The sequence below is a fragment of the Schistocerca nitens genome, unplaced genomic scaffold (genome assembly GCF_023898315.1).
Source record: "Schistocerca nitens isolate TAMUIC-IGC-003100 unplaced genomic scaffold, iqSchNite1.1 HiC_scaffold_466, whole genome shotgun sequence".
NCBI classification, from domain to species: Eukaryota; Metazoa; Arthropoda; class Insecta; order Orthoptera; family Acrididae; genus Schistocerca; species Schistocerca nitens.
Window position 1 is genome coordinate 1,452,626 of NW_026045999.1, and position 287,375 is coordinate 1,740,000.

At 43.1% G+C, this 287,375-nt stretch overlaps 1 protein-coding gene and 1 non-coding gene across 2 annotated transcripts; both read left to right on the forward strand.

Annotated features, from left to right (window-relative positions):
- Nucleotides 1-73,722: 73,722 nt before the first annotated feature.
- On the forward strand, nucleotides 73,723-243,422 carry LOC126232193 (period circadian protein-like). Its single transcript, XM_049942490.1, has 24 exons — nucleotides 73,723-74,240; nucleotides 140,692-140,860; nucleotides 144,887-144,964; nucleotides 153,764-154,125; nucleotides 155,972-156,087; nucleotides 159,001-159,190; nucleotides 161,751-161,993; nucleotides 165,886-166,077; nucleotides 169,898-170,052; nucleotides 173,176-173,289; nucleotides 177,079-177,243; nucleotides 177,326-177,444; nucleotides 181,625-181,759; nucleotides 188,645-188,800; nucleotides 192,498-192,621; nucleotides 196,094-196,410; nucleotides 198,085-198,245; nucleotides 201,387-201,553; nucleotides 216,926-217,396; nucleotides 220,872-221,057; nucleotides 224,734-224,802; nucleotides 226,952-227,074; nucleotides 235,766-235,921; nucleotides 241,887-243,422. Exons 2-24 carry the CDS (start codon nucleotides 140,709-140,711, stop codon nucleotides 241,980-241,982), a joined length of 4,047 nt encoding a protein of 1,348 aa, XP_049798447.1. The 5' UTR covers nucleotides 73,723-74,240; nucleotides 140,692-140,708; the 3' UTR covers nucleotides 241,983-243,422.
- Nucleotides 159,736-159,810, forward strand: Trnas-aga (transfer RNA serine (anticodon AGA)). The gene has a single exon. It is a non-coding gene; the product is annotated as a tRNA-Ser (tRNA).
- Nucleotides 243,423-287,375: the final 43,953 nt, after the last annotated feature.

Genomic DNA, 287,375 nt, shown 5'->3' on the forward strand with positions numbered 1-287,375 from the left:
AGTCGAACATTTTCTGCATCCAGAAAGGCCCGTACAGGACCTGCAACATGCGGTCGTGCATTATCCTGCTGAAATGTATGGTTTCGCAGGGATCGAATGAAGGGTAGAGCCACGGGTCGTAACACATCTGAAATGTAACGTCCACTGTTCAAAGTGCCGTCATTGCGAACAAGAGGTGACCGAGACGTGTAACCGATGGCACCGCATACTATCACGCCGGGTGATACGCCAGTATGGCGATGACGAATACACGCTTCCAATGTGCGTTCACCGCGATGTCGCCAAATACGGATGCGACCATCGTGATGAAGTAAACAGAACCTGGATTCATCCGAAAACACGACGTTTTGCTATTCGTGGACCCAGGTTCGTCGTCGAGTACACCATCGCAGGCGCCCCTGTCTGTGATGCAGCGTCAAGGGTAACCACAGCCACGGTCTCCGAGCTGATAGTCCGTGCTGCTGCAAACGTCGTCGAACTGTTCGTGCAGATGGTCGTTGTCTTGCAAACGTCCCCATCTGTTGACTCAGGGATCGAGACGTGGCTGCACGATCCGTTAGAGCCATGCGGATAAGTTGCCTGTCATCTCGACTGCTAGTGATACGAGGCCGTTGGGATCCAGCATGGCGTTCCGTATTACCCACCGATTCCATATTCTAACAGTCATCGGATCTCGACCAACGCGAGCAGCAATACGATAAACCGCAATCGCGATACACTACAATCCGACCTTTATCAAAGTCGGAAACGTGATGGTACGCATTTCTCCTCCTCACACGAGGCATCACAACAACATTTCACCAGGCAACGCCAGTCAACTGCTGTTTGTGTATGAGAAATCGGTTGGAAACTTTCGTCATGCCAGCACGTTGTACGTGTCGCCACCGGCGCCAACCTTGGTGTGAATGCTCTGAAAAGCTAATCATTTCCGTATCACAGCATCTTCTTCCTTTCGGTTAAATTTCTCGTCTGTAGCACGACATCTTCACGGTGCAGCAATTTCAATGGCGAGTAGTGTAGAAATTCTTATGGAGTGTTATGTATCAGTTCTGCCTTATTTGATCTCAATTCCTCCATTACTCTCTTAAATTCCGATTCTAATAGTCGATCCATCCGGTATCTCTTCTAAATCGACTTGTGTTTCTTTTTCTATCACACCAGACAAACCTTTCCCCTCACAGAGGCTTTCAATGTACTCTTTCCACCTATACGTTTTTACCGCTGCTACAGTGTGAGAGGGACACGAGTTGCGTTTCGCACGACAGATGTTTCCGGAATACCCCGCACGTTCTCGAGAGTTCATATTGGAGCTCAGCCGAATTTCTGGCGAATGCGTTCCTTTTCCGCACATTTACGAGAGGTAGCAGCTATAAATGTCGAACGGGCGTGTGTGGGGTACACGCGTTCCGGTCACGTTTACAGCCTGGGAATAGACTGCCCGCGTGTCCCACCGACAGAAGAGGGCTAAAGGGAGCGCACCCTCGAGACTTTTTATATTCCTGTGCACGGAGCAGGGTCTCGGAAAGTGTGTGTGTGTGTGTGTGACGCACGTCCGCCTTATGCAACGCAGCGCGGCGCTCGCATTGATCGGCACGGGCGTGATGACGCAACGTGAGCTGCGCCTACAAGGAACTATTTGCGGATCCGTGCTTTATCAGCGTGTAATTAGCGCGGCCTCTAATTGCCCTGCCACTGTGGAGTGGTCAAGGCAGCTTTCCCCATGTGCCACATGCGCACCACATGCTGCCACACACTGCACAGTCTATCGACGCAAAAAAAAAAAAACAAGTGTTTCGAATAATTTTACCGGGTGACCACATCGGCGACTACCTTCCTTCGATTTTTTCACGCTTATACATGTTGATTTTTTTTTCCAGTGTGTACAAACTCTAGGGACTGATCGATGAGATGTTGTGACCGTAAAAAATTTTAATTTTTATTCTTGCTTTTGTGACCATAATAAAGGCTCCATGGTGTACTCGACGACGAACCTGGGTGCACGAATGGAAAAACGTCATTTTTTCGGATGAATCCAGGTTCTGTTTACAGCATCACGATGGTCGCATCCGTGTTTGGCGACATCGCGGTGAACGCACATTGGAAGCGTGTATTCGTCATCGTCATACTGGCGTATCGCCCTGCGTGATGGTATGGGGTGCCATTGGTTACACGTTTCGGTCACCTCCTGTTCGCATTGATGGCACTTTGAACAGTGGACGTTACATTTCAGTTGTATTACGACCCGTGGCTCTACCCTTCATTCGGTCCCTGCGAAACCCTACATTTCAGCAGGATAATGCGCGACCGCATGTTTCAGGTCCTGTGCGGGCCTTTCTGGATACAGAAAACGTTCTACTGCTGCCCTGGCCAGAACATTCTCCAGATCTCTCACCAACTGAAAACGTCTCGTCAATGGTGGCCGAGCAACTGGCTCGTCACAAAACGCCAGTCACTACTCTTGATGAACTGTGGTACGGTGTTGAAGCTGCATGGGCAGCTGTACCTGTACACCCCATCCGAGCTCTGTTTGACTCAATGCCCAGGCGTATCGAGGCCGTTATTACGGCCAGAGGTGGTTGTTCTGGGTACTGGTTTCTCAGGATCTATGCACCCAAATTGCGTGAAAATGTAATCACGTGTCAGTCCTCGCATAATATATTTGTACGATGAATACCCGTTTATCATCTGCATTTCTTCTTGGTGTAGCAATTTTAAAGGCCAGTAGTGTAGAATCAGAATTTAAGAGAGTAATGTACGACTTGAGATCAAATAAGGCAGAACTGATACGTGACACTCCATAAGAATTTCTAAAATGATTGGGGGAAGTGGCAACAAAACGACTATTCACGTTGGTGTGTAGAATGTATGAGTCCGGCGACATACCATCTTACTTTCGGAGATATATCTTCCACCCAATTCCGCATACTGCAAGAACTGCCAAGTATGATAATTATCTACAATTGGCTTAACAGCTCATGCATCAAAGTTACTTACGAGAATAATGAACAGAAAAATGGAAATGAAAATTTAGGAGATGTTAGATGACGATCAGTTTGGCTGTAGCAAAGCTAAAGGCACCAGAGAGGCAATTCTGACATTGCGATTGATAATGAAAGCAAGACTAGAGAAAAAGCAAGACAGGTTCATAGGATTTGTCGATCTGGAAAAAACGTTCGACAATGTGAAGCCGACCGAAGTGGCCGAGCGGTTCTAGGCGCTACAGTCTGGAACCGCGCGACCGCTACCGTCGCAGGCTCGAATCCTGCCTCGGGCATGGATGTGTGTGATGTCCTTAGGTTAGTTAGGTTTAAGTAGTTCTACGTTCTAGGGGACTGATGACCTCAGCAGTTAAGTCCCATACTGCTCAGAGCCATTTAAACAATTTTCAGACGATGTGAAATGGTGCAAGATGTTCGAAATTCTGCGAAAAACAGGGGTAAGCTACGGGTAATACACAATATGTTCAAGAGCCAAGACGGAACCATAAGAGTGGACGACCAAGAACGAAGTGCTCGGATTAAAAAGGGTGTAAGACAGGGATGTAGTAGTCTTTCGCCCCTACTGTTCAATCTGTACATCGAAGGAGCAGTGATGGAAATAAAAGAAAGGTTCAGGAGAGGAAAATTGAAGATGAAACGATATAAAAGATACGATTCGCTGATGACATTGCTATCCCGAGTGAAAGTGAAGAAGAATTACATGATCTGCTGAATGGAATGAACAGTCTAATGAGTAGAGATATATGGATTAAGAGTAAATCGAAGAAAGACCAAACTAATGAGAAGTAGCAAAAATAGCGAGAAACTTACGTTAGGATTGATGGTCACGAAGTAGATGAAGGTAAGGATTTCTACTAAATAGGCAGCAAAATAACGAATGACGGACTCCGCAAGGAGGACGTCAAAAGTAGACTAGCAACAGCAAAAAGGGCATTCCTGGCCAAGAGAAGTCTATTGGTATCAAACATGGGCCTTAATTAGAGGAAGACTTTTCTGAGAATGTATGTTTGGAGCACATCATTGTATGGTAGTGAAACTTGGACTGTGGGAAAACAGGAACAGAAGAGAATCGCAGCAATTGAGATGTGGTGCTACAGACGAATGTGGAAAATTAGGTGGCTGATAAGGAAAGGAATAAGGAGTTTCTGCACAGAAGTAGCGAGGAGAGGAGTGTGTGGAAAATGCTGACAAGTAGAAGGGACAGGATGATAGGACATCTGCTAAGACATGAGGGAATGACTTCCATGGTACTAGAGGGAGCTGTAGAGGGCAAAAACTGTACAGGAAGGTGTAACATTCTGCGTGGTGTCTGTTTGTTCTAAGTCGTGTCTCCCTACCACTTTCGCGCAAAGACGCTCTGGGCGTGTTTTTTTAGGGAATTGACTAGTTTGAACCTGGGACCAGTTGCTGGTAAGGAGACGCCAGACCACACATGACATGTAGAGTTCAGTGAGACTAGCGATGATATAATCAAGTACTTAATGATTTCAGCGTCAGCTCCACTACACTCCCTGTAAAAGAATCTTAATACTAACTAAATTTAGTGGAAGGGGTTCAAGGCTTTCCTATTGTTAGTTAGCTGGTAAAATAACGTCGAAAAAGCAGTTAAGTTTACCATTGGAAATTTTATTCTACTCACAAAACCTTGTTTATAACTTGCACTATTGATAAAAGGAAATATTTTAAATACAGGATGATAAAAACCAACTGAGTTCAACAAAAATGTGAACGAATATTCCCTGAATGGGTTTCCAAGTTCTACAATGGATCGAAGGATGACCTATGCCATATCACATCTATAATCTAGGTTTAAGTTAAGTTTCATAAAAGAGAAAACTATCAAAAATTGGTTCAAATGGCTCTGAGCACTATGCGACTTAACTTCTGTGGTCATCAGTCGCCTAGAACTTAGAACTAATTAAACCTAACTAACCTAAGGACATCACACACATCCATGCCCGAGACAGGATTCGAACCTGCGACCGTAGCGGTCACGCGGTTCCAGACTGAAGCGCCTTTAACCGCACGGCCACACCGGCCGGCGAGAAAACTATCAAAATGGTCTACAGAGACCCTCAATAATCTTTAATTACTTATTTAACTTGTCGTAAATTACAGTGGCTGATGTGGCTTCTCAATCATTATATAACAAAAAAATCATCGCGTTTCAGATTTTTACTTCAAGTAGCAAATGTGAACACAATGAGATTTAATTGACGATCGACACTAGTATTACAAAAAGGGGATGTAACAGATGAGACTTCTGCAGTTCTGAGTGAAGCCTCATGCGCTCAAAAATGCCGCATCGCGTGCGTTCATTACCTTGTCGGTGTTCGTCAGGGGGCGGCGGACGGCACAGCTCCACGCACCTCGCCGTCTCGGAAGCAACTCTCTCCTAACTTCTCCTTACTAGAATTTACCGAAGTTGGTTTAAAAAAAAGCTATCTGGCTGTGTTTTCAACTGACCAATCAGAGTCTCGAATGTTAACCTTAAGCTCTGCCTACAAAAATTCAGTCTACCCAATGAGAAACGTTGTACAGGGCTATTACAAATGATTGAAGCGATTTCATAAATCCACTGTAGCTCCATTCATTGACATATGGTCACGACCCACTACACATACGTAGAAAAACTCATAAAGTTTTGTTCGGCTGAAGCCGCACTTCAGGTTTCTGCCGCCAGAGCGCTCGAGAGCGCAGTGAGACAAAATGGCGACAGGAGCCGAGAAAGCGTATGTCGTGCTCGAAATGCACTTACATCAGTCAGTCATAACAGTGCAACGACACTTCAGGACGAAGTTCAACAAAGATCCACCAACTGCTAACTCCATTCGGCGATGGTATGCGCAGTTTAAAGCTTCTGGATGCCTCTGTAAGGGGAAATCAACGGGTCGGCCTGCAGTGAGCGAAGAAACGGTTGAACGCGTGCGGGCAAGTTTCACGCGTAGCCCGCGAAAGTCGACGAATAAAGCAAGCAGGGGGCTAAACGTACCACAGCCGACGGTTTGGAAAATCTTGCGGAAAAGGCTAAAGCAGAAGCCTTGCCGTTTACAATTGCTACAAGCCCTGACACCCAATGACAAAGTCAAACGCTTTGAATTTTCGGCGCGGTTGCAACAGCTCATGGAAGAGGATGCGTTCAGAACGAAACTTGTTTTCAGTGATGAAGCAACATTTTTTCTTAATGGTGAAGTGAACAGACACAATGTGTGAATCTGGGCGGTAGAGAATCCTCACGCATTCGTGCAGCAAATTCGCAATTCACCAAAAGTTAACGTGTTTTGTGCAATCTCACGGTTTAAAGTTTACGGCCCCTTTTTCTTCTGTGAAAAAAACGTTACAGGACACGTGTATCTGGACATGCTGGAAAATTGGCTCATGCCACAACTGGAGACCGACAGCGCCATCTTTCAACAGGATGGTGCTCCACCGCACTTCCATCATGATGTTCGGCATTTCTGAAACAGGAGATTGGAAAACCGATGGATCGGTCGTGGTGGAGATCATGATCAGCAATTCATGTCATAGCCTCCACGCTCTCCCGACTTAACCCCATGCGATTTCTTTCTGTGGGGTTATGTGAATGATTCAGTGTTTAAACCTCCTCTACCAAGAAACGTGCCAGAACTTCGAGCTCGCATCAACGATGCTTTCGAACTCATTGATGGGGACATGCTGCGCCGAGTGTGGGAGGAACTTGATTATCGGCTTGATGTCTGCCGAATCACTAAAGGGGCACATATAAAGCATTTGTGAATGCCTAAAAAAACTTTTTGAATTTTTGTATGTGTGTGCAAAGCATTGCGAAAATATCTCAAATAATAAAGTTATTGTAGAGCTGTGAAATCGCTTCAATCATTTGTAATAACCCTGTACTTTTCGTGGTGGGGCAATGTTTGTAACGTTTGCAACGTAACAGAGACGCGAAAAAGTCTCACGCTAAAACTTGCAGCTGGTGTGGCCCTTTTAGTGTTATCGTAAGATCTATACTGCTCTTCTAGAGGGCTCTAGCTTTTAACATGAGCTGGGGGTGGATTTAGCGGTCGGCCGGAAGTTGTGGGTGTCCGTCCCTTATCGTAGGGCCTCCTAGCCTACTCGACTCTGCTCTCGGCTTCTGTTCTCGTTTCTCCCCTCGGAACTGCGTCTGTTTCACGGTGGGAAGGTATGACATGCATCTAGGCGTTCTTGTGTTAGTCTGTGGTATTTCATTTGCTCACTCGTTAATCGTATTACTTTGGTTAATTTAATGTCAGGATTTATTCGGAGCTATGTGACATACTGCCGGATTTGCTATCATGTCAGGGTTTTGGAAGGTGTTGGATTTGCCTGACACCTTACAAAGGTAGAGACTGGAATACTTCCAGCAAATAATTGAGGATGTAGGTTGCAAGTGCTACTTTGAGATGAAGAGGTGGGTACAGGAGAGAAATTCGTGGCGGGCCGCATCAAACTAGTCAGAAGAGTGATGAACTCAAAAAAGAAAAAAAGAGGAAAAACAGGACATCTTCAGACGCGCGGAGACCTCTTGGCTGCTATGTGTCTCATGTTTACAATTTTCAGTGATCAGGACTCAGCTGGATGATGTGCAAATTCCGGGCGTTCTGCTCACATGCTGCACTGTACATCAGTAAGCTCTTTGTGGGAAAGTCCGAGATATTTCTTGTGAATGAAAACCGGTCTTTTCTACTGTGAACTTCGTGCGAGGTCATGCCTTCGATCGCCGACATTTCTACGCTTTTTTTTGAAGAGACTGGTTCAGAATTCTGTGACTTGCCTTATCAAGCAGCAATGGTGTGGCTCAGCTTTGGTAAAGTCCTATTTCAGTTTACGAAACAGGTGTTTTTGTCACTGAAAAAGATAGAGCTGATCGACAGCTGTTAAACATAAATGATCGGAACTTGAAAGTTCAGGGAAAGGAATTACCTTGTTCGCGATCTCTACAGAATTATCAAAGGACTTCGGAAGAAACTGTTATTTTTGTAGCAAAACTGGAAGTAGAAAACTTTTCTAATTTTTCCTGTTTCAACGAGTTTATTGTTACAATACCCGAAGACGTCAATCTTAATTTTTCGAAAAAAATAATTTGTCGTGATTTGAAGAAGCTTTTCTTGGAGAGGTTTTCTGATCTTAGAGTGGCATTCTTCTGTTAAAGAATCCGTTTAAATTGTAACCTTGTTGATGTGCCAGTTGAACTGCAACTGGACCTCGCTGATTTGCAAAGCAAATGACTTGTCAAAAGAGAAGCACCACTGGTTACTTGATGTCTAGTTTCGAAACTGAAGAAATTTGCCGCACGTGTGTCCACCAGTGTTTGGAACAACTCTGTGAGCAAAAATTTTCACAAATACAGTATGTTAAATCAGTACATCGAACAAGATCGACTGATGAACATATGGAAGCCAACACTCTTGACTGGATGCACCAGTACCAAATCAAACGCAGATGGTATCTTGAACGTCATTTGTAAGGTGTCAGGCAAATCCAACACCTTCCATGAAAACCCTGACATGATAGCAAATCCGACAGTGTCACATAGATCCGAATAAATCCTGACATTAAATTAACCAAAGTAATACGATCAACGATTGAACAAATGGAATACCACAGACTAACACAAGAATGCCTAAATGCATGTCGTACCTTCCCACCGTGAAACAGACGCAGTTCCGAGGGGAGAAACGAGAACAGAAGCCGAGAGCAGAACCGTGTTAAGCTAGAAGGCTCTACGATAAGGGACGGACTGGACACCCACGTTGCCAGCCGACCGCCAAGACCAACCCCCAGCCCATGTTAAAAGATAGAGCCCCCCCGAAGAACAGTATAGATCTTACGATAACACTAAAAGGGCCACACCAGCTGCAAGTTTTAGCGTGAGACTTTTTCGCGTCTCTGTTACGTAGCAAACATTAAAAACATTGCCCCACCACGAAAAGTATAACGTTTCTCACTGGATAGACAGAAGTTTTGTAGGCGGAGCTTAAGGATAACATTGAGACCCTGATTGGTCAGTTGAAAACACAGCCAGATAGCTTTTTTTTAAACCAACTTCGGTAAATTGTAGCAAGGAGAAGTTAGGAGAGAGTTGCTTCCGAGACGGCGAGCTGGACGGAGCTGCGCCGGCCGCCGCCCCCCGACACTGCCTAACCAACGACAAGGTAATGAACGCACGCGGTGCCGCATTTTTGAGCGCATAAGGCTTCACTCAGAACTGCAGAAGTCTCATCTGTTACACCCCCTTTACGTAATACTAGTGTCGATCGTCAGTTAAAGCTCATGGTATTCACATTTGCTACGTAAGTTAAAATCTCGAAACGCGATGATTTTTCTGTTATATAGTTATTGAGAAGCCACATCAGCCACTGTAATTTACGACAAGTTAGATAAGTAATTAATTGAGGGTCACTGTGGACAATTTTTGATAGTTTTCTCTTTTACGAAACTTCATTTAAACCTAGATTATAGATGTGATATGGCATAGGTCATCCTTCGATCCATTATAGAACTTGGAAACCCATTCAGGGAATATTCGTTCACATTTTTGTTGAACACAAATGGTTTTTATCATCCTGTATTAAAATATTTCCTTTTATCAATAGTGCAATTTATAAACAATGTTTTGTGAGTAGAATAAAATTTCCAATGGTAAACTTAACTGCTTTTTCGACGTTATTTTACCATCGAACTAAAAATAGGAAAGCCTTGAACCCCTTCCACTAAATTTAGTTAGTATTAAGATTCTTTTACAGGGAGTGCAGTGGAGTTGATGCTGAAATCATTATTTGATTATATCATCGCTAGTCTCACTGAACTCTTCTGAACTCTACATGTCATGTGTGGTCTGGCGTCTCCTTACCAGCAACAGGTCCCAGGTTCAAACTAGTCAATTCCCTAAAAAACACGCTAAGAGAAAGTGGTAGGGAGACATGACTTAGAACAAGCAGACACCACGCAGAATGTCAGACATTTTCACAAATCTGATTAACCTGTTTTGTTGCTTACCTTATGGGATTCGGTTGTGTGCACACTGAGTCTGATGTAACTATTGTGTCTGTGTGTGTGTCTGTGTTATCGTATATACAAACCTGGGAACGTGAACTGGCAAGCTAAATGTGCCACTGAGCTCAAAGCCACATCACTTACATGGAATTGAAAAGAATCCTGTGTGTGCGAAAACCGATCTTATTCATAAGTAAGTAAATGAGGAAATCAATACTTTCACACTCAATAGAATTGGTCAAGAACTGTTTGTAAAAAACTTAACTATATATTTAAAAGAAAATGCAATGTCGACCTGTGGAAGAATGTAACACGAAACATACGAAAATTTCTCCACTGACATATGCCCCTAGCAAAATAAAGGAACTGACATAATCTACATTGTGCAAAAGAAACGAAACAATTACGTATTATGAATCTCTCCTGCAAAATGAAGTACTGGCAGAAAGAGCAGGACTCCGCGTCAGTAAAAATAAATAAATGAAGAAAAATTTTAAAAATTAAAAAAATACTCCTAAAAATGGCTCTGAGCACTATGGGACTTAACTTCTAAGGCCATCAGTCCCCTAGAACTTAGAACTACTTAAACCTAACTAACCTAAGGACACCACACACATCCATGCCCGAGGCAGGATTCGAACCAGCGACCGTAGTGGTCGCGCGGTTCCAGACTGTAGCGCCTAGAACCGCTCGGCCCCCCTTACTCCTAAAAACTAACTACAGTAGGTCCAGGGAAACTGGGTTCATAATCCTGACACCCAATGCCAGTGAAACATACGGCTTAAAATTAAATTCTCAAATTCATGTAGGAAGGAACTTATCAAAGAAAACAATTATAGGCTGTAATATGAAAATTAATTTTATCTAATAACTTCCATGGTTGTTGTGATCTTCAGTCCAGAGACTGGTTTGATGCAGCTCTCCATGCTACTCTATCCTGTGCAAGCTTCTTCATCTCCCAGTACCTACCGCAACCTACATCCTTCTGAATCTGCTTAGTGTATTCATCTCTTGATCTCCCTCGACGATTTTTACCCTCCACGCTTCCCTCCAATACTGTATTCGTGATCCCTTGATGCCTCAGAATGTGTCCTGCCAACCGATCCCTTCTTGTAGTCAAGTTGTGCCACAAATTCCTCCTCTCCCAATTCCATTCAGGACCTCCTCATTAATTACATAATCTTCCCATCTAATCTTCAGCATTCTTCTGCAGCACCACATTTCGAAAGCTTCCATTCTCTTCTTGTCCAAACTATTTATCGTCCATGTTTCACTTCCATACGTAGCTACACTCCATACAAACACTTTCAGAAACGACTTCCTGACGCTTAAGTCTATACTCGATGTTAACAAATTTCTCTTCTTCAGGAACGCTTTTCTTGCCATTGCCAGTCTGCAATTTATATCCTCCCTACTTCGATCATCATCAGTTATTTTGCTCCCCAAACAGCAAAACTCATCCACTACTTTCAGTGTCTCATTTCCTAATTCCCTCATCATCACCCGAGTTAACTCGACTACATTCCATTATCATCGTTTTGCTTCTGTCGATGCTCATCTTATATCCTCCTTTCAAGACACAGTCCATTCCGTTCAACTGCTCTTCCAAGTCCTTTGCTGTCTCTGACTTCCGTGGTACAGAAAATTAACTCAGAAAATCAGTCAACAGAATAATTACCAACATCTCGACTGTGACGAGGATGAAGTGGACCAACAATACAAGTCTACAAAAATATGGATAACCTTTTTACGTCATCAAACAATAGCTTGTTCTTCATTTCAAAACCTTTTTTATGTCCATATTCTATCCAGCCATTGTTCTGAGTCATCATTCCTCTCCGTAATAAATCTGCAACCCACATTGTTCTAAAAGTGCGTCCATGCATTACACTGTACAGTCATGAACCCCGCCTGCTGCATACCGCAGCTATCCACTACTGGCTGTCCAGGATTCTACGACTGCACAATGCTGGCAACGCAGACACAGATACTGTTGCCTAACAGCTGTTTTTTAATTTTATTTTATTTACATGTCAAGTTCCGTAGGACCAAATTGAGGAGCAAATCTCCAGGGTCATGGAACGTGTCAGTACATGAAGTTACGGCATAAAAGTAATAACAGACAAAAACAAAATATTTATAAACCCAAAAAAAGTCAGGCCATAAGTTTAAGTAAACGCAATCAACAATACAACAAGAATCAGCCTAATTTTTCCAGGAACTCCTCGACAGAATAGGAATGACCCATGAGGAAACTCTTCCCTTTAGATTTGGAAGCATGTGGATTACTGCTAAGATTTTTGAATTCGGGTGGTAGCTTACTGAAAATGGATGCAGCAGTATATTGCACACCTTCCTGCACAAGAGGTAAGGAAGTCCGATCCAAATTCAGGTTTGATTTCTGCCGAGTATTAACTGAGTGAAAGCTGCTTATTGTTGGAAATAAACTAATATTGGTAACAAGAAACGACAGTAAGGAAAGTACATATTGAGAGGCCAGTGTCAAAATACCCAGACTCGTGAACAGGGGTCGAGAAGACGTTCGTTAAGTTACACCACTTATTGCCGAACCGCCCGTTTCTGAGGCACAAACATCCTTTTAGAATGAGAAGGGTTTCCCCAATATATAATACCATACGACATAAGCGAATGAAAATAAGCAAAGTAGACTAATTTTCGAGTCGAACGATTACTCACTTCAGATACCGTTCGAATAGCAAAAATTGCAGCATTAAGTCTTTGAACAAGATCCTGAACTTGGGCTTTCCATGACAGTTTACTATCCATTGGAACACCTAAAAATTTGAACTGTTCAGTTTCACTAGTCATATTCCCATTCTGTGAAATTAAAACGTCAGGTTTTGTTGAACTGTATGTAAGAAACTGTAAAAACTGAGACTTACTGTGATTTAGCGTTAGGTTATTTTCAAAGAGCCATGAACTTGTCACGAACTGCACTATTTGAAACCAAGACAACATCCTTTACTACCAAACTAGTGTCACCAGCAAACATAAATATTTTAAAGTTACCCGTAATACTAGACGGCATATTATTTATATAAATAAGGAACAGGGGTGGCCCCAACACTGATCCCTGGGGCACCCCCCCCCCCCCCCCACTTGACCGTATCCCACTCAGACCCCACATCATGGCCATTCTCAACATCGTGAATAATGACCTTTTGCTCTCTGTTCTTAAAGTACGAGCTGTATTCCACGTATTCCGTAATGGCCCAACTTCTGGAGCACTATTTTGTGATCAACACAATCAAACGCCGTAGTTAAATCAAAAAATATGCCAATCGTACTAAACCTTTGACCACAGTTCTTCAAATATATCATTTTCCTTCACAAATATTAAGACATTCAATAACATCATCAAAAAATAGCCATCTTACACTCTTTCGCTAACGTCGCTTTCTTTGACAACTTTTTTTAGTAAATAAATATGTTAGCTGTACGAACTTACGTCTTCATCTTTTTTCACAGAGCTTTCGCCCTGGGTTGCAAGTACTGGGGGAATGATGATGCGGCCCGCGCGCTTCATTTTCCCAGTTATGTGGGCCAATGTGCAAAAAAATTTGGTGACCTCTGACCTAAGTGAAATCACACACGACCCAACTGCCATGCAGTGAAATTGAAAGATATTTTGATTTACATTCGAACGACGAAAGGGACACGCGCTACCGATGGCCAACATCGCCATAAATAATTTAAAACCATCGACATATCGATAGCACTATCGGCTATCGTCCATGCCTGTTTAGCCGAGACCAACTACTGTACGTTGTTGGCACTACCATAATAGCCTAATTACCTGAGTATAGCAGTTTAATGTTGGCACAGGAGTCGTTGTTTGAAGACTTGTAGAACTTTGACTTTGGAATATTCCGCTATTTCACAAGGCAGCGGAGCGGTAAACGATAATTAATTGAAACCCTCAGCTGCCGACAGGTGTTGCTGATATACCTCGATGGGGACAGCTTAAAATGTGTGCCCCGACGAGGACTCGAACCCGGGATTTCCTGCTTACATGGCAGACGCTCTATCCATCTTTCTTTTCTGAATTTCATTTTTATTTTTATTGGTTTTTTTTGTTTAGTTTTGTTGTGTAATTGATCAGAGGCCTTTTGCGCCCCGCTGGTAATATGTTGAGTCACGGCTTCTCGAAATTGATGTGTTCCGTTCAATTGTTCAGAAATGTTCATTGGTTCAAACAGGAAACCTTCTTCTCTCTTGGCTTAACACATTCCAGCTGCGAGGCGGCTCGTGGAAAGCACTCCCAAGGAAGTTCGAGAAAAATTGCCTGTATTTTGGGTGACGGACAACGACATAATGACGGTCATTGAGGTACGTCCAAAAATCGAGTACCGAGTCTACAGTTTGTCCAAATAGGTAGTGAATGGCATGTCCGCGAATCCAATTCACAGCATTGGTCTTTGTCGGAGGAAAATAGCCGCGTTCCGGAAATAATAATGAAAGGGGAGTAATCCGATGCGGAATGTCCCGCGTTAGAGAAGCCACAATACGACGAATCAATTGCCAAACCTCCGCCGTCCGCAGCTCGTGGTCGTGCGGTAGCGTTCTCGCTTCCCGCGCCCGGGTTCCCGGGTTCGATTCCCTGCGGGGTCAGGGATTTTCTCTGCCTCGTGATGACTGGGTGTTGTGTGATGTCCTTAGGTTAGTTAGGTTTAAGTAGTTCTAAGTTATAAGGGACTGATGACCATAGCTGTTAAGTCCCATAGTGCTCAGAGCCATTTGAACCATGTTTTTTGAAACCTCCGCCGCCGGTCCGCAAACAAACCGATGTTCGTCATTGTCTGGCACTCCACACGTGGAACATAGAGGTGATTGGGCGAGGTGGATACGATGAAGGCGAAATTGGTTGTATTGCTTACCATTGACAGTTAGGTACCAGACAGATTGAACGTTCGTGTCAAGGTAACAGGCGAACACCGCGCGCCATACATGACGCCAGTCAACCTGGGTGAACTTGTGTTCTGTTGTGGATTGGCAATAGCGCCAATCCACTATGAGAGGAAGCCGAAAGGCACGCGTTTTAGCTCACGCAGGCTGGCGTGAGGTCTGGAACAGGACAAGGAAGTTAGACTTTAGCAAAAAAGGACGTAGCTGGTGGAATACTTAACTTTAATCCGTAAATGGTGAACATCGCTCTTGACGGTACATGTTTTACAGCATCAATAGTAACTGGTAATGGCGCCTTGCTAGGTCGTAGCAAATAACGTAGCTGAAGGCTATGCTAACTATCGTCTCGGCAAAGGAGAGCGTATTTTGTCAGTGAACCATCGCTAGCTAAGTCGGCTGTACAACTGTGGCGAGTGCTAGGAAGTCTCTCTAGACCTGCCGTGTGGCGGCGCTCGGTCTGCAATCACTGATAGCGGCGACACGCGGGTCCGACGTATACTAACGGACCGCGGCCGATTTAAAGGCTACCACCTAGCAAGTGTGGTGTCTGGCGGTGACACCACATGTTCAATCGGGTTAGGTGGACGACCTAATTGGAGGACATTGTATACTGCCTCTGTCTTGAGTGAAAGCTGTCTCGGTAAGGTGGGGCGTAGATAACTGAGTTCAAGAAAGAAGTACCGTATATAATGGAACTGGGCCGGAACATCCGAGACCACCACTGGGGCTGACAGTGAGACCGGCGAATATGCCGACAGGAGGAGACCAGTGACGCTCGATGGGCGACGTGTCCATACCGTCATCTGGGAGCTGACAAATAGGGCGCGAGCTCTATCCGGCACGTGAAACAGACCTATCCCACCTCGTTCACGGGGAAGAGTAAGGGTGGCGTAGTTAACTTTGAACAACAGCCCAGAGCCGACGAAAGATGCCATCGCTGCCAACATGCGACGTGCCACAGTAAGCGGGAAAGGTAGACCTTGTGCTACATGGGGAACTCGGGATGCGATATATACAGGGTGAGTCACCTACCGTTACCGCTGGATATATTTCGTAAACCACATCAAACACTGAAGAATCGATTCCACAGACCGAACGTGAGGAGAGGGGCTAGTGTAATTGGTTAATACAAATCATACAAAAATGCACGGAAGTACGTTTTTTAACACAAACCTACGTTTTTTTAAATGGAACCCCGTTAGTTTTGTTAGCACATCTGAACATATAAACAAATACGTAATCAGTGCCGTTTGTTGCATTGTAAAATGTTAATTACATCCGGAGATATTGTAACCTAAAGTTGACGCTTGAGTACCACTCCTCCGCTGTTCGATCGTGTGTATCGGAGAGCACCGAATTACGTAGGGATCCAAAGGGAACGGTGATGGACCTTAGGTACAGAAGAGACTGAAACAGCACATTACGTCCACATGCTAACACCTTTTTATTGGTCTTTTTCTCTGACGCACATGTACATTACCATGAGGGGTGAGGTACACGTACACACGTGGCTTCCGTTTTCAATTACGGAGTGGAATAGAGTGTGTCCCGACATGTCAGGCCAATAGATGTTCAATGTGGTGGCCATCATTTGCTGCACACAATTGCAATCTCTGGCGTAATGAATGTCGTACACGCCGCAGTACATCTGGGGCAATGTCGCCGCAGGCTGCCACAATACGTTGTTTCATATCCTCTGGGGTTGTAGGCACATCACGGTACACATTCTCCTTTAACGTACCCCACAGAAAGAAGTCCAGAGGTGTAAGATCAGGAGAACGGGCTGGCCAATTTATGCGTCCTCCACGTCCCATGAAACGCCCGTCGAACGTGTACCTCACCCCTCATGGTAATGTACATGTGCGTCAGTGAAAAAGACCAATAAAAAGGTGTTAGCATGTGGACGTAATGTGCTGTTCCAGTCTCTTCTGTACCTAAGGTCCATCACCGTTCCCTTTGGATACCTACGTAATTCGGCGCTCTCCGATACACACGACCGAACAGCGGAGGAGTGGTACTCAAGCGTCAACTTTAGGTTACAATATCTCCGGATGTAATTAACATTTTACAGTGCAACAAACGGCACTGATTACGTATTTGTTTATATGTTCAGATGTGCTAACAAAACTAACGGGGTTCCATTTAAAAAAACGTAGGTTTGTGTGAAAAAACATACTTCCGTGCATTTTTGTATGGTTTGTATTAAGCAATTACACTAGCCCCTCTCCTCACGTTCGGTCTGTGGAATCGATTCGTCAGTATTTGATGTGGTTTACGAAATATGTCCAGCGGTAATGTTAGGTGACTCACACTGTATATTGACATATCGAGCTCGTTGGAGAATATCTAGGGATCGAAGGCGATGGTCCGTAAGACCAGCTCTGATCATTAGAAGGAGGCGTCGGCAGGCTCCATCTGAGCCACCGAGGACACAGGTGAATAGCGCCACTGCAGGGACTTATCCCTTGCACGCCCCGCGTGAGACTCACATTTCCAACTGCCCACAATCTACATACGTAATGTTCCTAAGAGATATTTGCTCATCCACTCATTACTCGCGCACACATTTTCAGATGTCCCCATCGAGGTATAGCAACAACACCTGTCAGCAGCTGAGAGTTTCAATTAATTATGATTTATTCTAGAGAAGCTGCACGGTCATCAATGGTATCTGTTCTTTCGAAAACAGTTACTATCTTCATATATATATATATATATATATATATATATATATATATATATATATATATATATATGATGACTTTTGAACATTGTTATCTATCAAAATCTTTCATTTGCTAACTATGCCTATTAGTAGTTAGTGCCTTGAGTAGTTAGAATGGTCCAAATGGCTCTGAGCACTATGGGATTCAACATCTCAGGTCATAAGTCCCCTAGAACTTAGAACTACTTAAACCTAACTAACCTAAGGACATCACACACACCCATGCCCGAGGCAGGATTCGAACCTGCGACCGTAGGAGTCCCGCGGTTCCGGACTGCAGCGCCAGAACCGCTAGACCACCGCGGCCAGCAGTAGTTAGAATCTTTTTTTTAGCTGGCAGTATTGGCGCTCGCTGTAGTGCAGTAGTTCGAGTAACGAAGATTTTTGTGAGGTAGTGATTCATGAAAGGTATAGGTTATTGTTAGTCAGGGCTATTCTTTGGTAGGGATTATTGAAAATCAGAGTGTGTTGTGCTAAAAATATTGTGTCAGTTTAGTGACGATCAGAATAAGCAAAGAGAGAGCTGTCTGTAAACGTTCAGTATTGCTCAGCTGTTTGAAAATCAAATAACGTAGAAGTTCACCAGCACAGTCATTCATAATTTATCAAAGTGGACGTTTCAACGTTTCTGTTCGTAACCAAATGAAAAATGTCAAAATTCTCGACTGCAAGGCCTAAGTATTTAGATTATGTCTGAGAATCAATCATGATCGAAATCATTTCCCACGGCGCCATTTTAGTTTTTAAATTGCACTCATTACATTTTGAACCAATTCACTCAACAGAATACGTTTTGATCAATCACGTTTTATCATAATATGATTTGAAACTACAATACATCTGTACTGAATATCGTCCGCATCCCGTGGTCGTGCGGTAGCGTTCTCGCTTCCCACGCCCGGGTTCGATTCCCGGCGGGGTCAGGGATTTTCTCTGCCTCGTGATGACTGGGTGTTGTGTGATGTCCTTAGGTTTGTTAGGTTTAAGTAGTTCTAAGTTCTAGGGGACTGATGACCATAGATGTTAAGTCCCATAGTGCTCAGAGCCATTTGAACCATTTTTTGTACTGAATATCATAGAATTTCTATTGGCAGGCTATGAAAGGGTTGCTTATTTTTGCTAGCAGGAATTTCTTTTTGCGGGACCTAAGTATTTAGATTATGTTCGAGAATCAATCATGATCGAAATCACCGTGGCGTCATTTTAGTTTTTAAATTGCACTCAATACATTTTGAACCAATTCATTTAACAGAATACGTTTTGATGAATCACGTTTTCACATAATATTATTTGAAACTACAATACATCTGTATTGAATATTACAGAACTTATATTGGCAGGCTACGAAGCGGTTGCTTATTTTTGCTAGCAGGAATTTCTTTTTGCGGAACCTAAGTATTTAGATTATGTTTGAGAATCAATCATGATCGAAATCACTTCCCGTGGCGTCATTTTAGTTTTTAAATTGCACTCAATACATGTTGAACCAATTCACTTACGTTTTGATCAATCACATCTTCACATAATATGATTTCAAAGTAGAATACACCTGTATTGAATATTATAGAATTTATATTGGCAGGGATTGCTTATTTTTGCTAGCAGGAATTTCTTTTTTCTTTTTTTGTTCAGCCGGCCGGTGTGGCTAAGCGGTTCTAGGCGCTTCAGTCTGGAACCGCGCGACCGCTACGGTCGCAGGTTCTAATCGTGCCTCGGGCATGGATGTGTGTGATGACCTTAGGTTAGTTAGGTTTAAGTAGTTCTAGGGGACTGATGACTTCAGATGTTAAGTCCCATAGTGCTCAGAGCCATTTGAACCAATTTTTTGTTCCGGCTGTGATAGAATATCTTGGGCACATTCTTATTTTTTGGCGACGTAACCTTCTCTGATTATTTTGCCCGTTATTTGATTAATGTTGAGGCCCACCTAAGTTTTCAGAACTATCATTATACCGACTGAACTTATTATTTTGGGGTGTTCCTGTTCACCTATGGGTATTATAAGGTCGCAACGGATAACGCCATAATATTTTGCGGGCAGTCAGAAAAAGCTACGTGCTGTGAACTAATCATGTGCCAAGAACTTTAGATTTGGGGAGCGTATTCATCAAATGCTACTAATATGACACTCTTTTCCGGCATGTTGAGAAATAAATTAGTGATAATGGAAATTGCCCTCAAATGAGAAAATCTTTATTTTCTATTAATCTTTTGCATTTTTGACAGTAACCTTTTTGCATTTTACAGATGGACAAACATTCATGATATTTTTATAAGGGATCCTATGTCTTTCTCACTTGAGAATTACAAGCCGTGTTGGCTTTAATCTGCATAGTCCTGTGGAGATGGGAAGATCCGGGGAGCACGTGGTCAATGCTCTATTTTAAAACACAGACATTCACATGCATTAAATCCACACGGGCAAGCAAATGTCGACAGCATTTTTAGTCAGAAGAATTGTATACGCCGCGTGGCTGGCATCGTGCAGGATTTGGTGGCGGCATAATTTTAGCGTGAAGCGCTTGAAAACAAATCGACTCATCTTGCAAAATGCACACTCGATACAGTTTCTCGATAATTTAAAAATGTTCACCACCAACAAAAGTAAGAAGGCAAGGTGTAATAACTTTTAAGGTTTGTGTTGAGAGTAGATTTCTAGTCTCCAGAAAAGTCATTATACTAGAACATAATACGTGTTCCAAAATTCTACAACTGATCGACGTTAGAGATACACGTCTATAGTTCTGCACATCTGTTCGACATCCCTTCTTCAAAACGGGGATGACCGGTGCCCTTTTCCAATCCTTTGGAACGCTACGCTCTTCTAGAGACCTACGGTACACCGCTATTCGTCCACGAGACTCAGAGGGCCATAGACACGGGTTCACAGGTAGATGCCGTGTTTCTTGACTTCCGCAAGGCGTTCGATACAGTTCCCCACAGTCGTTTAATGAACAGCCGGCCGAAGTGGCCGTGCGGTTAAAGGCGCTGCAGTCTGGAACCGCAAGACCGCTACGGTCGCAGGTTCGAATCCTGCCTCGGGCGTGGATGTTTGTGATGTCCTTATGTTAGTTAGGTTTAACTAGTTCTAAGTTCTAGGGGACTAATGACCTCAGCAGTTGAGTCCCATAGTGCTCAGAGCCATTTTGTTTAATGAACAAAGTAAGAGCATATTGACTATCAGACCAATTGTGTGATTGGATTGAACAGTTCCTAGATAACAGAACGCAGCATGTCATTCTCAATGGAGAGAAGTCTTCCGAAGTAAGAGTGATTTCAGGTGTGCCGCAGGGGAGTGTCGTAGGACCGTTGCTATTCACAATATACATAAATGCCCTTGTGGATGACATCGGAAGTTCACTGAGGCTTTTTGCGCATGATGCTGTGGTGTATCGAGAGGTTGTAACAATGGAAAATTGTACTGAAATGCAGGAGGGTCTGCAGCGAATTGACGCATGGTGCAGGGGATGGCAACTGAATCTCAATGTAGACAAGTGTAATGTGGTGCGAATACACAGAAAGAAAGATCCCTTATCATTTAGCTACAAAATAGCAGGTCAGCAACTGGAAGCAGTTAATTCCATAAATTATCTGGGAGTACGCATTAGGAGTGATTTAAAATGAAATGATCATATAAAGTTGATCGTCGGTAAAGCAGATTTCAGACTGAGATTCATTGGAAGAATCCTAAGGAAATGCAATCCGAAAACAAAGGAAGTAGGTTACAGTACGCTTGTTTGCCCACTGCTTGAATACTACTCAGCAGTGTGGGATCCGTACCAGATAGGGTTGATAGAAGAGATAGAGAAGATCCAACGGAGAGCAGCGCGCTTCGTTACAGGAACATTTAGTAGTCGCGAAAGCGTTACGGAGATGGTAGATAAACTCCAGTGGAAGACTCTGCAAGAGAGGCGCTCAGTAGTTCGGTACGGGCTTTTGTTGAAGTTTCGAGAACATACCTTCCCCGAGGAGTCAAGCAGTATATTGCTCCCTCCTACGTATATCTCGCGAAGAGACCGTGAGGATAAAATCAGAGAGATTAGAGCCCACACAGAGGCATACCGACAATCCTTCTTTCCACGAACAATACGAGACTGGAATAGAAGGGAGAACCGATAGAGGTACTCAAGGTACCCTCCGCCACACACCGTCAGGTGGCTTGCGGAGTATGGATGTAGATGTAGATGTAGATTTAAATTTATAGATCGCGTGGTCGCGTTTGACGGAAATCACTTTATTCTGCACGCGATTAATTGAAGTAAAAATTATAACCGGTACCTAAATGATCACTGCAAAAATATTAACGAGAAAAAATTGTTGAGAATAACAAGTAAGTGACATTTTCAAATACCTTTTATCTCGTGTTCGACACAGCCGTTCTGAGGAAACGTCTGGCCGCTTACTTGTCTTCAAACACACCCCGACTAACCGTCGCTGGCTGGTGTGGCCGAGCGGTTCTAGGCGCTTCAGTTTGGAACCACGCGACCGCTACTGTCGCAGGTTCGAATCCTGCCTCGGGCATGGATGTGTGTGATGTGTTTAGATTAGTTAGGTTTAAGTAGTCTTAAGTTCTAGGGGACTGATGACCTCAGAAGTCAAGTCCCATAGTGATCAGAGCCATTTGAACCATTTTGAACAGCCGCGTAATTTAACCGACACGAAAAAGATGCTGTGATATGCAAATGATTGCCTTTTCAGAGCATTCACACAAGGTTGGCGCCGGTGACGACACGTACAACGTGCTGACACGAGGAAAGTCTCCAACCGTTTCTCATACACAAACAGCAGTTGACCGGCGTTGCCTGGTGAAACGTTGTTGTGATGCCTCGTGTAAGGAGGAGAAATGTGTACCATCACGTTTCCGACTTTGATAAAGGTCGGATTGTAGCCTATCGCGATTGCGGTTTATCGTATCGCGACATTGCTGCTCGCGTTGGTCGAGATGCAAAGACTGTTAGCAGAATATGGAATCGGTGGGCTCAGGAGGGTAATACGGAACGCCGTGCTGGATCCCAACGGCCTCGTATCACTAGCAGTAGAGATGACAGGAAATGAGACGCTTAAAGTACTAAAGGAGTTTTGCTGTTTGGGGAGCAAAATAATTGATGATGGTTATAATAGAGAGGATATAAAATGTAGACTGCGTACTGCACGGAAAGCGTTTCTGAAGGAGAGAAATTTGTTAACATCGAGTATAGATTTAATTGTCCGAAAGTCTTTTCTGAAAGTACACTACTGACCATAAAAATTTCTACATCACGAACATGACGTGCTACAGACGCGAAGCTGGCCGGGGTGACCGAGCGGTTCCAGGCGCTTCAGTCTGGAACCGAGCGACCGCTGCGGTCGCAGTTTCGAATCCTGCCTCGGGCATGGATGCGTGTGATGTCCTTAGGTTAGTTAGGTGTAAACATAATCATCAGCCTACCAATTTCAGCCGCTCTCGGACCAAGCGACACAGTTCTAACATACTTGAATGAAAGGTATACACAAGACAACGGACGTTGTACATCGTAGAGGACTTTATCGGCATCAAGGTTGTATAACCATATTACCATAGATAAATACAAACTGATTTTTGAGTTCGCACGGATTTCTCTGTGCTTAAAAGTAGCTGCAAGCCGTCGGACGAACGTTAGTCCATGACATACTACGTAACAACGTAGTATACACCAAAACCGTATCCACAACACTATCGCAACCCCAGACGTGTAACACTGACGAACATAGGTTCACGTTTTTGTATTTGTTTGCTAACAGTCACAGATACAGTAAACAGCAAGAAGAACAAAGAAATCGCAGAAAATATGACTGAAACAGCGGCAACAGTCGTAAAAGCATGCTGTGGCGTTTAATAAACAAGGTATTACGAAATTATTCACAGAAAACAATATTTGGTTCAAATGGCTCTGAGCACTATGGGACTTAACAAAAAAATGGCTCTGAGCACTATGGGACTTAACATCTGAGGTCATCAGTCCCCTAGAGTTAGAACTACTTAAACCTAACTAACCTAAGAACATCACACACATGCATGCCCGAGGCAGGATTCGAACCTGCGACCGTAGCGGTCGCGCGGTTCCGGACTGAAGTGCCTAGAACCGCTTGGCCACTGCGGCCGGCGAACAATATTTCGAACAAAACAGTACACATGAATAATGCTTTGCAATGTTGGATATAAGGATGCTACTTCTGCATGTTTTAGAATCAAAGAACCCACTGATGATGGCAATATCTGTCGCCGAAGCCACTTTGAGAGTAAATAAATAAACAATTAACAAAAGTATTTTGCATCAAGGCGGACCTACAATCCCATGTTTTTGTAACTGCGGGACAATACTACGCTAACTTCCTGGACCAACTACAGCTAAAAGATATGCGAGATTCAGCGAGCAACAATGGCATCTTTCATCGAGACAATGTGCACTTAGACACAAGTGTCGTTGCCACGGCAAAAATACATGAACTAAGAAACAAACTGTTGCCACACCCGCCTTATCCGCCTGATTTGGCTCCACCAAACCTCAAAGGTTTCCTCGCTGGATGGAGATTTTCTTCAAATGAAGAAGTGACAGCTGAAGTTGACGGGAATTTCGCAGACATGGAGAAATCTTTCACAAACTGCGACATCGTCGCGAAAAAACACAGTGACCTGTATAGGTAAAAAGTTTCCTTTAATTTACGTCTGTGGTCACAATCTTTTCTGTTTAACAGATTACCGGTTTCGGTCTTTAATGACCATCATCAGATCTAAAAAAAAAAATAGTTCAAATGGCTCCCCTAGAACTTAGAACTAATTAAACCTAACTAACCTAAGGACATCACACACATCCATGCCCGAGGCAGGATTCGAACCTGCGCGCGTAGCGGTCGCGCGGTTCCAGACTGTAGCGCCTAGAACCGCTCGGCCACATGCTGGCCATCATCAGATCTGTCTCATAAAAACAAGGTCCTAATGCACTGCAGCCATAGTGGCATATTCAACTGTTAAATGCGGAATCAGCACCAGCATCGTCAAATACATATAAATCACATCACATGAGTCATGTTGTCAGTAAAACTACTGTTTAAAACAAGCTTGTTTTAAACATTAGTTTTACTGACAACATGACTGATCCTGGTGTTGATTCCGCATTTAACAGTTGACTATGCCACTATGGCTGCAGTGCATTTGGACCTTGTTTTTATGAGACAGACCTGATGATGGTCATTAAAGACCGGAACCGGTAATCTGTTAAACAGAAAAGATTGTGACCATAGACGTAAATTAAAGGAAACTTATGGAGAAATCTAATTTTCGAGATGGGATCAAGGCACTGGAACGTCGCTGGACCTAGAAAAGTAGTGTACAGCTAGGCTACATTGAAAAATAAAAAAAAAAAATGTTTGACGGAGGTAGGTCTTTTCTTTCTGTACCATTCCGAGACTACCGTCGTAATTTCAGAAAGTGGAGAAGTTTGTCAAATTGTTTGATCGTTTACAGGGACCCTTAGACTCTGTTACACTTACGCCAGTCGATTTTGTTCCGTTCAGAAAAACGTCTTCGTTTGTGTCCGCTGTGCAGGCTCTTCACAGTCGGAGCATGAGGTGTGTGTGTGCCTGCCAGTTATACCTAGGTCAGCGGCAGGTCAGCTGTCGCCGCAACCTCTTCCCCAGTCCTGAGCAGTCAACAACAGCACGTGTCGCAGCGCGTGCCGTCCCCACACCCTGTCACGCAAGTTGCTAACACCTCCTCCCCCACCACGGAAAACACCGCTTCAGCCCTACACTGTTGCTGGGCATCCGTTACTGGACATTAAAGGGGAGTTAGAACGGAAAAAATTATACAGGGTGAGTCACCTAGCATTACCGCTGGATATATTTCGTAAACCACATCAAATACTGACGAATTGATTCCACAGTCCGAACGTGAGGAGAGGGGCTAGTGTAATTGGTTAATACAAACCATACAAAAATGCACGGAAGTATGTTTTTTAACACAAACCTACGTTTTTTTAAATGGAACCCCGTTAGTTTTTTTAGCACATCTGAACATATAAACAAATACGTAATCAGTGCCGTTAGTTGCATAGTAACATGTTAATTACATTCGGAGATATTGTAACCTAAAGTTGACGCTTGAGTACCACTCCTCCGCTGTTCGATCGTGTGTATCGGAGAGCACCGAATTACGTAGGTATCCAAAGGGAACGGTGATGGACCTTAGGAACAGAAGAGAGTGGAACAGCACATTACGTCCACATGCTAACTCCTTTTTGTTGGTCTTTTTCACTGACGCACATGTACATTACCATGAGGGGTGAGGTACACGTTCGACGGGCGTTTCATAGGACGTGGAGGACGCATAAATTGGCCAGCCCGTTCTCCTGATCTTACACCACTGGACTTCTTTCTGTGGGGTACGTTTAAGGAGAATGTGTACCGTGATGTGCCTATAACACCAGAGGATATGAAACAACGTATTGTGGCAGCCTGCGGCGACATTACACCAGATTTACTGCGGCGTGTACGACATTCATTACGCCAGAGATTGCAATTGTGTGCAGCAAATGATGGCCACCACATTGAACATCTATTGGCATGACATGTCGGGACACACTCTATTCCACTCCGTAATTGAAAACGGAAACCACGTGTGTACGTGTACCTCACCCCTCATGGTAATGTACATGTGCGTCAGTGAAAAAGACCAATAAAAAGGTGTTAGCATGTGGACGTAATGTGCTGTTCCACTCTCTTCTGTTCCTAAGGTCCATCACCGTTCCCTTTGGATACCTACGTAATTCGGTGCTCTCCGATACACACGATCGAACAGCGGAGGAGTGGTACTCAAGCGTCAACTTTAGGTTACAATATCTCCGGATGTAATTAACATTTTACTATGCAACTAACGGCACTGATTACGTATTTATTTATATGTTCAGATGTGCTAACAAAACTAACGGGGTTCCATTTAAAAAAACGTAGGTTTGTGTTAAAAAACATACTTCCGCGCATTTTTGTATGGTTTGTATTAACCAATTACACTAGCCCCTCTCCTCACGTTCGGTCTGTGGAATCGATTCGTCAGTATTTGATGTGGTTTACGAAATATATCCAGCGGTAACGTTAGGAGACTCACCCTGTATATCCAAAAAAAATGTACCTACTGTTTAAAAGTCAATAACTTGCAAACTAATTGATGCAGTTGTCTCATTTTTTGGTGAAAGTGTAGCTCAAAGTTCAATTTAAAGATATCTACATCTACATCCATACTCCGCAAGCCACCTGACGGTGTGTGGCGGAGGGTACCTTGAGTACCTCTATCGGTTCTCCCTTCTATTCCAGTATCATATTGTTCGTGGAAAGAAGGATTGTCGGTATGCCTCTGTGTGGGCCTTAATCTCTCTGCTTTTATCCTCATGGTCTCTTCGCGAGATATACGTAGGAGGGAGCAATATAATGCTTGACTCCTCGGTGAAGGTATGTTCTCGAAACTTCAACAAAAGCCCGTACCGAGCTACTGAGCGTCTCTCCTGCAGAGTCTTCCACTGGAGTCTATCTGTCGTCTCCGTAACGCTTTCGCGATTACTAAATGATCCTGTAACGAAGCGCGCTGCTCTCCGTTGGATCTTCTCTATCTCTTCTACCAACCCTATCTGGTACGGATCCCACACTGGTGGGCAGTATTCAAACAGTGGGCGAACAAGCGTATTGTAACCTACTTCCTTTGTTTTCGGATTGCATTTCCTTAGGATTCTTCCACTGAATCTCAGTCTGAAATCTGCTTTACCGACGATCAACTTTATATGATCATTCCATTTTAAATCACTCCTAATGCGTAGTCCCAGATAATTTGTGGAATTAACTGCTTCCAGTTGCTGACCTGCTGTTTTGTAGCTAAATGATAAGGGATCTATCTTTGTATGTATTCGCAGCACATTACACTTGTCTACATTGAGATTCAATTGCCATCCTCTCACCATGTGTCAATTCGCTGCAGATCCTCCTGCATTTCGGTACAATTTTCCATTGTAACAACGTCTCGCTGTACTACAGCATCATCCGCAAAAAGCCTCAGTGAACTTCCGATGTCATCCACAAGGTCATTTACGTATATTGCGAATAGCAACGGTCCTACGACACTCCCCTGCGGCACACCTGAAATCACTCTTACTTCGGAAGACTTCTCTCCATTGAGAATGACATGCTGCGTTCTGTTATCTAGGAACTCTTCAATCCAATCACACAATTGGTCTGATAGTCCATATGCTCTTACTTTGTTCATTAAACGACTGTGGGGAACTGTATCGAACGCCTTGCGGAAGTCAAGAAACACGGCATCTACCTGTGAACCCGTGTTTATGGCCCTCTGAGTCTCGTGGACGAATAGCGCGAGCTGGGTTTCACACGACCTTCTTTTTCGAAACCCATGCTGATTCCTACAGAGTAGATTTCTAGTCTCCAGAAAAGTCATTATACTCGAACATAATACTTGTTCTAAAATCCTACAACTGATAGACGTTAGAGATATAGGTCTATAGTTCTGCACATCTGTTCGACGTCCCTTCTTGAAAACGGGGATGACCTGTGCCCTTTTCCAATCCTTTGGAACGCTACGCTCTTCTAGAGACCTACGGTACAGCGCTGCAAGAATGGGGGCAAGTTCCTGCGCGTACTCTCTGTAAAATCGAACTGGTATCCCGTCAGGTCCAGCGGCCTTTCCTCTTTTGGGCGATTTTAATTGTTTCTCTATCCCTCTGTCGTCTATTTCGATATCTACCATTTTGTCATCTGTGCGACAATCTAGAGAAGGAACTACAGTGCAGTCTTCGAAATGGTCACCATTAACATCCACACACAAACGATGCCGCCGAACTACTGACTGCTACATGTTGTAGCGTTGCTCTTGGGGGGCAAAACGAAAAAGAATTTTCATTTTATTTTTCTTTTAAATGTCGAAAAAGTGAATATTTTGGTGGGCCACTTGGCAACAGAATCAGGGATTGATTACACTATTATAATAACATAACATTGAGCATTAAATACCTGAATAAGAGAAACATTATCATTTCTGTGCATTTTTATATTCGCGATGTAGTCATACCCGGAACAACACTAACGGACCAGAAGATTTATAGACTTTAAAAGAAATGCAACACTACACAATTAAAAAAAAAGTTGGTTCAGAAATAATAGGAAAACGATAATGTTTCTTCTGCCTCATGCGGGAAGGTTAATTTACTAAAATAAGCACACTTATCCCTAACACACTTTTTCTTAATGCTACATACCTTTTCATATTAAATTACAATAGATGACCATTGTGGTTAAATTCTTTATACATAACAGTCAAAATGTCCTCTTGATGCTGTCTGTTCGTAATCAGTTACAAGAAACTACATATTTTCTGATTGCAAAAATAACAATTAGCATAGTCACTCAATATTTTCACATGAAATATAAAATACCGTTGCGTAACGCAGCAAGTCCGCGTCCGCCTTTTGCGGATTACAAACAGTAAAAGGTGAGGCGCCAATTGCCTCCTTTGTCTTGAAACAACAGAATTCTTTTTTATATCGTTAATCGATACATGTACATAGAGTGAAACTTCCCCTTTAGAAAAATTTATACACGACTGTGCTTTAACTGACACACAATATTTCGCTACAATATTTTTAGCGCAACGCAATGTGACTTTCAATAATCCCTACAAAAGAATGGCCCTGACTAACACTAAACTATACCTTTCACAAATGACTTACCTCACAAAAATCTTCGCTACTCATGCTACTGCAATACAGCGAGCGCCACTACTGCCAGCTAAATAAAAGATTCATACTATGGAAGGCACTAACTACTGATAGGGATAGTTAGCAAATGAAAGATTTTAATAGAGAACAAACAATGTATTTACGATGATATCATCATTTATAAATATAGCAGTTCATGACAAATTTCAAAACTCCGCCATCTCTCTCCCCACATCCACCACTGCTGGCGGCTCACCTCCAACTGCCCAACGCTACGCGCTGTTCACAGCCAGCTGCCTAACACTACAATGGCGAGTATTACAACAATGAAAAGCAGCCACAGACTGCACACAGCACAGCCAGTGATTTTCATACAGAGGTGGCGTTACCAATAAAAAAACCTAAACAGCCTACTTACAAGAGATTTACAGGCACCGAGCAAGAACTGCAAAGATAAAGAATAATACATTCTGTCGCTGCTATGCGATGGTTCATTTTACTTTACAATTGTTCGATAACTCTAGGCCATCAGGCGTTTACTATTGAGCGTATATAAATGTTTGTGAGGCGAAAATTACTAATATTACAATGTTCAGTTGGATATTTGCACATGAATGTACGATGGATTCAAATGCGCGTGGCTTTTGTCGGTAAACGACGTCCTTTGGTGTTCCCCACTGGTAAAAGTCCAGAGGAGTTAGGTCTGGGGAACGTGGTGGATACTCCACAGCACCTCTACGGCCTATCCATCTTCCTGGTAGATTTTCGTCGAGATACGCTCTAACACGATTTTGGTAGTGGGCTGGGGCACCATCTTGTTGAAAGTAAACTCTTCCGTCTCCATACAAGTCTCGGATGGCAGGTAAAATGGATGTCTGAAGCTTTTGAAGGTACACCTCACCGGTAACTGCGACGTCAAAGAAGAATGGCCCAATCGAGCGCCGGTAAGACAACCCACACCACATATTTACTCCTGGCAAATTCACGGCTTTGTCTACACGGACGTTCGGATTTTGGGCGGCCCAGTAGACGCAATTGTGGCGATTTACTGTACCATTGAATTTGAACTGTGCCTCTTCATACCACACAATCATCTCTGCAAACACTTCATCGTCGCATCCCGTGTTAGTAAACCACTCGCAGTACTCCATTCTACGATCTGGGTCGTCCTCGTTCACTGTGTGCAGCAATCGTGGGAGGTAGCACTCCCACTTTGCTGTCTTCAAAATTCGCCGAACACTTGAGCGACTCACTCCAGTTTCAAGGGCACACTGTCTCACAGACTTCTGTGGTGAGCGAGTGAATTGTAGCACACGACGGGAGTTAGCTGGACTTGTTACTGTTATAGGTCGTCCAGGTCGTTGTTTGTGGACATCTTTAACACAGCCTTCGGCTTCAAATTTGTCTCGAATGCGACGACGTTTGATAATTTCGCCATTGCCGTTGAACATCATTAATGTTTTCGTACTTAAAATACCACTTCAAAATTGACTTGCTTTCATCGAATGTAAGCCTTGCGCCAGCCATGTTTACTCGAGTGACTAGGTGCAACTAAGAACAAAACTCTTGACTATCTGGCGACTGTCATCTGACAAAACAAAACAACGCAATACAACGCTTGTGTGGCGATTGCCGGAACTGCAAACTATTACACTACCAAAGATGAGACAACTCTCTCAATTAGATTGCCAGTTATGGACTTTTAAAGAGTGGATACATTTTTGGACCCCTCTGTATATATATACCGTGTGATCAAAAAGTCAGTATAAATTTGAAAACTGAATAAATCACTGAATAATGTAGATAGAGAGGTACAAATTGACACATGCTGGGAATGACATGGGGTTTTATTAGAACCAAAAAAATAAAAAAGTTCAAAAATTTCCGACAGGTGGCGCTTCATCTGATTAGAACAGCAATAATTAGCATAACAAAGTAAGACAAAGCAAAGATGATGTTCTTTACAGGAAATGCTCAATATGTCCACCATCATTCCTCAACAATAGCTGTAGTCGAGGAATAATGTTGTGAACAGCACTGTAAAGCATGTCCGGAGTTATGGCGAGGCATTGGCGTCGGATGTTGTCTTTCAGCATCCCTAGAGATGTCGGTCGATCACGATACACTTGCGACTTCAGGTAACCCCACAGCCAATAATCGCACGGACTGAGGTCTGGGGACCTGGGAGGCCAAGCGTGACGAAAGTGGCGGCTGAGCACACGATCATCACCAAACGACGCGCGCAAGAGATCTTTCACGCGTCTAGCAATATGGATTGGAGCGCCATCCTGCATTTTGGTTCTAATAAAATCCCATGTCATTCCAAGCATGTGTGTCAATTTTTACCTATCTACATTATTCTGTGGTTTATTAAGTTTTCAAATTTATACTGACTTTTTGATCACCCAGTATATATATATATAAACTTATAAACTCACATGGGAAGCATTTTACATTATTTTTGTAAATATAATCTACACTGGTTGAAAATGTGAAAATTTTTGGAGGCATTACTTCAAGATCTAATAAAATGGGCAAATTTTTATAGAGAAGGCTGTGTTAAATGTTGGTCATGTCCAGAAGACGATGGGTACCAGGTTGAGGAAGTTGAAACAGAGTTTGAGAGACAAGGAACTTTCTGGTGGCAAAACCATCAGAGGCAGGCTGACAGACAAAATGGTTGATCAACTACAGCAGTATTATGAGATGGCCATTAGAAATAATACTGAGGATTTGTTGAAAATGAAGCAGGCAGTATCGGCTACCTTCTTCCACAGACTGTCGACTGATGAAAAACCAGTACACCACCTGGACCTGATTCATAGTGCAATTACCGCAATGCCCAGTACTCAAACAGTTCACACAGCCATAAACATGCCATCCCAGCAGTACTCGTGGGTATCATAAACCCTGAAGAAGTGTCTGCATGGTCAGACTCAAAATCGCAATGAGTCGTTCAATAATTTTATATGGACTCGCTTACCAAAAAATGTTTTTGTTCGAATGCAGACATTAAAATGGAGAGTTTAGTGATGCTGTTATTGCTTTTAATGATGACAACACAGTTAGGGTGAAAGTGCCACAGCATATGGGAATTAATCCTGGAGCAAACTGCGTCAGACAACTTGAACGGATGGACAAGGTTCGCATTGATAAAGCAGAGTATGCAGCACAGTTGGCCACTAAGGAGTCCAGAAAGAAGAAAAGAAGAAAAAACTTGGAGAAAGATCAAGAGGATGATATACAGTATGGTGTAGAGTGCTTATGAGTGACTAAAAATGGGCCGCGCGGGATTAGCCAAGCGGTCAGGGGCGCTGCAGTCATGGACTGTGCGGCTGGTCCCGGCGGAGGTTCGAGTCCTCCCTCGGTCACGGGTGTGTGTGTGTGTGTGTGTGTTTGTTTGTCCTTAGGGTAATTTAGGTTAAGTAATGTGTAAGCTTAGGGACTAATGACCTTAGCAGTTAAGTCCCATAAGATTTCACACACATTTGAAATTTTTTTTTTACTAAAAATGAAAAAATAAGCATATATTAAGCGAGTTACAGTCTTTTGAAATTTTAGAAGCCGTTGCTGAAAATTTACATTTTCTGTTGCATTTTTCCCTTAATCTCAGAAACCAAGTATGAACTAATAACATACATATTCAGAGTCTAGTGACCTGAAAGAAGAACACGATCTTATGTATAATTAAAATTGTTTAGGATAACGTGCAAAAAAGGTACACAAAATTGTATTAGAACAAATAAGCCCTCGGTCACAAATATTAAGTCAAAATTGACCAGGTTTCGACGCTACTATGAGCGTCGTCTTCAGAATTAAACTAACTGTTCTAAAACATATTAGATATGTAATACATTAATAAAATTAAAGTTTGTACTGACTGGGAAGAGATGCAATACTTACAAATCACATTTTAAAAAATTTAAGCCGGAAAATACGGCATCTCTTCCCAGTCATTGTTGTTGTTGTTGTTGTGGTCTTCAGTCCAGAGACTGGTTTGATGCACCTCTCCATGCTACTCTATCCTGTGCAAGCTTCTTCATCTCCCAGTACTTACTGCAACCTACGTCCTTCTGAATCTGCTTAGTGTATTCATCTCTTGCTCTCCCTCTAGGATTTTTACCCTCCAAGCTGCCCTCCAATACTAAATTTGTGATCCCTTGATGCCTCAGAACATGTCCTACCAACCGATCCCTTCTTCCAGTCAAGTTGTGCCACAAACTGCTCTTCTCCCCGATTCTATTCAGTACCTCCTCATTAGTTATGTGATCTACCCATCTGATCTTCAGCATTCTTCTGTAGCACCACATTTCGAAAGCATCTATTCTCTTCTTGTCCAAACTATTTATCGTCCACGTTTCACTTCCATACATGGGTACACTCCATACAAATACTCTCAGAAACGACCTCCTGACACTTAAATCTATACTCCATGTTAACAAATTTCTCTTCTTCAGAAACGCTTTCCTTGCCATTGCCAGTCTACTTCGACCATCATCAGTTATTTTGCTCCCCAAATAGCAAAACTCCTTTACTACTTTAAGTGTCTCATTTCCTAATCTAATTCCCTCAGTATCACCCGACTTAATTCGACTACATTCCATTATCCTCGTTTTGCTTTTGTTGATGTTCATCTTATATCTTCCTTTCAAGACACTGTCCATTGCGTTCAACTGCTCTTCCAAGTCCTTTGCTGTCTCTGACAGAATTACAATGTCATCGGCGAACCTCAAAGTTTTTATTTCTTCTCCATGGATTTTAATACCTACTCCGAACTTTTCTTTTGTTTCCTTTACTGCTTGCTCAATATACAGATTGAACAACATCAGCCGGCCGAAGTGGCCGTGCGGTTAAAGGCGCTGCAGTCTGGAACCGCAAGTCCGCTACGGTCGCAGGGTTCGAATCCTGCCTCGGGCATGGCTGTTTGTGATGTCCTTAGGTTAGTTAGGTTTAACTAGTTCTAAGTTCTAGGGGACTAATGACCTCAGAAGTTGAGTCCCATAGTGCTTCGAGCCATTTGAACCATTTGAACAACATCGGGGAGAGGCTACAACCCTGTCTTACTCCCTTCCCAACCATTGCTTCCCTTTCATGTCCCTCGACTCTTATAACTGCCATCTGGTTTCTGTACAAATTGTAAATAGCCTTTCGCTCCCTGTACTTTACCCCTGCCACCTTTAGAATTTGAAAGAGAGTGTTCCAGTCAACATTGTCAAAAGCTTTCTCTAAGTCTACAAATGCTAGAAACGTAGGTTTGCCTTTCCTTAATCTTTCTTCTAAGATAAGTCGTAAGGCCAGTACTGCCTCATGTGTTCCAATATTTCTACGGAATCGAAACTGATCTTCCCCAAGGTTGGCTTCTACTAGTTTTTTCATTCGTCTGTAAAGAATTCGCGTTAGTATTTTGCAGCCGTGGCTTATTAAACTGATAGTTCGGTAATTTTCACATCTGTCAACACCTGCTTTCTTTGGAATTCGAATTATTATATTCTTCTTGAAGTCTGAGGGTATTTCGCCTGTTTCATACATCTTGCTCACCAGATGGTAGAGTTTTGTCAGGACTGGCTCTCCCAAGGCCGTCAGTAGTTCCAATGGAATGTTGTCTACTCCGGGGGCCTTGTTTCGACTCAGGTCTTTCAGTGCTCTGTCAAACTCTTCACACACTATCTTATCTCCCATTTCATCTTCATCTACATCCTCTTCCATTTCCATAATATTGACCTCAAGTACGTCGCCCTTGTATAGACCCTCTATATACTCCTTCCACCTTTCTGCTTTCCCTTCTTTGCTTAGAACTGGATTTCCATCTGAGCTCTTGATATTCATGCAAGTGGTTCTCCTTTCTCCGAAGGTCTCTTTAATTTTCCTGTAGGCAGTATCGATCTTACTAGTGAGATAAGCCTCTACATCGTTACATTTGTCCTCTAGCCATCCCTGCTTAGCCATTTTGCACTTCCTGTCGATCTCATTTTTGAGACGTTTGTATTCCTTTTTGCCTGTTTCATTTACTGCATTTTTCAGTCGTTACAGACTTTAATTTTATTAATGTATTATATACCTAATATGTTTTAGAACAGTTAGTTTAATTCCGAAGACGACGTTCATAGTAGAGTCGAAACCTGGTCAATTTTGACTTAATATTTGTGACCGAGGGCTTATTTGTTCTAATATAATTCTGACACGGTCACTGAACCTTAACAGCTATGTTCAAAGCTTAAAAAAATTGTATTTCCAAAAGCAGTGGCTGAAATGCAATTATTGTAGTTCAATAGACTCAGAACATACAGTTCAATGTCCTGTAAAAGTTTCATGACAATGGCTACAAGGACTCCTGAAATACAGGGAAGCCAAGTCACAAAATTTAACATTGTCGGGATAGGGGGTTCCAACCCCACTGCATATGGATTGTATCCGCCATTGGGCTTTGTCGCTGCTTGGACTCTCCTGGGCATATTTTCAGTGAGGTACATGATTGCTTGACAATTCATATGGTGAACATTTTTTTAAAAGATACGGATATTAAAACTGTTAAAATGAAACTGAATAAAATTCCGATGTCCCCTGCAGCCGTATTTCTTCAGGTCACTCATTAACCCAGGCAACCGTTTTCGCAACTTTTGAGTTGCGTCTTCAAGTGCAAATATCTGTACGAAATAGTTTTTTTTTTAATTAATGCAGTTATGTGAGATACTGAAAGATAGACTTAAACATGGAAAAAATATTGCTAGGAAACTGGTGTGGATCACACACTCCCCACAAGAACGGGCTTACACGAGGGACGGTCAAAAAGTTTCTAGCCAGAGATGGCTACCGTAATGTCTCGCACAAACACCACCACCTACTTTTTACGGCGGCCCTTTGTGGGTATGCAAGTCAAATTTCGCGGCTCCAGCTTCGTTAGTTTTGCCGCTAGAATGCATTGTATATCGCAGTGTAAGCAAAATGGCGAATATCGAGAGAATCAACAACTGTGCTGTGATCGAATGTCTGCATTTGAAGAGAATGCGCTCAAGGATATTGCGGAGGACATGCGGAATACGCGTAAGGGCAGTACTCTGTTTTATGCAACAGTGAAAAACTGGGTGGCAGACTTCAAACGTGGTAGAACGAGTGTGGGAGATGCGCCATGGAGCGGAAATCCTGTCGCCTTTGCCACTGATGAAACAGTGACTGCAATTCGCGATACGATTTTGCAGGATACATTCAAAACACATTTCGAATCTCCCACGGGTATGCTCGTGGCATTGTTGTGGATATTTTGGGAATACAGAAAGTTTCATCTCGGTGGGTCACAAAAGACTCGAATGCAGATCAGAGACGTGCGGTGTTGTGATGAAATCGTCCGCCAAATTGAAGCCGATGAAGACGGCTTTCTTGCGAGATATCTGCATCTACATCTACGTGATTACTCTGGTATTCACAATAAAGTGCCTGGCAGAGGGTTCAACGAACCACCTTCAAGCTGTCTCTCTACCGTTCCACGGCACGCGGGAAAAACGAGCACTTAAATTTTTCTCTGCGTGCCCTGATTTCTCTTGTTTTATCGTGATGCTCATTTCTACTTATGTAGGTGGGTGCCAACAGAATGTTTTCGCAATCGGAGGAGAAAACTGGTGATTGAAATTTGTTGAGAAGATCCGGCCGCAACGAAAATCGCCTTTGTTTTAATGATTGCCACACCAATTCACGTGTCATGTCTGTGGCACTACCTCGCCTACTTCGCGATAATACTAAACGAGTTGCCCTTCTTTGTACTTTTTCGATGTCATCCGTCAGTCCCACCTGATGCGGATCCCACGCCGCACTGCAATACTCCAGAATAGGGCGGACAAGCGTGGTGTAAGCAGTCTCTTTGGTAGACCTGTTGCACATTCTAAGTGTTCTGCCAATGAATCGCAGTCTTTGGTTTGCTCTACCCACAATATTATCTGTGTGATCGTTCCAATTTACGTAATTTGTAATTGTAATCCCAAGGTATTTAGCTGAATTTACAACCTTCAGATTTGTGTGACTTATCGCGTAATCGAAATTTAGCTGATTTCTTTTAGTACTCATGCGAATAACTTCACACTTTTCTTTATTCAGGGTCAATTGCCTCTTCGCACCATACAGATATCTTATCTAAATCATTTTGCAAGTCGTTTTGATCATCGGATGACTTTACAAGACAGTAAATGAAAGCATCATCTGCAAACAATCTAAGAAGCCTACTCAGATTGTCTCCTATGTCGTTAATATAGATCAGGAACAATAGAGGGCCTATAACACTTTCTTGAGGAACGCCGGATATTACTTCTGTTTTACTCCATGACATTCTGTCTATTACTACGAACTGTGACCTTTCCGACTGGAAATCACGAATCCAGTCGCACAACTGAGGCGATACTCCGTAGGCACGCAGTTTGGTTAGAAGACGCTTGTGCGGAACGGTGTCGAAAGCCTTCTGGAAATCTAAAAGTATGGAATAAATTTGACATTCCCTGTCAATAGCATGTATTACTTCACGAGTATAAAGAGCTAGTTGTGTTTCGCAAGAAAGATATTTTCTGAATCCGTGCTGACTACGTGTCAATAAATCGTTTTCTTCGAGGTAGTTCATAATGTTCGAGTACAGTATATGTTGCAAAACCCTACTGCAAATCGACGTTAGTGATATGGGCCTGTAATTCAGCGGATTACACCTACTTCCCTTTTTAGGTATTGGTGTGTCTTGAGCAATTTTCCAGTCTTTAGGTACGGATCTTTCTGTGAGCGAGTGTTGTGTATAATTGCTGAATATGGAGCTATTTTATCAGCATACTCTGAGAGGAACCTGACTGGTATACAATCTGGACTGGAGGCCTTGCTTTTATTAAGTGATTTAAGCTGCTTTGCTACACCGAGAATATCTACTTCTAAGTTTCTCATCTTGGCAGTTGTTCTTGATTGCAATTCAGGAATATTTACTTCGTCTTCTTTGGTGAAGGAGTTTCGGAAAACCGTGTTTAATAACTCTGCTTCAGTGGCCATGTCGTGAGTGACTTCACCGTTGTTATCGCGCAGTGAAGGTACTGATTGCGTCTTGCCACTGGTGTGCTTTGTGTATGACCAGAATGTCTTTGGGTTTTCTGCCAGATTTCGAGACAGAATTTCGTCGTGGAAATTATTAAAAGCATCTCGCATTGAGGTACGCGCTATATTTCGACCTTCTGTAAAACTTTGCCAATCTTGGGGATTTTGCGTTCTTTTAAATTTGGTATGCTTTTTTCGTTGCTTCTGCAACAACGATGTGGCCCGTTTTGTGTACCATGGGGGATCAGTACCATCACTTATTAATTTATGCTGTATATATCTCTCAACTGCTGTCGATACTATCTCTTTGAAAAAATTCCACAACTTTTCTACACTTCCATGATCTGATCGGAAGGAGTGCAGACAGTCTATCAAAAAGTTGTTAAGAGCATTTTTATCAGCTTTTTTAAATAGATATACTTTGCCCTTCTTTTTGATGGTTGTGGGTGTTATGGTAATCAGCCTAGCATAACTGCCTTGTGCTCGCTAATCCCTGTATTCGTCACAACACTCACTATTTGTCCAGGATTATTTGTTGCTAAGAGGTCAAGTGTGCTTTCGCAACCATTTACGCTTCGAGTGGGCTCATCAACTAATTGTTCAAAACAATTTTCTGAGAAAGCGTTCAGTACAATTTCGGATGACGTTTTATGCCTGCCGCCGGCTTCAAACGTATAATTTTTCCAGCATACCGAGGGTAGGTTGAAGTCACCACCGACTATAACTGACAATGGATTAAACGTGGTCTCACCACTTTGATCCTGAAACAAAACAACTGTCACAACAATAGAAACATCTTTCATGCCTAATAAAAAAAAAAAAGTCCGGGTGCGAAAGTCAGCCGGTAAGGTGATGGAACGGGTCTTTTGGGATGCAGAAGGGGTAATTATGGTGGATTACTTGCAAAAGGTCGTAACGATCAATGCAGCATACTATAGCACGCCCCTGCGCTGTTTGAAAGAAGAGATAAAGAAAAAAGAGGCGCGAAGTTCTTTTGCATCATGACAACGCACCGGCCCACAAAGCCCTTGCAACACTGGAAACTCTGCGTGACTGCAGGTTCGAATTGTCACCTCATCTGCCATATTCTCCAGATTTGGCTCCATCAGACTTCTTTCTTTCACCAGAACTAAAAAAAAAAAAAAAAAAAAAAAAAAAAAAAAAAAAAAAAAAAAAACCTTGAAGGACGATGACTTCACAATGATGATGCAGAGATCTATGCTGTGAACGCTTGGATGGACTCGAAATCCTTTTATTTCAATGGTTTGCAGAACATACTTGAGCGTATCCGGAAGTGTATTTTGAAAAATAAATTGGTATTATGAAATTTCTGTTGTTGTTGTTCTTGTGGCCTTCACTCCTGAGACTGGTTTGATGCAGCTCTCCATGCTGCTCTATCCTGTGCAAGCTTCTTCATCTCCCAGTAACTACATGAATCTACATCCTTCTGAATCTCTTTAGTGTATTCATCTTTTGGTCTCCCTCTACGATTTTTACCCTCCTCACTCCCCTGCAATACTCAATTTGTGATCCCTTGATGCCTCAGAACATGTCCTAGCAACCTATCCCTTCTTCTAGTCAAGTTGTGCCACAAATTCCTCTTCTCCCCAATCCTATTCAATACCTCCTCATTAGTTATGTGATCTACCCATCTAATCTTCAGCATTCTTCTGTAGCACCACATCTCGAAAGCTTCTATTCTCTTCTTGTCCAAAATATGGCTACACTCCATACAAATACTTTCAGAAACGACTTCCTGACACTTAAATCTATACTCGATGTTAACAAATTTCTCTTCTTCAGAAACGCTTTCCTTGTCATTTACAGTCCACATTCTATATCCTCCCTACTTCGACCATCATCAGTTATTTTTCTCCCCAAATAGCAAAACTCCTTTACTACTTTAAGTGTCTCATTTCCTAATCTAACTCCCTCAGCATCACCCGACTTAATTCGACTACATTTTGTTGATGTTCATCTTGTAGCCTCCTTTCAAGACACTGTCCATTCCATCAACTGCTCTTCCAAGTCCGCCGGCCGAAGTGGCCGCGCGGTTCTGGCGCTGCAGTCTGGAATCGCGAGACCGCTACGGTCGCAGGTTCGAATCCTGCCTCGGGCATGGATGTGTGTGATGTCCTTAGGTTAGTTAGGTTTAACTAGTTCTAAGTTCTAGGGGACTAATGACCTCAGCAGTTGAGTCCCATAATGCTCAGAGCCATCTTCCAAGTCCTTTGCTGTCTCTGACAGAATTACAATGTCATCGGTGAACCTCAAAGTTTTTATTTCTTCTCCGTGGATTTTAATACCTACTCCGAATTTTTCTTTTGTTTCCTTTACTGCTTGCTCAATATACAGATTGAATAGCATCGGGGAGAGGCTACAACCCTGTCTCACTCCCTTCCCAACCACTGCTTCCCTTTCATGTCCCTCGAGTCTTATAACTGCCATCTGGTTTCTGTACAAATTGTAAATAGCCTTTCGCTCCCTGTATTTTACTCCTGCCACCTTCATAGTTTGAAAGAGAGTATTCCAATCAACATTGTCAAAAGGTTTCTCTGAGTTTACAAATGCTAGAAACGTAGGTTTGCCTTTTCTTAATCTTTCTTCTAAGATAAGTCGTAAGGTTAGTATTGCCTCACGTGTTCCAACATTTCTACGGAATCCAAACTGATCTTCCCCGAGGTCGGCTTCTACCAGTATTTCCATTCGTCTGTAAAGAATTCGCGTTAGTATTTGGCAGATATGACTTATTAAACTGATAGTTCGGTAATTTTCACATCTGTCAACACCTGCTTTCTTTGGGATTGGGATTATTATATTCTTCTTGAAGTCTGAGGGTATTTCACCTGTGTCATACATCTTGCTCACCAGATGGTAGAGTTTTGTCAGGACTGGCTCTCCCAAGGCTGTCAGTAGTTCTAATGGAATGTTGTCTACTCCCGGGGCCTTGTTTCGACTCAGAGGTCTTTCAGTGCTCTGTCAAACTCTTCACGCAATATCGTATCTCCCATTTCATCTTCATCTACATCCACTTCCATTTCCATAATATTGTGCTCAAGTACATCGCCCTTGTATAGACCCTCTATATACTCCTTCCACCTTTCGTCTTTCACTTCTTTGGTTAGATCTGGGTTTCCATCTCAGTTCTTGATATTCACACAAGTGGTTCTCTTATCACCAAAGGTCTCTCTAATTTTCCTGTAGGCAGTATCTATCTTACCCCTAGTGAGATAAGCCTCTACATCCTTACATTTGTCCTCTAGCCATCCCTGCTTCGCCATTTTGCACTTCCTGTCGATCTCATTTTTGAAACGTTTGTATTCCTTGTTGCCTGCTTCATTTACTGCATTTTTGTATTTTCTCCTTTCATCAATTAAATTCAGTATCTCTTCTGTTGTCCAAGGATTTCTACTAGCCCTCGTCTTTATACCTACTTGATCCTCTGCTGCCTTGACTATTTCATTTCTCAAAGCTACCCATTCTTCTTCTACTGTATTTGTTTCCCCCATTCCTGTCAATTGTTCCCTTATGCTCTCCCTGAAACTCTGTACAACCTCTGGTTTAGTCAGTTTATCCAGGTCCCATCTCCTTAAATTCCCACCTTTTTGCAGTTTTTTCAGTTTTAATCTACGGTTCATAACCAATAGGTTGTGGTGAGAGTCCACTTCTGCCCCTGGAAATGTCTTACAATTTAAAACCTGGTTCCTAAATCTCTGTCTTACCATTATACAGGGTGTTACAAAAAGGTACGGCCAAACTTTCAGGAAACATTCCTCACACAAAAAGAAAGAAAATATGTTATGTGGACATGTGTCCGGAAACGCTTACTTTCCATGTTAGAGCTCATTTTATTGCTTCTCTTCAAATCACATTAATCGTGGAATGGAAGCACACAGCAACAGAACGTACCAGCGTGACTTCAAACACTTTGTTACAGCAAATGTTCAAAATGTCCTCCGTTAGCGAGGATACATGCATCCACCCTCCCTCGCATGGAATCCCTGATGCGTTGATGCAGCCCTGGAGAATGGCGTATTGTATCACAGCCGTCCACAATACGAGCACGAAGAGTCTCTACATTTGGTACCGGGGTTGCGTAGACGAGAGCTTTCAAATGCCCCCATAAATGAAAGTCAAGAGGGTTGAGGTCAGGAGAACGTGGAGGCCACGGTATTGGTCCGCCTCTACCAATCCGTCGGTCACCGAATCTGTTGTTGAGAAGCGTACGAACACTTGGACTGAAATGTGCAGGAGCTCCATCGTGCATGAACCACATGTTGTGTCGTACTTGTAAAGGCACATGTTCTAGCAGCACAGGTTGAGTATCTCGTATGAAATCATGAAAACGTGCTCCATTGAGCCTAGGTGGAAGAACGAAACTAAAATGAGCTCTAACATGGAAATTAAGCGTTTGCGGACACATGTCCACATATGTTTTCTTTCTTTGTGTGTGAGGAATGTTTCCTGAAAGTTTGGCCGTACCTTTTTGTAACACCCTGTATAATCTATCTGCAGCACTATAGACTTGAAAGGGTTTGAAATCGATATAGTATTCCAGGGTTAAGGGCGGCGTCATGAGTTCTATCCGCTGTGTGGGCTGTTCATCCTTGGAGTGTGAGGTGCGACTGCGGAGTGGGCAGACGGCACAATGCACTCTGCCCGTTACAGGCAGGTCAGCAGCCGCCGCAGATTCGTCTGCAGTCAACAACAGCACGTGTCGGAGCATGCGCCGTCCCCACACCCTGTCACACAAGTTTCTGACGCCTCCTCCCACAACCAGGGAAAACACTGATCCAGCCCTGCATGGGGACATCCGTCACTGGACATCAGTTTGGGATGTGTCCACCCTTGACATTTGTCACGGTTTGAGCTCCGCTTGAACTCGGCCCAATCTGAGCGAGTTACATGATTGCTTGACAAGTGATACGGTGAAAACTTTTCTTTTTCTTTTTAAATACGGGTGTTGAAACTGTTAAAATGAAACTGGATGAAATGTCCAATGGTCCGCTGTATCCTAAATGTGTTCAGATCGCTTGTAACGCACACAAGCGGTTTCGCAACTCTTGAGTCGCGTCTTCCGTCGAAAATATGTCTCTAATATCTGTACAAAATAGTTTTTAAATTAATTCAGTTATCTCAGATAATGGCATGTAGTCGAATTATGGCAGGTAATGCTGAGGGAATTAGATTAGGAAATGAGACACTTAAAGTAGTAAAGGAGTTTTGCTATTTGGGGAGCAAAATGACTAATGATGGTCGGATATAAAACGTAGACTGGCAATGGCAAGGAAAGCGTTTCTGAAGAAGAGAAATTTGTTAACATCGAGTATAGATTTAAGTGTCAGGAAGTCGTTTCTGAAAGTATTTGTATGGAGTGTAGCCATGTATGGAAGTGAAACGTGGACGATAAATAGTTTGGACAAGAAGAGAGTAGAAGCTTTCGTAATGTGGTGCTACAGAAGAACGCTGAAGATTAGATGGGTAGATCACATAACTAATGAGGAGGTATTGAATAGAATTGGGGAGAAGAGGAGTTTGTGGCACAACTTGACAAGAAGAAGGGACCGGTTGGTAGGGCATGTTCTGAGGCATCGAGGGATCAAAAATTTAGTACTGGAGGGCAGCGTGGAGGGTAAAAATCGTAGAGGGAGACCAAGAGATGAATACACTAAGCAGATTCAGAAGGATGTAGGTTGCAGTAGGTACTGGGAGATGAAGATGCTTGCACAGGATAGAGTGGCATGGAGAACTGCATCAAACCAGTCTCAGGACTGAAGACCACAACAACAACAACAACAACAGAATATTCTAAAATACAGAATGACTAGACTTAAATACGTAAAAAAATATTACGCATCAAGCTAGAGTACTGGTGTGGATCACATCCGGCCCACAAGAACAGTATCTCCGTTGACTCCGTAACAGCCTCCAAAAATTTAGCTGGACATAGGGGATGGTCCACTGAACAATTTGAGGTAGGAAACCTGCGAATGGAGAAAGCAGCTTGAGGAGATAAAACGGAAAAAAAAATCACTTTACTCTGTACTTTTTATTTACATTCGTTACAGTTAGCGTAATGAACGTACGTGTACTGTATCTTACAAAATGTGCTGGAACTGACGGCTATCAACCTCAATGCAAGCACGACAACAGCAAACAAGATTCTGACGCACCCTGACAAACATCCCAGGTGTGTTGAAAGGGTCCCGAAGCCACCTTTCATTGCCAACGCTCGTAGTGGTCAAGTCGGCAAAGAGGTTTCCGCTACTTGGGAGAAATCCACCTGCGTTAGGTTGGTGGCGGAAATGGCATCCTGGGGTTTTCCGGTCCACGCGGAGCGTGGAAGAGGCTGGAGAAGCGGGAGGCAGTCTGCCGCCGGTACGGGAAGCGTACACAGCTGTGCTCCAGTCGAAGAAGGGTGAGTTGGACTGACCGCGTGGCGCGTTGTCACATAGAGAGGGGAGCTTTTAGCTTTTGGTCTCGAATTTCGTCTTATAAAGATTTACTTGCTGGGTTGCAGCAGGGAATGCTAGGCTTTTGTAGACTTTCAGTTTGATTCCCAATGCAGTCTTGACTTTGACCCGTGAGAGGAACGCAGCACAAAGGAGTTGCATATGTTGAAGTGCCCTCGGTTCAGTGTGAATGTTTATGTGCCTACAACTGTGTGTGTATGCTTCTAATCTTTTCCGGATCTTGGTAATTTTTGTGTATTTGTGAATTTTCTTTGTCTCATGTGATTAAAATTTGGCCACGGTCCATAGAAATTGTCTCCGCGGACCGAGTGGGCACGCGAGTCTGTTATGAAACGTATAGTATTTCACAAGCAATTGTACATAGTTAGCATGCACAGCAGTCTATAGATGCACTACATCAATGCTTTAAGGAATAAATAATTTTGCCTTCAATCTTATCTTGTGTACCGATGTTACGTCGCCGATACCTTCGCCATTTACCTTGTAGTTTTCCTTGTTGGCTCACCTATAGCGTTTCCATGTGCACAGGTGTAGTGATTAGTGTCCCTTTTTTTATCTGAAACAAATGCTCTGGAATAGATCGTGTTTTCACGAATCTTGCTGCAGGCTGCACTTACGCATGGTGTTCACGCCCTCTTTACTTTACTCAATATTTGATTCACGGGAAGAATGCCTGGATCATATTAATAACTACATCCCATTCTTTATCAATGACTTTACAATGAATGTTCTTTTGTGAGTTTTTCTTGTTAATAAATTAAGTGCTACTTCTTCTTTGTCGTGTGGCTAGAGTTGGTGGCGACCCTATCTTTTATATTGATTTCAGTGTCAAGTAGCATTTTCTTATTCAAAGTGCGCGTGGCTCTTTTAGCTATCAGGATACATTCAAAGGGCGCTTCATGCTTCTTGCACATAGCGTCCTTTTATACACGCCACTTACAGTGTTTCGAATCACTTCACAGGCGACTAATTCCATATCCGTGTCCACTGGGGTCTCATACACAAGTGACTTTAGATACCCCCATAAGAAATAATGAAGGGGGATTCAGATCGAATCAGCTCGCACGCCATGGAGTAGGACCTCCCCTTCCAGCTGTCCAGTGGCCAGGAAATACAGCGCTGAGTGGTTGCGGACATCCACATTGAGGCGGTGCGCCGTCATAATGTATCGTATTTACATTGTCCCATCACAGAACGTGGTATGAATCAACGGTACAACAGAGCCACCTCACGGACAAGTAAAGTAAACAAAACCTGCGACATGACTTGCTTGTAATCAGGCTCGCCCTCTTTGTTTCCTTGCAAATGGTTCAAATGGCTCTGAGCACTATGGGACTTAACATCTGAGGTCATCAGTCCCCTAGAACTTAGAACTAACCTAAGGACATCACACACAACCATGCCCGAGGCAGGATTCGAACCTGCGACCGCAGCAGCAGCGCGGTTCCGGCCTGAAGCGCCTAGAACGGGAGCTTTGATTGAAAACTGTCAACGTAGCATAGACCAGTTCCAGAGAATACTGTTTATCAACGTGTATATTTTATCCAAGGCCTACTACAGAGTGTTTCAATAATGACTGGTATATTTGAAACGGCAATAAAAACTAAACGAGCAGCGATAGAAATACACCGTTTGTTGCAATATGCTTGGGACAACAGTACATTTTCAGGCGGACAAACTTTCGAAATTACAGTAGTTACAATTTTCAACAACAGATGGCGCTGCAAGTGATGTGAAAGATATAGAAGACAACACAGTCTGTGGGTGCGCCATTCTGTACGTCGTCTTTCTGCTGTAAGCGTGTGCTGTTCACAACGTGCAAGTGTGCTGTAGACAACATGGTTTATTCCTTAGAACAGAGGATTTTTCTGGTGTTGGAATTCCACCGCCTAGAACACAGTGTTGTTGCAACAAGACGAAGTTTTCAACGGAGGTTTAATGTAACCAAAGGACCGAAAAGCGATACAATAAAGGATCTGTTTGAAAAATTTCAACGGAATGGGAACGTGACGGACGAACGTGCTGGAAAGGTAGGGCGACCGCGTACGGCAACCACAGAGGGCAACGCGCAGCTAGTGCAGCAGGTGATCCGACAGCGGCCTCGGGTTTCCGTTCGCCGTGTTGCAGCTGCGGTCCAAATGACGCCAACGTCCACGTATCGTCTCATGCGCCAGAGTTTACACCTCTATCCGTACAAAATTCAAACGCGGCAACCCCTCAGCGCCGCTACCATTGCTGCACGAGAGACATTCGCTAATGATATAGTGCACAGGATTGATGACGGCGATATGCATGTGGGCAGCATTTGGTTTACTGACGAAGCTTATTTTTACCTGGACGGCTTCGTCAATAAACAGAACTGGCGCATATGGGGAACCGAAAAGCCCCATGTTGCAGTCCCATCGTCCCTGCATCCTCAAAAAGTACTGGTCTGGGCCGCCATTTCTTCCAAAGGAATCATTGGCCCATTTTTCAGATCCGAAACGATTACTGCATCACGCTATCTGGACATTCTTCGTGAATTTGTGGCGGTACAAACTGCCTTAGACGACACTGCGAACACCTCGTGGTTTATGCAAGATGGTGCCCGGCCACATCGCACGGCCGACGTCTTTAATTTCCTGAATGAATATTTCGATGATCGTGTGATTGCTTTGGGCTATCCGAAACATACAGGAGGCGGCGTGGATTGGCCTCCCTAGTCGCCAGACATGAACCCCTGTGACTTCTTTCTGTGGGGACACTTGAAAGACCAGGTGTACCGCCAGAATCCAGAAACAATTGAACAACTGAAGCAGTACATCTCATCTGCATGTGAAGCCATTCCGACAGACACGTTGTCAAAGGTTTCGGGTAATTTCATTCAGAGACTACGCCATATTATTGCTACGCATGGTGGATATGTGGAAAATATCGTACTATAGAGTTTCCCAGACCGCAGCGCCATCTGTTGTTGAAAATTGTAACTACTGTAATTTCGAAAGTTTGTCTGCCTGAAAATGTACTGTTGTCCCAAGCATATTGCAACAAACGGTGTATTTCTATCGCTGCTCGTTTACTTTTTATTGCCGTTTCAAATATACCGGTCATTTTTGAAACACCCTGTACATAGCACAGGTTCTCCCCATTCCATCAATGGTGGGGAAGACGATCATGTCCACCTTAGCAAAGTCCTTGTGGGAAGGGGAATTATTTCGAGTGCCGGTGAAGACAGCAGTTTTGGATTCAAGCAATGGAGGAATGGGTCTAACCGATATCAAGTCTAAGGCTATGGCATTGTATGTCAAACGAACATGGAGCATAATGTGTAATGATCCAGGGTGCATTACAGCAAAACTATACGATATTGTCAGGCCCGGAAGTGTAGAGCCACCGATAAATATACAAAAAACAAGTTTTAAGCTGAAACACATTAGCGAGTATTATCTTGGACTAAGTTATCTCAGCAAAAAGCTTTTAAACTCCAAAAACGTTACAGCAAAGGCAATTTTAGCTGAAAGACGGAAACATGAAATGAAAAATAACATAGAAACCAAATATGCTGGAATAGCATGGAATGTGGTCTGGAAAAACATCAGTAGTGATGTTCTTTCGTCTGACGTGAGAACAGCGTGGCACAAGGTAGTCAATAACATCATCAGCGCTAATGAGCCTCTCTTAGCTATCGGTTTAAGTGACACTAACCTCTGCAGCAAATGCAACCTCGTTGATAGTGTGCATCGTTACACTTGTGGAGATCGGATTATCAACTGGAGGTGGACCAGGGAGAAAATTGCTCAAATAACAACTACTTCAGCAAACAATGTACCGACTAACATTTTCTTCAGACCAGAGGAAAGTTACTACCCTCAGGCAAAAAATAACGCGGTGATTTGGTTAATGGGCAAATATACAAGTTACGTTTTTAACAATATTGGAAGCGATGAACGTATTGAATATAAGATGTACATGGAAAATGAATTTGAGAAAATACTTAAATATCAGAATCACAAAAAGAAATATGGTAACATGCTCCGAATTTTCAACAGAATGTGTGTAGGTTAGGAAGTGGATTCCTAGTTGAGAGGGAATGGGTTGGATCACGTTCCCGACCCTAACCTCACCTGCAAGCCACGCATGAAAAATAAATCAGTAGTACATACGAGAATATGGCGACAACCGTCTGGTGTCTGATACAAAGGAAAATCTTGAACTCCCTGTTGATGCGTTTAGAAGGCTAGAACCGACAAAAAAAAAAAAAAAAAAAAAAAAAAAAAAAAAAAAAAAAAAAAAAAAAAAACCAAGACAGTGAAGTATTTTGCGATGTCGCTGTTCGGGACTGCTCTTGTGTCCACGTAGTTTACCCTGGAAGGAACACACATCAACGGTTTACTGAATGATTAATTTGGGTCTGGGAAATGATGGTGAGGAACCTCAGGCTGCAGAAGAAGGAAAAGTGCATGCTGAACTGCCACCAGTTGAAGGTGACAATGAAGGTGCTAAATTGTGCTACTGCTAAAGACACATTCTTTGAATGCTGTAATTTATGACTGCAATTATCTGTCACCTTATTTATGTCATTTCATTGTAGCAATTTTTGTTACTGTTTTTGTGGAATTAAAAAAAAAAAAAGAACCGCTCGGCCACAGCGGCCGGCTGTTTACTTGCAGGAAATAAAGAATGTACATATAAATAAACAGCACAGTACGTGTAAACCGGACGCGTGTTAGTTGTAAATAAGGTGGAAAACAGTAATGTTGCGCCGGCCGAAGTGGCCGTGCGGTTCAAGGCGCTGCAGTCTGGAACCGCAAGACCGCTACGGTCGCAGGTTCGAATCCTGCCTCGGGCATGGATGTTTGTGATGTCCTTAGGTTAGTTAGGTTTAACTAGTTCTAAGTTCTAGGGGACTAATGACCTCAGCAGTTGAGTCCCATAGTGCTCAGAACCATTTTGAACCAGTAATGTTGCACAAAGCGATAGACAAGTTTACTTTCATATCTGCTTAATCTGGCTTCTCCAGCCCCAGTTTCCCTATCTGAAATTGTTAACTGGAGAATTCTCTATGTCCTGTTACATTTTTGCACGCTCTTACGGAAACAACCTGTATGTACTTAATAAATGCGAATTGTAGGCTCATGTCAAATTACAAATACTGTGTCATAGATTACAGCAGAGGTTTTCAAACTTTTTGGGTTTAGGGCGGACTTAAAAGACAATCGTGGACTCAATATGTACACATTTCTGAGGAATATTTCACAACACTCAATACAGGAAAATAAATACTGTGATAAAGTAACAATTAACTCATTTTATTTTGAATTTCGCGTCCACACTACAGAAAATACAACTTCTTTTAATAAAAAACGTACATTATCACAATACGGACAAATAATTCCTGTATAAAGAATGTCAGAGATTCATGAAGCGCGATTGTCACCCAAATGCGACGGCCGAGCGCCGTCTTGCCTCCCTACACTGCTAAGACGAAAGGCAAGAGAAACTATTAAGTGAACGTTCGGAATACTGTCGACACTGCAAGGAGTATAAGCCACCATATTTCCTTAAGCAGACTGAAGTATTCGACAAAACGTAAGGACTCTTTCCGTGTTATACCTGTCTTGAAATGGATAAAATTGAATCGCTATGTGTTCTTTTATATTTGGGCATGTGTTTTCCTAAAATATTACAGGGCGCACCTGTAAATGTTCTAGCGCGCACCAGCGCGCCCTGGCGCACGCTTTGATAACCACTGGATTACAGAATGCCGCAGAATACCAACAGGCAAGGTTAAAGTTTGCAGTGCTTCAAAAATGGTTCAAATGGCTCTGAGCACTATGGGACTTAACATCTGTGGTCATCAGTCCCCTAGAACTTAGAACTACTTAAACCTAACTAACCTAAGGACACCACACACATCCATGCCCGAGGCAGGATTCGAACCTGCGACCGTAGCAGTCGCGCGGTTCCGGACTGAGCGCCTAGAACCGCGAGACCACCGCAGCCGGCTTGCAGTGCTCCTCAACTGATAAAAAACCATTGTAATTTGACGAAGAGACCATCGTCAATGATGCATGTCATGTCTGAAACAGAATACTAAAATTAGGAATCAGAACTGATACTTACTTAAAAAAAGAGTGAAACGGTAAATCAAGTGAAAAGTAGATGGAGACCATCCCATATGACGTGGATCAGCTGCCAAAAACCGGACTGATGTGTGCTAAGTCGCGAACTGTACACCTGTCCCCAGAATGAGATTTTCACTCTGCAGCGGAGTGTGCGCTGATATGAAACTTCCTGGCAGATTAAAACTGTGTGCCAGACCGAGACTCGAACTCGGCACCTTTGCCTTTCGCGGGCAAGTGCTCTACCATCTGAGCTACCAAAGCACAACTCACGCCCCGTCCTCACAGCTGTACTTCTGCCAATACCTGGTCTCCTACCTTCCAAACTTTACAGAAGCCCTCCTGCGAACCTTGCAGAACTAGCACTCCTGAAAGAAAGGGTATTGCGGAGACATGGCTTAGCCACAGCCTGGGGGATGTTTCCAGAATGAGATTTTCACTCTGCAGCGGAGTGTGCGCTGATATGAAACTTCCTGGCACATTAAAACTATGTGCCGGACCGAAACTCGAACTCGGCACCTTTGCCTTTCGCGGGCAAGTGCTCTACCATCTGAGCTACCGAAGCACGACTCACGCCCGGTCTCACAGCTTTACTTCTGCCAGTATCTCGTCTCCTACCTTCCAAACTTCACAGAAGCTCTCCTGCGAACCTTGCAGAACTAGCACTCCTGAAAGAAAGGATATAGCGGAGACATGGCTTAGACACAGCCTGGGGGATGTTTCCAGAATGAGATTTTCACTCTGCAGCGGAGTGTGCGCTGATATGAAACTTCCTGGCAGATTGTGTGCCCGACCGAGACTCGAACTCGGGACCTTTGCCTTCCGCGGGCAAGTGCTCTACCATCTGTGCTACCCAAGCACAACTCACGCCCCGTCCTCACAGCTGTACTTCTGCCAATACCTGGTCTCCTACCTTCCAAACTTTACAGAAGCCCTCCTGCGAACCTTGCAGAACTAGCACTCCTGAAAGAAAGGGTATTGCGGAGACATGGCTTAGCCACAGCCTGGGGGATGTTTCCAGAATGAGATTTTCACTCTGCAGCGGAGTGTGCGCTGATATGAAACTTCCTGGCACATTAAAACTATGTGCCGGACCTAAACTCGAACTCGGCACCTTTGCCTTTCGCGGGCAAGTGCTCTACCATCTGAGCTACCGAAGCACGACTCACGCCCGGTCTCACAGCTTTACTTCTGCCAGTATCTCGTCTCCTACCTTCCAAACTTCACAGAAGCTCTCCTGCGAACCTTGCAGAACTAGCACTCCTGAAAGAAAGGATATAGCGGAGACATGGCTTAGCCACAGCCTGGGGGATGTTTCCAGAATGAGATTTTCACTCTGCAGCGGAGTGTGCGCTGATATGAAACTTCCTGGCAGATTGTGTGCCCGACCGAGACTCGAACTCGGGACCTTTGCCTTCCGCGGGCAAGTGCTCTACCATCTGTGCTACCCAAGCACAACTCACGCCCCGTCCTCACAGCTGTACTTCTGCCAATACCTGGTCTCCTACCTTCCAAACTTTACAGAAGCCCTCCTGCGAACCTTGCAGAACTAGCACTCCTGAAAGAAAGGGTATTGCGGAGACATGGCTTAGCCACAGCCTGGGGGATGTTTCCAGAATGAGATTTTCACTCTGCAGCGGAGTGTGCGCTGATATGAAACTTCCTGGCACATTAAAACTATGTGCCGGACCGAAACTCGAACTCGGCACCTTTGCCTTTCGCGGGCAAGTGCTCTACCATCTGAGCTACCGAAGCACGACTCACGCCCGGTCTCACAGCTTTACTTCTGCCAGTATCTCGTCTCCTACCTTCCAAACTTCACAGAAGCTCTCCTGCGAACCTTGCAGAACTAGCACTCCTGAAAGAAAGGATATAGCGGAGACATGGCTTAGCCACAGCCTGGGGGATGTTTCCAGAATGAGATTTTCACTCTGCAGCGGAGTGTGCGCTGATATGAAACTTCCTGGCACATTAAAACTATGTGCCGGACCGAAACTCGAACTCGGCACCTTTGCCTTTCGCGGGCAAGTGCTCTACCATCTGAGCTACCGAAGCACGACTCACGCCCGGTCTCACAGCTTTACTTCTGCCAGTATCTCGTCTCCTACCTTCCAAACTTCACAGAAGCTCTCCTGCGAACCTTGCAGAACTAGCACTCCTGAAAGAAAGGATATAGCGGAGACATGGCTTAGCCACAGCCTGGGGGATGTTTCCAGAATGAGATTTTCACTCTGCAGCGGAGTGTGCGCTGATATGAAACTTCCTGGCAGATTGTGTGCCCGACCGAGACTCGAACTCGGGACCTTTGCCTTTCGCGGGCAAGTGCTCTACCATCTGAGCTACCAAAGCACGACTCACGCCCGGTCTCACAGCTTTACTTCTGCCAGTATCTCGTCTCCTACCTTCCAAACTTCACAGAAGCTCTCCTGCGAACCTTGCAGAACTAGCACTCCTGAAAGAAAGGATATAGCGGAGACATGGCTTAGCCACAGCCTGGGGGATGTTTCCAGAATGAGATTTTCACTCTGCAGCGGAGTGTGCGCTGATATGAAACTTCCTGGCAGATTAAAACTGTGTGCCAGACCGAGACTCGAACTCGGGACCTTTGCCTTTCGCGGGCAAGTGCTCTACCATCTGAGCTACCCAAGCACAACTCACGCCCCGTCCTCACAGCTGTACTTCTGCCAATACCTCGTCTCCTACCTTCCAAACTTTACAGAAGCCCGCCTGCGAACCTTGCAGAACTAGCACTCCTGAAAGAAAGGATATAGCGGAGACATGGCTTAGCCACAGCCTGGGGGATGTTTCCAGAATGAGATTTTCACTCTGCAGCGGAGTGTGCGCTGATATGAAACTTCCTGGCAGATTGTGTGCCCGACCGAGACTCGAACTCGGGACCTTTGCCTTCCGCGGGCAAGTGCTCTACCATCTGTGCTACCCAAGCACAACTCACGCCCCGTCCTCACAGCTGTACTTCTGCCAATACATCGTCTCCTACCTTCCAAACTTTACAGAAGCCCTCCTACGAAACTTGCAGAACTAGCACTCCTGAAAGAAAGGATATTGCGGAGACATGGCTTAGCCACAGCCTGGGGGATGTTTCCAGAATGAGATTTTCACTCTGCAGCGGAGTGTGCGCTGATATGAAACTTCCTGGCAGATTAAAACTGTGTGCCCGACCGAGACTCGAACTCGGGACCTTTGCCTTCCGCGGGCAAGTGCTCTACCATCTGAGCTACCCAAGCACAACTCACGCCCCGTCCTCACAGCTGTACTTCTGCCAATACCTCGTCTCCTACCTTCCAAACTTTACAGAAGCCCTCCTACGAAACTTGCAGAACTAGCACTCCTGAAAGAAAGGATATTGCGGAGACATGGCTTAGCCACAGCCTGGGGGATGTTTCCAGAATGAGATTTTCACTCTGCAGCGGAGTGTGCGCTGATATGAAACTTCCTGGCAGATTAAAACTGTGTGCCCGACCGAGACTCGAACTCGGGACCTTTGCCTTCCGCGGGCAAGTGCTCTACCATCTGAGCTACCCAAGCACAACTCACGCCCCGTCCTCACAGCTGTACTTCTGCCAATACCTCGTCTCCTACCTTCCAAACTTTACAGAAGCCCTCCTACGAAACTTGCAGAACTAGCACTCCTGAAAGAAAGGATATTGCGGAGACATGGCTTAGCCACAGCCTGGGGGATGTTTCCAGAATGAGATTTTCACTCTGCAGCGGAGTGTGCGCTGATATGAAACTTCCTGGCAGATTAAAACTGTGTGCCGGACCGAGACTCGGACTCGGGACCTTTGCCTTTCGCGGGCAAGTGGTAGAGCACTTGCCCGCGAAAGGCAAAGGTCCCGAGTTCGAGTCTCGGTCCGGCACACAGTTTTAATCTGCCAGGAAGTTGTACACCTGTCGATTAAAATACGTTCTCGTCGGCTTATGTCAAGCATGAAAAGGCCCCGAAGATGTTATTCATGGAAATACTGGGCCCTTTAGTGACTGAAGAGTAAAATAAAGGTAGTGATGAAAACTAGTAAATTTAATGCATTGAAATCTACTGAAAATTATTTTAACTGTTATAAACTTACAAGTTGCATTTATTAAGTATATATAAGTCCGTTCTTGTGGGGCGTATGTGATCCACACTAGTTTCGTAACTTGATGCGTAATATTTTCTTCCTTATTTAAGTCTAGTCAGTCAGTATTTTAGGATATATGTGATAACTGCATTAATTTAAAAAACTATTTTGTACAGGTATTTGCACCAGAAGATGCAATTGAAAAGTTCCGACATTGCTTGTGTGGGTTAATAAGTGACCTGAACAAATATAGCTACAGCCGACCATTCGACATTTCATTCAGCTTCTTTTTAATACTTTTAAGATGCGTATTTTAAAAAAACAATTCACCGTATGAACTGCCAAGCAATCACATGTAGCTGCATCTACATCTACATGATTACTCTGGCGTTCACAATTAAGTGCGTGGGAGAGGGTTCATTAAACAACCTTCAAGCTATTTCTCTACGGTTCCACTCTCCAGTGGCGAGTGGTAAAAGTAAGCACTTAAATCTTTTTGTATGAACTCTGATTTCTCTTATTGTATCATCATGATCATTTCTCGCTATGTAGGTGGGATTGAACAGAATATTCTCGCATTCGGAGGAGAAACTTGATGATTGAAATTCCGCAGCGACGAAAAACGCCTTTGTTTTAATGACTGCCACCCCAATTCACTCATTACATCCGTTGTACTCTCTTCCCTGTTTCTTGATAGTACAAATCTAGCTGCTCTTCTTTAAAATTTTTCCATGTCCTCCGTCAGTCCCACCAGTACTCCAGAATAGGGCGGACAAGTGTGGTGTAAGCAGTCTCTTTACTAGATCTGTAGCATTTTCTAAGTGTTCTGCCAATGAGTCGTAGCCTCTGGTTTGCTGTACCCGCAACATTATCTGTGTGATCGTTCCAGCTTAAGTTGCTCGTAACTGTAATTCTTAGGTATGTAGTTGAATTTATGGCCTTTAGATGTGAGTAACTTATAGTGTAACCGAAGTTTAAGGGATTCCTTTTAGCACCCATGCGGAAGACCTCACACTTTTCATTATTGCCGGCCGGTGTAGCCGTGCGGTTAAAGGCGTTTCAGTCTGGAACCGCGTGACCGCTACGGTCGCAGGTTCGAATCCTGCCTCGGGCATGGATGTGTGTGATGTCCTTAGGTTAGTTAGGTTTAATTAGTTCTAAGTTCTAGGCGACTGATGACCTCAGAAGTTAAGTCGCATAGTGCTCAGAGCCATTTGAACCATTTTTTTTTTCATTATTTAGCGTCAACTGCCAATTTTCGCACCATAATAGTATGAGACAGGCGAAGTACCCTCAGACTTCAAGAAGAATATAATAATTCCAATCCCAAAGAAAGCAGGTGTTGACAGATGTGAAAATTACCGAACTATCAGTTTAATAAGTCACAGCTGCAAAATACTAACGCGAATTCTTTACAGACGAATGGAAAAACTGGTAGAAGCCGACCTCGGGGAAGATCAGTTTGGATTCCGCAGAAATGTTGGAACACGTGAGGCAACAATGACCCTACGACTTATCTTAGAAAATAGATTAAGGAAAGGCAAACTTACGTTTCTAGCATTTGTAGACTTAGAGAAAACTTTTGACAATGTTGGCTGGAATACTCTCTTCCAAATTCTGAAGGTGGCAGGGGGGAAATACAGGGAGCGAAAGGCTATTTACAATTTGTACAGAAATCAGACGGCAGTTATAAGTCGACGGGCATGAAAGGGAAGCAGTGGTTGGGAAGGGAGTGAGACAGAGTTGAAGCCTCTCCCCGATGTTATTCAATCTGTATATTGAGCAAGCAGTGAAGAAAACAAAAGAATAATTCGGAGTAGGAATTAAAATCCATGGAGAAGAAACAAAAACTTTGAGGTTCGCCGATGACATTGTAATTCTGTCAGAGACAGCAAAGGACTTGGAAGAGCAGTTGAACGGAATGGACAGTGTCTTGAAAGGAGGGTATAAGATGAACATCAACAAAAGCAAAACGATGATAATGGAATGTCGTCGAATTAAATCAGATGATGCTGAGGGAATTAGATTAGGAAATGAGACGCTTAAAGTAGTAAAGAAGTTTTGCTATTTGGGGAGCAAAATAACTGACGACGGTCGAAGTAGAGAGGATAAAAAATGTAGACTGGCAATGGCAAGGAAAGCGATTCTGTAGGAGAGAAATTTGTTAACATCGAGTATAGATTTAAGTGTCAGGAAGTCGTTTCTCAAAGTATTTGTATGGAGTGTAGCCATGTATGGAAGTGAAACATGGACGGTAAATAGTTTGGACAAGAAGAGAATAGAAGTTTTCGAAATGTGGTGCTGCAGAAGAATGCTGAAGATTAGATGGGTACATCACATAACGAATGAGGACGTATTGAATAGAATCGGGGAGAAGAGCAGTTTTTGGCACAACTTGACTAGAAGAAGGGATCGGTTGGTAGGACATGTTCTGAGGCATCAAGGGATCACCAATTTAGTACTGGCGGGCAGCGTGGAGGGTAGAAATAGTAGAGGGAGACCAAGAGATGAATACACTAAGCAGATTCAGAAGGATGTAGGTTGCAGTAGGTACTGGGAGATGAAGAAGCTTGCCCGGGATAGAGTAACATGGAGAGCTGCATGAAACCAGTCTCAGGACTGAAGCCCACAACAACAACATCATATATTCGATCAGGATTTAGCACAGTTGACCATATCTTCACGCTACGTTGAATATTTACTAGAACAAATGAGTACCATCTACCCCTTTACCTTGCTTTTATAGACTTTGAAAAGGCCTTTGATTGGATCAGTCACCCAGCTATGTTTGCGGGTCTAAAAGAGCAAGGGGTAGAACAGGGGTGTATCAAAATCCTACATAACATTTACAAAACCTCTACAGCCTTTGTGGACGTTGCCGAAGATACTGATGAATTTTCCACCAAAAAGGGTGTAAAGCAAGGTGTTTCTATATCTCCCTAACTATTTTCAGCAGTCTTAGAAAAAGCCATGTCCACATTGAATTGGGTAGTTCAAATGGCTCTGAGCACTATGGGACTTAACACCTGAGGTCATCAGTCCCCTAGAACTTAGAACTACTTAAACCTAACTTACCTAAGGACATCACACACATCCATGCCCGAGGCAAGATTCGAACCTGCGACCGTAGCGGTCGCGCGGTTCCAGACTGAAGCGCCTAGAACATCTCGGCCACACCGGCCGGCCTGAATTGGTTAGAAAAGGGAAATAAAGTTCTCGGAAAAAGACCGAACAACTTGAGGTTTGCGGTTGATATTATCCTATTTGCAAATGACATAGAAGAGCTTCAAGTATTAGTTAACGAACTTGCGTTAGTGTGCTTTGAAGTTGGACTAAAATGAACATTGATAAAACCTAGATAATGATCAATTAACGGACACCTGAGGGAAGTATGTCAGTTGGGAGCACATCACTCCAAAGAGTCACAGAATATATCTATGTGGGACAAGTGATAAACGTGAAAGGAGATTTAAAACCAGAAATATTACGACGAATTAAATTGGTCTGGCAAGCTTACGGGAGCCACTCTTCAATTTTGAATTCTAAGATGCCGGTTGAGCTGAAGAAATCTATTTTTGACCAATGTATATTGCCAGTAATAACTTGTGACTGCGAAACGTGGACATTAAATGGGTTCATTGTTAGGAAGCTAACAGTAGCCCAAAGAGGAATGGAAAGATCAACCTCGGGTTAGACAAAAAAAACACAGGAAGAGAGAAGTTGAAATGTGACGAACAACGAAGGTCCCCGAAACAGTGGGAAGTGTGAATACATTGAAATTGTAGGTACCTGGTCATGTTGCTTGAACAAAAGATGGTAGATTGTCTAAACAAGTCGCAAACTGGAGCCCAATTTACCGGAAGGTCTTACTGGGATGGCTTGTTACACCCCGACTGAAAGAGCCCACGTCATCAAGTGATAGACCTGGCTGATGATGATCATATGTGCGACCTAGAACTCCATGCAGTCACTAACCGTAGCGAAATCATTACAGGAGAGGAACAGCAACAGGCAGAGTGAAAATGCTCCTGCTCCCTCGTCCCCGGTTAATCCCCTCCGCGGGGACTGATGACCTCACAAGGGAACCTCCCCATCGCACCCCCCTCAGATTTAGTTATAAGTTGGCACAGTGGATAGGCCTTGAAAAACTGAACACAGATCAATCGAGAAAACAGGGAGAAGTTGTATGGAACTATGAAAAAAATAAACAAAATATACAAACTGAGTAGTCCATGTGCAACGTCCTGGATAGTGTGAGCTCAGGAGCGCCGTGGTCCCGTGGTTAGCGTGAGCAGCTGTGGAACGAGAGGTCCTTGGTTCAAGTCTTCTCTCCACCGAAAAACTTGCTTACTTTATTTTCGCAAAGTTATGACCTGTCCGTTCGTTCATTGACGTCTCTCTTCACTGTAATAAGTTTAGTGTCTCTGTTTTGCGACCGCACCGCAAAACCGTGCGATTAGTAGACGAAAGGACGTGCCTCTCCAATGGGAACCGAAAACATTTGATCGCAAGGTCATAGGTCAACCGATATCCTCCACAGGAAAACACGTATGATATATTCTATACGACACTGACGACGGCATGTGCGTCACATGACAGGAATATGTTGTCGACCCACCTAACTTGTACACATGGCGAATGGATAAAAAGATTCTTCTACCTTGCCCGATTTAGGTTTTCTAGTGGATGTGATAATCACTCCCCAAAAAGGGGTGAAAACATAAGAGTTTGTCACATAAACTGAAAATAAAAAATTAAACTTTTCACTCGCGGGAAGACTTGAACCAAGGACCTCTCGTTCTGGAGCTGCTCACGCCAACCACGGGACCACGGCGCCGCTAAGTTCACGCTCTCCTTGATGTTGCCTATCTTGGACATGGACTACTCAGTTTGTATATTTTGCTTATTTTTTTCATAGTTTCACACAACTTCTTTCTGTTTTCTCGATTGATCTGTGTTCAGTTTTTCAAGGCCTATCCACTGTGCCAACTTATAACTAAATCTGAGGGGGGTGCGATGGGGAGGTTCCCTTGTCAGAAGTTAAGTCCCATAGTGCTAAGAGCCATTTGAACCAATCCCCTCCGCTGTCGCAACGTACGCGTCGGCAACAATTAAATTAAACTGCGCAAGCTTTTAGTCGCACGTCCGTTGTTTCAGTCTAACTCTCTATTTACTTGTACACAGCTGAACGTGTTTACGACGTGTAGTGTGTATCGTGTTGTGCGCCATGCCGCCAGAAAAACGAAACGTCGTTTCGTGTATAGCTGACTATCCTGAAACATTTACATATGACGGAATTGTTTTGTATTGCCGAGTTTGCGAGAAAAACGTTTCGCGTGAAAAAAAAGTTTCAAATAGACCAGCGTGTCATATCGTTGGAATGCAGAACAGCCGGCCGAAGTGGCCGAGCGGTTCTAGGCGCTACAGTCTGGAACCGCACTGCCGCTACGGTCGCAGGTTCGAATCCTGCCTCGGGCATGGATGTGTGTAATGTCCTTAGGTTAGTTAGGTTTAAGTAGTTCTAAGTTCTAGGGAAGCTAGAAAATCTGAAAAGGGAAATGCAAAGGCTCAATCTAGATATAGTAGGGGCCAGTGAAGTGAAGTGGAAGGAAGACAAGGGTTTCTGGTCAGATGAGTATCGGGTAGTATCAACAGCAGCAGAAAATGGTATAACAGGTGTAGGATTCGTTATGAATAGGAAGGTAGGGCAGAGGGTGTGTTACTGTGAACAGTTCAGTGACCGGGTTGTTCTAATCAGAATCGACAGCAGACCAACACCGACAACGATAGTTTAGGTATACATGCCGACGTCGCAAGCTGAAGATGAACAGATAGAGAAAGTGTATGAGGATATTGAAAGGGTAATGCAGTATGTAAAGGGGGACGAAAATCTAATAGTCATGGGCGACTGGAATGCATTTGTAGGGGAAGGAGTAGAAGAAAAGGTTACAGGAGAATATGGGCTTGGGACAAGGAATGAAAGAGGAGAAAGACTAATTCAGTTCTGTAACAAGTTTTAACTAGTAATAGCGAATACCCTGTTCAAGAATCACAAGAGGAGGAGGTATACTTGGAAAAGGCCGGGAGGTACGGGAAGATTTCAATTAGATTACATCATGGTCAGACAGAGATTCCGAAATCAGATACTGGATTGTAACGCGTAACCAGGAGCAGATATAGCCTCAGATCACAATATAGTAGTGATGAAGAGTAGGCTGAATTTCAAGACATCAGTCAGGACAGAAATTGGGAAGGAAAACATAGGTACAAAGAAGGGAGCTGCGAAGAAACCATGGGTAACAGAAGAAATACTTCAGTTGATTGATGAAAGGAGGAAGTACAAACATGTTCCGGCAAAATCAGGAATACAGAAATACAAGTCGCTGAGGAATGAAATAAATAGGAAGTGCAGGGAAGCTAAGACGAAATGGCTGCAGGAAAAATGTGAAGACATCGAAAAAGATATGATTGTCGGAAGGACAGACTCAGCATACAGGAAAGTCAAAACAACCTTTGGTGACATTAAAAGCAACGGTGGTAACATTAAGAGTGCAACGGGAATTCCACTGTTAAATGCAGAGGAGAGAGCAGATAGGTGGAAAGAATACATTGAAAGCCTCTATGAGGGTGAAGATTTGTCTGATGTGATAGAAGAAGAAACATGAGTCGATTTCGAAGAGATAGGGGATCCAGTATTAGAATCGGAATTTAAAAGAGCTTTGGAGGACTTACGGTCAAATAAGGCAGAAGGGATAGATAACATTCCATCAGAATTTCTAAAATCATTGGGGGAAGTGGCAACAAAACGACTATTCACGTTGGTGTGTAGAATATATGAGTCTGGCGACATACCATCTGACTTTCGGAATAGCATCATCCACACAATTCCGAAGACGGCAAGAGCTGACAAGTGCGAGAATTATCGCACAATCAGCTTACAGCTCATGCATCGAAGCTGCTTACAAGAATAATTACAGAAGATTGGAAAAGAAAATTGAGAATGCGCTAGGTGACGATCAGTTTGGCTTTAGGAAAAGTAAAGGGACGAGAGAGGCAATTCTGACGTTACGGCTAATAATGGAAGCAAGGCTATAGAAAAATCAAGACACTTTCGTAGGATTTGTCGACCTGGAAAAAGCGTTCGACAATATAAAATGGTGCAAGCTGTTCGAGATTCTGAAAAAAGTAGGGGTAAGCTATAGGGAGTGACGGGTCATATACAATATGTACAACAACCAAGAGGGAATAATAAGAGTGGACGATCAAGAACGAAGTGCTCGAATTTAAGAAGGGTGTAAGACAAGGCTGTAGCCTTTCGCCCTTTCTCTTCAATCTGTACATCGAGGAAGCAGTGACGGAAATAAAAGAAAGGTTCAGGAGTGGAATTAAAATACAAGATGTAAGGATATCAATGATACGATTCGCTGATGACATTGCTATCCTGAGTGATAGCGAAGAATAATTAAATGATCTGCTGAACGGAATGAACAGTCTAATGAGTACACAGTATGGTTTGAGAGTAAATCGGAGAAAGACGAAGGTAATGAGAAGTAGTAGAAATGAGAACAGCGAGAAACTCAACATCAGGATTGATGGTCACGAAGTCAATGAAGTTAAGGAATTCTGCTACCTAGGCAGTAAAATAACCAATGACGGACGGAGCAAGGAGGACATCAAAAGCAGACTCGCTATGGCAAAAAAGGCATTTCTGGCCAAGAGAAGTCTACTAATATTAAATACCGGCCTTAATTTGAGGAAGAAATTTCTGAGGATGTACGTCTGGAGCACAGCATTGTATGGTAGTGAAACATGGACTGTGGGAAAACCGGAACAGAAGAGAATCGAAGCATTTGAGATGTGGTCCTATAGACGAGTGTTGAAAATTAGGTGGACTGATAAGGTAAGGAATGAGGAGGTTCTACGCCGAATCGGAGAGGAAAGGAATATGTGGAAAACATAAGGAGAAGGGACAGGATGATAGGACATCTGCTAAGACATGAGGGAATGACTTCCATGGTACTAGAGGGAGCTGTAGAGGGCAAAAACTGTAGAGGAAGACAGAGATTGGAATACGTGAAGCAAATAATTGAGGACGTAGGTTGCAAGTGCTACTCTGAGATGAAGAGGTTAACACAGGAAAGGAATTCGTGGCGGGCCGCATCAAACCAGTCAAAGAAAGTTCTAGGCGACTGATGACCTCAGAAGTTAAGTCCCATAGTGCTCAGAGCCATTTAAACCAATGCAGAAGAAAGGACCACGACAACAACTTCTGACAACAGCAAGTTGCAGTAGCAGGGATTTCTCCACAGGTAGCCAAAACAGTCGGTTTAACATTTATCTATGCGAAGCATTCATTGCAAGCAATATCCCTCTTCACAGAACTTAGAAACCCTATCCTCAAACGCTTCCTCCGCAAATATTGCTTAAATCAAAATATACCAGATGAATCAACATTGTGTAAAAATTACATCTACATCTACATGGATACTCTGCAAATCACATTTAAGTGCCTGGCAGAGGATTCATCGAACCACCTTCACAATTCTCTATTATTCCAATCTCGTATAGCGCGCAGGAAGAACGAACACCTATATCTTTCCGTGAAAGCTCTGATTTCTCTTATTTTATCGTGTTGATCGTTCCGCCCTATGTAAGTCGCTGTCAACAAAATATTTTAGCAGTCGGAGGAGAAAGTTGGTGATTGGAATTTCGTGGGAAAGATTCCGTCGCAACGAAAAACGCCTTTCTTTTAATGATTTCCAGCCCACATCCTGTATCATTTCTGTGACACTCTCTCTCATATTTCGCGATAACAAAAAACGTACTGCCTTTCTTTGAACTTTTTCGATGTACTCCGTCAGTCCTACGTGGTAAGGATCCCACACTACGCAGCAGTATTCTAAAAGAGGACGGACAAGCGTAGTGTATGCAGTCTCTTTTTAGTAGGTCTGTTGCATTTTCTAAGTGTCCTGCCAATAAAACGCATCCTTTGGTTAGCCTTCCCCACAATATTTTCTATGTGTTCTTTCCAATTTAAGTTGTTCGTAATTGTAATACCTAGGTATTTAGTTGAATTTACGGATTTTAGATTAGTCTGATTTATCGTGTAACCGAAGTTTAAGCAGTTCCTTTTAGTACTGATGTGGATGACCTCACACTTTTCGTTATTTAGGGTCAACTGCCGCTTTTCGCACAATTCAGATATCTGTTCTAAGTCGTTTTGCAATTTGTTTTGATCTTCTGATGACTTTATTAGTCGATAAACGACAGCGTCATCTGCAAACAACCGAAGACGGCTGCTCAGATTGTCTCCCAAATCGTTTATATAGATAAGGAACAGCAAAGGGCCTACAACACTAACTTGGGGAACGACAGAAATCACTTCTGTTTTACTCGATGACTTTCCGTCAGTTCCTCTCTGACAGAAAATCATAAATCCAGACACATAACTGAGACGATATTCCATAAGCACGCAATTTCACCTCGAGCCGCTTGTGTGGTACAGTGTCAAAAGCCTTCCGGAAATACAGGAATACGGAATCGATCTCAAATCCCTTGTCAATAGCACTCAGCACTTCAAGTGAATAAAGAGCTAGTTGTGTTTCACAGGAACGATGTTTTCTAAACCCATGTTGATTGTGTGTCAATAGACCGTTTCCTTCGAGGTAATTCATAACCTTCGAACACAATATATGTTCTAAAAACCTGCAGCATATCGACGTTAACGATATGGGCCTGTAATTTAGTGGATTACTCCTACTACCTTTCTTGAATATTGGTGTGACCTGTGCAACTTTCCAGTCTTTGGGTACGGATCTTCCGTCGAGCGAACGGTTGTATATGGTTGTTAAGTATGGAGCTAATGCATCAGCATACTCCAAAAGGAACCTGATTGGTATACAGTCTGGACCAGAAGACTTGCTTTTATTAAGTGATTTGAGTTCTTTCACTACTGCGAGAATATTTACTTCTGCGTTACTCATGTTGGCAGCTGTTCTCGATTCGAATTCTGGAATATTTACTTCGTTCTCTTTTGTGAACATACCGACAATTTGCGTAAATGTTATGGAAGAAATAGGCAATGAACTCAAAGATAGCATTATCTGGATTTCAGTTCAGACTTGTGGCCGTTACATTGCAAATTTAATTGTTGGTGCTTTAAAAGCAGAGCCTTCCTTCTTCTTCCTATTTAGCGGCGTGCAAAGCACTTGAAAAAGTATATAATTCTACGATCGTCAGATTTGTGAATGAGGGTATTAGAAAAATACTTCCAGAACCTTCCGCAGATGAAAGGGTGTTTATTTCAGATGCTGCTCCCTATATGATCAAAACAGGAAAAGCCCCCTGAGTATTTCATCCCAATTTGATTCACGTGACGTGCTTTGCTCATGGATTGCTTCACCTAGAATAGCTGAAAAAGTACGTTCCACGTTTGTGAGTGTAAATAAACTGATTTCATACACAAAGAAAGTGTTTCTAAAGGCTCGCGCTCGCACCGAGACCAAATGTGTCTTTACCTCCCGAAACAGTCGTAACTCGTTGGGGTACGTGGGTCGCAAGCTGTGTTGTTTTACAATGAACATTTCGAGGCCATTAGAGGGGAAGTAAACGACTTTTTTGTGATTTATTTATTAACATTACATCATTACAACATAACATCTTTACAACAATACATTAACAGAATGTAATTGTGAGTAACAGGTCAGTAACAAACAGAATCGAAATCCTTTAAAGAAAACAGAATTGGAAACAAAACAAAAACAATTGAAAAGTGTGACAAATTATTCACAGAGTACTTTTGAACGATAGTGCAGAGACATTGGCACTCAAAAAGACATTTCCGTGATTAGTACTCAATTTTCCCACAGACCTGCAAGTATTAAAAAGCTTCAAACTCAAGGTTTGGCGCTGAATCAATCTATTCAGTTAACGAATAAAATTAAAATAATTCTAGTGAACTCCTCATTGCCGAAGGTATTGCCAAGAAAACTGAAAACATTTTAAACAATATGAAACTTCCTGGCAGATTAAAACTGTGTGCCCGACCGAGACTCGAACTCGGGACCTTTGCCTTTCGCGGGCAGGTGCTCTGCCCGCGAAAGGCAAAGAGTTCGAGTCTCGGTCGGGCACACAGTTTTAATCTGCCAGGAAGTTTCATATCAGCGCACACTCCGCTGCAGAGTGAAAATCTCATTCTGGATTTTAAACAATAACCCAGGCTTTGAACCCTTGTGTCAAATTGATAGTTTTATTAACGGGACGGGTCAACTTTTCCCAGAAACAGTAGGTGCCTACATAGCATCCACATTCAAATACCGCCCAGTTATCTCAGTTGATGCGGAACGGACCTTTTCTGCTTATAAAAATGTTTTGGCTGATCGAAGACACAATCCTACTAACGAACGTTTGGAACAGTACTTGGTCGTTTGTGTTTACAATATCAGAAAAATGTAAATTAATTGTAAATGATGCTTTGATCTAATGATATTAATTAGAAGTTAGTGCTGTTCAAAAAAATGTCATGATTTATGTTGTTTTGTAAATACAATATTACGGAGTTTTTAAGCGTGCTCCTCTACGTGCGATATATCTCGTAGTTGGTCCAGTACATCTCGATTGTTTTGCTGCGAATTAGAGATGGGCAAACTGAAACACGTAACTGGATCGAAACAAATGAAACAGTAGAATGTAATGTTTCGATACGCTGTTTCGAAACAGTGAAACAGTTTGTGTTTTGTAACCTAATAAAACTACACATTTTTTTATCTTGAGTGTCTACTGTATAAGTATGTCCATATAAACACAAATGAGGTGGGAGAGCGCTAATCATGTCGCAGAAAGTATGAAACTATCACTTGGGCGTCTTGGCAGCTTCGTATTTCCTGCAGCAAATGCGCTGCTTTCGTGTGCTGTGACTTTCATACTTTTCAATTGGCTGAGGACAGCCATAGATGAAGACAGAAGAACCACCACGAACGGAACTGGAGGTGGGAGCAAACTGCAGAAACAACGGATATGCTACTGGGATTCCCACATTCCATTAGTATGGGTAATATACCCATCCTGTGCTAATTTCCATGCACACAAAGGAAATCATTGTGGATAATAGGTACAGTGACTATAGACTCACAAATAATGCCAAGTAATTCGAATAAATAACAAAATATAACCGGAAAAAATTTTGTCTTTCAAGGTGTTTCGAACTGTTACTATAAATTCACCATGCTTCCCAGCCCTTCTCGTTCACCATTACACTATCAGTGATATGTCAAACAGATTGCTTGCAACTATACCTACATCAAATTTATGTATATATCTAATAACTGTCACTCTACGCCTTCTTTTATTCAAAATGTTGTAGGCTTACTTGCGTTTCTTAATAAGATTTCTGTACGTGAACAGAGAAGTGTACGTTAAAAAAAAGTGTAATTTAACTGAATGATTTTCACATATTTATTATTTTGAATGGGAATAGTATGCGTTGTTTTATTGTATGGTTAGTGTTTATAAAGCAGATGTCACGCCATTTCGGAATAGGACAGTCAGCTAGAAACGAAGCTTTATTTTCAGATATCTTAAGCTTCATGCTATTGCTTGTCAAAAAGATTCCGACACTCTTGAAAGTGTTTCATGAAGTGGTATGTTGTGTTTCAGTATATGTGCCGAGCCCGAATCTCGTCCGACACAGAGCGGAATGAAACATCCCTGTTTCGATACAATTAGTCCATTCCAAGCGCAGGTGGACTGAAACAGCCTTATTTTGAAACAACGATACACTTTCCGTGTCTGGCTCGAGATCGAATCTGGTCCGGTTACCCGAGACAGGGGCGGAAACAGTGAACCACAGCCGTTCCGAAACACTGAAACAGTTCCACGTATCGATACACTGTATCGAAACATAGAAACAGTGGCCAAGTCTACTGCGAATCACTCGCATCGCATCCGCTTGCTACAGACAACAATAGCAAAGATGGAACAATGGTTGAAACACGGTATGCGTCCCCATTTTGCAAATTTTTAGGAAATAATCCCAGAAAGGCGTCCTTCCTAACCTCTACCAGAACGTATTCAGAACATATCAGCGTTCTAAATGTACCGATTTTTCGCTTGACCGGCGCTCTTCCTCGTAATTGATGTGCACAGGTTCGACGCAGTAAATACCATGTTCTTTTATTATTTGACTTTGCATATTTCGACATTTTTCATGCATTTTAAGTATTTTCCATGCATACTTTAAGGTTCTTATGATACGTATAATCCGGTCTCTGATTATTACTATGTTTTCTAAAAAAAATACATCCTACTGTTCAGCACGTAGTAATTTAGTAATTGGCAATTTTCTGAGTTATGTTATATCAGGAAGTAATACACCGAGAGAGTGTTTTTTCTTATGAATATTAACTGGACAGATGTAAGGAACAGAAGTAGTACAAACGCAATCAAATCTGAACTGCAAGTTGCCACGAATTTTCCTTATTCATGCAGTGAATTCTTTGAAATTGCCAAAAATGATATAAAACAACTGACTAAGGCAAAAATCTGTTGCCAGTTATGTGTAAGTATTTGCGATGTGTAATTAAATAGTTATCTTTTACAAATACTGCTTTGATTTTTGGTGAAATTTCGCCGTTCTCTTAATCTCCCTTATTTTTTTGTCAGGGATATATCTCCCTTATTTTCTTTTTAAAAAAGTGGGTCCCGCAAGCTGTGACTGTACGGCAAGGATAGGGTGACCATATTTTCTTCGGACAAAAGTGGGACTTTCATACATTTTCTTGCCCAAAAAGTGGGGCAATTTTTATTTCTCGTTAAATATCACTTTTAATGCTAACATAAAGGAGGATATAAGATGAACATCAACAAAAGCAAAATGAGGATAATGCAATGTAGTCAAATTAAATCGGGTGATGCTGAGGGGATTAGATTAGGAAATGAGACACTTAAAGTAGTAAAGGAGTTTTGCTATTTAGGGAGCAAAATAACTGATGATGGTCGAAGTAGAGAGGATATAAAATGTAGACTGGCAATGGCAAGGAAATCGTTTCTGAAGAAGAGAAATTTGTTAACATCGAGTATAGATTTAAGTGTCAGGAAGTCGTTTCTGAAAGTATTTGTATGGAGTGTAGCCATGTATCGAAGTGAAACATGGACGATAACCACTTTGGACAAGAAGAGAATAGAAGCTTTCGAAATGTGGTGCTACAGAAGAATGCTGAAGATAAGGTGGGTAGATCACGTAACTAATGAGGAGGTATTGAATAGGATAAGGGAGAAGAGAAGTTTGTGGCACAACTTGACTAGAAGAAGGGATCGGCTGGTAGGACATGTTTTAAGGCATCAAGGGATCACAAATTTAGCATTGGAGGGCAGCGTGGAGGGTAAAAATCGTAGAGGGAGACCAAGAGATCAATACACTAAGCAAATTCAGAAGGATGTAGGTTGCAGTAGGTACTGGGAGATGAAGAAGCTTGCACAGGATAGAGTAGCGTGGAGAGCTGCATCAAACAAGTCTCAGGACTGAAGACCACAACAACAACAACAATGCTAACATTTCTTCTTCCTCTGCAAATACAGGCTTCACTGATATTTGTGTGTGTGTGTGTGTGTGTGTGTGTGTGTGTGTACAAAACTAAACAAAGAATGGAAATACTGGAAATAAGTACATTTCAGGTTTTCAGAAATTTACTTGTTAAGAAATGTAACATTTATAACACAGAATGTAGAAAGACATACAGTAACAATCACTACAAAAAAAGTTCTTAGTGAACACAAGGAATTTATGGTTTTGTGGATTCCACACTGCAATCATATTTCTTCGAAGATGAAATTTCATTCAGCAACTCAGGTTTGCCTAATAGGTATGAATAGAAGTCAGTGCAATTACTGAAGTTTAAACGGGTCAGTAAAATACACTTAACGCTCCCCACCGTAAATCTATTCCTCTCATCTGTCCTCTGTGACGATAGTAAGCTGAAAACTCTTTCAACATTTGCATTGTGGGCAGGGAGCGAAAAGAAGTACTGCGCTATATTAAGCGATTCTCTGAACTGTTCATTACACTGGAAAGATCTGGAAAACCTACACCATTTTTCATGTGCCATCAACTGATTCCATTGTTCACTGTCTGTTTCCACTTGTTGTTTTACAAATGACTGTATATGAACTATTTCATCAAATAAGAGGCTGTCATTTACTAGAATGCCCTTTTCATTTAGGCACCTTATAGTATTTTCACCTACTGACCATTCTGGTATTTCTGTGAGCATCATCCATGAGAATACAGAAAACTCGGCTATTCCCTGTAACCATGAGGATAAATAGTCTACTGAAGCTTCATAAAACGTTGATACTGCTGTGTCAAATTTCTTAACAGACTGGTCATCACAATCATGCAGCAGTTTTTTTACACTTAGTGGTACAAAATGTTCACGTTTCCTTGAATTTAGACTTGTCAAAGTTTTAATTAAGACTGCTAATACTTCACATATGGAATTATTCTGTTTCTCAATGCTCAGAATGGATTGTTGGAAAACACTCATTTGTGAATGTAGAAAAAGTAAATAACATTCATTTATAGGATCACTGAAAAAATTCTTTAAGATTGCAGGGCACTTTGAGTTAGACTGTGACGAAAAGTAAGATTTCAAACGTTCATACATTTTCAAGATCCTTTCTATGGCTGGCAACAATGAAAGCCACCTATACAAAAAATGAAAATGGTTGTACAACTTCATGACAATGCAGTGAATGTCAACAGGTAAAACATCACAAGCACTTTGAAGTGTGTTATGAACAACATGTGCTGGACAACCTATATCAAGAATGTTGCTGTTGTTGTGGTCTTCAGTTCTGAGACTGGTTTGATGCAGCTCTCCATGCTACTCTATCCTGTGCAAGCTTCTTCATCTCCCAGTACCTACTGCTACCTACATCCTTCTGAATCTGCTTGGTCTCCCTCTACGATTTTCACCCTCCACGCTGCCCTCCAGTGCTAAATTTGTGATCCCTTGATACCTTAAAACATGTCCTACCAACCGATCCCTTCTTCTAGTCAAGTTGTGCCACAAACTCCTCTTCTCCCCAATCCTATTCAATACCTCCTCATTAGTTATGTGATCTACCCACCTTATCTTCAGCATTCTTCTGTAGCACCACATTTCGAAAACTTCTATTCTCTTCTTGTCTAAAGTGGTTATCGTCCATGTTTCACTTCCATACATGGCTACACTCCATACAAATACTTTCAGAAACGACTTCCTGACACTTAAATCTATACTCGATGTTAACAAATTTCTCTTTTTCAGAAACGATTTCCTTGCCACTGCCGGTCTACATTTTATATCCTCTCTACTTCGACCATCATCAACAATGTTAGAGTTTTTTAATTTTTCTTTCAGATGTGTGATACCCTCTTTCTTCATTAACCCCCCAAAATTACAGTCAGTATTGTCTGCGCCAAATGCAACACACTTTGAGATGATACTGAATGACTGTATAACATGAGAAAGATAATTGGAAATTGTTTCGGACTTTTCGTTCTGCAATTCATCAAGATCAAGCAATTTCGTCTGCAGTCCACCCTCACTTACAGAAAAATACTGAACTATCACAGGAAAAATTTTCTGATGCCCATGGTTGCTAGCATCAGTAGATATTGAAAAGTATTTAGCACTGTTTACAGCAGCTACTACCTGTTTCTGGAAATGCGGAGCCATAACATTGTTGATAATTGCTTCACACTTTGTTCTACCACACGAAACATTCTCTGCACTCTTAGAATCAGGAATTTTTTTATTTGTTTAGTTGAACACTGCAGTCATTAGAACGCTAGCTTTGGTGGTGTTTAACAACATGGACTGAGAGGGTTCCCTCTGCTGCAGCTACGTTTTTCTGTTCATGTGTATTTGGAGTTACAAAATTTCTCGTTATTTTTTGCGAGGAACCTGCCGATCGAAGATTCTTCCTGTGTTTCTCTGATTCCATACGATGCTTGAGATCTGCAGCACCACCACGAGACACGGATACAGCGCAGTCACATACGTTACATTTTGCTGAACAGTCATTGTCTGCAGCAGTGAAGCAAGGAAACTTCCTCTGAAGCTCTTCCGAAAACTTTGATTTTCGTTTCGGCATCGCCACGGCGTGCTAGCACTTCACGAAACTGGTACTGACAAGGGAACCTCCCCATCGCACCCCCCTCAGATTTAGTTATAAGTTGGCACAGTGGATAGGCCTTGAAAAACTGAACACGGATCAATCGAGAAAACAGGAAGAATCTGTGTGGAACTATGAAAAAATAAGCAAAATATACAAACTGAGTAGTCCATGGCAAGATAAGCAACATTAAGGATAGCATGATATCAGGAGCGCCGTGGTCCCGTGGTTAGCGTGAGCAGCTGCGGAAGCCGAGGTCCTTGGTTCGAGTCTTCCCTCCAGAGAAAAGTTTACTTTCTTTATTTTCGCAAAGTTATGATCTGTCCGTTCATTCATTGACCACTTTGTTCACTGCAATAAGTTTAGTCTCTGTGTTTTGCGACCGCAACGCAAAACCGTGCGATTAGTAGACGAAAGGACGTGCCTCTCCAATGGGAACCGAAAACATTTGATCGCAAGGACATAGGTCAACCGACTCCTCCACAGGAAAACACGTCTGATATATTCTATACGACGCTGGTGACGGCATGTGCGTCACATGACAGGAATATGTTGTCCACCCACCTAACTTGTACACTTGGCGAATGGGTAAAAAGATTCTTCTACCTTGCCCGATTTAGGTTTTCTTGTGGATATGATAATCACTCCCAAAAAAGTGATCAAAACATTAAGAGTTTGTCACATAAGCTGAAAATAAAAAAGTAAACATTTCTCTCGAGGGAAGACTTGAACCGAGGACCTCTGCTTCCGCTGCTGCTCACGCTAACCACGGGACCACGGCGCTCCTGTGCTCGATTAATCCTAGATATTACATATGTTACGCATGGACTCCTCAGTTTGTATATTTTGCTTATTATTTCATAGTTCCACACAACTTCTTCCTGTTTTCTCGATTGATCTGTGTTCAGTTTTTCAAGGCCTATCCACTGTGCCAACTTATAACTAAATCTGAGGGGGGTGCGATGGGGAGGTTCCCTTGTGAGTGCTGACAACGATGGTAAGCAAAAGAAAATAAGAGTATGCAACAATTATAGTGCTTAAGCTGTACATTATCAGGGGGTACTAACGTATGGAATGTCAGTTTCAATTGATAGTTTATAAAATCGACACTCAGAAACTATTTTAAGCATTTTGTAAATGTCTGAAGATAATCCTTGAAAATCGGGGCAAATTTGTTGTTTTTTTTTTCTTGATGTCGGGACAAATTTTTGAGCCTCAAAAACCGGCACAATCCAGATTAATCGGGACGTATGGTCACCCTAGGCAAGGAGAAGCCTCCGCTCGGCTATTTGGCTCACAGTGGGAAGGTCAGGTCCTTGGGGGAATTTGGTGGCGCGCGGCGGTGACTTCGCGCCGGGGTTGGCTGCACTGCGGAGCTCACGTGCGCGGGTGCGTGACGCCAGAGAGAGACAGCTGCCCTGCGCGGCTCTGCGCATGCGCCGGGGCGCCTGACGGCGCGACCGGCTCAGCCGGAAGGGCAGGTAAAGCGAAGCAGCCGACGAGTAAACAGCACGCCCAGCTGCGCTCCCAAACGACAGACATACCGTACGCACAGTACGCACTCGCACCGTCACCCGCGCTCCAGCAGTGCGTGTCGCAGTTGTTACGCACAGTGCCGCGCCGTGACAGACAGAGCTTCGCAAACCAGGCGTCTACGCGTGCGCGAGTGGTGCCGTCCAAATTACGTCGCGCGGCGCAGTTCCCGAGCGTGCAACGTGATCTAGTCGGCCGTGCAACGTGACTGACTTGGCCAGTGAGTGGCTTCGCCCGCGTTATTTTCCGTGCCACGTTCGCGCGGCAAGGACACGATCTCGCAACAAACTCGCCCGTGCTTCGTTGCTGTACCGAATAAAGCACACGAGTGAGTGTTTTCTGTGTGTTGACTGTCAGCTGCTGTGTTTCGTCCCAGAATACGCCACAAGTGCCGGGGTTGCTCCACTTTTGTGACATATCACCCTCACCGGATCGAAGGCCGTTTCGCCACCACCATCGCACTCCACAAACGTGAGTAAAATATACTATAATGTATTGTTGTTATACTTTGAAATAAGTTTTCTTTTCGTGCCTAAGCGCCACAGCTTATTAAGATATTATTTTCATGAAACTTCCTGGCACATTAAAACTGTGTGCCGGACCGAGACTCGAACTCGGGACCTTTGCCTTTCGCGAGCAAGTGCTCTACCAACGATTTTTTTTTTCTCGTTTTGTTCACTTTTGTTCGTTGCATCTGCTCGGGGCGGACGTCGAAAGACATCCGTTTAAGTTCGTTGTTGATCGATTAACTCTGTTTTTTTATTACAGAGGGCAGCTAACCCTCTTGACTGAACACGCTGAGCTACCGTGCCAGCTCCAACTGAGCTACCCAAACACGACTCACGCCCCGTCCTCACAGCTTTACTACTGCCAGTACCTCGTCTCCTACCTTCCAAACATTGCAGAAGCTCTCCTGCGAACCTTGCAGAACTAGCACCCTTGAAAGAAAGAGCACTTGCCCGCGAAAGGCAAAGGTCCCGAGTTCGAGTCTCGGTCCGGCACACAGTTTTAATCTGCCAGGAAGTTTCATATCAGTGCACACTCCGCTGCAGAGCGAAAATCTCATTCTGGAAATATTATTTTCATCTTCCACCTAGGCTGAAATACGACCACAGCAACTGCGGAGGAGGGGCGGGGGGGGGGGGCAAAGGGGACCTTGCTCATACCCCTCCCCCCCCCCATCTCGCACATTCCCCCTAAAATCTGTGGCACAGAGTCTTTATGCATATCCAAGCTGTTTTCCCTCGGCTTCACCCGCATACAGACGCATCACATACTATGGTGTGCAAAACTCATAACTAAAGTAACTTTCACATGATATGTTACAGCCAAATAACAAAGCTTGGTGATACTTTGACCGTACATAGAAAGAACTGCTCCAGTACGGTACACAGGGAAACTGGAAGGAATATGCAGTGAGACAAAATAAATTGCCGACAAAAACGTAGTAAAAAGCCAGTCCTATAAACATAGTAGAAAAACTACCTAATTTCCACACATCACTTATTTATAGCCGACCGCGGTGGCCGTGCGGTTCTAGGCGCTTGAGTCCGGAACCGCGGGACTGCTACGGTCACAGGATCGAATCCTGCCTCGGGCATGGATGTGTGTGATGTCCGTAGGTTAGTTAGGTTTAAGTAGTTCTAAGTTCTAGGGGACTGATGACCTGAGATGTAAAGTCCCATAGTGCTCAGAGCCATTTTGAACTTATTTATAATGGTAACTATGAACACTTGTATCATAGGTGGTCCACTATCATCCAAGCTGTCAAGACAAAAGTAGTATACATAGCAGCCAACTAAAGTCACATATTCACCTCCAGTGTACATCTAAGGAGAAACTGATAATTTAAAAAAAAAGGGCAGCTTGATATTACATATAAGGTAAAAAACTTTTCTGATCATAGTTACAGACCATCATATTAAGACCATTGCTTAATTATGTATTTACAGAGCACCTAATGGTGCAATATGCCAAAATGGGTTGGTTCAAATGGCTCTGAGCACTATGGGACTCAACTGCTGAGGTCATTAGTCCCCTAGAACTTAGAACTAGTTAAACCTAACTAACCTAAGGACATCACAAACATCCATGCCCGAGGCAGGATTCGAACCTGCGACCGTAGCGGTCTTGCGGTTCCAGACTGCAGCGCCTTTAACCGCACGGCCACTTCGGCCGGCTGCCAAAATGGGCTTAGGCCTATTGTGAATGGTTTATAAAAGAAAAACCACTTAAAGAGCAATGTAGCTGACTGATATTAGTAATAATCGTGTCATTAGAAGACATAAGAGCCGCGTTTTTTAAGTAAGTACCGTTTTGAAATTTAAAAAAAGACGTGCTAAGAAATCTCAATAATTTTATTTTTACATGAAAGCCTGTACCTTAATCTACTTTTCTACATAATTTCCGTCAATATTGAGGCACTTCCCATAACGTTGTACCAGTTTCTGAATACCCTCCTCATAGAAGTCTGCCGCCTGACTTCCTGACCACTGCATCACCACTGTTTTGACTTCGTCACCGCCTTGAAGACGCTGACCGCCCAGGTGTTTCTTCAAGTGCAGGAACAGATGGCAGTCACTGGGCGCAAGATCGGGGCTGTACGGAGGATGATCTAGAGTTTCCCATCGAAAAGGTGTGATGAGATCATTGGTCTGATTCGTCACATGCGGATGGGTATTGTCTTGCAGCAAAAGGATTCCCTTGCTCAACTTACATGGACTGTTGCTTTGATCTTGGTGTGACGTAGGCCACCCACGTTTCATCGCCCGTAACAATTTGGCTAAGGAATCACCACCGTCGTTGTGGTACCGTTCAAGGAAAGTCAATGCACTGTCTAAACGTTTGGTTTTGTGCACTTCCGTCAACATTTTCGGTACCCAACGTGCGCACAATTTTCGGTAATTCAAGTGCTCGGTCACAGTGCCATACAAAAGACTAGCAGAAACATTAGGAAAGCCATCCCGCAAGGAGGAAATCGTGAAGCGCCGTTTTCTCTGACCTTATTGCCCACTTCCTGCACCAAACTCTCATTAACGACCGAAGGACGCCCACTCCGTTGTTCATCGTGCACATTTGTGTGGCCATCTTTAAATGCTCTCACCCACTTTCTTACCATTCCATCACTCATAATGTTTTCTCCGTAAACTGCACAGATCTCACGATGAATATCGATCTCTTTTAGGCCTTTAGCACTAAGAAATCTTATAACAGGCCGTACTTCACAGTTGGCGGGACTCACGATTGTCGGAGGCATCTTAAACACTCAGTACACAGCGTAAACAAGGAAGAATCAGACTGTAATGGCGTCAGTGCGTAGATTAAGGTACAGGCTTTCATGTAAAAATAAAATTATTGAGATATCTTAGCACGTCCTTTTTTTTAATTTCAAACCAGTACTTACTTAAAAAACATTCCTTGTATTTTGCACTGCAGGCCTCAAACAACAAACAGGAGTGACAATTTTGTTTAGAGACACTAATTACATTGTAGTCACCACGATTCTTGATGGTCCCTGGACATTACAAATGGGAAGTGTCATATGGCGAGACATATGTATAATGCACCTAGGAATGTCGTTGAAGACGATTGATTTGGTGGTCCAGGTCTTATGGTGTGTGAAGTCTTAATGTTCCATGGGTGTACTGACCTTCAGATCTTTGAGCATGGTAGATGCACTCATAAACGTTACTGTGACACTGTACGTGTTCCCCATATGCAAGTCACAGGCGTGCATTCGGCCCTGACATCATTTCATTTTTGTGGATGACAATGCGCGACCATTTTTGTGGATGACAATGCGCGACCATTTTTGTGGATGACAATGCGCGACCATTTTTGTGGATGACAATGCGCGGCCGTTTTTGTGGATGACGATGCGCGACCGCATGGAATAGCGCAGGTGGGGGAGGATATTCAGCGAATAGACTGGGCTGCGTGTTACCCAACTTACATCCCATCGAGCACGTGTGGCATGTATTGGGGAGACATACTGGAGCACGTCCACATGTACCACCAACCATCCAGCAGTTGTCAGCCACACTGGTGGAGGAATGGAATTCCTTTCGAACCCTGTTTGCGAGCATGGGAGAACATTGCAGAGCACGCGCTGCCGTCCCTGGTGATGGATCACACAACCTGTTAAGGACCGTGCTCCGCCAGGGGACCGTCATAAATCGCGGCGACTTCTGTGTAATTATTATCTTCGAATAAAAGTGTCATTTCTGTTTGTCTCGTTGCGGATTTCTTTCAGTTACCTTCTGCAATGTACTGTGTCAGTTCCTCCTGTCTATGGCACAAGTCTCATCGAGCAATGTTACTCATACGTGACACATCAGGAGAAATTACTTTTGTCCTTAAGTTTTGCATTCTAGTTCTACATTTTACACAGACATATATTTAGCACACATTTAGCATATGTCACACAAATTTGTATGCATATCCCAGCCGTATCCCTAGCGATTTTCGCCCTGGTGCTTCGTCTGAATCGGGACAAAACGTATAATTCTAATAAGTTTCCTTTAATTTACGTCTATGGTCACAATATTTTCTGTTTAACGGATTACTGGTTTCGGTCTTCAATGATCATCATCAGATCTGTCTCATAAAAACAAGGTGCTAATGCACTGCAGCCATAATGGCGTAGTCAACTGTTAAATGCGGAATCAACACCAGGATCAGTCATCTTGTCAGTAAAACTAATGTTTAAAACAAGCTTGTTTTAAACAGTAGTTTTACTGACAACAAGACAACATGACTCATGTGATGTGATTTATATGTATTTGACGATGCTGGTGTTGATTCCGCATTTAACAGTTGACTATGCCACTATGGCTGCAGTGCATTAGGACTTTGTTTTTATGAGACAGATCTGATGATGGTCATTAAAGACCGAAACCGGTAATCTGTTAAACAGAAAAGATCGTGACCATAGACGTAAATTAAAGGAAACTTATTACATATACGGGTCACTGTGTTTTTTCGCGACGATGTCTCAGGTTGTGAAACGTATAATTCTGCGAGTTATAGACTGTCGTTTCGAAAAACAGGAGTGCTGCTGGCAACCGATTGTGAGTTTTTTTTTCTTTACACCTTCCATCTCTAGAGAGCATGTTAAATATATCTCTGGTATTGATTGTGAGCTGTTTGGTGTGATTTTGGTCCCCGAAACACGATGTGGTAGGTGCAGCCGACAAGGACGAGTGAGAGACATTGCTCCTCATACTTCTGAAGTAATCCAGATGAACTAAATACAGGGAAGATATACCAACAGTTTGTTTTTGGATGTTTCGACAAGTCACCCATCCTCGCTCCCACGTCTGGCAGCAATACCACAACTTTATACTCCATATTTGGTTGAAATTGCTCCTGGCATCGCTACCCATGCTTTTTATGTGATGCCTTACCACGCCAAACCTTCAGCTACCAGTCTGGTAGGGGTACCTTATTATCATTGTAAGTTTTTCCAGACAGCAAGTGATACATTTGCCAGTTTTGGTAGAAATTCCCTCACAAATTACAGGGAGTTGTTAATGAGACACTGTCCTCCTCCCCTCCTCCAGGCCCAGTACCCCAACTGTAGTGGTGAAGTATTCATAGTGACTTTTATGTATATGGAATGAAGCGGCGATCGAAAATTAGTACCAAGACGGGATTCGAAACCGGGTCTGCTGATTGCTAGACAGGTCTGTTAGCCACTAAGCCACCCTGACACCGTGGTTCACAAAGCCGCACGGATTACTCTGCCATGCCTACCTCCTCAATCCTCCAAGCAAGAGACCCAGGTTCAATTCCCGGCCTTGGTACAAATTTTCAATCAGCACTTCAGTATAGATAACATAAAATCGTATTTGTACAAGACCAGTACAGTCTCTGAAATTGTGTCATTTCATTTGTATTATAGTGACTACCCCCAAAACCTATGGATTTCATACTAATAGCGGTCGTTTCATGTTTTTTTTTTAATAATTCCCAGCCCCACTTCCGCCCCTAGGGGTGGTTGGGGTATATTGTTGCACCATACCTTTACAGGAATAATGAGTAATGTATGTAGAAAATTTGGCTGGATTTGCCCCAGACGTTGGTGAGTTAACCTGTCTCAGGCCGGGCGTGGTGGCCGAGGGGTTCTAGGCGCTACAGTCCAGAACCACGCGGCTGCTATGGTCGCAGGTTCGAATCCTGCCTTGGGCATGGATGTGTGTGATGTCCTTAGGTTAGTTAGGTTTAAGTAGTTCTAAGTTCTAGGGGACTGATGACCTTAGCAGTTAAGTACCATAAGATTTCACACACATTTGAACATTTTTTTTAATAAAAAATTTTAAGAAAATATTTCGTTACATTAAAAAAAAATTAAAAGCTAAATTTATGAAATTTGTATTTCACTTCTCTCTTATAAATAAAAATATACTTGTTAGGGAATGAAACTATGGAAATATTTCCCCAAGAACGCAAAAGGCACGATTAACAGAAACGTCGAACGCCAGCTACCAGAATCGCTTTTTGGTGAGAAGTACATTCGGAAAAGGCCATGCTTCTATGGCCTTAATTACAGTGAAAAGCTTAGAAGGTGCTGCAATACGTGAACAACATTAAAATTCGATTAAATAAGAACAAAAGACATTTATGCAGGCCATACAGCCTACACGAGCGAAGCAGCGGGCACTAAGCGAGTTTTTTATGTATACATTTATAGTTATTTCTACAAATTAAACACCTTACAGTTTGAAGATCATCATGGAACATCTGAAAAAAAAAACCGCTTGAGTTATTATAGTGTTACAAGAGCGTAAACCGATTCTGGACGAAAGTGCAGGGGGGCAGTCGGCTCTGAAGAATTCCAGTAATCCGCTGAAAAATTCTTTAAAAAGCGAACGAAGTATCGAATGTGGTGTCATCATACACTTCTTCGGCTTTCCTCCCCGTCGTTTCGAAACGCAACTGTTTTTTTCTCCTAATTAAGAGTACCGTCCGCGTGACCAAATTAGGCGATATTTTGCCACTAATAAATGAATTTTTAGCAGGTTTTTTTCTTTTTTTTTTTAAAGAAATGCATCTATCGCCGTTTCGGTGAAATTTTTCTTGATCAACGCGATTTTTGAGCAACACATGCAAAACCAAATGTGTTTTTATCCACTGATTTTAATTTGATGCTATTTATAGTTACGTTGTGAAATATTGCAATCCAAAGTTCTACCACTCTCTAAAAAACGACCCCAGTGCTAACGTTAAATTGCTATACGTAAGTAAATAGGCTACTATAGGAGCGTGTACGTATTTTCAACATAACGATACTGGAAGATTCGAAATTGCTTTTCCCCTTCTTTCTTGTTACGAACTTATCTGAACTATTAGAACAATACACAGAAAAAAGCAATAAACAGCAGGGCTAACATTAAATTCAACTGCAAGAAAGAATTGAACTGACTAACAAAACAACAACCGGACTCATATAACACCAAAGGTGTGCAGTAACTGGTCTTGCTAAAGTGTAGCTTGTCGATACTCCTCTTGATGTATCGATAATTACACTACTGGCCATTAAAATTGCTACACCACGAAGATGACGTCCTAGAGTCGAGAAATTTAACCGACAGGAAGATGATGCTGCGATATGCAAATGATTAGCATTTCAGACCATTATTCAGACAAGGTTGGCGCCGGTGGCGACACCGACAACGTGCTGACATGAGGAAAGTTTCCAACCGATTTCTCATACACAAACAGCAGTTGACCGACGTTGCATGGTGAAACGTTGTTGTGATGCCTCGTATAAGGAGGAGAAATGCGTACCACAACGTTTCCGACTTTGACAAAGGCCGGATTGTAGCCTATCGAGATTGCGGTTTATCGTATCGCGACATTGGTGCTCGTGTCGGTCGAGATTCAATGATTGTTAGCAGAATACGGAAACGGTGGCTTCAGGAGGGTAATACGGAACGCCGTGCTGGATCCCAACGGCCTCGTATCACTAGCAGTCGAGATGACAGGCATCTTATCCGATGGCTCTAACGGATCGTGCAGCCACGTCTCGATCCCTTAGTCGACAGAGGGGGACGTTTGCAAGACAACAACCATCTGCACGAACAGTTCGACGACGTTTGCAGCACCATGGACTATCAGCTCTGAGACCGTGGCTGCGGTTACCCTTGACGCTGCATCACAGACAGGAGCGCCTGCGATGGTGTACTCGACGACGAACCTGCGTGTACGAATGGCAAAACGTCATTTTTTCGGACGAATCCAGGTTCTGTTTACAGCATCACGATGATCGCATCCGTGTTTGGCGACATCGCGATGTGCGCACATTGGAAGCGTGTATTCGTCATCTTCATACTGGCGTACCACCCGGCGTGATGGTATGGGCTGCCATTGGTTACACGTCTCGGTCACCTCTTGTTCGCATTGACGGTACTTTGAACAGTGGACGTTACATTTCAGATGTGTTACGACCCGTGGCTCTACCCTTCATTCGATCCCTGCGAAACCCTACATTTCAGCAGGATAAAGCACGACCGCATGTAGTCACCAATCGAAAACGTCTTGTCGATGGTGGCCGAGCAACTGCCTCGTCACAATACGCCAGTCACTACTCTCGATGAACTGTGGTATCGTGTTGAAGCCGTACGGGCAGCTGTACCTGTACACGCCATCCGAGCTCTGTTTGACTCAACGCCCAGGCGTATGAAGGCCGTTATTACGGCCAGAGGTGGTTGTTCTGGGTACTGATTTCTCAGGATCTATGCCCCCAAATTGCGTGAAAATGTAATCACATGTCGGTTCTAGTACAATATATTTGTCCAACGAATACCCGTTTATCACCTGCATTTCTTCTTGGTGTAGCAATTTTAATGGCCAGTAGTGTACTTTTGTTACCGCGTGACGCGCCTGCAACACCACCAGGGGGCATCCAACGTTGCGGTGGGCAGTGGTCGTAATGTTTTGGTTCATCAGTGAATAGCAATTTGCGTCCGGCCGTCAATCTTGCACGAATAGCCAAAGCGGTTAAGGCGATCGCTCGCGCAAATCGGGAAGCTCGGGTTCGAGTGCCGGTCGGGCACAAATTTCCATTGCAGTCATTCCCGTATACAGCTAACCCTCGTTCGTATTCGCAACTGCGAGTACATTTCGTGTAGTACACGATTAAGCTCCACTCGCACTTGTGCGGATTCTTTGATACGGAGTGAATAACAAAGCTGAAATTTGTGAATAAATTTAGGCGTTGCCCAGTTTTCTTTTTCCACATGTGAGAATTTGTTCGAGTTTGACACTGAAGGTGGACATTCCTAAACAGGTCTGTGTATTTTTGAAATCTGTCTTCTTTGACATTTGATTATCCGCAGTTCGTGGTGTAGTGGTTACGGTCAGAGGGTTTGCTGCCCGCTATATATATATATAAAACTGAGTTAATGGATCGACGATTAACTTCAACTAGCATCACGGGACGTCCGCCCCGAACAAATTCATCGACCAACAACGAACGAAGTGAGATAAAACAAAAAAAAAATGTCGCTAGCGTTGCTGCCTCTGGATCACGGGGTCCTGGGTTCGATTCCCGGCTGGGTTGGGGATTTTCTCTGCCCGGGGACTGAGTGCTTGAGTTTTCCCCATCATTTCATCATAATGTGTGAACGTGGCTTAAACTATGTGGTGTCACCGCCAGACACCACACTTGCTAGGTGGTAGCCTTTAAATCGGCCGCGGTCCGTTGGTATATGTCGGACCGGCGTGTCGCCACTGTCAGTGATTGCAGACCGAGCGCCACCACACGGCAGGTCTAAAGAGACTTCCTAGCACTCGCCCCAGTTGTACAGCAGAGTTTGCCAGAGATGGTTCACTGACAAATTACGCTCTCATTTGCCGAGACGATAGTTAGTATAGCCTTCAGCTACGTCATTTGCTACGACCTAGCAAGGCGCCATTACCAGTTTATATTGAGATTGTAATTATGTATCATCAAGAGCGATGTTCTCCAATTATGGATTAAAGTTAAGTATTCCAGAAGCTGAGTACTATTCAAGGCTACTATAATTCCTTGTCATTTTCCATACCTCACGCCAGCCTGCGTGAGCTTAAACGCGTGCCTTTCGGCTTCCTCCAAACTCCGTGAATTGGCTCCTGCCAATTCACAACAAACTGGACTGTGTAAAGATTGGGACTTTGTACGCGCGCTGATGGCCGCGCAGTTGAGCGCCCCACAAATCAAACACATCGACATTGCGTGTCCGCCTCCGGTAGCTGAGTGGTCACCGCGACAGAATTTCAATCCCATTCACCCGAGCTCAATTCCCAGCTGGGTCGGAGATTGTCTCCGCTCAGAGACTGGGTGTTGTGTTGTGCTAATCATGGCTCTGAGCACTATGGGACTTAACATCTGAGGTCGTCAGTCCCCTAGAACTTAGAACTACTTAAACCTGACTAACCCAAGGATATCACACGCATCCATGCCCGAGGCACGATTCGAACCTGCGACCGTAGCGGTCGCGCGGTTCCAGATTGAAACGCCTAGACCCGCTCGGCCACAACGGCCGGCGGAAAAATCAATTCTTCTGATGCTGATAAGATGTTTAATACTGTCAACCATAATTTTTCATCATTATTCGCTTGCAAATGTTAGCGTTCACAATTTTTACTGCGGTTCACACTTCTGGTTTCATTCTGACATTCTGCTGAACTATTTACGGATGCTTTTATTTTATTTTACTTTTTTTGTTGAGCCATCAGTGTTCTGATTGGTGTCAAACATTCACCGACGAAACCCTATCCTATACCACCCTTTTCCTCTCAGAGTAGCACTTGCAACCTACGTTCCCAATTATTTGATGGATGTATTTCAGTGTCTGTCTTGCTCTACAGTTTTTGCCCTCTACAGCTCCCTCTAGTATCGTGGAAGTCAGTCCCTCATGTTTTAACATATATCCTGTCATCCTGGCCTTCTCCTTTTCCACATATTCCTTCGATCCTGCGCCCCCCCCCCCTCCCCCACAAAAAAATCCAGTCTCAAATTACGCTCGCTACCCCATAAGATCGCTCTTTTGATAATTAGCTAATAGTACTGAGTCAAAAGCTTTTTGCACATCGAGAAATATTGCATCTACCTGAATGTCTTAATCCGAAGCTTTTAGGTGAGAGAAATGGGAGTTGGGTTTCAGTCGATCGATGTTTTCGGGGTCCACGCTGGTTGGCATGGAGAATGCGATTCTGTTCGAGATACCTTACTGCGTTTCGTATCAGAATATGTTCTATCCTCGTGCAACAAATGGATGTCATCATCATTATTACCTGATATCTTAACACATGTCCCATAATCGTGTGCCTTCTTCTTGTCAGTGTTTTCCAGACATCCCTTTTCTCGCAGATTCTGCGCAGGATCTGCTCATTCCGTACCTTATCAGTCCACCTAATTTTCCACATTCGTCTGTAGCACCACATCTCAAAAGGTTCGATTCTTTTCTGTGCCGGCCGGGGTGGCCGAGCGGTTCTAGGCGCTACAGTCTGGAACCGCGCGACCGCTACGGCCGCAGGTTCGAATCCTGCCTCGGGCATGGGTGTGTGTGATGTCCTTAGGTTAGTTAGGTTTAAGTAGTTCTAAGTTCTAGGGGACTTGATGACCTCAGCAGTTAAGTCCCATAGTGCTAAGAGCCAGTTTTTTAACCTCTTTTCTGTCCCGTTTTGCCACAGTGCATGTTTCACTACCATACAATGCTGTGCTCCAAATGTACATTCTCATAATTTTTTTCCTCAAATTAACGCCTATGTTTAATACCAGTAGACTACTCTTGGCCAGGAATGCCCTTTTTGCCAGAATTTTTTTGCCAGGAATTACCGCACGTTAAGACGGAGTGCCATCGTGTTCCAAAGATGACTGCACTCCATAAGCTTCACTAGGCCCATATTTCGACTTCTACACCAGCCGCCCTTTGTGTAGATTTGCCGTAAAGGAAGCGCACAGTGCGCTGATTGTAAAAGGGGCCGGGGGATTCTTGGGTAAAACCGGTACGCTTTGTCAGAATACGAGGGAGATTGCTTATGTAAAAGGCAGTCTTCTGGGAAGAGCTTGTGAGATCTGCTTCGTCTCCCGAGATATTGTATGCGCCGCGCTATAAGCGCTGCAGGGAGTGGATAGCAGACACATTGAATAAGAGGGAGGCAGGGAAAGAGAGAGAGAGAGAGAGAGAGAGAGAGAGAGATAGAGAGAAGGAGGGGGGGGGGGAGGCTGGAAGTTGCGTGGACACCCCACGACCTGCAGGCGATAAAACTTTCTTATCGACGGGTTTGTCTCACAGGCTCGTACACATACCAACAAAGTTTGTCAATTTAACATCACTAAAGTGCGCGTCATTTACGACGGCGGCCTAGTTTAGGTTCGTTCTGCGCATCTGACGTCACAAAACACAGTCAGCCAATGAACAGAGAACGACGTTGACAGAGCTCTTCTGCAGTGCAGATCACAGACGAGTGTCTTCAGTTTTAGAAATGTTCAGTCATAAATAAAGTAATTCAACAAAAGCAATGTCTTGACAGCAGACTTTCTATAAAAGAAAGTTTGGAAAAAGCATTCTTTATACCAATTGCTTCATATTCTATTAATTAATTAAACCAAACAAGCAAAACGAGGATAATGGAATGTAGTCGAGTTAAGTCAGGTGATGCTGATGGAATTAGATTAGGAAATGAGACACTTAAAGTAGTAAAGGAGTTTTGCTATTTCGGGAGCAAAATAACTGATGATGGTCGAAGTAGAGAGGATATAAAATGTAGACTGGCAATGGCAAGGAAAGCGTTTCTGAAGGAGAGGAATTTGTTAACATCGAGTATAGATTTAAGTGTCAGGAGGTCGTTTCTGAAAGTATTTATATGGAGTGTAGCCATGTATGGAAGTGAAACGTGGACAATAAATAATTTGGACGAGAAGAGAATAGAAGCTTTCGAAATGTGGTGCTACAGAAGAATGCTCAAGATTAGATGGGTAGATCACATAACTAATGAGGAGGTATTCAATAGCATTGGGGAGAAGAGGAGTTTGTGCCACAACTTGACTAGAAGAAGGGATCGGTTGGTAGGACATGGGTTGAGGCATCAAGGGATCACCAATTTAACATTGGAGGGCAGCGTGGAGGGTAGAAATCGTAGAAGGAGACCAAGAGAATCCACTAAGCAGATTCAGAAGGATGTAGGTTGCAGTAGGTACTGGGAGATGATGAAGCTTGCACAGGATAGAGTAGAATGGAGAGCTGCATCAAACGAGTCTCAGGACTGAAGACCACAACAACAACAGAGCTGTTTTGTTTTTATCCTTGTTTTCATAGTTGTCGAAACTCGCAGTGCTGTGAGTTTTGTAACAAAACTTTTTTTCCGGTAAACGTGCCATTTTTTTTTTAATCATCACACTTTCCTCCAATACTAAACTGGTGATCCCTTGATGCCTCAGAATATGTCCTACCAAGCGATCCCTTTTTCTAGTCAAGTTGTGCCACAAATTTCTCTTCTCTCCAGTTTTATTCAGTACCTTCTCATTAGTCATGTGATCTACCCATCTAATCTTCAGCATTCTTCTGTAGCACCACATTTCGAAAGCTTCTATTCCCTTCTTGTCCAAACTATTTATCGTCCACGTTTCACTTCCATACATTGCTACACTCCATACAAATACTTTCAGAAACGACTTCCTGACACCTAAATCAATACAGGATGTTAACAAATTTCTCTTCTTCAGAAACGCTTTCCTTGCCATTGCCAGTCTACATTTTATATCCTCTCTACTTCGACCATCATCAGTTATTTTGCTCCCCAAATAGCAAAACTCCCTTACTACTTTAAGTGTCTCATTTCCTAATCTAATTCCCTCAGCATCACACAACTTAATTCGACTACATTCCATTATCCTCGTTTTGCTTTTGTTGATGTTCATCTTATATCCTCCTTTCAAGACACTGTCCATTCCGTTCAACTGCTCTTCCAAGTCCTTTGCCGTCTCTGACAGAATTACAATGTTATCAGCGAACCTCAAAGTTTTTATTTCTTCTCCATGGATTTTAATACCTACTCCGAATTTTTCTTTTGTTTCCTTTACTGCTTGCTCAATATACTGATTGAATAACATCGGGGAGAGGCTACAACCCTGTCTCACTCCCTTCCCAACCACTGCTTCCCTTTCATGTCCCTCGACTCTTATAGCTGCCATCTGATTTCTGTACAAATTGTAAATAATCATTCCCTCCCCGTATTTTTACCCCTGCTATCTTTAGAATTTCAAAGAGAGTAGTCCAGTCAACAGGCGGCTTCCTCTTTCATTTCTTGGCCCCAATCCTTATTCACCTACTACGTTTCCTTCTCTTCCTTTTCCTACTGTCGAATTCCAGTCACCCATGACTATTAAATTTTCGTCTCCCTTCACTACCTGAATAATTTCTTTTATCTCGTCATACGTTTCATCTATTTCTTCATCATCTGCATAGCTAGTTGGCATATAAACTTGTACTACTGTAGTAGGCATGGGCTTTGTGTCTATCTTGGCCACAATAATGCGTTCACTATGCTGTTTGTAGTAGCTAACCCGCACTCCTATTTTTTTATTCATTATTAAACCTACTCCTGCATTACCCCTATTTGATTTTGTATTTATAACTCTGTAATCACCTGACCAAAAGTCTTGTTCCTCCTGCCACCGAACTTCACTAATTCCCACTATATCTAACTTTAACCTATCCATTTCCCTTTTTAAATTTTCTAACCTACCTGCCCGATTAAGGGATCTGACATTCCACGCTCCGATCCGTAGAACGCCGGTTTTCTTTCTCCTGATAACGACGTCCTCTTGAGTAGTCCCCGCCCGGAGATCCGAATGGGGGACTATTTTACCTCCGGAATGTTTTACCCAAGAGGACGCCATCATCATTTAACCATACAGTAAAGCTGCATGCCCTCGGGAAAAAATTACGGCTGTAGTTTCCCCTTGCTTTCAGCCGTTTACAGTACCAGCACAGCAAGGCCGTTTTGGTTAGCGTTACAAGGCCAGATCAGTCAATCATCCAGACTGTTGCCCCTGCAACTACTGAAAAGGCTGCTGCCCCTCTTCAGGAACCACACGTTTGTCTGGCCTCTCAACAGATACCCCTCCGTTGTGGTTGTACCTACGGTACGGCTATCCGTATCGTTGAGGCACGCAAGCCTCCCCATCAACGGCAAGGTCCACGGTTCATGGGGGGGGGGGGGGGGGGGGAATATAATATGAAATAAAAACATTTGCACTCGATATAGCCGTTTTGATATAGATATATCGACGCAGAAGAGTCGGGCGTCCCACCGACATACAGTGTGTTACAAAAAGGTACGGCCAAACTTTTAGGAAACATTCGTCACACACAAATAAAGAAAAGATGTTATGTGGACATGTGGCCGGAAACGCTTAATTTCCATGTTAGAGCTCATTGTAGTTTCGTCAGTATGTACTGTACTTCCTCGATTCACCGCCAGTTGGCCCAACTGAAGGAAGGTAATGTTAACTTCGGTGCTTGTGTTGACATGCGACTCATTGCTCTACAGTACTAGCATCAAGCACATCAGTACGTAGCATCGACAGGTTAGTGTTCATCACGAACGTGGTTTTGCAGTCAGTGCAATGTTTACAAATACGGAGTTGGCAGATGCCCATTTGATGTATGGCTTAGCACGGGGCAATAGCCGTGGCGCGGTACGTTTGTATCGAGACAGATTTCCAGAACGAAGGTGTCCCGACAGGAAGACGTTCGAAGCAATTGATCGGCGTCTTAGGGAGCACGGAACATTCCAGCCTATGACTCGCGACTGGGGAAGACCTAGAACGACGAGGACACCTGCAATGGACGAGGCAATTCTTCGTGCAGTTGACGATAACCCTAATGTCGGCGTCAGAGAAGTTGCTGCTGTACAAGGTAACGTTGACCACGTCACTGTATGGAGAGTGCTACGGGAGAACCAGTTGTTTCCGTACCGTGTACAGCGTGTGCAGGCACTATCAGCAGCTGATTGGCGTCCACGGGTACACTTATGCGAATGGTTCATCCGACAGTGTGTCAATCCTCATTTCAGTGCAAATGTCCTCTTTACGGATGAGGCTTCATTCCGACGTGATCAAATTGTAAATTTTCACAATCGACATGTGTGGGCTGACGAGAATCCGCACGCAATTGTGCAATCACGTCATCGACACAGATTTTCTGTGAACGTCTGGGCAGGCATTGTTGGTGATGTCTCGATTGGGCCCCATGTTCTTCCACCTACGCTCAATGGAGCACGTTATCATGATTTCATACGGGATACTCTACCTGTGCTGCTAGAACATGTGCCTATACAAGTACGACACAACATGTGGTTCACGCACCATGGAGCTCCTGCACATTTCAGTCGAAGTGTTCGTACACTTCTCAACAACAGATTGGGTGACCGATGGATTGGTAGAGGCGGACCAATTCCATGGCCTCCACGCTCTCCTGACCTCAGTCCTCTCGACTTTCATTTATGGGGGCATTTGAAAGCTCTCGTCTACGCAACCCCGGTACCGAATGTAGAGACTCTTCGTTCTCGTACTGTGGACGGCTGTGATACAATACGCCGTTCGCCAGGGCTGCATCAGCGCATCAGGGATTCCGTGCGACGGAGTGTGGATGGATGTATCCTCGCTAACGGAGGACATTTTGAACATTTCCTGTAACAAAGTGTTTGAAGTCACGGTGGTACGTTCTGTTGCTGTGTTTCCATTCCACGATTAATGTGATTTGAAGAGAAGTAATAAAATGAGCTCTAACATGGAAACTAAGCGTTTCCGGACACATGTCCACATAACATCTTTTCTTTATTTGTGTGTGAGGAATGTTTCCTGAAAGTTTGGCCGTACCTTTTTGTGACACCCTTATCATTGGAGGATGATATCGATATGCCACCGACAGTCCTACTTTGCCGGTACGACTGTGTTGGCTGTCGTGTGGAGCAGGCTTTAGCGGCCGTGGCAGAGGCCACGTGTGTGTCTTGCACGTGTCGCCGCAGCTCGTGGGGTTTCGCAACGCGAGGCGCACACAGTCTGCCGTAGAGGCGGCCAAGGAATCACGTGTCCGCTACACAACACACCAACCGACAAGCCGCAGTAACCAACTTTATTTACACAGTCTGGCGGCTAGAAATCACAACTAGCAACTAAACGTGTGCCCTCTATTGACCGAAGTTCCTACTGCTTCTAAAAAACCAGTAGCGGCCGGTCCGTAAGAGTACGTCAACACACTAGCTTCCGATGCCTTGCCGATTTATTAGTTATTTTTTCCGCCCAAACGAACGATCTATTGATACGTAATCAGCACGGTTTCAGAAAACATCGTTCTTGTGCAACGCAGCTAGCTCTTTATTCGCACGAAGTAATGGCCGCTATCGACAGGGGATCTCAAGTTGATTCCGTATTTCTAGATTTCCGGATAGCTTTTGACACCGTTCCTCACAAGCGACTTCTAATCGAGCTGCGGGCCTACGGGGTATCGCCTCAGTTGTGCGACTGGATTCGTGATTTCCTGTCAGGAAGGTCGCAGTTCGTAGTAATAGACGGCAAATCGTCGAGTAAAACTGAAGTGATATCAGGTGTTCCCCAGGGAAGCGTCGTGGGACCTCTGCTGTTCCTGATCTATATAAATGACCTGGGTGACAATCTGAGCAGTTATCGTAGGTTGTTCGCAGGTGATGCTGTAATTTACCGTCTAGTAAGGTCATCCGAAGACCAGTATCAGTTGCAAAGCGATATAGAAAAGATTGCTGTACGGTGTGGCAGGTGGCAGTTGATGCTAAATGACGAAAAGTGTGAGGTGATCCACATGAGTTCCAAAATAAATCCGTTGGAATTCTATTACTCGATAAATAGTACAATTCTCGAGGCTGTCAATTCAACTAAGTACCTGGGTGTTAAAATTACGAACAACAGAATTTTTTATGTTGAAGTTCTGGCACGCCTCAGAGCTCGTGTGGCCCGAGTTCGACCGGAGTTGGCAAAAGGGGGCAGGTGGATCCTTCATCACGACAATGCGCTCGCTCACACGTCGCTCGTTGTGCGCGAGTTTTTGGCCCGAAGCTCAATCACCGTGACAGACCACCCGATTTAGCCCCGTGTGACTTCTTCATGTTCCCGAAATGCAAAATGGTGCTTCGGGGCGGCACTTGGGAGATGTGGAAGCCATCATGGCGGAAACGACACGGCAACTGAACAACATCACAACTGAAGACTTTCAGCAATGTTATCAACAGTGGAAACGGCGTTGGCAGAAGTGTATCGCGTCTCAGGACGTGTACTTCGAAGGAGACCATATTGTAATACCTGAATAATTGTAAAATAAAGTTATTATTCAACTTTTATACGTATTTTCCGGACAAACCTCGTATTCCCGATGTCAGTTTTTAAGTGTGAGATAGGTACTTGCCGCACTTTTCACTTGTACATCATCTGTCTTAGAACACATAATCAAATCTTTCTCAGTTTAGTGGCTCCGTGCGGCTTTAGCAAGCGGAGAGTGAAATTTTCACTGTTCACTTCCAGTTTCTTCTTCTTTCGTTTCACCCTCTTTCTGGCACGCTGGGTCAATCAATTCTTTGGGAGCTGTTCTTTTCTTAGGGCGCAGTATTTCTTGAGTCTTTCTGATCTTCTTCACCTCTCTTCTACCGAGATGAAGGGTTTGGACTTTTATGTAGATTTATCTTGGAAACTTATGTTTTCATCTTTAGTAATTACTTTAGCTGATGGATGAGTAAGTGAATTTTCTGAAATCTTTAATACTACTAGGTCTTTCTCAGTTTCTTTTAACCAGTTGGGATTCGTTTTGAGGTTACGGAAAAAGTCAAAGATTTGTTTAGTCAATCTGTTGGAATTCTTCCTGAGAAGATGGCCATAAAAATTTATCCCCATTTTTCACATAGGATCTCAAAGTTTTTCAGTCTTCTTGTGGAGAGTTTTATTTTTGATGTATATAATCGTATTGTCTTGAAATTTTGGTCCTATGATTTTTCTTAAAATTTTTCTTTCCATTAGCTCAAGTTTCTCCATTTGGTCTTTGTAATTCATGTTCAGTGTTTCTGCTGCATACAGTGCTTCTGGCTTAATCACTGTCTTGTAATGTGTAATTTTGGACCCCCATGAAAGGGATTTTGTTGTTGTATGTAGTTTTTGTTAGTTGGAAGGCGAATTCACGTTTATTTTACATTTATTTATTTATCATCACATTCAAATAGCACATTGTTGAAACAATGGTTAGGTTAGGTTAGTGTTGTTTAACGTCTCGTCGACAACGAGGTCATTAGAGACGGAGCGCAAGCTCGGGTTAGGGAAGGATGGGGAAGGAAATCGGCCGTGCCCTTTCAAAGGAACCATCCCGGAATTTGCCTGAAACGATTTAGGGAAATCACGGAAAACCTAAATCAGGATGGCCGGAGACGGGATTGAACCGTCGTCCTCCCGAATGCGAGTCCAGTGTGCTAACCACTGCGCCACCTCGTTCGGTATTGAAACAATGAATCTGCACACTTTACAGGCGAGAACATATCACTTCTGTTCCGATGATGTTGATGATATTTGGTTTGGGTCGGCCGCTTGTGGCCGAGCGGTTCTAGGCGCTACAGTCTGGGACCGCGCGACCGCTACGGTCGCAGGTTCGAATGCTGCCTCGGGCATGGATGTGTGTGATGTCCTTAGGTTAGTTAGGTTTAAGTGGTTCTAAGTTCTAGGGGACTGATGACCTCAGAAGTTAAGTCGCATAGTGCTCACAAGGGAACCTCCCCATCGCACCCCCCTCAGATTTAGTTATAAGTTGGCACAGTGGATAGTCCTTGAAAAACTGAACACAGATCAATTGAGAAAACAGGAAGAAGTTGTGTGGAACTGTGAAAAAATAAGCAAAATATACAAACTGAGTAGTTCATGGGAAGATAGGTAACATCAAGGACATGGGGATGGCAGGAGCGCCGTGGTCCCGTGGTAACGTGAGCAGCTGCAGAACGAAAGGTCCTTGGTTCAAATCTTCCATCGAGTGAAAAGTTTAATTTTTTATTTTCAGTTTATGTGACAAACTCTTATGTTTTCATCACTTTTTTGGGCGTGATTATCACATCCACAAGAAAACCTAAATCGGGCAAGGTAGAAGAATCTTTTTACCTATTCGCCAAGTGTACAAGTTAGGTGGGTCGACAACATATTCCTGTCATGTGACGCACATGCCGTCACCAGTGTCGTATAGAATATATCAGATGTGTTTCCCTGTGGAGGAATCGGTTGACCTATGACCTTGTGATCAAATGTTTTCGGTTCCCATTGGAGAGGCACGTCCTTTCGTCTACTAATCGCACGGTTTTGCGATGCGGTCGCAAAAAACAGACACTAAACTTATTACAGTGAACAGAGACGTCAATGAACGAACGGACAGATAATAACTATGCAAAAATAAAGAAAGTAAAATTTTCACTCGAGGGAAAACTTGAACCAAGGACCTCTCGTTCTGCAGCTGCTCACGCTACCACGGGACCATAGCTCTCCTGAACTGAAATATGTCCATGATGTTGCCTATGTGGCTCATGGACTACTCAGTTTGTATATTTTGCTTATTTTTTCACAGTTCCACACAACTTCTTCCTGTTTTCTCAGTTGATCTGTGTTCAGTTTATCAAAGCCTATCCCCTACGCCAACTTATAACTAAATCTGAGGGGGGTGCGATGGGGAAGTTCCCTTGTCAGAACCATTTGAACCATTTTTTTATTTGGTTTGTGGGGCGCTCAACTGCACGATCGTCAGCGCCCAATTTTTACACAGTCCAATTCCTTTTCACAATCCAATCTAGTCACTTACACAAATGACGATGATGAAATTATGGGTACAACACAATCACCAAGTCCACGGGCAGAGAAAATATCCCCAACCCGGCCAGGAATCGAACCCGCCACCCCGTGATCCAGAGGCAGAAAGGCTGGCCCCTAGACCACGACCTGCTGCCATTTCTGTTCTGTTGACACGGTTCACGCCACCAGAGATACTGGTTACCACACGTATTTGTATCCTTCATCAACGTTAAAAATGGAGTTCTACGATTTTCCACTTTTAGTTGCTATTAGTCCAATTCTTTTATCTTGGCGGTTCGCGCATGCCCGCCCAGACGCGGGAGATTGCTGCGTAGCCAGTTGCACTTGCCAAGAGAACCAGCGCCATAGTATAGTATAGTTCGCAAACTTACCTTTAGGGGGGAGCGCGCAGTTTATGAAGTAAAGCCACCACGGCCACATTAACCCTTTCGCTGCTACGGAGACGTGCTCCCCGAATTCCGCGCTGTGCGCCATTTTATCATCACTGCACTGCTTGCCTGTGCAGACACACGGTGTTCCGACTGCTTTGACAAACTGGTCATTCGATTTCACAAAAACTATTTGGCCCAAAAATTTGATTTTTACACATCTTCTTGACTGATACCTTCCCCCATAAATGACTTAATTTTGTTTCGATGTTCAGCGCAGTTATTGTGCAGCATTAAATGTAGTAAACCATTGCACGAAATTTTTAAGAGTTTGCAGAGGTAAAAGTCCATAGCGTATACTTTCCGTATGGTCGGTTTTAGTTGCCACAATGTTGAGAATCAAATGTGGAGAAGGTACCTACATTCCGTATAAAATTTACTGTATAACAATATCTCATTTAATTTAAGTACCAGATAGGTGTCGTATGTAATATTCAGAAATATTCCGTCTTTCGCGACTGTAATAAAAGTTTTATTTTTTCTAAAACGTTCTGATTGAAACAAAGTTGGCGAAGTATACAAAACTGAATTGTGGACGTAATAAAACACAGAAACTAAAATATATTGTCAGTGAGGCGCAGTGCGCAAACAATTTGTGTTTGTCACAACGGACAGCAAATACTCGCCAAAACATAAGTATGATGTTGCCAAAGCATCGAAGCAAAGAATTGCGTCAGACAATCAAGTAGCTCGGCAATGTACGAGCCGAAATTCTGCTCTAAATAATTCTTTTAATACTGTCGCAAAAGAATATGTCTCAATATGAATAGTAAATGGCTCAAATGGCTCTGAGCACTATGGGACTTAACATCTTAGGTCATCAGTCCCCTAGAACTTAGAACTACTTAAACCTAACTAACCTAAGGACATCACACACATCCATGCCCGAGGCAGGATTCGAACCTGTGACCGTAGCAGTCGCGCGGCTCCGGACTGAGCGCCTAGAACCGCTAGACCACCGCGGCCGGTTTATGAATAGTAAAACATCGACTGCGGAGGAGAAGATATACAAACACAACAGATAACATGAATGTTGTATATCTGCCTTTTCATTGTTTTTAATTGCTGTGAAAAGAAATATTGGAGGGCAAAATTAGAAAAACCGAAAACTTATGATTATAATGAAGAGACAAAGCACTATAAATTTCAAACGAATAAAATTCATGAAGTAAGACACGTCGATACTGTTTTTCAATAAAGAAAATGTTAAGCGTCGATCATGGCTTGAATTCAGAACCTTAGGCTTCGCAGTCAAACATCTTACCCATTACGCTAACGCAGCTCATCATATAAATGTTCCTGGAAGAATCTAAAGTATCACGCAAAATACCGACAAACACTGTTGGGATGACTAAATTACTCACGTTTCGTGGAATACAGTAGGAAATAAACAATTACCGCTGTTCTTTATTGCGAAAAAGCGGTTACTGAGAATGATACAAACACCTTTCCTTGCTATCGCCTGAATTAGGACGCTTATTCCGAATGAGATTTTCACTCTGCAGCGGAGTGTGCGCTGATATGAAACTTCCTGGCAGATTAGAACTGCGTGCCCGACCGAGACTCGAACTCGGGACCTTTGCCTTTCGCGGGCAAGTGCTCTACCATCTGAGCTACCGAAGCAAGACTCACGCCCGGTACTCACAGCTTTACTTCTGCCAGTACCTCGCCTCCTACCTTCCAAACTTTACAGAAGCTCTCCTTCGGTAGCTCAGATGGTAGAGCACTTGCCCGCGAAAGGCAAAGGTCCCGAGTTCGAGTCTCGGTCGGGCACACAGTTTTAATCTGCCAGGAAGTTTCATATCAGCGCACACTCCGCTGCAGAGTGAAAATCTCATTCTGGAAACATCCCCCAGGCTGTGGCTAAGCCATGTCTCCGCAATATCCTTTCTTTCAGGAGTGTTAGTTCTGCAAGTTTCGCAGGAGAGCTTCTGTAAAGTTTGGAAGGTAGGAGGCGAGGTACTGGCAGAAGTAAAGCTGTGAGTACCGGGCGTGAGTCGTGCTTCGATAGCTCAGATGGTAGAGCACTTGCCCGCGAAAGGCAAAGGTCCCGAGTTCGAGTCTCGGTCGGGCACACAGTTTTAATCTGCCAGGAAGTTTGGCTTATTGCTTGTTTGGTTTAATTAATTAATAGAATAAGAAGCAATTGGTATAAAGAATGCTTTTTCAAACTTTCTATAAAAGAAATTCTGCTATCGAGACATTGCTTTCGTTCAGTTACTTTATTTATGGCTGAACATTTCTAAAACTGAAGACACTCGTCCGTGCTCTGCACTGCAGTCGAGCTCTGGCAACGTCGCTCTCTGTTCATTGGCTGACTGTGTTTTGTGACTTGCGACTGATCACAGTGCAACATCGCCGGCGATAAATCACAGGAGCAGTCGCTAAAGTCGCGGCAGAAGCTGCAAAATCGCCAGTTTTAACTTTGCGGACGAATACAAGTTGTGAACTCGTGAATTGCTATTTTAAACTGTGACAAATGAGAACTTAAAAATACCAGTTAGCGATAAGTATCGTTCGCAAAAGTCGCTGCCATAGGAAAGTCAAAGAGTTTAGCCCATCGCTACACGCGGCAAGCAGCTCGCCACAGTGGACGCGCTCGCAGCAGGCACCCACCGCCACATTCCCCTCACCTTCCCTCTCCGTCACCCTCCCCCCCCCCTCCCTCCTGCAGCACCGTTGTCGTCCAGATAGACCCGAAGCACGTGTATCGCAGTGCCGACTCACGTGCCTGAGAATCTCACCTACCAGCAAAGCGCAGCGGAACCTGTTTTCTGTCCCACTCTGTCAAGGACACAAAGGGACAGAGAGAGAGTGAGAGAGAAGAAAGGTCAGCGCGTGACACGGCCTCTTCTCGGCGCCGGCAAAGAACTTAAAAGACACACAAGAGGGAAGGGTCGCAGCGGTCTGATGCTGACCCGGACATAGAGGGTGACAATTATTGGACTATATTTAATAAGCTCGTCGTAACTTCTGAACAGTTTGCTTTAGGACGTGCAAACTGGACGGTTGGCCGCGGGGCGTGATGGAGAATTACACTACTGGCCATCAAAATTCCTACACCAAGAAGAAGCGCAGACGATAAAAGGGTACTCATTGGACAAATATATTATACTAGAACTGACAAGTGATTACATTTTCACGCAATTTGGGTGCATAGATCCTGAGAAATCGGTACCCAGAACAACCACCTCTGGCCGTAATAACGGCCTCGATACGCCTGGGCATTGAGTCAAACAGAGCTCGGATGGTGTGTACAGGTACAGCTAGCTGCCCGTGCAGCTTCAACACGATACCACAGTTCATCAAGAGCAGTGACTGGCGTATTGTGACGAACCAGTTGCTCGGCCACCTCTGACCAGACGTTTCCAATTGCTGAGAGATTTGGAGAACGTGCTGGCCAGGGCAGCAGTCGAACATTTTCTGTATCCAGAAAGGCCCGTACAGCACCTACAACATGCGGTCGTGCATTATCCTGCTGAAATGTAGAGTTTCGCAGGGATCGAGTGAAGGGTAGAGCCACGGGTGGTAACACATCTGAAATGTAACGTGCACTGTTCAAAGTGCCGTCAATGCGAACAAGAGGTGACCGAGACGTGTAACCAGTGGCAACCCATACCATCACGCCGGGTGATACGCCAGTATGGCGATGACCAATACACGCTTCCAATATGCGTTCGCTGCGATGTTACCAAACACGGATGCGACCGTCGTGATGCTGTAAACAGAACCTGGATTCATCCGAAATAATGACGTTTTGCCATTCGTGCACCCAGGTTCGTTGTCGAGTACGCCATCGCAGGCGCTCCTGTCTGTGATGCGGCGTCAAGCGGAACCGCAGCCGTGGTCTCCGAGTTGATAGTCCATGCTTCTGCAAACGTCGTCGAACTGTTTGTGCATATGGTTGTTGTCTTGCAAACGTCCCCATCTGTCAACTCAGGGATCTGAGACGTGGCTGCACGATCCGTTACAGCCGTGCAGATAAGATGTCTGTCATCTAGACTGTTAGTGATACGAGGCCGTTGGGATCCAGCACGGCGTTCCGTATTACCCTCCTGAACTCACCGATTCCATATTCTGCTAACAGTCATTGGATCTCGACCGACGCGAGCAGCAATGTCGCGATACGATAAACCGCAATCGCGATAGGCGACAATCCGACCTTTATCAAAGTCGGAAACGTGATGGTACGCATTTCTCCTCCTTACACGAGGCATCACAACAACGTTCCCTGGACTCGCATTCGGGAGGACGACGGTTCAATCCCGTCTCCGGCCATCCTGATTTAGGTTTTCCGTGGTTTCCCTAAATCGTTTCAGGCAAATGCCGGGATGGTTCCTTTGAAAGGGCACGGCCGATTTCCTTCCCAATCCTTCCCTAACCCGAGCTTGCGCTCCGTCTCTAATGACCTCGTTGTCGACGGGACGTTAAACACTAACCACCACCACCAACAACAACAACAACGTTCCACCAGGCGACACCGGTCAACTGGTGTTTGTGTATGAGAAATCGGTTGGAAAGTTTCCTTATGTAAGGACGTTGTAGGTGTCGTCATCGGCGCCAACCTTGTGTGAATGCTCTGAAAAGCTAATCATTTGCATATCACACCATCTTCTTCCTGCCGGTTAAATTTCGCGTCTCTGGCGCGTCATCTTCGTGGTGTAGCAATTTTAATGGCCAGAACTGTACTTAAACGTAACTAACCTAAGCACATCAGATACATCCAAGCCCGAGGCAGGATTCGAACCTGCGACCGTAGCAGCAGCGCGGTTCCGGACTGTAGCGCCTAGGACCGCTCGGTCACAACGGCCGGCTGTTCTTCAGTCACTCCTGGTCGACCCGTATTCTTCCCTTTGGAAAGACCAGCTGATCAGTCCGCAACACTGCACTAGGGCACTACCCCGTTCCTGATTTCTAGTGACGTCTTCGCGTTGCCGAGTATGCGTAACTTCTGCATTCTGAGACGATAAGTGTATCTTTGCTGCTTTGCAGCTTTACGATAGTAAGAAAATTTTCATCTAAATAAAACTGCAGAATCCATGACAATACCACACGTTTTGTCCAAAAATAAGAGACTTATAGTGATAAGCACGCCCAGGCGTTTGTGCCTGCAACAGATGTGGCGTCCGCCGTGCCTAGCTGACGTGACGTCACCAACAAGCGCCGAGGCCTTCCTTTGAGTCGGTGTTGCTGGCACGCGCCCCGGGGCCTTGGACAGCCTGCAGTGGCGCGTCGCTCGCGATTGCACAACCGCCCGTGCCGACTCGAGACGCATGTGTGCAGCGGTCACGTTGCTAGGTTGCACCTGCTCGCCGGCTACCTTCTGCTTATCGTCGGCGGCACGCGGTTTTATCTCAGCCACTCACTTGGCGCCCACGTAGAAGTGTCGTTGCCCCAGATTCCTCACGTGCGCCGTACGCTACGTAATCAGGTCGATTGCGGGGAGGGGACAAAAGATTGACGTGATCGTTGCAGTCGGATTAGGAAATGGTGGGGAAGGTAGTCGGGCGTGCCCTATCAAAGGAACCGTCCGGGCATTTGCCGGAAGCGTTTCATGACGGGAAACTTAACAAGGGAACCTCCCCATCGCACCCCCCTCAGATTTAGTTATAAGTTGGCACAGTGGATAGGCCTTGAAAAACTGAACACAGATCAATCGAGAAAACAGGAAGAAGTTGTGTGGAACTACGAAAAAAATAAGCAAAATATTCAAACTGAGTAGTCTATGCGTAGGATAGGCAACGTCAAGGAGGATGTGAGTTCAGGAGCGCCGTGGTCCCGTAGTTAGCGTGAGCAGCTGCGGAAAGAGAGGTTTGTGGTTCAAATCTTCCCTCGACTGAAAAGTTTATTTTTTTTATTTTCAGACAATTATTGTCTGGCCGTCCGTCCGTCCGATGCGAAGTAACTGCGCCGTAGTATGGGGACGTTGTATGAAAACGTTAAAAACATATGTTTTGACAGAGCACAGGGAAAACTGTGCGACTGTGAAACTGTTGCATTCATTTGTTGTAGTTTATGTGACAAACTCTTATGCTTTCATCACTTTTTTGGGAGTGATTATCACATCCACAAGAAAACCTAAATCGGGCAAGGTAGAAGAATCTTTTTACCCATTCGCCAAGTGTGCAAGTTAGATGGGTCGACAACATATTCCTGTCATGTGACGCACATGCCGTCACCAGTGTCGTATAGAATATATCAGACGTTTTCCTCTGGAGGTTATCGGTTGACCTATGACCTCGCGATCAAATGTTTTCGGTTCCCATTGGAGAGACACGTCCTTTCGTCTACTAATCGCACGATTTTGCGGTGCGGTCGCAAAACACAGACGCTAAACTTACTACAGTGAACAGAGACGTCAATGAACAAACGGACAGATCATAACGTTGCGAAAATAAAGAAATTAAAATTTTCACTCGAGGGAAGACTTGAACCAAGGACCTCTCGTTTCGCAGCTGCTCACGCTAACCACCGGACCACGGCGCTCTTGAGCTTATATCCTTCATGATGTCGCCTATCTTCAGAATGGACTACTCAGTTTGTATATTTTGCTTATTTTTCCATAGTTCCACACAACTTCTTCCTGTTTTCTCGATTGATCTGTGTTCAGTTTTTCAAGGCCTACCCACTGTGCCAACTTATAACTAAATCTGAGGGGGATGCCATGCGGAGGTTCCCTTGTAAGTACTGTCGCCGGCCGGTGTGGCCGTGCGGTTTTAGGCGCTTCAGTCTGGAACCGCGCGACCGCTACGTTCGCAGTTTCGAATCCTGCCTCGGGCATGGATGTGTGTGATGTCCTTAGGTTAGTAAATCAGTGAAAAACTGCTTTTAATAAACATTTTAAATACAAGAATGCACTTGTACAATCCGAGAAAACATACAGCATTTCTTATTAAATAAAACAGTAAACCAGTGAAACACTGCGAATATCTTCTAAGCGTGTGTGTGTCTGTGGGGGGGGGGGGGGGGGGGGGACAGCTGCCCATGCTCACAGCCATTTGAACCATTTGAGCCTAAGTACGGTCGTCCACCCAGATGCGAATCCAGTGTGCTAACCACTGCGCCACTTACAGTCTACATCATTACTCTGCTACTCACAATAAAGTGCCTGGCAGAGGGTTCAATGAACCACCTTCAAGCTGTCTCTACTGTTCCACTCTCGAACGGCGCGCGGGAAAAACGAACACTTAAATTTCTCTGTGCGAGCCCTGATTTCTCTTATTTTATCGTGGCGACAATTTCTCCCTGTTGTAGGTGGGTGCCAACAGAATGTTTTCGCAATCGGAGGAGAAAACTGGTGATTGAAATTTCATGTGAAGATCCCGTCGCAACGAAAAACGCCTTTGTTTTAATTATTAACATCGAGTATAGATTTAAGTCTCAGGAAGACGTTTCTGAAAGTATTTGTATGGAGTCTAGCCATGTATGGAAGTGAAACGTGGACGATAAATAGCTTGAACAAGAAGAAAAAATGGCTCTGAGCACTACGGGACTTAACATCTGAGGTCATCAGTCCCCTAGAACTTAGAACTACTTAAACCTAAGGACATCACACACATCCATGCCTGTGGCAGGATTCGAACCTGCGACCGTAGCGGTCGCGCGGTTCCAGACTGTAGCGCCTAGAACCGCTCGGCCACTTCGGCCGGCGGACAAGAAGAGAATAGAAGTATTCGAAATGTATTGCTACAGAAGAATGCTGAAGATCAGATGGGTAGATCACATAACTAATGAGGAGGTATTGAACAGAATTGGGGAGAAGAGGAGTTTGTGGCACAACTTGACTAGAAGAAGGGATCGCCTGGTAGGACATGTTCTGAGACATCGAGGGATAACCAATTTAGTATTGGAGGGCAGCGTGGAGGGTAAAATCGTAGAGGGAGACCAAGAGATGAATACACTAAGCAGATTCAGAAGGATGTAGGCTGCAGTAGGTACTGGGAGATGAAAAAACTTGCACAGGATAAAGTAGCATGGAGAGCTGCATCAAACCAGTCTCAGGACTTAAGACCACAACAACAACATCGGTATATCGATAGTTTTTTTCGATACATCAGTCGCTGCTAATGAAAAACCTTTTTGTACATCTATATATCGGTTTCCTGATATTTTTTTTAAATGAACATTTCTAATTGCAAGGAATATTGCATCGTAATTCTGAACAACACTGACGCTTTTAATAACTGTTCACTACTATAAAACGGTGGCGACAGAGTGGAGAAGTCGTACTCCCTAACATGGAACTACAGGTCTACGAGCAGCAGTACGGTATTCTGCCTTACGGCAGGTCTTGTCATGGGTTAAGCCTCTTCCACTTTTGTCTGTCCGTAGCCAGTCTTTTCATTTCTGAATATTTGCCTCCTTTGATATTGTCCGCCGGCCGGGGTGGCCGAGCGTTTATAAGCGATACAGTCTGGCACCGCGCGACTGCTACGGTCGCAGGTTCGAATCCTGCATCGGGCATGGATGTGTGTGATATCCTTAGGTTAGTTAGGTTTAAGTAGTTCTAAGTTCTAGGGGACTGATGACCACATCAGTTAAGTCCCATAGTACTCAGAGCCATTTTGATATTGTCCAGCATTTGATATCTTCTTTTTCCTCTTCCCCTTTTTGCCTCCACCATTCCTTCTATTCCTTCCTTCAATAAACAATACCTCCTCAAACAATGTCCAATCCAGTTCCGTTTTCTCTTTCTGATGACTTTCAGCACGTTTCTTTCTTCTCCAACTCTTCTTAATACTTCTTCATTCCTTACTCGGTCTTCCCATTTCACTTTCTCCATTCTTCTCGATATCCACATCCCTAGTGCCTCCAATCTTCTTGTATCTTCCTTCCTCAATGTCCAGGTCTCCGCAACATACAGTGCAACGCTCCACATGTAACATTTCGCAAGTCTTTTTCCTCAGATTTTTGTTTACTCGTCCACAATGTAATTTCTGTTTCCTCTTGAATCCTTCTTTTGCCATTGCCATTGCCTAATTTCTGTTGAGCAATACGTATCATCCATTATTACTCTTCCCAAGTAATGGAAGTTATTGACTTGCACTGTTTCCTCTCCCCCTATTTTCATACGGCATTTTCTCCCCTTTCCTCCAATTACCATGCTTTTCGTTTTCTTCTTGTTAATCTTCGTACCATATTCTTCTAATTTTGTGTGTAGATCATCTAACATTTGTTCCATGTCTGATGCACTCTCTGCCATCACAACCATGTCGTCTGCAAATATTATACTCTACTGTCCGAGCCCTTTGGCTAACAATTTCCTCCAGATATAAAGGGTTGTCCATTGATCGTGACCGGGCCAAATATCTCACCAAATAAGAATCAGACGAAGAAACTACAAAGAACCTAACTCGTCTAACTTGAAGGGGGAAACCAGATGGCGCTATGGTTGGCCCGCTAGATGGCGCTGCCATAGGTCAAACGGAAATCAACTGCGGTTTTTTTAAATAGGAAACCTCATTTTTTATTACATATCCGTGTAGTACGTAGAGAAATATGAATGTTTTAGTTGGACCACTTTTTCCGCTTTGTGATAGATGGCGCTGTAATAGTCACAGACATATGGCTCACAATTTTACACGAAGAGTTGCTAACAGATAGGTTTTTTAAATTGAAATACAGAACGTAGGTACGTATGAACACTTTATTTCGGTTGTACCAATGTGAACGTATCATTTGTAAGAATGCATGCTGTTACAGCGTGATTACCTGTAAATACCACATTAATGCAATAAATGCTCAAAATGATGTCCGTCAACCTCAATGCATTTGGCACGATAGCAAATATCCTTCAACTTTCCCCACAGAAAGAAATCCGGGGACGTCAGATCCGGTGAACCTGCGGGCCACGGTATGGTGCTTCGACGACCAATCCACCTGTCATGAAATATGCTATTCAATACCGCTTCAAACGCACGCGAGCTATGCGCCGGACATCCGTCATGTTGGAAGTACATCCCCATTCTGTCATGCAGTGAAACGTCTTGTAGTAAGTCGGTAGAACACTACGTAGGAAATCAGCATACATTGCACCATTTAGATTGCCATCGATAAAATGAGGGCCAATTATCCTTCCTCCCATAATGCCGCACCATACATTAACCCGCCAAGGCCGCTGATGTTCCACTTGTCGCAGCCATAGTTTATTTTCCATTGCCCAATAGTGCATATTATGCCGGTTTACTTTACCCCCTTTGGTGAATGACGCTCCGTCGCTAAATAGAACGCCTGCAAAAAATCTGTCGTCGTCCCGTAATTTCTCTTGTGCCCAGTGACAAAACTGTACACGACGTTCAAAGTCGTCGCCATGCAATTCCTGGTGCATAGAAATATGGTACGGGTGCAATTGATGTTGATGTAGCGTTCTCAACAACGACGTTTTTGAGATTCCCGATTCTCGCGCAATTTGTCTGCTACCGTCCAGGATACCGAGCAGCATACATAGCACACGCCCGTTGGGCATTTTGATCACAATAGACATACACCAACACGATGTCGACCTTTTCCGCAGTTGGTAAACGGTCCATTTTAACACGGATAATGTATCACGAAGCAAATACCGTCCGCACTGGCGGAATGTTACGTTATACCACGTACTTATACGTTTGTGACAATTACAGCGCCATCTGTCACTAAGCGAAAAACGTGGTCCAACTAAAACATTCATATTTCTTTACGTACTACACGAATATGTAATAAAAAAATGGGGGTTCGTATTTAAAAAAAAAGAAGTTGATATTCGTTTGACCTATAGCAGCGCCACCTAGCGGGCCAACCATAGCGCCATCTGGATTCCCCCTTCAAGCTAGACGAGTTTCGTTCTTTGTAATTGTTTCGTTTGACGCTTACTTCGTGAGATAATTGGCCCGGTCAGTATCCGTGGACCACCCTGTATATAGGGTTCCTGATATTTTTTTTTTTTTAAATATGAAGAGTCCTAGTTTGCAAGGAATATTGCATCGTAATTCTGAATAACACTTTCGCTATTAATGACTGTTCACTACGATAAAACGGCGGCAACAGAATGGGGAAGTGGCACACACTAACATGGAACTACAGGCCTACGAAGCTCTTGTTGTTGTTGTTGTTGTTGTTGTTGTTGTGGTCATCAGTCCTGAGACTGGTTTGATGCAGCTCTCCATGCTACTCTATCCTGTGCAAGCTTCTTCATCTCCCAGTACCTACTGCAACCTACATCCTTCTGAATCTGCTTAGTGTATTCATCTCTTGGTCTCCCTCTAGGATTTTTACCCTCCACACTGCCCTCCAATGCTAAATTCTTGACCCCTTGTTGCCTCAGATAATGTCCTACCAACCGGTCCCTTGTTCTTGTCAAATTGTGCCACAAACTCCTCTCCTCCCCAATTCTATTCAGTACCTCCTCATTAGTTATGTGATCTACCCATCTAATCTTCAGCATTCCTCTGTAGCACCACATTTCGAAAGCTTCTATTCTCGTCTTGTCTAAACTATTTATCGTCCATGTTTCACTTCCATACATGGCTACACTCCAATCAAATACTTTCAGAAACGACTTCCTTACACTTAAATCTATACTCGATGTTAACGAATTTCTCTTCTTCAGAAATGCTTTCCTTGCCATTGCCAGTCTACATTTTATATCCTCTCTACTTCGACGATCATCAGTTATTTTGCTCCCCAAATAGCAAAACTCCTTTACTACTTCAAGTATGTCATTTCCTAATCTAATTCCCTCAGCATCACCCGACTTAATTCGACTACATTCCATTATCCTCGTTTTGCTTTTGTTGATGTTCATCGTATGCCCTCCTTTCAAGACACTGTCCATTCCGTTCAGCTGCTCTTCCAAGCCCTTTGCTGTCTCTGACAGAATTACAATGTCATCGGCGAACCTCAAAGTTTTTATTTCTTCTCCAGGGATTTTAATACCTACTCCGAACTTTTCTTTTGTTTCCTTTACTGCTTGCTCAGTATACAGATTGGGTAACATCGGGGAGAGGCAACAACCCTGTCTCACTCTGTTCCCAACCACTGCTTCCCTTTCATGTCGCTCGACTCTTATAACTGCCATTTGGTTTCTGTACAAATTGTAAATAGACTTTCGCTCCTGTATTTTACCCCTGCCACCTTCAGAATTTGAAAGAGAGTATTCCAGTCAACATCGTCGAAAGCTTTCTGTAAGTCTACAGATGCTAGAAACTTAGGTTTGCCTTTCCTTAATCTTTCTTGCCTCACGTGTTCCAACATTTCGACGGAATCCAAACTGATCTTACCCGATGTCGGCTTCTACCAGTTTAACCATTCGTCTGTAAAGAATTCGCGTCAGTATTTTGCAGCTGTTACTTTTGGGATTGGAATTACTATATTCTTCTTGAAGTCTGAGGGTATTTCGCCAGTCTCATACATCTTGCTCACCAGATGGTAGAGTTTTGTCAGGACTGGCTCTGCGAAGGCCGTGAGTAGTCCTAATGGAATGTTGTCTACTCCCGGGTCCTCCACGCTCCCTTTACGAAGGTCTCACTAAAACCAAAAGGTGGTGTGTAATGTATTTAGAACACGAAGCTTCGGTGCTTGGCCGTACAATGGCTGTTACGGGCCTCGGCGCTGGCTCTGTGATCGCGACCTTGGCTGCGAAAGGTCTGTCCGCCGAGTGAGCAGTTGGTATAGTCTGTCTGTAAACTCAAGAGCGAGCAGCGCTTTAGGTGGGGGAAGTGGCCTTTCCCGGAAGAACGCTGCCACCGGCCTACAGGGGCACCCAAAATGTGTTGCCCGTTACCTGTCTAGCGGTTTGGATCGGCGTGCAGTGATATACGTCGTTTCTGTTCGTGGGATCTTAGTTGCCAGTGTCAGTCACTTAAATTTGCACACTTACTGATACACTTCTATATCCAGAAGAGATGGATAATCGTCTAGAATTGCAAGAAAATGTGCAGAATACGAGGAAGAGGAGGCATTTGCGGAGTAACGAGCGTTCTATCGTCTCTAATATTATTACAGTTTGTATTAAAGAGGAGACCCAAAAAGAACTGTTGGTTAGTATTACCAGTCTTGGCCAATCAAAGGGCTGCAATTTATGCAAACGTCAGCCTCGCCTAATAGGACGCATAAGTAAGGAATGGAAAAATCAGCCGCATGGTTTACTGGAATCGCCACGGAGGAAAACTAATAATTTTGGGAGGAAACCCATCGTTATAAACAGTTTAAAAATCACGTAAGGCCTTTGATGCTTATGGAACACTAAATTTCTATCTCGGTCACTCTTCACCTGATCTTGAGACATATTGCTTTAAATATGTGCGCAATACCTATTCTAAACACTGCTGAAATTTTCTTCGAAACATGTACATCGATTCTGGACTTCTAAGCAAAAAGCTTGGCATACAAGGTGCGTTCACATATTAATTTTTATTTTTTGATAAGAACTTTATTTGTTAATCTACAGCAAGTCTCTTCAAAATATTCCCCATTACGTACTATACACTTGCGCTAGTGCTTTTTCCATTTCCCGAAATTCTTTAGAAACTGTTCCTTCGGGGTAATTTATAGGTCTTTTAATTGTGCATTTTCAATCTCATTCATGCTTGTAAAACTGCTGTCCTTTAACGCCTGCTTTGAAATGTTTATACCACTTGTATGCCTTTGGTTCACTCATAAAAGGCTCACCAAAAGCAATATTTAACATTTCTAAAAATTTCATACACTTTATTCCATTCCTATAACAAGATTTAATACAGATTCTCTAATCTGTTTTTATACAAAACAAATAATCGTTGATGCTACCAAAACACATGTAACCTTTTTGACAGCTGACAACAGAGTAAATACCCAATATGCATAACACTGTACACGTACTTTTGAGACATGTTTACGACGACAGGGACAAAGAAGTAGTGCAAATCGGACTAATAAAACACACAAAATTGTAAATTTCTGCTTACTTTTTAACACTCTTCGTGTTGCAAGTCCTTCAAAGAAAACTTCTTCCTTTTAGTAGAAACACAAAGTAAGAAGAAGCCATAAATTCTACAGATTCATTGCGTTATATGGGATTCGTTTCACGAATAGCAATAGGGAAACATACATTCACATGAGCAGGCACGCGGTTCTATATTTGTAGTATAATACTTACTTCCATTCCTATCTTAGTATTATTTACTCTATAACGTCGTGTTTCGGAAGAAGTTATCGTTTTTTGTATCCCTTATGGTCTTAATGCATTTGTCTAAAAATGAACGCAGCCGAGACGTATCTGTACACGGCGTCGCCACAGATTTAAAGCGCGCGCCGCGGCAGGGCCGGCACTACGCTGTGGAACAGCCTGTAGAAGAGCCTCGTGACATAGCTGGGTTGGCAGAGTGGGGACTCGCTAGCTCGCTCTTCAGTTTACCGACAGACTATACAACGCCCGAGTTGGCCGCACAGCTCCACACAGCTGTTGGCTTCACTGTGTCAAGGTTGCGGCGCATGCGCAGTGGGACGGATGCGAGGCCCAGAGGGCTGCGCTGAGCAGGCCGCAACGTGAGAGGCCGGTAGCGTTGCGTCTGCGGAGAGAGCGCTGAGTGAGTCAGCTGACTGCACGGCATGAGGCAGTGACGTCAGTGGCGAGTATCCGTAACTAGTTAGCGCGTGCCAGCCAGTGTCTGGCTTCTAGGAAGCGAGCATTCACCAGCAAGTGCGTCTGTCGCCGCGAGCGTCACACACACACACACACACACACACACACACACACACACACATACACACACACACACACAAATGGCTCTGACAAGGGAACCTCCCCATTACACCCCCCTCAGATTTAGTTATAAGTTGGCACAGTGGATAGGCCTTGAAAAACTGAACACAGATCAATCGAGAAAACAGGAAGAAGTTGTGTGGAACTATGAAAAAAATAAGCAAAATATACAAACTGAGTAGTCCATAAGCAAGATAGGCAACATCAAGGCTAATGTGAGCTCAGGAGTGCCGTGGTCACGTGGTTAGCGTGAGCAGTTGCGGATTGAGAGGTCAGGTCCTTGGTTCAAGTCTGCCCTCGAGTGAGAAGTTTAATTTTTTATTTTCAGACAATTATCAAAGTTCAGGCACTCACACATAATCAAGTTCGCTCTCCAAAATTCCAGGACATGTTCAGATTTGCTTGGACATATGGAGGATTTGACAGTATACACACGGAAAAAACATATGTTTTGACAGAGCACAGGGAAAACTGTGCGACTGTGAAACTGTTGCATTCATTTGTTGCAGTTTATGTGACAAACTCTTATGTTTACATCACTTTTTTGGGAGTGATTATCACATCCACAAGAAAACCTAAAGCGGGCAAGGTAGAAGAATCTTTTTACCCATTCGCCAAGTGTACAAGTTAGGTGGGTCGACAACATATTCCTGTCATATGACGCACATGCCGCCACCAGTGTCGTATAGAATATATCAGACGTGTTTTCCTGTGGAGGAATCGGTTGACCTATGACCTTGCGATCAAATGTTTTCGGTCCACATTGGAGAGGCACGTCCTTTCGTCTACTAATCGCTCGGTTTTGCGGTGCGGTCGCAAAACACAGACACTAAACTTATTACAGTGAACAGAGACTTCAATGAACGAACGCACAGATAATAAATTGCGAAAATAAAGAAAGTAAAATTTTCACTCGATGGAAGATTTGAACCTAGGACCTTTCATTCCGCAGCTGCTCACGCTAACCATGGGACCACTGCACTCCTGAACTCACCTTAGCCTTGATGTTGCATATCTTGCACATAGACTACTCAGTTTGTATATTTTGCTTATTTTTTTCATAGTTCCACACAACTTCTTCTTGTTTTCTCGATTGATCTGTGTTCAGTTTTTGAAGCGCTATTCACTGTGCCAACTTATAACTAAATCTGAGGGGGGTGCGATGGGGAGGTTCCCTTGTGAGCACTATGGGACTTAACTTCTAAGGCCATCAGTCCCCTAGAACTACTTAAACCTAACTAACCTAAAGCCATATCGTGGAACTGCACGTTCGGGAATCTTTCCGAACGTGCAGCGCAATATCTGGCATGTCAGATATTCTGAGCGTTGACGAATGAGATGACACAACACCACCCACGTCACACGCACGCCGTCTCCCTTCAGTACAGAGTTGTGAGGCGCCATATTATCATTAAGTTCAAGCCTATACGTATATATGCCGTTTCTGAGCACCAGCAAATTGAGAATCACTGAAAAGCCGTTGTTAACTGTGTGATTCGTTCCAATAAAATAATGACAAACATCATATTCGTGGCAAACGAATTACTGCAACTTGCGCATTTTCAGAGTAGGCTATTTGAAGGCAGCGACACACTCGAGATCCACCCAAAACGCATTGTTCTTGGTACAATTTGTTGTAATTAAATTTCAATTTAGTAACATAACTACGATTAAGTTTTCCAGCAAATACTAATGTGCCGTGATTGAGTATTAATAGGCTGTTGTTGGTTTAGTGATGATGTTAAGTCCCACAGTGCTCAGAGCCATTTGAGCCATAATGTTGTTAGATTCCGTCTTGAATTTTCTATACAGCCGGCACGGTAGCTCAGCATATTCGGTCAGAGGGTTAACTGCCCTCTCAAAAAAAAAAAAAAAAAAAAAAAACTGAGTTAATTAACAATAAACTTGAACAAGCGTCATAGGACGTCCGCCCCGAACAAATACAACAAACAATATCGAACAAAATGAGATCAACAAAAAAAAAAAAAAGAAAGAAAAGAAAAGAAAATCGAAGTCAGTAGCGTCACTGATCCATATGAAGTAGCATGTTTGGGTACTGATTCACGACTCGACACTTCCGAATTTTTTTCCTAACATTAACGTTTTTATTAGGTTCTGATACTTTATTATTAGTTTAATAAAACGAATTTTTTTCCTAACATTAACGTTTTTATTAGGTCCTGATACTTTATTATTAGTTTAATATAAGTATATACTACAATATTTGATGTTATGTAAATATAAGTTCACCTTTTTTGTAGGGGTGACTGTTCGATTGGCTTAATTTACAGGTCAGCTTGCGTTACTTGTATAAATATATTTTTGCTCCTTTTTCTTTTACGCTTCGTAATTCATCTACATCTACGTGATTACTCTGCTATTCACAATAAAGTGCCTGGCAGAGGGTTCAATGAACCACCTTCAAGCTGTCTCTCTACCGTTCCACTCTCGAACGGCACGCGGGAAAAACGAGCACTTAAATTTTTCTGTGGGAGCCCTGATTTCTTTTGTTTTATCGTGATGCTCATTCCTACCTATGTAGGTGGGTGCCAACAGAATGTTTTCGCAATCGGAGGGGAAAACTGGTGATGGAAATTTCATGAGAAGATCCCGTCGCAACGAAAAACGACTTTGTTTTAATGATTGCCACTCCAATTCACGTATCATGTCTGTGGCATTATCTCCCGTATTTCGCGATAATACAAAACGAGCTGCCCTTCTTTGTACTTTTTCGATGTCATCCGTCAGTCCCACCTGATGCGAATCCCACGTCGCACAGCAATACTCCAGAATAGGGCGGACATGCGTGGTGTAAGCAGTCTCTTTGGTAGACCTGTTGCACCTTCTAAGTGTTCTGCCAATGAATCGCAGTAGTTGGCATGTTGCAAAGATTCTACTACTGGGTAGGAACAATAATCAAGTAAGGCTGACCTTGCGGTTTTACTAAAATGTGGGAACGATGAAATAATGTTTATCTTACGTGGAGAACTATTCCAAATTTGTACCGCACTGTTTGTAATGGAAGTTTTATAAGCCTGTGTCCTTATTTATTGGACCTGGTATTTTACTTTTCGTGGACGATGGAGGAAATGTGCGTTTTAATAGAGCTAACGTGGGAATTTTACGCGCGTCCCTTGGGTGAACAGTATGATTTACGAACTAGAAACATCCCTCAACTGCCGCTGGAGTGCGTTGCGATCGCTTATACCACGTTGGGGCCCACGTACCGTGTGTACAAGTCGCATCGTTCCTGAGAGTTCAGCAGCACGTTGAACTTGGCAAGCTCAACGTTGACGTTCGACAGCACGGCCCGTGTGCCGACAGCTTTACACATCGCGGCGCACAAATCCGAGCAGTATTTACCTAGCTAAAACAACGGGTGTACCAGGTATTCTGTTCTCACAAGGGAACCTCCCCATCGCACCCCCCTCAGATTTAGCTATAAGTTGGCACAGTAGATAGGCCTTGCAAAACTGAACAGAGATGAATCGGGAAAACAGGAAGAAGTTGTGTGAAACTATGAAAAAAATAAGCAAAATATACAAACTGAGTGGTCCATGCAGAAAATATGTAACATCAATGAAAACCTGTCCACAGGAACGCGGTGGTGTCGTGGTTAGCGTGAGCGGCAGCAAAACAAAAGGTCCTAGGTTCAAGTCTTCCCTCACGTGAAAATTTTAATTTTTTATATAATCACTTTCGCTCTCCAAAATACCAGGACATGTTCAGATTTGCTTGGACATATGCAGGATTTGACGGTATACACACGGAAAAATTTGAAAACGTGAAAAACACATGTTTTCGCAGAGAACAGGGAAAACGGTGCGACTGTGAAACTGTCGCATTCATTTATTGCAGTTTATGTGACAAACTCTTATGTTTTCATTACTTTTTTGGGAGTGATTATCACATCCACAAGAAAACCTAAATCGGGCAAGCTAGAAGAATTCTTTTACCCATTCGCCAAGTGTACAAGTTCGGTGTGTCGACAACATATTCCTGTCATGTGACGCACATGCCGTCACCAGTGTCGTATAGAATATATCAGACGTGTTTTCCTGTGGAGGAATCGGTTGACCTATGACCTTGCGATCAAATGTTTTCGGTTCCCATTGGAGAGGCACGTCCTTTCGTCTACTAATCGCACGGTTTTGCGGTGCGGTCGCAACACACAGACACTAAACTTATTACAGTGAACAGAGACGTCAATGAACGAACGAACAGATCACAACTTTGCGAAAATAAAGAAAGAAAAAATTTCACTTGAGGAAAGACTTGAACCAAGGACTTCTCGTTCCACAGCTGCTCGCGCTAACCACGGGACCACGGCGCCCCTGAGCTCACGCCATTCTTCATGTTACATATCTTGCGCATGGACTACTGAGTTTGTATATTTTGCTTATTTTTTTCATTGTTCCGCACAACTTCTTCCTGTTTTCTCGATTGATCTGTGTTCAGTTTTTCAAGGCCTATCCACTGTGCCAACTTATAACTAAATCTGAGGGGGGTGCGATGGGGAGGTTCCCTTGTCAGTAACGAGTAGGACTGTTGATATTTTTAAAAACATCAAGGATCCGATACATGCATATTTAAAAAGATGTCACTATCGGCTACCGGTATATCGAAAAAAGGTATGAATGTATCGACAGAAGAAATATCGACGTACAGGCCTACAAAAAATATCGCCCGCACATTGTAAATATATTGCCGGTTTTAGAGCTGTATACTTAAGTATTGATTTATTATTGGATATTCTGCAAATGAACAAGCGTTGCCGGCCGCAGTTGCCGTGCGGTTCTAGGCGCTGCAGTCTGGAACCGCGAGACCGCTACGGTCGCAGGTTCGAATCCTGCCTCGGGCATGGATGTTTGTGATGTCCTTAGGTTAGTTAGGTTTAACTAGTTCTAAGTTCTAGGGGACTAATGACCTCAGCAGTTGAGTCCCATAGTGCTCAGAGCCATTTGAACAAGCTGTCAGCCTGGTTATCCCTCCCAGAGAAAGAATTGACAGGAAAACGACCGATGTTGACGCTTGGCGATAATTGTGTAAATGCCACAATAAACGGTGTTCGATGGGTCCGTCTTTCGGCTTCGTCGCATTTCGGATTTGTCCGGAACACTTCACGTCGACTTCCCTGTTTCTTTCATTTCTGCCAACGCTAGCGACCTAACAGCTGTAGTGTCAAAAGTGTGCGGTGAAGCTAAACGTTGAAGTTTCTGTTGGTAGCAGCGAGCGCCGATTACGTCACCGTTTCCCTTCACAGGTCTCCACCCACCCCAGAGACCGAACTTGTCATTTAGATTTTCGTTCTTCATTTTGAGCAACTGTTTCTGAAGAATGCCAATGTGAAGGAATAGCACACTAGTTGCATTAAAAATTGTTTTTGTAACGCAGCTGGTGTCCTATTTCTTCAGATCGGATATCTTGTTGTTCTCATTTTCATGTTAGTACATTAACAGCGTAGCTAAAGTGCGCGTCATTTATGACGGCGGCCGAGTTTAGGTTCGTTCTGCGCATCTGACGTCACAAAACACAGTCAGCCAATGAACAGAGAACGACGTTGCCAGAGCACGACTGCAGTGCAGAGCACGGACGAGTGTATTCAGTTTTAGAAACGTTCAGTTCTAAATAAAGTAATTGAACAAAAGCAATGTCTCGATAGCAGACTTTCTGTTGTGGACTGGCAAGACAGCCAATCTACTTTGACAGGAAGCCGAAAGACACGCGTTTAAGCTCACCCAGGCTGGCGTGAGGTCTGGAACAGGACAAGGTCTTGAGACTAGCAAAAAAAGTACGTAGCTTCTGGAATACTTAACTTTAATCCATAATTGGTGAACATCGGTCTGACGGTACATGCATCACAAGATAAATAGCAATTGATAATGGCGCCTTGCTAGGTCGTAGCAAATGACGTAGCTGAAGGCTATGCTAACTATCGTCTCGGCAAATGAGAGCGTAATTTGTCAGTGTAGCATCGCTAGCAAAGTCGGCTGTACAACTGGGCGAGTGCTAGGAAGTCTCTCTAGACCTGCCGTGTGGCGGCGCTCGGTCTGCAATCACTGACAGTGGCGACACGCGGGTCCGACGTATGCTAACGGACCGCGGCCGATTTAAAGGCTACCACCTAGCAAGTGTGGTGTCTCGCGGTGACACCACACTTTCTTGTATAGAAAGTTTGGAAAAAGCATTCTTTATACCAATTGCTTCATATTCTATTAATTAATTAAACCAAACAAGCAATAAGCCTCCTAATTCAGGCGATAGCAAGGAAAGGTGTTTGTATCATTATCACTAACCGCTTTTTTTGCAATAAAGAACAGCGGTAATTGTTTATTTCGTATTGTACTTGGACGAAACGTAAGTAATTCATAGTCCTACCAATAATGTTTGTCGGTATTTTGCATCATATTTTAAAGTCCTCCGGTAGGTCTAGTAAACGAAGAGCAGAGTTAGCATAATGGTTAAGGTTCAGAGTTCAAACCTTGTTCGATACTTAATATTGTCTTTATTTAAAAACAGTATCGAAGTGTGTTTCTTCATGAATTATATTCGTTTGAGTGTAATTTTTTGAAATTTCTAGTGCTTTGTCTCTTCATTATAATCATAATAAGTTTTCGGTTTTTCTAATTTTGTCCTCCAATATTTCTATTCACAGCAATCAAAAACAATGAAAAGGCACACATACAATATTCATGTCATCTGTTTTGTTTGTATATCTTCTCTTCCGCAGTCGCTGTTTTACTATTCATATTGAAATATATTATTTGCGACAGTATTAAAAGTATTATTTAGAGCAGAATTTCGGCTCGTACGTTGCCGAGCTACTTGATGGTCTGACGCAATTTTTTGCTTCGCTGCTTTGGCAACATCATATTCAATGTTTTCGTCGACTGATCTATGTTTTGTCAAGTATTTTCTGTCCGTTGTGACAAACACAAAATTTTTGCGCATTGCGCCTCACTGACGATGTATTTTACCGTCTATGTTTTATTACGTCCACAATTCAGTTTTGTGTATTCCGCCAATTTTAATTAGAACTTTTTAGAAAAAAGCGAAACGACTCTGGTACAGTCGCGAAAGACGGAATATTTCTCAATATTACATACGACACCTATCTGGTACTTAAATTAAATGAGATATTGTTATACAGTAAATTTTATATGAAATTTAGGTATATTGTCTACATTTCATTCTCAACATTGTGGCAACTAAAATCGACCATACGGAAAGTATACGCTATGGACTTTTACCTCTGCAAACTCTTCAAAATTTCGTGCAATGGTTTACTACATTTAATGCTGCACAATAACTGCGTCGAACATCGAAACAAAATTAAGTCATTTATGGGGGGAAGGTATCAGTCAAGAAGATGTGTAAAAATCAAATTTTTGGGCCAAATAGTTTTTGTGAAATCGAATGATAAGTGTGTCAAAGCAGTCGGAACACCGTTGTGTCTGCACAGGCGAGCAGTGCAGTGATGACAAAATGCGGGGAGGACGTCTCTGTAGCAGCGAAAGGGTTAATGCGGCCGTGGCGGCTTTACTTCATAAACTGCGCGCACGGTAGTAAAAGTCGAGCCCGAACCAAAACCGTCAGTAGCCCGCTGCACTATCATCTTCGCTGTTACAACAATTGCCACTGATGGTATCTGGCGGGCCGCTTCAATTGTCGCGCGCAGTCGCCTGATTGGCTAACCTCAGTACTAATAAACATGGAAACCGCGCACTATATCGACTTTTCACCTTAAGAATCATTTCTCAACACAACCTACCCTGCAACACCCTTAAGGGGCTCCGGAAAGGCTCAAAATCATGAAAAGTTCAATTTTTACTTTTTTGCGTTTTCTGAATCTTCAGACTATTACCTTGTAATAGATATATAATTTATTCAATTACGAAGACTACAACTATTTTTAAATTTTTTTTGAAATGTGTTCTACATGGGCGTGACCCACTGTGGCGCTGTTAAACTGCTGTCAAATGGTGTTATTATTAACGTCCGTGTTCATCAGGTACATTTTAGTGATGTGAGATAAAGTATGTGTTGTGGCTAACCTGTGATGGTTCAATATATATCGCTGGTGTGATTGTCGATTGTTTCATGTTTATTTACTCTGTCGTTATCTCGAAAATATTCGTAATTAATTCTGTTTCTTGAGTCTCTGTTTTGTTGAAGTATAATAATGAGTAAAGTTATTAGAAATCCTCTGAAGGATTTTAAGAAAAGGAGAAATGTTGGAAAGCCAAAGGTATGTGTTATTACTGTAAACAGTAAAGACCGATGAAAATCCCCAACATAGCTTGTGTCCCAAAGAAGAAGACAGTTGGTGTAAATATAACAAAGGATTGCTAACTGGTGAAGTGTACACTCATAAGCATAGTCTGCCTCATGCAATAATGGAGGTGATAAAACCTATTTTCAGAGACTTGGCAGCACCTGAACTGTTGAAAAAGTGTATTCACGGAAAAACTCAAAACCCCAATGCAAGTGTAAATAGTGTTATATGGTCGAGAATCCCCAAGACTGTATTTGTTGGAATAGAAACACTTCACTTTGGTGTGTATGATGCTGTTGCGACTTTCAATGATGGCAACATTGTAAGGTGCAAGGTATTTAGAAACATCGGAATGAAGGTAGGTTCTAACATGGTACGAGCGATGCTTGCTTTAGACAAGGAACGCCTTCGGGCTGCAGACAGGGCTGTAAAGAGTCTAGAAATACAAGCAAGAGTAAACAGGAGGAGGAACAAGAGGAAGCTGGAGGAGGAGTTTGCAGAGGATGAAGATAATCCATCCTGTGGACCTGGAATGCACTAAAAAGTTAATCCAATCTTTGTCGCTCGATTCCCAAAACTTTTATTTTCTCATACTAATTACATGTTTTCTAAGGATCTTCCAAACATATTTGTTTCAAACTTTCAGTTAATGTTACACAGTACCTTCTGCATAATTTAACACAGCCTTTTTCCAGAAAACTGTATATTTTTGAATATATAAATAAAAAATTGCAAAAAAATGTTGTGAATTTTCATTACAATTGAAAAAAAATCATCTTTAATAACTGAACTAAAATTTTGTAAAATCCCTGTGTTAAGTTGTAGCCCATATTACAACAAATAATCTGTAAAAAGTTCAACTTCCTACCTCAAATACTTTGTGAGGAAAGATGTAATTTATAAGCGTTATTTTAACATTGCAAGTATAGGGCGTTCCGGAGCCCCTTAACAACATTATCAGACTGTTTCTGAACACCCTGTATACACTGAAGCGCCAAAGAAACTGGCACAGGTATGCGTATTCAAATACGGAGATATGTAAACAGGCAGAATACGTTGCTGCGGTCGGCAACACTTACACAAGTATCTGGCGCAGTTTTTAAATCGGTCACTGCTGCCACAATGGCAGGTTAATCAAGATATAACAGTTTCAACGTGGTGTTGTAGTAGGCGCACGAGCGATGGGACACAGCATCTGCGAGGAAGCGATGAAGTGGGGAGTTTCCCGTACTACCATTTCACGACTGTACTGTGAATATCAGGAATCCGGTAAAACATCAAATCTGCGACACCGCTGCGGCCGGGAAAAGAACCTGCAAGAAAGGGACCAACGACGACTGAAGAGAATCGTTCAACGCGACAGAAGTGGAACTCTTCCGCAAATCGCTGCAGATTTCAGAGCTGGGCCACCAACAAGTGTCACAGTGCGAACCATTCGACGAAACATCATCAGTATGGGCTTTCGGAGCAGAAGGCCCACTCGTGTACCCTTGATACCTGCGCGCCTCGCCTGGGCCCGTCAACACCGACATTGGACTGTTGACGACTGGAAACATGTTGTCTACTCGGACGAGTCTGGTTTCAAATTGTATCGAGCGGATGGACGTGTACGGGACCGCGCGGGATTATCCGAGCGGTCTGAGATGCTGCAGTTGTGGATTGTGCAGCTGCTCCCGGCGGAGGTTCGACTCCTCCCTCGGGCATGGGTGTGTGTGTGTTTGTCCTTAGGGTAATTTAGGTTAAGTTGTGTGTAAGCTTAGGGACTGATGACCTTAGCAGTTAAGTCCCATAAGACTTCACACACATTTGAACTTTTTTTTTTCTTTTTGAACGTGTACGGGTACGGAGACAATCTCATGGATCCATGGGCCCTGCATGTCAGCATGAGACTGTTCAAGGTGGTGGAGGCTGTGTAATGGTGTGTGGCGTGCGCAGTTGGAGTGACATGGGACGCCTGATACGTCTAGAGACGACTGTGACAGGTGACACGTACGTGAGCACCCTGTCTGACCACCTGCGTCCATTCCTGTCCGTTGTGGACTCCGACGAACTCGGGCAATTCCAGCAGGACAATGCGACACCGCACACATCCAGAATTGGTACAGAGTGATTTAATATAATCCATTATGGAGTCGAGGTAGCAGTTGTCGTTATACTGGTTATCACTGTTAGCATTCAACCGCGATTCTTATACACATATTTTAACAACGCGTTTCAAGAGACAATGCTCTCACAATCAGGTTGTAAAGTCTGTGTCATGAAATTAAACGGACTAAAAAGACAAAATACCATCACAAATAGTTGGGAAGTCCATAGAATAAAACAGAATTAGAAGTATATTGGACTGTGGGTCCTCGTCTTACATTGAAGTAGTCGACACAAGTCGATGGCCGTCCCATAGCTACCAAGTATGCTGTCGCACTGCGCCGGCTCGGGAGCTGTTGTGGACTGACGTGCCTAGGTGTTGTGGCATGTGGTTACAGCCGTGTGCTTGACAGTAACGCTATGCTATTGGGCGCCTTATTTCCTTATTGCATTGGTCTGCCATCGTTAGCCTCTAGCAACTCCTTCAGTGACATGCTACAAGTTTAAAGTCGCATACCTACCCTAAAATAATTCTAAAAACCCGCTAAAAAATCTCATTTCTTTAAAATTATCTTGTGCATTTAGAATGTTGCTCTGTTTCTTTTCATGGATAGCTATCTCGAATTCCTCTAGTAAATCAAGTTTCCTCCCTTTCTTTTCTACGTGCAACATTTCCACGTTATCTTCTATGCTATTAAGGGGATGGCCTGTTTCATATATATGGTTCGCAACAGCTGATTTGTCATAATTTCCTAACCTGAACGCATCTTTATGTTCTTTATACCGGATCGCGAATGATCTTCCTGTCTGCCCTATATATTTTGCATCACAAGTTCTGCACTGAATCTTATAAACTCCCGATCTTTCAAACTTATTTCTCTTCTCGCCAATATCGTGCTTAAGGCTATTCCTCACTAGGTTATTAGTCTGAAAAGCTATTTTAACGTCGTATGGCTTAAAAATATTTGCTATCTTTTGTGAGACTGTTGCGTAGTATGGCATCGTGATAATTTTCACTTTCTTTCCATCAGGTTTATTCTTTTTGCGCTTATTACTTTTCTGTAACAGTTTTTTAACCATATCTATTCTGTAACCGTTATTCATCGCTATTCTCTTAACGGTATTAATTTCAGTCTTCCTATCTTTTTCGCTCATAGATATATTGACTGCCCTATGCACGAGACTACGGAAATCATTAAGAGAAATTTCCTTAAATACGGTAAAATTTCAACGCAAGAGACAATTGCATATATTGAACTCCTACAGCTCATTACAAGTTTTAATTATTTTACGTTTAATAACAAATTTTATATTCAGGACGATGGGTTAGCCATGGGGTCCAGTATTTCAGGAACAATGGCGGACATTTTTATCAACGACCTTGAAGATAAACTTCTAAATTCTGTCGATAACATTATGGATAAAATTGTTTATTACAAACGTTATGTTGACGACACTCTGCTACTTGTCGATGGTTCCCGTGAGGACATTGAGGAAATAGTAAAAAAGTTCAACGACGCACATAATAAAATAGAATTTACCGTGGAGTATGAAACTGACAATTGTTTACAGTTCCTGGACCTGAATATAAAAAAGCAGGGCAACAAACATGCGTTCTCCGTTTATAGAAAACAAACTACGGCTGATGCCGTGATCCCGAATGATTCATGCCATCCGCAGGCTTATAAAGAAGCCGCTTTCCGTAGTCTCGTGCATAGGGCAGTCAATATACCTATGAGCGAAAAAGATAGGAAGACTGAAATTAATACCGTTAAGAGAATAGCGATGAATAACGGTTACAGAATAGATATGGTTAAAAACTGTTACGGAAAAGTAATAAGCGCAAAAAGAATAAACCTGATGGAGAGAAAGTGAAAATTATCACGATGCCATACTACGGAAAAGTCTCACAAAAGATAGCAAATATTTTTAAGCCATACGATGTCAAAATAGCTTTTCAGACTAATAACCTAGTGAGGAATAGCCTTAAGCACGATATTGGCGAGAAGAGAAATAAGTTTGAAAGATCGGGAGTTTATAAGATTCAGTGCAGAACTTGTGATGCAAAATATATAGGGCAGACAGGAAGATCATTCGCGATCCGGTATAAAGAACATAAAGATGCGTTCAGGTTAGGAAATTATGACAAATCAGCTGTTGCGAACCATGTATATGAAACAGGCCATCCCCTTAAGAGCATAGAAGATAACGTGGAAATATTGCACGTAGAAAAGAAAGGGAGGAAACTTGATTTACTAGAGGAATTCGAGATAGCTATCCATGAAAAGAAACAAAGCAATATTCTAAATGCGCAAGATAATTTTAAAGAAATGAGATTTTTTAGCGGGTTTTTAGAATTATTTTAGGGTAGGTATGCGACTTTAAACTTGTAGCATGTCACTGAAGGAGTTGCTAGAGGCTAACGATGGCAGACCAATGCAATAAGGAAATAAGGCGCCCAATAGCATAGCGTTACTGTCAAGCACACGGCTGTAACCACATGCCACAACACCTAGGCACGTCAGTCCACAACAGCTCCCGAGCCGGCGCAGTGCGACAGCATACTTGGTAGCTATGGGACGGCCATCGACTTGTGTCGACTACTTCAATGTAAGACGAGGACCCACAGTCCTTTTAATTCTGTTTTACTATATGGACTCATCTGGTGAGCAAGACGTATGAAACAGGCGAAATACCCTCAGACTTCAAGAAGAATATAATAATTCCATTCCCAAAGAAAGCAGGTGTTGACAGATGTGAGAATTACCGAACAATCAGTTTAATAAGCCACAGCTGCAAAATACTAACACGAATTCTTTACAGACGATTGGAAAAACTAGTAGAAGCTGACCTCGGGGAAGATCAGTTTGGATTCCGTAAAAATACTGGAACACGTGAGGCAATACTGACCTTACGACTTATCTTAGATGAAAGATTAAGGAAAGGCAAACCTACGTTTCTACCATTTGTAGACGTAGAGAAAGCTTTTGACAATGTTGACTGGAATACTCTCTTTCAAATTCTAAAGGTGGCAGGGGTAAAATACAGGGAGCGAAAGGCTATTTACAATTTGTACAGAAACCAGATGGCGGTTATAAGAGTCGAGGGACATGAAAGGGAAGCAGTGGTTGGGAAGGGAGTGAGACAGGGTTGTAGCCTCTCCCTGATGTTATTCAATCTGTATATTGGGCAAGCAGTAAAGGAAACAAAAGAAAAATTCGGAGTAGGTATTAAAATCCCTGGAGAAGAAATAAAAACTTTGAGGTTCGCCGATGACATTGTAATTCTGTCAGAGACAGCAAAGGACTTGGAAGAGCAGTTGAACGGAATGGACAGTGTCTTGAAAGGAGGATATAAGATGAACATCAACAAAAGCAAAACGAGGATAATGGAATGTAGTCAAATTAAATCGGGCGATGCTGAGGGAATTAGATTACGAAAAGAGACACTTAAAGTAGTAAATGAGTTTTGCTATTTGGGGAGCAAAATAACTGATGATGGTCGAAGTAGAGAGGATATAAAATGTAGACTGGCAATGGCAAGGAAAGCGTTTCTGAAGAAGAGAAATTTGTTAACATGGAATATAGATTTAAGTGTCAGGAAGTCATTTCTGAAAGTATTTGTATGGAGTGTAGCCATGTATGGAAGTGAAACATGGACGGTAAATAGTTTGGACAAGAAGAGAATAGAAGCTTTCGAAATGTGGTGCTACAGAAGAATGCTGAAGATTAGATGGGTAGATCACATAAGTAATGAGGAGGTATTGAATAGGATTGGGGAGAAGAGGAGTTTGTGGCACAACTTGACCAGAAGAAGGGATCGGTTGGTAGGACATGTTCTGAGGCATCAAGGGATCACCAATTTAGTATTGGAGGGCAGCGTGGAGGGTAAAAATCGTAGAGGGAGACCAAGAGATGAATACACTAAGCAGATTCAGAAGGATGTAGGTTGCAGTAGGTACTGGGAGATGAAGAAGCTTGCACAGGATAGAGTGGCATGGAGAGCTGCATCAAACCAGTCCCAGGACTGAAGACCACAACAACAACAACAACAACATATGGACGACTTCCCTACTGTTTGTGATGGTATTTTGTCTTTTTAGTCCGTTTAATTTCATGACATAGTTTTTACAACCTGATGATGAGAGCATTGTCTCTTGAAACGCGTTGTTAAAATATGTGTATAAGAATCGCGGTTGAATGCTAACAGTGATAACCTGGTACAGAGTGGCTCCAGGAACGCTTTTCTGATTCTAAACACTTCCGCTTGCCAGCCAAGTCCTCAGACATGAACATTACTGAGACTCACTGAATACGGCCTGGCAGCCGGCCGCAGTAGCCGAGCGGTTCTAGGCACTACAGTCTGGAACCGCGCTGCTGCTACGGCCGCAGGTTCGAATCCTGCCTCGGGTATGGATGTGTTTGATGTCCTTAGGTTAGTTAGGTTTAAGTAGTTCTAAGTTCTAGGCGACTGATGGCCACAGATGTTAAGTCCGATAGTGCTCAGAGCCATTTGAACGAATACGGCCTGGCAGCGTTCTGTTCAGAAGATACCTCCATCCTCTCGTAGTTTCAATTGCCTGCAGCACTACTTCAGACGTTAGCCGAGTACATGCCACGTCGCGGGGCCCCTACACGCATTTAGGTTGGCGTACCAGTTTCTTTCCTCCTTCCGTGTGTAGATGCACGTCGAGAAGACACGTGACATGCTTCGCAAAAGATTATCTGCTTTTTTTTGGTCTCGTGACACGAATGTGTAATGGTGTGGGGCATGTGACACGAATTAGTACAGGAAAGATACGTAAAAGGATACGTAATCTACTTTCGAGATAAGGAAACCAAAGCGGCAACCGTTCACAGAAGCTGAAAAAGAGCTACGAGAAGCGGAAATTTCCGCTAAAGATATTTGGGAGCGTGATCCGCTTACGGGAGCACACAAAGGCTTCCAGGAGATGCAGAAGGGATGCGCACAAGCGAGAAAGGGGCAGGAGAACTCTACGAGATTGGCCCCTTACCTAACTTGCATTTATCGTGAATCTTTCCCCCAGCACAAAGCCCCAGGCTACTGCAAAACGGCGGAGGTGACTCCAGTATATACGAAAGGGAAAAGAACGGACCCACAAGAGTACAGACCAATATCGATAACTTCTGCTTGAACACATTCTCAGTTGGACTATAAAAAATTTTCTTGAGACTGAGTAGCCATGTCCACGAATCGGTATGGTTTTAGAAAGCATCGCTCGTGCGAAAAGCGCCTTGCCCTTTTCTCACATGATAGAGCTATCGATTAAGGGGAACAGGCTGATTCCGTAATTCTACATTTCCACAAAGCATTTGACACGGTGCCCCATTGAGGGCTGTTGCGAAGGTACGAGCATATGCAGTAGTTGTTGTTGTGGTCTTCAGTCCTGAGGCTGGTTTGATGCAGCTCTCCATGCTACTCTATCCTGTGCAAGCTTCTTCATCTCCCATTACCTACTGCAGCCTACATCCTTCTGAATCTGCTTAGTCTATTCATCTCTTGGTCTCCCTCTTCGATTTTTACCCTCCACGCTGCCCGCCAATACTAAATTGGTGATCCCTCGATGTCTCACAACATGTCCTACCAACCGATCCCTTCTTCTAGTCAAGTTGTGCCACAAGCTCCTCTTCTCCCCAATTCTATTCAATACCCCCTCATTAGTTAAGTGATCTACCCATCTAATCTTCAGCATTCTTCTGTAGCACCACATTTCGAAACCTTCTATTTTCTTGTCCAAACTAGTTATCGTCCACGTTTCACTTCCATACATGGCTACACTCCATACGAATAGTTCCACTAACGACTTCCTGACATTTGAATCTATACTCGATGTTAACAAATTTTTCTTCTTCAGAAACGTTTTCCTCGCCATTGCCAGTCTACATTTTACATCCTCTCTACTTCGACCATCATCAGTTATTTTGCTCCCCAAATAGCAAAACTCCTTTACTACTTTAAGTGTCTCATTTCCTAATCTAATTCTCTCAGCACCACCCGACTTAATTCGACTACATCATTTAATCATACAGTAAAGCTGCATGCCCTCGGGAAAAAATCACTGGTGTAATTTCCCCTTGCTTTCAGCCGTTCGCAGTACGAGAACAGCAAGGCCATTTTGGTTAGTGTTACAAGGCCAGATCAGTCAATCATCCAGACTGTTGCCCCTACAACTACTGAAAAGGCTGCTGCCCCTCTTCAGGAACCACACGTTTGTCTGGCCTCTCAACAGATACCCCTCCGTTGTGGTTGCACCTACGGTACAGCTATCTGTATCGTTGAGGCACGCAAGCCTCCCCACCAACGGCAAGGTCCATGGTTGATGGGGGGCCTCTGGAGTAAGTTCACACATATCGGAGTGGCTCGAAGATTTCTTAATTAACACAACCGAGTATGTTGTCCTCGAGGGCGAGTTTCATCAGAGACAAGGGTATCTTTCAGGAGTGACCCAGGAAAGTATGACAGGGCCTATGTTGTTCTACGTATACATACAGCGTGTTTCAAAAATGACCGGTATATTTGAAACGGCAATAAAAACTAAACGAGCAGCGATAGAAATACACCGTTTGTTGCAATATGCTTCGGACAACAGTACATTTTCAGGCGGACAAACTTTCGAAATTACAGTAGTTACAATTTTCAACAACAGATGGCGCTGCAAGTGATGTGAAAGATATAGACGACAACGCAGTCTGTGGGTGCGCCATTCTGTACGTCGTCTTTCTGCTGTAAGCGTGTGCTGTTCACAACGTGCAAGTGTGCTGTAGACAACATGGTTTATTCCTTAGAACAGAGGATTTTTCTGGTGTTGGAATTCCACCGCCTAGAACACAGTGTTGTTGCAACAAGACGAAGTTTTCAACGGAGGTTTAATGTAACCAAAGGACCGAAAAGCGATACAACAAAGGATCTGTTTGAAACATTTCAACGGACTGGGAACGTGACGGATGAACGTGCTGGAAAGGTAGGGCGACCGCGTACGGCAACCACAGAGGGCAACGCGCAGCTAGTGCAGCAGGTGATCAACAGCGGCCTCGGGTTTCCGTTCGCCGTGTTGCAGCTGCGGTCCAAATGACGCAAACGTCCACGTATCGTCTCATGCGCCAGAGTTTACACCCCTATCCATACAAAATTCAAACGCGGCAACCCCTCAGCGCCGCTACCATTGCTGCACGAGAGACATTCGCTAACGATATAGTGCACAGGATTGATGACGGCGATATGCATGTGGGCAGCATTTGGTTTACTGACGAAGCTTATTTTTACCTGGACGGCTTCGTCAATAAACAGAACTGGCGCATATGGGGAACCGAAAAGCCCCATGTTGCAGTCCCATCGTCCCTGCATCCTCAAAAAGTACTGGTATGGGCCGCCATTTCTTCCAAAGGAATCATTGGCCCATTTTTCAGATCCGAAACGATTACTGCATCACGCTATCTGGACATTCTTCGTGAATTTGTGGCGGTACAAACTGCCTTAGACGACACTACGAACACCTCGTGGTTTATGCAAGATGGTGCCCGGCCACACCGCACGGCCGACGTCTTTAATTTCCTGAATGAATATTTCGATGATCGTGTGATTGCTTTGGGCTATCCGAAACATACAGGAGGCGGCGTGGATTGGCCTCCCTATTCGCCAGACATGAACCCCTGTGACTTCTTTCTGTGGGGACACTTGAAAGACCAGGTGTACCGCCAGAATCCAGAAACAATTGAACAGCTGAAGCAGTACATCTCATCTGCATGTGAAGCCATTCCGCCAGACACGTTGTCAAAGGTTTCGGGTAATTTCATTCAGAGACTACGCCATATTATTGCTACGCATGGTGGATATGTGGAAAATATCGTACTATAGAGTGTCCCAGACCGCAGCGCCATCTGTTGTTGAAAATTGTAACTACTGTAATTTCGAAAGTTTGTCCGCCTGAAAATGTACTGTTGTCCCAAGCATATTGCAACAAACGGTGTATTTCTATCGCTGCTTGTTTAGTTTTTATTGCCGGTTCAAATATACCGGTCATTTTTGAAACACCCTGTACATGATATGCCGTACAGGGTGGGCAGCAGTTTGCTAGTTGATGATGCTGTATTGTACGGCAATGTGTCAAAGTTTAGTGACTGTAGATGGATACAAGACGACTTAGACAAAATTTGCAGTTGGTGTGATGAGTAGCTGGTAGCTCTAAATGTGGAAGAATGGAAGTTAACGCGGATGAGTAGGAAGATCAAACAGTATTACTAGTGTCCGGGTTGACACAGTCAAGTCGTTTAAATATCTGCGCGTAACGTTGCAAAGCGATTCGAAATGGAACGAGCGTGTGGGAACTGTGCACAGTGCTCTGCCAACTGAGCTACCCGAGCACGACTCACACCCGGTCCTCACAGCTTTACTTCCGCCAGTATCTCGTCTCCTACCTTCCAAACTTTACAGAAGCTCTCCTGCGAAACCTTGCAGAACTAGCACTCCTGAAAGAAAGGATATTGCGGAGACATGGCTTAGCCACGGCATGGGGGATGATTCCAGAATGAGATTTTCACTCTGCAGCGGAGTGTGCGCTGATATGAAACTTCCTGGCAGATTAAAACTGTGTGCCCGACCGAGACTCGAACTCGGGACCTTTGCCTTTCGCGGGCAAGTGCTCTACCATCTGAGCTACCGAAGCACGACTCACGCCCGGTACTCGCAGCTTTACTTCTGCCTGTTCCTCGTCTCCTACCTTCCAAACTTCAGAGAAGCTCTCCTGCGAACATTGCAGAACCAGCACTCTCCTCAAAGAAAGGAGAGCACTTGCCCGCGAAAGGCAAAGGTCCCGATTTCAAGTCTCGGGTCCGGCACACGGTTTTAATCTGCCACGAAGTTTCATATCAGCGCACAATCTCATTCTGGAAACATCCCCCAGGCTGTGGCTTAGGCCGGTATTACACTATCAAATTTCTTTGTCCCAATATCTTTGTCCAATATCTTTGTCAAAGATATTTGATGGTGTGATAGGGAACTTTGTCAAATGTCGTCCAATATTTGATCAAATCTAGGGCCTCGCTGTATATTTGATCAAAGAAATCGCTTGTTTTCTGTTCATTGCAATGTGACATGTTACCACATGGAGCGCTAGCATCGCTGCAGCGTTCTGTCGTCTGTAGTGTTTTTATAAACATTGCCGGTAAATACAATTGGTGTGTGCCGACAACTACAAAATTAATAGAGATGTATGAAGCTGATGCGCTTTACAACGTGAGGAACGCTGAATACAAAAATAGATTAAGAAGATTGGAGAACTGACCTAACCTAACCTAACCTAACATAGCATAACCCTCTCCTGTAGCAAGGAATCGGAGTGTTACAGTGAGCCTGTCTTCTGCAGATGTAGCAGTTCTTAAGTGAATATTGCGCTTTGTGATATGAGGATACACTTCACTGAGTACATACAGAAATGTATGCTCATCCATTCTTAAGTAATTGATGTACGACTTGACGTCTTCCACTGTAAGCTCACGTAACAAGTTTTGTTGAATGCTTTTATCGCGTCGTCGTAAAACCACGGCTTCACCCAGATTAGATTAGTTTTACGTTCCATAGATCCGTGCTGAGGAGATCCTCGTCGATGTGGAACATGTCGATTTTTGTAAGCTGAAATAACAATACTAATAGTATGAATAAATACAATACATCATTTGTTTCTATTAAAAATTTCGTCAATGGAGTAGGAGTTGGCCACTAGTAAGTCTTTCAGGCTCCTTTTAAACTGATCTTTATTTGTAACTAAATTTTTTATATTTGGTGGCAAATTATTGAAGATGAGTGTTCCTGAGTAGTGGACCCCTTTTTGAACTGAAGTAAGTGCTTTTTAAGTCCTTGTGCAGATCATTTTTGTTCCTAGTGTTGTATGTATGAACTGAGTTGTTTGTTGGAAAAAGAGATATATTATTTACGACAAATTTCATTAAGAAGTAAATATACTGAGAGGCTGTAGTTAGTATACCCAGTTCTTTGAAGAGGTTTCTGCAGGACGTCCGTGGATTTACTCCACAAATAATACGTATTACACGCTTTTGGACTCTGAAAACTTTTGTTTGACTTGAAGATTTACCCCAAAATATTATCCCATATGACATTATGGAGTGAAAGTAGGCAAAGTATGCAAGCTTTTTCATTTTTGTGTTGCCTATGTCTGGTAACAGTCGAATTGCAAATACAGATTTGTTAAGGCGTTTCTGCAGTTCTGTGGTGTGCTCCTCCCAACTGAATTTATTATCAAGTTGTAATCCCAGGAATTTAAGACTGTCAACCTCGTATGTATGCTTCCTTTTTTTCCCCCACTTCTTTTCCGCATGTGCACACAATGCAATTGCGGTAAATGCAACTGCTGCGGTTAATAACAAGTTGTTGTCAGCCATCTTGAAATTTGACGAAAAATTTGATGACAGTGTAATACCCCTTCTAGCGCTACGTCAAAGATCTTTGTCAAATATATTGGGCGGAATATTTGATCACATCTTTGATCAAATCTTTGACAAAGAAATTTGATAGTGTAATACCGGCCTAAGCCATGTCTCCGCAGTATCCTTTCTTTCAGGAGTGCTAGTTCTGCAAGGTTCGCAGGAGAGCTTCTGCAAAATTTGGAAGGTCGGAGGCGAGGTACTGGCAGAAGTAAAGCTGTGAGGACGGGGCGTGAGTCGTGCTTGGGTAGTTCAGATGGTAGAGCACTTGCCCGCGAAAGGCAAAGGCCCCGAGTCTTGGTGTAGTAATTTCAATGGCCAGTAGTGTAGATAGAAAACAACAGCGGACCTACCACACTTCCCTGGGGCACTCCAGATGATTACCCTCACTTCCGATGAACACTCACCATCGAGGACATCGTACTGGTGGGTTCATTCGCGCGCCTTACAGCGGATAAGCTGTTGCTACAGGTTTTACGGCGTCAGCGGCACCGCAGCTGGTGAGGGACGCCGGCTGCTTACGGGCAACACGGGCCACGTGCCCCGTGAAGTGTCCTGCCCCACTCCACTCCACGGCTGGCGAAGCACCAAGGCCGCGGGCTGGCTGGCTCTGCGCACGAGACGTGCCTCTCACGTGGCTTAGCCGCGACCTACACACACACGAGAGCGCTCGGCAATCCGATACATCGATATCATTGTGCGATTTGCATGGGGGTATGGGGGGGATTCCCCCCCCCCCCCTCTGCATCACACCATCCCCTCCTCTGGTTTTTGTTTATGCATCCCAACCTGGGATGTGTATTTCCCAATCACTGGAGTAAAACTTTACTTATAATTAAATTTTTCGAGCCGAACACTGAAAGTTTTTAATACAGGCTTACTATTAATACTATTAATATGTTTGCTTATTAATTTTGAAAAAGTGCTATGTAGTAGGTAAACATTTCAAAACATTTAGAACTAAACGACAAGACGACGCACGCCACATTTCAGGTGTTGTTGTTCTGGTCTTCAGTCCTGAGACTGGTTTGATGCAGCTCTCCATGCTACTCTATCCTGTGCAAGCTTCTTCATCTCCCAGTACCTACTGCAACCTACATCCTTCTGAATCTGCCTAGTGTATTCATCTCTTGGTCTCCCCCTATGATTTTTACCCTCCACGATGCCCTCCAATACTAAATTGGTGATCCCTTGATGCCTCAGAACATGTCCTACCAACCGATCCCTTCTTCTGGTCAAGTTGTGCCACAAACTCCTCCCCAATCCTATTCAGTACGTCCTCATTAGTTATGTGATCTACCCATCTAATCTTCAGCATTCTTCTGTAGCACCACATTTCGAAAGCTTCTATTCTCTTCTTGTCCAAACTATTTACCGTCCATGTTTCACTTCCATACATGGCTACACTCCATACAAATACTTTCAGAAAGGACTTCCTGACACTTAAATCTATACTCGATGTTAACAAATTTCTCTTCTTCAGAAACGCTTTCCTTGCCATTGCCAGTCTACATTTTATATCCTCTCTACTTCGACCATCATCGGTTATTTTGCTCCCCAAATAGCAAAACTCCTTTACTACTTTAAGTGTCTCATTTCCTAATCTAATTCCCTCAGCATCACCCGACTTAATTCGACTACATTCCATTATCCTCGTTTTGCTTTTGTTGATGTTCATCTTATATCCTCCCTTCAAGACACCATCCATTCCGTTCAACTGCTCTTCCAAGTCCTTTGCTGTCTCTGACAGAATTACAATGTCATCGGCGAACCTCAAAGTTTTTATTACCTCTCCATGGATTTTAATACCTACTCCGAATTTTTGTTTTGTTTCCTTTACTGCTTGCTCAATATACAGATTGAATAACATCGGGGAGAGGCTACAACCCTGTCTTACTCCCTTCCCAACCGCTGCTTGCATTTCATGTCTCATCTCCGAAGATGTTCTCCGTAGTTGAGAACGAAACGTCAGGGAGAAGAAGTTTTACAGATCGACCACGGCAACTTAGCCCGGAAGTGTTTATTGATGATTTATCTTATTGAGTTTGGGTTCGAATGAAGCGTCTAGATGTGCGGAATATGATTGTGAGGGCGGAATATGTAAGTGATGAAGGTCAGAAGACCACGACTTCTTACAGTTGTGATCAGTGAAGGGCCACAAAGATCAACTGAGCTATGCGTGTGGCCTCTTGTCCATTTAAAAGTTTCACGATAAATGTCCTTTGTATTTAATTCCAATGGTATGTGATGAATAATATGATCTGCTGGCTGCACCACGCATAATACTGTACTTGTTTGTATCAATAGAAACACATATATCTTCTTTTTTTTAATACCACTAATTAAGTATAAATAAACAATATGAAACTTCAGTGATGCAATTAGGATGTATTTCTGATGATTAGTTGAAACATCAAGTGACAATTTCACAGTTTGCGTGCAGTGTGAAAAAGTCCAAAGCTGTGCAGGGAAACACGCTACGCAATTGCGTAGCATCACCTAAGTGCCTACTGCATAGCTATACTGAGAGAAAATACTGTCACGCTGAAAAACAAAACTGGTTGCGAAATAAATCCTTCGAAGAAAGACGTCGTAATTCAAGAATTGAAGTTTATTGACGATTTTCGTCGTGTGTGCTTATTTCCAGTTTAGCCATACAGTCAGTGAAGCAAACTGTAAACATGTTTATATCTAGGGATACTATTACGTTTATGACGCACTTACAGTCGCCTTTTTATGTGTTTCTTTTTTCTTGTCGTGGTTTGCTCAGACAGTGGCTGGTTGTTGTGGACATGGTGTGTGCATGACCGGGCTGACGCAGTGCTGTTAAACAAATAGATACTAGCACCTAAGAGAATGTATGTGACAGATTCCCAATTCTATGAGTTTTTTTCTTTCTTTCCGTATCCGTGCTGATGGCAGAAGTCTTCAAGCTGAGATGGGTGCCATCGGAGACCAGAGATGGATGAGCCAGGTGCTCAAAAAACGTTAGTAAAGAGCGAGCATAACAGTAGATATTACAAAGCGCGCTAAGCCAGTAGCAAGGTATTACACGGTACGTGTTAACGCGGCTCACAGAAAGTCCACAGCTATCCCGACCATATTGACCAGCAACATTGTTAGCCAGACAAATTGCAGCGACGTGTTAGGCAACATTACCGGCAACTGTTGCCCGGCAATGCATTTCCGAGCCAGAGGTGTTGGCACGGACCACGTTATGGCTGCGCAATAGACAGAAGTGATGTGCGTCTACATCTACAGCTATACTATCTACATCTATACTGGAATGAGATTTTTCACTCTGCAGCGGAGTGTGCGCTGATATGAAACTTCCTGGCAGATTAAAACTGTGTGCCGGACCGAGACTCGAACTCGGGACCTTTGCCCTTCGCGGGCAAGTGCTCTACCAACTGAGCTACCCAAGCACGACTCACACCCCGTCCTCACAGCTTTACTTCCGCCGGTACCTCGTCTTCTACCTTCCAAACTTTACAGAAGCTTGCACCGTTTTAATCTGCCAGGAAGTTTCATATCAGCGCACACTCCGCTGCAGAGTGAAAATCTCATTCTGGAAACATCCCCCAGGCTGTGGCTAAGCCATGTCTCCGCAATATCCTTTCTTTCAGGAGTGCTAGTCCTGCGTGGTTCGCAGGAGAACTTCTGTAAAGTTTGGAAGGTAGGAGACGAGGTACTGGTAGAAGTAAAGCTGTGAGGACGGGGCGTGAGTCGTGATTGGGTAGCTCAGTTGGTAGAGCACTTGCCCGCGAAAGGCAAAGGTCCCGAGTTCGAGTCTCGGTCGGGCACACAGTTTTCATCTGCCACGAAGTTTTACATCTATACTATCCGACCCCGGTAGCTGAGTGGTCACCGCGACAGAATTTCAATCCTAAGGGTCCGGGTTCGATTCCCGACTGGGTCGGAGATTTTCTCCGTTCAGGGACTGGGTGTTGTGTTGTCTCAATCATCATCGTTTCATCCCCATCGACGCGCAAGTCGCCGAAGTGTCGTCAAATCGAAAGACTTGCACCCGGCGAACGGTCTACCCGACGGGAGGCCCTAGTCACACGACATTTATTTATTTACATCTATACTCTGCAGAGGGTATGTCCCACTGTATCACTGTTAGGGTTCCTACGCGTTCCATTTCACGTACTGAGTGCGGGAAGAGTGATTATTTGAACACCCTATGTGAGCTATACGTATGGGATTGTGGTATATTCCTAGAGTCACCATTTAAAGGCGGTTCATGGAACTTGGTTAAAAGACTTCCCCGGGATGGTTTATGTCTGTCTTAAAGAGTTCAAATGGCTCTGAGCACTATGGGACTCAACTGCTGAGGTCATTAGTCCCCTAGAACTTAGAACTAGTTAAACCTAACTAACCTAAGGACATCAATAACATCCATGCCCGAGGCAGGATTCGAACCTGCGACCGTAGCGGTTTTGCGGTTCCAGACTGCAGCGCCTTTAACCGCACGGCCACTTCGGCCGGCTCTTAAAGAGTCTTCCATTTCAGTTCCTTCGATATCTCTGTGACACTCTCCCATGGTCTTCAGTTCAGAGACTGGTTTGATGCAGCTCTCCATGCTACTCTATCCTGTGCAAGCTTCTTCATCTTCCAGTACGTACTGCAGCCTACATCCTTCTGAATCTGCCTAGTGTATTCATCTCTTGGTCTCCTTCTACGATTTTTACCCTCCACGCTGCCCTCCAATGCTAAATTTGTGATCCCTTGATGCCACAGAACATGTCCTACCAACCGATCCCGTCTTCTAGTCAAGTTGTGCCACAAACTCCTCCTCTCCCCAAATCTGTTCAATACCTGCTCATTAGTTATGTGATCTACCCATCTAATCTTCAGCATTCTTCTGTAGCACAAATTTCGAAAGCTTCTATTCTCTTCTTGTCCAAACTAGTTATCGTCCATGTTTCACTTCCATACATGGCTACACTCCATACAAATACTTTCAGAAAGGAGTTCCTGACACTTAAATCTATACTCGATGTTAACAAATTTCTCTTCTTCAAAAACGATTTCCTTGCCATTGCCAGTCTACATTTTATATCCTCTCTACTTCGACCACCATCAGTTATTTTGCTCCCCAAATAGCAAAACTCCTTTACTACTTTAAGTATATCATTTCCTTACCTAATTCTCTCAGCATCACCCGACTTAATTCGATTACATTCCATTATCCTCGTTTTGCTTTTGTTGATGTTCATCTTATATCCTCATTTCAAGACACAGTCCATTCCGTTCAATTGCTCTTCCTTAGCGTTACTGTTCGCGTCAATAACTCTGTTACTGTACTGCTGAACTACAAAGAAATGTGAGCTTAAACATTTGAGCGGTATTCCACCTGCAGTCCTTCCACCAAAGGGTTGCAAGCGCCCGGTATCAAGCGTCATATCGGTAAGCAGTACGTTCACACTTAAAGCAGTACGTCATACTTTTCTGTGAATAGGCAGTAGCCAGAACCAGTTGTACAATTTCGGAACACGTATTATGTTCGAGTATAATGACTTTTCTGAAGACTAGAAATCTACTCTGTAGTAATCAGCATGGGTTTCGAAAAAGACGGTCGTGTGAAACCCAGCTCGCGCTATTCGTCCACGAGACTCAGAGGGCCATAGACACGGATTCCCAGGTAGATGCCGTGTTTCTTGACTTCCGCAAGGCGTTCGATACAGTTCCCCACAACAGTTTAATCAACAAAGTAAGAGCCTATGGACTATCAGACCAATTGTGTGATTGGATTGAAGAGTTCCTAGATATCAGAACGCAGCATGTCATTCTCAATGGAGAGACTTCCGAAGTAAGAGTGATTTCAGGTATGCCGCAGGGGAGTGTCGTAGGACCGTTGCTATTCACAATATACATAAATGACCTTGTGAATGACATCGGAAGTTCACTGAGGCTTTTTGCGGATGATGCTGTAGTATATCGAGAGGTTGTAACAATGGAAAATTGTACTGAAATGCGGGAGGATCTGCAGCGAATTGACGCACGGTGCAGGGAACGGCAATTGAATCTCAATGTAGACAAGTGTAATGTGCTGCTAATACACAGAAAGACAGATCTCTTATCATGTAGCTACAAAATAGCAGATCAGCAACTGGTAGCAGTTAATTCCATAAATTATCTGGGCGTACGCATTAGGAGTGATTTAAAATGGAATGATCATATAAAGTTGATCGTCGGTAAAGCAGATGCCAGACAGATTCATTGGAAGAATCCTAAGGAAATGCAGTCCGAAAACAAAGGAAGTAGGTTACAGTACGCTTGTTCGCCCACTGCTTGAATACTGCTCAGCAGTGTGGGATCCGTACCAGATAGGGTTGATAGAAGAGATAGAGAAGATCCAACGGAGAGCAGCGCCCTTCGTTACAGTATCATTTAGTAATCGCGAAAGCGTTACGGAGATGATAGATAAACTCCAGTGGAAGACTCTGCAGGAGAGACGCTCAGTAGCTCGGTACGGGCTTTTGTTGAAGTTACGAGAACATACCTTCACCGAGGAGGTAAGCAGTATATTGCTCCCTCCTACGTATATCTTGCGAAGAGACCGTGAGGATAAAATCAGAGAGATTAGAGCGCACACAGAGGCATACCGACAATCTTTCTCTCCACGAACAGTACGAGACTGGAATAGAAGGGAGAACCGATAGAGGTACTCAAGGTACCCTCCGCCACGCACAGTCAGGTGGCTTGCGGAGTATGGATGTAGATGTAGATGTGATCGGCGAGCTGGTTGTAACTGGTATGTGTTTTTTGATATTCGGACGAAATGGTTTTCAACGGTACATTCAAACTCGTGTTCCAGTGTTCTTCGAATGATAAGTACCTATCATCAGTTGACGAGTTAAAATTTCGGAAGCAGTTCGCTTACATGAAACAGAACGCAACTACGAAGCCTGATCTCTCTCTTTCTCTCGCCAACTTTTTATAATGTGGAACGTAAAACAGGACGGAGGCACCCACTACCAGTATACAATATCAATACTAACATCAGGCTTTTTTTTTCAGATAATGCAGTTGTCTATAATGAAGTACTATTTGAGAGAAGCTGCGTAAATATTCATCCAGATCTTGATAAGATTTCAATCTGGTGCAGAGATTGGAAACTTGCTCTAAATGTTCAGAAATGTAAAATTTTGCACTTCAGAAACGATGTTATGGTTATAACATCAATAAGTCACTGTTGGAACTGGCCAATTCATACAAATACCTGGGTATATTTGTAAGGATATGATGGAATGACGACATAGGTTCAGTGGTGGGTAAAGTGGGTGATAGAGTTCGGTTCATTGGTAGAATACTGGAGAAGTGCAGTCAGTCTACAACGACTATTGCTCAAGTGTGTGGGACCCGTACCAGCTAGGACCAACGGTGGATATTGAACGTATACAGAGAAAGCTGAAGGTGGCAGGGTTCAAATATAGGGAGCGAAAGACTATTTACAATTTGTACAGAAACCGGATGGCAGTTATAAGAGTCGAGGGGCATGAAACGGAAGCAGTGGTTGGGAAGGGAGTGAGACAGGGTTGTAGCCTCTCCCCAATGTTATTCAATCTGTATATTGAGCAAGCAGTAAATGAAACAAAAGAAAAATTCGGAGTAGGTATTAAAATCCATGGAGAAGAAATAAAAACTTTGAGGTTCGCCGATGACATTGTAGTTCTGTCACAGTTCAACGGAATGGACAGTGTCTTGAAAGGAGGATATAAGATGATCATCAACAAAAGCAAGACTAGGATAATGGAATGTAGCCGAATTAAATCAAATGATGCTGAGGGTATTAGATTAGGAAATGAGACACTTAAAGTAGCAGATGAGTTTTGCTATTTGGGGAGCAAAGTAATTGATGAAGGACGAAGAAGAGAGGATATAAAATGAGGCTATCAGTGGCAAGGAAAGCGTTTCTGAAGGAGAGAAATTTGTTAACATCGAGTATAGATTTAAGTGTAAGGAAGTCGTTTCTGAAAGTATTTGTATGGAGTGTAGCCATGTATGGAAGTGAAACATGGACGATAACTAGTTTGGACAAGAAGAGAATAGAAGCTTTCGAAATTTGTGCTACAGAAGAATGCTGAAGATTAGATGGGTAGATCACATAACTAATGAGCAGGTATTGAACAGAATTGGGGAGAGGAGGAGTTTGTGGCACAACTTGACTAGAAGAAGGGATCGGTTGGTAGGATATGTTCTGAGGCATCAAGGGATCACCAATTTCGTACTGGAGGGCAGCGTGGAGGGTAAAAATCGTAGATGGAGGCCAAGAGATGAATACACTAAGCAGATTCAGAAGGATGTAGGCTGCAGTAGGTACCGGGAGATGAAGAAGCTTGCACAGAATGGAGTAGCATGGAGAGCTGCATAAAACCAGTCTTTGGACTGAAGACCATAACAACAACAACAACAACAACAACAACTGGTTTCGGCTGAAATAAATCATCGTTCTACATCTACATCTAAATTTATACTCCGGAAGCCACCCAACGGTGTGTGGCGGAGGGCACTTTACGTGCCACTGTCATTACCTCCCTTTCCTGTTCCAGTCGCGTACGGTTCGCGGGAAGAACGACTGCCGGAAAGCCTTCGTGCGCGCTCGAATCCCTCTAATTTTACATTCGTGACCTCCTCGGGAGGTATAAGTAGGGGGAAGCAATATATTCGATACCTCTCCTAGAAACGCACCCTCTCGAAACCTGGACAGCAAGCTACACCGCGATGCAGAGCGCCTCTCTTGCAGAGTCTGCCACTTGAGTTTGCTAAACATCTCCGTAACGTTATCACGCTTACCCAAGAAACCTGTGACGAAACGCACCGCTCTTCTTTGGATCTTCTCTATCTCATCTGTCAACCCGACCTGATACGTATCCCACACTGATGAGCAATACTCAAATGTAGGTCGAACAAGTGTTTTGTAAGCCACCTCCTTTGTTGATGGACTACATCTTCTAAGGACTCTCCCAATCTCCAATCTTCAAATCGTTCCGCACGCATACTCCCAGATATTTTACAGAAGTAACTGCTACCAGTGTCGGTTCCGCTATCATATAATCATACAATAAAGGATCCTTCTTTCTATGTATTCGCAATACATTACATTTGTGTATGTTAAGGGTCAGTTGCCACTCCCTGCACCAATTGCGTATCCGCTGAGGATCTTCCTGCATTTCGCTGCAATTTTCTAATGCTGCAACTTCTCTGTATACTACAGCATCATCCGCGAGAAGCCGCACGGAACTTCCGACACTATTTACTAGGTCATTTATATATATTGTGAAAAGCAATGGTCCCATAACACTCCCCTGTGGCACGCCAGAGGTTACTTTAACGTCTGTAGACGTCTCTCCATTGAGAACAACATGCTGTGTTCTGTTTGCTAAAAACTCTTCAATCCAGCCACACAGCTGGTCTGATATTCCGTAGGCTCTTACTTTGTTTATCAGGCGACAGTCCGGAACTGTATCGAACGCCTTCCGGAAGTCAAGGAAAATGGCATCTACCTGGGTGCCTGTTTCTAATATTTTCTGGGTCTGATGAACAAATAAGGCGAGTTGGGTCTCACACGATCGCTGTTTCCGGAATCCACGTTGGTTCCTACAGAGTAGATTCTGGGTTTCCAGAAATGACACGATACGCGAGCAAATAACATGTTCTAAAGTTCTACAACAGATCGATGTCAGAGATATAGGCCTGTAGTTTTACGCATCTGCTGGACGACCCTTCTTGAAGACTGGGACTACCTGTGCTCTTTTCCAATCATTTGGAACCCTCCGTTCCTCTAGAGACTTGCGGCACACGGCTGTTAGAAGGGGGGCAAGTTCTTTCGCGTACTCTGTGTAGAATCGAATTGCTATCGCGTCAGGTCCAGTGGACTTTCCTCTGTTGAGTGATTTCAGTTGCTTTTCTATTCCTTGTACACTTATTTCGATGTCAGCCATTTTTTCATACGGCAGGAATAAAACCAGTGTGGGAACTTTTGTACGGACGATGTAGATCATTTACGGTCTGACTGCCGTATAATTTGCGAGCTGCAGCTTCAGACTGGGTTTTGCCCCGTCGTGCGGCCTACTCACTTGGATGTTTTCCTGCCAGCAGGCTACCCCGCCCCCACCATGAAGGAGGAGCGAGAGGCGCCGTCGACGGCTGCGTCAGCACCGGGCACCGCCTCCCCCGCCTCCGGGGCGACCACCGCGTCCGTAGCGAGCCGCTCCTGCAAGGCGCCGGACTCTGCCTGCTCCGTGGGCAACAGCCAGTCACAGCGCAGGTCAGTAAGCACGCTCCTGAAGATGCCGCCGGCATTGAAGCCGAAACCTCTCGTACTGCCATCTGCGCCAAACTCAAAATACAGTGGGCGGAGCAGACTGTAACCTGCTCACATCCGTCAGGCCACTCTGTGAGGGGCTATGGAATAGATCAGGTCTTCTCAAACTTTTCCCGTCGCGCCCCCCTTCTGAAGCATAAATTGTCTTAACCCCTTTCCCCCACCACTACCCTCTCATATTTTGGTTTTCTTGCTTCGCATTTCCGATACTTGGCGCAGAAACGGCCCACAGTAACTGTTTACGAGGGTCACTCCAAAAGAAATGCACACTATTAAAAAAAAAAAAATAGTTTTAATTCTGCATGTGTGCAAGTTTTACAGTGTGTAGATACATCCTTCCCGCTTGTTTTCAAACTTAGTTCAACCTGTTCCCGTGAGTGGCGCCGTCACAGCATGTCTTCAAGATGGCTGCTACACTTGACGTTGGTCAGAAGCAACGTGCTGTCATAGAATTCCTGTGCTGTGAAAACGAGACAGTGGGAAGCATCCACAAGAGGTTGAAAAAGGTGTACGGAGATGCTATTGTCGATCGCAGTACAGTTAGTCGGTGGGCATGCAGGTTACGTGACGAAAGCGGGCACGGCAATATTGAGGATTGTCCTCGCAGCGGCAGGCCTCGTACTGCACACACTCCAGACAGTGTGCAGAGAGTTAACGAATTGGTGACTGCTGACAGACGCATCACAGTGAACGAATTGTCACGCTACGTTGGGGTAGGGGAAGGAAGTGTTTGCAGAATACTGAAAGTGTTGGCGTTAAAAAAAGGTTTGTGCCAGGTGGGTTCCTAGGGTGTTGACAGTGGCTCACAAAGAAACGAGAAAAACGGTATGCAGCGAACTTTTGGAACAGTACGAGAACGGTGGAGATGAATTTCTTGGAAGAATTGTGACAGTTGAAGAAACATGGCTCCATCATTTTACACCAGAGACGAAGAGGCAATCAATGGAGTGGTATCATGCAAATTCACCCAAGGAAAAAAAAATTCGAAACCACACCTTCTGCTGGAAAAGTTATGGCTGCGGTGTTTTTCGATTCCGAAGGACTCTTGCTTGTGGACATCGTGCCAGGTGGAACCACCATAAATTCTGATGCATATGTGACGACACTGAAGAAACTTCGAGCTCGACTGAGTCGTGTTCGACCACATCGGCAAAAGCAGGACGTTTTGCGGTTGCACGAAGATGCACGGCCACATGTCAGTCAAAAAACCGTGGAAGGGATCACAAAACTCGGATGGACAACACTGAAACACCCGCATTACAGTCCTGACCTGGCTTCGTCTGACTATCATCTCTTTGGGAAACTGAAAGACTCTCTTCGTGGAACAAGGTTTGAAGATGATGACTCCCTTGTGCACGCTGCCAAACAGTGGCTCCAACAGGTTGGTCCAGAATTCTACCGTGCGGGTATACAGGCGCTGGTTCCAAGATGGCGTAAGGCAGTTGAGAGGGATGGAAATTATGTGGAGAAATGAAAATATTGTTCCTAAAGAATGTATCTACACACTGTAAAACTTTGGAACATGTAGAATAAAAGACGGATTTAAAAAAAAAAATAGTGTGCATTTCTTTTCGAGTGCCCCTCGTATTTCTGTCTAATTATAGCAACTATCAAATAACTTCCGGGAATTCAGCCTGGTAACACTTTCATCGTTTTACGGTGGAGGGTGGTTGCCTTCCCTTTCTTGACGTGTTGGTTAGGAGGAAGGATGATGGATCATTGGGACATGCAGTCTACAGGAAACGTACTCACAGCGACTTGTACTTACAGGCTAATAGTTGTCACCATCCGGCTCAGCGTGAAGGGGTACTTCGTACCGTGGTGCACAGGGCACATGTCGTTTCTGACGCTGAGACTTTGCCAGCTGAGCTGTCCCATCTTGAAGTTACGTTTCGTCAAAATGGTTATAGTGATAGACAGATTGAACGTGCGTTGCGCTATCGACCAACTATACATCGGGTGATTGATGATAATTCTGAGTCAACACCTAAGTCTACTGCCTTTTTGCCTTACGTAGGAAACACTTCCAACAAGATCGGTCGTATTTTGCGGAAATACGATGTGAAATGTGTTTTCAGACCTGCATCTAAAATTAGAGTTCTGTTAAGGATGATCTTGGACTGCGCAAGGCGGGTGTATATCGCATTCCTTGTAGCTGCGGCGTGGCATATATTGGTCTGTCAGGACCGTAGCCGACCGCGGTGGTCTCGCGGTTCTAGGCGCGCAGTCCGGAACCGTGCGACTGCTACGGTCGCAGGTTCGAATCCTGCCTTTAGGGGACTAATGACCACAGCAGTTGAGTCCCATAGTGCTCAGAGCCATTTGAACCATTTTTTATCAGGACCGTGGAGGACCGATGTACTGAGCATAACCGCCACACATAATTACAGCAGCCAAATAGATCTGCTGTTGCCGAAAATTGCTTGGATACTCGTCACCCCATGCTATATAACAACACCGACATATTGGCATGCACGTCCAGCTATTGGGACAGTGTTATTAGGGAGGCAGTTGCGATTAAATTAGCGAGCAACCTCGTTAAAAGCGATGGAGAATTCTGTTTAAACTCTGTTTGGAATCCGGCTCTCTCCCTTGTCAAAAAATAGCCATCTTTGGTAGCACTAGTGTTCAGTGTGTGTGTTATCTTTCCTGCATCAGTCCAAGAACCGAGTTTTTTTTAAATTTGGATGTACGTCGCCTGTCCGTTGCAGTTTGTCTTGAAAATGGCCGGGTGTTCTCCCGAAAGGCAAAGTCCCGAGTTCGAGTCTCGGTTCAGCACACAGTTTTAATCTGCCAGGAAGTTTCACTGGTACTCGGTGTTTGTAGCAGTTTAGTAGACGTTCGGCATGTAACATAATGGCCAGACTACCATTTCCATCTCCTAAAGAACTTTGCTTCTACATCTACATTTACATCCATACTCCGCAAGCCACCTGACGGTGTGTGGCGGAGGGTACCTTGACTACCTCTATCGGTTCTCCCTTCTATTCCAGTCTCGTATTGTTCGTGGAAAGAAGGATTGTCGGTATGCCTCTGTGTGGGCTCTAATCTCTCTCATTTTATCCTCACGGCCTCTTCGCGAGATGTACGTAGGAGGGAGCACTGCTTGTCTCTTCGGTGAAGGTATGTTCTAGAAACGTCAACAAAAGCCCGTACCGAGCTACTGAGCGTCTCTCCTGCAGATTCTTCCCCTGGAGTTTATCTCTCATCTCCGTAACGCTTTCGCGATTAGTAAACGATCCTGTAACGAAGCGCGCTGCTCTCCGTTGGATCTTCTCTATCTCTTCTATCAACCCTATCTGGTACGGATCCCGCACTGCTGAGCAGTATTAGAGCAGTGGGCGAACAAGCGTACTATAACTTACTTCCTTCGTTTTCAGATTGCATTTCCTTAGGATTCTTCCTCAGTCTAGCATCTGCTTTACGGACGACCAACTTTATATGATCATTCCATTTTAAATCACTCCTAATGCGTACTCCCAGATAATTTATGGAATTAACTGCTTCCAGTTGCTGACCTGCTATATTATTGTAGATAAATGATAAAGGATCTCTGCTTCTGTGTATTCGCAGCAAATTACGCTTGTCTACATTGAGATTCAATTGCCATCCCCTGCACCATGCGTCAATTCGCTGCAGATCCTCCTGCATTTCAGTACAATTTTCCAATGTTACAACCTCTCGATATACCACAGCATCATCCGCAAAAAGGCTCAGTGAACTTCCGATGTCATCCACAAGGTTATTAATGTATATTGTGAATAGCAACGGTCCTACGACACTCCCCTGCGGCACACCTGAAATCACTCTTCCGGCAGACGCAGTACATTCTGCAGTGTATGTCTTGAACCTGGGACAAAATTGCAGCTGGCTGATATGAAGTGACACTTGTGTTGTAGTAGCAGTGTTTGTAATGCTCCAGCCTGATGTCGCGCGGCGCTGACTTGTCACTTGTGTTTTCTTTTGCAGCGGCAGCTCCAAGTCCCGCATCAGCAACTCTAGCGGCAGCAGCGGCTATGGTGGCCATCCGTCCACTCTCAGCAGCGGGTGAGTACCACGCCGACATCTACTTCTCTCTAGCGTAGTCGATACTTTCTCTTTTCTTCTTTGGATCAAGAATCTTCTGACTGGTTTGAGGCGGCACTCCACAACCTCCTCTGCTGTGTTAGACTCGTCATCCCGGAGCAATACTCGCATCCTACGTATTATTCATAGGATGTATTCCAACCTACAGTTTCTACCTTCTACAGCTCCTCCTGCTACCATGTCTTAATGATGTCGTAACACACGTCCTGTCATCCCGCACCTTGCCAATAGGCTTTCCAATTTGGTAGAAGTTAAGCGACGTTGGCGCTCGTTAGTACTCGCATGGGTGACCGTCTGCGGAAAAATAGGTCCAGTTGGTTTTAATGACACGTAAGTCGTTCAACCAGTTCTAAGCAAAGAAGAGGGAAAGCAGAAAGGTGGAAGGAGTATATAGAGGGTCTATACAAGGGCGATGTACTTGAGGACAATATTATGCAATTGGAAGAGGATGTAGATGAAGACGAAATGGGGGATACGATACTGCGTGAAGAGTTTGACAGAGCACTGAAAGACCTGAGTCGAAACAAGGCCCCGGGAGTAGACAACATTCCATTGGAACTACTGACGGCCTTGGGAGAGCCAGTCCTGACAAAACTCTACCATCTGGTGGGCAAGATGTATGAGACATGCGAAATACCTTCAGACTTCAAGAAGAATATAATAATTCCAATCCCAAAGAAAGCAGGTGTTGACAGATGTGAAAATTACCGAACTATCAGTTTAATAAGTCACAGCTGCAAAATACTAACGCGAATTTTTTACAGACGACTGGAAAAACTGATTGAAGCCGACCTCGGCGAAGATCAGTTTGAATTCCGCAGAAATATTGGAACACGTGAGGCAATACTGACCCTACGACTTATCTTAGAAGAAAGATTAAGAAAAGGCAAACCTATTTACAATTTGTACAGAAACCAGATGGCGGTTATAAGAGTCGAGGGGCATGAAATGGAAGCAGCGGTTGGGAAGCGAATGAGACAGGGTTGTAGCCTCTCCCCGATGTTATTCAATCTGTATATTGAGCAAGCAGTAAAGGAAACAAAAGAAAAATTCGGAGTAGGTATTAAAATCCGTGGAGAAGAAATAAAATCTTTGAGGTTCACCGATGTCATTCTAATTCTGTCAGAGACAGCAAAGGACTTGGAAGAGCAGTTGAATGGAATGGACAGTGTCTTGAAAGGAGGATGTAACATGAACATCAACAAAAGCAAAACGAGGAAAATGGAATGTAGTCGAATTAAGTCGGGTGATGCTGGGGGAATTAGATTAGGAAATGAGACACTTAAAGCAGTTAAGGAGTTTTGCTATTTGGGGAGCAAAATAACTGACGATGGTCGAAGTAGAGAGGATATAAAATGTAGACTGGCAATGGCAAGGAAAGCGTTTCTGAACAAGAGAAATTTCTTAACATCGAGCATAGATTTAAGTGTCAGGAAGTCATTTCTGGAAGTATTTGTATGGAGCGTAGCCATGTACGGAAGTGAAACATGGACAATAACTAGTTTGGACAAGAAGAGAATAGAAGTAAGCGTAGGCTTCCGCGGCCGTTGTCTTCTTCAATAAAATTCTTCAGGTGTTACCATATGTACAAGGGGTCACCGAACGTATTGGCAAAATTCTACGAAAAGCCGACATCAAACCAATTTTCCGAAGCAGAAACAAAATATCAGACATGCTCGGTTCTACCAAGGATGCAGTTGACAAACTACACACAGCTGGCGTGTATGAAATTGGTTGTGCGTGTGGATTAGTCTACATAGGTGAGACGGGACGTCCGATTAGCACAAGGCTCTCGGAACATGAAAGATATATCCGCCTGAAACAACACACTAAGTCAGCAGTGGCGGAACACCGAGACGAGTGCGGGAAACCAATATTTTTTCAAGAAGCCCGCGTCCTGGCGAAACAGCCTCTCACTTTCAAAAGAAAGATTAGAGAGGCGATAGAAATAGCCAAAGACCCGCCAACATGAATAGAGAGGACGGGTACAAGCTTCCGGGGTCTTGGCTGCCTGCAATAGCAGGGCTACGGAGCGGCGGCAGAGCCGTGGCGGCCCATGCAGACACGCGAAGAGCCGCAGTAGTGGTCGCGAGCACACAGGGCAATGGCACGCCGCAGCCGGCTTCTGGACAGCACAGAAACAGTGTGACGTCACAGCCATCACCTGTTCGTTATTCGTCCGTCTCCTCCAATGGGGTGGATTAATATAAAGACCAATAGAAAACAGCTATTTCAGCCAATGACAGATAATAAAGGAAACACCAATAAAGCATACCTTTCACCCCTCCTCCTCCTCCTCCTCCTTTTACAGCCAATCAAGTAACGACACGGTTCTCTCGTGCAGCTATTTAAGGAATCAAGTGTGTTCATTTAGCAGTTAACGTAAGGCCCTGATGAAGGCTAGCTGCAACGCTGGCCGAAATGTTGGCGCAATTTAAATTATAACGATGCGGTCTGATACCCTGAAGAATTTTATTGAAGAAGAGAATAGAAGCTTTCGAAATGTGGTGCTACAGAAGAATGTTGAAGATTAGGTGGGTAGATCATGTAACTAATGAGGAGGTATTGAATAGAATTGGGGAGAAGAGGAGCCTTTGGCACATCTTGACTAGAAGAAGGGATCGGCTGGTAGGACATGTTCTTAGGCATCAAGGGATCACCAATTTAGCATTGGAGGGCAGCGTGGAGGGTAAAAATCGTAGAGGGAGACCAATAGATTAATACACTAAGCAGATTCAGAAGGATGTAGGCTGCAGTAGGTACTGGGAATGAAGAAGCTTGCACAGGATAGAGTAGCATGGAGAGCTGCATCAAACCAGTCTCAGGACTGAAGACCACAACAACAACAACAACAACACGCAGTTGTAACAGGAGCCAATATTAAATAACCGACCTTTGTAGATCTCTGGCTTACATGACACTATTCTTTAGTTCATCAGCCGACGACGTCGATTGGATTCCTTCCAGTTTATGTTGGCCAAGCAACCTGAAGACGGCGCAATGGAACACGGAAACTGGTTGCGTAAATAAATTGAACGCAGAGAAACAGCTGCAGGTGTTTCAATTTTCATTTCATATGTAACAGTTGATGTCCTTGTAACCGATCTGTCCAGTTGAGCAGCGAGGTGTTTGTTTGTGATCCGCCGATCATCTCGAGTGAGTGTGTCCGAACGTTCCAACGCTGCATGGGTCACAGCTCCGACTCACCATGCTCTCCGTAGCACACATTCTTCAGGAGCCTATGGATATCTGCGAACCCCTGGTTTCCTGGAGGGGAAAAAAAAAAAAAAACCGCTGTGAAAGTTCTCTGCTGGGAACGCATCCCCGTTACAGACGCCATTTTGAAGGCTACGCATAGCGCTGCCACCTATCGGAAGTCAAGAAACTATAGGAGATGAAGCGGGAGTATTCCGCGATGTTCCATTACAAATTCTGCAGTTTTTCAATCGATACTGGCGGAGTGAAGAAGTGTGTTGCGTTAGTTATTGAATGCACGTCGTAGTACTGGTTTGTACCTCGACTATTGTACGAGGCGTGTTTTTTTAAGTAAGAACGTTTTGAAGTTAAAAGAGACGTGCTAAGATATCTCAATAATTTTATTTTTACATGAAAGCCTGTACCTTAATCTACGCACTGACGCCATTACAGTCTGATTCTTCCTTGTTTACGTTGTGTACTGAGTGTTTAAGATACCTCCAACAATCGTTAGTCCCGCCGACTGTGAAGTACGGGCTGTTAAAAGATTTCTTAGTGCTAAAGGTCTAAAAGCGATCGATATTCATCGTGAGGTCTGTGCAGTTTACGGAGAAAACATTATGAGTGATGGAATGGTAAGAAAGTGGGTGAGAGCATTTAAAGATGGCTGCAGAAATGTGCATGATGAACAACGGAGTGGGCGTCCTTCGGTAGTTAATGAAATTTGGTGCAGGAAGTGGACAATAAGGTGAGAGAAAACAGACGCTTTACGATTTCCTCCTTGCGGGATGACTTTCCTAATGTTTCTCGTAGTGTTTTGTATGGCATTGTGACCGAGCACTTGAATTACCGAAAATTGTGCGCACGTTGGGTACCCAAAATTTGACGGAAGAGCACAAAACCAAACGTTTTAGACAGTGCATTGACTTTCCTTGAGCGGTACCACAAGGGCGGTGATGATTCCTTATGGCGTATGGCGTATTGCGACAAGCCAGTTGCTCGGCCAGCATTGACCAGACGTTTTCAATTGTTGAGAGATCTGGAGAATGTGCTGGCCACGTCAGCAGTCGAACATTTTCTGTATCCAGAAAGGCCCGTACAGGACCTGCAACATGCGGTCGTGCATTATCCTGCTGAAATGTAGGGTTTCGCAGAGATCGAATGAAGGGTAGAGCCACGGGTCGTAAGACATGTCAAATGTAACGTCCACTGTTCAAAGTGCTGTCAATGCGAACAAGAGGTGACTGAGGCGTGTAACCAATGGCACCCCATACCATCACGCCGGGTGATACGCCTGTGTGGCGAAGACGAATGCACGCTTCCAATATGTGTTCACCGCGATGTCATCAAACACGGATGCGACTATCGTGATGTTGTAAACAGAACCTGGATTCATCCGAAAAAATGACGTTTTGCTATTCGTGCGCCCAGGTTCGTCGTCGAGTACACCATCGCAGGCGCTCCTGTCTGTGATACAGCGTCAAGGGTAACCGCAGCCGTGGTCTCAAAAATGGCTATGAGGACTATGGGACTCAACTGCTGTGGTCATAAGTCCCCTAGAACTTAGAACTACTTAAACCTAACTAACCTAAGGACATCACACACATCCATGCCCGAGGCAGGATTCGAACCTGCGACCGTAGCGGCCGCACGGTTCCGGACTGCGCGCCTAGAACCGGGAGACCACCGCGGCCGGCAGCCGTGGTCTCCGAGATGATAGTCCGTGCTGCTGCAAACGTCGTAGAACTGTTTGCGCAGATGGCCTTTGTCTTGCAAACGTCCCCATCTGTTGACTCAGGGATCGAGACGTGGCTGCACGATCCGTTACAGCCGTGCGGATAAGATGGCTGTCATCTCGACTGCTAGTGATACGAGGCCGTCGGGACCCAGCACGGCGTTCCGTATTACCTTCCTGAACCCACCGATTCCATATTCTGCTAACAGTCATTGGATCTCGGCCAACGCGAGCAGCAGTGTCGCGATACGATAAACCGCAATCGCGATAGGCTACAATCCGACCTTTATCAGAGTCGGAAACGTGATGGTACGCATTTCTCCTCCTTACACGAGGCATCACAACAACGTTTCACCAGGCAACGCCGGTCAACTGCTGTTTGTGTATGAGAGATCGGTTGGAAACTTCCCTCATGTCAGAAGGTTGTAGGTGTCGTCACCGGCGCCAACCTTGTGTGAATGCTCCGAAAAGCTAATCATGTGCATATCACAGCATCTTCTTCCTGTCGGTTAAATTTCGAGTGTGTAGCACGTCATCTTCGTGGTGTGGCAATTTAAGTGGCAAGTACTGTACAATATGTCGGTGATCGCTGCGCATACACTGTCTCCACACATAGGGGCTACACTCATCTGGTATGAGACGTTCCCTGGGGGGTCCACTGAGGGCCAATCTGTACAATAACCCTGGGTTCGACGTGGGGCGGCGGTGGGGTGGGTGGACTGCTGTGGCCTGTTGTGGCGTTGTGAACCGCTGAGGCTACAGCGGGACGGAAGCATCTCCGTCGTTTCTAAATCCCCGGTTCAATACACACACAAACTGTCTTTGCTGGGTAGAGCTATACGTTTCGGCTTGTAAGCGCTCAGGGATTTCTTTTTATTAAACACCAAATATACTTCTTTGGGTAATTATCCAGCTATCAAGGGTACGTCTTAACTTAAACAGCTGTATCTACCATCTGGTAATATTTGAAATTTCTCTCGACGAATATTTTTCTTTACTGATAAAATATCGCCTTTGTCACAGATTCTATCAGCACACACAACCACGACGTTTTTACGTAAAGTTCCTTGAAATTATGCAGAATACCTATCCACTCTGGAGTGTTATTAGTCATCATCATCATCATCATCATCATTTAAGACTGATTGTGCCTTTCAGCGTTCAGTCTGGAGCATAGCCCCCCTTATAAAATTTCTCCATGATCCCCTATTCAGTGCGAACATTGGTGCCTCTTCCGATGTTAAACCTATTACTTCAAAATCATTCTTAACCGAATCCAGGTACCTTCTCCTTGGTCTGCCCCGACTCCTCCGTCCCTCTACTGCTGAACCCATGAGTCTCTTGGGTAACCTTGCTTCTCCCATGCGTGTAACATGACCCCACAATCTAAGCCTGTTCGCCCTGACTGCTAAATCTACAGAGTACATACCCTGTTTTTCTTTGATTTCCTCATTGTGGACACCCTCCTGCCATTGTTCCCATCTACTAGTACCTGCAATCATCCTAGATACTTTCACATCCGTAACCTCAACCTCGTTGATAAGGTAACCTGACTCTTTTTTTTTTAAAAACAAGTATGAGTTGAATATTATTAATCAGTTGAGAAATATAGTGAAATAACGTTATCGGTCTTAAGATGGCCGACAACAATATGATAACATCTGCTCCCTTGCGCGTTACTTAAAATTTTCACAGACACTTCTCAAAAGGGTAGGCTGGTGTGGTTAGCAAATATTACAGTAAGAGAGTCGCGCGGATCCACATTGAAGCGCCTAGAACCGGTCGGCCACATCGGCCGGCTTATAGGTGCCGGGAGGCATGTACAATACGGTCTCCATCTCAACAGTGGGTGTACTGCTAATGCCGCCCGTTATGGCTAAACAGGCTGGCCTCCTATGATCTACATCTGCATCTACGTGATTACTGTGCAGTTCACATTTAAGCGCTTGGCAGAGGGTTCATCGAACCACAATGTCCGCAGGTAGTGCTCGTGCGGTAACGTTCTCGCTTCCCACGCCCTGGTTCCCGGGCTCGATTCCCGGCGGGGTCAGGGATTTTCTGTGCCTCGTGATGACTGGGTGTTGTGTGATGTCCTTAGGTTAGTTAGGTTTAAGTAGTTCTAAGTTCTAGGGGACTGATGACCATAGATGTTAAGTCCCATAGTGCTCAGAGCACTTTGAACCACAATCATACTATCTCTCTACCATTCCACTCCCGAACAGCGCGGGGGAAAAACGAACACCTAAACCTTTCTGTTCGAGCTCTGATTTCTCTTATTTTATTTTGATGTTCATTCGTACCTATGTAGGTTGGGCTCAACAAAATATTTTCGCATTCGGAAGAGAAAGTTGGTGACTGAAATTTCGTAAATAGATCTCGCCGCGACGAAAAAAAATCTTTGCTTTCATGACTTCCATCCCAACTCGCGTATCATATCTTCCACACTCTCTCCCCTATTACGTGATAATACAAAACGAGCTGGCCTTTTTTGCACCCTTTCGATGTCCTCCGTCAATCCCACCTGGTACGGATCCCACACCGCACAGCAATATTCTAACAGAGGACGAACGAGTGTAGTGTAAGCTGTCTCTTCAGTGGACTTGTTGCATCTTCTAAGTGTCCTGTCAAGGAAACGCAACCTTTGGCTCGCCTTCCCCACAATATTATCTATGTGGTCTTTCCAACTGAAGTTGTTCGTAATTTTAACACCCAGGTACTTATGAAACGCCCCCTTAGAAAAATTGTACATGACTGTGCTTAAAATGACACACAATATTTTTTAGCGCAACGCAGTCTGACTTTCAATAATCCCTACAAGAGAATGGCCCTGACTAACAATAACCTATACCTTTCACAAATCACTTACCTCAAAAAAATCTTCGTTACTCGAACTACTGCAATACAGCGAGCGCCAATACTGCCAGCTAAATAAAAGATTCTGACTACTGAAGTCACTAACTACTGATAGGCATAGTCAGCAAATGAAAGGTTTTGATGGAGAACAAACAATTTATTTACCTTAATAATGTTCAAAAGTCATAATATATATATATCAGTTCATGACATCCATTGTTACAAATGTACTGTTTCTGATGGCCGCACGTCCATATCGTCCGCTCTTAAAACTCCGCCATTTCTCTCCCCAAATCCACCACTGCTGGCGGCTCACCTCCAACTGCGCAACGCTACGCGCTGTTCACATCCAACTGCCCAACACTACAATAGAGAATATTACAACAATGCCAACCAGCCACAGACTGCACACAGCGCAGCCAGTGATTTTCATGCAGAGCGCTACGTGGCGTTGCCCAGTTGGAGGTGAGCCGCCAGCAGTGGTGGATGTGGGGAGAGATGGCGAATTTTTGAAAGCGGATGATCTGGACATGTGTCCATCAGAAACAGTACATTTGTCAGAATGGGTGTCATGAACTTATATATATATATCAAAATCTTTCATTTGCTAACTATGCCTATCAATAGTTAGTGCCATCCGTAGTTTGAATCTTTTACTTAGCTGGCAGTAGTGGCGCTCGCTGTATTGCAGTACTTCGAGTGACGAAGATTTTTGTGAGGTAAGTGATTTGTGAAACGTATAGGTTAATTTAGTCAGGGCCATTCTCTTGTAGGGAATATTGAAAGTCATACTGCGTTGCGCTAAAAATATTGTGTGTCAGTGTAAGCAAAGTCATGTACAATTTTTCTAAGGGGACGTTTGACTTAGTTGAATTGACAGCCTCGAGAATTGTACTATTTATAGAGTAGCTGACTTTTTGAAGTCCCCTAGATTGCCCAGAGACGAGGGAGTGTAACGCTGCGCGGTGTGTCTGCAGGAACGACGCGTTCCCGCCGCCGCGATCCAAAGACAAGGACCACCGCAAGAAGAAGCTCAAGGCGGAGCAGGCGCCGCCGGAGGCTCCGTCGGCCTCCTCCGCCCCCACTGCGGAGGCGGCGGCCGCGCCGCTCTCTCGCACCGAGACCGACGCCGCCTCCGCGGCGCAAGCGGGGGCGTCGCCGGCCGGCGCGGCGCCGCCCTCCGCCCCCGAGCTTGCGGAGGAGGCGGCGCCGGCCGCGGAGGCGGACGCCCAGGCGCCGGGGGCGGCGTCGGCTGCCGCCGGGGGCGTCGCGGCGCAGGACGACGCGTCCGCCGCCTTCTCCCAGTCGCTGTCCTGCCCCTCCAGCTCCAACAGCAACGGTGAGTCCTCTGCCTCTGGAGAAAAATACGACGTGTTTCAAAAAGATCTTTACAACTTTGAAAATTCGTATAAATTAATTCGTATTACCCACAGAGGTGATTGTAATGTCAATTTGTAGGGAAATACACTTTGTGTATTCCCCTATACACTATGTGTATGTGTAGACTTAGAGAAAGCTTTTGACAAAGTTGACTGGAACACACTCTTTCAAATTGTGAAGGTGGCAGGGGTAAAATACAGGGAGCGAAAGGTTATTTACAATTTGTACAGAAACCAGATGGCAGTTATAAGCGTCGAGGGCCATGAAAGGGAAGCAGTGCTTGGGAAGGGAGTGAGACAGGGTTGTAGCCTCTCCCCGATGTTATTCAATCTGTATATTGAGCAAGCAGAGAAGGAAACAAAATAAACATTCGGAGTAGCTATTAAAAGTTTGAGGTTTGCCGATGACATTGTAATTCTGTCAGACACAGCAAAAGACTTCGAAGAGCAGTTGAACAGAATGGATAGTGTCTTGAAAGGAGGATATAAGATGAACATCATCAAAAGCAAAACGAGGATAATGGAATGTAGTCGAATTAAGTCGGGTGATGCTCAGGGAATGAGACACTTAAAGTAGTAAGGGAGTTTTGCTACCTGGGGAGCAAAATAACTGATGATGGTCGAAGTAGAGAGGATATAAAATGTAGACTGGCAACGGCAAGGAAAGCGTTTCTGAAGAAGAGAAATTTGTTAACATCCTGTATTGATTTAGGTGTCAGGAAGTCGTTTCTGAAAGTATTTGTATGGAGTGTAGCCATCTATGGAAGTGAAATATGGACGATAAATAGTTTGGACAAGAAGAGAATAGAAGCTTTCGAAATGTGGTGCTACAGAAGAATGCTGAAGATTAGATGGGTAGATCACATAACTAATGAGGAGGTATTGAATAGAATTGGGGAGAAGAGGAGTTTGTGGCACAACTTGACTAGAAGAAGGGATCGGTTGGTAGGACATGTTCTGAGGCATCAAGGGATCACAAATTTAGCATTGGAGGGCAGCGTGGAGGGTAAAAATCGTAGAGGGAGACCAAGAGATGAATACACCAAGCAGATTCAGAAGGATGTAGGTTGCAGTAGGTACTGGGAGATGAAGAAGCTTGCACAGGATAGGGTAGCATGGAGAGCTGCATGAAATCAGTCCCAGGACTGAAGACCACAACAACAACATCAACAACATCGCTCAGGCACTGCCATCGCTCCCCACGACCGGCCCAGCCAACTCGATAGACACGACTGCTCGCTACCAACTTCTTACATCTACTGCTACACAGTTCCTACTGCCTACTGGTCTCAGATTCTCTTACAGCTTACATATCGCAGGCAGCGCGTGAGCAATCCATCGAAATTATATCTGCTCGAGTGCGCTGGACTTCTTACAAACGGTTAGAGGTATCCAAGAGAGATTTTGTCAAGTTATAGCACGCAAAGAGGACAGCTTTTTACTAATATGGTTGTTATACAAAGGTTCGTTATCTACCATGTTAATCCACTAACTACAGACATTTTCGATGAAAGAATGTAATTTTTAGCGGCTGTCCGTAGCTCACCATACTTAGAGCTGCCGTCTTTAATTGCGGCCGTACGGTGAAGTACGAACGGTTTGGAAGGTTTTTTTTTTTTTTTTTAATTTCTAGAATCAAATTTTGCAGTTTCGTCCATCTGGCCACTATCAAGTGCGCTACTTCTAAAATTGTGCTTCTGCCTGACTGCGAACCCTATCCACGGGAAGTAAATCTGTTTATTTACACTACTTTGTTCGCGGGGAGTACTGAGTGCAGAAGGAATGGTTTTTTTTTTTTGCAAGCAGGAGCCGTGGAGGCGGAAGCAGAGGCGTCACCACAGGATGAGAAGGAGTTTGGCGCGAGAAGTCGCTCTCTGCACCAGGGCCAGACGCAGCCGCAGCAGCCCGCCGCCGGCAATAAGGTGAGTCCGACGGACAAGTCGCCGTAACCATTTGTGACGTCAAGTTGTGACCTTGCTGCCACGACCGACGCCTCGTCCAACGACTCGCCGTGCTTTTGTTCACTGCCAGGTCTCCGTAAACACTCTACAAGGGAAAAAAAAAAAAAAAAACTCAATGACAGCTTTCTGCTTGGAACGTTAATATCACCTTATGCTTATCCATTACGGATATTTTAGAACCAGGACTGTTAACTGAATGGAACTAAGTTATAGAGGGTGTTACAAAAAGGCACGGCCAAACTTTCAGGAAACATTCCTCACACACAAGTAAAGGAAAGATGTTATGTGTTCTGCGGACGACCATAGTCATGCATGCAACTATAGGACTGCACACCTACATATTTAATTTCTGAGGACTGTCAACAATTTGTTCATGCTCTGTTGGCAAACGTGGTCGACCCGTTTGCTGACAATTTGTTCCTCAGTGAAAACATCGTGGACTCGTTCCAAGAATACTGTAGGTATGTGGCATGTTGCGCACTCTTGCTGGAAGAAGCATTATTCTCTTTCCTATTCGGTGAGTTGACCACAAAATGAATCAAATTTTCATATGTGCAACCGTATTGAGGATAGTGTCGAACAATATCGGTCCAACAATGTGCGTCCCTGTTACACCGTACCAAACGCCGGGTTTTTCATCATTGAGGCCCAGGACCTCGTGTTCTGCGAATTCACGTGACTGGAAAGATGAAACCATGCGTTGTCATTCATAATGTAGCCTATAGGAAAGGGTGTAACAAACCATCGTTGATGTCATTCAAAAGCCACGCGCAATAATTAGTTAACAAACTCTAGTTCATTGTTTACTTACGCATTAGGATATCACAGGCACTTTAGGTGCCTTTCACTTCTTCACAAATGAGAGCTTTACAGTTCTCTCCATAACGTTGCAATAACCAAAATCGTGGCGACTGCCGAGTTGGCGGTACTTTCTTTATTCAGGGCTTTATCACATACGAGGTGTGGCTAGAAAAAAACCGGACTAGTACTGGTGAAACAATAAAACGAATGCAATAAGGCTGAAAGTCGCGTGGCCTGTCACGTGACTCTCGCTCCGCCTACTGCTCGAGTTTCATCTGCCTCCTGCACTCAGTCTGCCCGTGGCGTCTGTTTTAAGTAGTTGACGTTTTGTCTGTGCGTCGGAAAATGTTGAGTGTACAGAAAGAACAGCGTGTTAACATCAAATTTTGTTTCAAACTAGGAAAATCTGCAAGTGAAACGTTTGTAATGTTACAACAAGTGTACGGCGATGAGTGTTTATCGCGAACACAAGTGTTTGAGTGGTTTAAACGATTTAAAGATGGCCGCGAAGACACCAGTGATGACACTCGCACTGGCAGACCATTGTCAGCAAAAACTGATGCAAACATTGAAAAAATCGGTAAACTTGTTCGACAAGATCGCCGTTTAACAATCAGAGCAGTGTCTGAGTTAACAGGAGTTGACAAGGAAAGTGTTAGGCAGATTCTTCATGAAAGTTTCAACATGAACAAAGTGTGTTCAAAAATGGTTCCAAAGTGTCTCACAATTGAACAAAAGGAACGCCGAAGAATGATTTGTTCTGACATCCTGGAAAACATTGAAAGTGATCCCACCTTCTTACAAAATGTTATTACTTGCGATGAATCGTGGTTTTTTACTTACGATCCCGAAACTAAATGCCAATCGATGCATTGGAAAACTCCTGGTTCTCCACGACAAAAAAAAAGCACGAATGTCAAAATCGAAATTCAAGGCAATGATGATTGTTTTTTTTGACATCAAAGGGATTGTGCACATTGATTCGGATTACAAACCCGAGCGCTTACCGCTGCGCCATGACGCTGTGAAAAGTTATTAATCGTATAGAGTATTTCACCGCCACGGTTTCTTTTAACTGTCGATTTTCTCGACCACGGCTGAGAAGTGCATCTTGGTGCTTTGCCACATTACACTGGCCATGAGCTTTTATTATGCGCAGTTTGAATCGAATCTGAATTTCACAATTGGCGGCCTCCCCTTAAGGTGAGTTCAAAATAAGCAAGAAAAGCTGATCATTCCACTGGGTTTTCTTTTCTGCTTTGGTTTTTTGTATGTAGTAATTTTCTCGCAGTGTTAGGGGATGACGTTTACTGTCGGTTCTAATTATTTTTGTGCCTTCTCTAGAGGTTAGTTTGTGACTGCGTTCTCTTGGGCGCTGTGCAGATGTGGAGTGGTTTGTCCCATAGTTACAAAAACAAATATTTTTGTAGTGTTGGCAGAAGAGCCAACACTGTTTTTCTAGAGGAGGCCGAAATGCACGCGTTTAATTACACGCTGACTGGCGTGAGGTCTGGAACAGGACAATATCTTGAGAATTGCAAATAAAGTACGTAGTTGATATAATACTTAACTTTAATCCACAATTGTAGAACATCACTCTTGATGATACATGCTTCACATAATAAATATCAATTGAATACGGCGCCTTGCTAGGTCGTAGCAAATGTAGCTGAAGGCTATGCTAACTATCGTCTCGGCAAATGAGAGCGCAATTTGTCAGTGAACCTTTCCTAGCAACGTCGGCTGTACAACTGGGGCGAGTGCCAGTACGTCTCTCTAGACCTGCCGTGTGGTGGCGCTCGGTCTGCAATCACTGACAGTGGCGACACGCGGGTCCGACGTATACTACCGGACCGCGGCCGATTTAAAGGCTACCACCTAGCAAGTGTGGTGTCTGGCGGTGACACCACATTTTTGTGCTTTCTGCAGATGATGAGCACACAAAGAAACTTGTTAAACTACACAGCGTTTGCTGAAAATAAAATTTATTTAGGGGATTTTTTTTTTTTTTAATTTTAATCGAGAGTTCGTTACATCTGCTGTTTTGGTAATGAGTACACCTGTGCCCCGCAGGACGAGTTAACGGTGGTGGTGTCGATGCAGGATGGCGCCGTCATCTACACGTCTCCGTCCATCACACAGGCGCTGTCTTTCCCACGTGACATGTGGGTCGGCAAGTCCTTCATCGACTACGTGCACCCTGACGACCGGCTGGCCCTCATACAGAACATCACTTCAGGCGTCGCACTGCCTCGCCGCAAGGGTGAGTAAATTCGCATTGCATGTGTACAGTCTCTGAAAGTCCGTTTCATAATCTGGAACTGAAAACAACGTGGAGCAAACTTATGACAGTTGCATGTGCGACACCTTTGGTTACTGCTTAAAGTGAGAGATACTCTCAACTCCGAAGACAGTAAAAATATTTTAAGGAACAATACACTGAAGACAATGTTAAGTGTATTTACAGTGCTCCTCATGGGAAATGATATTGACTTGTTTGTTTAAAAGAAAGACAGAAGAATGTACTTTGTGCACAAGATCTGCACTCCAGAATAAAATTTTCGCTCTGCAGCACAGTGTGCACTGATATGAAACTTCCTGGCAAATTAAAACTGTCTACCTGACTGAGTCTCAAACTCGGGACCTTTGCCTATTTAAGGGTAAGTGCTCTACCGACTTTGAGTCTCGATCTGGCACACAATTTTAATCTGCTGGGAAGTTTCATATCAGCGCACACCCTGCTGCAGAGTGAAAATTTCATTCTGAAAGCATCCCTGAGGTTGTGGCTAAACCACGGGGCGTGAGTCGTGCTTGGGTAGCTCAGTTGGTAGAGCACTTGCCCAAGAAAGGCAAAGGTCCCGAGTTCGAGTCTCGGCCCGGCACACAATTTTAATCTGCCAGAAGTTTCAATAGAGGACTTGCTCGAGAAAGGCAAAGGTCCCAAGTTTGTGTCTCGGTCTGGCACAGAGTTCGAATCTGCCAGGAAGTTTCAAGAACTGCACTCTTCATCGTCTATAGATAAGAGTGATGTTCTTTTATGGGAATTGATTGTCTTTGTGAGGTTATTTTGTAGTAAAATTGTAGTGGCTTGTATGAACTGTTTTTTCATGCAGATAGATGATTTTGAATTAATCTGTGAATCCACAGTTGTGTTGGTCATGAGCCAGAACTAAACTTCCTGGTTAGTAAATAAATACGTATCATCATTTTATGTATAAAAATTATTCATATTTTCAGCTAATTTTCGTATAAAACAATGTGGAAAATAACGAAACATCTGCTTCCAGGCACGAGCTTTGACATGCGATGTTATCAAGGTGGCAGATTAAGGCTCACCATCTCTATCCAGTATGGTGGGCATATTGTCAAATATACAGCACAACTAACAAAATGAAAACAAATTGAAAATTTAATCATAATCAGAATGCTTTTTATGGGTGGACACTAGCGGATACGTAGCCCCGAAAATTTCTGTCTGTGAAGTAACTTCTTTACGATGTTGGAGAACTTAACCTGTTAATGATTGATTTCACAGACGTAAATCGGATTTATTTATCTTCTCATAGTCATAATCACAACATAAATGGTGCTAGTGTAATCCATAGTGCGAAAAATGGTGCATTTAAGTGTTTCAAATGTTTTGAAGCACCAGGCAACCGTTCTCGATAATTGAATTGCTGGCCACTAGTTGTTGAGTCGACTTTCTTCTTCAATGAGTGCATTGATACACAGGGCACAGCATACCTGGTTGTTCACTTACAGTTCCCTTCTTGTTAAATGGAGAACTGTCTCCTCCAAACCAAAGACTTTTTTTTTTTAAAAGAAAAAGAGCACCAGTCATACTAATTTGAAGAAGAACATGGAACTAATGGGACCCTTGCAGGAATTAGGAGGTTTGCCTGGAGAGAAACAGATGACGTTCTTAACCTAATGCATGCACTCAAATAAAAAATCAATAACACAAACATTATATAAGGGCCATAGGAGACCACACAATTTGGAACTTCCTGGCAGATTAAAACTGTGTGCTGGACCGAGACTCGAACTCGGGACCTCTGCCTTTCGCAGGCAAGTGCTCTACCACTGAGCTACCCAAGCATGACTCACGCCCCGTCCTCACAGCTTTACTTCTGCCAGTACCTCGTTTCCTACCGAGGTACTGGCAGAAGTAAAGCTGTGAGGACAGGACGTGAGTCATGCTTAGATAGCTCAGTGGCAGAGCACTTGCCCGCGAAAGGCAGAGGTCCTGAGTTCGAGTCTCGGTCTGGCACACAGTTTTAATCTGCCAAGAAGTTTCATATCAGCGCACACTCCAGTGCAGAGTGAAAATTTCACTCTGGAAACACCCCAGGCTGTCGCTAAGGCATGCCTCTGCAATATCCTTTCTTTCAGGAGTGCTAGTTCTGCGAGATTCGCAGGAGAGCTTCTGTAAAGTTTGGAAGGTAGGAGATGAGGTACTGGCAGAAGTAAAGCTGGGAGGACGGGGCGCGAGTCGTGCTTGGGTAGCTCAGTGGTAGAGTACTTGCCTGCGAAAGGCAAAGGTCCCGAGTTCGAGTCTCGGTCCGGCACACCGTTTTAATCTGCCGGGAAGTTTCATATCAGCGCACACACTGCTGCAGAGTGAAAAATCTCATTCTGCACACAGTTTGGTTTTGTCACTTTCAGTTAATGTATTTAAGTAAACTGAGCCGTGCAATATCAGCGAGTGAGTAAATTTCCAAACAGCAGAGAAATCCAAATCTCGCTGCAGATTCTGGCTTCACTAAACCTTCAGATTAGTCAGTGCATTAAATCTAGGCTGAGAGAGTTCTCACATGTCGCAGGGGGCAGCAGCGAGTCGTCCGCCAAGGCCCCGTCGCAGGCACCGCTGTTCTGCCGGCTGCGGCGCTACCCGTCGCTGCGTGACGGCTTCGCCGTGGCGGAGCGCCGGCTGGTGCACCGGCCCTTCTCTCTGCAGCTCTCCTTCTACGAGCTGCCCGCCTCCGCCTCCGGGGGCGCGCCCGCCGCCCTGCCCCCCGGCGTGCTCCTCACCGTCACCGCCACAGCCGTCTGCTCGGCCTACACCCGTGAGTCGAACCTCTGCGCTCTTTTATCTCGGTGCACTTGCAGCTGCCTGTTACGAACTTTCCTCCTGTAATTGCAATACGTGCTGTACACGAGTTTAATTACCTACTGAACTGAGAATGTCAGGTAGTACGATCTACACGATGAACTCGAACTTCACCGACAAGATTCCAAAGATTTTTCTTGGGAATTTTCTGAGTATTTTGTGTAAGGGACCCGTGTTAGAGAATAATTGGATTTCATTTTATTTCTTACCTCCGTTTATCTTAATGTTGCACTGAAAAATCTACACAAAATTTTAAATCTCAATGGTATGCACTGTGTGTTTCGGTTGGAAACAAACTAGCTATATTCGGCCACGGTACTCGATGTTGACAACTATAATGCCTACTGTATTTGCCGTCACACCTGTATTCGGTACTTCTTAGTTATGTTTTCAGTTCGTTTTTCCAGCAGTGTGAGTTGTATGTTAACAGAGGTGCATAGTGGCGTGGGTAGACCTACCAGTAAAAAATTGCAGGTACAAACTTGCTGTGATGGTGGTGATGATGATGATGTTTGGTTTGTGGGGCGCTCAACTGTACAGTCGTCAGCACCCGTACAAAGTCCCAATTTTTACACACTCCAGTTTTTACACACTCCAGTTTTTACACACTCCAGTTTTTACACACTCCAGTTTTTTCACACTCCAGTTTTTTCACACTCCAGTTGTTTCACATCCCAATTGTTTCACACCCCAATTTTTTCACACTCCAAGTAGCCACTGCCACGAATGATGATGATGATGATGAAATGATGGGGAAAAGACAAACACCCAGTCCCCGGGCAGAGAAAATCCCCGACCCGGCCGGGAATCGAACCCGGGCCCTCGAGATCCAGAGGCGGCAACGCTAGCCGCTAGACTGAGAGCTGCGGACACAAAACTGCTGTGATGTGGCCGTTGTCGCTTGCAGGAACAGATCGGGATATCGTTGTCATTCTGCTCTGTCTTTGTATTCAATAGATATACACAAGAGGTGCGTGTCAGTCATCTCTTCACCAGTAAACCTGTACGTACTGTCGTGTCACTGTTAATGTACAACTCACACTACCAGAAAAAACAAACCCCGAGGCAGAACCGAGCAGTAGGCCTAATATGCGTGAGCTTGAGGATGAAGAGGAAGTGGGCATTACTGTTGTCAACAGCAAGCAGTGAAAGTGAGTGGATCGTGTCACCTGAGCTATAACTGTTGTGCAGGTGCTGCAACCACCACCCCTCCAACAGTCGTAGTTTCACAATCACCATCACCATTGTTCCTCTTTCACCACCACTACCACACCACTAGCATAACCATCACCCATTTGACCATCATCTATTTTGTGCTATGAGGGGTGTTCAGAAGAACGAACATACAAAACAACACTGTGGGTATAATTGAAGTCTTTATTCAAAAATAATCACCAGAGACTTGAGCACAACTATCCCTCTGTTTCACAAGCCGAAGGATTGCCTGTTGCAACATGTCCGGGCTGTAGGGCAGATGCCCGAGCAGCTCCCACTTGAACTTGGCCGTTACACTACGTGTGACCTCAGAGACGCGTGGACACACATTATCGTGGAGTCGAATTGCTCCCTCTGTGGGAAGCTCAGGCTGTTTGCTCTTGACAGACTTGTGTAGACTACAGTGTGTCTCACAATACGAGTCAGTGTTATAGGTTTATCCGTGCTTGAGGAATTCGATGAGTATCGGACCTCGGATGTCAAATAGGCGTTGAGCATCGTCTTGTCTTCTGAAGGCACAGCTTTAAATTTCTTAGGGGGAGGTGTGGCACATGTTTCCTTTGCACGCTGTCCTGCTTCGTCTCTGCCTCCAAGTGACATCACCAGTGACTGCTCGCTCCTGAAAAGTAGGGTCTTCACGCTACTGGAACAGATATTACAGTACTAGCCCCGTATAAAATACCTTTTGACATTTGCTGAGCCCACCGTGTGCACTCCTTCTTGTAACCCAACCTGTCGTGCACAATTGTCCTCACTGTTCCGACACTGGCCCCCCACCATCACTGCCAACATTTGCACCGAGACGTGCCAGTCGCTGTTCGTCACGTCGTTCACCTTGTCGATAAGTTTGGCCTCGATTTTGTGTTTGCGTAGCCTGGCCTCGGGTCATCACTAAAATGCTCCTGGCCTCCTCTGGATGCACAGTCTCCCCCGTATACAGCCACAGTCTGTCAGTGAATATTGCCCTGTTTAACACCTTCCACAGTCAGAAATCTTGCTGCTTCTCAGTCATTGGATTTTGCATTGTAAACACCAATATGTCCTCAGGCTTATACTGCTTTGTCAGATAGATGTAACAAGCTACCTGCTTCTCTCTTGCACCACGTGCCCATTCGTGTGCACGACCACAACAAAGACTACATTGGTGTCCCTAGATGTCTCACTACATCATCTCAAAGTGGCATACACAAATTTCAATCAGTTCGGTCGTTACGATATTTCTTACTTTTTAATTTTAACACTACATATATTATAATCATTACCATATATACAACATCCTCTACCAAACCTCCATTTTGACAGTTGCCACCCATTCCGTATCAAACGGTCACTTCCCTACAGCTTAGGTCTTCGTGGCAAATCTGCTCCAGTCCTGAATCCCTGAACCATTACACCAATAATCTGAAAACAGCTTTCACATCCCGCAACTACCCTCCCGACCTGGTACAGAAGCAAATAACCAGAGCCACTTCCTCATCCCCCCAAACCCAGAACCTCCCACAGAAGAACCACAAAAGTGCCCCACTTGTGATAGGATACTTTCTGGGACTGGGTCAGACTCTGAATGTGGCTCTCCAGCAGGGATACAACTTCCTCAAATCCTGCCCTGAAATGAGATCCATCCTTCACGAAATCCTCCCCACTCCACCAAGAGTGTCTTTCCGCTGTCCACCTAACCTTCGTAACCTCTTAGTTCATCCGTATGAAATCCCCAAACCACCTTCCCTACCCTCTGGCTCCTACCCTTGTAACCGCCCCCGGTGTAAGACCTGTCCCGTGCACCCTCCCACTACCACCTACTCCAGTCCTGTAACCCGGAAGGTGTACACGATCAAAGGCAGAGCCACGTGTGAAAGCACCCACGTGATTTACCAACTGACCTGCCTACACTGTGATGCATTCTATGTGGGAATAACCAGCAACAAACTGTCCATTCGCATGAATGGACACAGGCAGACAGTGTTTGTTGGTAATGAGGATCACCCTGTGGCTAAACATGCCTCGGTGCATGGCCAGCACATCTCGGCACAGTGTTACACCGTCCGGGTTATCTGGATACTTCCCACTAACACCGACCTATCCGAACTCCGGAGATGGGAACTTGCCCTTCAATATATCCTCACTTCCCGTTACCCACCGGGCCTCAACCTCCGCTAATTTCAAGTTGCTGCCACTCGTACCTCACCTGTCATTCGACAACATCTCTGCCTCTGTACTTCCGCCTCGACTGACATCTCTGCCCAAACTCTTTGTCTTTAAATATGTCTGCTTGTGTCTGTATATGTGCAGCTGGATATGTGTGTGTGTGTGTGTGTGTGTGTGTGCGAGTGTATACCTGTCCTTTTTTCCCCCTAAGGTAAGTCTTTCCACTCCCGGGATTGGAATGACTCCTTACCCTCTCCCTTAAAACCCACATCCTTTCATCTTTTCCTCTCCTTTCTGATGAAGCAACCTTGGGTTGCGAAAGCTTGAAATTTGTGTGTGTGTTTGTGTGTTTTCTATTGTCTCCATCAACAGACCATCGCTTTCATTTGGTATGTTACAGCATCTTTGTTTTTTATATAGATAAATACTTTTTGTAGACATTTCAGTCTAGAGAGGTACTCGTGACTGTGGCGGTATCTCTGTCGCAGGGCCGGACGAGAAGCCGGCGGGCGGCAACAGGTTCTCGACACGCCACCAGGCGGACGGGAAGCTGACGCACGTGGACGGCGAGGCGGTGTCGCTGCTAGGCTACCTGCCGCAGCAGCTGCTGGGGCGGCCCGTCTTCGACATCTACCACCCGGCCGACCTGCGTGGCCTGCAGCGCGTCTACCGGCAGCTGGGTGAGTCTCCCGCCACGTGCTTTTACAGGTCGACACTGTGCTTCCCGCATTGACGCACTTTGCATGTGGGGCTTGCTGACTGGTGTCGGTACTGCAACATTCTGCCAAGTGCTTCGTGCCAAATAATCTGCTGCTGAACTCTGTGGTGACTTGTGGGGTCTCCTGCCGTGTCCTGTTCTGCTAATTGGGCAATTAGTTAGGCACAGATGAAGACAGTTGTCAGATGTACCCAAATACAAGTGGCGTCTACCCTGTTCTTTCACACCCTAAATTCGTGTGACATCGAGGCCAGAGACACTTGTCAGTTTTGTGGCACTGACTGTTGCTGTTAAAGAGGAGAAAGTTCTGACAAGGGAACCTCCCCATCGCACCTCCCTCAGATTTAGTTATAAGTTGGCACAGTGGGTAGGCCTCGAAAAACTGAACAGAGATCAATTGAGAAAACAGGAAGAAGTTGTGTGGAACTATGAAAAAAATAAGCAAAATATACAAATTGAGTAGTCCATACGCAAGATACGCAACGTCAAGGATAATGTAAGCGTAGGAGTGCCGGGGTCCCGTGGTTAGCGTGAGCAGCTGCGGAACGAGAGGTCCTCGGTTCATTTCTTCCCTGGAGTGAAAAGTTTACTTTCTTTATTTTCGCAAAGTTATGATCTGTCCGTTCGTTCATTGACGTCTCTGTTCACTGCAATAAGTTTAGTGTCTGTGTTTTGCGACCGCACCGCAAAACTATACGATTAGTAGACGAAAGGACGTGCCTCTCCAATGGGAACCGAAAACATTTGATCGCAAGGTCACAGGTCAACCGGTTCCTCCACAGGAAAACATGTCTGATATATTCTGTACGAGACTGGTGACAGCATGTGCGTCAGATGACAGGAATATGTTGTCGACCCACCTAACTTGTACACTTGGCGAATGGATAAAAAGATTCTTCTACCTTGCCTGCTTTAGGTTTTCTTGTGGATGTGATAATCACTCCCAAAAAAGTGATGAAAACATAAGATTTTGTCACATAAACTGAAAATAAAAAATTAAATTTTTCACTCGAGGGAAGACTTGAACCAAGGACCTCCGTTCCGCATATGCTCACGCTAACCACGGGACCACTGCGCCCCTGAGCTCACGTCGTTCTTGATGTTACATATCTTGCGCATGGACTGCTCAGTTTGTATACTTTGCTTATTTTTTTCATAGTTCCACACAACTTCTTCCTGTTTTCTCAATTGTTCCGTGTTCAGTTTTCAAGGCCTATCCACTGTGCCAACTTATAACTAAATCTGAGGGGGGTGCGATGGGGAGGTTCCCTTGTGAGCAGATGATAATAGAACACGACAGAGATGCTGAATAGAAACATGATTGAAGTCTCCAAATGGAACAACAGTAATCAGAAATGTCTTTAACATGATACGAGAAGACAATGAAAATTTACTAAGAGAAACAGTTGAAAAAAATGAGATGGCACAGTAATTAAAACAGAAAGAGATTGAGCAAACAATCAAAGATTTCTTTGTAAGTTTGTGTAATTCAAAAGATAAATCAGAAACGTGTAAGTAATAATGAAGATAATGGTATCCCAGAAATAACACCAGTTGTTCAGTGTGTGAAGCGTGGCTGGGAAAAGGTGAGGTTACAATGGCAACAATTTCAACCGGAGCAGAAGTCATTAAATGGTAACTGCAAAAAATATTTACAGCACGTTTGCAAAGGAAGACAGTTCTTCAAAAACAGAACAGCACTTTAATTACTCTACTTGAAGAGAAAGCAGATTAAAATAACATAAAAACTGTACCCCATTAGCATCATCTCTTTTATCTGCAGTTGAGATGGAGGATACAGAAAAGGATGTTAGGTTTCATTCATTCATTTGTATGGGATTCATAGATTCTGGGAGTGCTTTTCACTCAGTTTTAAATAAATAGGCATCAACAGCCCTCGAGAAACGAGGCTTCAGTGTTGTCAACGATACCTCGCTGATTAATGTATACTAGACTATAACAAACTATGGACTGTAAGATGCACCTTAATTTTTAAGCAAGTTTTTAAAAAAGATTAACATTTTTACCATTTTTATTATTAAGAGTGCAAAGCCCAACTAAAAAAAATTCTTAGTTTATAAAACTGAACTGACCTTTAAAATTTTTGAAAATCATCATCTCAACTTTCTTCTTCTTCTTTTTTCTCTTTGTCACACCATATGACTGTATTTTTTTCCCCCCATTACGAAACTAGCCACTAACAAAAATATTGTACTGTTACCGCCAAATAGCTTTCAGTTCAAGTTCACTGGCACCATAGACTGCAATGACACGTCATAGGCTAGACAGTGTGATCTGGGTTTGTGATGTAGGGGTAGCAGGGAGTCAGCGTTAGCAAGCTTGTGAATCCCCACAGCTCATGTTCATCACATCGGTGCACTACCACTGCCTGTTGAATCCGGTGTTGCCAGATAGAGATAAATTTCCTGCGTCATCAAGTATATCACCATTTTTAATACTGGTGGGAATTTTAAATCAAACACTGGACACGTTTATATTAATTTTGAGTATAACAGGCACCTGAATTTTGGAGGCAATTTTTCGAATAAAAGTCTGTAAAGTACAGTATGTTGAAGAAACGGCATCCATTAGATTTCACTAATGTACCGGTAATGAAAAACACAAAATAAGGGGACTCTGAAGTAGGGGGATCCACATCACCAAAAGTATTCATAGCAGCCCTCTAAGAAGCATTTAAATCCTTAAATTAACATTGTAATTCTATCAGAGACAGCAAAAGGTTTGGAAAACCAGTTGATCAGAATTGATAGTGTCTTGAAAAGAGTTCATAAGATAACATCAACAAAAGTAAAGTAAGGTTAGCGGAATGTAGTCGAATTAAATCAGACAGTACTAAAGAAATTAGATAGTAAAAGTAGTAGATGAGTGTTGCTATTTGTACTGCAAAATATATGATGGTGGACAAAGTAGAGGGTCTGGCAACTGAAATGAAAGCATTTCTGGAAATTTGTTATTGTCTGATATAAATTTGAGTGTCACGAATCTTTTCTGAACGTATTTGTCTGAAGTATAGCCACGTAAGGAAATGCAGCGCGGGTGATTAACAGTTTAGACAAGAAGAGAACTGAGGCTTTTGAAATATGATGCTATAGAGATGTGCTGAAGGTTAGATGGGTAGATCGTGTAACTGATGAGGAGGGGCTGAATCAAGTTGGAGAAAAAAGGAATTTACATCACAACTTGACTAAAAGAAGAGATTGGTTGACTGGGCACATTATGAGCCATTAAGGAATTTTGGTAATTTTATAGATTTAGAAAAGGCTTTTGACAGAGTTCAGTGGAACACGATGACGGATATCCTGAAGAGGAAAGGAGTAGATTGGAAAGAGAGACGACTGATACAGAATCTATATTTACACCAGAAAGTAAGGATAAGGATTGGAAATGAAATGTCAGAAGGAAGCAGCATTGGACGAGGTGTCAGACAAGGTTGTTGCCTTTCCCCACTGTTGTTTAACGTATACCTTGAAGAGATTATTGCGAAAAGCTTAGATGGGAAAAGGGGAATATGTATTGGTGGATAGAGAATAGAATGTATAAGATTTGCTGATGACATGGTATTAGTGGCAGAAAGTGAGCGGACAGTGAATAACATGCTCAGAGATCTGAAGAGATCTGAAGTTGCCATTATATGTGTCGAATTGGTTCCCTTAAGAATGATATGTCAAATTCTGTGTGGGTAATCGAAACGGAGTGCTTAATGAATGGATGTAAGGTGTGGACCTCTACGATGTCATTTTGAGCTCGACTTCGTTCCACAGTGAGCAAAGAGTGCGAGTCGACGCTGCACGGGGAGCCGTACCGGCTCCGTGCCCACAATGGCTGCTACGCGCGAGTCCGTACCGAGTGGTCCAGCTTTGTCAACCCCTGGACCAAGCGGCTGGAGTTTGTCATCGGGCAGCACTGCGTCCTGCAGGTAATGTCAGCTCACCTCTTCTCATAGTGTTGACACAGCTCAGGTGACAGATGAACAGGCCCCTAACTGGGTCATATTGCTTGAAGTTGCACAGACTTTTATTGTGCATTTTGAAACAAGCAGTAATGACCTTTTAGCTGCAGAAGTATACATTAAGGTGATTCACAGAATAGAGTAGAGTGTGTAAAATTTCTTGGGGTATAGCTGGATAACAAACTAAATTGGAATCAACTAATCAGGAAGCTCATTTCAGCGTGTTATGCCCTTAGAAGTATCTCTCGTTGTATTGACCTAAAGACGAGTTTTTTTTCCTGCTTGTTATCTTATGCAATTATCTTTTAAGGCAGTCCATCTAGAGTAAATAAAGTGTTTGTTCAGCAGAAGAATATTATATAAAGTAGAGAGTGATACATTGTGCAGAAGCCTTTTTAAAGAGTCTTGGAATCTGTACATAAAAATGTAATACTTTCCTTTGTAAACGCACTATATGTCATCAGTCTTTGTATCATTTGCATCTTATTTTATCTGTATTTGCAACATTCAGTTGCCACCTGGCAATGTCCTAAGAAAGTCAGTTTGCGACCAAATAAGCAATATTTTGCAGAACTTTAGAAAGTGTTTCCTGTTTAATATGTTGTCATTGACAGAAAACACAAGTAAATAAAGAAGACAAACCACCACAGTTGTATCATCAAAGGAATTTATTTAAAGTGACTAGTTTCACTAGAACACTTAACGGCATGCTCAGGTCCACTAAAACCAAAGGAGTACTTTTTTATTCCTTGGCCTGTGTATCACAGATATAGTACTAGTTGCTGTGGATTACATACATCAGTAGTGTGTGCTGTACAAAGTATTTGGCAGTGGTGACAGCACATCGTAGAGAGCATACACTTCTGGTGTATGCAACCAATGACAACTAGTATTATATGTGTTCTATGATACACGGGCCATGAAATGAAAGTACTTTTTTGGTTTTAGTGAGTTTTAGTGGACCTGAAGATGCCACAAGTGTTCTGCTGAAACTAGTAATTTTAAATAAATTCCTGTGTACGATACAGCTCTGGTGGTTCATTTTCTTTATTTGTATCGTCAGATGGTGTCCCACATCCATGAGAATGATGAGACTTCCACAAGTTGAAAATGAAAGTGTATGTGGTAATATCATGAAATGAAATGATTCACTGAGCTTTAATCTAACACAGAAAGAAGTGAAGTATTCAGAATTTGATGGATAGTGAAATTAACTTCGAGTGCAAACTAACATAATATTTGTTGGCCACTCCACCAACTCCATAGAATAATTTCTGAAGGTATAATATAAGTGTACATAATTGGGGAGGAGTGGGGTATGTGGTAGAGAGAGAGAGAGAGAGAGAGAGAGAGAGAGAGAGAGAGAGCACAAAAACACAGACCCAATAAATTGTATGTGTGAGATATTGGTGTACCATGTTGTTTGTGAAAGTGGTGTATAGTCTTGTTTACTAGACATGAGTGTGAGTCATTCCCCAGTTTCAGTACAGTGTCATAATTAAAAACCTCTAGTGTAAAAAGAAAAAGAAAGTTGTATAAAATAATTGTGCAGCATTATGTCATATTATTCATTGAGGAAATTTATTGTAATTACACTTCTCACCATTAAAATTGCTACACCAAGAAGAAATGCAGATGATAAACGGGTATTCATTGGGCAGATGTATTATACTAGAACTGACGTGATTACATTTAGACGCAATATGGGTCCATAGATCCTGAGAAATTAGTACGCAGAACAATTGCCTCTGGCCATAATAACGGCCTTGCTATGCCTGGGCATTGAGTCAAACAGAACTCGGATGGCGTGCACAGGTACAGCTGCCCGTGTAGCTTCAACACGATACCACAGTTCATCCAGAGTAGTGACTGACGTCTTGTGACGAGACAGTTGCCCAGCCACCATTGACCACACGTTTTCAATTGGTGAGAGATCTGGAGAATATGTTGGCCAGGGCAGTAGTCGAACATTTTCTGTATCCAGAAAGGCCCCTACAGTACCTGCAACATGCGGTCGTGCATTATCCTGCTGAAATGTAGGGTTTCGCAGGGATCGAATGAAGGGTAGAGCCATGGGTCGTAACACATCTGAAATGTAACGTCCACTGTTCAAAGTGCCGTCAACGCAAACAAGAGGTGACCGAGACGTGTAACCAGTGGCACCCCATACCATCACGCCAGTATGGCGATGACGAATACATCCTTCCAATGTGCGTTCACCGCGATCTCGCCAGACACGGATGCGACCATCGTGATGCCATAAACAGAACCTCGATTCATCTGAAAAAATGACGTTTTGCCATTCGTGCACCCAGGTTTGTCATCAAGTACACCATTGCAGGCACTCCTGTCTGTGATGCAGCGTCAAGCGTAACCGCACCCACGGTCTCCGAGCTGATAGTCCGTGCTGCTGGAAACATTGTCGAACTGTATGTGCAGATGGTTGTTGTCTTGCAAACGTCCCCATCCATTGACTCAGGGATCGAGACATGGTTGCACGATACATTACAGCCGTGCGGATGAGATGCCTGTCATCTCGACTGCTAGTGATACGAGGCCGTTGGGATCCAGCACGGCGTTCCGTATTACCCTCCTGAACCCACCGATTCCATATTCTGCTAACAGTCACTGGATCTGGACCAACGCGAGCAGGAATGTCGTGATACAATAAACCGCAATCGTGATAGGCTACAATCCAACCCTTATCAGAGTCGGAAACGTGATGGTACGCATTTCTCCTCCTTACACGAGGCATCACAACAACGTTTCACCAGGCAATGCCGGTCAACTGCTGTTTGTATATGAGAAATCGGTTGGAAACTTTCCTCATGTCAGCACGTTGTAGGTGTCGCCACCGGCGCCAACCTTGTGTGAATGCTCTGAAAAGCTAATTATTTGCATATCACAGCATCTTGTTCCTGTCGGTTAAATTTCGCGTGTGTAGCACGTCACCTTCGTGGTGTAGCAATTTTAATGGTGAGTAGTGTATAAAAAGGAGTCATTCCATAGCGTAGTGAGAGGTTGCAACTGTGTACTAATGAACATATAATTAGCGAACTGTGTGTGTGACTGAGAGGCGTGTGCTTGCAGGGTCCGAGCTGGCCAGACGTGTTTGCGGAGGCTCAAGACGAGGAGATGTTTGGTGAGGAGCTGCTGCAGGAGAGCAAGGCCGTCCAGAAGGAGATCCTGCAGGTGCTGCAGGAGGTGAGGCGAGGCGTAGTGTGCAGCCGGGACCAGACTCTGTCCCGTCTCTGGCTTCCAGACACCGCGGCATTCTGTTGTCGTCATGTCTTGTGTGCAGGTGGTTGGAGACCAGTAAAGAATCACTGAGAGGGTGTCGTATTTCATCCACGGCTATAGACGACTCTTTTATTCTGCCACTGCGTTTTGTGCATTGCGCCATTGTCAGGTACAAATTGTTGGTGCTGCATGTACCATTGCTACTTCATCACAATATTAAAAAAAAGTAAGAAGTACTTCAAAATTAATTATCACAGGTAACGTGATTTTTATTAGGCTGGTGCATAAGTTCGTAGCATTTTTGTATTGGGTGCTGATATTCTGGGTGCTATGGGTTTATTAGAACTACTGACAGCCTTGGGAGAGCCAGTCCTGACAAAACTCTACCATCTGGTGAGCAAGATGTATGAGACAGGCGAAATTCCCTCAGACTTCAAGAAGAATATAATAATTCCAATCCCAAAGATAGCAGGAGTTGACAGATATGAAAATTACTGAACTATCAGTTTAATAAGTCACAGATGCAAAATACTAATGTGAATTCTTTACGGAGGAATGGAAAAAACTGGTAGAACCTGACGTCGGGGAAGATCAGTTTGGATTCCGTAGAAACGTTGGAACACGTAAGGCAATACTGACCCTACGACTTATCTTAGAAGAAAAATTAAGGAAAGGCAAACCTAAATTTCTAGCATTTTTAGACCCGAGAAAGCTTTTGACAATGTTGACTGGAATACTCTCTTTCAAATTCTCAAGGTGGCAGGGGTAAATTACAGGGAGCGAAAGGCTATTTACAATTTGTACAGAAAGCAGATGGCAGTTATAGGAGTTGAGGGTCATGAAAGGGAAGCAGTGGTTGGGAAGGGAGTGAGACAGGGTTGTAGCCTCTCCCCGATGCTATTCAATCTGTATATTGAGCAAGCAGTGAAGGAAACAAAAGAAAAGTTCAGAGTAGGCATTAAAATCCACAGAGAAGAAATAAAAACTTTGAGGTTCGCCGATGACGTTGTAATTCTGTCAGAGACAGCAAAGGACTTGGAAGAGCAGTTGAACGGAGTGGACAGTGTCTTGAAAGGAGGGTATAAGATGAACCTCAACAAAATCAAAATGAGAATAATGGAATGTAGTCAAATTAAATCGGGCGATGCTGAGGGAATTAGATTAGGAAATGAGACACTTAAAGTAGTAAAGGAGTTTTGCTATTTGGGGAGCAAAATAACTGATGATGGTCGAAGTAGAGAGGATATAAAATGTATACTGGCAATGGCAAGGAAAGCGTTTCTTAAGAAGAGGAATTTCTTAACATCGAGTATAGATTTATGTGTCAGGAAGTCGTTTCTGAAAGTATCTGTATGGAGTGTAGCCGTGTATGGAAGTGAAACATGGACGATAAATAGTTTGGACAAGAAGAGAATAGAAGCTTTCGAAATGTGGTGCTACCGAAGAATGCTGAAGATTAGATGTGTAGATGACGTGACTAATGAGGAGGTATTGAATAGAATTGGGGAGAAGAGGAGTTTGTGGCACAACTTGACTAGAAGAAGGGACCGGTTGGTAGGACATGTTCTGAGGCATCAAGGGATCAGCGATTTAGTATTGGAGGGCAGCGTGGAGGGTAAAAATCATAGAGGGAGACCAAGAGATGAATACACTAAGCAGATGTAGAAGGATGTAGGTTGCAGTAGGTACTGGGAGATGAAGAAGCTTGCACAGGATAGGGTAGCATGGAGAGCTGCATCAAACCAGTCTCAGGACTGAAGACCACAACAACAACAACAACAACAACAACAACAACATGAGTTTATTTACCGATTGTCATTTTTTATTTGTAGTTCACTGTTGCTATTTGAGTTTACATTTTGTCATTTGGAGATAGTGAGTGGAGCTGTGGATGGTTAGAAAATGCGGTGCCAAGTGGTCAAATTGGAACATTTCTGAGATATTCTTCTGTTCGGGTTCAGTAGAGGGGTGACAGCAGCGGAGGCAGCCAGAAATATTTGTGCCGTGTATGGGGGTAATGTCAGTGGTCAGAGCATGAAAAAAAAATGGTTTTCTCTTTTTAAGGAGGATCATTTTGATGTGAGTGACTCTCCACATTCAAGAAGGCTTTAGGGTTTGATGAAGATCATTTCAACACATTACCCCACAGTGATCCATATTGGTGTACTCAAGAACTGACAGACGTGATGGGCTGTGATATTTCCATCACGAGACATTTGCATGCAGTTGGTAAGGTTCAGATTTCGATGTATGGGTACAACGTGCTCTAAACCAAAAGCACAAAAATCAGCAGGTGGCCATATGTGCATGTCTGCTCGCTTGTCATCAATTAGCTCGTGTTAATACACTTATCACACTGTTTAAGACGAGGCATTCATTGCTCTCGTGGAAAAATGTTTGCAATCATCTACAGAACCATAGTTGTACCAGGCATGCACCTCTTCATCCAAAGCAAATCAGTGGCCACAAGTGTGTTTCTTCAGGGCTCCAAAAGTGTAGAAACCAAATGGGGAGAGATCGAGACTGTATGTGGGTAGGCCCACGTGTTGCCAAAGTTGTTTAGAGTATGCTGCAGATGTTTCACTGGGAAGCTCTCGCACACCCTCGATACGGTCCTTGTATCTCCCCGTGCAATTCCCATATTTCTGGAGCCCTGAAGAAAGACGTTTGTGGCCATCGATTTGCTTTGGAGGAAGAGGTGTACACCTGGGTAATTACTTTACAAATGTTAAACAGTTTACTTACTTTTTCCCATCACTCTCGTTTTCATGTGACTGCCCCTTATACATCCCCACAATGCCAGTGAAACAAGTGGCGATGCTATAGGTTAAATACTTGGTCTGGGTATCAAGATGAGTAGGTTGAGGGTCTCTTTAACAAAAGTAACAAAACACTGTTTCGTACAGTTTGTCCTTTAACATGCAAGGAGAAACTTATTCTCTTCAGATCAGTCCAAAGTCACAAAAGGCTACATAGTGTACCCCAGTTCCGTAGCAATCTGTTTGAAAAATGAGATTTCTGTTTAGTTAATTTACAAGTAATTTGTTAATAATTTTACGTTCGTAATCATCGTGTACAAGTCTTGACAGTTTCTTTTTCATTGGAAGAGGGGTGAGGGGGCACTTTCTCAAAATTTCCGGTAATATTGATTATAATTCAGATTTGGTTCATAGGTTTTCTTTTTATAAAATGTCATTAATTTTTCATTATTATTTGGCTTTCAACCCTCACATGAAAACAGTGATTTCACATTGATTTAAATTCATAGTCATTTTAGTTTCTATACAAAAAGTCACAGTTTTTGTAATATTTTAGAGCTTATGTTACATAAACAGTGAGTGCCCCACACTTGAGTGTTTCTGTGAAACATTATTAATTTCACCAACCACAAAATCTAACCATAAAACTGAAGCTAAATCCTTCAGTTAGCAATGATTTACTCAAAACTGTACAAGAATGCCAAAAATCCACAAGAGACGAACTATAGCTCTGGAAATTGACATCGGATCCTCCACCATATGTAATGTCGAACACATCACTGTGACATGACAAGAGGGAGATACAGTTCACAAGACACTGCACGGATATAAGCTGTAATTGTCAATCCACTTCTGTCTGGCATATCCTGTCTCCAATCTTAATTCAGTATTTAATCCTTAGTACACTGTTTCCCATCTTCTCGTCTCTGCGTTTGTCCCATTTCCCTCACAGCTGTTCCGTATTGAGGCCGATACATCTGTGTCTTCCGTGCAGGAGGTGTGCCGCGGCGAGCCCGGCACGGACAGGCGCGACATCTCCAAGCGCTGCAAGGACCTCGCCAGCTTCATGGAGTCGCTCATTGGCGAGATTGGCAAGCCCGAGTTGCGTGTCGATCGGGCCGCTGCCGCCACTGCCAACCGGATGAGAGCCAGCTTCTCTGTAAGTGCCGCCACTCATCCGTAGCAAACTCTCGACCTGCAGGCAGGTGCGTACGCCGCCACTGACGAGCTTCTGCCCACAGGAACGCAGCTCTGTGACGTTGGGCGAGATATCGCCACACCGCGACTACTATGACAGCAAGTCGTCGTCAGAGACGCCGCCCAGCTACAACCAGCTCAACTACGACGACAACATCCAGAGGTGCGTAGTGTGGCTGGGTTGTTTCTCTGCTTCCGGGATCTGTTCTGGATGTAGAAATACAGCTTCAATGAGTTGTTGACAGTATCGCAAAAGCTCTTGCAACTAAATTGGACCAGGAATTTACCTTCAGGAGGTGATACTTGCAGAACTGCTGATAGCCATACAAAAGTAAAATTGACATAATGTCTAGCTTCCGGATCTAAAAGACCCTTCCTAAGGGAGGAGATAGGGGTATTTTGGAAAAGGATAAAAGGAAAGGGCAAGTCACTCCGACCCCAGGATGGCAGGGTCCCAACTGAAGTGAGGACAAGGGAAGATTGACATGAAGGATGAGGCACAAGAGAGAGTAGGTCAGAGACAATATTTTCACAAGTCTGTACGGTGTCTGTATATGAATGTCAGTTACTTGTGCTGCGTTACTTAGTGATCATTAAGTCCCATAAAAAGGCTGCCCTTCCTTTAAAACAAATAAGGTCCAATTAAAGTGATGTAATGCAATCTTGACTATTCTCAGTTACAGTTCTTCAGGCACCCACACATGAGTAGCGAAATATTTTTAGTATTGGCTATTGCTTAACTTGCCCCCTTTTTTAGTTCAGTTTGAATCACCCTAATATAATTTAGTTTTTTTTCTGATTAGCAAGATATAAACCCATTCTTGTGTATTCTTCCATAAAGTTATTATACTGCATTGTGGCCTTGTAACACCACAGTATCACAAATAAAAATTAAAAAAAAAAAAAAAGGTAACAGAATGACAAGCACCTGCCCTCAAAGATGTTCATGCAAGTTACCTTCTATGACCTGAAAATAATTAATTAAATAAAAGAGTGGTTTGTTTATGAACATCTACTTCTTACAGAAGTGGTTTTGATGAAAAGTTGTTTGATTTAGGCACAAGAATATTCAGTTTAATTACTCCCACATAAAGCAATCTGATAGGCCTCGGGCTGATCAGTTCTGCTATCTTACAAAATTGTACATCAGTTAATTAAATTGTGAAAGGTGTTAATTTGAAATAAAGTGTCAGATTTGCATTGACTGTACAATTATTTTTGTACCTTGAGAATACAAAAGTTTTACACACGCCAAAGTTATTAAGGTTACTCGAAACACATTCTGCTCTCAGCACAATCACTTAAAGACCAGTTGTTTAATATATGTTCTAGGAGCGTGGAAGATGCAAAACTTACCGTGAATGAAATACTGACTCGCTAAACCTATTTCTGAATTAAATGCAATTCATAAATTGCACAGAATCTGCCCCATGAAATCGCAATTGCAAAAACCACTCTCCTGTAGCATTTAATGTCTGATCCAGATAAATCTTGGTAAGACAGCATAGTTTGCACACACTTAGTAACGGAAAAATGTTATCTTCCAATCCAGAATAGATGTATGAGAGGAGATTTATATTTCAGTGAAGTACTTCACACATACAAACCATTTCTGCTTTTGTATATGTCTCTCTCTCTCTCTCTCTGCCTCTCTCATTATGTATACAGAGTGAATCAAAAAGGACTTCACAACTTTGAAATGATATAGAATATTATTGAGACAATTTACAGAATTGGTAGATGTAATTTTGTAGCAGACAACCCCAAGTTTGATTTACATACTGCATCAGTACCCCATTCCGCCATCAGGAGTACCAGCATAATACACAACTAAATTGACTACTTTCACTGGAATTACAATGAAATGAGCACCCTTAGCTGCTTACAGGCGTTGACATACGTCAACGGGGACAGATGAAAATGTGTGCCCCGACCGGGACTCGAACCCGGGATGTCCTGCTTACGTGGCAGACGCTTTATCCATCTGAGCCACCGAGGACACAGAGGATAGCGAGACTGCAGGAATTTATCTCTGGCACGCCTCCCGCGAAACCCACATTCTCAACGTATTGTCGCGCACTACATTCGTAGTGCCCCCGCCCATTATATCGGACATCTCCGAAAGAGCAGATACCATCATAGTATATACATAGTTAAGGCTCACCGGCCACTTGACCATCTTCTTCTTCTGTGGGAATGCACAAACAGTGCCCGAACTCTTACGGGAATCGGCAATGCGCCGCCAGTAATGAGTATAATGGGCGGGGGCACTACGAATGTAGTGTGGGTCAATACGTTGAGAATGTGGGTTTCGCGGGAGGCGTGCCAGAGATAAATACCTGCAGTCGCGCCGTTCTTGTGCCCTCGGTGGCTCAGACAGATAGAGTGTCTGCCACGTAAGCAGGAGATCCCGGGTTCGAGTCCCGGTCGGGGCACACATTTTCATCTATCCCCGTTGACGCATGTCGACGCCTGTAAGCAGCTAAGGGTGTTCATTTCATTGTAATTTCATTCTAATGTCCGAAAGAACAGATACCGTTTTAGTAAATACTTTCACTGGTGTGGAGTGTGCTCACTCTGTATTTCTGTTTCACGAAACAAACTCTGCAACAACAATTCATTGTAAATTTCACACCAGAAGAACCTTCGAGCAGGCCTACAAGAACTTTGTCGAGACAGGTTGTTCACTGCGACATTATAAATCACCAGGTCACCTGCACATTGATGATTATGTCGAACAAGTTAGGGTGACACATCTGGATTTCTTTGTCCGGGGTTTCATTAAAGACCGTATGTATGTTCCTCCCATACCGAACAATTAAGTTGACTTGAAAAATTGAATCTACACTGCCATTGCACGAGTTATGTTCGATTTGCTGCAACGAGCGTGAAAAGAAATTGATTACCATTCAGATATTTGCTGAACAATTTCAGGTTGTTTGCTACAAAATGATACATATACTGATTCTGTAAGTTATCTCTATAAATTTCTATATCATTCCAAAATTGGAAAGTCCTTTTTGTCTCACATTGTATACGCAGCTCCTTTCAATAGCACACCATTTCACACTGTAAGAAAGTAAAGCTTTTCTCTACCATAGGGTTGCAATGAATAGGAAGCATGCACAGACTTTGTTTTCTTTCGAAACTTGCACATACGTGCTTATCATCTACGTGCCCTCACCCCTCGTCGACATGCCCCAAAGAACTTCAGCAGAGAAACTGACGCTATAGATGCCACAGGAAAAGGTCATCAGTGAGTTCAGAGATAATGGCAAAAGTTTCTCACGAATAAGTGACACGTGATACACTGAATCTATGGAAGTTGGCAAATATGCATATATAACAGACAGTTTTTAAGTTGGTGCCTGAAACCAGGTCCCCTCTCCCCAATATTCTCCCAACACCACCCCTGCCACTTTCCATAACCCTCCTAACCTCCGTAATGTACTTTTCGAGCCGTTTAATGTGCCCAAACCATTAGGGGTACCCGAGCCACTCACGTTGTTTATTGAGTAACTTGGGTTGACTGCACAGAATTTTCTATACGCAAGATCGTCCCTAAACTGTCTGGGTGCATGAGTGGACACTGAAAAACTGTCCGTCTTATGGACACCCAGTACCCAATTGCTGAGCGTACTGTGTAGCATGACATGAGGTATATGAAAGTGCAGTCCAGCAGTCATTGTCATAGTTAATAACTGCAGAGTATTGTGAGGTCTGCAGGTCTCCCTTACATGCGTAAAACTGATGCATAAACAGAAGAATTCGTCAGTTGTTGAAATCAAAATTCTGTGTGATGGCTTTTGACAGTTGAATTTTTTGTTGTTTTTATAAACCCATAACTCGACAACAGTGCCACGTGTTATTCTGAGGTGCTTTCGGTTATTGAATATTTTCAGATGAGTCTGTTTACAAATTATTTCCAAAATTTTAGTGTGAAGTTCTACCACCACAAAAATTTGTGAAGTTTGACCAAAAATCCTGCAGATTGCTTGATTTTACATGTACATTTAGTATGAAAAAATCGGTTCTCAGTGGATTTTGCACAATTTCATGATGCTCAAGAACAAGCTCGTGTATGGAAATGCTCAAAAAATTTGATTGAGGAAGTCCGAAATCTGCATAGAATGTTGTGACACGAGACAAAACTATTACAGTTTGGCTGCGTAAGGTAACTGATGTCCAGACACTGACATTTAAATGCTGTAAGTGTAAAGAAAATCGAAGAGGCGTGTTCCGTAAGGTCTGAGAGTTAGAAAAGTTTTTTGGCTATCTTCGATGTCCCCTATCTGGTGCCTTCTCTTCGGAGTAGCGATTGTGACAGTATTGTACACCCACAGGTTCTTCGAGAGCAAACCGAAGACGATCCCGTCAGACGATTCCGGTGAGCGGCTGATGGCATTGGAGCCGACCAGCCGCAGCACTGACGAAGACACCAAGGCTGCCGCCGCTACCAACGACAGCCGTGCCACCAGGTAACGCCTTGCAAGCTTGCTCATCTGGGCACAGTGTGATGTTTTATGATGGTAGTAACAAAAATAGTACTTTTGAGGCCTCATTGGACCACTTTAGTCAAACATTAAAAACATGAAAAAGCAAAACAGATATTCACTCTGGAAATTGTGTATTTTACATGTGAGAGACCAATACATCTCTCTGATAACCCATTATAAAAAAACATTTAAGAAAGGGAAAACGGTAGAAGTTATAAAATGTAGTAAATAAAGTGGGTGTGCTACCTAATTTCATTATTGCATACTTAATTCTGTGACACCACATACTTAACTTTGCGATTAGTGTGCTTAATTCCATGACAATTTTCTTTTGAATTGTTAAAGTTGACTGAATGTGCTTTTAATTCATTTTCAGCATCAGTGTCGCTTTCACTAAGATTTGCACAAATATTACACAAAAATGCCACAGCATTGGGTGAAGTGATGGACTGCCAACTTTCATGGAACCATTGCAGACAAAGCACTTTTGTTGTTTCCGTAGCTGTAGGTCTCATTACAAGTGGTACAGATGTCGTCATTTCTTTTGTTCTTTATTTATGTTTTCCCGTGGACATTAATTTCACTGTGCTACATTGGTTAGTGGCGTATTCAATTGATGTTCAGGCCAAACACGATTTCTTGCATTTGTATTATGAAATTAACTAATTTAACTAAGGGCAAACAGCCTACCTATTTTACAAATGGCCACATTATATTTGTCAACATCACTGTGGTCTACATAGTCTTGTAAAGTACTCCATGGAATGGAGGAATGTTTAGCAGCTTTTCTATGTTGACCACTTTTCTTCCGAAACCTTCTGAAGTGGTCCACAAAGGTCATTAGTTGAATAAGATTCTCTTCTCTTGCTCTTATAATCCATTTTTGCTTGTCCTTCTTTGCACATTTGCGTAGAGATGGAGCCATCATTTCTGGAATGGACACAAAACTTAGAGCTGTTGTCGTTTTCCTAAGTGAACGATTCAGTAAATAAGGCATTTAAATCCAACTATGATGACTAAAATTATGAGTATGTTCCATAGGTAATACAATCAATTATAAGTGTCTGACTTGTTACTTGAACAACTTACCGTAATGAACCCATATTGCTGGATCAGTGCAGCAAACAATGTGCTTCCCTTCGCACAACAAAAATGAACTACCTGTTCCGCACAGAGCGTTCATTCCCGACTAGAATGTCTTTCCTGTGTGAAGACATTCCTGCCATTTGTTGAGGATAGTTTAAAGTGTGTGTAGAAGGCCTGCCTTACTTACACACTAAGAGTGTCTGTTATTATGAAATAATGTATGTCATGGAGTTAGGTACATTTACCCTATAGGGAGCAAAATGTTGTGTACAACTTCTAAGGAAACCAGACATAAGGTCCTTGAGTCTGTTGACATGAAAGGCAGGTAGCAGTTCATGAGACAGTGAGACAGACTTGTAAACTATCCCTCATGTTATTCACTGTCTGTGTTCAGGATATAGGAAAGGAAACCAAGGAGGAATAACAAAGAGAAGTCGAGAGACAATAAATAAAAACTCCTAGTCTTGTCAGTGGAGGCAAAGAAGTTTTGAGATCACGTTAAAACGATGGACACTGTCTTGAAAACAGGTTGTAAAATGAATAACAATAAAAATACAGCAAGGTTAATGGAATGCAGCTGAATTAAGTTGTTGTTGTCATCACTTCTGAGACTGGTTCAGTGTAGCCCTTCACACAAGTCTATCCTGGGCAAGCCTGTTCAACAGTGCATAACTACTGCAGCATACATCCACTTGAAGCTGCTCACTGTATTCAGGTGAATACCCTTCACACATCCCTCCATTACGAAACTGATGATTCCTTGATGTCTCAATATGCCTCCTAACAACTGATCCATTCTTTTCAGTCAAGTAGTGTCACAAATTTCTTCCCCAGTTTGTTTCACTATTTCTTCGTTAGTTATTTGATCTACCATTTCAGTCTTCTGTAGGATCATATGTGAATAGCTTGTATTGTATTCATGTCTAAATTGTTCATTTTCCACATTTCACTTCTACAGGGTATTACAAAAAGGTATGGCCAAACTTGCAGGAAACATTCCTCACACACAAATAAAGAAAAGATGTTATGTGGACATGTGTCCGGAAACGCTTAATTTCCATGTTAGAGCTCATTTTAGTTTCGTCAGTATGTACTGTACTTCCTCGATTCACCGCCAGTTGGCCCAATTGAAGGAAGGTAATGTTGACTTCGGTGCTTGTGTTGAGATGCGACTCATTGCTCTACAGTACTAGCATCGAGCACATCAGTACGTAGCATCAACAGGTTAGTGTTCATCACGAACGTGGTTTTGCAGTCAGTGCAATGTTTACAAATGCGGAGTTGGCAGATGCCCATTTGATGTACGGATTAGCACGGGGCAATAGCCGTGGCGTGGTACGTTTGTATCGAGACAGATTTCCAGAACAAAGCTGTCCCGACAGGAAGACGTTCGAAGCAATTGATCGGCGTCTTAGGGAGCACGGAATATTCCAGCGTATGACTCGCGACTGGGGAAGACCTAGAACGACGAGGACACCTGCAATGGACGAGGCAATTCTTCGTGCAGTTGACGATAACCCTAACGTCAGCGTCACAGAAGTTGCTGCTGTAGAAGGTAACGTTGACCACGTCACTGTATGGAGAGTGCTACGGGAGAACCAGTTGTTTGCGTACCGTGTACAGCGTGTGCAGGCACTATCAACAGCTGATTGGCCTCCACGGGTACACTTCTGCGAATGGTTCATCCGACAATGTGTCAATCGTCATTTCAGTGCAAATGTTCTCTTTACGGATGAGGCTTCATTCCGACGTGATCAAATTGTAAATTTTCACAATCGACATGTGTGGGCTGACGAGAATCCGCACGCAATTGTGCAATCACGTCATCAACACAGATTTTCTGTGAACGTTCGGGCAGGCATTGTTGGTGATGTGTCGATTGGGCCCCATGTTCTTCCACCTACACTCAATGGAGCACGTTATCACAATTTCATATGGGATACTCTACCTGTGCTGCTAGAACATGTGTCTTTACAAGTACGACACAACATGTGGTTCGTGCACGATGGAGCTCCTCCACATTTCAGTGGAAGTGTTCGTACACTTCTCAACAACAGATTCGGTGACTGATGGATTGGTAGAGGCGGACCAATTCCGTGGCCTCCACGCTCTCCTGACCTCAACCCTCTTGACTTTCATTTATGGGGGCATTTGAAAGCTCTTGTCTACGCAACCCCGGTACTAAAAATGTAGAGACTCTTCGTGCTCGTATTGTAGACGGCTGTGATACAATACGCCATTCTCCAGGGCTGCATCAGCACATCAGGGATTCCGTGCGACGGAGGGTGGATGCATGTATCCTCGCTAACGGAGGACATTTGAACATTTCCTGTAACAAAGTGTTTGAAGTCACGCTGGTACGTTCTGTTTCTGTTTGTTTCCATTCCATGAGCAATGTGATTTGAAGAGAAGTAATAAAATGAGCTCTAACATGGAAAGTAAGCGTTTCCAGACACATGTCCACATTACATATTTTCTTTCTTTGTGTGTGAGGAATGTCTCCCGAAAGTTCGGCCGTACCTTTTTGTAACACCCTGTATACAAAGCTGCAACCTAAACAAATGCCCTCAGAGTTTTCCTAACACAGAAACTTCTATTGAATGGGAAAAAAAATTCTATCTTCTATATATGTTTTTCTTGCAGAGATCTCTCACGTTTTCTCAGCACGATTGATTAATGGTGTGCTTATGGGTGTTTTGCCGGTTTCTTTCCATACTGTACACAATATTTTGATAACTGATCAAGCTGTTTTCTTCATGTGCCGTGCGTTTTGCTGTTGTGTGTACTCAGAATCTAATTGGAGTGCAGACAGTGGGAACACACCAAGCAAGTTGGCACAGTGGTTACTACACGAGACTTGCAATCGGGGGGACAACAGTTCAAACCCGTGTCGGACCATCCTCATTTAGGTTTTCCCTAAATTGCTTCAGGCAAAGGGCACGGCTGACTTCCTTCCCCGTCCTTTCCTAATCCGACGAGACTGGCGACCTCGCTTTATGGTACCCTCCCTCCAAATCGACCGACCGACGAACAGTGAGAACAGTAACAGCAAAGCTCTCAGAACCTGTAGAAAATGGCTTGGTCAGCCATTGAAATATTGTGCACAAAATGGAAATGACGATTCAGCCGAGCACCTGGAGCCACACCATTTTCTTTTTACTACACGTCTTCATTTTATATCCTCTGTATTTCAGGTATTGCAAGTTATATTGCCACTCAAATAACAAAACTCATCGACTACTTTTTGTCTCTCAATGCCCCAGCATCACCTCACTGATTTCAACTATGCAGCATAACCCACGTTTTACGTTAAAGTTATTATCACATGTAAGTGGAGACAAAAGTGTGAGTACAAAATAGAAGAAATTAAATATGGCACAAATCCAAGCAAAAGACCAATATTGCTAAAGAAATGTTTTTTGGAGTCTTCAGTCTCCTGACTAGTTCGATGGGAACACCACGAAATCATCCCCTGTGCCAAACATTTTATCTCCGAGCAGCATTTTCATACTGCACCCTCAATTATTTGTCAGATGTATTCAAATCTCTGTCTTCTCCTACCTCATTCCTTAACTTAATAGTCAACCTAATTATTAACATTCTTCTGTACTACATCTCAGATGCTTCGATTCTCTTCTGTTCTGGTTTTCCCAAAGTCTGTGCTTAACTACCACACAATGCTGTGCTCCAAACGTACATTCTCATAAATTGGTTCTCAAATTTAGGCTTATGTTTCTCTTGGCCACGAATGCCCTTTTTGCGAGTGCTAGTCTGGTTGTTATCTCCTGCTTGCTCTGTCCGTCATGGGTTATTTTGCTGCCTAGGTAAAAAAATTCCTTAACTTCAACTACTTTGTGATCACCAGTCCCGATGTTAAGTTTCTCGTTGTTCTCACTTCTGCTACTTCTCATTATTCCCCTCTTTTTTTCAATTTACTCTCAATCCATATTCTTTACTCATTAGACTGTTCATTCCAGTCAGCAGGTCTTGTAATCCTTCTTCACTTTCACTGAAGATAGCAATTCTCATCACCAAATCCTATAGCTGATATCCTTTCACCTTCAATTTTTGTTCCATTCTTGAACGTTTTTTTATTTCTGTCATTGCTTCTTCAATGTATAGGTTGAACATAATGGGCGGAAGACTACATTCCTGTCTTCCACCCTTTTTAATCCAAGTACTTCATTCTTTGTCTCCCTTATTCCCACTTAGTTCTTGCACGTATTGTACACTACTGGGCATTAAAATTGCTACAACATGAAGATGACGTGCTGTAGATACGAAATTTAACTGACAGAAAGAAGATGCTGAGATATGCAAATGATTAGCTTTTCAGAGCATTCACACAAGGTTGGCGCTGGTGGCGACACTTGCAACGCGCTGACACGAGGAAAGTTTCCAGCCGATTTCTCATACACAAACAGCAGTTGACCGGCGTTGCCTGGTGAAACGTTGTGATGCCTCGTGTAAGGAGGAGAAATGCGTACCATCACGTTTCAGACTTTGATAAAGGTCGGATTGTAGCCTATCACGATTGCGGTTTATCGTATCGCGACATTGCTGCTCGCGTTGGTCGACATCCAATTACTGTTAGCAGACTATGGAATCGGTGGGTTCAGGAGGGTAATACGGAACCCCGACGGCCTCGTATGACTAGCAGTCGAGATGACAGGCATCTTATCCGCACGGCTCTAACGGATCGTGCAGCCACGTCTCAATGCCTGAGTCAACAGATGGGGACGTTTGCAAGACAACAACCATCTGCACAAACAGTTCAACGACATTTGCAGTAGCAGGGACTATCAGCTCGGAGACCGTGGCTGCGGTTACCCTTGACGCCGCATCACAGACAGGAACGCCTGCGATGGTGTATTCGATGACGAACCTGGGTGCACGAATGGCAAAACGTCATTTTTTCGGATGAATCCAGGTTCTGCTTACAGCATCACGATGGTCGCATCCGTGTTTGGTGACATCCCGGTGAACGCACATTGGAAGCGTGTATTCGTCTTTGCCATACTGGCGTATCACCCGGCGTGATGGTATAGGGTGCCACTGGTTATACGTCTCAGTCACCTGTTGTTCGCATTGACGGCACTTTGAACAGTGGACGTTACATTTGAGATGTCTTACGACCCGTGGCTCTACCCTTCATTCGACCCCTGTAAAACCCTACATTTCATCAGGATAATGCACGACCGCATGTTGCAGGTCATCTACGGGCCTTTCTGGATACAGAAAACGTTCGACTGCTGCCCTGGCCAGCACATTCTCCAAATCTCTCACCAATTGAAAACGTCTGGTCAATGGTGGCCGAGCAACTGGCTTGTCACAATACGCGTCACAACTCTGGATGAACTGTGGTATCGTGTTGAAGCTGCATGGGCAGCTGTACCTGTACACGCCATCCGAGCTCTGTTTGACTCAATGCCCAGGCGTATCGAGGCTGTTATTACGGCCAGAGGTGGTTGTTCTGGGTACTGATTTCTCAAGATCTATGCACCCAAATTGCGTGAAACTGTAATTACGTGTCAGTTCTAGTATAATATATTTGTCTAATGAATACCCGTTTATCATCTGCATTTTTTCTCGGTGTAGCAATTTTAATGACCAGTAGTGTATTTACCCTTGTTTCCCTATAGCCTACTGCACCATATCATATTGTCACTGTTCAGACAGTATGTTGGTGCCGTTAACAATCTGACTTATAATGAGTCTTCAACTACGATATGCTGGCCGGAGTCAGAATTGAATAAGAAATTTACAAATTGTTTTTTGCAGGAACTGCTTGTCGCCGGTGAATGACACCGGCTCCGGATCCAACTCTGGCAGTGGGTCGGGATCTGCCGGCGTGTCTGCCAACAACGCCAGTGTCGACACCGCGGAGGCCGAGGGAGACTACAAGCCGCCACAGCTCACTGAGGCGCTGCTTTCCAGGTCAGCTGGCAGCACCTCACTGGCTTACACCTAAGTCTGAGCAGCCATCCTGTGCAAACCGATGTGAAGTGCTTGCCAAAGGGAGCTTCCTCTACTACCTCTTTTCAGGATTTCTTTGCTTCCATTTTTGTATCGAATGAAGGGAAAATGCTGCTTAAATGCCACTGTGCGTGCCGAAATTGGTCTGATCTCGCCATCGCTGCTCTTACAGGAGTGATATGTAGGTGGCTGAAATATGTTGGTAATTTCATAACTTAAGTGACAGTTCTCCTTATTCGGCCTATACAGCAGTGGCGCTCTGTCAGTCAGAACCGAGTGGTCAGTTGCCGTGGCTTTGAGTCGGTCTTTCGAAACCTTTGTATGAAGTCTGTTCAGGAGAGCTGTTTTCATAAAATACCAATTTGTTGACAGAGTTCCGTACAGTAGTTGTAGGTGGTAAATCTGACAACACTGTCTGCATCTCTTTCGTCTCCATCTGTATTTCACCACCTTCAATGCTCACGCCGAGCGACCGTCTTCCCTCGTGTGCGGTGAGGTTACTACTCGGCGAGCTGTAACTTCTCTCGTCGTGAGTGGGGGTTGCGGTGAGCGGGCAGAGCACTCAGAATTTGCTGCGAAGTGAGGTGCGATGTACAATGTGGGGGTGGCGGGGTTCGAGATCTGACTCCATTAGGCAACAACACAAACCTCGGTTTTCCAGCTTCTGTGAAACGACAATGTGCGTGATGGACATAATGATCAGTTAAATACTTTTGTGTTACAAAAACTGAGATTACTGTTTGTATTGATAGGTGACCTCATCTCTTATTTTAGTTGCAGTGAAAATAGCACAAGAATACAAACCACAGTGACAACAATGCCAAGGATCTCACCAAACTTTTTTTCACGTGTGTAATATCTTGAAAATTGGGTAGTAAGCCTACAAACTTTTATGGGGAGAAAATTACCTTTCATGCATTTTGAATAATTAACATGGTTCATTTTCACTATGGTATTGTTTTGTGCTTGAACCTGTATAAACTTTTGTGTCAGTAGAACTCTTAACTGGACGAAACTGCGAGTAGTAGATCTTGAGCCTAAGAAGGTTGAGCACCCGTGCTATACAGTAAATGAAGCAGTCAACATAGATCATTTATGTATTGATTCTTAGACAACATTTCCAGTTTTTTTTCCAGTTTTAAGAGATTCAGTCATCATGATTCCCCCCGCTAGTGCCCACCCTGCAACTCAGAAGTTGCTCTGTCCAAAATTAAGTGCGTCCAGAATGGAAGTCCTGCAGTCTGAAAGTCTCATCTGAAATTAATAATAATAATAATAATAACAGTTTTTTTAATCTTTAGCACGTTGTGCATCGAGTAATAGGTACAGTTTTTTGGAATTTGAAAAAAAATAATAATAATAATAATAAAATGGCAGGCATTTGAAACAAAGATATTGTTTTGTTGTGCAGTTTATTCATGTTTTTTGCAGTAGCTAATGAATAAATTAAAATTTAAAAACACGTCTCTATTACTCATTGCAGAGATGTCCAAGGAGTAATTCAGCCAAATTTCAGAAAGATACCTTTACCAGTGCGCTTGCAATCCATGCCATCAGCTTCAGACACAGTATCTCAATACTGCCAACATATGTGTAACAGTAGGATACATTTTCTGTATTTTTTTGGTATTGGCTGAAGAATCTATTTTCTAAATTGTTCCCAAAGATTGCAGCCATTATGCTCGTCAGACTGCTGTCTGTAGTGAGAACCTCACTTTGTTCTGAACTCTGCTTATTGAAAGTGAAGTGATTGAACACGAGGGACGTCTGTTAACCCAGCAATCTCCTGCCGTGCTCGTGGTATTATGTTTCTGTAAATTAATGTCTGACAGCACAGAGAGTTGGAACATGTGTAAATAATTTCTTCATGTACAGGTCCACAGCCTCAGTGTCGTGTGTTAATGATGTAGCCTGTCAGTTATATTCCTGTAATGCACCATGCATATAAATTATATTACTGACCAGTTTCAGCTTACCGTATTTACTCGAATCCAAGCCGCACTTTTTTATTTTTTTGTTTTTGTAATCCAAAAACCCTCCTGCGGCTTAGAATCGAGTGCAAAGTAAGCGGAAGTTCTGAAATATGTTGGTAGCTGCCGCCACAACGAACTTCTGCCATCGAATATATGTAGCGCTACACAGGCATGCTTTGCAGGCACAAGGATAAATACTGGCACCAAAACCTCTGCGTCAGTAAATAAATTAAAAAAAAAAAAAAAAAAAGGGGTGGAAGATGAGCTTTTTTCTCTGCCCCGAGTTAAGACCACTGCATTTTCATACATTATCCAACGAAGTAAATACAAATTCCGTATTGTTCATCTTCGAATGTAGAAGCATTTCAATGTACTACGAAAATCTGACTGGCAAGACTGTTTGGGATGTATGTCAATATGGCCAACTCTATGTTCTGAATTTTTTCCTACCTGTGACAAGAGATGGTTACTAATAGGAACTTTTATGAATTTTGAATCACCACGAGAATAATACGAATATAAACATTTTGCCATGTATTCTTTTGTGTTTGCTGCTATCTCGTTTAAATCCTGTCTGCCTAATAAACTACGAAACTAGAGTGAGACAACAGCAAACGCGGAAGAATATACATATCATGTCATGTTTATATTCGTATTACTCTTATGCCTAATAGTGATACAGTCAGAAATGAAGCATGGCAATTGACTAGATTTATAAATCTAAGATGACTAATTTCTGTGCAGAATGTAATGTACTAAAGAGCTGTCTGCAGAGATTTTCAAATGGAGAAAAATTTTCGCTAAACTCTTGTTCAGAACATTTTCTATCATGCGCAGTCTATTATTTGGTTCTTGTTGATCATTATCAAAGAAAGCAGCAGTGTAAGTAACAACAAATAGCAGTCTCTTGTTATTGTTTTGCTTATGAGACAATTCCTCTTTTTTTTATTTATTGTAAGCCACGGTAGTGCGCACGAAAGCAAGCCATGCTGCGAGCGGCGACAGGTCGTAAACACTCATTATCAAAATGCGACAAACAATGCATGACACAGTACAGCAATGCATTTTCAGCTTAGAGTGACGTAAACACCTATAACAAAGAGAACGGCACTTAACAGATCAAAGAAAAATAAGCAATCAATTCAGACCAGACGAAGCACATGAAAAAGGAAGGGAGCGCCTGACACATAGCAATGGCTACCCGGTAAAGCTTAACTGCTAAGCTTACGACTCGAACCAAACTACTGTAGCATTCGACCTAAATTGTGTCTCATATTACAATGGACCAACTTTGTTTCGATTTGGAGGTGCGGCCTAAAACTTTTCTCTCCCCTTGAATTTCGAGTCTCAAATTTCAGGGTGCGGCTTAGATTCGGGAAATTTTTTTTCCCTTGATTTTGAGTCTCATTTTTCAGGTGCGGCTTAGATTTGAGTGAGGCTTAGATTCGAGTAAATACGGTAGGCTATTCCAAAATGTACAATATTGCAGATACATATGTCACATTTTTTTTGTGTGACCCACACACACACACACACACACACACACACACACACACACACACACACACACATCACCAATATCATAAATTTGAAAATGACCTAGGGTCGAAACTGGCCAGTAATGTAATTTATACGCACGATGCGCTTTTGGGTCAGAGAGTGTGAGTGGTCGGGGTGTGTTGCAGGCACAACGAAGACATGGAGAAGAGGATGGTTCAGCGGCACCGCGAGCAGCGCAGCAAAGGCGGTGACGGGAAGTGCAGGAGGCCCCACCACTGCCAGCCGCCGGTGCTGGCAGACAAGGCGCACGTGAGTCTCTGACAGTACCGTCTGATTATTAGTCACAATTTTGTATTCATTATCTGAAGTTTGCAAAAAAGTTAAATTTGTGATTTCCAGGTGATTTAGTCAGAACAAACTACAGTGAAACCCCTTTATAACGTTCCTCCGTATAATGTTTTTCTCTATGTTACGTCCGTTTTATTCGGTCCCGACTAAAAGCCCATATAAACAATGTTAAATTTTCCTCTTTACTGCATTTCCTCTATATTACAATTTCCTCCATGTAACGCTCATATTTTTTTAACCCTGGCCAATTATTGACTTCTTTATAATTTTTAAGTGACTGGATGTAGACGCATTGTTTTCCGTTCTGTGGATCACAGTTTGCGCCGGCTCGGAAAGCCCGCACTCGGCGTCTTTCGTATGTCAGCAGCGGAACCCGGTCACGTGACATGTGACGTGTGACGCACAATCTGCTTGTGATCTTTTTGGCGCCATTTCAGTCAATGTTTTGTATTCGTAGTGTATTGTGTGAGCTGAGCAGCAGACAGTGTGTCTAGTAGGAATGTGTCTTCGATATAACTTTATTGAAGGTTTCATCAGTGGACATGAGTGAAAAGCGGAAGAACATTTCTCTGGAAGAGAAGGTTTCTGTTATTAAAAAAGTGGAGGCATCTCCTGGTGTGGGTCGCGTGGAGCTAGCGAAGCAATTTGAACTGGCCCCCTCAACACACAACACTATTATGGGAAACAGATCGTCGATAATGGAAGAGTTTGACAATTGTGGGAATTCGAAACGTACGCATTTGAAGCCATCGACTTGATTTGCAAGAGTTTCAGGAATTAATAGGCAGTGATTCTGTCACTTTTGAGGACTTTGTGGCTGTGGATGACAACGTGACAGCCACAGGAGTACAAAATATTGAGGACTGGCTCATATTCTATAATTGGGTCAACTGAAGAATGGGATACCACCTGTCAGCTTTGGACAATGTCGTCATATCTTAAGAATCCGTTATAACGTTTTACAGTACAAACTGATCCATTTACTTTCAGCCATCCACCTACCGGGCCCCATGTTTTAATTACAAAAAAGTAATCATTTGATACATTGATCATTTGCAATGAATATCATATTACAGTGTTATGAAAATTTAAAATGTCATCTATGGCACCATTTGTCGAAGCTGAGTAGTGGTATCCAGATCTTCAGTAATGCCCTATAATTATTATTTGGAAGCCTTCCTCTTTATAGTGTTTTCCTCTATACAGTGTTCAGAATTTGTGGTCCCTTGAAAAACGTTATATAGAGGTTTCACTGTAATGAACATCACCAAGAATTAATAGCACCAGATGATAACGCAGAATTGAATCGATTATAAAAAATTGTACTTATTACTTTCTTTGGGTAGGCACCACATCCCCAATAAATTTGGAGGAGGGACATCATACTACCAGGCTGTACTGCAAAATATTTTATTCTGCACTGCTAGTTTTGGGCACGGTCCATTCTCAACTCTGTCTATAAGCATAAAATACTATAATGAAAAACTAGAGTGCAGTGTAAAAGCCATAAAATTACATTGGATGTAGCGTTATGCAAACATAGTAATTACCTACATCTACATCTATATCTACATGGATACTCCACAAATCACACTTAAGTTCATTGAACCACCTGTACAATAGTTCTTTATTCCACTTACAAACAACATGTGGAAAAAATTATGCCACCAGATGTGGGTACTTTGTCACCCACCAGGGTAGCCGAGAGTGCTAACACGCTGCTTCCTGGCCTCGGGTAGGCGCGCCGGCCCCGGATCGAATCTGCCCGGCGGATTAATGACGAGGGCCAGTGTGCCGGCTAGCCTGGATGTGGTTTTTAGGCGGTTTTCCACATCCCACTAGGTGAATACTGGACTGTTCCCCATGTTCCGCCTCAGTTACACGGGTCGCAGACATCTGAACACTTTCGCACTATTCCGTGGATTACACCCTGACGCCGACAGTTGGGGTACACTAATTCCGTCCCGGAGAGGGGGGGGGGGGTACGGGGTGGCGGCAGGAAGATCATCCGGCCACCCCTTAAACATTAACATCCCAAATCCGGTTAATGATGGCTGACCCTGCATAACTGCAGGACAAGGCTCGAGCGATAGAATATAGAATGTGGGTACTTTGTCCTTGCTTCAACAAAATATCACATATGTTTGGGTGTAGCAATGGCATCAGTGTTTATCTTCTAAAATGTGAAGTGCATGACTTGATACTGGTCACAGTTTTCTTGTGCACAGTTTTACACATGTGACAATTCCCTGACCACGTTTGTATAAGTGTGTTTTATACTTATGCAGTACAAGGTATGTCTTCGTGGTGCTAGATATGGTGTTTTAATGGTACGGTAATACCATCACAGTCATGTTGTGCACCTTACATTTTAAAAGATGAACAGTGGTGACCGTGCTGCAGACAAATACTCACAGTATATGATTCTTTTGTGAGACAAGAACAATGTGTCCACGTCTGTTGCTATAATTAATTACTATGTTTGTGTAGTGCTACATCCAAGTTAGTTTATATTATAGCTCTATTATTTTCATTATTGTTTGTTGTTATGTTTGTAAATGCACCTGAGTGTGTGCTGTGCACTAGTAGTGCAGAATAAAGTAATTTGAAGTGCAGCCTGATGGAATAATTTCCTTCATTAATTGTACTTAGCTTTGGGGGTTGAATTAATTATTACCTGAGTACAAACATAATAATTAATAATCTGGCAACTGTGTACGCTTGATCTTTTGTTTATTCATTGAATTAGCACCACAATTTAACAACGCTATTCATTTCTACATTCCAGAATTGTAGTATAACTTTTCACAAATTCGGCCTGTACACAACTGCAAAGTAAACGTCCTGCAAAAATACTGTTCTCGAAAATACTGTCCCTACTGACTCTCGGTGGGCACTGCGCCCAAACTGTGTATGAGTACAACAGTGAAAGTCTTATAAGGCATTATTAGAATGAGAGCATAGGTGAAATTATTATTAAAAGTTTTGATTTCACAAATTGTTTAACCCGCCCAGTTAGCCGACGGTACTAATGCGCTGCTTCTGGACTCGAGTAGGTGCACCGGCCCCGAATCGAATCAAAGCCGGTGCATTTAAAGGAAGCACGAGCGATGTCCTGATGTTGTGCTCGTTCGTAACGAACGCATTCGTTCCACTTATACTGCCGATTTCTCTGTCGTACTCGCCCCTCAGGTGTTCTTGTGACAGGGTTACTTGTTGTTACGGCAGACTTACGCGAAGTTACGAAATGCAGTACAGCTGACGCTATACCTCTGTCTGACACTCTACGAAACTCTCCGTCTGACACGTTCCCAACTCTCTACTATTCCGCGACACTGCAGGAGACGTGGCGATACACCTCCGTATTAGACAACTGCTGTCAGTCCTGTCGAGTGGTGTAAGACACTGCAGACTTACAGTCGCGCGTTCGCAGGTGGAGAGCGCGGCCCCTCCTGCAGTGGCTGCCCAGGTGCCGGCGGGTGCGACGGCCCACGGGACGAAGCGCAGCGGCAGCCACTCGTGGGACGGCGAGCCGCTCAAGGCCAGCAAGCACTCGCACGCGCCCTCGCCGCCGGCCGCCCCGCCGCCCCCGGCGCCCCTCCGAGACGAAGCGCCGCCGCCTGCCGCTGCGCCGGGCCCGCCCCCGGCGCAGTCGCCTGCCGCCGCCGAGGGTGCGGGGCTGAGCCTGTGGCCGCCGTTCTCTGTGGCGATGACACCGCTGCATTCGCCGCAGCCCTGCAAGACGCGAGGGTGAGTTTTGCCGATCGCACCTTCTCTCAATTGCTACGGCTGTTTGCTGGCTGTCTGCCAATCCCGTATCACTGGGTAGGTCAGGAAGATCCACAAAACACCTACTATTGACGGATTGTCTCACGAAAGTGCTAACTTACCTGACTATTATTTTTTAGGTATTGCTTCTTACATGTTGATTCAAATTCTGAAGGTGGCAGGCGTAAAATAAAGGGAGCAAAAGACTATTTACAATTTGTACAGAAATGAGATGGCAGTTATCACAGTCGAGGGGCGTCAAAGGGAAGCAGTGGTTGGGAAGGGAGTGAGGCAGGGTTGTAGCCTATCCCTGATGTTATTCAATGTGTATATTGAGCAAGCAGTAAAGGAAACAAAAGAAAAATTCGGAGTAGGTATTAAAATCCATGGAGAAGAAGTAAAAACTTTGAGGTCCGCCGATGACATTGTAATTCTGTCAGAGACAGCAAAGGACTTGGAAGAGCAGCTGAATGGAATGGACAGTGTTTTGAAAGGAGGATATAAGATGAACATCAACAGAAGCAAAACGAGGATAATGGAATGTAGTCGAATTAAGTCGGGTGATGCTGAGGGAACTACATTGGGAAATGTGACAGTTAAAGTAGTATAAAAGAGTTTTGCTATTTGGGGAGCAAAATAACTGATGATGGTCAAAGTAGAGAGGATATAAAATGTAGACTGGCAATGGCAAGGAAAGCGTTTCTGAAGAAGAAAAATTTGTTTACATCGAGTATAGATTTAAGTGTCAGGAAGTCCTTTCTGAAAGTATTTGTATGAAGTGTAGCCATGTATGGAAGTGAAACATGGACGGTAAATAGTTTAGACAAGAAGAGAATAGAAGCTTTCCAAATGTGGTGCTACAGAGGAATGCTGAAGGTTAGATGGGTAGATCACATAACTAATGAGGAGGTATTGAATAGAATTGGGGAGAAGAGAAATTTGTGGCACAACATGACTAGATTTATTTATTTATATACTTGTTCCATAGATCTGTACATGTGAGCAAGTCACTCAGATGTGGAACGTGTCAATGTACATAATAAAATACATAGAATAAAGACATTGTTATAGTATTATTAACAGTGCACAAAAGTCATGCTTATTAGCTTAAAAACTAGTCAACATAAATGTGAAGATAGCAGTTTCATATTTAGGGCATTATTGCATCTATTTTGACCTTGAACAGTAATCAGAAGAAGGGATCAGTTGGTAGGACATGTTCTGAGACATCGAGGGATCACATATTTAGTATTGGAGGGCAGCATGGAGGGTAAAAATCGTAGAGGGAGACCAAGAGGTAAATACACTAAGCAGATTCAGAAGGATTTAGATTGCAGTAGGTACTGGGAGATGAAGAAGCTTGCACAGGATAGAGTAGCATGGAGAGCTACATCAAACTAGTCTCTGGACTGAAGACAACAACAACAACAACAACAACAACAACAATTAAAGAGTAAGTTTCAGAATAAGAATGTTATTCCTAACTATGGCAGGGTAATGGTTAAGAGCAAAAGTTCAATGGTAATTAAAGCTAAAACAGAATGTGTGAAATTCCAGAGACTAGAGTACTCTTTAGAGTGGTGTCACTAAGATTTTGTCTGGCGACCCAGTTACGCACACTGGTACACAGCTGACAACTCCGCTCGTCTGCTGCAGGAACTTCTGCACGGGCGGCTGCTCCCACGCGGCCCCGCAGATCCTGCCGCTGTACTACCTGCCGGCTCCGACGCCTGCCTCCGCCGGCGCCACTCCTGTGGGGAGCGGCGCCCGCCCCCACCGGCAGCCACACGCCCCCGCCGCCTTCCTGCAGCAGCAAGGTGAGTGCAGCTCTCTGCCGGTCAGTACCGCAACTTCCCGAGGTCGCTATTGACGGTTAAAGTGATAAAGGGCAGTCAGATAAAAACGTGACAGACGTATAACTTGCACGGCACAGAACCTCGGTAATGCAGGTAGCTGTGTTGTCCTCTATTGGGAATTTGCTTTCTTGTGATGTGTCGATGTGTTTCTCATCCTCACTGACAGTCATTTCGACAACATTCTTGATGGGTTTGACTGCCATTGAACATTTTAAAACATCTCGAAAGAGTATGTTCTCGGAGCTACAACCGAGCAACGTTGATATGGCTAATATGTTCACATGTGCAGTTGCCAGTAGGCTCGTTTTTGTTTCTCTTTTCATAATACTCTTCAAATTCTCTCCAATGGTCTGTATCGGTTGGATGTTAAATATTTTGATACTCGACATACTAGTTACTGCCTTTACTCTCTGCCTGCAATGTATTTATGTAGTCAGATTTCTCGAGAAGCCAATCGTATACGTCATAGCATGTGTCAACCGCCTCTCAGATGTACAATATTTGCAGCTGTTATGGACAGGCCGTAAGTGTAGCAGTTACAGATTTATTGATCACTGGATGCTACTGCAAATATATTTCCGCCATGCAGGACTTAGAATTCCATCTAGTGGATACATCTTAAATTAGATTGAGTGTGTTTTTTGGCAGTTTTGAAGATTAATGTTTTGTCTTTAATGTCGATGTTATGATGTTTGAAAGACTGCAATATCCACATTATTGAAATGTATTTGTGGATGTTAAATCAAACAGTCGAAAATACGAGGTGTGGCTAGATAAAAACCGGACTAGTACTGGTGAAACAATAAAACGAATGCAATAAGGCTGAAAGTCGCGTGGCCTGTCACGTGACTCTCGCTCCGCCTACTGCTCGAGTTTCATCTGCCTCCTGCACTCAGTCTGCCCGTGGCGTCTGTTTTAAGTAGTTGACGTTTTGTCTGTGCGTCGGAAAATGTCGAGTGTACAGAAAGAACAGCGTGTTAACATCAAATTTTGTTTCAAACTAGGAAAATCTGCAAGTGAAACGTTTGTAATGTTACAACAAGTGTACGGCGATGACTGTTTATCGCGAACACAAGTGTTTGAGTGGTTTAAACAATTTAAAGATGGCTGCGAAGACACCGGTGATGACACTCGCACTGGCAGACCATTGTCAGCAAAAACTGATGCAAACATTGAAAAAATCGGTAAACTTGTTCGACAAGATCGCCGTTTAACAATCAGAGCAGTGTCTGAGTTAACAGGAGTTGACAAGGAAAGTGTCGAACAAGTTTACCGATTTTTTCAATGTTTGCATCAGTTTTTGCTGACAATGGTCTGCCAGTGCGAGTGTCATCGCTGGTGTCTTCGCAGCCATCTTTAAATCGTTTAAACCACTCAAACACTTGTGTTCGCGATAAACAATCATCGCCGTACACTTGTTGTAACATTACAAACGTTTCACTTGCAGATTTTCCTAGTTTGAAACAAAATTTGATGTTAACACGCTGTTCTTTCTGTACACTCGACATTTTCCGACGCACAGACGAAACGTCAACTACTTAAAACAGACGCCACGGGCAGACTGAGTGCAGGAGGCAGATGAAACTCGAGCAGTAGGCGGAGCGAGAGTCACGTGACAGGCCACGCGACTTTCAGCCTTATTGCATTCGTTTTATTGTTTCACCAGTACTAGTCCAGTTTTTTTCTAGCCACACCTCGTACAAGATGGAATGGCAGTGTTATGAAAAGGATAGAGTGCTACTCACTGTGTAGAGGAGATGATGTATTGCAGACGGGCACAACAAAAAAGACTGCTAAATATGTGAGCTTTCGACCCTAAAGGCCTTCTTCCTAAACCAGACCCCCCCCCACACACACACACATTTTAACATTCGTGTGAACACAACATGCACACACCTGACCACTGTCGCTGGCCACTATGTGTGTTTCGTCTACTTTAGAAGAGGGCCTTTTGTCTGGAAGCTCACATGTTTAGCAGTCTTTCTTGTTGTGCCTGTCTGTGACTCAACATCTCCTTTATATGGTGAGTAGCATTCTGTCTTTCTCATAATTTTGTCATATAGAAACAAAGATTCTTTAACTTACCAAACGAAAGTGTTGGTACGTTGATAGCGACAATAACAAACACGAACACACACACAAATATCAAGCTTTCGCAACCAACAGTTGCCTCATCAAGAAAGAGAGAAAGACAAAAGGATGTGGGTTTTGAGGGAGAGCGGAAGGAGTCTTTCCAATCCCGGGAGGGGAAAGACTTACCTTAGGGGAAAAGGGGACAGATATACACACGCGCGCGCACGCGCACACACACACACACACACACACACACACACACACACACACACACACATATCCATCCGCACATATACAGACGTGTGTGCGAGTGTATACCTGTCCCCTTTTCCCCTGAGGTAAGTCTTTCCGCTCCCGGGATTGGAATGACTCCTTCCCCTCTCCCTTAAAACCCACATCCTTTCGTCTTTCCCTCTCCTTCCCTCTTTCCTGATGAAGCAACCTCGGGTTGTGAAAGCTTGAATTTTGTGTGTATGTTTGTCTTTGTGTGTCTATCAACATGCCAATGCTTTCGTTTGGTAAGTTACATCATCTTTGGTGTGTGTGTGTGTGTGTGTGTGTGTGTGTGTGTGTGTGTGTGTGTGTGTTTCTGCTGGACAGGTACAACAGGACACTCTCTCCCTCTCTCTCTCTTCCACACACACACACACACACACACACACACACACACACACACAGTATTTTGATAGGCTGGACAACTAAACATGATTCCTTAGGTTTTGTTTCCTCTCACAGGAGTACAGGTCGCACTGCAAGCGAGGGGTACACGGACAGGGATGCTGCATTTGTGTATGTAAAGCTGGGAAGTTGGGTCGCCCGGGGAACGTGTCTGGAAGGCCGAGGTGGTTGAGGCAACTGTTTCAGAGAAGCAGAGCATCTGGATTTGAGTCCCAGTCCAGCACAAATTTTCAGCTCGCACCGTCGATTAATTTCAATGTCCTAATGTGTTCGCTGTCGGAGAAATGTTCCCAGATATCGATATTTGCAAATATTGGCGATCACCGGACGTCCGTACTGTGTGTGCCACAGGAGGCCCTCTGCCGTACGTGGCGGCCGGAGTGCTCTACCAGGCGGCCCCGCTGCTGTACCCGCTGGCCCCGCCGCCCCCGCCGTCCCCGTCACACCTGCTGGCGCTGCACCAGCCGCTGCTGCACCACCACCACCAGCAGCACCACCAGCACCCGTCCACCTATCAGGTCAGTCTCCCCTGCTGCTAGTGCTCACCGCCGTCTCTGTAGCTGTACTCATATATCCGTCCATCACCTTGCATGCTCAAAATATTCTGGTTTGTGTTTGTGTTGGCTCGGTAATATAGTAATTTGAGGTGGCTGTTGTGAACAAAACGGTGTCTTCAGACTAAACCTTTCACTCTGCAGTGGAGTGTGTGCCATTTTGAAACTACCGAGCAGATTAAAACTGTGCACCAGGCTGGGATTCGAACCCAGAACCTTGTCTTTTGCTGGCCATCTGCCAGGAAGTTTCAGATTGGCACATGCTCCGCTGCAGAGTGAAAATTCGTTCTGGAAACAGTCCACCATGCTGCTGCAAAGCCGTGTCACTGCAACATCCTTTCTTTCAGCAGTGCTAGTCCGGCAAGTTATGCGGGAGAACTTCTGTGAGGTTTGGAAGGTAGGAGAAGAGGTACTGGCAGAAATAAAGGTGTGATGTTGTGAGGGCAGATACGGAATCGTACCCAGTCAGTAGAGAACTTGCCTGCAAAAGGCAAAGGTAGTAGGTTCGTGTCCCGATCCGACACACAATTTTAATCTGACAGAAGATTCGAAACGATGTTTGTTCTTTTTTCTTTTCTTCAAACATTGTTGGTTTTTAATTCCACATCTGGTTGTTTGAGGGCAGATCAATTGGAAAACATAGATCTACAGGGTGGTCTGAAACAGTCTGAAAAGTTTTGGGTGTGGCAGGGGAAGTTGTGGTCAGAAATAATTGTTAAGGAAAGAATTCGATATCTTACACCATTTCAGAGTTATTTAAATTACTTAGCATTGAAGTTAGCCGATAAAGTTGATGCGTGCCCAAATTCAAGCATTTGCACACATTAAAATGGTCACATGCATGGACATCTGTGGACCTGTGAGTTACTGCTTGTTCAAATGCTCATTAGCAGTTAAACTGTGCCTTTTTTGGAAGTGACAAATTCGAGCTAGCTGGGCAAAAGCTATGTTTGTTCAATCAAAGAACACATTTGGTGACACTTGTCTCTGGCAGGCTGCTTCAATTTGCACCCCCAATGACCTGATTGGTTAATTTCTATGAAAATAACTTGGAAATGGTGCAACATATTGAATTTCTTTCTTAACAATTTTTTTTCAGCACAACTTTCCCTGCAACAACCTTATGTGCTTTTCAGACTGTTTCTGACCACCCAGTAGTATTTTTTTCTAGTGATGTGCTTCCATACAGTCAAACACACACACACACACACACACACACACACACACACACTGTGTGTGTGTGTGTGTGTGTGTGTGTGTGTGTGAGAGAGAGAGAGAGAGAGAGAGAGAGAGAGAGAGAGATAACTCTTCAACAGTTGGCAGCATTGGTATGCAGCAGGTATTGGCTTGTTCTGTAGCCCCTTCTCTAGAGCTCCAGTGGGCAGGGAAGCCTTAGTATTGAACAGTTGTGTTGTTACAGTGTAAAGTATGAAACCCTGCACAGACGGTTGGTCAATGCGATTTAAGCAACGGGCAGTCATTGATTTCTTGGCAGCAGATGGTGTCAGCCCAAAGGAGATTCGTCAGAGAATGAAAGCAGTTTATAATGATTGTGTTGATGTGAGTACTGTGCATCATTGGGTGAGTATGTTTAAAGATGTTGAGGCGGAAACATCTGACCCAGGTGACAAACAGAGTTAGACATCCTGTGATAGTAACCACCGAGTTTCACAAGAAAAATGTTGACCGACTGATTCAGGATGGTTCTTGTATTACTCAGAGAGAAATTGCAAGCACAATCGGCATTTCATAAGAACGTGTGCATCACATTACTGCTTTGCTCGGCTATCGGAAGATCTGTGCGTGATGGCTAATCTGGATGCTGACTCCTGAAATGAAAGTGCACAGACTTGAAATTTGCCAGGATCTCCTCTCGCATTACGAGAATGAAGGTGACGCCTTTCTCCATTCAACTGTGACAGGAGACAAAATGTGGGTACACCATTACGAGCCAGAGACGAAACGTCAGTCTGTGGAATATCGACACAAAGACTCGCCTCAGAAAAAGAAATTCAAGACGCAGCCCTCAGTTGGAAAAATCGTGGCCACAGTGTTCTGGTATGCAGATGGTGTTATCCGTGTTGATTTCCTTGATTGTGGAACAGCAGTAAATTCAGAGCATTACATCACAACGCTGCAAAATCTGGAACGACAGCTAACAAGGGTCCGACAGGAAAAAGGAATGGTTTTCCTGCAGCATGACAATGCCAAACCACACACTTCACGTGCCACCACAGCAGAACTTCAGAATCTGAAGCTCACCACCATACGGCATCCTCCATACGGTCCAGGCTCAGCACCGTCTGACTTCCATCTGTTCCCGATAATGAAAAATGGTCTGCGGGGACATCATTATGCTTCTGATGAAGGCATTGAGAGAACTGTAAGACTGTGGTTGCAGAAACAGTGTGTCGACTTCTTCCGTGATGGCTTCAGAAAACTTGTTCATCGTCGGTAGAAATGTATCCGATTGGCTGGTAATTATGTGGAAAAGTGAATATTGGTAATTATAGATCACATTCTAAGAATTATTTCTGCATTTGATTTATTAAAATATTCCCATACAAACCCAATTAATGAAGGTGGAGACATTACTATTCATTCAACCCTTGTATATTCTCACAGTATCTGCATCACAGAAAACAAAATGCCTGTCAAAGCTTGTTTGCCTCTAGCGTATATTGCTTTGTAAGAGCATCACATGGCCCACACAACAGTCTTCATGCTCACAGACTTGTTTTGATCCCCCCCCCCCCACTGCACTCATCCACTGAGCATATTTAATCCTAATCTTACATTCTTCCATCCAAAGATTTTGACACTAATTCTTCTGTACAAAAATTCAGCAGCACTTTGCATGTACTGACTAATTTGCAATGAGTTTGTGAGAGATTATTTCAGAAAATTATACAATTTTCTACTCAATGTGCACAGCAAATAATTCCTTTAGGGACTGTTTACCGATTTTTATTATACTTTTTGTTCATGGTGGCAATCTTAAATAATTTTATTACTGGGCGGGCTTGGACATAAACTATGTGTTAGGTGTTGGCTTCCTGTAAAGTTAGAGGTGGCACAGTGACGATGAATATCAAATAGCTTTGAAGTGGCCAACTTGAATACATACCAGTTTCATTTATATTATCTGTGGACTTCCACACACCAGGTTCATCAACTTTTGATTTACCTGTGAGATGATTACATTTTTTAAGTGCATGGTGCTGTTTACTACTGTAAATTTTGTGTTACTATTCAAACAACTTTAAATATAAAAAGACAAAGTTTTTCTTGAATTATGATTAACACTTAGTACAGAACTACAGAAACTCTTAACTGTGTAAATCAAGCAAAATTAGAGTGAGTGAATTGTTATTGGAAAGCATATGATTGATTACTTTTGCTCATCTAAATGTTTAGTAATCAAATACAAACAGAAAAAAAACTGAAAATAGTTTTGAAATTTGGTGAACCATTTATTATGCTGTTGCATTACCTGCAGCCAACTGTAAATTAAAGTTACATGTAACAGGCTTTTTCTCTGCTGTGTCACTCATGTCGTTTTATTGTTCATATGTTTGTTTACTTGCTCAAAACTGAAATGGCTATACTACTATGATGACACAACATTATTAGTCTGTTCTACATCCTGTCGTACTCTGTATATGCTTTGATACTCAAAACATTTGTGCTACCTGTTAAACCAGGCATATCACATCCATTTTGGGAGAAAGAAACTGAATAGAGAGTGAGTTTAACAGCAGGTAAGTCATGAATTCTTTTAGATGGGTGCCTTTCCTGTGTGTTCCAGGTATGGAAGTTGGGGATATTTTTTTAGAGCTGTGTATACAGTTTATGGGATTTCTCAACAATTTCATTCTTACAATTTTAGCGTTTGCACCTTAAAAACTAAAGGCAAGGCATTTCACATAACGTTTGCACCTTCATATGTTTTCTTGATGTCTCTTCTCTGTGTTAACTGCTACAGTATGTCATAATGATGTCTGATGCTGTTGATTTATACGTGGATTATGATTAAGAAAAGACTTGTCAATGAGAGACATCTGAATGTGTTTATAAGAACATAGCCATTCTTAAAAACTAGAAGTAGAGAAGTGTTCTGTTCTTCTAGAGGGAGGAAAGAAAATAGACTGGGGGCATACAGAAGCATTTGCTAAGCTAAAATTTGACTCCAGTCTCACAGGCTGTAAGTCAGAATGAGCTTTTAGAAAGTAAATAAGTTACAGTGCATATGTCGCACATCCTCAGTGTCATTGAACTAATTAGTATGGGCAGTTTAAGAACTGATTTTGTAAGAGTCTAAATATTTGTGGAAACCACCTATTTTGATGATTGAGTGTGCAGATGTACACAGTTTAATTTGGAATACATTGTGAAAGGGTCTTATTTCACTCTGTTGTTGGGGATGAAGACAGCGAGAAGGTTTGAAGCAGAAAGGGAAAGAGTTTTGACTGTGTTTATTTGTCTGGTCTGCATTTTAAAGCGGTGGTGATGCCTAGGACATACTTTTTATGAAGTCAGTGGGAGGAACATCAGGATATCGTGAGGGAAATGCCAAATGGTGGGAAACCACGTGGAATGTAGCTGTTTCTGCAAAGTTTAAGATTTTGTTATTCTTGTCATCAGTTAAGGCTCTGAGTGTCAAAACATATTAAGATAAATGGCATGTTGCAACAAAGACTTAGCACTATGTAGTCTCTACCTCACTTAGTTACACACTCTGGAATTGCTGAGTAATCGTAGTCTGCACTTATGTATGTTATCGCAATGAAACTAATGAAATACAGTTTTGTTTTACTTTATTCAACATGACTTATCTGGAAGCTTGCAATTTTCTGTTGATGTGCATGCGTTTTGCTGTGATATTTTGTGTATTATTGCAATAAAGTACTACACATGTCTCGACTGTTTTGGCAAAGTTAGTTTGGGGGCAAGTAAGAATAATAGTCTTTAGCTGAGAGTCACACACTCCCTCCAATTTCATGTCAGGAAGATATCTCACACATGATTACCACTGCCTTCACAAAGCTTTGAGCTGCAGAGAAGTCTCTGTGGAAGATTGGCTACTGGGAGAAATTGAAGTGACTGTACAACAAAATAACCAGAAGCACAATTCGGTAACATGGAGTGCATCAGGAAGGTGCTACAACACAATACGGCCATGTTTATCTGAATTTTTCTAAATAGTTTCTACTAAAATGAAAAATGCTTGGGTGTCACACCTTGTGCAAGTGAAAAAGTGGCATAATATTTAAGGGCCAAACCGAGATTCCGTACCCTTGTGTAGTCTGAGGTGCTATCACCTCGTTCATTCCAGTATATTTCTGTTATCTATACCTCCGGGCTATGTGGTGTATATAATGTAATAAAATAATGGAATAGACGATAATAAAATGTATTGAATTAATGAGATTAATTTTTTGGTATGAATGACAAGCACAATAAGCTGAGCTATGCCTGGAAATAAGTACGTATTAGTTCATATTATTTTGCAGGGCGAAGTAGTTTCTTTCTCTGCTGTAGATTTGTGCTTACCATTCTTTGTAATGCTACGTTTGGTTGCCGTGTTCACCTTTGAAGTCTTGACCGTGTTCCCATTAAGCTTATAGGATCTTCGTAATTTTCCAAACTAGACAGGTGGGCTTCAGTTTTTGTAATTATCATACTATTTGAAATAACAACTCACATGACCTTTCAGTTAATAACACAATACTGTATTTTCCTAAAAGGTGCACATACGAAATACATACTCCTCACTTATTCATAGCGACCCCAAAATGGCGGTCTACAATTACTCACTAAAAATTGCGTGCTTCTCACTCGTTCGCTAGCTGAGCGCGAATCCTTCCTTCCCTCTACTGGTACTAGAAAATCTCCTCTGTTTTTTAACAACTGAAAATAAAAAATACCTAACGGTAGGCATAGGCTCTATGATGGGCTACCGCTTCATCTTTTCTCCTTCTCTTTGCCTTTAAAGAAGACGAAAACAAAAGAAATGCAAAAGGTTTATCACATGTACCAGAGGTCGCCCTGCTCCCTCCCCCCAGCCGTACCCCCAGCCGTACCACGTATATGTCTGCAGATGCTTGCCCTGGTGGTTGGCAGTGCAAAATACAATGTCTATAATTCCCTATACCCCAAGACCAAAACAGTACAGGGTAATTATAGAGGCCATGAAAAATTTTAAAAAAATCAGTACGTAAATGGCTAAACATGATACAGCATAACAAAAGAAATAGTACATGAAAGACAAACTCACAAAGTTGTTTTTGAATGTGGTTTTGGCAAGCTAATTTGGAAATGGGCACCAACCGTAGTTGCTGAAAATGGCAACGAAACCGCATCGAAAGCCTGTCGTGTGCTAATATTTGCCTGTTGCTGATTGGTAGTTAGTGTTCAAACAACTTTCTGTGGCCAGTTTTGCAATACGCAACCAGTTCACAACAGCACAATGATGTGGTATAGGAGATGAGTGGACCCTTCTTCTTCACAGACAGAACTGTCAACGGTATAACCTGCTATGGCATGCTGCATCACCTATCTGAATTGCTGCAGTTGTGGCAAGCAGGGATTTTATCTTTCAAGAAGGTGGCATTACTCCTCATTTCCACAGTTATGTATGAATTTACCTGAATGTGGCATTACCATTTTGCTGGACAGGCCATTTTGAGGCCACTGATTTGGCACTACTCGAGTGGCACCACGGTAACCACACCTTTTTTTTCTTGTGCTGTTATGCTAAGGATTGCGTCTATATTCCGCTTCTATGACAGAACATCAAAAACTTACAACACTGCATTACGGCAGCTGCTCTTACTGCCACTCCCGATAGATAAACAGTCGACCTGAAAGCCTCTTCCTCTTCCTTGTTCCGTCGTTTGTAGGTCTGCAACACTCTGTTCACTTGCCTAGGTGAAAATCCATTCTTCAGAAATACTTTTTGCAGGTGTTCCAGTTCCGCTCGAAGACTGTCGGCGTCAGAGATAGCGTGGGCACGGTGGACCGAGGTTTTGAGAACGGCCATTTATTGGGAATATTTCTTCACAGATAGGCAGAATATTGAGAAAGTATCAAGTGAGAGTCATCTTTCGTCCTCCTTCCAAAATTTCATCACCGGTGGGATCCGTTAAAGACGACCTGGGCCTGCGTAAACCAGGTGTTTACAAAATTCCGTGTAAATGCGGCAAACCGTATATAGGGCAAACGACACGAACTGTGCGGGAACGCATTGTGGAACACCGACGGCATACTCGCCTTCTCCAACCCACCGAGTCCGCAATCGCCGAACATTGTATTTCCACAGACCAATCCACGAATTACGACGACACAAAAATTTTGGCCCGTACATCAAACTTTTGGAGCTCGATTATCAATGAATCTGTGGAAATAAGATTGTCTGACAACGAGACTCTCATCAATCGAGATAGCGGTTATCAGCTAAACTCTGCTCGGAATCCTGTTATAGAGAAACTTCGTAGTCGACGCAGTTATCTGCATAAAGATGGAAATCGACCTGTCACCGATACGCCAGGCTTCACGCTGAGCAGCGCATGCGCAATGTCACCTCAGTACGGCTTTAAATAGCGGAGCTCAGCGCGTACTCGCCAGTACTACTACAGTGGCATTCACCTGAAGATGGCCAGAAGACTCTGCGCCGAAATATCGTGGCAGAACGTTACTGATATCTGGCAGTTCTCCCGTCTTTTTACGGAACAATCAGTACGCTGGGAAAGCTTTAAACATCACATCTCCTTCAACATGTTTGCGCAATGCTCCATTAGCTTTACACCAACTTGGACTTGATTATTCATTGGCCCACATAGCAATCTTTTTGTGTCCGACATTATTTTTGATCTTATGTGTGTGCCACACATTACGTCCTCCATTATAATATTTTACAAGTACTTGTATTTTGTAACCAGTATCATAGTTTCGGTGTTTTTATTACTTTTTTTCATTCTGAAGTCTGTGAATTTGCAATTTAAGTTATCCACCGTTTCTCCTTCTCAGATTCGGCAAACCGTGTGCAGTCACCTGTGATGTCTTCCAGGTGGATGCGAAACGGTGTAGGTAAGAGATTGGATCACTCTGAGACCCTTCTCTCTCTCATCCTATTATCCTCTGTTAGGTCTCGACTGACTACGACTCTAGTGTTTTGCTTAAGTTATAACTCCTCAAGGAATTGCTGTAATAATCTTCGTTGTAAAAATGAAAAAAGAATCCCTTCCGCTCACTGCCAGTAAAATGGCAAATGTGGGAAAGTCCTGATTTTTGCAACAATCACTGGAGTGTAAATAGGTTATTAGGTTACAGTGTGATCCGCTCCTTACATAATCTGTCACTTCAGCTGACATTATTGGAGCTAATTCTGCAGTGGACCAGCTATGCAGTGCCATTAAACCGTGCAGTGGGCCTTCTTGTCCTGTTGCAGTTGTAGTGGGTGTTGAAAGAGAGCCCTGTTCTATTTAAGCTATCGAAATGACGCAATCGGGTTTGTGTTAACTCTTCTGTGTTATAACTCTGATGTTTCCATTTCACATCTACGAGGGCCGTTCAGAAAGTAACCTCCGGTTGATTTGAAAAAATACACCAAGTTAAATAAAAATATTTTAATATATACATCTTACAACTACATCTTTGCACTATTTTTCTACATAGTCTCCATAGCGATTGAGGCACTTATCGTATCTCTTCACAAGCTTTGAAATTCCTTCTGCATAAAAATCACCCGCTTGTGCCTGGAGCCAGCCTGTGACCGCATCTTTGAGCTCTTCGTCGTCATCAAACCGCTGTGACCCGAGCCATTTCTTCAAATGCGTGAAGAGGTGATAATCACTTGGCGCCAGGTCTGCGCTGTAAGGTGGACGGTTGATAACGTCCCACTTGAAGGACTCGAGAAGGGCCGTTGTTCTGCGAGCAGAGTGAGGACGGGCGTTATCGTGCAAAAAAACGATACCGGAAGTCAGCATACCACGGCGTTTGTTCTGTATAGCCCGTCGTAACTTTTTTATTGTTTCACAGTACACGTCTCGATTAATGGTCGTACCACGTTCCACGAATTCAACCGACAACACCCCTTTGGCATCCCAAAACACCGTTGCCATCAGTTTTCTGGCAGAAAAATCTTGCGAGGCTTTTCTCGGTTTGGTAGGCGAATTTGAATGTGCCCACATCTTTGATTGTTCTTTTGTCTCAGGGTTCACGTACTTAATCCAGGTTTCGTCACCGGTCACGATTCTGTTTAACAACGGTTCTCCTTCGTCCTCATAACGTGACAGAAAGTCTAATGCAGAGGCCATTCTTTGAGTTTTGTGGTGGTCGGTAAGAATTTTGGGCACCCGTCGTGCACAGAACTTACGGTAACCCAATCTTGCTGTCACTATCTCGTACAAGAGAGTCTTAGAAATCTGTGGAAAACCAGTAGACAACTCCGACATTGAGAAACGTCGATTTTCACGAACTTTTGCATCAACTGTCTGAACGAGTTCGTCAGTCACCAATGATGGTCTACCACTCCTCTCTTCATCACGAACGTTTTCTCGTCCACTTTTAAATAAACGTACCCATTCATGGACAACTCCTTCACTCGTAACTCTCAGTCCGTACACGGCACAAAGCTCACGACGAATAGCTGCTGCAGAATATCCTTTGGCTGTAAAAAACCTTATGACAGCACGCACTTCACATTTGGCGGGGTTTTCTATTGCAGCACACATTTCAAACTGCCACAAAAACTAAACTAGCGCAGGTACGACGTTCACTCGACCACGGCTTGATGCCGACTGACCTGTTGAGTGCGTGAACGCACAGATGGCGTCACTACTCCACCCACAACCCGCACTGTGACCAATTGGAGGTTACTTTCTGAACCGCCCTCGTACATTTATAATGGCAGGTGACACATGTGATTCGTAAGTTGTAGCTTTCAGTGCATAGAAATGTGCATATGTGATGCTTTGACATTCAGTAGTGAAGTGACCGCATGACAGTTCTCGGGTATGATCTTCAAATGTTCAGTTGTTTAAATTCTTGCCAGTGTCCTTTTTTCTCTGAGACTTCCGAGGCACCACCAACCCGCGGCACAAGAGTACGAGTGAGTCTCCCCAGTGCAGTTTCTGTCACGTCTTACCGATTTCCGGAGTTGGTGGGTTGTGCACCCCACGTGCACGTACATTAAGTCAAAGTGTGCTCAGTGCGGTGCCCCACACTTAGACTACCTAAAGTAAGCTTTCAGTTTCCACAAACATCTTTTGGTCGACCTAAGAGGATAAAAGTGTTGCATGTCATTTAGTAAAAATCCATCTTACATCGCGTCACAGAATTTCGTTGTCCACCAGTCAACTGACAGTGATCAAAGTCTGCGTTTAACACTGCCGACTCACTCGAGAAATTACGTTCGTAGAGTGTCGGGAAGAAATATTGATAGGAAGGGTGTGGGTGCCGAGTTGTGAATCTGGTTATTTTTGGGTACATCCCTGTAGACAAGGGGACTGCAGCTGGGGTCTGGCCGGCACCCAACGACAGGGTGTGAGGTTCCCGTAACTCCCGCATTGACATAATACGCTTTCACGAATCTGTAGTTTTGAACAATTTTAAATGAGTGATGTTGCAAGTTCAGTACTGTTGCAGGTGCCACCGTAATAACGTAACTGGCGAGCACAGTTAGTTGGCGTGAAAAGTGGCAGGTGCCGTATGCACTTGCGAGTGTTGCGTGTTCTGCAGTCATTGTTGCCCTTCGATATATGTGAAACAAAGTGCTGAATTGTGTAGCACCAGTTAATAACTACTTCATTGAAGTTTAGTGGCATAGAGGGACTGAAGTTTCTTTGTGTTTATTGCAGAGCAGAAAGGACCAGGAGTAGACATCAGTTGTTAACTTAGGTGTGTACTTCAGAGTTTTAAAAAGTAGGAACCTGCAACCTATAGGAAGCATTAATTAATCCCTCCCACATGGTGCATGCAGCAGACAAATACGGTATTGTAACTTCACAATTGAGTTCTCTGTAGCAGTATTATCATTGACTACCACTAGTTTATATACACTGTTATGCATCCAACCAATTACAGTTGTAATGATTCTATCACTTGACATCAACTGCCTTTCTCTGTGATCTGCCAATGGTCTACGACTGAACACTGTCACAGTAACGTTTTAATAATTATTTGAACGCACAGGGTGTATTCTTTTGAAAGAACAGACACCACACAGATCCAGCAGCTGTGAAACACTACACGTAAATCGAAGCGGGATCATTGGAATCAGCTGCAGTGTGGCGTTAAGTGGAATCGGCAGCTGTGAACGAAAATGTGTACCGGACTGGGATTCGAACCCGGGATCTCCTGCTTACTAGGCAGGTGCGTTAACCACTGCGCCATTTGGGACACAGCGTTATCGCAACTGCACGGACTGTCTCGGTACGCCTCACAGCCGACCCACACTACCGTCGAGTGGTACCTATTCGCACTTCGTGTCCGTTATACAGGGACTGCGGATAGGTAGGTGGTGTTTGTGGGAATCTGAATCGGCCACGAGGCATGCCGAGATAGAACAGGCACTGTGCATTCAAATAATTGATAAGCCTGGCTGGGCAATGGATCCACACCGAGCGAGGTGGCGCAGTGGTTAGCACACTGTACTCGCATTCGGGAGGACGACGGTTGAATCCCGTGTCCGGCCATCCTGATTTAGGTTTTCCGTGATGTCCCTAAATCGTTTCAGGGAAATGCCGGGATGGTTCCTTTGAAAGGGGACGGCCAATTTCCTTCCCAATCCTTCCCTAACCCGAGCTTGCGCTCCGTCTCTAATGACCTCGTTGTCGACGGGACGTTAAACACTACCCACCACCACCACCACCACCAATGGATCCACTTCCTTCAGTGCGAATGCACAAATACGTCCGACATCCTGTGGGATCTCTAAATAGCGAACAGGAGTATAATGGACAGGCACTGTGGATATGTGGCGCTCGGCCGTGAGGTGTACCGAGATAGTTCGTGCAGTTGTGATAACACTGTGTTTCCGATCGCGCAGTGGTTACTGCACCTGCCTAGTAAGCAGGAGTTTCTGGGTTCGAATTCCGGTCCGGCACACATTTTCATTCATCACTGCTGATTCTGCTTATTGTCCCACTGCAGCTCATATTAGTGATCCCATTTCAATTTACATGTACTTTCTTATAAGTCTCTGTTAAGTCACCTATATGGCATTGACCTCAAATTCAATTGATATTCTGCAGTACTGTAGCTGCTCACTCGTGAAAGAAAGCCCTATTGTGATGGGCTACATCTGAAGATTTACTGGGTTCTTGTGTTTATATATAGTGAAAAAAGAGGGAGACGCGCATTAGCGGAATTAAGTCGAGGACGGTGTCAGGGTGTGAGGATGTTTTGGTGGGCAAGTTGCCATCCCTGGAGGACGGGGAAACTAATTTTGAATTGGGGGAGTTGAGTAGTGCATGTGACACAGTAGTGGCAGGCACCAAAGTTCCTCAAGTCGTACTGCAGAATGTTCTCGGCGGCTGGCTGCCAGACATGCCTAGTCGGGCAGTTGTTCTGTGCTCATTCGTATGCTCAGCCAGTGTAGTGATGGTCGTGCCTATACAGGGCGTTACTAAAAGGTACGGCCAAACTTTCAGGGAACATTCCTCACACACAAATAAAAAAAAAGATGTTATGTGGACATGTGTCCGGAAATGCTTAATTTCCATGTTAGAGTTCATTTTAGTTTCTTCAGTATGTTCTTCCACCTATGCTCAATGGAGCATGTTATCATGATTTCATACGGGATACTCTACCTGTGCTGCTAGAACATGTGCCTTTACAAGTACGACACACCATGTGGTTCCTGCACGATGGAGCTCCTGCACATTTGAGTCGAAGTGTTCGTACGCTTCTCAACAACAGATTTGGTGACCGACGGATTGGTAGAGGCGGACCAATTCCGTGGCCTCCACGCTCTCCTGACCTCAACCCTCTCGATTTTCATTTATGGGGGCATTTGAAAGCTCTCGTCTGCGCAACCCCGGTACCAAATGTAGAGACTCTTCGTGCTCGTATTGTGGACGGCTGTGATACGATGCGCCATTCTCCAGGGCTGCATCAGCGCATCAGGGATTCCGTGCGACGGAGGGTGGATGCACGTATCCTCGCTAACGGAGGACATTTTGAACATTTCCTGTAACAAAGTGTTTGAAGTCACGCTGGTACGTTCTGTTGCTGTGTGTTTCCATTCCACGATTAATGTGATTTGAAGAGAAGTAATAAAATGAGCTCTAACATGGAAAGTAAGCGTTTCCGGACACTTGTCCACATAACATATTTTCTTTCTTTGTGTGTGAGGAATGTTTCCTGAAAGTTTGGCCGTACCTTTTTGTAACACCCTGTATAAAGTGTTGTGCAGTGAACAGAGCACGTGTGGTTTGACGTGTCCTCTGCCCGTGCAATTGTAGGATTTAGTAGTGTCGAGGCTCGAGTAGGTGGTAGTGGGAGGGCGAGTGGGCCAAGTTTTATAGTGAGGACGATTGCACGGGTAGGAACCTTGTGGTTGGGCTAATGGTTTGGGAATGTGATAGGGTTTGCCCAGGCTGTTATCTATGATGGCCGGCATGGTGTAGGGAGGATGTTGGAGAGACAGTATCCCATTTCAGGCTGAACTTGGGGTACAGGTTACTACTTTCTTAGCACCACTCACAGATTAGACCTTAGACCTGTTACGACTGACCCTTTTCTGCTTACGAGGAGTGATCTGTGATCGTGGGGCGTGCAATCGACACGTCACTGAGCCCTCCAGCTGTTACTGCCAGTAGACGAATCCTCACGCTGCCGTCCTTTAATACTCGAGCAGCTTCTTATTCGGCCTGACGAGGCCATTTCAGACCTCCCTAGCTCAGAAAATATCTGAACCCGAGTCCTTTCACACCAAAGGCAACGACGCAAACAAATTGGCTGCGGAGGTGATACTTATAAAGCACGGCCATCAATTAACAGCTGATGTTTATACTTACAAGGGAACCTCCCCATCGCACCCCCCTCAGAGTTAGTTATAATTTGGCACAGTGGATAGGCCTTGAAAAACTGAACACAGATCAATCGAGAAAACAGGAAGAAGTTGTGTGGAACTATGAAAAAAATAAGCAAAATATACAAACTGAGTAGTCTCTGTGCAAGATAGGCAACATCAAGGATGATGTGAGCACAAGAGTGCCGTGGTCCCGTGGTTAGCGTGAGCAGCTCTGGAGCCAGAGGTCCTTGGTTTGAGTCTTCCCTCGAGCGAAAGTTTACTTACTTTATTTTTGCAAAGTTATGATCTGTCCATTCGTTTATTGACGTCTCTGTTCACTGTAATAAGTTTAGTGTCCGTGTTTTGCAACTGCACCGCAAAACCGTGCGATTAGTAGACGAAAGGATGTGCCTCTCCAATGGGAACCGAAAACATTTGATCGCAAGGTCATAGGTCAACCGATTCCTCCACAGGAAAACACGTCTGATATATTATATACGACACTGGTGACGGCATGTGCGTCACATGACAGGAATATGTCGTCGACCCACCTAACTTGCAGACTTGGCGAATGGGTAAAAGGATTCTTGTACCTTGCCTGATTTAGGTTTTCTTGTAGATGTGATAATAACTCCCAAAAAAGTGATGAAAACATAAGAGTGTGTCACATAAACTGCAAGAAATGAATGCAACAGTTTCACAGTCGCACAGTTTTCTCTGTGCTCTGCCAAAACATATGTTTTTAATGTTTTAAAATTTTTCCGTGTGTAGACCGTCAAATCCTGTATATGTCCAAGCAAATCTCAACAGTCCTGGAATTTTGGAGAGCAAAGTTGATTATGTGTGGGTGCCTGAACTGTGATAATTGTCTGAAAATAAAAAATTGTACTTTTCACTCGAGGGAAGACTTGAACCAAGGACCTCTAGTTCCGCAGCTGCTCACGCTAACCACGGGACCACGGCACTCCTGAGCTCACATTATCCTAAATGTTGCCTATCTTGCGCATGGACTACTCAGTTTGTATATTTTGTGTATTTTTTCATAGTTCCACACAACTTCTTTCTGTTTTTTCGATTGATCTGTGTTCAGTTTTTCAAGGCCTATCTGCTGTGCTAACTTATAACCAAATCTGAGGGGGGTGCGATGGGGAGGTTCCCTTGTTAGTTATATGCAGTCTGCCCCCTTGAAGTAATTACTTAAGGGTGCCACAGCATTTGACATTTAAGTCCGTACACGTCACAGGGCACAACACGCGACACGCGAGCACTCGTCGGACTGCTACCTGCGGTGCCGACGCACTTTTGCAGACTGACTGCACTTGTCAGTGGCGCCGTTAAAATGGTGTCCGCAACAGTGCCTAACTTTCAATACTGTTCATTTTCAATTTTCGAAAACTGCGGGTACACAAAATCGTATTACGGCAGTGCGGGAATTACGAGAACGTCACAGGGGCCGGCCGCGCCTCCCGTTTTGCCGCACACGCACGCTCTCGCTCTCGCCCTCACTCGAATTGCCGCGTTTTGCTGTGCCACCACCACCGCAGCCGCTGACTGTCTCTTCTGCCGAGAAGCTGACGGGAGCAGCCAGGAGCGGAGTGTCGGCGTCGGTGCCGCTGCCGGAGTCGGCCTGCCAGCAGAGCTCCGTCGGGCAGCAGCACCAAAACCAGCACCGACAGCACCACCAGTCGTACCAGCACCAGCCACTGCCGCGGCCCGCCTCCTGCGCCACTTCCGTCAAAGTGGAGCCCGGCTCCAGTGCAGCCTCTGTCGCAGCTTCCGTGCTGAACAGGGTGAGTCCGGTTTAGTATCGGCAAGTGCCTGTCTACGGCTCCTCCGCCTCGTTGAGATGTTTATGTTTTCCCATCTCCGCATTGCAAATGTTTTGCATGAAATGCCCAGTCGGTGCACTGTTGTTTTCACGTCAATTCTACCAACATTGAGAGTTGTTTACCGCATTTACTCGAATCTAAGCCGCACTTTTTTCCGGTTTTTGTAATACAAAAACCTGCCTGCGGCTTAGAATCGAGTGAAAAGTAAGCGGAAGTTCTGAAAAATGTTGATAAGTGCTGCCACAACTAACTTCTGCCGTCGAATATATGTAGCGCTACAATGGCATGCTTTGCAGGCATAAAGATAAATGCTGGCGCCAAAACCTCTGCGTCAGTAAATAAATTTAAAAAAGAAGGTGGAAGACGAGCTTTTTTTCTCCGCCCCGAGTTTCACCCACTGCATTTTCATACATTACCTAACGAAGTAAATACAAATTCCGTATTGTTCGTCTTCGAATGTAGCAGCATTTCAATGTACTACGAAAAACCGACTGGCAAGACTGTTTGGGATGTTTGTCAATATGGCCAACTCTACGTTCTGAAATTTTTCCTACCTGTGAGAAGAGATGGTTGGTAATAGGAACTTTTATGAATTGTGAATCACATGCAGTATTCTTTTCACCATAAGAATAATACGAATATAAACATTTTGCCACGTATTCTTTCGTGTTTGCTGCTATCTCATTTAAATCCTGTCTGCCTAATTAACTACGAAACTAGAGTGAGACAGCAGCAATCGCGGAAGAATATACATATCGTGTCATGTTTATATTCGTATTATTCTTATGCCGAATAGTGATACAGTAAGAAATGAAGCACGGCAATTGACTAGATTTTTAAATCTAAGATGACTCTAATTTCTGTGCAGAATGTAATGTACTAAAGAGGCGCCTGCAAAGATTTTCAAACGGAAAAAAATTTTCACTAAACTCATGCATTTTCAGCTTAGAGTGACGTAAACACCTGTAACAAAGAGAACGGCGCTTATCAGATCAAAGAAAAATAAGCAATCAATTCAAACCAGACGAAGCACGTGAAAAAGGAAGGGTACCCGTATAAATACGGACGGAGCGCCTGACGCATAGCAGTGGCTACCTGGTAAAGCTTAACTGCTAAGCTTAAGACTCGAACCAAACTACTGTAGCTGTATCGTCATTCATTCGACCTAAATTGTGTCTCATATTACAATGGACCAACTTTGTTTCGATTTGGAGGTGCGGCCTAAAACTTTTCTTTACCCTTGAATCTCGAGTCGCAAATTTCAGGTGCAACTTAGATTCGGGAAATTTTTTTTCCCTCGATTTCGAGTCTCATTTTTCAGGTGCGGCTTAGATTCGAGTGCGGCATAGATTGGAGTAAATACGGTAGTTTTTGGGGTTTTGTAAAATTCCCGGATTCGTCTCGTCACTGTGCAGCCTGTGAAAAGAATTGCTGAAGACTCCCAAATAAATCCCAAAGTACAGTGCAGTTTTAACACCGATATATTTCCAGGACTCTGGTGTCCGAGCCTAGTGAACTGTACCGGTTACGTCACGTTTACCAAAAGTTGACATCAAACGACACAGAGTTCACAACAATCGACAAAAGAGTGAACCTACAATACATTTGCTCCCAACCCTAGCCAAAAAACGAGTGCTCCGAGGCGCCTTGGTGACCTGTATTTATACTTTTGTTAACAATTACGTACAATGAAAATTACGATTTTATCTAAAATCACAATTAAAAGTTAAACCGAATATGAGATACACATTGCTAAAAATTTCCAGTCTCAGTGCTGAACGAGGTGAACCTATTTTCAACTTAGTTACGAGTTAATATAACATTTTCTGACTAATTATGTTACAGGTAACAATTACATTTCTAAATTTGTTTATAACAAATCAACTAGTGCCTGAATTTTAGTGCAAACATATATCGGAGATTCAATTGACGTGCTTTATTTATATGTTCTATTTAATTTGCTGTAGTAATTTTATAATGATAGGTTTACTGGTACATCCTGACCATGTGCTACATTTCTTTCGATTAGTTACAATATTAATTTCACATTTATATTGTGTTTCTCACATAAGAACAATGTTAATCAGCAAAGCATCGTTTTTGAATTCTATGTATACTGAAATAGTAGTTATTTTTGTATGTAATTTGGAAGCAGGTCACTTTACAATTGGACAATTAGGACTGGTGTTTATCTTTAATGCTCTCCGAGAGGTTCTGATAGGTAGCAATGAGATACAATAATATTTCAGCCTGTCTACAGTTCCTTTCAGTGCACAGTGAGCACATTGTTTAAAGTCACTACCTCCACCCTGCTGCTACACATTGTACCAGAACGAATATGACCACAGATCTGTGTGTGAAACGGCACAATTGCACCTACAGAAGTTGAAACATTCAATCGTATGTGTGCTTCCGAGTTGGGATAACATCTGTTGCTGTGCACTTTGTGGCACCTGCAACGTGCTGACGAAGTGATTTCGAGAAGAAAGGAGGTCAAATATGGCAACTTACCAAGTGTTACCGGTATGAAATGAGCGTTAAGATACAAATGAGTCTCGGTCCGGTACACAGTTTTAATCTGCCAGGAAGTTTTATATCAGCGCACACTCCGCTGTAGAGTGAAAATTTCATTCTAGAAACATCCCCCAGGCTGTGACTAAGCCATGTCTCCGCAATATCCTTTCTTTCAGGAGTGCTAGTTCTGCAGGGTTCGCGGGAGAGTTTCTGTTAAGTTTGGAAGGTAGGAGACGAGATACCGGCAGAAGTAAAGCTGTGAGGACAGGTCGTGAGTCGTGCTTGGGTAGCTCAATTGGTAGAGCACTTGCTCGCGATAGGCAAAGGTCCCGAGTTCGAGTCTCGGCCTGGCACACAGTTTTAATCTGCCAGGAAGTTTCATATCAGCGTACACTCCGTTGCAGAGTGAAAATCTCATTCTGGATTTCCACGATTCTTTCCCTCGGGTCGAACAGACCTGAGACCATTCGTGGCACCCTTGTCTGTTCACGTCCAGTATCCCTTGTTACTCCTACTGTGTACAGGTACCACACACTTGAGCAGTGTTCTAAGGTGGAACACACGAATGATTTATAAGCTTCAAACTGACTGCATTTCCCTAGTATCGTACCAGTGAACCGAAGTGAGCCAACTGCTTTACCTATGACTGGCCCTAGGGATTGTTCCATTTCACATGCTTACAAAAGTGTTACATTTGTAAGAGTTGACTGATTACTATTGTGATTCACTGATATTGTAGTTCCAGATTACCACTTTTCTACATTCTGTGGAGTGCGCAATTTTCAATTTATGTACACTTAATGCAAGTTGTCAGTCTTTGTACCGAGTTGAAATCTTAATGTGATCTTACTCGATACCTGTAGAGCTTTTTTCAGGAATAATTCACTACGGCGAGTGTAACACGTGTCCGCATTCTGTGCAGGGCGCGTCAGACGGCTCACAGAAATGCTGCCGCACATCGGGCGAGGAGGAGACGGAAGCGGAGGACAGCGGCTCGGGGTCCGGGCTGCGGGGGCGGGGGCAGTCGAGTTCCTCCTACACCTACTCCTTCCTGCGCTCCGACGGCGACAGCTGTCGCGATGCGGACGGGGCCGCCACAGGGGCGGAGGTACGCAACTGACGTGACGTAAATTGATGAGCCAAAACATTATGACCTCTTGCCTAATAGTCGTCAGTCCATCTTCGGAATGTAATGCAGCAGCGATTTTGTGTGCCACGGATTCGACAAATACTTTAACAGAGGCGGCGCCATTTGTGCCATTAGGAAAGACTAGGGAGTCGCATAGGGTGGCAGAGGGCGGAAATATGTGGTGTTTCAAAAAGAATGACCTGATTTCACAACTCCATATTTATCGATAAAAACATGCTACAAACACCGGATGAATAGCAAAATACTCACAAAATATTAAAGTTTTAGCTATGCAAATACAAATGCTCTGTGTCGACTAGCTGCAGCACAATTGACACTTAGATGATAGCCACGTTCGTCATAAACTTTATATAATGGAGCTGCTTTTACAGAAGTTATGGCAGCTGTTATTTTGATCTTCAGTACTTCTATGTCATCGTCACAAGAAGAAAATTGCACGGGGTCATGTCTGGCAGTCTTGGGGGCCGAGAATGCAGAGCAGTGTCTCGGGGTCCCACACACTCTACCCGGCGTTGAGGCAGAGTGTCATTGGGAAGCTGATGTGCAATGTTGTGCAATGTGGTGGAGTTCCAGCCTGTTGGAAAATGAAGTCACCAGAGTCCTCCTGTAGTTGTGGATAATTCTAATTGTGCAGCATCTGAAGGTAGCTCATTCCAGTCACAGCTTTTTCCTGAAAAAAGAAGAGTTCATACTCTTACCTTTGCACAAGTATCTTGCCTTCAAATTGGCAATACCAATGACAAATGGTTTTGGGTGCAAGCAGATCAGTGCCAAACACTGACAAAAAGCACACTGGCTGGTAATAGTCACTGATTCACTCTTTGCAAACGTACAAAACACCTTCTGTTGACTGCATGCCATCTTACTTCTGACTGACGCAAACTGAGAAGATACATTGACTGACATCTAACAGCAATTGAATGAACTCTAGGCCATGCCCATTCAAACAGCACACAATTCCTTGCTGGCGCGTTCCATGTTTCGTAACTATTGCCATCCAAAATCAGGTTTTTTTTTTTTTTTTGAAAAATCCCTGTATTTAATTTCAGATCAAACAGTGAAAAAAATGAGCCCCTAATTCATTTATTTTGGGAAATTCCAAAAATTGAGGACAAAAAGTAAGAAACTGAGGACAGGACAAAGCATGAAAATTGAGGACTGTCCCCAGAAAATGGTGATGTCTGGTCACCTTAATTCAACGATTAAAAGTGTAATAGGAAATTGGTATTGTCATGCCGTTGGTGATGGTGGTGAGGAGGGGGGTCATACCGGGGTGACCAAAGGTAGTAAACAAAGAGGGAGAGTCATTTTTCAATTCTTGCCTAGGGCTGCAAAATACATAGCGATGACCCCGTCCGGAGATACGTGCCACCAGATGTCTGCATAGAGATCACAGAATTCCCGTAAGTTGTGAGTGAGTGGTTTATGTCTCCCTTTCATTGTTTTTGTAAAATGTTAAAAGCTGGCCCCCATAGCTTTGTATTTGCAGTTTGGATTAGATTTGTTCTCGTTGGAATGCACAACATCCCCAACATCTTTGTGTTATCTTCAATTCTGCATCCGTTGATGTCAAAATTTCTTTCAGTTCGTGCAGCTCCTTCAGTAGATAGCTTCAACAGCCTGCAAAACTAATACATACATTTTTCAATAATTTTTTTCACATTTTCTGTGACTTTTTGATCACTTGGTGTGGTCCCCCTGTTCCGCATGGTGCTCATCTTTCAAAATGACAGCACTGCTACAGTACAGGTTGCACTTTGGTGTGTGACTAATGTTTCACATTATTGACAATTCTGTGAAAGTGTTTATTCTGAATGCCAGCAATGTAGTTGTAGTGAAGATGTCTTCAAGATAGCTGTACTTTGACTGAAGCAAATATGTACAGAATAAAAACTGAAAATTTCATTTTATAAAGTGATAATTATGGCCTTTCGAGGTAAATACCCAGTAAAGCGAAAATATTAATTAGCAGTGAAGTTATTGAACAGCTTTCAGCGGCAAAATGCGTGCTTGGAAACTGAAACATTTCGAGATCAAATCCCACAATGGAAATTTTCGATCTGCCCTTAATCGAGCGTTCTCCTCTTAATGATGTGAGGAGCCACCAATAGCAAAAGTGGTTCAGAGATCACATTAGACTGTAGGTCCTCTTTCTCCAGTTGAATAACTGGATTAGGTTAGGGACCCACAATTTGGTAAAGTAGCATCCAAGTTAAAGGTAGCAGTTATTATTATTGAACAGGTATCACATTCTAAATACCTCGGCTGCAACACGACTTATGCTTATCGTAATAGTACAGATGAAAAACTGCTCAAATTTCGAGCATTGTGTGGAACAATAAACAGAAACAGGCACAGTTTCCAAACCACAGTCCTATGTTGACAATGTAGGGATACCATTACTGTTGTATGAAAGTGAGAGGTAGATTAATTAAAGGAAAGGTGACAGCAGAATACAAGCAGGAGAGATGAGATTCTTGAGGAGAGTGAAAGGCAGCACAAGAAGATATTTCATTAAAAAATGAAGATGTTTGAAATGAGTTGTAATGTACATGCTATTAATGAGGAAGCAATTGAATACAGAGATATGACGATAGGATGAGTGATGAAACACTACACAAGAAAGTGCTAAACTGGAACCTGAAAGGAAGGAGAGACAGAGGTCAGACAAGGAAATGACGGACATATACTTTGTGAAAATGAAACTGGCTGATGTCTAATCCCACACGTAAAACGATGATGATGATGATGTGTTTGTGAAGCACGTGTATTTTATCCCAAATGGTTGAGTGGATGAGCAAATTTTCAGCTATTACTCATTAGTGATTGCTTTTCCCCTGTGTAACCTCAACCCTAACTTGCAATTTTGCTCCTTTTGAACAGGCGTAAAAATGGTTAAGGACACAGTTTTTTTGACCACAAAAATATGTATTTAATACTCTTGAATTTGTTATGAGTTTCAGTTGTGTAAGACTCATTCATACTGAGTCCATCTGACACCTCTGCAACTTTACCTGCATTGAAAAAGTGGACAAATATTGACAGTTTAGGTAAAAATATAGGTCTGTTACTGGTAGCAGTGCGTGGGATGCTATTAAGACTTAAGTCTGTGGGCAGATGTTGATTCATACGTGAAGGTGAAAAGGAATGGAACAGTTTACGAAAAGAGCTCTTAAATCCCTGGCCTCAGACTAGACAGTGTTTCAGGAAATAGTCATGGCAACGGCTTTGCCACATTGTATACACAAATTCCCGTCAGATCACTGAAGTTAAGCACTCACGGGCATGGCCGGAATTTGGATGGGTGACCATCCGGGCTTTCATGCCACTGTTGCTATTTTCTGGGGTGCATTCAGCCTCGTGATGCCAATTGAGGAGCTACCGGACTGAATAATAGCAGCTCCGGTCAAAGAAAGCCATCGTAACAACCGGAAGTGTCATAATGAGGGATTACAGCAAATTTAGTGATCATATATATATGTAAAGCATTATCAATATATCTAAAAATGTATATTGCCACAGAATCGGAAAAGCTTTATTGCAATTTAATGTTTATTGATAATAATAATAATTATTATTATTATTTATATTATTGTGAGAGGCAATACTAATTGTGTTGTTTTCCTTATCGCAGGACATGCTTTGGGAGAGAATGGATAATGGCTCGTCTGAGGGAACATCGAAGCGGAGACCTATCCTGAAGGTATGTGCAGTTAGTCTTCTGCTATAGGGACTGTTAAGGCAATGTCTTGTAACAGCACCAGCTTTAATTTTATTCTCTGTGATTTGCTAATACAAGCAAATGTATCTATAAATTTCACGTTGAAACACAAAAATAACTGTTTGGAATCACAAAATGTCCTTAGAGTGCTTTGGCTCTTACAGTATCTGCATTTGTGTTTTTGTGGGGTTTCTTGTATCAGTGTGGCAATGTAAAATAGCTGCAGATGCTACAGAATACAAACATTATCAACCAATAAACCAAACATCTTCGGCTTGTTGAAATAGACTGTCCGATCGAAAGCATCTCGACACCCGTATGTAATGTGGAATTAACCACTAGAAGTCACGAGATGTGGTCCTGCCAGTATAAAAGTACTTTTTTCTCAGTAGAAAAGTGATAATAGTAGATTGGGTCAGTCAGTAGAACTCAGGGACTCCAAATGTGTGTCAGTCGTTGGATGTCACCTGAGTTAGAAATTCATCATAGACATTTTAACCCTTCTAAACTTGCCCAAGTAGACTCTCGGTGAGGTGATTGTGGAGGAACAACCACAGATAAACTGAGACCAGGTAAACCCCATGTACTGATGGACACCGATTGTCGAGCATTGCAGAGGACGGTTGTAAAAAATCAAAAACTTTTGTAGTCTGGGCAGCCACTTCCACAGTGTATCATCTTGAGAAGTGAAATGGCTTCAGCTGTAAAATCCTTTTACTCTTAGGCACTACCAGTTTCACAGCACTTACAGCTGAAAATCTGTATATTGAGTGGTAAAACTATCATGCAGAAAACTAATTAATTCCGAATATGAGACAAATCACGCTGTACAGTACGGCAATCCATCGTAAGGGTTTGGCTTTGGTCGACGCCTCGATAAAGTGCCATCGTGTGTGGTGCCAATAGTGAAGTACAAAGGAGGTGGTGTTACAAGGTGGGGGTGTTTTTTGTGGTTAGGTGCATTCACCATATTGCGCTTAAGAAAAAGCAGAAGGCTACGAAGAGATTTTGCAGAGTGTTGTCCTGCATACAGTAGAGGAACAGTAGAGTTGATGAATGTTAGCATAGGCATGACGACGCACACTGTCTTAAAGCAGCGTACGTGGGGCAACGGTTTGTGGATGACGACATTTCAAAAAATGGACTGACCTGTCCAGAGTGCCAATCCCGTGGAACAATTACTTAATTTTTTCAGTGTAGCATACTTTATATGGAGACTTTTTTGCTTTCAGAATGCTTGACAATGACTGCGTGTCAAAATTGCAGTCACAGTAAATAACATTTTTAACAGCCAAATGCTGAATGACTTAATTAAAAAAGGATTGAGATAAGTTAGGATTTCGACTTTGCTCCGGCCACAGTGTCTGACGTCACTACCTTTTCTGACTTCAGGTGTTGAGAAAGCGTGGGCTGCCATTCTTCCACTGACATACAGACACCTCATTGAAAGTTCAGAGTTCAAACTACCACAGTGGTGAAGGGTGGGCGCATGCCCAATAACTGTCTGTGTACTTCTGATCAGAGAGTGTACAATGTTTTTAAATTGAGTTACATTCATCATATATTAAAATGATATCAACAGAAACTGGTTGGGAATCACAAACATGCAGTGTAATGAATATGTTGTGACAAATGAAAATTTGTGTCATACTGCCACTCGGGCCCAGGGATCCCCTACTTTTCAAATGCAGCTGCCCCAACCATTTTTTTTTATATGTACACAAATGGCTCTGTATTCCCACAGGTTGTATAATTACACTACTTAAAAAGAAATAATATGCAGTTGGCTAAAAAAAGAACTATGATACAGTACCTATAGGTGCTTCTTTGTGGTCTACTTTCTGTAGTTTAGCACGAGAATTTCCACAAGATCATAGAACTTTTTACCTGCTAGTTATTTTTAGAAAATTGGCACACTTTCCACTGTGTTTTTTGGTCTTATGTTACTGACTGACCCTCTTTGTTTTTCTTCACACTTATAGTATTTGAAAGTCATTGCCTAGACGTCAATTTCCTAAAGCGGTACTTTGTAATTTCACAACATTGTGTCCCTGACAGGGCTCCTACTCACTGTATAGGTAGCAACACTTCCAGTAGCTTTGCTGCATTGGACATTTCCTTCTGCCTACAGGATCCACCATGGCTGGAGAATGTGGAGGTGACCCCGGACCTGATGTTCAGGTACCAGGTGTCTGAACGCGAGTTGAACGCTGTGCTGAAGGATGACCTGCAGAAGTTGCGTGCCATCTCACAGGTGAGGACACGTTCCGTACGTAATACATAATCTTATGTGCACCACATAGACGAGAGCTTTCCGACTATTGGAGTTCACATTGGTTACTTAAAAGTGTCATTCTAATCTGAGAATGTCGAACAATGCCAGGGAAGTCATTGTCCTGTATAGGATGTTTTTATTTTTGAAATAATAGTTTGTTTCATAATTTTTTGCTGTTAGCTAATTTTGCCTCCGTACCTGGTAATGAAACAGATGAGAAAAGTTACAGCAGCTTCAAGAATAGAAAACTAAAGCCAGACATAAATATATAAATTTCTTACACACCTCCGGCACAGTAAAAGAACTGTGGTCACGTATCTTATTTACGACACATTAGTTTGGAGGAACACTCTGTAACGGTATCTGTGATAAAGGTTGCTTAAGAATATGCACCATTACTTATCTTTATATGGTGGCCCTGCACAGCAGTGTCTCATTAGAACCATGCTTAGCCCTTGGAAGACTTGTACTCTGCTCCTTTGCAGCTATTTACACCGAAAGGAAAAAAAAAATATCTACTCTAATTACAAAATGACATCATCAACCTTACACATTGATTGTCTCGTATTTGTTTCATTAGGTGTACAGATCACAATTACTTCGTAACTTGGAGCAGATACAGTATAAATTAAATATAACATCCATATTGAAGGCTCAATGAGATGTAAGCAGCATTTCATTTTAGAGCTTCCTTTGTTCATTACTGTTTGTATTTTTGGAGAGCGTGTCTGCTCCTTGGCAGTCAAGACACTGCCAAACCGTGACGTCGTCACATAGGAGGCCCTGCCCACAGCAAGTGAAGATGTTTACTTGCCATTGTACCTTGCCGATTACTTGAATTGCACACCTCTCTGTTCAACTCTGAATTTAACTGATGACAGGAGAAAATATAAAAATGCAGTAAATGAAGCAGGCAAAAAGGAATACAAACGTCTCAAAAATGAGATCGACAGGAAGTGCAAAATGGCTGAGCAGGGATGGCTAGAGGACAAATGTAAGGATGTAGAGGCTTACCTCACTAGGGGTAAGATAGATACTGCCTACAGGAAAATTAAAGAGACCTTTGGAGAAAAGAGAACCACTTGTATGAATATCAAGGGCTCAGATGGAAACCCAGTTCTAAGCAAAGAAGGGAAAGCAGAAAGGTGGAAGGAGTATATAGAGGGACTATACAAGGGCGATGTTCTTGAGGACAATATTATGGAAATGGAAGAGGATGTAGATGAAGAGGAAATGGGACATATGATACTGCGTGAAGAATTTGATAGAGCACTGAAAGACCTAAGTCGAAACAAGTCCATTCGAACTACTGACAGCCTTGGGAGAGCAAGTCCTGACAAAACTCTACCATCTGGTGAGCAAAATGTATGAGACAGGTGAAATACCCTCGGACTTCAAGAAGAATATAATAATTCCAATCCCAAAGAAAGCAGGCATTGACAGATGTGAAAATTACTGAACTGTCACTTTAATATGTCACGGCTGTAAAATAGTAACGCGAATTCTGTACAGACGAATGGAAAAACTGGTAGAAGCCGACCTCGGGGAAGATCAGTTTGGATTCCGTAGAAATAAGGGAACACGTGAGGCAATACTGACCCTATGACTTATCTTAGAAGCTAGATTAAGAAAAGCCAAACCTATGTTTCTAGCATCTGGTGACTTGGAGAAAGCTTTTGACAATGTTGACTGGAATAATCTCTTTCAAATTCTGAAGGCGGTAGGGGCAAAATACAGGGAGCGAAAGGCTATTTACAATTTGTACAGAAACAGATGGCAGTTATAAGAGTCGAGGGGCATGAAAGGGAAGCAGTCGTTGGGAAGGGATTGAGACAGGGTTGTAGCCTCTCCCTAATGTTATTCAATCTGTATATTGAGCAAGCAGTAAAGGAAACAAAAGAAAAATTCGGAGTAGGTATTAAAATCGATGGAGAAGAAATAAAAACTTTGAGGTTTGCCGATGACATTGTAATTCTGTCACAGACAGCAAAGGACTTGGAAGAGCAGTTGAACGGAATGGACAATGTCTTGAAAGGAGGATATAAGATGAACATCAACAAAAGCAAAACGAGGATAATGGAATGTAGTCGAATTAAATCGGGTGATGCTGAGGGAATTAGATTAGGAAATGAGACACTTAAAGTAGTAAAGGAGTTTTGCTATTTGGGGAGCAAAGTAACTGATGATGGTTGAAGTAGAGAGGATATAAAATGTAGACTGGCAATGGCAAGGAAAGCGTTTCTGAAGAAGAAAAATTTGTTAACATCGAGTATAGATTTAAATGTCAGGAAGTCGTTTCTGAAAGTATTTGTATGGAGTGTATCCATGTATGGAAGTGAAACACGGACGATAAATAGTTTGGACAAGAAGAGAAAAGAAGCTTTCGAAATGTGGTGCTACAGAAGAATGCTGAAGATTAGATGGGTAAATCACATAACTAATGAGGAGGTACTGAATAGGATTGGGGAGAAGAGGAGTTTGTGGTACAACTTGACCAGAAGAAAGGATTGGTTGGTAGGACATGTTCTGAGGCAACAAGGGATCACCAATTTAGTATTGGAGGGCAGCGTGGAGGGTAAAAATTGTAGAGGGGGACCAAGAGATGAATACACTAAGCAGATTCAGAAGGATGTAGGTTGCAGTAAGTACTGGGAGATGAAGAAGCTGCATCAAACCAGTCTCAGGACTGAAGACCACAACAACAACAACTGTTCAACTCTGCACACATGAAACAGAACGACCACGAACAGTACATGTTTGGCCACTTCTTCCCTATCTAACACCGCTTTACTATTTTGCTACTATCACCTTTCCTTGTCATAAATAGGGAACGGGAAACGTCGTTTGCCTAAATCACATGTAACATTACCCACCCCACAACTTGCGTGTACATCACTAGTAAAAACAGTTCACCTTGATAATATTACATTTGGTATTACTGTCAAATGACATTACAGCTTACACATATGTAAATTCCATCTGTAAAATGAGAAAATGCAACCCTTATGCAGGTGTTTGTTGCCATGTCATCATCGGCCACATTATGTCCGTTGGTTAACATATAAAATAAAACTGTACATGACAAGTCAGCATCTAAAAATAAGTGAGTCGATTCATCTGCATCTCTGTCCACACTTATACTCCAAAAGCCACCTTATTGTCTGTGGCAGGAAACACTTCATTACCACTATAATTTTGTCAGTGAATGACATAAAATCATTTAAAGGCTCTGTGAACATCATTGCACTAGATAACGTAGTACTCCACTAACAGCGATCCACACAGAGTGTCATGTTATTTACCACTGTCACTTCTCCCCCTGTGTTGTTCCAGTTGTGAATGGTGCACGGTAGAATGATTATCTGTTAGCCTTTGTTTGAGCTCGAATCGCTCAAAGCTTACATCCAAATATTTCCAGGAAATATGTGTAGGAGGAAGCAGCATGATGTTGGCTATTCCCTGAATTTTAAATGTGAATTACTCCGTGATGCACAATCCTGTTCTTTTAAGATCTGTTATTATAGTTTGGTGGACATTAATGGATCTGTGCAGCTACTTAAGTAAGATACAGCACATATATTTATGATGTGAGTCAATTGGCAGCCTCTGCAGGAAGTGTCAGTCCTTTTGCTAGCACTCCTGCATTTCACTAAAATTTTCTAGAGTTGCAACTTCTTTATACATAGTGAGACACATAAGACATAACACCACCTGTTATTATAATGTAAACTTTCACGGCCAGAAATATCATGTCCATTATAATTATCCGGGCTGTTATGCCGTGGTCGTTTGATGAATTCTGAGGTGATTCCCAACGTTTCGTCTCCGACTGCGGGAGACATCTTCAAGGGGGTCCGTAGCTTGATGGAAGGTCCAACACACACACTGGCTCGCTACTGACTGCCGCTAAATTCCGTGTCCGCGCTGACAAAGGAAGCGTAACTGTGGTTATGGATGTGGCCGACTATCAGAGAAAAATTACGGATCTACTGGATCCGCAAGCATATAGGAAGCTAAATAAGGACCCCACTAACAACAGTTCTCAGAACTGTGTCGCGGTTAATAAAAAAGTCCTCCATTGAAGAGAGTGTACAGAAAGGTCTCTGCAGTTCGGTTGCGCTACCACCGAGGCTGTATGGATTGCCCAAAATTCATAAAGAAAATGTTCCGTTAAGACCGATACTAAGCGCCATTGGTTCGCCCACCTACTCATTAGCCAAGTTTTTCACTACGCTGTTAAAACCACATGTGGGCGGTTCGGACTCGTATATAAAAAATTCGTCACATTTCATCAGCAGATTGAATGGCATAGTGGTCCAGCCGGAGGACATATTGGTCAGCTTCGATGTGGTATCGCTGTTTACCATGGTTCCACTTAATGATGTATTGGAACAGCTGGATCGAATTTTTCCTGCCGATATCTTAGAGCTGTTTCAGTGTTGTTTGACGACCACATACTTCAAGTGGAATGAACAGTTTTATGAGCAAACGGATGGTGTGGCTATGGGAAGCCTCCTAAGTCCTGTAATTGCAAACTTCTTTATGGAGAAATTCGAAGAACAGGCCTTAGGTACTGCCAGCAAGAAACCAAATGTATGGTTCCGATATGTGGATGACACGTTTGTGTTGTGGAGACATGGTAGGGAGGAACTAAGCCAGTTCCACGAACATCTGAACAGTATAAACTCAAGAATTCAGTTTACAAGGGAGGAGGAGGTAGACGGCAAACTACATTTCCTCGATGTGCTTGTGTTTAGAAACGAAAATGGTGGTTTGGGCCACTCAGTGTACCCCAAACCCACGCACACGGACCGTTATTTGCACCGGGATTCGAACCACCACCCACAACAGAAGCGGGGTGTTATCAAGACGTTAGCGGACAGAGCTAGAAATATTTGTGAACCTGAGTTGCTCGATGCTCAGATGGAACATCTCTACAATGCACTAACGAAGAACGGATATTCGTCCGCTGAAATAAAACGTGCGTTGAGGCAGCCACGCAGAAATCATAGTGACGTACAGGCTACTGCAAAATCTAAGGTTTTCCTGTCATTTGTTAAAAATGTAACGGAAAGAATAGGGAGGATCTTGATGAAGCAGAATATTACCGTAATGTACAAGCCCACCAGGAAGATACAGGAATACCTTAGGCCTGCCAAGGACGCTCGCAAACCATTGGAAAAATCTGGAGTGTATAGGATCCCATGCAGCTGTGGTGATGTTTATGTGGGTACCACCAAAAGAACTGTTTCTAAACGTTTGGAAGAGCACAAGGGAAATTGAAGAAGAGGAGAAACGGAACGATCAGCTGTTGCGGAGCATGCTTTCCAGCCAGGGAACCACAATATTCGTTTCGAGGAGACGCTAGTACTAGCGGCCACGAGCGGATACTATGAAAGGCTCTACAGGGAGGCCATCGAAATCGCTAAACACCCAAATAATTTCAACCGAAAGGAGGAGGGTGTCAAATTAAACGGTATATGGATGCCGGTGTTAAAGAAGATGTGTACCACTCGTCCACTACTGGGTGATGGCAACGGCGATCGACGGCGACGGACAGCGGCCAATTGCACTGACGTTTTCAAAACACGTGACGTCACGTCGCGGCGCGGGGGCGCGCGGACACGGAATATAGCGGCAGTCAGTAGCGAGCCAGTGGGTGTGTTGGACCTTCCATTGAGCTACAGACCCCCTTGAAGATGTCTCCCGCAGTCGGAGACGAAACGTTGGGAATCACCTCAGAATTCATCAAACGACCACGGTATAACAGCCTGGATAATTATAATGGACACCACCTGTTATTTTATGAATGATTCATAATATTGAAATGGAGTTCTCGGCTAATGGGCATGTAGAGTGATAAGAAACTTTGTTTGCTTGTTTAATACATCACAGTATTTGTCTTTTAAAGAGTTACCCAACGCTATTAAAATGTATAATTTCATTTAAAGAAACCATATTTGCCAGCTGGTATAAGAGTTAAGAGTATTAAACATGTAACAAAATCACATGCCTTTCAGTCTGCTATAATCTGCTGAAAACATAATTTCGATATATTGAACCATTCATGAAATAAAAGTAGTGTCAGACACTCATTTTGTATGCATCAGCTTCATCTGTGAACAGCCTCATAGGTTTTTCAATGTTTTTTTCTAGGTCATGTATGTATATTGTGGAACATTATCAATTGAAACTTCCTGTGGATTACATTTGCAAGTCCTATAGATAAAGTCAATTACCAATTTTCAAGAAAAAAAAGCAAAGGTAATCTTTATGAGGAGTGTTCTTTACTGAGTATTTGTTACAATGGTTGTAAAAGACAAAACTGTGTGTCGAAGTGAGGTTTGACCACAGATCCCTACAGTTCACCGCCGAGGAATACTGCAGTGTGATACAGGAACTTTACCAGATAGGACTGATGGAGACCATTGGGGAAAGAAATGCAAAGGAGGCAATCCCATTTCATATTATCACTAAATAAGTGTGTGTATGTCATGGATATGATAAGTAATTCGGGTGGCAATCATTAAAGGAAAGGCTTTTTCATTGCTTTGAGATTTTTTCGTGTAATTTCAACCACCACTTTCTCCGCAGAAGGGCAAAGTATTTTTCTGACTCGTACTTACATTGGGGGAAATGACCATTGTGATAAAATAAGAGAAATGAGAGCTAACAGTGAAAGAATTAAGTCACCATTTTCTGTGTGTAGTATTTGACATTTTAGTGGCAGAAAAATAGTGTTAAAGTGATACTATGCACCAACTGCCAAGCACTTGAGTGTGAACTGCAGAGTAATCGTGTAGGTGTAGATACGGAAGCAAGAAGTCAAAATAATTTGGAAACCTGGAATACTCGTTATGCCGGTAAAACTGAGCCATCGTATACAAGCGAGGAAGAAACTGGAGCATATATATTCCTGAATGAGATTTTGACTCTGCAGCAGAGTGTGCGCTGATATGAAACTGCCTGGCATATTAAAACTGTGTGCCGGACCGAGACTCGAACTCGGGACTTTCTTTCAGGAGTGCTAGTTCTGCAAGGTTCGCAGGAGAGCTTCTGTAAAGTTTGGAAGGTAGGAGGCGTGGAAGTGGCAGAAGTAAAGCTGTGAGGACGGGGCGTGAGTCGTGCTTGGGGTAGCTCAGTCGGTAGAGCACTTGCCCGCGAAAGGCAGAGGTCCCGAGTTCGAGCCTCGGTCTGGCACACAGTTTTAATCTGTCAGGAAGTTTCATATACGAGGGCAGTTCAATAAGTAATGCAACACATTTTTTTTCTGAAACAGGGGTTGTTTCATTCAGCATTGAAATACACCAGGTTATTCCCCAAACTTTTAGCTACAACACTATTTTTCAACGTAATCTCCATTCAATGCGATGGCCTTACGCCACCTTGAAATGAGGGCCTGTATGCCTGCACGGTACCATTCCACTGGTCGATGTCGGAGCCAACGTCGTACTGCATCAATAACTTCTTCATTATCCGCGTAGTGCGTCCCAGGGATTGCGTCCTTCATTGGGCCAAACATATGGAAATCCGACGGTGCGAGATCGGGGCTGTAGGGTGCACGAGGAAGAACAGTCCACTGAAGTTTTGTGAGCTCCTCTCGGGTGCGAAGACTTGTGTGAGGGCTTGCGCTGTCATGAAGAAGGAGAAGTTCGTTCTGATTTTTGTGCCTACGAACACGCTGAAGTCGTTTCTTCAATTTCTGAAGAGTAGCACAATACACTTCAGAGTTGATCGTTTGACCGTGGGGAAGGACATCGAACAGAATAACCCCTTCAGCGTCCCAGAAGACTGTAATCGTGACTTTACCGGCTGAGGGTATGGCTTTAAACTTTTTCTCGGTAGGGGAGTGGGTGTGGCGCCACTCCATTGATTGCCGTTTTGTTTCAGGTTCGAAGCGATGAACCCATGTTTCATCGCCTGTAACAATCTTTGACAAGAAATTGTCACCCTCAGCCACATGACGAGCAAGCAATTCCGCACAGATGGTTCTCCTTTGCTCTTTATGGTGTTCGGTTAGACAACGAGGGACCCAGCGGGAACAAACCTTTGAATATCCCAACTGGTGAACAATTGTGACAGCACTACCAACAGAGATGTCAAGTTGAGCACTGAGTTGTTTGACGGTGATCCGTCGATCATCTCGAATGAGTGTATTCGCACGCTCCGCCATTGCAGGAGTCACAGCTGTGCACGGCCGGCCCACACGCGGGAGATGAGACAGTCTCGCTTGACCTTGTGGCGATGATGACACACGCTTTGCCCAACGACTGACCGTGCTTTTGTCCACTGCCAGATCACCGTAGACATTCTGCAAGCGCCTACGAATATCTGAGATGCCCTGGTTTTCCGCCAAAAGAAACTCGATCACTGCCCGTTGTTTGCAACGCACATCCGTTACAGACGCCATTTTAACAGCTCCGTACAGCGCTGCCACCTGTCGGAAGTCAATGAAACTATACGAGACGAAGCGGGAATGTTTGAAAATATTCCACAAGAAATTTCCGGTTTTTTCAACCAAAATTGGCCGAGAAAAAAAGTGTGTTGCATTACTTATTGAACTGCCCTCGTATATTCCTGCAACTCTGCCGTGTAGAAATAGTGGAAGTGTAAGGCACCGACAGAGCCAGATAGCTACAGCTACAGTGTCCGTGTCGCCTCGTGTTGCAGCCGATGCTGGTGAACGAGCAGCTGGGCCAGCTGTACCTGGACATGGCGCGCGCCGGCGGCAAGGAGCTGGGCTTCGAGGAGGGCGAGCTCACTTCCAGCAGCTCGGGGTCTGGCAACGACAGTGCCGGCGCGGAAGCCGGTGCCACACTCCACAGGGTGCGTATCTCGAGGTGTCGTCGTCACCGTCAGCTGTCTGACGTCGTTACTATTACTGGTCAATTTGACATAATCACTAGCCATTTGCCATTGTCGTCATCATTGTCATCAACAACAGCCCTTTCTCATCATTACTATGAGTCTTGTGTCACCACCACCACGAGCCCTTTGTCATCCTCATCATCATCATCACAACAGATCACGTGCCTTCATTACCACAAGTCACATAACATCAGCACAAGACATGTGTCATCATCATCGCCATCAGCCATTAGTCATCACCAGTGGAAAAATGCTCCTTTTGGATCACAGAAAAGGTGAACATGTTGTTGTTGTTGTTGTTGTTGTGGTCTTCAGTCCTGAGACTGGTTTGATGCAGCTCTCCATGCTACTCTATCCTGTGCAAGCTTCTTCATCTCCCAGTACCTACTGCAACCTACATCCTACTGAATCTGCTTAGTGTATTGATCTCTTGGTCTCCCTCTACGATTTTTACCCTCCACGCTGCCCTCCAATGCTAAATTTGTGATCCCTTGATGCCTCAGAACATGTCCTACCAACCGATCCCTTCTTCTAGTCAAGTTGTGCCACAAACTCCTCTTCTCCCCAATCCTATTCAATACCTCCTCATTAGTTACGTGATCTACCCACCTTATCTTCAGCATTCTTCTGTAGCACCACATTTCGAAAGCTTCTATTCTCTTCTTGTCCAAACTGGTTATCATCCATGTTTCACTCCCATACATGGCTACACTCCATACAAATACTTTCAGAAACGACTTCCTGACACTTAAATCTATACTGGATGTTAACAAATTTCTCTTCTTCAGAAACGCTTTCCTTGCCATTGCCAGTCTACATTTTATATCCTCTCTACTTCGACCATCATCAGTTATTTTGCTCCCTAAATAGCAAAACTCCTTTACTACTTTAAGTGTCATTTCCTAATCTAATCCCCTCAGCATCACCCGATTTAATTTGACTGCATTCCATTATCCTCGTTTTGCTTTTGTTAATGTTCATCTTATATCCTCCTTTCAAGACATTGTCCATTCTGTTCAACTGCTCTTCCAAGTCCTTTGCTCTCTCTGACAGAATTACAATGTCATCGGCGAACCTCAAAGTTTTTACTTCTTCTCCATGAATTTTAATACCTACTCCGAATTTTTCTTTTGTTTCCTTTACTGCTTGCTCAATATACAGATTGAATAACATCGGGGAGAGGCTACAACCCTGTCTCACTCCTTTCCCAACCACTGCTTCCCTTTCATGCCCCTCGACTCTTATAACTGCCATCTGGTTTCTGTACAAATTGTAAATAGCCTTTCGCTCCCTGTATTTTACCCCTGCCACCTTCAGAATTTGAAAGAGAGTATTCCAGTTAACGTTGTCAAAAGCTTTCTCTAAGTCTACAAATGCTAGAAACGTAGGTTTGCCTTTTCTTAATCTTTCTTCTAAGATAAGTCGTAAGGTTAGTATTGCCTCACGTGTTCCAACATTTCTACGGAATCCAAACTGATCTTCCCCGAGGTCCGCTTCTACCAGTTTTTCCATTTGTCTGTAAAGAATTCGTGTTAGTATTTTGCAGCTGTGACTTATTAAACTGATAGTTCGGTAATTTTCACATCTGTCAACACCTGTTTTCTTTGGGATTGTAATTATTATATTCTTCTGTGGGTATTTCGCCTGTCTCATACATCTTGCTCACCAGATGGTAGAGTTTTGTCATGACTGGCTCTCCCAAGGCCATCAGTAGTTCTAATGGAATGTTGTCTACTCCCGGGGCCTTGTTTCGACTCAGGTCTTTCAGTGTTCTGTCAAACTCAAGGTGAACATGCTCCTGTTTATTAAAAGACTCTGACTGAAAACAGGGGTACCAGCTGTCTCATTCTACCTTCCTCAGCACCTTTAAAAATTTTCCCAAAAATTATGGCACGTGAATATACTTCCACTCTACCACAAACTCCCCTAATTATAATTCGCTCACACCCACATGTCCGTCCACTCCGACTTGTCCATTCTCACCCACTTATTCAGCCCAGTCATTACCTCTTTGTGTGTGTCACTGTCTCCTATGTCACAGCCACAGCTCCCTTCATTCTGCCCTACTATTACAGTCTGCTCTCACTAGTACTGTCTCGCTCTTGCTCTCTCTTACTGCTACTATCTCATTTCTTCCTTCTCGCTGCTGCTGTCTCTTCTCACTTTTCCACATTGTTGTTGACATATACTCTCTCTCATTATCACTGGCTCCCACCCACTTTCGCGTTCTCTTCCTCTCTATTCCTCTCCCTGCTGGCACTGTCTCCTTCACTTTTTTCCTAACACTGTTGTGTCTCTGTCAACTATGCTCTGCTGCCACGGTGTCTCTCTCTTTCTCTCACACTGCAATTATCTCCTTCACTCTTTCTCTACCACGGCCAGTGTCTACTATCGTCCAGTATTTATTACTTTTGTGCCTCTTTTCCATTGCCACTGTCTCCTTCTGTCTCAGCACAAATATGTTGGCATGCCAAAATTTGGCGCAATGAGGCAGCTGGTACCCCACTTTTCAGTGAGTCTTTTGAAGAGGAGCATATTTGCCTTTTTCTGCTGGTTCCCTTCTTTTCTCTGCCACAGCAGGCATGTCACCCATATGAAAAGAACCTTATGTATCAGTAAAATTTTGATAATGTACTTATCTGAAAATGAAATAATTGAAAACTAATTTTACACCTCAGACTGGATGTTAAGTGCACAAAAATGACTGGGGTTTCATGTTTCTCAACAACATAGACCCCAAGGAAAACATTTTTTTAGTATTATTTACTTATTTTTAGCACAGAAGACATAATTTTTTGTGGTAAAAACTGTTTGGCATGTGGACAGACACAGACAAATTGACAAATTTTCAGGCTTATGTTACACTGAACTCGCATTCGGGAGGATGACGGTTCAATCCCTCGTCTGGCCATCCTGATTTAGGTTTTCCGTGATTTCTCTCAATCACTCCAGACAAATGCCGGGATGGTTCCTCTGAAAGGGCATGGCCGACTTCCTTCCCCATGCTTCTCTAATCTGATGAGACTGATGACCTTACTGTCTGGTCTCCTTCCCCAAACAACGCAACCCAGACTTATGTTGCTACGTAATCACGACTTATGTAGTTCCATAATCAAAGAAATCCTCCAAAAAACGTAAATTGATCAAAATATTTTAACACAGTTGCAGCCTCACTATTGAGACATGGAAACTTGTCCAGAGGAAAACAATGTAGACCTTCTGGACAGATTTAAAGTAAAATTTGTCTTTGACATAAGAATTACACTGAAAACAATTCAGTTCCATCTACACATGCAAAAGGGCACTTTGAACTGAAACAGTGGCAGTCTACATGAATGTCATATGTGTGTCTTGTATGCAACATGTACATATCATACTTCAGATGAAACTGACAAGGAGCAAATGTAATGCATAGTGTGTAAGAATCTGAACCTACTTAAAAAAGCATCTGCAACATCTACTCTGAGATAACAAAAGTCATCGGATAGCAATATGCACATATAAAAAAGGTGGTAGTATTGCGTACACAAGGTATGAAAGGGCAGCGTATTGGTGGAACTGTCATTTGTACTCAAGTGATTCATGTGAAGAGGTTTCTGACATGATTGTGGCCACACGACAGCAGTTAACAGACTTTGAACGGGGAGTGGTAAATGGAGCTAGACACATGGGACATCCCATTTCAAAAATCGTTAGGGACACCAGTTTTCAGAGATCCACAGTTTCAAGAGTGTGCCAAGATTTCAGGCATTACCTCTCATCACAGACAGCACAGTAACCGACGGCCTTCACTTAACGACCGAGAGCAGCGGTCTCTCAGTAGATTTGTCACTGCTGACAGACGAGCAGTGTGAAATAACCACAGAAAACAATGTGGGATGTATGAGGAATGTATCTGTCTGGACAGTGTGGCAAAATCTGGCGTTAACAGGCTATGGGTGCAGGTGAGCAATGTGAGTGCGTTTGCGAACAGCTTGATACCGTCCGCAGTGCCTCACCTGCACTCGTGACCGTATCAGTTGGATCCTAGACAACTGGAAAACCGTGTCCTAGTCAAATAAGTTCTGATTTCAGTTGGTTAGGTGTGATGGTAGTGTTAGGGTGTGGCGCAGATCGCACAAAGGTACGGACCCAGGTTGTGAGCGAGGTGCTGTGTGAACCGGTGGTGGCTCGAGAATGGTGTGGGCTGTTTTTACATGGAATGGACTGTGTCCTCTGGTCCAACTGAACTGATCACTGACTGGAAACGGCTATCTTCAGCTACTTGGAGACCATTTGCACCCATTCACGGACTTCAAGGCAGTGCACCACGTCTTTGGGCCTTAATTGCTTGCGCCCCACTGCAGACTCCTAACTAAGGTACGAGCACATGGGATTGGTTCCCAAGTATGTGAGTGGCTCGAAGACTTCTTAAGTAATAGAACCCAGTATGTTGTCCTCCATGGTGAGTGTTCATTGGAGGTGAGGGTATCAAGGGTATCATCTGGAGTGCCCCAGGGAAGTGTGGTAGGTCCACTGTTGTTTTCTATCTACATAAATGATCTTTTGGATAGGGTGGATAGCAATGTGCGGCTGTTTGCTGATGATGCTGTGGTGTACGGGAAGGTGTCGTCGTTGAGTGACTGTAGGAGGATACGAGATGACTTGGACAGGATTTGTGACTGGTGTAAAGAATGGCAGCTAACTCTAAATATAGGTAAATGTAAATTAATGCAGATGAATAGGAAAAAGAATCCTGTAATGTTTGAATACTCCATTAGTAGTGTAGCGCTTGACACAGTCACGTCGATTAAATGCTTGGGTACTGCTCGAGCATTTGGGATTCCTGTCAGGTTGGATTGAGGGAGGACATAGAAGCAATTCAGAGGCGGGCTGCTAGATTTGTTACTGGTAGGTTTGATCATGACGCGAGTGTTACGTAAATGCTTCAGGAACTCGGGTGGGAGTCTCGAGAGGAAATGAGGCGTTCTTTTCGTGAGTCGCTACTGAGGAAATTTAGAGAACTAGCATTTGAGGCTGACTGCAGTACAATTTTACTGCCGCCAACTTATATTTCGCGGAAAGACCACAAAGATAAGATAAGAGAGATTAGGGCTCGTACAGAGGCATATAGGCAGTCATTTTTCTCTCGTTTTGTTTGGGAGTGGAACAGGGAGAAAAGATGCTAGTTGTGGTACGAGGTACCCTCTGCCACGCACCGTATGGTGGATTGCGGAGTATGTATGTAGATGTAGATGTAGATTGGTCGGAAGAACATTCTGGACAATTTAAGTGAATGATTTGGCCACCTCGATTGCTTGACCCGAATCCCATCAAACATTTATGGTATGTAATCAGGAGGTCAGTTCGTACACAAAGTCGTGCACTGGCAGCACTTTCGCAATTACGGACGGCTGTAGGGGAAGCATGTCTCAATATTTCTGCAGGGAACTTATGACGACTTGTCGAGTTTGTACCACATTCAGCTGCTAAACTACTGCCTGCAAAAGGAGGACTGACACGATATTCTCAAGTATCCTATGACTTTTGTAACCTCAGTGTACGGTTATCTACTTTACACAATACTCTTACTGCTTGTTTCTGCTGAACACTTTATTTACTGTAGGCACACTACTCCAGAAGATGATTCTGTCAGGGAGGGAAAATATGAGAAATAAGTAGTCACTCGTGTCTTTAGATCAGCACAGCAAGGTCATAATAATTCTCTGCTGAGTTTCTTGATTTGTTTATCAATGTGTTGGGTTCATTTTAACTTGCTATCCAGCTGGTACCCAACACATTTCATACACTATGCTTGAGTTAGTGCACGATTATTAATGTCTACTTCTGGTGTTAGTTTGAAATTGAATAACACGTGTCTTTCTGAGACTCACGCCTCTGTCACCACTCAACTGTGTAGTAAATAGTGACTCTTTCTCTACAGACTCGCAAGAAGCGGCGCAGTTTGGAGTACAGCAAGCTGGTGATGATCTTCGAGGAGAATGCGCCGATGCCGTCACCCGTATCGCAGCCGGCGTAGTGGACGCCTCCCAGCCGTAGCCCCAGGGGGCTTTCTCCAGCAACGCGCCACCGCGCGACACCCGCGTTCCTCGAAGGGGTTTGGCCCCGAGCTGCCCGCGGATCTCCGGGATCTGGAAGCGCTCGTCTCCTGGAGCCGACCCTTCCGGACAGAGTCCGACGGTTCACTCGCGAGACGGAGGAGCGTCGCAGGTGCCCGTGTCCTGCCCGCGGTACGGCCTCTCCCGCCACCTTTGCCGTGCACCTCTGTGGGAGTCACTGCAGCAGGTGTCTTCCCGGAGGCACCGGCACGGGAATTCACCACAGTTTCCCGCAAGAGGAAAATGGTCCCGCAAGGGGAACGGCGCATTTTCCCCCGTGGGAATCGCAGCCCGGTTGTCGAGCCTACTTCCCCGTGTACCTGAAAAGCGGACAGACAGCGATAGGTCCCAGACTACCGAATTTCCTTTACCGTGCAGGACTGCAGAATGTTCCGCTCACCACCATCAGTCCATGTCTGCTCTTTCTCCTCGTGTGGAATCGTCTACAGTGCTCTGGCCGGACAGTATTATACCTCGTGCCATCACTGCGCTGCTTTCAGTGTGTCGTGTTCAAATGTTCAAAGTGTCTGCACGTGTTTTGCTTCTATATCATTCAGAGCAGAAAATGTGTAGAGTTGCATACATCCATTTTTTTATTGGGATGGGAGCCACAAGACTAGTGCCCCATACCGAGGGGTCTACGGGCATCTGGGAAGTAGTGCTGCCCTCGTCGCTCCAGTTCCGAGGGACCGGTGGAACGAACGACAACGAGAACGGCGGGCGAGACCGGTTTTCTGGGTCTCGCCGGGGATGCGAGGTGCACGAGCGTACTTCACCGGCTGTACCGTCCTTAGCTCCGTCTTCGGGCTCGGCAAATACGACAGCACACAGACTTAATTAATTCTCAGTGAGACTGAGCAGTGTTTTATGAAAATGAGCAAGGATGTTTAAGGAAAAGAAGAGAATTGATATCTTGTTTAAATACAACAGACTGAAGAAGAAAAAAGCTGAAATCATTTTCATTAAACGTATATGTTATCGGAAGCTGTGGGATGCTAGTCAGATGCCAACTTTGGAATTCAAAGTCGAGAAAATTTCTTCATTTTTTTCCTCTGTTCTGCTGCGCTTAAGCACTTGCTTCATTTTTGAGCAAGTTCTTCCTAATCCACCGTTGTGGATCCTACGATAAGAGACTATATTTTGTGCAAACTTTCAAACTCTATTGAGACTTATTTATTTTACACTTTTCTTACTATAGTCCAGTATAAGGGCTTATGAAGCCTGTACTGACTAGCTTTTGTACATGTAGTTATGTAAGTTGCAAGAAATACTGCACATTTATTTTGTGTGTGTCTGTATATATACATATATTTGTGGATATATTTGCTAAATAACTTCGAAATAAAAAAAGTTATTTTTAACACTTGTGTGTGTTTTCCCCCTCTCTTGGAGCATTACACTCCTATACTCCTGCACTATCCAACAACTGACATCCTTTGTTTCCTATCTGCATAATTGGAATTGCTACATTGAATTCCAAACATTGTAAGGTAATAACAATAAAAACTTCCTTACATGTTTTTGATTTTTCTTAACACGATTAAGTTGCTTACTTGTATACTTAATATATCTAAAAACAAAGATGATCTAACTTACCAAACGAAAGTGTTGGTATGGTGATAGAGACACTAACAAACACACACACACACACAAAATTCAAGCTTTCGCAACCCACGGTTGCTTCATCAGGAAAGAGGGAAGGAGAGGGAAAGACGAAAGGATGTGGGTTTTAAGGGAGAGGGTAAGGAGTCATTCCAATCCCGGGAGCGGAAAGACTTACCTCCCGCGCACGCGTGCGCGCGCTCGTGCGCACACACACACACACACACACACACACACACACACACACACACACACACACACACATATCCATCCGCACATATGTCTGCTTCTGTCTGTATATGTGCGGATGGATATGTGTGTGTGTGTGTGTGTGTGTGTGTGTGTTTGTGTTTGTTATTGTCTCTATCAATGTACCAACGCTTTCGTTTGGTAAGTTACATCATCTTTGTTTTTAGATGTATTTTTCCCACGTGGAATGTTTCCCTCTATTATATTTGTATACTTAATATGTCACACCATATCAAACACAGTTTTCTGACTGGAGCAAGGATGTTAGTCAGGCTGTCATTTGCCTTCCAGATGATATAGTGGACTAGTATCAATGCAATAATTCTCTCTTCCTTAAGGGGCCCTCACACACTCAATATTTATTTTATATTGCACAATATACAATGACCATATGCGATCAGTATTGACGTTTTTCGCAATACATTCGAGATGACTGCAGAGCTTTAAAAATATTGACCGATGTTAAATAAGTTGTACAATATATTGTACTGTGTAAGATGCACAATACACATCAGTTTCTGCTGAGACCAGGAGAAATTCAACACGCTTCCAAATAAATGTCTGCAAAGAACTGAAAAAATTAAATGACAAAAAATTAAAGGGGTGTATGAAAGTACGTTGCAGTACTCTTGACGAAATAAAATTCCTCATTCACTAGGAAACACCAGATACCTTATTGTCCACAGTTGTAGAGGAAAATAAGATCATCATATCTTAACTGAAGCAGAGATTTATTTTAGTTGTAGCATTTCTGGGAATTGGCAAACAGTATTGCTTCAGCTGACCATAGAGAATACACATGTATTTTTCTTGGAACAGTTGTCACAGGATAGACATAAAATCATGTAAGCCAACAATCAGCATAAGTGTCTTACATTGTTTTCGACAGTTGTTACAACAGAGAATATATAGAAAAAGGCCCGTGCATATGATAAATTATGTTGCTTGTTAAATCTGTAATTAGTTGTTACGGTTTACTGGTTTATGAATCTATTCTGCTATGGAAGAGTCACTGGCACACTGAAATGTTAATAGAAAGCTTCTCGGACTTACACTCCTGGAAATTGAAATAAGAACACCGTGAATTCATTGTCCCAGGAAGGGGAAACTTTATTGACACATTCCTGGGGTCAGATACATCACATGATCACACTGACAGAACCACAGGCACATAGACACAGGCAACAGAGCATGCACAATGTCGGCACTAGTACAGTGTATATCCACCTTTCGCAGCAATGCAGGCTGCTATTCTCCCATGGAGACGATCGTAGAGATGCTGGATGTAGTCCTGTGGAACGGCTTGCCATGCCATTTCCACCTGGCAGCTCAGTTGGAGCAGCGTTCGTGCTGGACGTGCAGACCGCGTGAGACGACGCTTCATCCAGTCCCAAACATGCTCAATGGGGGACAGATCCGGAGATCTTGCTGGCCAGGGTAGTTGACTTACACCTTCTAGAGCACGTTGGGTGGCACGGGATACATGCGGACGTGCATTGTCCTGTTGGAACAGCAAGTTCCCTTGCCGGTCTAGGAATGGTAGAACGATGGGTTCGATGACGGTTTGGATGTACCGTGCACTATTCAGTGTCCCCTCGACGATCACCAGTGGTGTACGGCCAGTGTAGGAGATCGCTCCCCACACCATGATGCCAGGTGTTGGCACTGTGTGCCTCGGTCGTATGCAGTCCGGATTGTGGCGCTCACCTGCACAGCGCCAAACACGCATACGACCATCATTGGCACCAAGGCAGAAGCGACTCTCATCGCTGAAGATGACACGTCTCCATTCGTCCCTCCATTCACGCCTGTCGCGACACCACTGGAGGCGGGCTGCACGATGTTGGGGCGTGAGTGGAAGACGGCCTAACGGTGTGCGGGACCGTAGCCCAGCTTCATGGAGACGGTTGCGAATGGTCCTCGCCGATACCCCAGGAGCAACAGTGTCCCTAATTTGCTGGGAAGTGGCGGTGCGGTCCCCTATGGCACTGCGTAGGATCCTACGGTCTTGGCGTGCATCCATGCGTCGCTGCGGTCCGGTCCCAGGTCGACGGGCACGTGCACCTTCCGCCGACCACTGGCGACAACATCGATGTACTGTGGAGACCTCACGCCCTATGTGTTGAGCAATTCGGTGGTACATCCACCCGGCCTCCCGCATGCCCACTATACGCCCTCGCTCAAAGTCCGTCAACTGCACATACGGTTCACGTCCACGCTGTCGCGGCATGCTACCAGTGTTAAAGACTGCGATGGAGCTCCGTATGCCACGGCAAACTGGCTGACACTGACGGCGGCGGTGCACAAATGCTGCGCAGCTAGCGCCATTCGACGGCCAACACCGCAGTTCCTGGTGTGTCTGCTGTGCCGTGCGTGTGATCATTGCTTGTACAGCCCTCTCGCAGTGTCCGGAGCAAGTATGGTGGGTCTGACACACCGGTGTCAATGTGTTCTTTTTTCCATTTCCAGGAGTGTATTTTGCCTGTTAAGCATTATTTCTGCTTGCGTTTTGGGAGGCAAGCAACTCAGCCGCAACACACATGCACATTGTCGCATGCTAACGTGTTCACTGTGATGGCAGAATTCCAACTGATGTGTCCTGCAGATAAATATTGCACAATAATGTGTCATTCTTGGCCTTGTGCTCCTGTGTGGTATACTGACACACTATTATGATGTTGAGTAATGTATCATCTTCTTACAGCAGAAGACATCTTGGTCATGTGTGGTCAAGAATACTGAATAACTCATCACTCTCAGTTCACGAAGATGTGAGATAGCTAGAATTGTCCAGGTTGAAGTCCCATAAACTGGCCCGTAAAATGGCCATGGAATTGTTAAGCAACCATTTTGACCCCAAAGACATCTGTGGGAAAGAATGGACATCTTCTACTCCGCAGGGCATCTTGAAAGTTGAATATCCAACAGTAAGGCTCAATGGTTTCAAAATAATTATGAAAAATCCGCCTCGATTGCACAAACTACCTGGTGTTTACCTAGGTTTCAGCGTGGGTAACCACGCCCATTTCAGAACAAATATAAAACAGCTTGCCTAAATAGTCGTAGTCAAAGGCTAAAATCAACACCTACAGCTGCAAGACCCCATAAAATTTTTTTACAAATACGCGGTACATACGTACCAAGTCAATAATATTACTTATCTCAACCCTGTGTGTGCTGCCTCGCACCAGCCAACGTACGACGGTTACAGACTCTCCACCGAACTCGGGCACCGCAGGCCACTCGCATGTGTGGCTATCAAAGTCAGTGCGCATCCGTGCGGCCAGGAAACGCTCTTCTTATGCGTGGGAGCGGGATTACAAAGTTAAAACAGATCGCGACCTAACTGATTGCCAAAGGGTGTCACACAAATAGCAAACTGAACAAATGATAAAAGTGACGATGTGGGAGTTAAGAAATATTTAATAGCAACGCACGACAAACTTTGTGCACGGATGGTAAATCAGCCACAAGCTAATATGGAGGCCCTAGAATTAGGTAGAAATTACAACTAAACTAAAAAGATAGCTATTAAGGACATTATTGTTAACTGATAAAACTGCACTAATAATATCTGCAGCAAAAGCAACCACAGTCACTACATCGCTATAGTACTAAGCAGCCGACCAGGCTGTAATCAGAAGACGTTATAGATTTACAACATTCCTTGGCTCCATGATCTTATAATTACATAGTAGCCAACGATGATACATAAAATACCTCCTATAAGTGCGCAGTAATAAGAAAATACAAATGTTGTTCTTTTTGGCTAACTAAACCCTCAACACAGTAGGAGGGAAAACGTACCAAAATGGGGGGGGGGGGGTCGTTACCATCTGTGAACAATCAACATAGTGCACGTGCATCAACCAACTTCCACGTCATGCAACTTAATGTGAAGAATTAAGTAAGGGACCGAAACCTTCAAAGAAATTTATGTTTTTTAATTGGAGCTGTTCATTAAGGACATCGTCTTTGGCATACTGCAGGTGTGTAAAAATCTGCATTTCCTCTAAGATGTCCAATTTTGAGCCCTTAACTTCAGCATGAAGCAACTCGATACTAGACGGAGGACTCGGCGCGTGAGCCATTAGTATAAGGTGTTCTGCATAAGTGGAACCCCTCCTGCCGTCACCGCTTCTAGCGGGGATGTGCTCTTTATATCTAGTCATGAGAGCTCGGCCTGTCTGACCTATGTAAAATTTCGGACAGTCACCCCAAGTAATTATATACACTCCAGACTGCGACAGTTTGTCGTCTGTGATCTGCAACGAGTGGATTAAATTCTTGTGCAGATTATTGTTGGTGGAAAAGGCTACTTATACGCTCTAAGCAAACGCCCTAATTTGTAATTAACATTACCTGCAAAAGGGATAGATACTGTTGCCATCAGTTTGTCATTTACTAAATCTCCTAATTTGGAAGCCGTACCATTATTTTTATTTATTTTCTTACCGTACTAACATCTTACCAGCGACAAACTATAACCATTATTTCTAGCGATAGCTTCCAGTGCGACCAGTTCGGTTTCCAGCGCCTCCAGTGAGAGGGGGATAGCTGTGCTCGATGTAGACTGGAATGGAAAAAGGCCGTCTTATGGGCATGCGGATGTGCCGAATCTACAGAAATGATATTATCAGAGTACATGTCTTTCTGATATACGAGGGCAGTTCAATAAGTAATGCAACACATTTTTTTTCTCGGCCAATTTTGGTTGAAAAAACCGGAAATTTCTTGTGGAATATTTTCAAACATTCCCGCTTCGTCTCGTATAGTTTCATTGACTTCCGACAGGTGGCAGCACTGTACGGAGCTGTTAAAATGGCGTCTGTAACGGATGTGCGTTGCAAACAACGGGTAGTGATCGAGTTTCTTTTGGCGGAAAACCAGGGCATCTCAGATATTCGTAGGCGCTTGCAGAATGTGTACGGTGATCTGGCAGTGGACAAAAGCACGGTGAGTCGTTGGGCAAAGCGTGTGTCATCATCGCCGCAAGGTCGAGCGAGACTGTCTGACCTCCTGCGTGCGGGCCGGCCGTGCACAGCTGTGACTCCTGCAATGGCGGAGCGTGCGAACACACTCGTTCGAGATGATCGATGGATCACCGTCAAACAACTCAGTACTCAACTTGACATCTCTGTTGGTAGTGCTGTCACAATTGTTCACCAGTTGGGATATTCAAAGGTTTGTTCCCGCTGGGTCCCTCGTTTTCTAACTGAACACCATAAAGAGCAAAGGAGAACCATCTGTGCGGAATTGCTTGCTCGTCGTGTGGCTGAGGGTGACAATTTCTTGTCAAAGATTGTTACAGGCGATGAAACATGGGTTCATCACTTCGAACCTGAAACAAAACGGCAATTGATGGAATGGCGCCACACCCACTCCCCTACCGAGAAAAGGTTTAAAGCCATACCCTCAGCCGGTAAAGTCACGGTTGCAGTCTTCTGGGACGCTGAAGGGGTTATTCTGTTCGATGCCCTTCCCCACAGTCAAACGATCAACTCTGAAGTGTATTGTGCTACTCTTCAGAAATTGAAGAAACGACTTCAGCGTGTTCGTAGGCACAAAAATCTGAACGAACTTCTCCTTCTTCGTGACAACGCAAGACCTCACACAAGTCTTCGCACCCGAGAGGAGCTCACAAAACTTCAGTGGACTGTTCTTCCTCGTGCACCCTACAGCCCCGATCTCGCACCGTCGGATTTCCATATGTTTGGCCCAATGAAGGACGCAATCCGTGGGAGGCACTACGCGGACGATGAAGAAGTTATTGATGCAGTACGACGTTGGCTCCGACATCGACAAGTGGAATGGTACTGTGCAGGCATACAGGCCCTCATTTCAAGGTGGAGTATGGCCGTAGCATTGAATGGAGGTTACGTTGAAAAATAGTGTTCTGTAGCTAAAAGATTGGGGAATAACCTGGTGTATTTCAATGCTGATTAAAAGAACCCCTGTTTCAGAAAAAAAATGTGTTGCATTACTTATTGAACTGCCCTCGTATATTAAACTGAATGCGGCTATCCACCACCGTCAACGTGAGATCCAAATATTTCAAGGACCTTGTCAAGGATTCTTTCTCAAGTGTAAAACTGATATTATTATGAAACTCATTGAAGATAGAAAAAATGTGGTCTACATCATTTTGAGTACCGTTAACGACAAACAAAATGTCGTCAATGTACCTAGTATAAAATTTTATTTTACTCAAAATCTCTCTACCACTGCCAAAGAAACCTAACTCTAAGGAGTTCAAGAAAATTTCAGATAAAATCCCAGCAAGGGGGCTTCCCAAAGACAATCCAAGTGGTTGCGAATACATTCTATCATTAAAGGTAAAAATAACTATATTTCAGGACAATCTGTAGCAACATCATTAACTCATCAATTTCTTTATGCAATAGTCTCTTATAATGACATAAATTATCCTCTAATATGTAGAGGGTCTGGTCCACCGGTACATTCGTATACAGACTTGCTATATCGAACGAGACAAGTTTAGATTTTTCAGAACAGATTACATTACCCAAAAGCGTGGCCAATTCAATAGAATTTTTGACTTATAGCTTTTACTAAAAACAAAATTATCTTTGATTTTACTATGTAAGCATTTAGCCAATTTATGGTAGTTGCTCCCTGTGCTGTCGACAATTGGGCAGATTGGGTGGTTTAATTTATGAACCTTGAACTGGCTTCTCAAAAAAGGGGGTTTAGGGTTCATGTTGATAAGTCCCTTTTTTGAATTTCTCCTATTACATTTTTGGTATTTTGAAGTCCGATTCTAATTTCTTTTTGAAGCGTAGCGGTGGGGTCTTTGTCGAGTATGATTATCCCGTTCTCATGGAAAAAGGCTTCCGTTTTTTCTATATACTCTTTCTTTGTAGCTATAACTATGGAGTTCCCCTTATCAGATTTAGTAATAAGAGCATCATTCTGTATTAGTTGTTGGTTTATATTTTTTAAAACCTTACGAGTGTTATCTTTTTGACTGTTATGTGAAACTTTAATCATAATGTTACAAGCCTCGTAAGACAAACGAGTTTGTTTATTTTTAGTGTTTTAGCATATTCTAAACCGAGTTTCAAATCCACTATTACATTTTCTAACGCTTTCGGTTTTAATGTTTCTGATTCAAGATTAAACTTCGAGAGAAGAGCCTTCTCATGGGGAGAGAATGTAATGTCTGTTAAGACACATTCAAAAAATTGTTTAGTTTCAGTTACAGCATTAGTATGAGTCGTTGACTTATTGTTATGATTAAGCTTCCTAACTAAGCTCGCGAGCTTATTATCATGTCTGTTGGCAATCTCTTCTTTGCGTAGTGACAGCCATTCGTTCACCATTAACCGCAAAGTGTTCTTTGGAAATTATAGTGGCTGGTACAAAATTCTGAAATTTCTAAATATATCATATAAGCCCTTTCATTCAGATAATCCTTCTTGGCATGTAGGTCAGAAACTCTAACATTAAAAACATGGTTAGTAAGCTTCTTTTTAATGTCTTACCAGTTGCAAACTATAACCATTATTTCTAGCATTTGTACAATAAGAAAATGAATAAAAGTAATGGTACGGCTTCCACATTAGGAGATTTAGTAAATGACAAACTGATGGCAACAGTATCTATCCCTTTTGCAGGTAATGTTAATTACAAATTAGGGTGTTTGCTTAGAGCGTATAAGTAGCCTTTTCCACCAACAATAATCTGCACAAGAATTTAATCCACTCGTTGCAGATCACAGATGATAAACTGTCTCAGTCTGGAGTGTATGTAATTACTTGCAGTGACTGTCTGAAATTTTACATAGGTCAGACAGGCCGAGCTCTCATGACTAGATATAAAGAGCACATCCCCACTACAAGCGGTGATGGCAGGAGGGTTTCCACTTATGCAGAACACCTTATACAAATGGCTCATGCGCCGAGTCCTCTGTCTAATATCGAGTTGCTTCATGCTGAAGTTAAGGGCTCAAAATTGGACATCTTAGAGGAAATGCAGATTTTTAAACACTTGCAGTATGCCAAAGACGATGTCCTGAACCATCAGCTCCAATTAAAAAACATAAATTTCTTTGAAGGTTTCAGTCCCTTACTTAATTCTTCACATTAAGTTGCATGACGTGGAAGTGGATTGATGCATGCACACGATGTTGATTGTTCACAGATGGTAACGCCCCGCCCCCCCCCCCCCCCCCCCCCCATTTTGGTACGTTTTCCCTCCTACTGTGTTGAGGGTTTAGTTAGCCAAAAAGAACAACATTTGTATTTTCTTATTACTGCGCGCTTTTAGGAGGTATTTTATGTATCATCATTGGCTACTATGTAATTATAAGATCATGGAGCCAAGGAACGTTGTAAATCTATAACGTCTTCTGATTACGACCTGGTCGGCCGCTTAGTACTATAGCAATGTAGTGACTGTGGTTGCTTTTGCTGCAGATATTATTAGTGCAGTTTTATCAGTTAACAATAATGTCCTTAATAGCTATCTTTTTAGTTTAGTTGTAATTTCTACCTAATTCTAGGGCCTCCATATTAGCTTGTGGCTGATTTACCATCCGTGCACACAGTTTGTCGTGCGATGCTATTAAATATGTCTTAATTCCTGCATCATTGCTTTTATCATTTGTTCAATTTGCTATTTGTGCGACAACTTTTGGCAGTCGGTTAGGTCGCGATCCGTTTTAACTTTGTAATCCCGCTCCCACGCATAAGAAGAGCGTTTCCTGGCTGCGTGCATGCACAGTGACTTTCATAGCTGCATATGTGAGTGGCCTGCGGTGCCTCAGTTCGGTGGAGAGTCCGTGACCATCGTATGTTGGCTGGGGCGAGGCAGCACACACAGGGTTGAGATAAGTAATATTATTGACTTGGTACGTATGTACCGTGTATCTGTAAAAATTTTTATGGGGTCTTGCAGCTGTAGGTGTTGATTTTAGCCTTTGACTATGCCTATTTAGGCAAGCTGTTTTATATTTGTTCTGAAGAAGGCGTGGTTACCCACGCTGAAACATAGGTAAACACCAGGTAGCTTGTGCAATCGAGGTGAATTTTTCATAATTATTTCAATACTTACGATTGCTGATGCACTGCAATGCTGAAAGTTCTTCAATGGTTTCAGCTTGCCAAGATACAATTGGAGCAGGCTTAACCATTTCAGATGTGGTGTGGGGAGAAGTGTTTCGGTTCTTCATAAATGGGGTTGGGTGGACACCCCATACTGTGACTGTGCTGAAGTTGCACAAGCAATGAAGCATATAGCAGTGGACTGCCCCCTTCGTGCCTTCCCTGGAAATCTAGTGGATTCTAACCTGGTTACTTCTGAAGTGGTGGACTGGATCAATGGCTTAGATATAAAGATCTAAACTGTATTTTTATGTGCCTGTGGTACTGTATTTTATGTGTTATTGTGATGGTTACATATCACATGCTAAATAATAATTTAAAAAATGTGCCAATAGTATTGAGCATGTAAGGGCTGCTCGAGGCAATGGTGGAAAAGGAGGATTGTATGGATGAACGTGCTTCATGAACGGAGATAAACTCCGCCTGCAGACTGACGGGCCCAACCGACTGACCCCCATGCTTTCCTCTGCGACTGGCTTTGTTGGGAGCGATGTGGACTGGTGTCAGGTCAGCTCTCCAATCTCCTGGCCACTGTCAGGTTTTGTGACCTGCAGCCAATTCTACTTGACCAAGTAACTCCTCAATTTCAAAAATTGTTTTGCTAATGGTCATTTTTGGCGGTTTATGGATATGATTCTTGAGTTTCTCCCGGCGTATTTGATAATCAAAATATCCACGGGTGTACTGCCGGTCTACAGTGTCCAACGGGCACAATATTTCGGCGATCATACATGTCGCCATCATCAGGTGAACTGACGGACTGAGCTCCTGTGAACGTGCCGGCACGGAGATCCGTACACTATGGCTGCTCAGGTGGAACTGGGTTCGGTCGCGGCGGCGGCGGATTTAAATACCCTCCGCCCGCGGCGCTCTCACTCCGCCGTCCGCGCCCCGCGCCACGGTCGCGCGGGTGAACAGATTGCGACTGCGTCTGAGATGATGTCGGTGTGATGGCTCCGTCCGCCGTGGTCGTCACAACTATACATTTGCTCGATTTACTCTTGATTAACCCAATCGCTGGTTCCCAAGCCTTGCTAAGATTATAGCCACAGTCACGATTTATGAGGTCGTCATTGGTGCGAATTTCGATGGCCTCTCTAACAACGCTGTCCCAATATCTCGACGTCTGTACCAGAATCCTCGTTCGTTCATACTCCATAGCGTGATTTTCCGACAAACAATGTTCAGCGACCGCCGACTTGCTCGGATACATCAGTCGAGTGTGCCTCTGGTGTTCACGGCATCGATCCTCGACGGTACGCATCGTCTGACCAATATACGACTTGCCACATTGACACGGAATCTGGTACACGCCGGCCTTCCTCAAACCGAGGTCATCTTTGGCGCTCCCCACCAGTGCACGAGTTTTATTCGGAGGACAAAACACCGTTCCGACCCGGTGTTTCTTCAAAATGCGGGCGATCTTTCCCGAGAGTGCGCCTGTATATGGGATAAACGCAGTGCCTACCTCCTCCCTCGTGATTTCATCCATATCCACAGGTTGTGCTGTAGTGGTTGGGCGGAGAGCACGTTGAATCTGCCACTCTGAGTACCCATTTTTTCGAAATACAGTTCTCAGATGTTCCAATTCCTGGGGTAGACTCTCTGCGTCAGAGATAGTGCGCGCCCTATGTACTAGAGTTTTAAGTACCCCATTCCTCTGTGAAGGGTGGTGGCAGTTGTCTGCGTGCAAATACAGATCAGTGTGCGTTGTCTTCCGATACACCCCATGACCTAGGGTTTATGGATAAGTTGAAATGTGGGCAAACTTGCGGTATGTAGCATCTGTGTGAAAGTAAACTGAATTATTTTGAAATGGATTCTTAAAGGTTTTTCTGAAGGTGATATGGTGTAATAATGTAGGTATGAAAAGAAAGATTGTGGTTTGTTGCACTGTTCACACTAAGGTGATCAAAGAGAGAGAGAGAGAGAGAGAGAGAGAGAGAGAGAGAGAGAGGGAGAGAGAGAGAGAGAGAGTACAAAAAATTTATGAAGTCATCATGTTACTGAATGTGTATAGGAGCTAATACTAGACAGTGAACTTCACTTTTAAAGTACTTTTATTGCTGTTTCAGCTTTAAGATTATGTCAGCAGCACACACCAGCCATGGTACTTTTGGACAAAGTTCCCATTTGTTCAGCTCTTTGCCAGACACAGCAGTGCTATTCTCAATCAAATTAGTCTTCTAATGACCCATCAGCTTTTCTGTCCACAGTGTACAGTTTGCCGTATTATGCCTAAAATCCCAACACGGTGGGATCTGGTCACGCGTTGTCGTACGACAGACTTTTGCGTAGTGTGAACGAACCCAATACTACATTTGTGCTGTGATCAGAAACGCACTGTTACCCAACTTGTAACAATGCACTATAAATGGTAATAAAACCGTAATAAAAATCCATAGTCACGTATATAGCTTCCAAAATATTTCTGAAGCCTCTACCAAGAGTTGTCAGTTGCTTTTCCTCTGGTGTTTCAGGAGATATCTGCAGTTTTCCTTTAGCTGTGTGTAACTGGAGTCAGCTGAAACAAATATTACTCATCAAATCTTCTAAGCAACATCCAGTATCACCGGAAAGTGTGAGCTTGTTTCCCATGACAAACAAAATGACTTTTAAAGAGGTGTTTTACACGCCCTTTCATTAGAGTGGCCCCAAATTAGTCAAGTGCAATATTTGTTTTATCAGTGTGTAACTATTTCCTCCCCCCCCCCCCCCCCCCCCCATGAACCATGGACCTTGTCGTTGGTGGGGAGGCTTGCGTGCCTCAATGATACAGATAGCTGTACCGTAGGTGCAACCACAACGGAGGGGTATCTGTTGAGAGGCCAGACAAACGTGTGGTTCCTGAAGAGGGGCAGCAGCCTTTTCAGTAGTTGCAGGGGCAACAGTGTGGATGATTGACTGATCTGGCCTTGTAACACTAACCAAAATGGCCTTGTTGTGCTGGTACTGCGAACGGCTGAAAGCAAGGGGAAACTACAGCCGTAATTTTTCCCGAGGGCATGCAGCTTTACTGTGTGGATAAATGATGATGGCGTCCTCTTGGGTAAAATATTCCGGAGGTAAAATAGTCCCCCATTTGGATCTCCGGATGGGGACTACTCAAGAGGACGTCGTTATCAGGAGAAAGAAAACTGGTGTTCTACAGATCGGAGTGTGGAATGTCAGATCCCTTAATCCAGCAGGTAGGTTAGAACATTTAAAAAGGGAAATGGATAGGTTAAAGTTAGATATAGTGGGAATTAGTGAAGTTCGGTGGCAGAAGGAACAAGACTTTTGGTCAGGTGAATGCAGGATTATAAATACAAAATCAAATAGGGGTAATGCAGGAATAGGTTTAATAATCAATAAAAAAATAGGAGTGTGGGTAAGCTACTACAAACAGTATGGTGAACACATTATTGTGCCCAAGATAGACACGAAGCCCATGCCTACCACAGTAGTACAAGTTTATATGCCAACTAGCTCTGCAGATGAGGAAGAAATTGATGAACTGTATGATGAGATAAAAGAAATTATTCAGGTAGTGAAGGGAGACGAAAATTTAATAGTCGTGGGTGACTGGAATTCAAGAGTAGGAAAAGGGAGAGAAGGAAACATAGTAGGGCTAAGAAATGAAAGAGGAAGCCGTCTGGTAGAATTTTGCACAGAGCATAACTTAATCATAGCTAACACTTGGTTCAAGAATCATGAAAGAAGGTTGTATACATGGAAGAACCCTCGAGATACTAGAAGGTTTCAGATAGATTATATAATGGTAAGACAGAGACTTAGGAACCAGATTTTAAATTGTAAGACATTTTCAGGGGCAGATGTGGACTCTGACCACAATCTATTGGTTATGAACTGTAGATTAAAACTGAAGAAACTGCAAAAAGGTGGGAATTTAAGGAGATGGGACCTGGATAAACTGAAAGAACCAGAGGTTGTACAGAGTTTCAAGGAGAGCATAAGGGAACAATTCACAGGAATGGGGGAAAGAAATACAGTAGAAGAAGAATGGGTAGCTTTGAGGAATGAAATAGTGAAGGCAGCAGAGGATCAAGTAGGTAAAAAGACGAGGGCTAGTAGAAATCCTTGGGTACCAGAAGAGATACTGAATTTAATTGATGAAAGGAGAAAATACAAAAATGCAGTAAGTGAAGCAGGCTAAAAGGAATACAAACGTCTCAAAAATGAGATCGACAGGAAGTGCAAAATGGCTAAGCAGGGATGGCTAGAGGACAAATGTAAGGATGCAGAGGCTTATCTCGCTAGGGGTAATATAGATACTGCCTACAGGAAAATTAAAGAGACCTTTGGAGAAAAGAGAACCAGTTGCATGAATATCAAGAGCTCAGATGGAAACCCAGTTCTAAGCAAAGAAGGGAAAGCAGAAAGGTGGGAGGAGTATATAGAGGGTCTATACAAGGGCGATGTACTTGAGGACAATGTTATGGAAATGGAAGAGGATGAAGATGAAATGTGGGATACGATACTGCGTGAAGAGTTTGACAGAGCACTGAAAGACCTGTGTCGGAACAAGGCCCCGGGAGTAGACAACATTCCATTAGAACTACTGACAGCCTTGGGAGAGCCAGTCCTGACAAAACTCTACCACCTGGGGAGCAAGATGTATGAGACAGGTGAAATACCCTCAGACTTCAAGAAGAATATAATAATTCCAATCCCAAAGAAAGCAGGTGTTGACAGATGTGAAAAGTACCGAACTATCAGTTTAATAAGTTGCAGCTGCAAAATATAAATGCGAATTCTTTAGAGACAAATGGAAAAATTGGTAGAAGCCGACCTCGGGGAAGATCAGTTTGGATTCTGTAGAAATATGGGAACACGTGAGGCAATACTGACCCAATGACTTATTTTAGAAGCTAGATTAAGGAAAGCCAAACCTACGTTTCTAGCATCTGTAGACTTAGAGAAAGCTTTTGACAATGTTGACTGGAATACTCTCTTTCAAATTCTAAAGGTGGCAGGGGTAAAATACAGGGAGCGAAAGGCTATTTACAATTTGTACAGAAAGCAGATGGCAGTTATAAGAGTCCAGGGACATGAAAGGGAAGCAGTGGTTGGGAAGTGAGTGAGACAGGGTTGTAGCCTCTCCCCGATGGTATTCAGTCTGTATATTGAGCAAACAGTAAAGGAAACAAAAGAAAAGTTCGGAGTAGGTATTAAAATCGATGGAGAAGAAATAAAAACTTGTGAATTTTGACAGTTCGGTACATGTTTGGGGTATGCTGAAAGTCATCACATGCTTCCTAACATAATTGCGCAGTTAATAGCAAGTCAAACAACCAGTAGCGTAAAATACTCTAGCCAAGCGGAACCTTAAAAAAAAGAAATAGGGGACATTTGCGCGTCCCCAAAAAAACTTTCGGGACAGCGGGACATTTTGGTAAAAAACGGGACTGTCCCGCGAAAAACGGGACGAATGGACACCCTATCCAACGGTTGATGTTTATGTTGAAAATTTACCTTACAGTACAGCATGGTTATTCGTTTCACAGCCTGCTCAGAATGTGTGTTTAGTGTGATTCAGGAACAGTGATGCGGGTGTAATAGATTTCCGTTCCCTTCGGGATTATCGATATTGATGATTCCCCATGCCTCTCGCTGTAGTTGTAATTCACAATAAATGCTCAAACTTATGAACTTCCAGTTCAATACATTTACTAATTTGTGCACGGAATGTATGTACATAACGCATGTTCCATCATGTTCTGTCAAGTATTTGGTACTTCTGCATGCACTTTGTCCTTCAGACAATCCCACAAGAAAAGAAATCCAGCAATTTAAGGTCGGGTGATATGGTAGGCCACATTAGTGGACCACCTCTACCAACCCAGCAACCATAGAAATCGCAATTCAGTGCTTCTTTGGCTCTTGTGGAGTAACTGTCGTGTTGCGACCACATTTTCTGTTGCAGTACGAGGGGCACATCTTCCGACAGAATGGGTAGCTCCTCTTACAATAACTTACTGTATCTTTCCCTAGTCACTGTGTCTTCCACAATGGGGGTGGTTAGTTTTTCACCCAATATAGTGCACCAAACATTAACAGACAAAGGACACTCTGAACATATCCAGTACGGGTGTTCCACAGTCCAAAAATGCATGTTACGCTGATTAACTTTGCCGTGGTTCATAAATGTTGACATTACCTGACAAAACAATTGCAGGTCTCTTTCCATTTGCATGAGCACTCAGTTGCAATACCCTAATGAACAACATACTACATGTAAACTGCCTGTATCAGGAAGCAGCGACCTGTCATTGGTGTGTGGATCTAGTGAAGAGTAGACCTACCTTTTTGGTTCTGCATTTTCAAAGTCCAGTTGCACCAACCTCACGTGTCAGACTTCCATGATCTTACCAACTGGACAGCTACCAACAACAGCACATCTGTTCAGAGAATGAATGCGGTAATAACACTCCGGGAAAGTTGTTACACCTATAATACCTCACAGACAGATTTGGGAAAAGCTTAATATACAGGGCTATTACAAATGATTGAAGCGATTTCATACATTCACTGTAGCTCCATTCATTGACATATGATCACGACACACTACAGATACGTAGAAAAACTCATAAAGTTTTGTTCGGCTGAAGCCGCACTTCAGGTTTCTGCCGCCAGAGCGCTCGAGAGTGCAGTGATACAAAATGGCGACGGGAGCCGAGAAAGCGTATGTCGTGCTTGAAATGCACTCACATCAGTCAGTCATAACAGTGCAACGACACTTCAGGATGAAGTTCAACAAAGATCCACCAACTGATAACTCCATTCGGCGATGGTATGCACAGTTTAAAGCTTCTGGATGCCTGTGTAAGGGGAAATCAATGGGTCGGCCTGCAGCGAGTGAAGAAACGGTTGAACGCGTGCGGGCAAGTTTCACGCATAGCCCGCGGAAGTCGACGAATAAAGCGAGCAGGGAGCTAAACGTACCACAGCCGACGGTTTGGAAAATCTTACGGAAAAGGCTAAAGCAGAAGCCTTACCATTTACAATTGCTACAAGCCCTGACACCCGATGACAAAATCAAACGCTTTGAATTTTCGGCGCGGTTGCAACAGCTCACGGAAGAGGATGCGTTCAGTGCGAAACTTGTTTTCAGTGATGAAGCAACATTTTTTCTTAATGGTGAAGTGAACAGACACAATGTGCGGAGCTGGGCGGTAGAGAATCCTCACGCATTCGTGCAGCAAATTCGCAATTCACCAAAAGTTAACGTGTTTTGTGCAATCTCACGGTTTGAAGTTTACGGCCCCTTTTTCTTCTGCGAAAAAAACGTTACAGGACACGTGTATCTGGACATGCTGGAAAGTTTGCTCGTGCCACAACTGGAGACCGACAGCGCCGACTTCATCTTTCAACAGGATGGTGCTCCACCGCACTTCCATCACGATGTTCGGCATTTCTTAAACAGGAGATTGGAAAACCGATGGATCGGTTGTGGTGGAGGTCACGATCAGCAATTCGTGTCACGGCCTCCACGCTCTCCCGACTTAACCCCGTGCGATTTCTTTCTGTGGGGTTATGTGAAAGATTCAGTGTTTAAACCTCCTCTACCAAGAAACGTGCCAGAACTGCGAGCTCGCATCAACGATGCTTTCGAACTCATTGATGGGGACATGCTGCGCCGAGTGTGGGAGGAACTTGATTATAGGCTTGATGTCTGCCAAATTACTAAAGGGGCACATATCGAACATTTGTGAATGCCTAAAAAAACTTTTTGAGTTTTTGTATGTGTGTGCAAAGCATTCTGAAAATATCTCAAATAATAAAGTTATTGTAGAGCTGTGAAATCGCTTCAATCATTTGTAATAACCCTGTATTGCTGACACCTAGTGACCTACAGTGTCTTAGGTGTACATTTGTTACAGCAGTTACACAAAGTTGCTAATGATTTGATCTGAATTTGCCATGCTCTCACAAATGTAACTTTTTACTCTCACCTCGACACTAAAGATATGCGAGAGAAAGTTACTTACACGCGAATGCACAATACTAAGCTGCCACAATTCTACTATGCTTTGAAACCCATACCTGTCCCTCACATCTTGCCACCATATTGCCAGGATAGTTTAATAAATGCTGGAATTTCTTGAAAAAGCACAAAATAACAGAATCCTTGTCACAAACAAATGGGCATCAGCAATTATAAAGTCACAACACTGTGGCAGTAAACATTGCAACAGTGAAGTCACCCAACTTAAATACATGAATTGGATGGTTGAGAAACATAGTGGTATAAGTCGGTGTTTTTCAGTTTTGAGATGTCCAGCATCTAACGTAACCAATCTGTTAAGGTGCACAGTGCTTTAAGTCACATGTAGACTTTTATTTAATAAAAGTGCAGCCAAGTAGCCATATACAGTTACTTTGCTTAACATTTTACATTTTTGCATATTCATTTATCAATTTCACTCTCTTACCGCACAGTTCTATGTGATACGATTCACAGGCTTCGTTACACAATTCACATACACATGTTGCGGTTGGGTAATGATAAGTTTTGTTCTTGCAGATTAGATGATGAAAGCCGTGAATAGAAAGTCTAGTTACGACATGTCGCTGTTCGAAGTTTGGTGCTGTCCGTGAGCGGTCATCATTGCTTCAGTGCCATAGAACTCCGGCCATATTTTTTCTCGTTTGTCCTCCGTGATCTTCAGTTGCTTTCTGGAAGCCCTGGTGTGTGGCATCATATATCGAAGTCTGATGTCTTCAATTAGGAATGTCTGCCTCGCTAGCAGGTACACTATTCTAGATCTTGTTGCCTTTGAGAGACCTAGTGCTCTTTTTAGATAGGTCGATTTTACCTTTTCTAGTGTTTCTAGAATTTTTTCTGTCAGGTGGTCCCATATAACCTCCATCCCATAGGCCAGGATTGGCAAGATTTTTGTGTTGAATAATCTCATGGCTGTTTCTAGACTGAGTAGGCAGATGTTTTTGATGTCCTGTATTGCTATTATTGCTTGGGCTGCACGTTCTGTTGTATGTTTTGTGAAGCATTTGGCTGTTGGTTGCAATGTCACTCCTAGGTATTTAAAGTCTGATGAGATTTTTATTTTTTGTCCTCTGATGCTGATTTCCGCATTCTTGGGTGTTTTTCCTCCTTTTCTGAAAATTAGCATTTCTGTCTTTGTTATGTTTATGTGTAGTTTGTGTTCACTGCACCATCTGTCTATTTTCTCAATGATTCTCTGCAGCTCCTGTATATCTGTTGAACCTACGGCTATGTTGTCAGCATACACATATACGTACACATCTTCTTCATTTTCTCCAATTCGGAGTACTTCTTCAGTGGCAAGAATGTACAGCAAAGGGCTCATCGGGTCACCCTGTAAGACTCCATTCGATTGCAGAATGGGGTTCGAAAAAGAGAGGCTGTCTGATATCGTAATTAAGTTGTATTCGAGGATTGACTCGATTATTCTTGCCCGTACGCTATCTTCTCCCATTGTGTTTTCCAGTTTTCGGACTATGAGATCTCTTTCCAATAGGTCAAAGGCTTTGGTAAAGTCTATGAACACTGTGTAGAACATTTATTTCTTTTGTAGCACTTCATCGATGTTGTTTAGAAGAAGCCTGACTGCCGTAAGTGACTTTTAGCTGCTAGGTAGCAGCACCTCAGCGGAGCACTCAACAAAACGTCCTATGCTTTGTGGATCAGAGTGGGTGAGTCCTACTTATACCAGTATGTTACTAAGCTTCTATCAGAAATCAGGCAAACTAAGCACCAGCACAACGGATAACAACTGTGGAGAAGTGAATCGAAAGAAGCAGTTGGAGAAGGTGCTCGTGCAGAGGAGCCAAATATGGAAGATGTACGAGCCCAAAGCTGCCAGAACAAACTGGTTGCACCACAGAAACACCAAGTGTATGAGTCGAGAAGAGAACGAGCAAAGAGGTTTCGTAACAAGTGAGAGTCATTCGTTAACGTCGAAGGTACTATTAGGTAGCACGTAAGAGTTTTGCAAATATTGTTTATGGATATTCCAAGCAATGCTTTGCATCACTCACGGAAGATGAAAGGCAAATGCAGTTTGAGGAATTTCGTAAGATTAGTGATTTTAGCAAAGAGAATCTGTACTTATGTGGACTTACCCATCAGGAGCCCTGAGTCCATATCACAAAGATATCATCAGTGAACCTGAACCAGATCAGGGATTTGGAGTTGTGGGAGGCTAGGACAGTTTACTCTAGATTGCCCATAAACAGATTGGCATATTAAAGTGCGATGTAGGTGCCTGTGGTCATCCTACAGATTTGTTTCATCTGCATCTGCATCTACAGTCATACTCAGCAGACCACTGTGAAGTTCATGACAGAGAGTACATCCCATTGTACCAGTTATTAGAGTCTCTTCCCGTTCCATTCACATGGGAAGAGAGATTGTTTGAAAATGTCTGTGCCTGCAGTAATTATTCTAATCTTGTCCTTGTGATCCCAATGTGAGTGACATGTAGAGGGCTGTAGTATATTCCTAATGTCATCATTTACAGCCGGTTTTGAAACTGTGTTGGTAGACTTTCCCGGGGTAGTTTACGTGTATCTTCAACAGTCTGCCAGTTCAGTTCCTTTAATATCTCTGTGACCCCCTCTCTTAAGGGTCAAACATACCTGTGACCATTTGTGCTGCTCTCGTCTGTATACGTTCAATATCCCCTGTTAGTTCTATGTGGTATGGGTCCCACACACTTGAGCTATATTGTAGAACCAGTTGCACAAGTGATTTGTAAACAATCTTCTTTGTAGACTGATTGCACTTCCCCCATATTCTACCAATAAACTGAAGTCTACCACCTGCTTTACACATCAGCACATGAGCCTGTGTGATCATTCTATTTCACATCCCTACAAAGTGTTACACCCAGGTATTTGTATGAGCTGGCCAATCCCAAATGTGAAACATTAACATTACAGTCATAGGATGATAGGTTTTTTCGTTTTGTGAAGTACACAATTTTAAATTAGTTAAAATTTCTGGGTTGATTGGAAGAGGGTGGACAGGCTAACATTTAGATCTGTGGAACTAAGTGCAGAAGTGCCATCTAACAGGCAGAAGAAGTTCAACAATTTACAGAAGGTCAGACAGGAAACACCAGTTACAAACGATTCCCATGTGGTTATTAATCTGTTGGGAAGGGAATTACGTAAGGAAAATAATTTCTGTTCCCTCGAAAGAAAGAAATTTTGCAATTACTCCACCGAAGGTTCCTATGGAGGATATTATAGCTAATATAGAGGTGGAGATTCGTCAGTTGTCACCACATTCTGCTGATGGCATCAGGATGGAAACAGCCAGGGTACCAAGTAAAGTTAAGCCACCTAGCAGAAATTTGTCTCAAGCAGAAAGGAAGGCATTATGGGAGATTAATGTGGACAGGAATATTATTGTACTTACTGCTGATAAGGGTAATGTTACTGTTGTGATGAAGAGTGAGGACTACCATAGGAAGATCAATGATCTTTTTGATACTAACACTTATAAAAAGCTTCAAAAGGATCCTACAATGAAAGTGTTAGGAGCTATCAATCGATTAATAAAAAAAGTCTTCCATTCCTACAGAGGATAAAAAATATCTATGTAAAATGGAAGCTTACCCTCCTAGATTATATGGGCTACAGGAGATACATAAGCCTAATGTCCCATTCAGACTGATAGTCAGTGCTATTGGATCGCATACTCAACAGTTGGCTAGACATCTTGCCGCCTTGCTACAACCGCATGTTGTAAATCTGATTACCGCATTAAAATTTCTGTGTACTTTATTGAAAAATTGACAGAGATAACCATCAGCCCAGGTGATATCCTTGTTAGTTTTGATGTGGTATCCCCGTTTATCACAGTTCCTGTTGGCGAAGCTCTTACATACACAGCTGATATGTTTCCTACTGGTCTCTAGCTCTGTTTAGACACTGCCTGTCCGTGACTTATGTCCAGCTTGATAAGGAGTTTTACAAACAAACTGAAGGAGTGGCCACGGGCAGCCCTCTGAGTCTAGCTGTTGCTAATCTATTCACGGAATTTTCGAACAGGAGGCACTGCAGTCTGCCAGTAAAAACCCTTCGAAGTGGTATCGATATGTGGATGACACTTTTGTGGCATAGAATCGTGGTGACAAGGAATTGTATGGTTTCTTGGTGCAGCGAAATAGTATTAATCCAAAGCTACAATTAACTGCAGAGAAAAAGAGCAATGAACAACTAAATTTTTTGGCTGTATCAGTAATTAAATGGGCAGATGGGGGTCTAGGGCACAGTGACTGTTACGTCCATAAGGATTCAAACCATCATCCCAGGCAGAAGAGAGGTGTCATTAAAACATTGGTGGACAGAGCTAATAAGATTTCTGAGCCAGTTTACTTGCAAGATGACCTAAATCATTTGTGAATGGCTTTTAAGAAAAATGGATACACCAATGAGATAGATTGAGTACTTCATCCCAGAAGAAAAGTGTCAGACAACATTCAGCAACAACAACTGTCAGCTGGAAAAGTTTTTCTTCCACTTATTCACAATATTATAGACCATACTGGGAAAGCTCTGGTCAAGTTTCAAGTTGAAACAAGGTTAGTGAGTGCTTAAGTTTGGTGAAAGTTGCACGACATAACTTAGCAACTCCTGGGGTGTGTAAAATTCAGTATGGCTGTGGGAAGGTTTATATTGGAACAACAAAAACAAATGTCAGTACCTACTTAACTGAACACGAAAGGAAATGTCGACCAGGACATATCGACAAATCAGCTGTAGCAGAACATGTTTCTAAAGACAGTGATCGTGAAATAAAATTTAGTGAGACAAGTGTACTTGCCAGGACATCGCATATGATAGGGAAGCAATAGATATTCAGAAACACCATGATAATTTTAATAGAAAAGAGGAAGGCTTAATGTTAGACAAGATACGGTGGTCAACTTTGTATCAACGATGTGACAATCGGATTACCTTCAATCGACAATAACAATGTTAGTCAGAGGTAGATTTACAGTCAGCCCCACGTGACATATTGTGGTGCTCTGTATGCAATCTATAGAAACTTGACCTCATGGCGTAGCAGCGTCATTGACTCACCTCAGAAGGTGTTGCACACAGTTGGCAAGCAGACGTCAGTTTTACAGGTAGACCACAGCCTCTCAGCCTGGAAGTTTTAACTAATGAAGACACCAGCCGTGAAAGCCTACAAGTTATGCACAATTTTACATTTCTCAACGTTTACAACAAGTTACCAATCTCTACCCCATGTTGAAATCTTATCAAAAGCTCGCTGAATATTTGTTCAGCTTCTCTCAGATAGTATAACTGCACTATCTGAAAAAAGCCTGCTTTTACTATTAATATTGTCTAGAAGGTCATTAATACACAACACGAACAGTAAGGGCCTCCACACACTTCCCTAGGGCATACCTGAAGTTACTTCTACATCTGGTGATGTGTCTAAAAGATAATATCCTGCGTCCTCCCTACCAAAAAGTCCTCAATCTAGTCACAAATTTCACTTGATATCCTGTATGGTCATACTTTTGACAAGAAATGTAGTTGTGGCACTGAGTCAAATGCTTTTTGGAAATCAAAAAATACTACATGTACCTAACTGCTTCGATCCAAAGTTTTCAGTATGTCATGCGAGAAATGGGTGAGTTGGATTTCACATTATCAATGTTTTTGAAATCCATGTTGGTTGTCATTGAGGATGTCACTCTCTTCACTATACCTTATTATGTTTGAGCTCAGAATATGTTCTAAGATTCTACAACAAATCAATGTCAAGGATACTGTACGGTGGTTTTGTGGATCACTTCTACTACCCTTCTTGTAAACTGGTGTGTCCTTTGCTTTTTTCCAAGAACTGAGAACGGTTTTTCGTTGGATGGATGTACAATAAATTATAGTTGGAAAGGAGCTAACTCAGCGGCAAATTCATTATAGAATCTGATAGGGACTCCATCAGTGTCTGGAGCTTTGTTCAATTTTAATGATTTCAGATGTTTCTCAGCATCACTGACACTAGTTCATCTTTTCAGTGGTATGAGGATTAAACCGGAGCAATTCTCCTGGGTTTTCCTTTGTAAAGGAACGTTTGAAACTAGGAGTTAAGCATTTCAGCTCTTGCTTTGCGATCCTCAATTTCAGTTCCTGTCTCATGCATTTGGTGCCATTAATAACCTTTACATATGACCAACATTTCTTTGGGTTTTGTGAAATGTCATTTGATGATATTCAGCTATGGTAGTCACTAAAGGCATCGTGCATTGCTCGCTTGACAGCCAAAAGTATTTCATTCAGCATCACTCTTTATATACAGTGCTATGCTTTGTTTTACACCTATTATGCAGTAGTCTCTGCTTCTTCACAAGTTTCTTTATAATGATTGTAGTGTACAATGGAGGTTCCCTCCCATTAGGAACTGTTCTACTGGATACATATCTATCCAGTGTGTGGTCAACTATTCTTTTAAACTTGCACCATAATTAAAGAGATAATAAAGGAAATTTATCTCTCCAAATTAGTACAGTATTTTGTTAATTACATTGACCCATATATATTAAACATATAAGTGAATCTTAATGCATTTATTAGTTTAAGCATATACAAATGCTTAGGCATTGAAAGTTAACAATACTTTGGATGTTTTTATTAATTACAGAGGATTGGTACTTAGTGAACATTCCTACCAGTTATTTCAATCGGCTTATTTGCATCTATTCCACAAGTACATATTTATCTACACCCCTATAGCATTCACATCACAAATTCTCTGTTTATGGTTGAAAAATGTTTTTAAATTGGTTTTTATGGGCTGTTATGTCTCAACAACTCCCAAAAGGATTTGTGCACCTAAACGTTGAACAAAACCTTTTCTGACAGATATATGTAACAGTACTCACATTAAAAATCAACTGGATGAACAAACAATTTGTGTAAGATATGAGATCAGATTTCTACTTATTCTCCAGAATGAAGTGTGCACATACATCATAGTGAAATTTGAACTATGTTTTCAACCAAATATGTAAGATTATTATAAATTATTTTGCATCAGATTCAACTATATTAAACAAAATATTAATTAATAGCACAAAGAAAGAACAAGGTAATTCACAGAATTTGTCTGCAGCTTGTATTACAATGTGAATATGAGGTAAATCTATTTCAATCAGAAAAATATCTATTAGAAGTTAGCTGAATTGGCCTTGTTTCTGTATAATTATTTCTGTAATTAGAGCCTCCAGGTTCTCCTGAGTCAAATGGAGACACTAGTGCGTATAACTCTTTCTCAATATTGGCGATGCATTGTGGAACAAGCATTAGTATTGGATACTACAATACTCAAAATCCATATTAGTTTGTATTTTGCCACCTCCTATCATTGGCAAGTACACCTAGTATTCGACCATAATATAACAAAGTGTTCAGTCTCCTCTAAGTGCAATGAAGAGCACTGAACTGAAGGTCACTGTAGATCTCTGCTTGTTGGAAGTTCTTCATTGCAAAACCTGGAATTTGGCTCATACTCCACTCTTTATGACCATCATATATTGTGTAATCGATTATTTTGAATAGAATAGCTCAATTCAGCAAAATTCCAACTGTTCATACTTAAACATTTCCTGTCTTAGCTCTCATTTTGCAATTTTAACTTTTTCTTTGATAACATATCACCAAAATCATAGGCCGGCCGAAGTGGCCGTGCGGTTAAAGGCGCTGCAGTCTGGAACCGCAAGACCGCTACGGTCGCAGGTTCGAATCCTGCCTCGGGCATGGATGTTTGTGATGTCCTTAGGTTAGTTAGGTTTAACTAGTTCTAAGTTCTAGGGGACTAATGACCTCAGCAGTTGAGTCCCATAGTGCTCAGAGCCATTTGAACCATTTGAACCAAAATCATACTAATACAAAATTTTCAAGTGCTATGGCACTATTCTCTGCAATTTACATTGACATTTACATATAATATTGAATAATTACATCTCCATACACCGTCATCTGAGCCAACCAAATGCAATTCTTCACAGAGTCCACCTGGACGATTTGTACAAATATTGACCAAGTCACAGTACACAGGCTGTTTCGGGGCTCCCTGGTTCAAGAAATACATTATTGCAATACAGTACAACTAATTTCTTGAAGTGTAGTTCCTCACCCTACATGCACAGAATGAAATGTCTCACCAATGACCAATCTCTCCAATTTCATTTGTCAAGACACTTCCAATGCTTCCTTCCCACAATTACAATCATTCAAACATTGATTAATATATTACTCCAGGAACATTAGCACAACACATTTGTTGCTTTTTCCTTCACAATAAGTACTAACATATAACAGAATGAACCTAAGAGTATGGTTATATATCACTGCTGGTTGAGTCTGGCATTTGTTGCTTGAATAGACCAACACAGTGTTAAATATATCAATTGCGTTGTCTTGCAGAATGCTAATTGCTTTCCCTTCATTGATCAGTCAACAGGGAGTGTTGGGTTTAATTTTTGGGGACTGGGAAGGTGAAGCTGTGGCAGGTCCGTTCTGTAGGGAATGCTGAACACCCTTCTCCCTCCGGCACCACAGTGAAGTATTGGAACAATGGAGGTCCTGGGTACGAGGGTTTCCAGTCTTTGGGGTTTGTCATCTTTTCTTCGTCAACTCCAACACTCCAAATCTTCTATTTCATTTCTTACTTCTCATCAGAGTACCAAGCTATGTTTGATCAAACATAATTAATTACATAAACATGGAAATATATAGAAACCTGTGACATAACTTATACATAAACATGGATAAACTCAAGTGAGATACAGAATTACTGTGTTCCCCTGAAATCTGTTGCAGCTCAAACATAATTAGTACATAAACATGAAAATATAGAAATAGGGTACACAAATACGAGGGCAGTTCAATAAGTAATGCAACACATTTTTTTTCTCGGCCAATTTTGTTTGAAAAAACCGGAAATTTCTTGTGGAATATTTTCAAACATTCCTGCTTCATCTCGTATAGTTTCATTGACTTCCGACAGGTGGCAGTGCTGTACGGAGCTGTTAAAATGGCGTCTGTAACGGATGTGCGTTGCAAACAACGGGCAGTGATCGAGTTTCTTTTGGCGGAAAACCAGGGCATCTCAGATATTCATAGGCGCTTGCAGAATGTCTACGGTGATCTGGCAGTGGAAAAAAGCATGGTGAGTCGTTGGGCAAAGCGTGTGTCATCATCGCCGCAAGGTCAAGCAAGACTGTCTGATCTCCCGCGTGCGGGCCGGCTGTGCACAGCTGTGACTCCTGCAATGGCGGAGCGTGCGAACACACTCGTTCGAGATGATCGACGGATCACCATCAAACAACTCAGTGCTCAACTTGACATCTCTGTTGGTAGTGCTGTCACAATTGTTCACCAGTTGGGATATTCAAAGATTTGTTCTCGCTGGGTCCCTCGTTGTCTAACCGAACACCATAAAGAGCAAAGAAGAACCATCTGTGCGGAATTGTTTGCTCGTCTTGTGGCTGAGGGTGACAATTTCTTGTCAAAGATTGTTACAGGAGATGAAACATGGGCTCATCACTTCGAACCTGAAACAAAACGGCAATCAATGGAGTGGCGCCACACCCACTCCCCTACCAAGAAAAAGTTTAAAGCCATACCCTCAGCCGGTAAAGTCACGGTTACAGTCTTCTCGGATGCTGAAGGGGTTATTCTGTTCGATGTCCTTCCCCACGGTCAAACGATCAACTCTGAAGTGTGTTGTGCAACTCTTCAGAAATTGAAGAAACGACTTCAGCGTGTTCGTAGGCACAAAAATCTGAACGAACTTCTCCTTCTTCATGACAACGCAAGACCTCACACAAGTCTTCGCACCCGAGAGGAGCTCACAAAACTTCAGTGGACTGTTCTACCTCATGCACCCTACAGCCCCGATCTCGCACCGTCGGATTTCCATATGTTTGGCCCAATGAAGGACGCAATCCGTGGGAGGCACTACGCAGATGATGAAGAAGTTATTGATGCAGTACGACGTTGGCTCCGACATCGACCAGTGGAATGGTAACGTGCAGGCATACAGGCCCTCATTTCAAGGTGGCGTAAGGCCGTAGCATTGAATGGAGATTATGTTGAAAAATAGTGTTGTGTAGCTAAAAGATTGGGGAATAACCTGGTGTATTTCAATGCCAAATAAAACAACCCCTGTTTCAGAAAAAAAATGTGTTGCATTACTTATTGAACTGCCCTCGTATCTTATTGAATTACTGCATAATCCATGTCAATAAATAAACAAAGTGAAATGCCTCTTTGAGTGGATCATCCAAGTGTGATAATGTTCACATTATGAGAAGAACTTTCTCATGCATTCATATATTTGCTAAACACCATAAAGTCAAGTGTGAAAATGACAAAAAAATTATGTCACATTTCAAAATTAAGCAGGAGGCAGGTCTGAGATATAACATTTAAGTTATTGAAATCTCAGTCAAGTGTCATATATATACTCTTTTTGATTAACAAGGCATATGTAAAGTATTACTTTAAGTCCAAGGACATATTTAATAAGTTTATAAAATTCAATTAACCTTGTACAAAGCAGAGGTAAAAGATATTTCAAGCAGCAGCACGAATAAATAAACAGTCATTATTTTGAGAATACATTGACAATGAGTAATTATAGAGAATTATATTGCATATAACAGTATATCATTGTATTAAGTAGAGGTTCTTTTTTCATATGAGATTATCATGTTCTGTGCTACAGCTATGTGGGCAGATTCCTGCTTTTCCTGAAAGCCTTGTACATAAAATTTGGTTGCATTGTGCATATGTGAAAAACTGATAAGATTGAAAGGCATTTTACAACGGGTGTTGTGAGTGGGTTGGATTACATATTCTCATCTGACGTATTTGATCGTTCACCTAAAGAACATGATTCATGCTGTGATGTGATGAGTGTCTAGGGAAATGTTCTCTTGTAGCAACATAATTGGGTCAATGTAGTCTCGAATCCAGTTTGTCTTTTATTTCACTTAAAAGGTCATTTCATCTGATACAGAACTGAATCTGCCTACTACTGCAAAATTCAAATAGTATTTCATTTTTGGTCTGAAAAACAATACTGGCTATTTCTAGCCTGCCTGTTTGGTTAAATTAATAATACAAAACTGTTGTGTGTATTGTGGAGAAGCTGTAGTATATATAAATGGTGGTTTGCAATAATTCTACACTGGCAGCAGGACATAATTTTATGAACACCAGCTTTTACTGTTTTCGCAGTGTAAGAAAGCACAGCTAACAAGTATTGTTCACTTTATTCCTCCTTGACCCAGGCAAATAACGTGTCTGACAGATGATGTAAGTGTACTCAAGTGTAGGTCAGATATGCATCTCCTTACTGTTATGTCAATGTCAGTGGTTATTGAGTCATCAAGGACTGCATATTTTTTGTATATTTTTGTTCTGTGATTTATGGTTTAGCATAACAGTAAATTTAAAAATTGCTGAGTCATGAACAACTATTCATTACAATCAATGAAAGCTATGTTTGCAAAAATGTGTTGATTTGATTACAAAATCAACGAATACGGTAAACTGGACTCTTAAATAAGACTATTACTACTTTATGCACATTTTCAGCTGTAACTGTGCTTCTTATAAAAATGGTGAAGAAAGTGCAATAAAACAAGTCAATCTTCTTGATCATCATCATCATCATTATTTGTTCTCCCTGCTATTGGCCATTCTTGCAACTCCTTATAAAACTGTATATACTCAGGTGGAATATACCTTTTCACTTTCAGTATATCTCGTAATTTTTTTTTTTTTTTCCACATCAATTGGCACCCGTTTTTCAGGACATGCTGACACATTAGGAAGTACAGGATCCTTAGTGAAGCTGTTGTAAAGGAACTGAAATATCTCTGTGACAGCACAATCAGTGAACAGCTTTGTTTTCACCTGCCCAGGATAGTGTTACAGTCTGTCAAACTTAACAAGTAAAGATACACGTGAAAGTACCAACAGGCCACCAGTGTCTTTTGGTTTCAATTAAACACCCTTCCAAACAGTCATTGCAAAAGGACACAAGTGACTCATGAAATTTATAAGCAGGGCGAAGGTTTAGAACTGCAATAGCAATGCCATTTGATGTTTCACTGCTGTCCTTCTTGTATACGAGGTGTGGCTAGAAAAAAACCGGACTAGTACTGGTGAAACAATGAAACGAATGCAATAAGGCTGAAAGTCGCGTGGCCTGTCACGTGACTCTCGCTCCGCCTACTGCTCGAGTTTCATCTGCCTCCTGCACTCAGTCTGCCCGTGGCGTCTGTTTTAAGTAGTTGACGTTTTGTCTGTGCGTCGGAAAATGTTGAGTGTACAGAAAGAACAGCGTGTTAACATCAAATTTTGTTTCAAACTAGGAAAATCTGCAAGTGAAACGTTTGTAATGTTACAACAAGTGTACGGCGATGATTGTTTATCGCGAACACAAGTGTTTGAGTGGTTTAAACGATTTAAAGATGGCCGCGAAGACACCAGTGATGACACTCGCACTGGCAGACCATTGTCAGCAAAAACTGATGCAAACATTGAAAAAATCGGTAAACTTGTTCGACACTTTCCTTGTCAACTCCTGTTAACTCAGACACTGCTCTGATTGTTAAACGGCGATCTTGTCGAACAAGTTTACCCTCTTCCCCCCTGCCCGTGGCGTCTCTGCTCTCCCCTCTCCCTCTCCTCCTCCCCTTCCTCCTCCTCCTCTCTTGGCAGGTCCCCGGACTCGCACACGCATAGTGAACATTCGCGCGCCGGAGATCATCGCCATCAGTGTCTAGTGTGTGTGCTTCGTTTTGTGTTCCGTGCAGTTACAACTCAACTGTTCACATGTGCCGTCGCCGTTCTCCGTGTTTTGTGCGCCGTGTCAACAAGTGTTAGTGTTTTTATCGTCCAACGTGAACGGCTTCTTGTTTATTGTTTTTTTGTATCTACTTTCTTTGCCCGCCATTTTTTGTATTATCTGTGTCACCTGTATCATGTTATTGTACCCCATAAGGCTGCAGAGCGGCGTATAAAGCTGCTGCCAGCCCGCCTTGTATGAGGTGCTTAAAATTACAATAAAGGAAAAAAAAAAAAAAAAAGCACAGGAAACACCCCACTGCCTACGACAGGTCATGAGCTTGTCCTTTGCACCAACCTGAAGACCTGCCGGCTTCCACTACACAATACACTTCAAGGCATATTAACGCTACGTAAATATTTCGTGACCAGTGTTCCATCACGTTGGTTTCTTCGTTGCATTTTCGGTTCCATTTAAATGAATCGTGTTACATGCACAAGTCCTTTGCAGTTCATTAACATTTCCTTAAAATACATTTCTTGATATGGTAAATATACAAATATTTACAATTAATCATTACATGAGATATTTACATTGTTGTCATATAGTACATATACAGAATTAAATGAAAAATATAGTAAATTTTTACGTTACATTCAATATCATTGTGCTGACATGTGAATTACATTACATTCAGATTGAAATATACATTTTATTTATTTTATTTAGCTCATTCTTTTTCCTTTCTTTCCTTTTTTGTTCCTTTCCTTTTAGTTACACTTGCAACATTTTAATTGTGGCAACTCGCTAGAATATTCAACTTAAAATTAATCTTGCGTCCTGGAATAAAATTTACACAAATTTCAAGCCTCAAGATAGCCCTCTGTAGGAGGATAGGTTCATAGGATGGTTGCTAACTACTTCATAAATACTAGTAAAGTCATCTCCTACAGTGGACTACACAAAATAAAATATGATAGACAAAATACATGTTTACTTAATATAATGTAAAATTTCCTATACCTAATACCGTTTCTGAGTGTGGTGTCCCCACTATTGCTGTTTTTAAGAGTGGTACCCCTCTAAATATCTTAGGGTCCTACAAGCATGTACATCAGTGTGGTAAGTGTGTATATATATTATCTAGTTCAAGTCAATCATGTTCCTATAAAGTTTGTATAGTTCATCTCCTTCCTAAATTTTCTTAGTTCTTGTCAGATAATTGCTGCTGTGTTCCATGCTGTATATCCATTCTGTATTTACCTTGTGGTACCTGTAAAATTCTATTCATAAATAAATATGTGTGTATGTCTCTCCATACTGTCAGATAATCACAAATTATATAATGTCAAATATTTCGTCAACATGTATAATTTTTTTTTTTTTTTTTTTTTTTTTTTAAAGGGAGGGATGAGAGTGTGAGCCACAACAGAGGACTGACATTTTGTTTTCTCCTTATTCTCCTTTCTATTTAATGGTGCATTAGTTCAGTACAGTAGATGAGCTTTAATTATGCCATTAGATGACTGCTAAATATGTTCTCTTAAATAATTCTTCCAATCTGAAGTGTCAAGCATACATAACTCCAAAAATTTCATTACAAGTTCCCATTAGATTAGTGTTAAAGTGTTATAGACTTAAATCTTCTGGTATATTTTCAACAGTGGCTGCTGTAAATAATTCTTTCCACATAAATCTATACTTTCACCCTTAGTTATAAGAATATATAAGACATCGCATAAGTTATTATCTCAGGCATACCAATCTTTCAATAAATAATACTCTTTCCACTACTTTCATTCTGTATTCCATGAGTACATGTGATATAGTGTTCAAATCTAGTTTCTCTCATCTCAACATATTCTCAATTACTCATAACATTCTCACCTACCCACTATTCATTCTTCACTAAATAACAAATACTTATTTCTCAGCATTTTATATCACCACCACTTACTTTTTTACTTCAACAACAACAATAATAATGATAATAATAATAATAATACCCTTTTATCATCATATATTCCATTTACCTCTCTCCATATTACTATTTATCCTCTTATTAAACTAAAATTACATTCACTCATTACATTGTCACTCACATCAACATTACTATTATCACATGCCTCCTAAAGAAAATAATTCTGTTCAGTTCTCTGCCGCCTCTAATGTGTATATGCCTCAATAGCAACTCCTCTTATAACCAAATATCTAAATAGCTATTGGATGGTTCCCATTGCTTTCCAGACTTACCTGCATTCATTAGATTGTAAGTATCTGTATAACTTCAATATAGGCTCATAATAACTGTATATCATATTAATTATCTTCTCACCAGCTAACATTTTACTGTACGTATTTTTTCAAGTGTCTGTGTGGATGTAGACCTCTGGGTTTATGTGTTAATGGATATTCTAATGAATAACAGCCAAGGTGTGGAATATTTGCAATTCGGAATGGTCCAGCCTATAACACCTGCCACTTCCTGTTTAAATGTTTCAGTTTTGTGGAATTAGAATGTGTTCTTAGTAAAACTAACTCATCAACTTGAAATGTTTGTGCTTTCCTGACACCTAGCTGTCATTTCTGCGTTCTTTCCTTAGCTTTGTCACATAATGTTGTGTAAGCTTGTCTTACCTTTTCTTCTAAACTAACAGGATTTGTTGTTGCTGTAAATTTAGGTAGAGGGTCTGTCCATTCATTTCTTTCTGTTTTATCCATAATTAATTCGCTTGGTGTGTATCCAGTAGAAATGTGAGTTAAATTGCTAACTATTTGTTCAAATGGTGCTAGGTATTCTACCCATTTTGTGTGCTTCTCTGGTGTGTGTGTGTATGTGTGTGTGTGTGTGTGTGTGTGTGTGTGTGTGTGTGTGTTCTCATAAACTGTCCGAATTATTGAAATGTTCTTTATACTGCGTTTCCTGTCGCGTAAAATCTTGAAATTAAAATATGTTAAACATTCTGTTCTTCAGTAAAAGTCTTCTATCCAAAGATTGCACTGCCGCGTGAAATCTTGAAATTAAAATATCTTTAACATTCTGTTCTCCAATAAAAGCATTCTATCCGAAGATTGCAGGTTTGAGTCCTGTCACGGTCGCCAATTGTAGTGTTTCCTTTCCTCGAGATCTGCTGTGAAAATATAGAATAGAAAATCTGATTGGGTTTTGAATTTTGGTGGAATAAGTTACGGATAAGGCGGATTTCATATTAATGATAGAGATAGTGCTGTAATTTGACCGTGCATGGCAGACCGGGTTGGCTGCACTACAGAAAGCGACTGACGGAAATAGCATCAGAAACTAGTAGAAATTTACCTTATAATCTTGTTAGAAACACAGTACTAATTACAATATAGTCTTCGTGGCTGTCCTAATTCTCTTGTAGGACGACCCGTCTTTCACTGTTCTCCATCTGTTGAAAATTTCTTTAAGTTGTCACTGTCAGGATCAATTTACAAATTCGCCGATAACCATTACGAAACACTATTGAAACAACTTCCTTTCATAATATAATTTTAATTTCCACTTAAAAGCATATTTAACATAGTGCCGAAAAATATATGTCTTTCGTATGAAGACAAGAGAGAGAGAGTAATCAATTAGTTGTTAAAAACAAACACCTACGCAAAAAAAAAATAAAAATTATTTATATAAATCGGTTGCTGGCGCAGCACTCTTCCGCATATGCGATCGTAAATCATATCTTTGTATTGGTGGAGGCGCGGTAAACTACCATTACAGTGAGTCACCTCGTTTGTTAGTAAATAATTGAGAATTATCAACCAGAGCATACTGTACATCATAATCTCTGAAAACTGTAGGTGTATTTGTTTAAAGAAGGGCAAGAAATAAAATTCACGATGAGCTAATAGAAAGTACTTGATATTTATTTATATCTTTACTGTAATAGTAATTGTATATTAAGATATCTGGAGATCTCAGTTCAGGAATATTTACATGCCATGTAGATTTAAGTTGACATCATCTGTTCATCAACTTGACTAGTGGGTTGAGGGGGTACGGTGACTGAGGGGGTGTGATTCCACACACCCTTAATCTCCCTGGCCTAAATTGACTCTCCCCATTAACCCCACAAAACAGTGTGTGTGTGTGTGTGTGTGTGTGTGTGTGTGTGTGTGTGTGTGTGTGTGTGTGTTTTCCTACAAGCTTGTAAGAGGAAATTCTATGCAAAAGCCAGCAAACCTCTGTAGGTTATGTCAGTGTACCTATCGACGATGCAGCACATCTGCCTTTGGTGAGTCACCTCGTTTGTTAGTAAATAATTGAGAATTATCAACCAGAGCATACTGTACATCATAATCTCTGAAAACTGTAGGTGTATTTGTTTATAAGAAGGGCAAGAAATAAAATTCACGATGAGCTAATAGAAAGTACTTGATATTTATTTATATCTTTACTGTAATAGTAATTGTATATTAAGATCTCAGGAGATCTAGGTTCAGCAATATTTACATGTCATGTAGATTTAAGTTGAAGTCATCTGTTCATCGACTTGACTAGTGGGTTGAGGGGGTACGGTGACTGAGGGGGTGTGATTCCACACACCCTTAATCTCCCTGGCCTAAATTGACTCTCCCCATTAACCCCACAAAACAGTGTGTGTGTGTGTGTGTGTGTGTGTGTGTGTGTGTGTGTGTGTGTGTGTGTGTGTGTGTTTTCCTACAAGCTTGTAAGAGGAAATTCTATGCAAAAGCCAGCAAACCTCTGTAGGTTATGTCAGTGTACCTATCGACGATGCAGCACATCTGCCTTTGGTGAGTCACCTCGTTTGTTAGTAAATAATTGAGAATTATCAACCAGAGCATACTGTACATCATAATCTCTGAAAACTGTAGGTGTATTTGTTTATAAGAAGGGCAAGAAATAAAATTCACGATGAGCTAATAGAAAGTACTTGATATTTATTTATATCTTTACTGTAATAGTAATTGTATATTAAGATCTCAGGAGATCTAGGTTCAGCAATATTTACATGTCATGTAGATTTAAGTTGAAGTCATCTGTTCATCGACTTGACTAGTGGGTTGAGGGGGTACGGTGACTGAGGGGGTGTGATTCCACACACCCTTAATCTCCCTGGCCTAAATTGACTCTCCCCATTAACCCCACAAAACAGTGTGTGTGTGTGTGTGTGTGTGTGTGTGTGTGTGTGTGTGTGTGTGTGTTTTCCTACAAGCTTGTAAGAGGAAATTCTATGCAAAAGCCAGCAAACCTCTGTAGGTTATGTCAGTGTACCTATCGACGATGCAGCACATCTGCCTTTGGTGAGTCACCTCGTTTGTTAGTAAATAATTGAGAATTATCAACCAGAGCATACTGTACATCATAATCTCTGAAAACTGTAGGTGTATTTGTTAATAAGAAGGGCATGAAATAAAATTCACGATTAGCTAATAGAAATTACTTGATATTTATTTATATTTTTACTTTTATAGTAATTGTATATTAAGATATCTGGAGATGTAGGTGCAGGAATATTTACATGCCATGTAGATTTAAGTTGACATCATCTGTTCATCGACGTGACTAGTGGGCTGAGGCGGTGCGGTGACTGAGGAAGTGTGATTCCACATACCCATAATCTCCCTGGCCTAAAGTTACTCACCCCAGTAACCCCACAAAACAGTGTGTGTGTGTGTGTGTGTGTGTGTGTGTGTGTGTGTGTGTGTGTGTGTGTGTTTTCCTACAAGCTTGTAAGAGGAAATTCTTTGCAAAAGCCAGCAAACCTCTGTAGGTTATGTCAGTGTACTTATCGACGATGCAGCACATCTGCCTTTGGTGAGTCACCTCGTTTGTTAGTAAATAATTGAGAATTATCAACCAGAGCATACTGTACATCATAATCTCTGAAAACTGTAGGTGTATTTGTTTATAAGAAGGGCAAGAAATAAAATTCACGATGAGCTAATAGAAAGTACTTGATATTTATTTATATCTTTACTGTAATAGTAATTGTATATTAAGATCTCAGGAGATCTAGGTTCAGCAATATTTACATGTCATGTAGATTTAAGTTGAAGTCATCTGTTCATCGACTTGACTAGTGGGTTGAGGGGGTACGGTGACTGAGGGGGTGTGATTCCACACACCCTTAATCTCCCTGGCCTAAATTGACTCTCCCCATTAACCCCACAAAACAGTGTGTGTGTGTGTGTGTGTGTGTGTGTGTGTGTGTGTGTGTGTGTGTGTGTGTGTTTTCCTACAAGCTTGTAAGAGGAAATTCTATGCAAAAGCCAGCAAACCTCTGTAGGTTATGTCAGTGTACCTATCGACGATGCAGCACATCTGCCTTTGGTGAGTCACCTCGTTTGTTAGTAAATAATTGAGAATTATCAACCAGAGCATACTGTACATCATAATCTCTGAAAACTGTAGGTGTATTTGTTAATAAGAAGGGCATGAAATAAAATTCACGATTAGCTAATAGAAATTACTTGATATTTATTTATATTTTTACTTTTATAGTAATTGTATATTAAGATATCTGGAGATGTAGGTGCAGGAATATTTACATGCCATGTAGATTTAAGTTGACATCATCTGTTCATCGACGTGACTAGTGGGCTGAGGCGGTGCGGTGACTGAGGAAGTGTGATTCCACATACCCATAATCTCCCTGGCCTAAAGTTACTCACCCCAGTAACCCCACAAAACAGTGTGTGTGTGTGTGTGTGTGTGTGTGTGTGTGTGTGTGTGTTTTCCTACAAGCTTGTAAGAGGAAATTCTTTGCAAAAGCCAGCAAACCTCTGTAGGTTATGTCAGTGTACTTATCGACGATGCAGCACATCTGCCTTTGGTGAGTCACCTCGTTTGTTAGTAAATAATTGAGAATTATCAACCAGAGCATACTGTACATCATAATCTCTGAAAACTGTAGGTGTATTTGTTTATAAGAAGGGCAAGAAATAAAATTCACGATGAGCTAATAGAAAGTACTTGATATTTATTTATATCTTTACTGTAATAGTAATTGTATATTAAGATCTCAGGAGATCTAGGTTCAGCAATATTTACATGTCATGTAGATTTAAGTTGAAGTCATCTGTTCATCGACTTGACTAGTGGGTTGAGGGGGTACGGTGACTGAGGGGGTGTGATTCCACACACCCTTAATCTCCCTGGCCTAAATTGACTCTCCCCATTAACCCCACAAAACAGTGTGTGTGTGTGTGTGTGTGTGTGTGTGTGTGTGTGTGTGTGTGTGTGTTTTCCTACAAGCTTGTAAGAGGAAATTCTATGCAAAAGCCAGCAAACCTCTGTAGGTTATGTCAGTGTACCTATCGACGATGCAGCACATCTGCCTTTGGTGAGTCACCTCGTTTGTTAGTAAATAATTGAGAATTATCAACCAGAGCATACTGTACATCATAATCTCTGAAAACTGTAGGTGTATTTGTTAATAAGAAGGGCATGAAATAAAATTCACGATTAGCTAATAGAAATTACTTGATATTTATTTATATTTTTACTTTTATAGTAATTGTATATTAAGATATCTGGAGATGTAGGTGCAGGAATATTTACATGCCATGTAGATTTAAGTTGACATCATCTGTTCATCGACGTGACTACTGGGCTGAGGCGGTGCGGTGACTGAGGAAGTGTGATTCCACATACCCATAATCTCCCTGGCCTAAAGTTACTCACCCCAGTAACCCCACAAAACAGTGTGTGTGTGTGTGTGTGTGTGTGTGTGTGTGTGTGTGTGTGTGTGTGTGTGTGTGTGTTTTCCTACAAGCTTGTAAGAGGAAATTCTTTGCAAAAGCCAGCAAACCTCTGTAGGTTATGTCAGTGTACTTATCGACGATGCAGCACATCTGCCTTTGGTGAGTCACCTCGTTTGTTAGTAAATAATTGAGAATTATCAACCAGAGCATACTGTACATCATAATCTCTGAAAACTGTAGGTGTATTTGTTTATAAGAAGGGCAAGAAATAAAATTCACGATGAGCTAATAGAAAGTACTTGATATTTATTTATATCTTTACTGTAATAGTAATTGTATATTAAGATCTCAGGAGATCTAGGTTCAGCAATATTTACATGTCATGTAGATTTAAGTTGAAGTCATCTGTTCATCGACTTGACTAGTGGGTTGAGGTGGTACGGTGACTGAGGGGGTGTGATTCCACACACCCTTAATCTCCCTGGCCTAAATTGACTCTCCCCATTAACCCCACAAAACAGTGTGTGTGTGTGTGTGTGTGTGTGTGTGTGTGTGTGTGTGTGTGTTTTCCTACAAGCTTGTAAGAGGAAATTCTATGCAAAAGCCAGCAAACCTCTGTAGGTTATGTCAGTGTACCTATCGACGATGCAGCACATCTGCCTTTGGTGAGTCACCTCGTTTGTTAGTAAATAATTGAGAATTATCAACCAGAGCATACTGTACATCATAATCTCTGAAAACTGTAGGTGTATTTGTTAATAAGAAGGGCATGAAATAAAATTCACGATTAGCTAATAGAAATTACTTGATATTTATTTATATTTTTACTTTTATAGTAATTGTATATTAAGATATCTGGAGATGTAGGTGCAGGAATATTTACATGCCATGTAGATTTAAGTTGACATCATCTGTTCATCGACGTGACTAGTGGGCTGAGGCGGTGCGGTGACTGAGGAAGTGTGATTCCACATACCCATAATCTCCCTGGCCTAAAGTTACTCACCCCAGTAACCCCACAAAACAGTGTGTGTGTGTGTGTGTGTGTGTGTGTGTGTGTGTGTGTGTGTGTGTGTGTGTGTGTTTTCCTACAAGCTTGTAAGAGGAAATTCTTTGCAAAAGCCAGCAAACCTCTGTAGGTTATGTCAGTGTACTTATCGACGATGCAGCACATCTGCCTTTGGTGAGTCACCTCGTTTGTTAGTAAATAATTGAGAATTATCAACCAGAGCATACTGTACATCATAATCTCTGAAAACTGTAGGTGTATTTGTTTATAAGAAGGGCAAGAAATAAAATTCACGATGAGCTAATAGAAAGTACTTGATATTTATTTATATCTTTACTGTAACAGTAATTGTATATTAAGATCTCAGGAGATCTAGGTTCAGCAATATTTACATGTCATGTAGATTTAAGTTGAAGTCATCTGTTCATCGACTTGACTAGTGGGTTGAGGGGGTACGGTGACTGAGGGGGTGTGATTCCACACACCCTTAATCTCCCTGGCCTAAATTGACTCTCCCCATTAACCCCACAAAACAGTGTGTGTGTGTGTGTGTGTGTGTGTGTGTGTGTGTGTGTGTGTGTGTGTGTGTGTGTTTTCCTACAAGCTTGTAAGAGGAAATTCTATGCAAAAGCCAGCAAACCTCTGTAGGTTATGTCAGTGTACCTATCGACGATGCAGCACATCTGCCTTTGGTGAGTCACCTCGTTTGTTAGTAAATAATTGAGAATTATCAACCAGAGCATACTGTACATCATAATCTCTGAAAACTGTAGGTGTATTTGTTAATAAGAAGGGCATGAAATAAAATTCACGATTAGCTAATAGAAATTACTTGATATTTATTTATATTTTTACTTTTATAGTAATTGTATATTAAGATATCTGGAGATGTAGGTGCAGGAATATTTACATGCCATGTAGATTTAAGTTGACATCATCTGTTCATCGACGTGACTAGTGGGCTGAGACGGTGCGGTGACTGAGGAAGTGTGATTCCACATACCCATAATCTCCCTGGCCTAAAGTTACTCACCCCAGTAACCCCACAAAACAGTGTGTGTGTGTGTGTGTGTGTGTGTGTGTGTGTGTGTGTGTGTGTGTTTTCCTATAAGCTTGTAAGAGGAAATTCTTTGCAAAAGCCAGCAAACCTCTGTAGGTTATGTCAGTGTACTTATCGACGATGCAGCACATCTGCCTTTGGTGAGTCACCTCGTTTGTTAGTAAATAATTGTGAATTATCAACCAGAGCATACTGTACATCATAATCTCTGAAAACTGTAGGTGTATTTGTTTATAAGAAGGGCAAGAAATAAAATTCACGATGAGCTAATAGAAAGTACTTGATATTTATTTATATCTTTACTGTAATAGTAATTGTATATTAAGATCTCAGGAGATCTAGGTTCAGCAATATTTACATGTCATGTAGATTTAAGTTGAAGTCATCTGTTCATCGACTTGACTAGTGGGTTTAGGGGGTACGGTGACTGAGGGGGTGTGATTCCACACACCCTTAATCTCCCTGGCCTAAATTGACTCTCCCCATTAACCCCACAAAACAGTGTGTGTGTGTGTGTGTGTGTGTGTGTGTGTGTGTGTGTGTGTGTGTGCGTGTGTTTTCCTACAAGCTTGTAAGAGGAAATTCTATGCAAAAGCCAGCAAACCTCTGTAGGTTATGTCAGTGTACCTATCGAGGATGCAGCACATCTGCCTTTGGTGAGTCACCTCGTTTGTTAGTAAATAATTGAGAATTATCAACCAGAGCATACTGTACATCATAATCTCTGAAAACTGTAGGTGTATTTGTTAATAAGAAGGGCATGAAATAAAATTCACGATTAGCTAATAGAAATTACTTGATATTTATTTATATTTTTACTTTTATAGTAATTGTATATTAAGATATCTGGAGATGTAGGTGCAGGAATATTTACATGCCATGTAGATTTAAGTTGACATCATCTGTTCATCGACGTGACTAGTGGGCTGAGGCGGTGCGGTGACTGAGGAAGTGTGATTCCACATACCCATAATCTCCCTGGCCTAAAGTTACTCACCCCAGTAACCCCACAAAACAGTGTGTGTGTGTGTGTGTGTGTGTGTGTGTGTGTGTGTGTGTGTGTTTTCCTACAAGCTTGTAAGAGGAAATTCTTTGCAAAAGCCAGCAAACCTCTGTAGGTTATGTCAGTGTACTTATCGACGATGCAGCACATCTGCCTTTGGTGAGTCACCTCGTTTGTTAGTAAATAATTGAGAATTATCAACCAGAGCATACTGTACATCATAATCTCTGAAAACTGTAGGTGTATTTGTTTATAAGAAGGGCAAGAAATAAAATTCACGATGAGCTAATAGAAAGTACTTGATATTTATTTATATCTTTACTGTAATAGTAATTGTATATTAAGATCTCAGGAGATCTAGGTTCAGCAATATTTACATGTCATGTAGATTTAAGTTGAAGTCATCTGTTCATCGACTTGACTAGTGGGTTGAGGGGGTACGGTGACTGAGGGGGTGTGATTCCACACACCCTTAATCTCCCTGGCCTAAATTGACTCTCCCCATTAACCCCACAAAACAGTGTGTGTGTGTGTGTGTGTGTGTGTGTGTGTGTGTGTGTGTGTGTGTTTTCCTACAAGCTTGTAAGAGGAAATTCTTTGCAAAAGCCAGCAAACATCTGTAGGTTATGTCAGTGTACTTATCGACGATGCAGCACATCTGCCTTTGGTGAGTCACCTCGTTTGTTAGTAAATAATTGAGAATTATCAACCAGAGCATACTGTACATCATAATCTCTGAAAACTGTAGGTGTATTTGTTTATAAGAAGGGCAAGAAATAAAATTCACGATGAGCTAATAGAAAGTACTTGATATTTATTTATATCTTTACTGTAATAGTAATTGTATATTAAGATCTCAGGAGATCTAGGTTCAGCAATATTTACATGCCATGTGGATCTAAGTTGACATCATCTGTTCTTCAACTTGACTAGAGGGCTGAGGGGGTACGGTGACTGAGGGGATGTGATTCCACACACCCTTAATCTCCCTGGCCTAAAGTTACTCTCCCCGTTGACCCCACAAAACAGTGTGTGTGTGTGTGTGTGTGTGTGTGTGTGTGTGTGTGTGTGTGTGTGTGTGCGTGTGTTTTCCTACAAGCTTGTAAGAGGAAATTCTATGCAAAAGCCAGCAAACCTCTGTAGGTTATGTCAGTGTACCTATCGACGATGCAGCACATCTGCCTTTGGTGAGTCACCTCGTTTGTTAGTAAATAATTGAGAATTATCAACCAGAGCATACTGTACATCATAATCTCTGAAAACTGTAGGTGTATTTGTTAATAAGAAGGGCATGAAATAAAATTCACGATTAGCTAATAGAAATTACTTGATATTTATTTATATTTTTACTTTTATAGTAATTGTATATTAAGATATCTGGAGATGTAGGTGCAGGAATATTTACATGCCATGTAGATTTAAGTTGACATCATCTGTTCATCGACGTGACTAGTGGGCTGAGGCGGTGCGGTGACTGAGGAAGTGTGATTCCACATACCCATAATCTCCCTGGCCTAAAGTTACTCACCCCAGTAACCCCACAAAACAGTGTGTGTGTGTGTGTGTGTGTGTGTGTGTGTGTGTGTGTGTGTGTGTGTTCCTACCAGCTTGTAAGAGGAAATTCTTTGCAAAAGCCAGCAAAGCTCTGTAGGTTATGTCAGTGTTCCTATCGACGATGCAGCACATCTGCCTTTGGTGAGTCACCTCGTTTGTTAGTATATAATTGATAATTATCAACCAGAGCATACTGTACATCATAATCTCTGAAAACTGTAGGTGTATTTGTTAATAAGAAGGGCATGAAATAAAATTCACGATTAGCTAATAGAAATTACTTGATATTTATTTATATTTTTACTTTTATAGTAATTGTATATTAAGATATCTGGAGATGTAGGTGCAGGAATATTTACATGCCATGTAGATTTAAGTTGACATCATCTGTTCATCGACGTGACTAGTGGGCTGAGGCGGTGCGGTGACTGAGGAAGCGTGATTCCACATACCCATAATCTCCCTGGCCTAAAGTTACTCACCCCAGTAACCCCACAAAACAGTGTGTGTGTGTGTGTGTGTGTGTCTGTGTGTGTTTTCCTACAAGCTTGTATGAGGAAATTCTTTGCAAAAGCCAGCAAACCTCTGTAGGTTATGTCAGTGTACCTATCGACGATGCAGCACATCTGCCTTTGGTGAGTCACCTCGTTTGTTAGTAAATAATTGATAATTATCAACCAGAGCATACTGTACATCATAATCTCTGAAACCTGTAGGTGTATTTGTTAATAAGAAGGGCATGAAAAAAATTCACGATTAGCTAATAGAAAGTACTTGATATTTCTTTATATTTTTACTGTAATAGATATTGTATAATAAGATCTCAGGAGATCTAGGTTCAGGAATATTTACATGTCATGTAGATTTAAGTTGAAGTCATCTGTTCATCGACTTGACTAGTGGGTTGAGGGGGTACGGTGACTGAGGGGGTGTGATTCCACACACCCTTAATCTCCCTGGCCTAAATTGACTCTCCCCATTAACCCCACAAAACAGTGTGTGTGTGTGTGTGTGTGTGTGTGTGTGTGTGTGTGTGTGTGTGTGTGTTTTCCTACAAGCTTGTAAGAGGAAATTCTTTGCAAAAGCCAGCAAACCTCTGTAGGTTATGTCAGTGTACCTATCGACGATGCAGCACATCTGCCTTTGGTGAGTCACCTCGTTTGTTAGTAAATAATTGAGAATTATCAACCAGAGCATACTGTACATCATAA

What these genes read in the sequence shown, in the direction of transcription:
- LOC126232193 (XM_049942490.1), top strand. Translation starts at nt 140,709, where the DNA reads ATGAAGGAGGAGCGAGAGGCGCCGTCGACGGCTGCGTCAGCACCGGGC. An exon ending in CGCACTGCCTCGCCGCAAGG is followed by an intron (nt 159,191 to 161,750) that starts GTGAGTAAATTC and finishes CACATGTCGCAG; the next exon opens with GGGGCAGCAGCGAGTCGTCC. An exon ending in AACGACAGCCGTGCCACCAG is followed by an intron (nt 181,760 to 188,644) that starts GTAACGCCTTGC and finishes TGTTTTTTGCAG; the next exon opens with GAACTGCTTGTCGCCGGTGA.